The 230,547-nt window shown below is 57.1% G+C and overlaps 14 protein-coding genes and 2 long non-coding RNA genes across 27 annotated transcripts in view; 5 read left to right on the plus strand and 11 right to left on the minus strand.

Annotated features, from left to right (window-relative positions):
* The window catches only part of HAP1 (huntingtin associated protein 1), a 7,329-nt gene extending 521 nt beyond the window's left edge, over nucleotides 1-6,808 (minus strand). Inside the window, exons 1-15 of the mRNA XM_064524763.1 lie at nucleotides 6,631-6,808; nucleotides 4,447-4,523; nucleotides 4,245-4,361; nucleotides 4,068-4,168; nucleotides 3,840-3,948; nucleotides 3,561-3,639; nucleotides 3,338-3,468; nucleotides 3,176-3,250; nucleotides 2,953-3,090; nucleotides 2,758-2,825; nucleotides 2,491-2,679; nucleotides 2,050-2,357; nucleotides 1,731-1,949; nucleotides 1,140-1,242; nucleotides 1-237 (exon numbers count right to left, since the gene is read on the minus strand). The exon at nucleotides 1-237 is cut by the window's left edge and continues 521 nt beyond it. Coding sequence (XP_064380833.1) covers nucleotides 1-237; nucleotides 1,140-1,242; nucleotides 1,731-1,949; nucleotides 2,050-2,357; nucleotides 2,491-2,679; nucleotides 2,758-2,825; nucleotides 2,953-3,090; nucleotides 3,176-3,250; nucleotides 3,338-3,468; nucleotides 3,561-3,639; nucleotides 3,840-3,948; nucleotides 4,068-4,168; nucleotides 4,245-4,361; nucleotides 4,447-4,523; nucleotides 6,631-6,727 — 2,048 coding nt within the window. The 5' untranslated portion in view covers nucleotides 6,728-6,808. The remainder of the gene's footprint in view (nucleotides 238-1,139; nucleotides 1,243-1,730; nucleotides 1,950-2,049; nucleotides 2,358-2,490; nucleotides 2,680-2,757; nucleotides 2,826-2,952; nucleotides 3,091-3,175; nucleotides 3,251-3,337; nucleotides 3,469-3,560; nucleotides 3,640-3,839; nucleotides 3,949-4,067; nucleotides 4,169-4,244; nucleotides 4,362-4,446; nucleotides 4,524-6,630) is intronic.
* Nucleotides 6,809-16,761: 9,953 nt separating this feature from the next.
* JUP (junction plakoglobin) lies at nucleotides 16,762-42,252 on the minus strand. 2 transcript variants are annotated; one of them, XM_064524762.1, is made up of 15 exons: nucleotides 42,152-42,252; nucleotides 27,417-27,640; nucleotides 26,063-26,313; nucleotides 25,291-25,529; nucleotides 24,477-24,678; nucleotides 23,565-23,709; nucleotides 22,761-22,864; nucleotides 20,735-21,073; nucleotides 20,129-20,284; nucleotides 19,642-19,761; nucleotides 19,306-19,456; nucleotides 18,799-18,920; nucleotides 18,500-18,539; nucleotides 17,836-18,004; nucleotides 16,762-17,650 (listed from the first exon to the last, which is right to left on the minus strand). In XM_064524762.1, the coding sequence occupies exons 2-14, from the start codon at nucleotides 27,631-27,633 to the stop codon at nucleotides 17,859-17,861; spliced, it is 2,232 nt and encodes a 743-aa protein (XP_064380832.1). In that variant the 5' UTR covers nucleotides 27,634-27,640; nucleotides 42,152-42,252; the 3' UTR covers nucleotides 16,762-17,650; nucleotides 17,836-17,858. The 2 variants fall into 2 exon arrangements, with proteins under 2 accessions (XP_064380832.1, XP_064380831.1); XM_064524761.1 differs by having other exon boundaries at nucleotides 26,063-26,316.
* Nucleotides 42,253-45,017: 2,765 nt separating this feature from the next.
* P3H4 (prolyl 3-hydroxylase family member 4 (inactive)) lies at nucleotides 45,018-49,009 on the minus strand. The gene is made up of 8 exons (XM_026115789.2): nucleotides 48,476-49,009; nucleotides 46,575-46,724; nucleotides 46,334-46,505; nucleotides 46,144-46,272; nucleotides 45,918-46,063; nucleotides 45,755-45,838; nucleotides 45,536-45,677; nucleotides 45,018-45,466 (listed from the first exon to the last, which is right to left on the minus strand). Exons 1-8 carry the CDS (start codon nucleotides 48,935-48,937, stop codon nucleotides 45,453-45,455), a joined length of 1,299 nt encoding a protein of 432 aa, XP_025971574.2. The 5' UTR covers nucleotides 48,938-49,009; the 3' UTR covers nucleotides 45,018-45,452.
* Nucleotides 49,010-50,674: 1,665 nt separating this feature from the next.
* On the plus strand, nucleotides 50,675-57,213 carry FKBP10 (FKBP prolyl isomerase 10). Its single transcript, XM_026115766.2, has 10 exons — nucleotides 50,675-51,038; nucleotides 52,334-52,479; nucleotides 52,653-52,842; nucleotides 53,240-53,385; nucleotides 53,478-53,667; nucleotides 54,008-54,153; nucleotides 54,400-54,589; nucleotides 55,086-55,228; nucleotides 55,400-55,563; nucleotides 55,713-57,213. Exons 1-10 carry the CDS (start codon nucleotides 50,845-50,847, stop codon nucleotides 55,896-55,898), a joined length of 1,695 nt encoding a protein of 564 aa, XP_025971551.2. The 5' UTR covers nucleotides 50,675-50,844; the 3' UTR covers nucleotides 55,899-57,213.
* A 1,327-nt stretch (nucleotides 57,214-58,540) lies between these two features.
* NT5C3B (5'-nucleotidase, cytosolic IIIB) lies at nucleotides 58,541-65,363 on the minus strand. The gene is made up of 9 exons (XM_026115767.2): nucleotides 65,258-65,363; nucleotides 64,544-64,642; nucleotides 63,848-63,917; nucleotides 63,277-63,323; nucleotides 62,701-62,786; nucleotides 61,922-62,011; nucleotides 60,572-60,734; nucleotides 59,188-59,388; nucleotides 58,541-59,047 (listed from the first exon to the last, which is right to left on the minus strand). The coding sequence occupies exons 1-9, from the start codon at nucleotides 65,258-65,260 to the stop codon at nucleotides 58,937-58,939; spliced, it is 870 nt and encodes a 289-aa protein (XP_025971552.1). The 5' UTR covers nucleotides 65,261-65,363; the 3' UTR covers nucleotides 58,541-58,936.
* Nucleotides 65,364-65,393: 30 nt separating this feature from the next.
* Nucleotides 65,394-71,267, plus strand: KLHL10 (kelch like family member 10). Its single transcript, XM_026115764.2, has 5 exons — nucleotides 65,394-66,367; nucleotides 66,738-67,227; nucleotides 67,835-68,452; nucleotides 69,180-69,329; nucleotides 70,623-71,267. The coding sequence occupies exons 1-5, from the start codon at nucleotides 66,180-66,182 to the stop codon at nucleotides 70,995-70,997; spliced, it is 1,821 nt and encodes a 606-aa protein (XP_025971549.1). The 5' UTR covers nucleotides 65,394-66,179; the 3' UTR covers nucleotides 70,998-71,267.
* Nucleotides 71,203-77,535, minus strand: KLHL11 (kelch like family member 11). The gene is made up of 2 exons (XM_026115765.2): nucleotides 77,016-77,535; nucleotides 71,203-76,927 (listed from the first exon to the last, which is right to left on the minus strand). The coding sequence occupies exons 1-2, from the start codon at nucleotides 77,501-77,503 to the stop codon at nucleotides 75,331-75,333; spliced, it is 2,085 nt and encodes a 694-aa protein (XP_025971550.2). The 5' UTR covers nucleotides 77,504-77,535; the 3' UTR covers nucleotides 71,203-75,330.
* Nucleotides 77,536-78,551: 1,016 nt separating this feature from the next.
* ACLY (ATP citrate lyase) lies at nucleotides 78,552-111,082 on the minus strand. Of its 3 annotated transcripts, none has more exons than XM_064524765.1 (29): nucleotides 110,936-111,082; nucleotides 103,560-103,729; nucleotides 101,774-101,896; nucleotides 99,826-99,888; nucleotides 98,837-99,027; nucleotides 97,786-97,865; nucleotides 97,129-97,256; nucleotides 95,071-95,189; nucleotides 94,439-94,575; nucleotides 93,922-93,983; nucleotides 92,914-93,031; nucleotides 92,604-92,758; nucleotides 91,588-91,678; nucleotides 90,117-90,146; nucleotides 88,215-88,356; nucleotides 86,133-86,301; nucleotides 85,473-85,577; nucleotides 85,016-85,212; nucleotides 84,762-84,843; nucleotides 84,216-84,326; nucleotides 83,531-83,658; nucleotides 83,247-83,340; nucleotides 82,810-82,964; nucleotides 81,900-82,050; nucleotides 81,156-81,299; nucleotides 80,559-80,672; nucleotides 79,942-80,024; nucleotides 79,601-79,677; nucleotides 78,552-79,405 (listed from the first exon to the last, which is right to left on the minus strand). In XM_064524765.1, exons 2-29 carry the CDS (start codon nucleotides 103,716-103,718, stop codon nucleotides 79,311-79,313), a joined length of 3,303 nt encoding a protein of 1,100 aa, XP_064380835.1. In that variant the 5' UTR covers nucleotides 103,719-103,729; nucleotides 110,936-111,082; the 3' UTR covers nucleotides 78,552-79,310. The 3 variants fall into 3 exon arrangements, with proteins under 3 accessions (XP_064380835.1, XP_064380834.1, XP_064380836.1); XM_064524764.1 differs by having other exon boundaries at nucleotides 97,129-97,259; XM_064524766.1 differs by lacking the exon at nucleotides 90,117-90,146 and having other exon boundaries at nucleotides 97,129-97,259.
* A 3,103-nt stretch (nucleotides 111,083-114,185) lies between these two features.
* Nucleotides 114,186-126,389, plus strand: ODAD4 (outer dynein arm docking complex subunit 4). The gene is made up of 12 exons (XM_026115777.2): nucleotides 114,186-114,410; nucleotides 114,791-114,922; nucleotides 115,210-115,363; nucleotides 117,362-117,423; nucleotides 118,465-118,621; nucleotides 119,682-119,906; nucleotides 120,714-120,921; nucleotides 122,351-122,437; nucleotides 122,925-123,121; nucleotides 123,324-123,424; nucleotides 124,260-124,338; nucleotides 126,049-126,389. The coding sequence occupies exons 1-12, from the start codon at nucleotides 114,297-114,299 to the stop codon at nucleotides 126,300-126,302; spliced, it is 1,770 nt and encodes a 589-aa protein (XP_025971562.2). The 5' UTR covers nucleotides 114,186-114,296; the 3' UTR covers nucleotides 126,303-126,389.
* On the minus strand, nucleotides 114,717-129,322 carry LOC112992598 (uncharacterized). 5 transcript variants are annotated; one of them, XR_010392604.1, is made up of 8 exons: nucleotides 127,582-129,322; nucleotides 125,305-125,907; nucleotides 123,786-124,018; nucleotides 122,912-123,102; nucleotides 122,183-122,277; nucleotides 119,384-119,474; nucleotides 115,052-116,916; nucleotides 114,717-114,853 (listed from the first exon to the last, which is right to left on the minus strand). It is a non-coding gene; the product is annotated as an uncharacterized LOC112992598 (long non-coding RNA). The 5 variants fall into 5 exon arrangements; XR_010392603.1 differs by lacking the exon at nucleotides 127,582-129,322 and having other exon boundaries at nucleotides 115,052-115,156; nucleotides 116,785-116,916; nucleotides 125,305-126,049; XR_010392605.1 differs by lacking the exon at nucleotides 127,582-129,322 and having other exon boundaries at nucleotides 122,912-123,048; nucleotides 125,305-126,049.
* On the plus strand, nucleotides 126,693-133,905 carry CNP (2',3'-cyclic nucleotide 3' phosphodiesterase). Its single transcript, XM_064524772.1, has 4 exons — nucleotides 126,693-126,845; nucleotides 129,317-129,986; nucleotides 130,603-130,745; nucleotides 131,348-133,905. The coding sequence occupies exons 1-4, from the start codon at nucleotides 126,753-126,755 to the stop codon at nucleotides 131,798-131,800; spliced, it is 1,359 nt and encodes a 452-aa protein (XP_064380842.1). The 5' UTR covers nucleotides 126,693-126,752; the 3' UTR covers nucleotides 131,801-133,905.
* DNAJC7 (DnaJ heat shock protein family (Hsp40) member C7) lies at nucleotides 133,843-161,053 on the minus strand. Its single transcript, XM_064524768.1, has 14 exons — nucleotides 160,902-161,053; nucleotides 149,669-149,757; nucleotides 149,010-149,134; nucleotides 148,808-148,921; nucleotides 148,150-148,224; nucleotides 146,448-146,566; nucleotides 145,868-146,021; nucleotides 144,991-145,155; nucleotides 143,871-143,962; nucleotides 142,594-142,667; nucleotides 141,550-141,696; nucleotides 141,111-141,263; nucleotides 140,448-140,510; nucleotides 133,843-139,599 (listed from the first exon to the last, which is right to left on the minus strand). Exons 1-14 carry the CDS (start codon nucleotides 160,982-160,984, stop codon nucleotides 139,562-139,564), a joined length of 1,491 nt encoding a protein of 496 aa, XP_064380838.1. The 5' UTR covers nucleotides 160,985-161,053; the 3' UTR covers nucleotides 133,843-139,561.
* On the minus strand, nucleotides 151,546-160,221 carry LOC112992599 (uncharacterized). Its single transcript, XR_010392606.1, has 2 exons — nucleotides 158,108-160,221; nucleotides 151,546-157,211 (listed from the first exon to the last, which is right to left on the minus strand). It is a non-coding gene; the product is annotated as an uncharacterized LOC112992599 (long non-coding RNA).
* NKIRAS2 (NFKB inhibitor interacting Ras like 2) lies at nucleotides 161,032-164,545 on the plus strand. 2 transcript variants are annotated; one of them, XM_064524773.1, is made up of 4 exons: nucleotides 161,032-161,301; nucleotides 161,964-162,100; nucleotides 162,411-162,652; nucleotides 163,296-164,545. In XM_064524773.1, exons 2-4 carry the CDS (start codon nucleotides 162,007-162,009, stop codon nucleotides 163,533-163,535), a joined length of 576 nt encoding a protein of 191 aa, XP_064380843.1. In that variant the 5' UTR covers nucleotides 161,032-161,301; nucleotides 161,964-162,006; the 3' UTR covers nucleotides 163,536-164,545. The 2 variants fall into 2 exon arrangements, with proteins under 2 accessions (XP_064380843.1, XP_064380844.1); XM_064524774.1 differs by lacking the exon at nucleotides 161,032-161,301 and adding an exon at nucleotides 161,333-161,439.
* Nucleotides 164,480-207,806, minus strand: ZNF385C (zinc finger protein 385C). 3 transcript variants are annotated; one of them, XM_064524769.1, is made up of 8 exons: nucleotides 207,554-207,806; nucleotides 177,396-177,538; nucleotides 172,709-172,819; nucleotides 170,897-171,056; nucleotides 170,190-170,516; nucleotides 168,305-168,492; nucleotides 167,696-167,794; nucleotides 164,480-167,202 (listed from the first exon to the last, which is right to left on the minus strand). In XM_064524769.1, exons 1-8 carry the CDS (start codon nucleotides 207,789-207,791, stop codon nucleotides 166,981-166,983), a joined length of 1,488 nt encoding a protein of 495 aa, XP_064380839.1. In that variant the 5' UTR covers nucleotides 207,792-207,806; the 3' UTR covers nucleotides 164,480-166,980. The 3 variants fall into 3 exon arrangements, with proteins under 3 accessions (XP_064380839.1, XP_064380841.1, XP_064380840.1); XM_064524771.1 differs by lacking the exon at nucleotides 207,554-207,806 and adding an exon at nucleotides 197,357-197,810; XM_064524770.1 differs by lacking the exon at nucleotides 207,554-207,806 and adding an exon at nucleotides 190,682-190,863.
* Nucleotides 180,694-190,667, minus strand: C22H17orf113 (chromosome 22 C17orf113 homolog). 2 transcript variants are annotated; one of them, XM_026115768.2, is made up of 3 exons: nucleotides 189,507-190,667; nucleotides 185,521-186,149; nucleotides 180,694-183,378 (listed from the first exon to the last, which is right to left on the minus strand). In XM_026115768.2, the coding sequence occupies exons 2-3, from the start codon at nucleotides 186,037-186,039 to the stop codon at nucleotides 181,846-181,848; spliced, it is 2,052 nt and encodes a 683-aa protein (XP_025971553.2). In that variant the 5' UTR covers nucleotides 186,040-186,149; nucleotides 189,507-190,667; the 3' UTR covers nucleotides 180,694-181,845. The 2 variants fall into 2 exon arrangements, with proteins under 2 accessions (XP_025971553.2, XP_064380837.1); XM_064524767.1 differs by having other exon boundaries at nucleotides 185,521-188,960.
* Nucleotides 207,807-230,547: the final 22,741 nt, after the last annotated feature.

Consider the following 230,547-nt stretch of genomic DNA (forward strand, 5'->3'; position numbering starts at 1 on the left):
AGCCCCAGGCGCCGCAGCTTGGCCACCAGGTTCAAGCTGAAGATGCTGCTGCGGGGCGGGGGGGGCGGCGGGCGGGGGCCGCCGGGGGCCGCGGCGGAGATGCCCCGCGCCCGCAGCAGCGTGACGAGCCCCAGCGGGGCGCCGGGCGGGCGGGGGGGCGCCGGCTGCGGGGGGGGGCTGCCGCCGCCGCTCAGCCTCGCAAGGGGCCCACAAGAAGGCACGACGGCGTGACACAGGCTGCGGGGAGAGAGCAAAGCGGGTCAGCAGCGCCCGGCCCGGGGGGGGGGACGCTGCCACCAGAGCCACAGGCCAGTCCGCCCCCCCCAGCAGCACAGGGGCCGGCTGCCCTCCTCCCCCCACGCGCATTTACCCAACGAGCCCTGAAAGAGGCTGCAACCCCCCTGCCAGCAGCAGCATGTCACCCCCCACCCCCCCCCCAAGCTCGCGCCGGTGCCAGCTCAGGGCTCCCCCGAGGCCACAGTAGCGGCACATATTGGGGGGGGGGGGGGGGCGCAGCTGGGGCGACGCTTCCCGCGGAGGTGACAGGGAGAGCGACCACGGTCGCTGCCCCACGGTGCGGTGCAGGCACGCAGCTCCCAGCAGCACGCCGTGGACTGCGAGGGGCGCGTTGGGGCCAGGCGGCCGCCCCCGTTAACGAAGGAGCCCCGTCTCCGTGCTCAGAGCAGCAGCGAGGGGGAGCAGGAGTTGGGCAGGGCTGGAACCGAGCCGTGAGCAGCCATGAGGCCCGGAGGAGGGAGAGCCTTGGCCCCACTGCCCGGGTGCAGCGGGCAGGGTTTACTCCTCCAGCACAGCTGCTGCTCAGGGACCGGGAAAAGCTCCTGTGTACGGCACCAGTCAAAGGAGGGAGAGGAAAATCCACGTCAGCTCCCCGGAAAGGCGCCTCCCCGCCAGCCACGGGAGCAGAAGGCTGCCCTGGCCCCGGCCGGGGCTGCCCGTTAGCGCAAGTCCGTCGCCGTCCACGCGGAGCAAGTCCCTTCTTCCCCTCGAGGTGCTGCAGCCCCAAAAGCAGCGGGAGGCTCTGCCTGCCCCGGCCCCGGGGACGCTGTGCGGAGCGGGGTGCCGGCGGGGAGGGAGGCGGAGGGGGGCGCGGGGCGGCTGCGGCGTGACCCCGCGCTTACCTGGGTGTCACGGTGGTGATCTCGGTGGTGGGGTGGAGGATGTGGCAGGTGGTGAAGGTGAAGGTAGACGGGGTCTGGGGGAGGTTGTTAACAGAGAGGAACACTGGAAGGGACAGGAGACGGCGGGTTATCGGAGCGGGGCGACACACAGGGCACCTCCCCAGGCACCGGGGACCGGAGCAGGATGGGACCCGCAGGCAGCGAGCAGGGACCCCCATGCAGCGAGGGGGGACATGGGGCACAGCCCCGGCGTCCCCAGGGTCCGGCTGCGTTTTGGAGCGGCGCTTGCTCGGAGGAGGGTGCTGCGATCCCGCACTGATCCCATCCTTCCCGCCCAGCCGGACCAGGGCTTTGCCTTGGGAAAAGCCAGGCACTGCCAGAGCGCTGCCCGGCCGCGGGCGCAGGAGAGATGCCCTCGTGCCGCTGCCACGCAGGGTCGGACGGGGAGCATGCACGGGGTACGGACGGGGGGGGGGTCAGGACAGCAGGGAGGGGGCTGCAAGGAGCACGGGGGGCACAGCCACAGCGGGGGCAGGAGCACAGGGGGGTGCCGGGAGCCACGCGGCCGCCTCCCCCCCGCCCCGCGCTCACCGCCGGGGCGCTCCTTGGCCTTGGCGGGCGTTGAGGTAGGGAGCAGCTGGAAGGAGCCGGCGTCCACGTCGTCCTCCTCCAGGTCGTCCAGGTTGTAGATCTCCTCCAGGTCGACGTCCAGCTGCCGGAAGTCTTTGGTGAGCACCCCGGGCCGGGGCACGAGGATGCCGCCCAGGTCGGGCCGCGCCAGCTGCTGCCAGTGGTGGAGCGTCACGGAGCCTGGAGCGGGGGGACACGGCGCGGGCTCAGCCGGCACCACGGGAACGCGGCCCCGCTCCTCCCCTCCGGCACCTCGGGGGTCCCGCCCGTCCCCCCTCACCTTCCAGGGGCTTCACGATCTGCAGCTTGTCGGGCAGGAATAGGGAGCCCAGGGAGAAGCCGGAGCCGGCGGTGAGCTCGGAGCCGCCGGAGCAGTTGGTGCCGGTGGACACGACGCTCTCGTTGGGGGTGAGGACGCCGCTGGAGCAATCCAGCTCCCTCAGCCGCCGCAGCTTGTGCTCCCGCTCCGTCTCGAAGAAGGAGCGCTCCGAGGCATGGCTCTCCTGGCGCGCCGACAGCCGCTGCACCGCCGCCTCCAGGTCGTGCCGGCCCGGCGCTGCCCGGCGCTCCTCCCCGGCCTCCTCGGCCCTGCCGGAGCGCGCGACGTCGGGCACCGGCGCTGCAGCGGGGACCCTCCGCGCCGCCCCATGCTCGCCCCGCCGCCTCCGCTCCGCCGGGATGGCGTCGCTCCAGCCGCCCCCAGCTCCCGCTCCGCACTCACCGGGCGCTCGCCGGGAGCTCCGGGGCCGGGCCGGCGCTGTCCGAGCCGGTCCGGGGGGTGCTGGCCCCCCCCGAGGGCACGGCCGACGGCTGCTTGGAGCCCGGCGCGTGGCGGGGCGACTCGGACCACGACCTCGCTCTGGCCGCCTGGTTCACGGCTTTCACCGTCTCAAAGACCCGCAGGCAGCTCCTGGAGGGGGGGGACAGGGGGATGGAGCCAGCGCCTCCCCGCCGCCCCCCCCCCCCCCCCGGGGAGCCCAGCACTCACCTGTAGTCCGAGGAGGAGCCGTCCGCTCCCTTCCTCATCGTCCCTTTGATCTCAGCCGCCAGCGAGTCCTGGGAACGTGGGGGACCGGCGTCAGGGGAGCGGGGATGACGCTGCGTGGCCGCACGTTGCGGCGGAGACCCCGGCGCTGCGGCGGAGACCCCGGGCGCCCCTGCGGCACCGAGCCCCGGCGCTCACCACGGGCAGCAGGCTGGGCCCGCCGTAGCGGCCCACGGCACTGTTGGGCAGGCTGCGGCTGCGCAGGCTCTTCACCTCCTCCCGGGCCTCCTGCAGCATCCCGCCGCACTCCGCGTACTTCTCCTGCAGGTCCCGCAGCTGCGGGGGGGCGGCCGGGCTCAGGGCAGCACACGGCCCCCCCGGCCCGGCACCGGCCCCCCGCGCCGCCCCGGCCCCGTCTCACCTCCGTCCGCAGCTGCTGCTGCGCCTCCTTGGCCGCGGCCAGGTGCTGCTGGAGCTCCTCCACCTCGGCGCCGTACTGCGGGGGAGCGGGTCAGCGTCGGCGCCCCATGGCACGGGCAGGGCCCCCCGGGCCGGGGGGGGGGGGGCGGGGGGGGTCGCTCACCGTGCGGCACTTCTGCTGCAGGTCCACCACCTGCGCCAGGAGCTGGCTGATCTCCTCCTGCTGCCGCGCCGTGTCCTCCGTCTTGCGGGCCAGCTCCTCGGAGAGGTAGGTGACCTGCCGGCTGGCTTCGGCTGCGGAGGGCACGGAGGGGGGGGTCACCGCCTGGGCCACGTGTGCTGCCCCCACGGCCCATCGCGGGGCCGAGCTACCCGAGCCCACGTACAGAACTGCTCCACGCAGTCGATCATCAGCTGCTGCTCCTGGTCCTCGTACTGGCAGGTCTCAGTGGCGATGCTGCTGGCCTGGGGGAGAGGGACGGGGGCTGAGCGCGGCCAGCACCAGCCTCCCCGGGGCCACCGCTGGCCCCAACTCCCTGTGGGGCTCCCAGCTGGCACCCTGGTCCCCTTCGCGCCGGCTCCTCGCCGCACGTGGGGCAGGGACGGGCACGGAGAGGGCACCGGGGCCACGGCCCATCCCGCCGGGTGCCCGCGTCCCCCCTCACCTCCAGGCGCAGCTTCTGGTTCTCCTCCTCCAGGCCCTTGAGCTTCTGCTGCAGGACGTCGTACTGGAAGTACTGCTGCAGGGACGCCGAGGACTCGTGCCGGCGCAGCCTGGGGACGCGGGCAGACGCTGAGCACCCGCCGCGCACCGGGACTGGGCGGCCCCGCGAGCGGGAAGGGACCGCCGGCACCCCCGGGGAGACAGGCGCGGGGGGCCCCCCCTCACTCACGGCGTGGAGGCGGCGGAGCCGGGCTCGCTCTCCTCCGTCGTCGTGGTGTAGAAGTGGAGCAGGTCGTCCCGCATGGAGACCTCGTGGCGCAACTGCGCGATCTGCGCGGGGACGGGGCGTCAGGGCCCGGCGAAGGGGCGCGCGGCCGCCCCACGGCCCCGCACCGGGACCCGTTACCTCCTCCCTGGCCAGCTCCAGCTGCTCCTCCAGCAGCTCGTTGCGCTCCGTCAGGCTCCGGTTCTGCTTCAGCAGGGACTGCCCGATGCGCGCCGCCAGCTCCAGGTCCCGCTCTTTCTGCGGGGGGGGGGCAGGTCCGTGTCAGCCCGGAGCCCCCCCGCCCAGCCGCGCGTCCCCACGGCGCGCTGGCCCCTGGCGTTACCTCTTCCAGCAGGTTGGTGACAGCATCGATGTCGTGGTAGGTCTTGGTGATCCTGCCAACCCGCTCGGCGCACAGCACTGCGGGAGCAAGGGCGAAGGATTAGCATCCCCCACCGCCCAGGCAGCCTCGCCGGGGCCGCAGCCGAGGACGGACGCAGCGAGCTGCGGGTACGCCTGCCCGGCACTGCTCTTTCCCCATCCGTGTTCGCGGTCCCGCCTGGGCTTGCAGGGGAAGGACAGAGACGGCCACTGCGGGCTGCACGGACGCTCCGTGCTGGTTGCCAAAAAGGACCCTTAATTTGCACGGCAGCCTCGGTGCAACGGAGCAGAGACCGAGCAGAGACCAGCAGCATGGCCAGAGGCGGGCAGCGATGCTCTCACTGCCGTCCTGCTTTACAGAGCACGCCTCGGGCAAGGGGAAACGCGCTGAGCTCCCCTCCCCAAAACCATCGCCCTCCCTGGGTGCCAGCCGGCCACAGGGCGTCACACAGACGGGAAGGAGGGATGGAAAAACGCAGGCTGCAGAGACGGGATCGGGGGCGACATCCCCAGCAGAAGCCAGGCTGGAAACTCTGGCGTAAACAGGAATCGGTGGCACTGCGCGGAGCCGGGCTGCGAGGCGCTGTCACCTCCAATCTGTCTGCAGCCAGCCTCCCTCCCCCAAATCTCCCCCAGCCAGCGCTGCCCTAGTTTCTCCGCGGAGACGCCGGCTGGGGCAGAGCCGAAGCACAGGGATCCCGTCCAGCCCAGCTCACAAGTGCTGTGAGCGTTAGCAGTCCTCAGCCCGGCTCCCGGCATACGAGTCACGACACTTCCCGGCAGCCGGGAGCAAGGGGCTGGGCACGCGCGGGCTACCCCGAGAGCTCCCTGCGGCTCCGCGCAAGGCGCGATCTCCGCGTCCCGGGCCTCGCACCCGGAGGGCAGAGCCTGGCCCCGAAGCGCTCCCCCCCCCCCCCCCCCCACTGCCACGGCCCCACGGCCCCCCAGCAGCAGTGACTTCGGCGGCGCCAGCCCAGCGAGCATCCCCGCGGGCTCTCCCCCAGCGAGAGCCCTCCCCAGCGATGTCAGGTCCCCGGCACAGCGAGCAGCACGGGCACAGGGACGCCCGGCCCCCAGGCACCGACCCTGCCAACTGCGCTCGCAGAGGCTGCCAGGAAGCGCCGGGCGCGGACCCAGATGGCTGCGCCGGAGCCTGCGGCAGAGGCGGCCGGTGCCAAGCACGAGGCCGGGGGCCCTGCGGGCACCCAATGTGTGCGCCCCACTTCGCCCCAGATCATGCGCGGCCCCTCCGGCGCGTGCCTCGGTTTCCCCCTGCAGCGGAGGTGCTGGCCCTGCTCGCGGCTCCCCTCCCGAGCGCCCAGCCCAGCGACCCCCACGCTGGCCCCCGCCAGCCACGGCCGCCCCAGCGCGGAAAGTGGGTTAGCAGGAGCGGCTGGACCGCACGAATCCCACCGCGCACGCGTTGCCATGGCAATGCCCCATCTGCCACCCCCCCGGACACGCCGTCCCGCCCGGCCAGGCCCACCTCGCTGCCCCCCAAGCACCGCGCATCTGTGGGGACAGCGGGGCCCGGCCTGGCAGCCCCCCCTCCCCAACGGGGCTCGCTCCCCGCGGGGGTCCCAACCGCGCCTCGTCAGGCCGCCGAGCCATAATTGGAAATAATTAGAGCATGAGCATCGTCAAGGCATGAGCGAGCGGCGGGCCCCGGGAGACGCTGGGGGCCGCAGCACTGGCAGACGCGTACGTGCCGAACGCCCTCCTCGCGCCGGCCTGCGCCCACCCGGCAGGACCCCCGCTCGTGGGGACCCCCGGGCCCGACCAGGGCCCCTCATCCAGGTAGGGGCGACCCGGCTCCGGGGGGCTGCAGGACCCGGTGGGGCCCCCAGACCAGCCAGGGCAACGCGCCCCTGCCAACACCGCTGCCTCCCCGAGCCGCGGGGTCCCGCTGCGGGGCAAAAGGGGGCTCGCGGCCGCCCCCAGACCCACCGAGGCCGCCCAGGCCGGGCCCCTGCCCGCCCCCGGGACCCCCCGCCCTCGCCGGGCGCTGCCGCCGCGCAGCCCGCGACCCCCGCCGGGAGACGCCGGCCGAGCCGGGCCGGGCCGGGCCAAGCCAAGCCGAGCCGAACCGGACCGGGCTGAGCCGAACCGGGCCGAGCCGAACCAGACCGGGCCGGGCTGGGCTCACCTTCCTCCAGCTCGCGGGCGATGGGGTCGGCGCCGCCGCCCGGCTCCGCGTTCCCGTTCAGCTCGTCGTAGGCGGCGGGGCTGCTCCAGATCTCCATGGCGCCGGGCCGAACCGGGCCGCAGGGAACCGGGCCGGGCCGCAGCAGCCGAGTGCGGCCGCGCCGCGCGGTGCCGAGCCGCAGCGATCCGCGCCGATCCGCGCCGCCCCCCTTTATAGGGTCGCCGCCGCCTGCGCGCACCTGCCCGGCGCGTCCCAGCGCGGCCGCGGCCGGGGGCGGGGGCGGGCCGGGCCGGGGAGCCGCCCCGCTCCCCCCGCAGCACGGCTCGCACCGGCCTCCGGCTCCCCCCGCGGGCACGCTGCCCACCGGGCACCCCACGACTGGGACCCCCGTTAGGGCACCCCGGGGACACGCTGCCCACCAGGCACCCCACGACTGGGACCCCCGTCAGGGCACCCCGGGGACACGCTGCCCACCAGGCACCCCACGACTGGGACCCCCGTCAGGGCACCCCGGGGACACGCTGCCACCGGGCACCCCACGACTGGGACCCCCGTCAGGGCACCCCGGGGACACGCTGCCCACCAGGCACCCCACGACTGGGACCCCCGTCAGGGCACCCCGGGGACACGCTGCCCACCAGGCACCCCAGGGCCAGCGTCCCTATCAGAGCATCCCGGGGCTGGGACCCCCGTTAGGGCACCCCGGGGACACGCTGCCACCGGGCACCCCACGACTGGGACCCCCGTTAGGGCACCCCAAAGACACACTCCTCACCAGGCACCCCAGGACCAGGCTCCCCGTCAGGGCACCCCGGGGACACGCTCGGCCCCAGGGTGCCGGTACGGCTGGGCTCTGCGTCCCACCTCCCGGCCCACGCGCACGGGGGGGCTCTGGGCACGCTGGCCCCCCGCACGGTGCCCAGCCCTGACTGCCGGGGGGCGACGCTGAGGGGTCGCGGCAGCTTTGGGGGCTGCCCCCAGAGGGGCCACGCACGGACGGCAGCTTCCGTCCCCTGCAAGGAGCAAGGGGAGCTTTGGGGTCCCTCGCACCAAACCCAGTGCGTGTGCAGGGCTGGGGTCCCCGCGACGGCCAGGTCCTGCCGCAGCACAGCCTTTGCCCCAGCTCCCCTGCCCACCGCCGCCCCGCAGCTCGCAGCCCCCCGCCCGCGCAGCGGCACGGCTCCACGGAGAGGGGCTGGGGCGGAGGCGGGGAGCTGAGCCAAGAGCACATCCCTGCGCCCCGGCCGGGGTGCCCTGCACCCCCCGGCACCACCGTTCCTCCGCGCACGCTTGTGCAGGGGTGGCAGAAGCAGAGAGAGATAAATAAGTGATGCTGCGCTTAAATTATACAGGAGCCGGCCAGCACGTAGCGCGAGTGCCGCGGGCGGGAGGGCAGCGGGAGAGGGGGCGGCACGCGGGCGCCGAGCGGGCCAGGTCCCCAGCGCGACGCTGGTGATGCGGACAAGTGCGTGCTGCCTGCCCCCACCGCCTGCCCCCGAGCCCCCGTGGGTTAGTACTGAACTCAGAGAACCAAGGAGCCTGGGACTGGAGCTGCCCCTCAGCAACACACGATGCTTTTATTGCTCGCCGGCCTCCTCCCCGCTGCACCGCACTGCCCTCCCCAGCACCCGGGATCTGGACCCCACGCACGTCCTGCTGTCACCAGACCCCCCCGGAGCGGGGGATCGGGCCCAGGCGTCCCGAGCCCCGGCCCTCTCCCTCCTCCCCGCACTGATGTTTCTCCAGGGGGATTTCGGGAGCTCGAGGTGCCAGGCCCTGCGCGGGCTCCTGGGGAGCGTGGTGCTCCGGGGCGCTGGGGCTCGCGGGGACGTGGCTGCGCCCAGCCCCAGGGTCCTTCCCCACGAGAAGCCCTGTGCCACATCCCAAGCTACGCGCCCGGGTCCCTCCCCGGGACCCCCGAGCTCGCCTGGCCCCCAAGGACACAAGGGCAAGGCCCTTCCTGGAAAGGCAGGAGCCGCTTCCTCCTAATCCCCCGCCGGGGGATTTGCTCCTCCGTGCAGGTCCCCGGTGCCTCTGCGCAAGCCGCTTACGGGGGGCTATTTCTGATGGCAGCTTAAAGGTTTGGGTAAGGGGATGAGGGAGTCCGGCCCCCCCTCCCCGGCGGCACACGCAAGCGGCACCCGGGTGCCGGGGCAGGGAGAAACGTGACCCGCGGGGCTGCGGGGCCTGGGCACGGCCAGCTCCCGCCGCGGCTCCCGGGGAGGCAGGAGCAGCCGGTCGGGGCCCCGCGGGGGCCGCTGCGAGCGGGGCCGGGCACCCCGAACGCGTTGCCCGTGGGAGCATCCGCGGCCCAGCACCGGCACCGGCATTGTGGGGTCCGGCCGACGCTGCCCCACGGCCGCCGGCCCCTCTGCTCTCCCGGGAACGCGCTGCCCGGCGCAGCCTCGGCCCCGGCGCGGCGGGGGGCCGGCGGGGGGGGGAGGGAGCCGGGCGGGCGGCGGGGCCCAGCCGTCAGCCCCATCTGTCTCCCGCTGCCCCACTTCCACCCCCCGCCCTCCCCCAGCTCAGCCCCTCTCGCGCTAATCCTGCCCCCCCCCAGCACATGTAGGCCAGAGGCAGGGAGAAAACAAACCCACAGCTAATCCCATCTGTGCCCCCCGCCAAGCCCTGACCCCGAGCCGGGAACGGGGCCGGTGCCCAGGGCAGGATCTGGCCCTCCCTGGCAGCACGTGCCGCCGCCGCAAGCTGCTGGCTCTGCCACGCGGCCGAGGGGCTGCAGGCGGCTCCGGGCGCCCGAATCCCGGGATCCCGGTGCCGGGGCACGTCCCGCGCACCCCGGCATCTCCTAGCTGCTCCCGGCTATCGACCCGCGCTGGTCCTGCCCCGCGGTCCAGGGAGACCGGGCGCGCAGGGACCACCCCACCGCCGCGGAGGGTCCCCCCGACACCCTGGGGCTCCCCGTGCCCGGCCGCGGCGCCCGGCACAGCACCCGCGGGACGCTGGGGCCCGGAGGGGATGGAGACGCTCCCCGCGCGCCCGGCTCAGCGCCGCAGAGGCAGCTCCCGGAATTAGCCCGGGATGTTCCGGGCAAGGAAATCCGCGCCGCCAATCCCGTTAGCGCCGATTAGCCCCGGCGCCCCAGAAACCGCAGCGTGCAGGCAGCAGCCCCCCGCCCCAGCCGGCCGGACCCCCCCGCAGCGCCGGGCACTCACGGAAGTAGCGCAGGGTCTCCTCGGTCTGCCGGGGGGTGAGGGCGGCGGGGGCCTCCGGCGGCACCAGCGGCACGCGCAGCCAGTCGTCGTGGTCATAGCCGAAGACGGTGTCGGCCCGCAGCGTGTAGCGGGGCAGCCGCTCGCCCAGCAGGCTGATGATCTCCACCTCGGGGACATCGCCGCTGCCACCGCGCAGGTCTGGGGGCCGAGCGGCGTCCCGTCAGTGGGGCAGCACCGGGCGGCCGTGGGGCTGGGGGCACCTCGGCGCTGCAGCCCCTCGCGCGCCCCTCAAGCCCGCCCATCACCGGGGACTTGGGGCTGGCGCGGATGGGCCGGCCCCCACGGGCAGCCCCACGGCGTTGCTCGGTGCCTGGGGGTTTGGGGGTCCCGCAGGCAGGGCCACCCCCAGCCCCGTCTCCCCGCAGCCCCCGCGGGAAGGGGCCTGCTGCCACCTCCTGGCCAGCGGCACCGGGGCCGCCGAGGGCTGGGGGTCCGGCAGCCCTGGGCCCCCGCTCCCGCCCCGCCCCCGCGCGCCCCTCTCTACCCACCGGTGACGGTGGCGGCATCGCGGCGCCTGCCCGCGGCCGGCGTGGGGGGCGCGGGGCCGCCGTGGGGCGATGCCGGGCCGGGCCGGGGGCACTGGGCGGGCGGGCGCTCCGGCGGGACGGCGGCGTCCAGTTTGGCGGGCGTTACGTGGGGGAGCCCGCGGCCATGGGGGGGGAGCGGCCGCGCGCCCGGCTCCCCGGCGCGGTGCCGGCTGCAGCGCTCCCTTCCTCGGCCGGCGCCTGCGGAGAAGCGGCCGTGAGGGCGACGTGGGGGCTGCGGGGACCCATCTGGCCCCCAGCCGAAAGCTGGGCACGCCGGCACGGCCCCGCGGCGTCCTGCCCCCGGGCAGCCCCCTCCCCGGGGCAGCAGCACCCCTGCACCGCCAGCTCCGGGGCACTGCGGCTGCAGCGCCGGCCGCACGCGGGGCAGAGGATGCTCCGAAGGGCCCGGCAGCACGCGGCTCCCGGCGTCCCCACGTCCCTCGCGGGGCAGAGGATGCTCCGAAGGGCCCGGCAGCACGCGGCTCCCGGCGTCCCCACGTCCCTCGCGGGGCAGAGGATGCTCCGAAGGGCCCGGCAGCACGCGGCTCCCGGCGTCCCCACGTCCCTCGTGGGGCAGAGGATGCTCCGAAGGGCCCGGCAGCACGCGGCTCCCGGCGTCCCCACGTCCCTCGTGGGGCAGAGGATGCTCCGAAGGGCCCGGCAGCACGCGGCTCCCGGCATCCCCATGTCCCTCACGCACTGGCGAGTCTCGCAGCCGCGGTGCTGTGCTCCCCCCACCTCGGGGAGCGAAGTGCAGCTGCCAGCCTCTGCCCCGACGGCTGCACTCGGCTCAGCGCGGAGCAGGGACCTGCCTGCCGCCCGGGCAGGGCCACGCGGTGCCTGCGGCAGCCCCAGCCCAGCCATAAAGGCACCACGAGACCGGCCGTAAAACCCGCCGGTTCCTGCTCTCCGCGCGCTGCACCTCTGCCAGCAGCACCCTGCGGTCGGCCCGCGCGGCCACGGCGCTGCCTCCCGCCCGGCACGTGCTCCTGCCCGGCTGCCGGCACGTCCGCGGCATCCGCAGCCGCGCCGCCTCCATCTCCCCTCTGCCCCCGCGGCCGCGGGACGGGCGGCGGAGACCCCCCGACGCCCGCAGCCCTCTGCCCCGCCGGGACCGCTGGGCCGGCACGGCCCGATCCTGCACCGCGCGGCCCCAAAAAGGCGACCCCAGCCCCAAACCCGCGGGCTGAGCCGCCGAGAGCCGCCCCACCGCCTCCTGCTCGGAGGCTTTCGGGGAGGGTCCCGTCACCCCCAAAGGCGCCCCCCGCCCCGCTTTTCCCCGGAGAAGGAAGGAGACGAGGGACTGACCGTGCCGAGGCTCCGGGCTCCCGCCGGCGGGGAGGGAGCTGCACTCTGTGAGTCAGCAGCCAGCCGGGCTGCCAGAGCCTGCGTCTCCGCTTGGCCCGGCTCCCGCGCGCGCACTAGCTCTGCCCGGGCAGGCGACCCGGTTCAGGCGGGCGAGAGCAGCTCCCGGCCCCTCCGGCGCCCGGCAGCGTCCCCCGGACGGGCTCCCGCAGCTGCCCCCGGGGGATTGCAGGCCCCGGGCACGGCAGACGCCTCTCGCCGGCCGGCAGCACCCGGGCGTGGGCAGGGCGCCGGCGCGGCCCGCTCCCAGCTGGCACGTGCACCCTGCGCTCGCTGCTCTTTGCCCTCCTCCGGAGGCTGCGGGCTCCGAACGCTGCCGCGCGGCGCAGGCCCGGGCACCCCGCTGCGGGCCGAGCATCCCCCGGGATGCCTGCAGAGAGCGGCCGGCCGGCCGGGAGCCTCGCGGGGAAGCGCAGGGCGAAGGCGAGCGCCGGGGCGTCGATGCTCGGCAGCAGCTGAGGGGCGTCGCGGGGCGGCTGCGCCGGCTCCGGGCTATTTTTTCCCCTCAGCTGCTGCGGCCGGAGCCGGGGGCTGAGGAGGGGAGCCCGGCGCAGAGCAAACGGCGCGGAGTGGCGAGTGCCTGGTGGCAGGAGGGGACGGCGCGAGGGACGGGGAGCAGGGCCGGTGCAGGAGCAGGGCCTGGGGAGGGAGAGGATCCCGCGAGCCCCAGCCTGCTCCCGAGCCGGCGCTGCCTCCCACGCCGCGGCCGTGCCGCAGCCGGCGAGGGGCAGGTCCCGGCAGGCCGCAGCGCTGCCGGCCGGGAAACGCATCCCCGGAGTGAAGCAGCGGGAGCGAAGCAGCGGGAGCTGCGCCGGGCTGCGAGGCCGCAGGGATGGGGGCTCCCACGGCTGCAGCGGCAAACGCCTCGGACTGAGCAGCGGCACTTGGGGGGTCCTGGACACCCACCGGGTGCCCAGCGCTCCCCCCTCCAGCCCGTCCCACCCGGACCCGGCTCGGGAACCAGGGGACGGTACGGGCAGAGCCCAATCCGCATCTCTCCCAGCCCAGAGCCCCTCTGCCAGCTGGGGAACCGGCACCTCACTAAAGCATCCCTCGGGATCGGCCCTCGCCAGGAGGTGAAGCCGTGGAGGGAAGGGCTTCTGTGGCTGTGTTTAACCCCACGTGCTGCTCGCGGGAACCGGGCCTCGCCGCCCGCCCGAAACGGGCTCCCCGGCCCCGACCCCGGCCCCCGCTCGGCTGCTGTTGCTCCGTCGTGACCCCCTCCGACACCTGATGCTTTAACTCTGGCGTCAGATGTCACCGCGATCAGGCCACGCTGGGGGTTTTGTGCAGCGGCACAGAGCGGCCCTGAGTTTCCCTCCCGCACGGAAATATCCTCTGCAGCCTCGGCCGCTTCCCAAGCAGCGCGGGGGGGGAAATCCCTCCCTCCCGCTCCCGGGAGCAACTTCCTGGTCCGGGCATCAGGGACCGCGAAACGCGACCCGACCCGGACCCGGCCCGGACCCGCGCGGAGCCGCCCCGCAGCCCCCTCCCCAGCCGCCCCGCAGCCCCCTCCCCAGCCGCCCCCGCGGACCGGAGCCCCGGCGCCCCCGCGCAGCCCCCTCCCGCGCCCCGCGTGGGAGCCCCGCGCCGGCGGCGCCCGCAGCCGCGGCTCCGCTAGCGAAGCGTGAAAACTTGTTAAGCGCGTCCGAGCTCGTGAGACCGCGCGTGGGGCTGCGGGGCCGCGGCGGAGGCGGGTTTTGAGAAAAGGGCAAAGAAAAGGCGAATAGCTCCCGGGCGGGCACGGATGGCGCCGGGGGATGGGCCTGGGGCCGCCGCAGCTCGGGACCGGCGGTGCCCGGCCCGGGGACCCGGGGAGCGACGGGGGTGCCGGGGCTCGGTGCGCCCGGGGGGTGCCGGGGGGTCCCGGCGCTCGGTGAGACGGGGGGGCCCGGGGTGCGGGTCGGGCGCACTCACCGCTGGGCGCTGCTGCCGGCGGCTGGGAGGCGGCGCGGGGCCCTCGCCCATCGCTCCCGCGGCCCCGCCGATAACAAAAGCCGCTCCCCGGGCAGGTGCGGAGCGCGGCCGGGCATGCCGGGACGTGTAGTCCCGCCGCCGTCCCGGCCCCGGCCCCGGCCCCGCTTCGCCCGCAGCCAAAGCGCCGCACGGGGCCCCGGCGCAGCCCCGCCAGCCACGGAGGTGCCCCGGCGCGGCGGGGAGCCGAGGCCCCGTCCGGCCCCGTCTAGTCCCGTCCGGCATCGGATGCTGCAGCTCGCAGCGGCCCGGCAGAGAGAGCACGCCGTCCCGGTCACGCCACGAGCAACAGCGACGGTCACCTGAGCTGGGGTCCGGCCGCAGCATCGGGGCTTGCGGTCCTGCTCCTGCGGGACGAGAGCCCGGGAAACACCGAGGGACCCATCGCTGCTGCAGCCCCCGAGGTGCCGGTCCCGCGTCGGCGTGCGGCCCTGCTGCGTGGGGCAGACGGGCCTGCGGCAGCGCCCGGGCTCACGGCAGCTCCCGGGCTCGTGCGCGTCTGCGGAAAAGCCAGCGGCGGCTCTTCACGCACAAACTGCTCCGCTCGCAGGGTCGCGTGCGGCAGAGCTGCTCCGGCCAGGCTGGGAGCCCCGGGCAGCTCCACGGCTGTGCGGCGGCGGGATGCGGGGAAGGGGGGAGGCTGCCGCCGGGGACAGGCCCTGGGCTGTTTGCTGCAGCCCAAACGACTTTCCCAGCCCTGCCTTGCACGGTCGCTTTGAAACACGAGCTGGGGAGGCACGGCTGGAGGACGGAGGGCCCCCGCCGAGCTTTGGCTGGAGCGATCGGGGCTGCGCTCTCCTGGGAGATGCCCAGGGGCCGGGTGGGAACAGCGGCCGAGCTGGTCAGAGACGTGGGGCTGAGCGGAGGCAGCCTCAGCCTCCCAGCCCAGCTCAGCTGAAACCCCTGGGCTCCCGGTGGTGGCCTGCAGCCAGGGAGGGGGCTCCGGGGGCCGCCTGTGCCTGCTCGGGACAGTCTGGCCCGTGATCGGGAGCATCCCTGAGCCTCGCAGTGGGTCAGTGCGGAGAGCCCGGAGCGATGCTCCAGGCCTGGTGCAGCCCGGCCTCCGCCGAGGTCCCCGGGGCTCCGGGAGGCCGCGGGCGCATCCAGCCCGGCCTCCGCCGAGGTCCCCGGGGCTCCGGGAGGCCCGGCCGGGCCGAGCTGCCGCCAGGTGGCACGCGGAGGCCGGAGATCTCGGGCGAGAGGGAGAGACGGGCGCCAGGTGCCGGGGCTCAGCCCAGGCCCCGCGCAGGGCCGGGGGAGCGGCGCAGACCCGAGGCAGCGCGATGGCCACCCTCGCCCAGCAGCACGCTCGGGGCAGCGGAGGTGGTGCCGGCTGCGCACGGGGCAGCCCGGCCTCCCCTCGGGTCCTGCCCACCCTGCGCCCGTGGGGAGGCAGGTCGGGGTGCCCCGAAGCCCCCCAGCACCGCAGGGCCCACGCGGGAGGGCTGGCCCGGCCGGGGCTCCATACGAACACCCGGGGCGGTGGTGGCGGCTGCTCCTGGGGGGGCTGCGGGGCTCCCGCGGCCGGTGCTGCTCCGCTCCCGGAAGGCAGCTGTTGTTTTGCTCATCCCTCATCCTGGCAAGGGCCAAGGCAGGAAGCCGGGCCGCGTCCCCGCCCCACGACATCGGCTCTCCCGTGCCCCCGGGATGGCACCGGGCCAGGCCCCTTCCCACGCCGGCCCCTTCGGCCTCTGCCCTGGGCTCTCCCGCTTTCCTCCACCGCCGTGGAGCCGAGCAAAAGCGCGAGGACAGAGCTGGGGTTCGAAGCCGGCAGCAAGCGGAAGCAGCCGCGACTTTGTTCCTGGCTCCCTTTGGTCACGTCCCGCCGTCACCCAGCGCCAGCAGCCGCCGTGCCGGGCTGATTCGCACCTCGCCAGCAGCAGCGTGGAAGCGGCTTTGCTGCGGCGCAGAGCTCGGAGCCGGGGGAGCCACGGCCTGGTTTTCACCCGCTGCCGCCCCGTTTGCACGTATCTCGCTGAGCAGCTGCAGCCGCCACAGCACCCTGAGGCCACCTCATCTCACCCTTACAGCCCCCCCGTGCATGTCCCCCCCCCGGGTGAAAAATACCCCCCTGCTTCTGCATCCAGCCTCGTGGAGAGCTGCCACGGGTGGTTTCCCACCTCCCGGCTCCCTCGAGGGCCTCCTGGCCCCAAAGGGCGTTGTGGGAAAGCCCAGGGGCAGCGCGGGGCGGCAGGCTGCCGGTGGCCACCGTCCCCGTCCCCTCGCGTCTCTCCGGGCACGTCCCCGTGCCGAGGCCCCGGGAAGCGCCCGCGGAGCCGCCGGGCAGACGGGAAGTTTGTAGGTAACTTTGTGAACAGACAGTTTCCCTCTCCCAGCACGATCCCAGCCTGGCGCCAGGCTCTGCTTCCACCCTGCTCTCGAAGGGAGCAGCTGGCGGAGCTAGCATTTAAGTTAGGAATATTTCCTTGTGCCATCTGTTCCTGCTATTACAGCCAGGCTTCAGAAGAAGGTAACTAGGTCGGACGGGAGTAAATCACTTTTTTTAACCCCGTCTCTTGCAGCTCCGTGCAGCTTTCGCTCCATCAATCAGCGAGGCTCACTTCGCAGCGAGTGTGTTTATCCCCTCGAGCTCATTAAGATGAGCTCAGCACAGCAGCAGAGCTGAGACGCCAGTGATGCTGCTTAATGAACAAACATCTTAATTACTGGGAGTTTTTACCTCCCGACAGAGCAGAGGAGAAGCCGGGATGGAGTCAGCATGCTAACGACCCAGCGCGAGGGGACGGGGAGGGGAGGGCGAGAAGCGGGCGCAGCGCATGCCCTGCCTCGGCCGTAGCTGCTGTTTTGCACCAGGGCTGCAAATCTGGTGCCCTGGCACGCGGACCCGACCGGCCGCCGCGGTCCCCGGCACCCGGGGAGGTCGTTTCACCCGAGCATTGAGCCTTCCTCCCCCGAGGCCGATGCCCACCTTCGCCAGGGCACTCGCACCCGTCCGCGGCCTCCGCCGAGCCCCGCTCCCAAAGGGACCCTGGTGACTTGCCCGAGCGGCCGGAAGAACAGGCTCACCGCGGCGCGGGGCTGGGGGGGTTATTTTATTCTTTGCTTTGGTCTATACAAAAACAACTTACAGAAATAATAAAATCTTCCATTCCTGAACCACACTCCAGTAACTGTCCATCCCTTTCCAGTCGAAGCATTAAACCACCATCAGATCTACAGCCTCTTTTAAAAATGCATTAGATAAGGGAAGAGGGGACGGAAACACACCACTCACCAAAGAGAAGGGAAACAGGTTAAAGTGTGCAACAAAGATCAGTACAAGGACACAGTTCCTAATGCTGGAGTCACTCCTCTATTGTTACGGTTAGGACAGGTAGTTACACAGAGTCAGCTCCCCAACGGCTGATCGGAAAGAATTAAACCGCAGACATCCCCATGGCTAAAACGAAGGTCCTGGGATACAGCACCGTTTGTTTTCAGCAAACTCCTGATTGATCCGATTAAGTTAAAGCTCACAGAAAACAAAGGCTTTTTCCCCATGTTAGATTCCTTTTCTAGAACACTAACACACAGAACAAATATTGGGGAAGTTAGAAAGCACAAACTTAAAGACGGCGAAAGCCGCTGGCACCATATTAAAAATAAAAAAGAAATATATATTTATAGAAAAGACTATTTTGCCCATGAAAGGTTGATAATAATGCAGGATTTGTGTGTTTTAAAGCTTCAGAAACAGTATCTTGGATGCTGGATGCGGCAGTAGGTGCTCGAAGCAGTCCCAGGAGGAAGGACCTTCTCCACAGACCCACAGCGAAGAAAAAAAAAAAAAAAAAAAAAAAATCGAAAAATAAAACCTCTCGTGGGAAAGGAAAAGTCTGTCGTCTCAGGCACTTCTGTCTCCTGAGCCCTTCTTGCGAATGCTCAGCTCTGGGGCCACTCTCTTCTGTACGGAGAAAATACCTGCGGCGCAGCAGGGGAGAGCCCCGTTAGCAGGCGCGGGGGGCTCCGGAGCGGAGCCGAGCCCCCGGCCGCCCGAGTCACCGCGAGAGCGGGCAGGAGCACCCGGCCCGGCTGGGCCCCGCGCCCCCGCGGCAGGGTCCCGAGGGTCCGACCCCGCTGCGCCCCGGCGACGAGCGCGTCCCTACCTGGTGCGGGGCCGGGGGGCGGGTTAGGCGAGCATGTGGTCGGCGAAGGGCGCCCGGACGCCGTCGCTGTAGGCGTCCATGGGGTAGTCGCCGTCCATGTCCATGTGCATGTCGATGGGGTCCAGGGGGATGTCACCCGAGTACATGGGGCGGTAGCCGGGGTCCAGCTCTGCCGGGGAGAAGGGACACGGAGCAACCTCAGCTCGCGCCGGTGAGGCTCCGCCGGGACTCAGCCACCCTCCCGGTGCCCCGCGGCGCTGCGAGGGATGCGGGGGCCGTTCGCCGTCCTCCCGCTCCGGGCCAGCCCAGGCGCACGGGGTGGGAGGCTCGAGCGCGCAGACACGAAGGCACGCGGCAGGGCAGGTCGCCCGCGGGTTATTTCTAGCCCCGGTAGCCACTGCCCGTCGCCGGCTGGCCCCGTGCACCGGGAGCTGGAGGACGGCCCGGAGCCACCCCCCGCCGCGGCCGGGGGCAGCCCCACGCGAGCGAGCGGCGGGCTGAGCATCCCCAGGCAGGCCAGGCTGGCACGTCGCTGGCGGCCGCCCAAGCCAACTTGTCGAGAGCGTTTAAAATCAGCTCGGCTTTGGTGAGAAGACGCATTTGCCCTGCCAGCGCAGAGCCCGAACGGGGGGGACCCCGCGGGAAGCGCTCGCGCTGCGCTCACCGTCTGAGTAGGGCTCGTTGATGGGGATCATGCTCTGGGCCTGCAAAAGAAGGCGGCGGTTTAAGAGGGGGACGCGTGCGCAGGGCGCTCAGCTCATACGCGATGCTCGGCCCCATCCCGCGGCTGCAGGTACCGCGACCCGGGGCTGCGGCTGCCTCCCGCCTCCGGCCGTTTGCTCCCGTCGGAGCTCGAGCAGGAGGCGGCGGCGGCGTTTAGAGGCAGAGCGCAGCTGTCCCGGGGGCCCGTTTCCCCGGGCCAGGCAGGGCTTGGCTTAGCGCCGCGCCGCGGGGGCTGCTCACCGCCTCCCAGGCTGCGGGGTCGTGCTTGAAGAGGGAGTTGGTGAGCTCCACGGACACGCGCTTCCTGTAGTCGGGGTTCTTGTCCTCGGAGATTCGGAAGAGCACGGCGGCTGCGTAGGTGGCTGCAGGGGGAAGGGAGGCGGCCTTGGCCCCGCGTGCCCGGCGGCAGCACGGGCAGCCTCGCTCCTCGCTGCAGGCGGCCCCGCGATTCCCGGCTCGGCTGCCCGCTCTGGGTTCGTTGCGGTCTGTGCCACCGCGGGACTGTCACGATGGACCCATCCGAGCAGCCACGCACCCTCAGGGCGCGGCAGCCCCCGGGCCCCGACACCGTCTCCCTTCGCAGGGCTGCTGCTCTGCCCCGCACCCGGGCAGTCTCTCCCGCCACCCGCTAGCGAGCTGCTCTCGAGGCGATGCCACCCTGGGGGTGACCGAAGCGGCAGACGGGCTGCAGCAGGCTGGGGCAGAGCCGCGAGGAGACCTGGCGCGCGACAGCACGGCTGTGCTCACCCGTCCCCTCGTTCCTGGAGTGCAGCAGCTCCATGAGCGGAGCCGAGGCCCCCTCAGCGTCGATGGCATCTGCTGCCTCCTTGTCCTGGGCCAGCTCGCACAGCACGCCAGCCGCCACGCGCTGGATGTTCTCCACCGGCGAGTACAGGAGCTGTCAGGAGAGATTAGCAGCAACATGAAGCAGCCGGCGCGGCTGCCGTCGTGCTCCTGATGCAGCCCAACGCGCGCGGGCGCTGCCAGCCGGGCCCGACCCGTCGCAGGGCTGCGGACAGGAGGTGGCACGGCACGGCACGGCCCTGGCCGGCGGGACCGGCCCTCCCTGTCCCCAGCCCTGACCTGCACAAAGAGAGGGATCGTGTTGAGCCGGAAGATCTCCATGCGGTTCATGGGGTCCCGGGCCAAGATGTGCAGCGCTCCTGTGCATCCCTCCACGATCTCCTCCATCTTCACTCCATCCTGCATGGGGACAAGCGCTCAGCCAGGGCCGGGGCAGCCCGCAGGGCACGGCCACACGGTGCCACCCGGGGTTTGGGGACAGGGTGACGCAGCCTGGAGGAAGGGGGCAGGGGATGGGGCCGGCAGTGCCCGGCATGGCAGGGGTCAGTCACCGCGCGGCTGTTTCTTTGCAACGCGAGTGGCACTGGGCCACTCGGGGCAGGCAGAGCTCCTGCGACCGCAGGGGTGGCAGAGGAAGAGCTGCTGCACCGAAGCACCCCGGGGACAGCCGGCTTTTGGGGGGAGCCGGGCCACGCCGGGAGCGGCGGAGAGGGGCACGGCTCGCCCGAGCCGAGGGCACCCGGCAGAGCCCGCTGCGGGGACCCACCGTGTACGGCTGCTGCGTGCCCGCCGCCACGTGACGCTGAGCGTCCTGGTGAGCCTTGACCAGCAGCTGGACCAGGCGCGGGATCACGGCGGCCTCCTGGAGTGGGGCGTGGTTGGCCGGACACAGGGCCAGGTTGCGGATCAGACCTATCGTAGCCTGGAGGAGGAGAGGAAGGAGAGGCTGAGCTGGAACGGGGACGGGGACGGGAGCAGCGTGTGCCGGGCAGGTCCCTGCAGGAGCTCTCAGCGCCGGTCCCAGCCCGGCCCATCCCCCTCGGCGCGGCATGCGCTGACTTCAGCTTCCCGCAGCCCCGCCGCGCTCCGGCACCGGATCCGCCTCCCTCCCTGCGGAGGCGGCCCGGGGCAAATATTGATTTCAGTAAAGCAGCAGGGCACGAGCAATTTCCTCCCATTAGCTGCCATCAAGGCAAGCTAGTTTCCCTACGGAAACGTGGCTGCAACAGCAGCAGCCAGAGCAGGCTCCACGCGCAGCACCGGCTGCAAACCCAGCCGAGCACTGCGACGGGCAACGCGCCCCTGCCACGGAGCAGCTCTCCCAAGCCCAGCCGCTGGGTTCCCCTCGTCCCCAAGCCCGCTGGCCTCTCACCTTGACCAGTGGCCACTGGTTGGGCTGGTTGAGGAGCTTGACAATAGCCGGGATGCCGTAGTTGAGCCGCACGGAGTTCTGCGCCATCTCGGCCTCGGGGTGCCGGCTGGTGAGGTGCCGCAGAGCGCACACGGCCGGCTCGGTGATGTCCTCCTTGTCGCCCGCCCGCAGGATGGTGTGGATCAGGGCCTCCACCCCGTTAGACTGCGTCACCAGCGTCTTGTTCTTGCTGTTGTTGCAGGTCAGGTTGGAGAGGGTGCCGGTGGCGCAGGTCAGCACGTTCACGTCGTCGGAGCTCAGCTGGTTGACCAGGATCTTGAGGACGCCGTCCAGGCCCTCCTGCAGGAGCAGGGACAACAGGTCAGAGCTACCCCCCCCGGGCGCGGGGAATCAGAGCCGCTTTTCCCTTTGCATGGGGAGGACGCCCTGCGCCAGGGAGGAGCAGCTCCCCTCCTGCAAGGACGGCTCCTTTCGTCATTCAGGGGATCTACCCCCAGATACGTGCTCTTCCTCCCAAACCCGACTCCACCTCCCTTGAGATCCAAGCGTGGGCGTCTGCAGCTGCGTGAGGTCACACAGCTCCTCGCTGCAGACCCCGGCCCCGCGCGTCCACCTCCAAGCCCTCCCGGGAGGACCCCGGCTTCCCCTCTGCCCCTGCCCCGCTGCTCTCCTCCGACTCTGCGGGCAGCGAAGGCAGGGCGACGGCGCTCGCATCCAGCCGCGACGCGTGGAGCTCTGCCCATCTGGGCACTACAGTGCGCCATTCAGCCGCTGACCCTTCTCTGGGAACCGGCCTCCCTCTGAGGCCCAAAAGACACTGTTGTCCGGGCCTGCAGCTTGCCAAATTTCAACACGCAGAGGACTTGCGCAATCCCACGGCCCCCAGCCGGCCCCTTCCCCATGCCAAAGGCCAGCAATTGTTCGCGTCCAGGCGGGGTTACTGGTTGCAGGGGAGCCTCGCTCGCTGCAGCCTTTCCCAGCACAAGAATCCCAGTCCTCCGGGCTCATGTAACCACGGCTATTTCTCTGCATTGTTTGGCGAGCGTGAGTGACAGGCGCTCCAGACATGTGTGGCTTTACTTAGAGTTTAATATCTCCACCAGGTTTTCCCTGCTGGAAACAGGCAAACAATACGACCTCCAGCTGTTCAGGGCAGCGTGAGAAGCCAGCGCTCCCTGAGCAATCCCGGGGTCACCGCGACGAGGATCGCAGCTGCACGGGCGGCCGCGAGCAGCGGGGCAGGGCCAGGAAGGAGTTAAAGGCGACACGGCCACATCCTCCCCTCGCTCTCGGCGGGGCCAGGGGACCGAGTTACATGCCTTCCAACGCAAGCCCAAATAGTTTCCGCGCTGCATCAGGCGCTAATCTGTGCGGAGAGGCGGCTCGCGCACCACATGGGGAACGCATCAGGCGGCGGCGAAGGGCTGGGAAGGGCAGCCCTGGAGCAGAGCTCCGGGTCACCGCTGCAGCCGGCTGCCGACCAGCTCCTCCGCCGTGTCCCCCGGCTCCCGCTGCAGCTGTGCTGCGCTAGCAGCTCCCTGGCTGGGGGACGGAGCCGGGCAGACAGCGAGCGCCTGCCAGGAGAGTCTGGCAGAGGCTCCTGTGAGTCAGAGCAAACAGCAGCCCCAGCGATGCTGTGCTGAGTGCGTGAGCAGAGCTGCTGGTGGCCTCGTCCCCCAGCCGGGGACGTGGCACGAGGGCTGGCAGTGCGGTGACACAGGCAGCTGGGGTGGGACCAGCCGTGGGCAGGGAGCAGCCTCCTGCGACTCCAGGCAGCCCCCGCTTCCGCAGGGCCCAGGCACGGCCGCTCTCGGCCAGCCCCAGGGCAAGCACCCGCCGCGGCCGGCGGCTCGCAGGGACTCGCAGGTGAGGACAACGTTTTGGAACTGCTGCTCTGGCATCAGCAAGCGGCTCGGCAGAGGGGCATGCCCGGAGCGCCCGGCAGACTGGCACCGTCCCCAGCTGTGGCCTGGAGAAGCTCTCCAAAACCTGCGTTGAAGCACAGCTCTGGGTCCTGCACACTCACCTGTTTGGTGGCCACGTCGGAAAGGTTTCTCAGGGTCCAGAGGCAGTTCTGTACCAGCCTGGGGCTGGAGCTGGTCAGGTGCTTGCCCAAGGCCTGCATGCCGCCTGTCGCGAAACGACACACTCAGCTCGTCTATAAATACCCAAACATGCAAAGCTTCCGCAGCACAGAGGAAAAGGGAGCAACAGCAGGTCTTTGCATGGCAAGCGTAGGCTGGATACCACTTGACTGATGCCTCCAACGCACGATGTAACCTCCTTTAGCTGAGGCTAAATACAGTGCAGGAAGGCAGCTCCCTGCCGGCCAGCAAGACCGGCTCCTGCCCACACGCTCCCGGGAAAGCGTCTTGACAGGCTTCTACAGCAAGAGAGCAGGCCACGCGCAGGTGGTCTCAGCAGGCTGTGCAAGGCACTGCGAACTGTCTTACACGTCGGCTGTGAGGTGGCACTAGCTCCCGGCCGTTTGAACGAGGCAAGACAGCCACCCCTTGGACTCCTCCGTGGCCGGAGTCCCTAGGGTCTCCCCCGGCCACCCTGCGCCCATGGGGCAGGGAGCAAGCAGTGCCAGGACGGTCAGCACATCGCATCAGGGCTGGCGGCCAGCACAGGCAGGGCCAACCAGAGCCGCTGCTGCAAGAGGACAAGGCCAGAGCCCATAGCTCTGGGGTCCTGCCCAAAGCGCGTCCTGGAGAGCAGCCTCAGGGAGGCCTGTCATCCTCGACCACATCTTCCTTAAACCACCATCATCCTCCCGTTTGCTTCGCAAGGAGGCCACAGACTATCTCTGCAGTAGCAGCACCCTTACCAGCCTCGACGATGGCAGGCTTGTTGCTGGGACACACCGACAGCACCTTGAGCACCCGGCTCGTGGTCCAGAGCAGCTTCTCGTAGTTGTAGCTGCGCATGATCTGCACCAGGGCTTGCGGTCCTCCATTGGCCAAAATAATCAGCTGCAAGACAAAAAGGCCAGGGTTGGGGCACGCGGCAGCTCTGGCAGGGCTGCGAGCAGGGCTGCGGCTGCCAGGAACACCGGGCCAGTTTCTCCAGCTCGCGCTAGTCAGGATGCAAGTCAGGCAAGAAGGCCGACTTCTCCGCATACGGGAGCACTTCAGTTTGCCTCTACTGTGGCCACGCATCGCCTCCGCACCCCTTCCCTCTCCCTGGCCAAAAGGGCCCCGTGCATGGCCATCCCCCGTCCTGCCACCCCGGATAGGACAGGCAGCATCGCCCCCCGCCACAGCCAGCGGCAGAGCAGGTCAGTGGGACCCAACCTCGCTGCCCCACGTAGCGCAGCCAAATGAGGCTGGAACGATTAGCGCATAGGAGGAAGGGAAACAGCCTGACAACACAGAGAGAGGTGTTGCCCAGAGCGGCACTGGGAGAAACCCAGCTGAGCCAATCTACCGGCCGGACTGGGACAGTCTGCGCTTTTGGGGACATTCCGTGCTTTTGGGGACATTCCACCTGCAGGAAGTTGGACGCAACAGCGTTGCAGACAACGCAACTGCTCGGCTTCCGGCCGCTGCCGGGAGGCAGAAGGGCCGAGACGGCGGGTGCTCCCATCCCTGCCCTCTCGGGCTTCTGTCTGCGAGTTTGGAAGCACCGGAGGAGCAAGGCTGGGCAGCTGCAGCCGCCTCCATCCCTCCCTCTATCAGCAGCCCCCGGCATCGCCGAGGCAGACAGCCGGCCGAGGGGGACCAGGCTCCCCGGGGCTCACCTTACTCTCCTGGTTCCCGTAGGCGAGGAGCTGAAGGCAGTCAGTGGTGATAGCGAGGAACTTGGGGTTGTTCTTGTTGAGCAGGGGAACCATTTTCTGCAGGCCGTCGGCCAGGCGCACAGCCATCTTGGCCCCTTCCTGGTAGAGCAGCAGGTTGTGCAGGGTGGTGATGGCATAGAAGAGGACCGACTCGACCGGCGAGCTGCAGGCGGGCGGCACAGAGCCACATTAGTGTGGGCAGCAGCCTCTGGGCTCACCACACCCCAAACGCGGCCCCGAGGGCTGCCAAGAGCCCCGCGCGGCATGTCCCACCGAGGGACTTCCAGCAGGTCCCCACGCTTCTCTTGGGGCGCGGATGGGGCACAGCATTGCCATGCCTTGCAGCCCCAGGGTTGCTGAGGAACCTCCCTGTGAAAGGAGCATCTCCTCCTTGAAGTACAGCAAAGACTGAGCCCAGATCTCTGGGCATCGCCCCATGGACAACGCAGCATGAGGGGTCACTCCCTTCCTCCTGCATCCATGCCATCTCCAGACTCAGCAGACACCCAGGGCTTGCCCACTTTAAACAGGCTCAAGGTCTCCCACATCCTTTTTTTGGCATGAGTGGAGACGACAGACCCAGGCCTATGTACATCTCACTCTACACAAGCCTTCTGCCCCAATTCATGGGGCACCGTAGGTAGTACTACCCACGGGGCACCATGGAACCACCCCCACGGGGCTCGCAGCGAGGCAAGGAGGGACATCTCGGCTCTACTGTCCCTTCAGAGACACCCCAGAGGCCGTGCCGGGCTCCCCGCCTGCCTCTCCACACCTGAGCATCCTAACGAGGGCCGGGATGCCGCCGGATTTGAAGATGGAGAGCAGGCCCTCGCGGTGGTGCGAGAGGTTGTGCAGGATGCTGGTGGTGCAGCGGGCCGTGTCCAGGTCGCTGGTGTTCTGCATGGTGCGCACCACGGCCGCCACGATCTGCGGCGACTGCATCAGGGCGCGGCGGGACGCCTCCTTCTTGGAGAGCTGGTTCACGATCATGGCTGCTTTGCTGACGACCACCTGGGGTGGGGAGAGAAGTCGGCGGGTTGGAGGGGTCCCGCTGCTGCCCTCCACGGCAGGGACGTGCGTCCCAAAACAGCCTCCCTGGGTACACGAGGGGCCCTGCTCCGCCGGGCAAGACCTGGCTTGGGACTGCCTTGCATCCCAGCTGCCCCGCTGGGAAGGCGGCGTCCGACAGCAGAGCGGGCCCAGCCAGCGCCTCCGGGGGCTGCTCTTTTTGACAAGCCCCATCCACGCTGCTCCAGGAACTGCTGCGGTTAGCAGCAGCCGGCAGTGCACGCTCAGGACTACGGTACACACACGCTCCGCAGGGACGGGAAGCGGGAGGGCAGAGGGTTGGGGATCTGGAGCACTGCGAGCAGGCGAGAAGCTCTCAGTGTCGGTGTGAAGCCAGGGTCGCAAGCGCCAAGTCAGAGCAGCAAGCGGTAGTGGACCCAGGGAGGAAGAGAGCCCGGCTGCGGTGCTGTGCTGGGAAAGCACGCCCCGGCAGCGGGAAGCCCAGAGACACGCTCAAGCAAAACGCGCCGCCTTACCGGGTCCTCGTCGTTGAGCAGTTTGGTGAGCTCCGGGATGGCGCGGGTGGCCAGCTCTGCGTCGTCCTGGTAGTTGATGAGGTGCACGATGGCGGATTTCAGCATCTGGGAGGGCTCGGCCAGGCGCTGCACGTTGGTCTGCTGCCCCTCCATCTGGGTGGTGATGAGCAGAGAGCGGTCCTCCACCGTCTCGGGGTACATGGCAGCCCGGACGCGCTGGGCCCGGGTCATGGCCAGCTGAGCCTCCATGTCTGCTGCAGGGAGAGACGGGGAGGCAGCGTTAGGCTCCAGGCTCTCCCTGAGGAGCGTTCCCAGCGCCGCTTCCCAATTTCAATTAGCTGAGCAAGAGCGGAGCACAATGACACCGGCAACGTCAGCAGTCCCAGCACGCTCTGCAAGGAGCCAGGACTTCAAAGTGCAAACAGATACGGCAGCACAGAGATAAGACAACACTCAATTAGGCAGCGTGATTAAGCAATTGTCACACAAGGCCCGTTAATTAAAAAAGTAAGGGTATTTGCAACTTGGGACCAGATGGCATTGGGGATTACGAAAAGGATACGGAGGCCTTCCCCCGTGAGGCTGCTGGAACAAATGAAGCCCAGAGGGGCAGAGCTGCTGCAGCCAGGAACCCGGAGCGGTTCAACACCATCCCCGGTGGGACCTGCAGTTCCCACCGCCGCACGCGGAGCGGGGACCACGCAGGGCTGAGGAAGGTTTGCTCTTCTCCGCGGCGCTCTGCCTCCCCATGGGAACCGGGGCTTAAACTTTCCAGGGGCCCTTCCTCAAGGGGAAACCTCAGCAGCGACTGGAGCAACTCAACCCTCTTTTAAGGGCTAAACCTAGGGGAAGCATCGCCTTTGGCGCTGCAGGTTGCACCTCCCACTGCTTTGCCCTGGCAGCAGAGGAAAGGGGGCAGCAGGAAAAGACGGGACAGCCGTTAGGGATTTACGGCACACACCAACAAGTTCGCAAGCTGCGCCGAGGCAGGTTTCCTGAGCGGGCAGGTAGCAGAGCAGACGGCCGCTCCGTGGGCTGGGATCAGATGTTCCCATCTCGAGCCAAGCGACCGGCGTGCTTGGATGCGTGTGCACAGCTCAGCACTAGCGCGGGCTGGCTGCGCGCCGCCCCGATGCGAGAGCCTTTCAGCGCAGGGAAGGAGGACAGGAGGGAGTGTATTTTAAGCAGCAACAACTCCCAGGGTGTGGAAGGCTCCGTGGAGGAGTGCCCAGAACGAGCGCAGTAAGCGCAGGCCATGGGAGAGCGTGCGGGGGAGGTGGAAGAAGGCAGGAACCGAGCAGCTGAGCCACGGACGGGCCCGGTGCCTGCTCAGCCCAGGCCCCGCAGCCCCTACCTTGTGCTTGGCCCTGGCCGCCTCCCTGGCAGTAGCTCGTGGTGGTCTTCTTGATGGTGTACTGCTTGCCATAGACCTCGTCGTCGTCCCCGATGCACTTGCTGCTGACGGAGGGCACCTGGGTGTTGACGCCGGAGTGGATGCCCGAGTCGTAGGTGTAGGTTTGCTGCCACTCTGTCACCTTGATCGGCTGCTCCATCATGTTCATCACCTCCATGGCTGCTCTGCAGGGCGGGGAGAGCAGGAGTTACGCCTCGGGCAAAGCCGGGCCCGGGCCGCCGCAGGCACGTTGCTGCCCCTGCTTTCGGCGCGGAGCCACCGCTACGGACCCCAGCACCGCGCCCGCCGCAGCCCAGCGCAGCCTGCGAGCAGATCGCTATCTGCCCTCCTCCTGCGAGCGAGATGAAAGGCGGCACCGAGATGACGAACCCACAGCTCAGCACTTTGCCGCTCGTGTTCAGACACGAACGGCGGCTGCGAGCGGCGCAGACCGCACGAGCCCGCGGCCCGCGCGGCGGAGGTGCAAGCGGGCTGCCCTGCGCCGAGGGCACCACCCGCGCGCCACAGCTTCTTAGAGACCGGCTTCCGGAGACGGGACCTGGCGGGGAGCTGAGGACAGCCACAGGGCTCGGGCTCTAAGAATAAAACCAGCCTTTCAGAGGTCCTTCCGGGACGCTCCTGGCGCGACTAAAAATAACCAGACGGAGCCGGGGCTCGGCTCTCCGGCGGGGCGCTCCCGGCAGGCGCGGGGCTGGGGGCCCGGGCGCTCCCCGGGTCGCACCGAGCAGCAGCATCCTGGGTGCCGGCTCCCGGGGATCGCCCGGGCTGGGGGGACAGCCATGGCCAGGAACGGGGTCCCCGCGGCTCGGGTGCAAGCTGACAGCTTGCGTTTGCGCACCGCAGGCTGGGACCCGGCCCCAGCCTCGCCGACGCAGCCCGGGCGCCTGGGAGCCTCACCTCCTCCCCAGCTGCTCTAACCCGGCGCGTTTTTTCCGCTCCAAGCCCCGGCCTCTCCTTCCTGCCCGCAGCGATGCCTGCTCTTCCCGGCAGTGCTGGGGGAGCGCGGGGGGCAGAGAGCTCTGCGCAGAACCAGCGGGTGCGTTTATTTTAGGGAGCCCCGCTCCGGCGGGCAGAGCACCTCTCGCGTCCCGACCCGCGGCGCCGACCCCCAGCACGAGCAGGCCGGGCCCGGGCTTCGGCAGATCAGAGGCAGCAGCTCAGCCCAGCACCCATTTTCCTGCCAAGGAGGCGGCGCGGGAGCGAGGCGGGTTTTCTGCGCCCTGCCGCAGCCCTGCAGCGATCCCAGGCCTCCCGGGGACGGCGGAGCCGAGGCGGGTGGGATCAGGACCGAGGGCAGATGGGCTGAGATCCGTTTTGGAGCAGAGCTAGTTTTTCCTTGGTTTAGCTTGGAGAATTTGCATGGGGAAGGGTTAAAGCCTACATGAGCTCACCGGGCAGGCGAGAGCCGCAGCGCTGTGAGTCACCGGCCAGCGCATCCCGGCCCCCCCCCCCGCGCCCGCCCCGGAGCCCCTCCGGAGGGGAGGGAGGCATCCCAGGGGCATCCCAGGCTGCCCGGACCGACCCCAGCGCCTCTCCCGCTCGCCCCGCTGCCCCCGGCGAGGCCCCGCCAGCCGCGCAGGGGTGGAGGGATGAGTCAGAGTTTCAGACTCGATAAGAGGCGAAGGGAGCAGCCGCCGCGCTGCAGCCACCGCAGCCGGGAGCAGCAGCGCCGGGCGCTTCCAAACAGGCCTAATTACCCCCTCCACCAAGCCCTGATTCATGCAACAAGCTGCTCCAGGGCAGCCGCGGGCCCGTGGCACCGCTCCAGCCAGGGGCCAGCCCAGCTCACCGCTGGCCCGGGTCCCTGGTGCCCTCCCGCACGGCCCAGCCGGGACCCCCAGGGCGGGCAGCCCCGGCCGGGAGCCCCGGGCCCCCTCGACGCCGGCGGCTGAGTCAGGGCGTCGGGAGGTGGCCGAGGACGCGGATTGCGCAGAGCGCAGGGGCCGGCACGGCACGGCGTGGTGCGGCACGCACGGGCTTGGCGCGGCTCGCCCCAGCGCTGCGGGCTGTTCCCAAGGAGCAGCCGAGCCCTCCCGAGCCGACGCTCACAGGGAAAAAATCCGAGCCCAGGTACAAAAATTCATTCCCGACGAGCACGGGCTGGGCGGAGGCAGGGACCCAGCGAGGGGCCCGAGCAGAGCAGCCACGGGCGGAGGAGAGCACAAGCCCGGGGCAGCCCCGGCCATGCACGTCCCCAGCGCTGGGGACCCGCGGGGACAGCGCAGCCCGCTGCCTCGGTCCCCCGGAGCATTGCAGGGCGCTGCTCCCCTCAGCGCAACGCCGAGCTCCAAAGCAGCAACGCGCACACTAAGCACTGCTCCAACTTTAATGGTCGTGCATAATGCATGCTTATAAGGCAGTAAAAGACAGGGAGAGACCCGCTAATGGAAGCTACCGGAGGCAGCCCATTCCCAGGGCAGGGCGCGGGCTGGAGCTGGGTTTTCCGTTTGGCACGGCAGCGAGCTGGCTGACGCACGGCGCCGGGGGCGAGCTCGGCCCCGCTCTCCGCCCCGCGCGGGTGCTTGGGGCTGCTGCTCGCTGCGGGGGGCTCAGCAAGGAGAGCCCCCGAGCCCAACGAGAAGGTGCCCCAGCCTTCGGGCAGCACCAAGATGCAGTTACAGGCTTCCTGCACCAGTATTTGGGGGAGCAAGTCTCCCATCTCGGCCACCCTGGGTGAAGGGAGGCTGCCAAGGGGCGGTGAGGCTCTGGGCCGCTTGCACAGCCCTGGAGCAGACTCGTCCCTCCCGCTGCCACCGAGGACAGGTTTCAGTGCCCGCGTCACAAGCCGAGGACCAGGCCCAGCCGGGTTGTGTGACCCCCTCCGGCTCCGCAGCCTGCCAAACCTGGCACGCCAGCAAGGACCGGGGCCAGCACCGAGGGCAGGAGGGAAAAAGCTTCCCTGTCCGCGGAGGAGAAAGCGCCGAGGCCTGGAGCCCGCGTGCACCTCGGAGGGGAGCGGAGGACGCGGTGCTCTCGCCGGAGCCGGGGCAGGCGGGGAAGCGCGCTGCGTTTGCTGGCAGGATGTGGCCCCGCGGTGCTCCCGCGGCACGGACAGCCGCGACGGAGGAGCTGGCACCGCCGGGGCTCACGTGAGCCATCACAAAACCCGGGGCCCAGCAAGGAGCTTGTGTGCAAGGGCCTGGCAGCAGGAGATACCATCAGGTCCCCAAACAGACGTTTGGGAAGCTGCCCTGGACGGGGGCAAGGGAAGAGCAGAGCCAGGGGCATCAAGACCTGCTTCTCAGCAGGGAGGGAGCACCAATCCCCCCAGGGCTCGGGACCAGCCTCCCCGAAGCGGGTACAAACCGCCCCTGCAGTGCCCAGGCGCAGACCCACGCGGCGGCACACGGGCTGCCGCTCGCTCCGGTCCTGGCAGGAGGGGCCGGACACCGCACGCACTCGGTCGAGCCATAACGGCTGCTCCGCAATTCGCAGGCGTTTGACAGGCACTTAATTTTTCAAACATCCATGAGTTCGGCTCAAACGCTGACTTTTTACACAGTTCTGCATTATGCATGAGCCATCCCCCCCCCACCGCCCTCCTCCCCGTCTGCACCGCGAGCCCCCAACAGACATCAAAAGCTAGTCGAGCTATTCAGAGGAGACAAGCTCAGGTGATCCGACCCAGACAAGGCACAGGCAGGAGAACAGGTCCAAGCTAACGAGCACCAGCATTAAGCCAGCTCAAAATAATGGCCTAACCACAAGCCAGCACCTCCACTGCCCTCGCGCCCGGCGTGCGGGTGAGCTGCTACAGCTCAGGAAAGCACCTTGCAAACGCAGTAAAGACGGGTGAGCTACAAGGGTGCAAAGCAGCATTTCTGCTCCAGAGCCGTTCCTGGCCCTGCGGAGTCCAGGGAACACGGCAGGCAACCGGAGGCTGGGAGGAGGTGCCGCGAGTGCGTTTTATCCAGGCGATCCCTGCTAGGCTGCAGCACCCCACGCCAGGGAGGCGGCCGGGCAGGGCAAACGCTGCGGCTATGCGTTCACATCGCTGCCTTCCCCTGGGATCCCCTGCAAGTTCGCAAAGGGCCGTTGATGGCAAAAAGCCTGCAGGGTTTTCCCACGCTTGTCCCCCCAGGGACAGCGGGAGCAGGTTTTACAGAGCTCGGGCAGCCCTGGAGGGCTCGCAGGCCCCGAGAGCCATCCAGGAGGGACTGCGACACCCTGACAGCTGCTGCCTTTAACAAGGAGGATCAGGCTACCTTGACCCACTTTCCTCCGGAGCATCGCCCTGGTGACAGGCAGCCAGCCCAGCCAGGCCCGCCGCGAGTTCAGTCGCTAGCACAGGCAGGCAGCAAAGCTGGCGGCACCTGAGGTGACAGGGCCACCACAACAAATGTCATCGCTCGCTGCCAGAGCTGCTGACATTTTGAGCCCTGTATCAAGCATCTTATGCTCACCACACCGTGAGGTCCAGACACCTGGGCATGAGCCTTTCCCACACCCTGCACTGCTGGGCTCTGTCCTTGGATGTCCTCCTTCCCCCCATCAGCAGGGACCAGAAATGGACCCTACCCCAGCAGGGGACAGCTGTTAGACCTGGTCCGACCTTCAGAAGGACCCACCTGCAGCAAAGCCACATCAGCAGTGCTCTTGGTGGTAGATGGATCTTGCAATGGAGCGCACAGTGGTCCAAAGCCAGGACCCTCTCTCCTTCCCCCTTAGGCTCAAGAGTCAGGAGTTAGGTGAACTAGAGGTTAGCAGTGCAGATAACAGGGAAAAGTGAGGTGTATTTAGGGCACCCACGAAAATATCTGCTGCTCTACAGCTGTCAGCCACAAGCTCCCGACCCCTCTGCTACCTGACTATCATCAGGACATTCACTGCCAGAGCCTGGTGATTATCTCCCTCCCAGCAGCCTGTCATTAGACCAGGAGAGGAAACGGTACACAAGGACACAGCAATATCATCGGCGTCACCACTGACCCACCGAGGCCCCGGCCAAGCTCCGACCTGCCAGCACTGGGTGCGGAGCTGCAGCCCCATGCGGAAATCGTCCCTTTCCCATGTCAGGGACCTGCAGCGGGGCAGATGTGGGGGGAACCAGGAGAGACGGAGGGGTTGGGGAGAGCTGGCAGCCCAGCCCCTCCGCACAGCTCGCCGCAGCCCTGGCCCCACCAGCGGGAACGGGCCGAGCCGCGTGGGGCTGCCGCAGGATGCGAAGCTGGCGGGGATCCGAGCTGGCGAGCAAACAGGAGCTTCAGGCATCCCAAACGCAGAGATGAGCTGTGAAAAGGTTAAATCCACTCCCACCCGCTTCCTGGAGTCAGGAATGCTGGTGAAAAAACAGAGGAAGCTGCAACTACTGTAAAAAAACCGACCAGAAGGCTCATCTGTCTCCAGAGTTATTTGATCAGAGTCCAGACAGCATCGTCTCTGCATAGACAATGTCTGCAAAGGAAGTCTCCAGTAAACACGCATCCTTTCGCCTGACTAGCCCTTTCCTTCTGCTCCCACGACAAGCCGCCTCCTCCTCCTCCAGGCTGGCCAGAGCCTTCAGAGCCCGCACTGATTTACGGCTGAGCTGCCCAAGAAAAGCAGCAGCAGGGAAGCGACAAATACCGTTTCATGCAAAAATAGTTATTGCCCAGGGACTTCTCAGCTTCTTGTCATGAAACCACTAGTGAGGAGGCAGCAAGCCCCAGGGCGGGGAGCCGGGCAACTCAGTGGGACCCAGCACCCTTGGGTCAGCGGGTGGGGGGCACAGGAGCACCCCCACTTTAAGTCACAGACATGAGCGGGGACCAGGGTAGGGGTGTTGTTAGTGGGTGGGAGAGGCCACCCAGAGCCTGCAGCCTCCATTCCCACAGCCCCCAGCTCCCTCGGGGGCCTTTCCTGAGGATCCCACTCACTCTGGGAATCTGGAAAACCCCAGTGTTTCACGGGTCACTAGAACTCCTTTTAAAGCACCCAAAACCAACACCCGGGGTGATTTCGGGCCAGGACAGAGCTGCCACATGCCCGGCCACACTGCTCTTTGCGAGCAGGCGGACACCTGTGCACATCGCTGGCTGCCCTCGCATGCATCCAGAGCGCGCCGGCCTGTCCCACCACAGAGAAGGCCATGGGAACGGCAAGGCCGTCACAGCCCTTGGATCAGAGCTCGCATCCTTGCGAGCATCCTTTGCAGGCCCCGCAGAGAACAAAAGAGCAGCAGAGCTGGAGCTGCCTCCACTCAGGAACTGCATTGTGCTAGGGGGTGAGCTTGGCTGCAGGAAGCACGTGAGCAATTGTAATTACAGTTACTTAGGCTTTTAAGAAAAGGAAAGAGGCATTTAAGGCAATTCAATAAATGCAATGCAAGAAAAAACACTATTTTAGAAGCACTTATGCTAGAGGCAAGTGATCTGCAGTCCCCCCACCCGCCTGGAAGAGCCAGAGGATTAGTTAATGGTCGTTCAGACAAAGCAGGGAAGATAGCAGCGATGCTGGGGGAGAGCAGGGCTCACAGGAGAGGCAGCAGAGCCGTCCTAAGGCCAGGCGTGCAGAAGGCTTGGGGCACCCAGGCGAGCAGCACCTGCGGAAAGGCTCAGGGCTGTGGCCTGGCTGCGCTACCCCCCTGCAAAGGGTGCCACGGGCAGCAACCCACCGCCTGGCCACGGCAGTCCCCGCCAGCCCGGTGCCTGGAGGCGGCTGGAGCCCAGAAACGCCACCGCCGCGCTGACAGCTAATGAAGCACAGGCAGACGCTGCAACAGACCCAGTGCTGTACAAAGGCTTCAATGGATTTGAAAAGGATCCCTTGCAAGAACAAGCAGCACAAGGAGGGAGAGAAAGGAGCTTTTCAAGACTTCACCAGCATCAATGGAAAGTATTAAAGTCAGATTTCAGCTACCACAAGTCGTTTCAATGAGGGCTTTACAGTGAAGGCAAGTCGAGGAATTCAAAAGGGAATGAGAGACCAGCTTGAAGTTTAATGAGGAGGAGACAGGCACTAGAACAGTGATCTTGTTAGAAGGCAAGCCAAAATAGCACAATGCAGTCCCCCAGCCCCGCGCCAGCCCTGCCCTCGCCAGCCAGGCAAACAAAGGAGCCGAGCGCCTTTGTTCTCCCGGTGTTTGCACGTCCGGAGCGGCTCCGGCCTCCCTGTCAACGAGCAACAGGCTCCGAGAACTTTATTTTGGGTTGCTCGGGCAGGGCAGCGAGGGGTGCAAGTGTCACTGTTCAGACTCACTGGACTCCCTAATTGGAGAACGCTCTTAAAACCCATATTTAGTTTTCAGCTCCTCCTGATGAGATTAAGTTTGAGAGCTGATAAAGCCCGGTGCAGAGCCCCTGCTTCTGCTATTCGCACGGCTCCGTGGGTACCACATCCTCCTTGCAAAGCGCAGCTGAGACCCAGGGCTCCCTGGCAGCAAAAGCCAGCCTCGGCAGCATGTTTCTCCTGCAACAATCTGTTCTGCTCAGCTGATGCTCTCCAAAGCAGAGCTCCTTTTTTAGGGAGCATGTTCTCTAAACCTTTCAAACCGCTTTGCCTTCACCCAAATTAGCAGTTCCTGACAGCTCCAGCACACAAGTCCAGGCTGCAATATTCCAGCATTTCACATCAAAGTGACAAGGCAGTGTTCATTAAGAGCGTTCGGTATTCTCCGCTTGTGAGAACACGCACAAAGCTGGCCGTTGCGATTCCCCTCCCGCAGCATGCGAGCGGGGCAGACGAGCCCTCGCGAGGGCCATGGGGACCACAAGTCCCAGGAGTGCTGGACACCTGGACACCGAGCTCACACAGCGGCAGCGGGGCAAGGTGCCCGTTTGCTGAGCCACCGCACGGGCGGACAGGACAGCAGGAGCTCCCGGCCCAGCAAGCGTGATCTTGCTGTCACACCTGCACGGCAGTGCTTGGCGCCAGCACTGATCCGACAGGTCTGCTGCCTCTTGGGCTGCTATTTTTCCACTAGATCAAGGTACCAGACTCTCAGGGCTGCTCCAGCACTGAGATCTTCCAAGGCCAGCAAGGGCTTGGGCAAGGGACCACAGGACTGTCTTGGGTGGACTGCTACCTACTGTGAAGTCCAAGCCAGTTACCCCATATTGCCTCAGCCACCTGTATCCGGTATCTGCCCTTGACCTGGTGACAAAGGACGGAGGAGCTTTTATTCCCTGAAACAATGCTTCCGTTAAGACGGAAGAGACAATAAGTATTTCTAACATGAAGGCCTGGCTTCGCCCTTCAAGTCTGGTCCTGCCCATAAGCGCGGTATTCCTCCTCCAGCTCCCGAGCGCTGGTGGAGATGGTCTGAGCACTGCGGGCAGCAAAGCGTCACGGCACAGCTGCCGGGCAGGCTCCTTCCCGTGCCCTCCTAGGAGGAGCTTGCAGAGGAAAGTCTTGGCCTCTGCTAGCCTCCCCCGCCAACATCCACCATCCACCACAAGCAGGAGTTGCTGCTGCACATGGAAAACCACTTCTCACTGCAGCCTGGCTCCAAGGAGCCCTAGCATGAGCGTTGCCAGACCTGCAGCTGGGCGGGAGTGCTTCACGCAAGGGCTGAAGGTCAGCAACGTGCCACTCCTTCGCTCGTGTCCCTTTAACACAACTCTTCCAGGCTATGCCGAAATAAGGACACACACAGCCACACTCCCACACTGAGCTCCTCCCTCACCCCTTGACCTGTTTTCCTATTAGTAAATTCGGAAGAGTTCGGCGGTGTGGAAGCCTCCAAGTGCTATTTCCATTCTGCAAACGCTGCACAGACTTTCGAGCACTCCTGGGGATGCCGGGGACCAGCACGCTCAGGATCGCGGCAGCGCTGCGGCAACGAGCCTGACCCGACGGGCACCGCGTGCAGCGGGAGCCAAGCACGGGAGCGGCCTGGCACGGCCCCGGCCCCACGGGAGGACCTGAGCCAAGGGAAGGACTTCCCAGGCACTTTCCTCCTCAAGCTAAGACCAGGAGCAGAGACGCAAGGACAAAGACGCAGAGCACGAGACCAGACGTTCTCGCACTTTGTGAGGAGAAGGAATTTGTCTGCAACAGGGACAAGCAGCCGAGCAACCAAGCCAGGCACGGGTCCCCGCAGCGCTCCGGAGGCGGATGCAGCAAGGACGCCCTGCCTAGAGGCCTCCTGCCAGACAGGGGGGCAAGACTTCACACAGCTGCTCTAGAAAACCCACAGCCGCTCCAAGCTCCTCCTTGCGCAGTATCGGAACAAGCCATCTGCGCTCACAGACAGCGAACGCGCCCGAGTCCTGCCTCGAGTCGCAGCCCTCCCCGTGCAAACGCGAGCGGGGAGAGGAGCCCGCGCTGCTCCCGGGGACGCAGGAAGCCGCCCGCCGCGAGACATCGCGCAGCCGCTCGCTTCCTCCCCACCGCCGGCTTCCCGGAAAGGGGCAGCCGCGCTGCCGTCGGCACGCTTTATCGGGAGGAAACAAGCACGGCACTTGGCTCGCGGCCGCGTGCCAAAAACCCGCGGCAGCGGCTTCAGCCGGCGCATCTCGCCATCGCGCGCGGCCAGCTCGTTTCGCTAGCGTGGGAACCCACGGGGCATCGGGGACAGCAGCACCGTGCAGGTCCCCCTGCTCAAAGTTCACTATCTCGCTTGAAACATCGCCGGGAAAACTTGCCATTTGTTCACAAGAAGATCTGGCACAGTACAATTAATCACAATAACTCCATCTGGATAAGAAAAATTTTGTTTTAAAAAGCACAAATTGTCCTTTAAGAACATGATAATTGTAGGCTTTTAAATTTAGGCTTTGAGGCTCGCTTACTGTTTCCAGCTAGAATAATGGTGTCCAAAAATACAGGATTCTGCCACCTGGACCCAGTTCTGCCAGGCAAGAGCTGAATTCAAGGGGGAAAGGAACAAGGCTGAGGATTGCTTCACCCCAGCTTAATTTCTCCATCCAAGTGCATTACCTTGTAAAGTTCAAATGCTTCACAAGAAATTATCACCAACACCCGTCAGCGCCCGGCCTGTCGGAGCGAGTTAATGATTTGTCACCGGGGCTCTGCCTGCGTGTCACAGTGATTACAGCAAGGCTCTTTACTGCGGCCAAAGGTCTCTACCACCAGCTAAGCAAACGCGTTTTACCCGGCGATACGCCTTCAAAAGCCAGCACCACACCGCCCAGCACACAGCAGGATTGCAGCCAGACAGATGCGACACCCCAGAAGCCCCAGCTCCACCCCAAGCACTGGCAGTGTCATAAGAATCCTAATTAAGGAGCAAGACTCCTCCTGATGCCAAGGAGAAGCTTGCAACGCTCTTCCCATCAGCAGGGATCATCTGGCTTATTACCCTGGGAAAAGTTAGCAGCATCCAGCCTGCCCTGCGATGCCGGGGAGCCGGAGACCGTGCTCATTTTGCTGCTGGAGATGTTCTCCCCTCCCTCCCATCCTCCACGGTGGAGCAGCAATAAGTTCCCCCGTTTGCAAGCTGCCGAACAGAAGTGAAGGACCTTCTCCAAGGTCACCGAAGAAAAGCGCCTGGGGTCTATTTTCAGCTCCTGACCCCGTCCCGAGCGCTGGAGCATGCGGTGCTGCCCGGCCCAGGGAGGTGACGGGCGTTCACTTGTCTCCACAGCTTCTGGTGAGCAATGGTTTTGATGACCCAGGTGCGGGATACTCACAAAACACTCCGCAGCCTGAGCCAGTCCGCTCCGCCCAGCCGCCGGCTCCACACCCAAACCAGCAGCTCCCTGCTCAGCACCTCCAAAGGAGCCCGAAGACTCGCTTGGGCTGGATCTCGAAGGCAGAAGTCACAGCACGCTGCCTAATGATGCAAGGCATCTGCACGCGCGGCGTCCGTGCGAGCAGTCCCACTTCAGCGCGAGGCTCTGCCCTTTTCGCAAAGGGATTTCAGAAGCAAACGACTGAAGCAGTATGAAATGCCTCCAGGCCTGGCAGCATCCGCAGAAAAACCAATCAGGGATGGCAGATTTAGAGAGATATTTCAAAGCACTATCTAATTAGAAACATCTTTGTCTCCTACCTCTCCCCCCTATAGCCATTTAGGGGAAGTACATTATTTCTGCGCAGGAGATGGGAATTGGGGAGGGGGTGAGGAGGTTCCTGCACCAAGGCGATTGCACGCACGAGCCCTGCGCAGCCCTCTCGCTCAGTGGGAAGCTTCAAAGCTGGATTTGCAGCTCTCATTCCTGTGCTCACGTAGTGAGGGGGGACACAGGGGCTCGGGAACTGCTCCCCACTGCACATCTCTGCAAGTGGCTGTGCAAGGCAACACACGCCAGCTCTGCTGCACAAGCGGGATTAATCCGGGGCTCTCAGAGGCACCTCTGCCACGAAGCAGATGTCTTTGCACCCCCCAGACACCAACACATGGATGACAGGAGGATGCACTAACCTATGGATAATTTGCAAGGCAAAATCCAGCCCAGGGTCAAGCACATGTTGAGGACAACAGCAGCAAGCACTGATGTGGTGAAGGTCAGGCTGAGAAGCACCTAGTGCATCCCCTTCCTGCTCCCAGGCCCCAAAGCTTTGGGGTGCAAGAACCTGCATTAACCAGGTCACCCCAAACCCTCTTGGACTGCAGCACCCCCAGGTCCCAAAACCCACACCAAACCCAGGGAGCTGCTGTGCTTTCCGCAGCAGGCAGCTGAACATTAACAGGCTTAGTGAGGACAGGCAAGAACAGGCCTGAACACACCTGGATTGACCCGTGGTGTGTTTTGGGTGATGCAGGGCCGGATCCAGCCGAGGGTAGCAGGGGCCACCCCATCCCCATGCAGGGGACTCAGCCAGAGCCAAGGCAGCCCAAGCCCTCACCAGCTGTAACCACATCTGCATTTTAACGCACTGCCTTAGCACAGCTAAACAGCCAGGCCAGGCAGCAGGGCCATGGGAGGTCTGCAAGGTGCAACTTTTGGAGCATTTTGCCATCAGACTCACAATTTCCACCTGCACAGACCAGCCCCAGACACCCCGTGCTCGCATGATGCCAGGGCCTGGAGAGTCCCTGGACAGGCCCAGGCTGCTGCACGGTCCCAGGCTTGCCGCATGCCCCGTCTTCAGGCCCCTCTAGGTGGGAAAGCACCAGCCAAAATAAAGATAAAAGCTGGCTTTAATGCCACAAGAAGTCTGAGGCAGACTTGTGCTGTTTTAATAGAAGCTGGATTCTTTTTAAGTGGCTTCTAATTAGAAGCCAGTCTAATTTGAAGTTTCAAGACTAGCGCGAGCCTCAGTACAGACACCGCAATTAAAGTCTCACTAGTTCTCTGCAAATAGCCTTTGCCCCCCCCCACGTGCAGAGCAGGGCTGCGGCTGGCATCGCTCCCCAAGGCTTTGCCGTCCAGGAGCGGCAGCACGCGGGGCAGGACTGCCTCAAACCCCAGAGATCAGGGGGTGCAATTAGAAGCCCAGCGCCATCAGTGCTCCCACACCGAACCGCAGCCGGGAAGGGAAGCCATGGCCGCAGGAACAACCTTCGCTGGAAAAGCCTCGCAGCTGCAGAACAGTTGCCTATCCCAGCTGCTGGAGCTGGTTAAGGATTTCAGGTGGGGGGGGGTGAAAAAACCCCAAAGGACAGAATTAATAGGATTAGGACAGTACTGAATATTAATGCTAAAATCCAGCGCTGGGACCAGAGATGAAATTCTTCAAGGTCTCCAGCCGCAACCAAACCGCAAGCTGCCAGCGCCACCGAGGTTGATGCCTGAAGTGGGAAGCGGAGCCCCAGGGAGAGCCGGCTCCTCCGGACCGTGCCAGGGACACACGCACCTCCCCGGAGCCGGCAGCGACGCGCCCGGCACGGCAGCACCGAGACAATAGACCGTAAAGTCTATTGTTCGGAAGTGGCTGCCGCGTCGCTGCTGCACCGCGCAGGGGGCTTCCAGCGGGCACTTTCCAAACTATCCGAGCAGAGGCAGCTTGAAGGACCCGGGTGTCCTGAAGACATCCCCACATCGCTCGTGTTAACGCGGCCGAGAACAGCACACGAGCCAATCGCGAAGAAAAAACACCTCAACCATCTAAGCCAAGAGCTTTTTACATTCCTGCCCTAATGGCCAACTCATTTGAGCCAAATCTGCTGTAAAATGGTTTTTTCATGACACTTCATGGAACTCCTCCAGCGCGATGAGCAATTACAGTTGGATGCGGACAGTTTAATTGGGCATTCTGCACTTTTACTCCAATAAGCATCAACGAAGGACACGGGAAGGGACCTTCAGACCTCTCCAGATCCATTCCCGGAGAACGACGCGCCAAGCAAACGCCATCCCGGCCCGTCTCCTCCCAGGCAGCAGGGCAGAGGCCAGCTGCACGCCCACGTCCCCGACAGGGACGCACCGGGGTGGCCCCAGCTGCAGACCCAGCACACCACCAGTTTCCCCTCCAAAACCCCCACGGCACCCGTGCCAAAGAGCACCCGGAGAGCAGCGCTTGGCAAGGCTGGCTTCCACCCTGCTCCCGGGCTACGTCCGCTCGAGAGGTCTCCGACGCCCGGGGAGCCTGCGGACGGCAAAGCCCGGTCACCTCCCGCCGGGAACGACGCAGCCACGACCGCCCCGGCCGAGGGCAGGCGGCACCAGCCATCGCGGCCCTTCCCCGCTCGCACGCTCCTCTCGCGGCAGCAACGTCTCTCTCCAAGTTCCTCGTACGACAGCCCACATTTTTTCCTCCCCGGGCAACTCCCAGTGTTTCAGCACTATCCTTTCATCTGCGCTGTAAACCTGATTAATTAAGCTAATCACTTCGCTAACGCAATTAGAGCGCTCTCTCCTCGCCGAACGCCAGGCGAGAGGACAGCAGAGTCTCGCCCCCTCCGATCTCCCCACTTTCTCCACGCAGACATCGGCCGCCAGCTCCTCGGGGGGGGTCGCGGGGGGAACCCCCCCCCCTTCGCGCAGGGCAGGGCCCGGACGCGCCGCCAGGGCCAGGCCGAGTCCCCGCTCGGGGACCCTGCGCCCGCCACCCCGCAGGTGCACCGGCTGCCGCGGGCAGAGCGCTCCGGGACACCGGGCAGCCCCGGCGGAGCCCCCGGCCCGCAGCCGCCACGCCAGCCCGGGGGCCCGGCCACGGCTCCACGCCCCAGCCCCGGCGGGGCGGGACGGGACGTGGCTGCCGCGGGCCGCAGGTGGCAAAGTCGCTGCGGAGCCGGGGGGATCCCCGGAGGGGGCCGCGCCGGGGACCAGTCGGACTGGCTCTGCGGAGCCGCGACACTTGTCACCAACCGCCCTCCGGGGCGACAGTTCGGCCTTGCAGAAATACGTTTCGGGGCTTCGCTCCAGCTCTGCCGCCAGCCGGAGACTCTGCCCCGGGCGCGGGAGGCGCCGCCGCGGGGGGGGGGGGGGGGGGGAGCTGCCGCCCCAGCCCCGCCGCTCCCGGCCCGGCCGCCCGGGTCCTCCCAGCCGCGGCCCGGGCCCTCCCCAGCGCGGAGGCCGGGATCCTCCCAAACCCAGCTCAGGGCGAGGCGCTCCCGGACACCTGGGTCCTCCCAGCCCCGCCGCCCCCGGCCGCCTGACTCCTCCGGCCCCCGCCGCTCCCCGGACACCCGGGTCCTCCAGCCCCCGCCGCTCCCCGGCCCGGGACGCCCGGCTCCGCCAGCCCCCGCCGCTCCCCGGCCGCGGGGTCCCCCCCGCCCGCCCACAGCCCGCTCCCGGCGTCCCCGCCGCCCTCGGCCCCGGCCACCGGGGTCCGCCCGGCCCCAGCGCTCCCGGCCCCGGCGCCGCTCCGAGCCCCGGGCGCGCCCCGGTCCCGGCGGCGCCGCTCACCTGCGCTGCGGCGGCCCCTGCGCGGACACTGGCGGCCGCCCCGCTCCTGCCCGAACAAAAGGCGAGCAGCGCCCCGCGCCGCCCCGCCCCCGCCCCGCCCCGCGCCCCGCCATTGGCCCGCGGCCCCGCCCGTCACGCCCGCGGTGGGACGGCTGCTGCCGCAGCCCGGACGTGTTTATCGGCTCCCCATTGGCCGGGCCGCGGAGGCCACGCCCATCCCCGGCAGGCGATTGGCCAGCGGCTCGGGGCTGGGCGGGGACGGCGGGGCGCGGCAGCGGGCGGGGCAGGGCGTGTCCGCGGGGGCGAGTGGGGGGGAAAAATGCGCACCTGGGTGACGTCAGCAGGGGCGGGGCCCGGCGAGGCCGGCGGCGAAGGGGCGGGGCCCGGGACCCCTTCACGGGCGGGGGGCGGGGCTTGGGCAGGGGGCGGGGCCTGGGACCCCTCACCTGGGGAGGGGGCAGGGCCTGGGGCTCCCACCTGGGCGGGGGGGGGGCAGGGACCCCCACCACCACGTACAGGGGGGTGCAGGGGCCCCCCCTCCTTGGGGCAGGGGTGTGGGGCAGGGGGGACCCCCGGGGCAGGCGCATGGGTGCAGGGACCCCCGGGGCAGGGACAGCCAGGGCCCCCCCACCACGTACAGGGGGGTGCAGGGCCCCCCCTCCTTGGGGCAGGGGGGTGGGCCAGGGGGGACCCCCGGGGCAGGGGGCAGCCGGGGCCCCCCATCACGTTCAGGGCGGTGCGGGGCCCCCCGAGGAAGGTGCCCGGCCCCCCGGTCGCCCCAGCAGGGCAAGGCCGAGGGGGGAGCCGGGGGTCCCGCGGGGCGGCCGAGCCGCAGCTACAGCCCCGCAGCCGCGCGGCGCAGCCCCGATCCGGGCCGCGGTTCCTGCGTCCTTCACCGCGTTTGCACCGAGCCGCCCGGAGCCGGGAAGGGTCCCGGCGCGGCCGGGATGGGGAAACCGAGGCGGGGGGCTGCGGGGGGGGAGCGGCGCCCAGACGTGCCGCGGAGCAGGCGACGGCCGCCCCGGCCCCGGCAGGACTGGTCCGGCCAGGCCTGTCCTGTCCTCGCCCGCGGCCCCGGGGCGCAGCTGTGTCACCCTCGGCGTCACCGGGGACAGGGCTGGGAGGAGGCACCCTGCGTCCCCCCCCCCGCAACCCGAAGGGACCCCCCCCCGGCGCCCCCGCGCCAGCTGTGCACATCTGCGCCGCCGCCCCCACCCGCACATCTGGATGCTCTTCCGCATCTTCGCTTGCCTGTCGCACCCCCCCGGGGGGAGCCGGCTGCAGCCCGCGGAGGGGCTTCCCGGCACGGAGCAGCTCCGGGAGCTCCGCGGGGCCGGCCGAGGCGGCAGGGTCACCGCCCGCCCCCGGGCCCGGGCAGCGCCGGCGGGAGGCCCCCCCGCCCCTCCCGCCTCTCCCGGGGCCTCCCTGCATTCCCGGGACGTCCCTGCTTCCCTGGGGCATCCCTGCATTCCCGGGACGTCCCTGCTTTCCCAAGATGTCCCTGCTTTCCCAGGACCTCCCTGCTTTCCCGGGACGTCCCTGCTTTCCCAGGATGTCCCTGCTTTCCCGGGACATCCCGCCTCTCCCGGGATGTCCCTGCTTTCCCGGGACCTCCCTGCTTTCCTGGGACCTCCCTGCATTCCCAGGACGTCCCTGCATTCCCGGGACGCCCCTGCTTTCCCGGGATGTCCCTGCATTCCCAGGACCTCCCTGCATTCCCAGGACGTCCCTGCACTCCCGGGACGCCCCTGCATTCCTGGGACGTCCCTGCATTCCTGGGACGTCCCTGCTTTCCCAGGATATGCCCCTGCTTTCCCAGGATGTCCCGCGTGCGGCAGCAGCAGGACGACGGGCTCAGGCTGCACGACCGCCCCTGCCCCACGGAGGCAGCACTGCCGGGAGCCCCGGGCCCCCCCGCCGATGGCCCTGCGGCCGGCGGTGCTCGGCTGCCCGGCCGGGGTGGCCCGCGGGGGGGACGCGGCTCGCCACCTCCGTCCCCGCCGCCGCCCGCCCGGGGGAGCCTTTGGGCCGGGAGGGCTCCGGGGCGCTGCAGCCCGCAGCCCCCCTTCCCCGCCCGCGGCCCGCCGGAGCCCCCGGGAGCCGCCGGGGCTGCGCCCGGGAGCCGGGCAGGGAGGGCGCCGGCAGCCTCCCGCCGCCCCGGCCCGGCCCAGCCCGAGGGCGAACGCTATGATTCAGCCTCTCGGTTTCAGTCCTCGGAGCCAACTTCCAAAGGGAGCAAAAATGCGCCGGGCTCAGCAGGGAGGAGCGGGGCGGCCGCGCTGACGCCCCGGGTGGGCAGGCGCGGGCTTGTCGGCACGGCGGGCAGCGGGGCCGGGGCGCTTCCCGGCTGCGGCACCCGGCGCCAGCCCGGCCCCACAGCGCTGCTGGCACCGGCTGCCTTTCCAGCCCGGGGCTGCGATGGCTGCGTCGGCCCCAGCCCCCCGGGGACCCTCCAGCCCAAACGCCCCCAGGGCGATGCATGCCCCCCCCCCCCGGGGAGCAGCTGCAGGGTGATGCAAGGTCCCCCCACCCCAAACGCCCCCAGGGCGATGCATGCACCCCCGGGAGCAGCCGCAGGGTGATGCACGCCCCCCCCCCCCAAATAACCCCCAGGACCAGGTATGGGGCGAGGCAGGCCCCCCCACCCCAAACACCCCCAGGGCGATGCATGCCCCCACCCCCGGGAGCAGCTGTAGGGTGATGCACCCCCCCCCCCCCCAATAACCCCCAGGACCAGGCATGGGGCGAGGCAGGCCCCCCCACCCCAAGCGCCGCAGCCTCTCCCGCCCGGGCTCCCGGCTCCCGCACACACCGGGGGGGGGGGCGGCGTGCTCAGCCGCGGGGAGCCCCAGGGCGGAGGCAGCCGTGAAAACACCGGTCCGGATTTTATTCAAAGTTCAGCACCAGTAAATAAAAAAAGCAACCGTGCGAGATGGGAAGTATTAAATTAACGGAGCTTAAGGCTACGGCGGGCTGGGGTGGAGGACACCCAAGGCACAGGCGGCATCGGCGCCGCGGCCTCTCCGTCGGCACCCGGCCCCCTTCGCAGCCCCCCCAGCACAAAACGGCGGTGGGGAGAGGCCGCCCGGAGCAGCCCGGCCGCGGCCCGGGGAGGCGGGGGCACGCAGCGGTGCCGGTGCTCGGCGGCTCGTGGAGGTAGGGGCACACGGCGGTGTGGGTGCTCCGCGCCGGGAAGGGGCGCAGCACCCGGGCGGCCGGGGCCCCCCGTCCCGGCGAGTGCGAGGGTCCGCGCGGGGGCCCGGAGCCCGGCTGCCGGGCCACGGACCCCCCTTGGCCTCGCTCACCGCAGGGTCTCTGCAAGGCAGGAGCGCCGTTAGGAGCGGGGCAGCCGCCCCCGCGCCCCGCCGCCCCGGGGCCACCCACCTTCGTCGGCTTTGTCCCCCTTGGTCTGGGGCTCCTGCCACCACTCGGCCACGAAACCCTCCTCGTAGTCGCCGTCGCCTTCGAACTCGCCGTCCGAGGGCAGGTCCCGGGCGTCCGGCTCCTCGCCGCCGTCCACCTCCATCTGCAGCGGGGACACGGAGGGGGGAGCGTCGGCCGCGGCCGGACCCGCGGCGCCGCCCCGGGGCAGACGGGACCCACCTCGTCGTCAGCCTGCAGGTACTGCTGGGCGAAGTCCAGCATCTTCTTCTGCGCGGCCGTCTGGTTGTGGTAGCGCACGGCCTCCTGGGGACGGGCAGGGCGGGGGCGGCGTGAGCCTGGACCCACCGCGGCCCGCCGGGCCGGTCCCCGCCGCGGCGCTCACCGGCCGGGGCTGGAAGTCCTCCTCCTGCAGGCGCCAGCGCTGGCGGTGGAAGCGGTAGTAGACCAGGTTCTGCTGCATCACGGCGTCGCCGGGGTCGAAGAGCATGTAGCTGGAGACGCTCTGCACCGCGTTCCTCACGTCGTTCACTGCGGCAGCGAGCGCCCGCGTGGGCCGGGGCCCCGGGACCGCCGGGATTGCCGGGACCCCCTCCCGCCCGGCCACTCACGCTTGTAGTAGGCGAACTGCAGGTAGTGGTACATGGTGGCCACGAACTTCTCCACGAAGTAGCCGCCCACGTTGGGGGTGAGCTCGGCCTCGCAGTCCACCTTGCAGCGCAGCACGCTGGCGAAGCGGTCTGCGGAGAGAGGTCAGCGCCGCGCGCCCGCCGGCCCCCGCCGCCCCCGCCCCGGCCCCACCTGCGATCGCCGGGTAGAAGTCCTTGAACTCCTGCAGCTCGTAGGAGCCCTCGCAGCCCGCCAGGCAGTTCTCGTAGGCCTGGTAGTACTCGGCCAGCGCCTGCTCCATGTCGGCTGCGCTGCTCCGGAAATCGCCGCTGTTGTAGAGCTTCACCGCGCGCACGAAGATGGGCTGCGAGGAGGGGCGGGCGCCGCTCAGACCCGGCCGCGAGCGGGACCCGTCCCCGCAGCCCCGTCGCACCTCGTAGGGCTGCGCCTCCAGGTCGACCAGGTACTCGTCCACGTCCAGCATCGTGCGGTAGTAGTTGAGGTACTTGAGGGTCATCTCGTGCTTGGGGTTCTTCTGCAGGAAGGTGTGAGCCGCGGACACAGCCTTCTCGATCTTGTTGGACTGGGGGGGGACGGAGAGGGGCTCGGGGGCTCGGCCGGCGGCGGCGGCTCCTCCCGCGCCTCCGCTCGCGCCCGGCCCCGGCGCCACGTCCATCCCGCCCAGGGGAGCGGGGCGAGAAACGAGCTGCTCCTCAGATGGGCTTCGGCCAGGGCAACCGAGAGGAAAACGCATTAAGGAACTAGGACACGCTGTCCCGCGCCACTGCCAGGGGAGCGGGGCGCCCGTGCCACGGCCAGGCGGCACCCGGCCAGCCACATGCTCTCGCGACCCTGCAAACGCGCGTTCCCAGCTCGCTCGGGGCTGAGGAGAGGAGAAACCCCCCAACAGGGCAAATCCCACTCGAAGGAGAGGTCGCCCCGGAGCGCACATCGGAAACCCCCCTCCGCATCCGCACCGCACACCAGGAAGGGCTTCTCCCCGACACGTGTCCCGCGGGATCACGCCTGCTCCCAGACCCGTGCTGCCCCGCGTCCCCGGCCCCCGGCAGTGCTTCGGCGCGAGGAGGCACCGGGGAAGGCGAGAAGCCCCAGCGGCACCGAAGCTGGAAGCGCAACGTGGGCGCTGGCATCCTCCAGCTGCTGCCCGGGATGCAGGAGCCCGAGGCTGTGCCGCGGGGCCGGCGAGGAGGGGGCCGGCAGGGAGCCCCGGGCAGCGCTGCCGGGAGAAGCGTTTGTCCCCTTGCAAAGGTTCCCTTCCCCCTTTAATCCCCAGTGGCAAAACCCCCCGTGCACGCGTGAGCAGGCACCCGCGGGCGCGAGGCTCGTGGGAGCTGGGCTGGCAGCCGTCCCGCTGGCAGCGCTCCCGCTCGCCGGGCCCCGTCCTCCTGCCCACGGCAAGTATCCGCTCCCGGCGCGGGATCGGAGCCAGCGTCTCCCCCGGAGCCGCACAGGACCGCGCAAACGCGTCCCTGGAGCCGGGTGTCCCCTGCCCGGTCCTGCGGCGGGCGACGTCGGCCCTTTCCCCCAGCCCGGCGAGCGGGGTCCCGGCGGCGCTGGCTGCCAAAGCCGGCGCTCGGCCGCGGCCGGGGGACGTGGCACTTCCACCTCCCGGGGGCTGCCGTGGGGAAGGGGCCGGGAGGAGGAGGAGGAGGAGGAAGGGGAGGGAGAGGAAAAGGCCGGCAGCAGCTCTCCGTCCACGCCGGGCACGGCACGCGCCCCGCCGCCGCACGCCCACACACGCCGGCCGCTCCAGGGGACGCGTTGTGGGTGGACGGCCCCGGCGAGGCCACGGTGAGGGGCGCCGAGGGGGCTCCCGGCCGGCCCGGATCCGCTGCTGCCCCGGGGAAACTCTTTGCACGTCCCTGGAAAACCTCCCCGTCGCCGCGTGCGGGGGGAGCAGCGAGGCCGGGCAGCCGGGGGGGCCGCGGCGGCTCCCCTTCCCCGGCGCATCCCGCGGGTCCTGCCTGATGCATCCCAGATGAGGCCGACGTGCCGCGGCGCAGGGCCGGGATGGAGGAGCCGGGTGGGGGGACGCCGGCCGGGGGCTGCAGGCTGGGGGGCACATGGCAGCAGGACACGGCGGGGGGGCAGGATTTGGGGGGCTGGAGGGGGGCAGGGGCTGGAGCTGTGCAGGATGAGGGATGCAGGATGGAGGCGCCGGATGGAGGGGTGCAGGATGGAAGTGCCCTGCGGAGGGTGCAGAGCAAAGGGGTGCGGGACGGAGGGACGCGGGACGGAGGTGCGCGGGCCCCGCCAGACCCCCCTCCCCGCGCCCCCGGCCCAGGAAGCCGCCGGCCACGTCGCGCCGCTCACCTTGAAGAGCGCGTAGTGCAGGTACTGGTAGGGCAGGCGGCGCTGGAAGTCGCGCAGCGTCTGCGCGGGCGGGTAGCGCAGCTGGAAGACGGGCAGGCCGCGCTTGCAGGCGCGCAGGCAGGCGGCGCGGCGCAGCAGCCGCCCGAAGAGCTGCAGCTCGCGCTCCCACTCGGCGGGCGCGGGCGGCTCCGCGGGCGGCTCCGCGGGCGGCTCGGCGGGCGCGGCGCAGCGGCGGTGGCAGTGCGCCTCGCTGTCGCGCAGCAGCCGGTGCAGGCGCAGACTGGCCTCCAGCGCCCGCGCGCTCTCGGCCCAGCGCGCCCCCGCGTACTGCGCCAGCGCCCGCGCGTAGGCGCGCTGCAGCGGCTCCAGCGCGGCCGCGGGGAAGCCGCGCACGCTGTACTCCTCGTACTGCGCCGCGCACAGCCCCGCCGCCAGCAGCAGCCCCAGCGCCGCGCCGCCCATCGCCGCCGCCGCCGCCGCGCACTGCCCGCGCACTGCCCGCGCAGCGCCGCCGGGGGCGGGCGGCGGGGAAGGGGCGGTGCGCGGAGCTCGCAGGGTCTTAGTGCGGCTCGGCGCTCGGGGCCGCGCACCGGCGGGGGCGCGCTCGGCGCTGCGCGTTTGCAGGGAAGCGCTCGGCGCTGCGCGATCCCGCGGCGCGCTCCGGCTGCGCCCTGCGGGGGTGTGCTCGGCGCTGCGCATCGGCGGGGGTGTGCTGGGCGCTGCATGCTCCGGAGGTCCCCTCCGTGCTGCGCCTCTGCGGGATGCACGTGGTGCTGCGCGCTTGCAGGGTGCCCTCGGTGCTGCACATTCCCAGGGATGCGCACGGTGCTGCACGCTCGCAGGGTGCCCTCGGTGCTGCACATTCCCAGGATGCACGTGGTGCTGCACGCTCACAGGGTGCCCTCGGTGCTGCACATTCCCAGGGATGCGCACGGTGCTGCACGCTCGCAGGGTGCCCTCGGTGCTGCACATTCCCAGGGACACGTGCGGTGCCGCACCATGCCAGGCCCTGCTCTGCACCGTGCCCTCCCGGGGTGCACGTGGTGCGGTGCTGAGCACCTCCCGGGGAGGCCGGCCGGACCCCCCAGCCAGGCCGCGCGCAGCGCTGGGTTTCCCTGCCGGCTCCTGCCAAGCCAGAGGCCGCAAGGCCGTGCGCCGTGCCAGAGGCCGGGCCCAGCGCTGCCCTGGCCAGCCTCGCACGCCGCCCTGGCCCCGGCCCAGCCCAGAGCATCGCTGCCGCTGGGCGCCGAGCGACGTCCCGTCCCCCGGGGCGGGAGCCAGGGCACCGCCTCGGGCCGGGCTCCTGGCTCTGGCGCCGGCTCTGCAGCTCGCTGCCTGCGCAGTGGAGCCGGGCGCGCTGTGCGACGAGGCCTCGCGTGCCGCCCTGCGCTGCCCAGCCGCAGGGCTGCACCTGGCCCCCGAAAAGCCCCCGGTGCACAGGGAGCTGCAGGGCGCCCCAGGGCGAAGGGGGCCGTGGTGGGGGGAGGCATCACCAGCCCCCCGTGCTCTGGGGCCCAGCGCTGCCTCCTTCCCCGTGGCAGAGGGGATCTGACCGAGCGGAAACGCAGAGAGTCCCTCGGGACGCAGAGGGGACGGGTCCAGGCCTGGGGCAGCCGGTGCCGCTTTGCCCAAACTTTTGCTCTGCCATCAGCAGCGCGGTGCCTCTGCGAGGCCGGTTTTCGGCTCAGATTTGCATGCCCTGCCTGGGCATTGTGGAGGGCTTGGCCCCTGCAGACGTGTCCATGCGCGCTGGGTGCTGCTCCAGCCACAGAACGGGGGAGCTGCACGTTTTTAATCGTTACCGTTCAGTAAAAGCTCTGTCTCCAGCAGAGCGCTAGATGCTATTAAAGCAATTAAATCCTCACATTTACTCTTCCTAAACAGCAGCATCGTGAAACTCGTGACAGTGATCGTGAACCAGGGCGGGAAAGTCGACGCCCTGGGCCCGAGCGCGGCGGCGAAGAGGGGCTGTGCCGGCGCTAGGGCCCGGTGCGAGCGCCGCGGGCTGGGACGGGACCTCGAGCTGCACAGACTTGCTTCCAAATAGGTCGCTTCAGCTTTTCCCTTCTCAGAAGGAGCTGCCTAAAAAGAAAAACACCCCTCCTGACGTGGAGCCTTGCCGCTGCGCTGCATCTCGCCCCCCCGCAATGGGGGACGGCGCCGGGCGCCGTGGGGTGGGCCGGACCGGGGAGGGGGGGACGCTGGTGACCTCAGCGCGCCGGCCCCGCTCGCTTTCCACGTTTGCAGAAATTCCAGCGGCGCCGGGGCTGGGAGCCGCGGGGGGAGCGGGCGGCCGGGAGGCCCCTCCTCGGCCGGCCCCCTCGGCCGCCCCGCTTCCTTCCCGGCTGCCGCAGCCGCCGCGCAGCGACATGGCCCTGGGCAGCCTCGTCTTCCTCGTCAGCTTCCTGGGGGCCCTGGGGCTGGGCGACCCCGGCCCCCTGGAAGACGTGGTCATAGACAGATACTACATCCCCAAAATCTGCCTGCGCGAAGTCCAGATGGGGGATTTCATTCGCTACCACTACAACGGCACCTTTAAAGATGGCAAAAAGTTTGACTCCAGGTACACAGGGCCCGCGGCGCGTCCCGCGTCCCGGCGTGCGTGCGTGCGTGCGTGCGGGGCGGCCGCCCGCAGCGGGGCTGGGGCCAGCGGCAGTCTGGGCAGCGCGGCCGGCCCTGGCCACGTGTCACGGCGGGGCCGAGCAGCCTCGTCGCTCCGGCCCCCTTTCCGAAAGCTTTTGCGGGGCCGCGCGGGGGTCTGCAGCACTCGCCCGGCGGGCGAAGCTGGTCCCACCGGGCAGAGCCCCGCGGGCGCCCCGGGAGCCTCCGAGCCCACGGCCGCCGGGAGCGCTCCCGGCCGAGCGCGGGATGAGGCCGTAGCCGGGACGCTTCCCGCTCAGGGATGGGAATTTGCACGTACTGCAGAGAGAGAAAAATGCTGCAGGACTAGATTAAAGCGCTTGTGAGACGCAGCAGCTGTGGAGCCTGCTCGTTATCTAACAGGCCTGGTTGCACGCAGGTCTTAACCCCGCCAGGCCCACGCACCAACCCCGCTGGGCTCACGCCGGCTGTAAATCGGGGCGCGGGGCGGTGTCCCACCCCTGGGCTTCGGTGCAGCTCCCGCTTTGCACCGACGTGGGCAAGGGCAGAATCGGCCCCATGGCAAAGGAGCAAAGCCAAACCTGGGGGTGCTGACGCTCAGCCCCAACCCAGCGCAGGAACGAAAACTTTCCAGACGGGCATTTTTCAGCCCTCTGGAAACTGAAGGGATTCTGCTCCTGTTTAAAGACGCCTTATCATCCCTGCAAGCTGAACAGGAGAGAAAGTAACTCAGCCGAGCGCTGCCGCTCCTCCTGCTCAACGGGAGTCTGGGGACCTTTGCTGCTAAAATAGTTCTTTGTCTTGATGCCTGCAGCGCGCTGCCAGGAGAAAGCGTTAGCTGCACATTAAACAGCGTGAAGGATCTGCAGTGGCCCCCAATCGCTCCTCAGAGTGTGTATTTTAAGACTTAAAAATAAAGACAAATTTGCAGTTTAAAAATGAGCCCTGGGACGACTTCTTTCCTCCCCCCATGCATAAAGCTCCAAACGTGGCATTTTGCAAGCCGCAGAAAATCAAGCCCTTCAGAGGCCTCCGAGCCAGATTGCCGTGTGAATTTTGGGGCGGATAGCTATGCTTTCAGTCCCAGCTTAAAACATAGCTGGCAGCCGCTGCACCGCAGGGCTGAGCCGTGCGCTCGGCCAGGCAGCCCCGCAGCGTGGTGCGGCACGGCACGGCACGGCACGGCGCTCCGTCCGGCGCCCCGGGAAGGGCTCTGCGGGCAGCGCGGAGCCTCCCCGACGGTGCCTTCGCCCCCAGCTACGACCGAGGCGCCACGGTGGCCGGTGTCGTCGGCGTGGGGCGGCTCATCACCGGCATGGACCGGGGGCTGCAGGGCATGTGCGTGAACGAGCGGCGCCACCTCATCGTGCCGCCCCACCTGGGCTACGGCAGCATCGGCGTGGGTAAGGGCCGCGGGGCGCCGGGCCGGCGGGAGGGCGCTCGGCCTCGCAGAGGAGGGGCTGGGGGCTCGTGCCGTGCCGCTGAATAGTGCCGGGAGCCCCTGCCCGGGCTGCGGGTCCCGGCCCCCTGCCCGCTCTCGCCTAAGGCTGCTCTGCTCTCCCTGCCGCCCCTTTAGCCGGGCTGATCCCCCCGGACGCTACCTTGTATTTCGACGTTATCATGCTGGACATCTGGAACAAGAACGACAAGCTGCAGATCACCACCCTGTCCAAGCCGGAGCGCTGCAACCGCACCGTGGAGAACTCGGACTTCGTCCGCTACCACTACAACGGCACCCTGCTCGACGGCACCCCCTTCGATTCCAGGTACGGGGCGCCGGGGCCGCGATGCACCCTTCAACGCAGGGTATGGGGCACCGGGGCTGCGATGCACCCTTCGACGTGGGGTACGGGGTGCTGGAGCTGCGATGCACCCTTCAACATGGGGTACGGGGTGCTGGGGCTGCGATGCACCCTTCAACGTGGGGTACGGGGTGCTGGAGCTGCGATGCACCCTTCGACGCGGGGTACGGGGTGCTGGGGCTGCGATGCACCCTTCAACATGGGGTACGGGGTGCTGGAGCTGCGATGCACCCTTCAACATGGGGTACGGGGTGCTGGAGCTGCGATGCACCCTTCGACGTGGGGTACGGGGTGCTGGGGCTGCGATGCACCCTTCGACGTGGGGTACGGGCACCCCCTCATCCCTCCCCTCCCTGCGCAGCTACAGCAAGGAGAGCACCTACGACACCTACGTGGGCACGGGCTGGCTCATCAAGGGCATGGAGCAGGGGCTGCTGGGCATGTGCGCCGGGGAGAAGAGGAGCATCATCATCCCCCCGTTCCTGGCCTACGGGGAGAAGGGCTACGGTGAGCGGGGAAGGGGCCCGGCGCCGCTCCGCCTGGGCGGGGGGACGCGGGACCCCGTCCGGGCTGACCGTCCCGTCCCCCCCCCCTCGCAGGCACGGTGATCCCACCGCAGGCCTCGCTGGTGTTCAGCGTGCTGCTGGTGGACTTCCACAACCCCAAGGACGGCGTCTCCCTGGAGCACCTGGAGGTGCCGGCGTCGTGCAGGCGCAGGGCGGAGACGGGGGACTTCGTCCGCTATCACTACAACGGCACGCTCATGGACGGGACGCTCTTCGACTCCAGGCACGGGGCGAGGGGCGGCCGGCCGCGCAGGGGGACATCCCCGGCGCCCGCGGGGTCCTGGGCCATCCCGCGCCGGGGGCTGCCGGCACCGGGCCGCGAGGAGGGTCGGAGAAACGAGGGAGGGTGGAGGAAAGGGCGGTAACAGGCACGCACATGCTCAGGGTGCTGCAGAGGCAGAACATCCCCCTTTGCTGCATCCCGAGGGGAAGGGGGGTCCCGGGCAGGGCCGGACCAGGCGCCGGGAGCAGGGCACGGTGCGGAGGAGGGTGTGCGGGACGGGACGTGGGGACACAGGCGTCCCCGGGCCGGGCGATCCTGCCATGGGCTTTTCCCGCTGCAGCTATTCCCGCAATCACACCTACGACACCTACATCGGCAAGGGCTACATCATCCCCGGCATGGACCAGGGCCTGCAAGGGGTCTGCGTCGGCGAGAGGCGCCGGGTGGTCGTCCCCCCGCACCTGGCCTACGGCGAGAACGGCGCAGGTAAGGAGGGGGCCCGGGGGGGCCGCACCGCCGGCATCGCCTCGCCAGCCCCACGGCACCGCAGGTCCAGGGCGCAAGGAGAGAGAAAGAGGCTGAACCCAGCAAAGGGGAGAGTGTCTGCACCGGGGAAGGGCTGTGCTGAGATGCAGCTGTCAGCGGCTCCGGGGATGCCCGTGCCGCGGTCCCCGGGAAGGTTTTACCGGCTCTCCAGCTCTCCCAGCAGGCCTCCGCGTGCTCCTCTTCCAGGGGACAAGATTCCCGGCTCAGCTGTGCTCGTCTTCGATGTCCACATCATCGACTTCCACAACCCCGCGGACCCGGTGGAGATCGAGACCGTGCACCGGCCCGAGGGCTGCAACGTCACCACCCGCAACCGGGACTTCGTCCGCTACCACTACAACTGCTCCCTGCTCGACGGCACCAAGCTCTTCTCCTCGTGAGTGCCGGTGCCACACGCAGCTTTCATCTGCAAACCCGAATCCTGGCAGTCTGCGGGGCGGCGTGCCGGGCTGAGCATGCACGAGAGCGGGGCTGAGCCCGCCGACGCGGCGGCTCCAGCGCTGGCGCGGGGAGCATTGTCCCTTTGCAAAGGCATCGGGCACGCAGCCGTGGGCCGGCAGGGCTTGCACGGGACCGGCAGGGCTTGCACGGGGCGGCAGGGCTTGCATGGGGACGGCAGGGCTTGCACGGGACCGGCAGGGCTTGCACGGGCCGGCAGGGCTTGCACGGGACCGGCAGGGCTTGCACGGGGAGGGCAGGGCTTGCACGGGGCGGCAGGGCTTGCACGGGGCGGCCGGGCTTGCACCGGGGGACGGCAGGGCTTGCACGGGGAGGGTAGGGCTTGCACCGGGGGACGGCAGCGGCCGGCAGGGTCGGCCCACCCGGTCGGAGCAGGTTTCCCAGCAGCGCGAACCTTCCTGTGCCTCCCGCAGCCACGACTACGAAGCCCCCCAGGAGGTGACGCTGGGGGCCAACAAGGTGATCGAGGGCCTCAACAGCGGCCTCCTGGACATGTGCGTGGGGGAGAGACGGGTGGTCATCGTGCCCCCGCACCTGGGCCACGGGGAGAGCGGAGGTGAGGGCAAGGGGCGCGTCGCGGTCCTACCGGCTCCTCCTGGCTGGTGAGACGCCGCCGGTCCCCATCTCCCCGGAGCGGGGCTGGAAGGGTCTTGGCCGTCCGAGGCCGGCGCTTCGCCCGGCGACCCATCACGTGCAGGACCGGCCGCAGCCTCCGCTCGCTTTGCAGCCCGGGGGGTCCCCGGCAGCGCCGTGCTCCGCTTCGAGGTGGAGCTGGTCTCCATGGAGGAGGGCGTTCCCGAAGGCTACCTGTTCATCTGGCACGGGGACCCGCCGGCGAACCTCTACGAGGAGATGGACCTGAACAAGGACGGCGAGATCCCTGCCGATGAGGTGGGCGAGGGCCCCGCCGAAGCCGGGGCTCACGGGGGGGGGGAGAGCCGGGAGGGCGCGGGGAGCCGCGCCGGGGTCCAGCCCGGACCGCAGCAGTGCCGGAGCCACTCGCGGGGCAACGCGGCACCTCCTCGCCTCTGCCCCTGCAGTTCTCCACCTTCATCAAGACCCAGGTGGCAGAAGGGAAAGGCCGGCTCATGCCCAGCTCGGACCCGGAGAAAGTCATCGCGGACATGTTCAGGAACCAGGACCGGAACCAGGACGGGAAGATCACCGCGGAGGAGCTGAAGCTGAAGTCGGACGAGGACCAGGAGAAGATCCACGAGGAGCTCTGAGCAGCGGCCGCCCCGCTGGCCCCGCGGACAGGACTGCTCCGGCGCTTCCCGGCCAGGACGGCCCGGGGAGCCAGCCCTGCCCCTGCGCATCCCTAGGAGCAGCGGCTTTCCAATTTGTGTTTCGTTTTGTATTATTTAACAGTTTTCTTCCATGTGTTCCTTGTGCACAGGAGACCCAGCCAACCCCCAGCTGAAAAACCCAGGCGAGAAGGTGGGAAACCCCCACGTCCTCGCGAGTCTCGATCCCCACGGGAACGGCAGCGCCGGCTTCTCCGAGCCCCCATCTCCTCGTGCCCAGGGGCTCCGGCAGAGGCGGGCGGCAGGCGCAGGCCCTCGCCCCGACCAGACCCAGCCATGCCCAGGCCGGACCTAGAGCCTCTGCGGGCGCCTGCCCCGACCGCGCTGCTCCCCGCGGACCCGGGCGCAGCCCCGAGCAGCCACCGCTGCTGGCTCTGCCCCGGCCCCGCTCCCCTCGCCCACGACTGCATTTCCGCGCTCCAGCCTCCGGCTGGCACCTCCACCCGCGCCGGCTCCCGCCCCGGCTCCCGGGAGCGGCCGGGCCGAGGGTCTGAGCCCCGGCAGGCGGGAGCGAAGGTGGGAGCACCGCGTCCCTCCGGCAGCCCGTCCCACCGCCGCCGGCTCCGCGCGCTCCCTTCTGCTTCACGGCTGTAGTTTAGGGATTTTTTTTTTGTTTGTTTTATATACGTCATTCCTTAAAGGAGAGGAGAAAAAGGTCGAGCCTCAGGTGCCGTTCCCGGCTGCTGGGGCAGCCCCTGCCTCCCGCTGCAATCCTACCCGGAGCCGCGCGGCGGGACGGGAGGCTGGAGGCGGCTCAGGTTCCCAGGGCGAAACCGAAACGCCTCCCGGCATCTGCTCTTGCAGAAAGCCTGGCCCCTTTCCGCCAGCTCGGATGAGACCTGATGAACCACGTGTCAGCTCGGAAAACGGAAAAGGCCCCGTCTCTCCCACCCAGGCCCCAGGGAGCGGCCGGCTGAGCAGCCACGTCCTCGTCCTCCCGCCCTGCAGCACGAGGCTGCCAGCGGCAGCACCAGTCACTGACTGAGGAAAATCAACCTGATTTTATTTTGATGCCTAAATGCAGCTAAGTAATTAGCTTGGCTCTCTCAGGGTTGCTGGTTTTGACCGGTACGTCTCCATCACCTTTCCACTGGCTCTAAAGGCTCGCATGTGCTGTGGCCGTGCAAAAGAGAGAAAAGAAATGCAAGAAAAAAACGTGTAAAGGGTTAGAGTGAACCCCTCAAATGATGACTTTTACTTTGCACCAAATAAAAATAATTCAACTGGTTTCCAAAAAGTCTGCCTTTGTGTCAGGTTACTTTGCAACGACACATCCACGCGTGTCTGGGCAGCAGCGCAAGGACGAGGCTCGCCCGCATCCTTCGTCCTCCCTTCGGGGAAGGGCAGCACGGCGGCAGCTTTCGAGCCCCAGCACCTGCTCTGCTGGGCTGCAGAGAAAGATAAAATTCAGAGCGTCTTTGCTGGAAGGTCTCGGCAGCTCTGGAGGCACTCCAGAGCCCTGGGACGGACATGCCCACGGCACGGCTCCTTACGGCACGGTCACACAGAGCCGAGGTCTGGTGCGATCTACCCGCAACGTCCCCGTGGCTACCGGCTCTTGCGGGGACGGGGACGACGCGGAGCTGGGGGAGCTGGAGACGCAGGTTGCCCGTGGCGGCCCCGGGGGCGAGAGCGGCTCCAAGCCCCGGCTCCTCCAAGCCGGGCAGCGCGACGCACGCTCCGGATACAAACCGCACACCTTCCAGCCTTATCTAACATTTTTATTTCAACCAAGAGAACGAAGCCTGCATCCTTCAGACGTTGCATTTGCTCGACTTGAAAAGCGGAGGCCGGCGAGCCGGCCGCGGGGCGAGGGGCGAACCCAGAGCAGCCCACAACTCACGAGCAGCCCAGAAGGTGCCACCACGCAAACACACGGGGACCGGGCTGTGAACCTGCACTGGGTCACGCCACAGCACCCTCGAGGAACAGAAAACGATCCCAAAACAGCCTTATTATGGTTCACGCTGCAGGAACACGTGTCCCTGCCACCTGCGGCAGAGGCTCCAGGGTGGGACGTGAAAGCAGTTTCTCTTGCAAAGGGCCTGAATTTGCCCCTTGCTGAATCAGGGTTGTCTTAGTTTTGCTTTTCATTTCCATTTCCAGAGGCTACACAAAAATAAGAGGGCCTCTTTCTATTGCCGCTCTGAGAGGCCAGGATCAGCCCAGCAGTTAAGCTAGAAAGGTGGTTATCTAAAATATCCTTTAAAAACCAAAGCGCTGTTAGCCTTTCCTGCCGAAACCACACCTCCAGGCTCCAAACAAGCTGCTCTCAGGCCCCAGCCACGCTGCTGCCGCTGCAAGTTTGCCCAAACCGACCAGCCCAGTTCTTGTTAGACAAACCTACTTCTTGCTTTATCAAGCGGCGACGGACGAGGTCCACGGACCAGCGGGAATGACCAGAAGGGCCTTTTCACAGCAAGGGCCACCGCGAATCCAACTCTGCGCACGCTTCCACCCGACGGTGCTGCCGCCAGGGACCCCCCAGCTCGTCTGCTTCCCCTCTGCCTTCGCCCCCAGCAGCGACCAGACCTGCTTCCAGCACGTGCAATTCCCCGAAGCGATTCCACGGCAAACGATCTTTATTGCTGTACTCAGTGGCTGAAGCCACGTACAGAGGCCTCTACCCGAAACGCGAAGTGGTCTGTTGGGGCCTCGAGGGCGGGCCGGGATGAAGTCTTGAGCTGGAAGCAGCAGAGCTGGGGCTGAGCTGGGGGGAAGCGAGCGGACGATTTGCTTTCTCCATCTCACCCCTCCAGTTCCAGGACGGACCAACACAACAGTTTGTGAAGTTCAGGATGGGCACAACACACAGAAGCCGGGGCAGGAAGGGAAAGCTGCCCCGGTACTAGGACGGATTCGAACAGGGACCAGAAGACCCACTCCGGCTTTGTACAGGGAAGGACAGTAATTCCCCAGGCACCTTGCCGAAGGGCCGGAGTCGGGACTGGCCTCCCAGCTCATGTCTCAGTTAGGACGTAGCGGAGGATCCCGTTGACCACATCGAGCGTCTCGTCGCTCTCCAGCACGATATCGTAGGCGTCCAGGTACTTCCCCCTCCGCTCTTCCACCTGCAGCACAGCCACCAGGGAGGGTGGAGAGGAGAGGACCACACAGAAAGGGGAGGACTGTAAGTAGCAGCGGCTGAGAGTAAGGCACTGCACCACGAAATGTCTCCGGGAACAAAGCAAAGCCCGCTCCTCGCACCCACCTTGTCGTTGAGAAAGCCAATCTTGAGGATGTTCTCCACGCTGGGAACACCGTCTGCCATTGTCAGGTCACCCATAGAGTCCCCCAGCAAGATGATGCTCGTCCTCGTGCTCAGCTGCTGGAAATACTCCGTGCCCTGGAGAACGGTGTGGTTCTTGTTGTAGGTGTGGATGAGAGGTCCCTTGAAACACTTGAGGACTCCCTGTGCAAACGGGACAGAGACGTTGGTCCCAAAGCAATCCCTCCACCGTGCCACAGCCTCAGCACCCCTTCTGGAACCTGCTAAAGGCCGGGATGCTACCGGGGCTCCAGCTCCCATCCCGAGACACCCCGCGGAGCAAAAGGCCGGGATGCTACCGGGGCTCCAGCTCCCATCTCCGACACACCCCGCGGAGCAAAAGGCCGGGATGCTACCGGGGCTCCAGCTCCCATTTCCGAGACACCCCGCGGAGCAAAAGGCTGGGATGCTACTGGGGCTCCAGCTCCCATCCCGAGACACCCCGCGGAGCAAAAGGCCGGGATGCTACCGGGGCTCCAGCTCCCATCTCCGACACACCCCGCGGAGCAAAAGGCCGGGATGCTACCGGGGCTCCAGCTCCCATTTCCGAGACACCCCGCGGAGCAAAAGGCTGGGATGCTACTGGGGCTCCAGCTCCCATCTCCGAGACACCCCGCGGAGCAGTCCGGCAACAGAGCGGCCATGAAACACATGGAGTCGGTCCCCGAGAGTCCCCTTCCTGCAGGGCAAGTCTTTCCCAGACGATGAGAACAAACCCGAAGGACCGAGCTCCTGCAGCTCGTGGACGGAGCTGCGCTGCCCCGGCGCTGCTCGGAGGAGCCCGAAGGCAGGGCCCGGCCCGCAGGAGGGCAGCAGGTCTGCGCCGTATCGCTGCCCCACGCTCGCCCCGAGGACTGCCTGTCCCGACGCGCCACCACCAGCAGCAGAAGCCTTCACTGCAAGAGGCCTGGTATTTTCTAATGTGAATTGCGACTTTTCAGGCTTCAGTACGTTTTCTGCCCACCTTGCCTGCGCTCTGTAGCAGGGACTCTCATTCACGCTTGACACAACTCCGGCGTCACGGTATCAACAGAGGAACCTCTAACACCCTCCAGCACTAGCGATCGGGAGAGCTGCTTTGGTAGCAGGTAGCGACCCATGAAGCCAAATAAAATCAGGGTGGGAGGGCCATGACTAGTCTCTAGGGTGCTCCCATGACCCAGAAAAGGATCAGTTCCAGGTAAAGGATCAAATCTATTCAGAAGTGCTAACAGACAGCTTTTAACCTAGAAGCATCTCTGTTAAACATTTGGCAGCCCTGAATTCACTTCTAACCAATCCCCTCCCCTTTGCAGACTCTCAGCATGTACGTGATGCAGAAACTCACATTATCATCGAAGTCCATGTAGTTGGATACCACATTGACATTTGGGTGGAAAACATTGGCCTGACGGATAATTTCTTCAAGGATGTCACCCACGCCAGCAGAGAAGATGAACAGGGGGACACTGTATTTATGCAGCTGGTCGAATAATTCATTGAATCCATCCCTAAAGCAGAAAAGTCCAAAATGCAGTATTACATTGCCACCTTTCAGCCCACAGCGACAGGTGCTTTGCGTATGGTGGGACAGGGAAAGCTCTCAGCCTGGCAACAAGGCTCATACTTCTGCCTGGGGCTTCCCAAACGGAAATGCATGCGTGACCTCTGCAAAAAAGCACAGTGCTTTTGGGCCTTCTCATGTTTCCTGTGCATAGAGAGGGTGCAGCAGAACCATCAGACTCTTCCTGAAGCACAGCCCTAGCAGGGCGCTACACACTAACACGCAGCACATGAGCAACGTGCCCAGCGTTTCCTGAAAGCACCCGGCTTCCCACACGTAGTCACAACACAGCACGCCTGGACACGCACCCGTGAGCCTGGGCTACCACCTCCTTCGGAAACACCGGGTTGCAGATCCACAGCAGGTCGGACTGGGCTGCACGGACTACCAGAAAACCGTGTAACAGCCTCAGAATCTGCCAGCACACAGTTTCTGGGCAGAAGAGCAGCTCAGGTCCATTAAAGCCTGGACATAGGGTAGCTATCTCCTCTCCGCGGTTGGAAGTTCACTCAAACGAAGGCTTCTCAAGCCAGTTCTAAGAAAATCACTGCCAAGGCTGGTTTTAACAGCAAGTTTTAGTGCAACCTTTTTGTGCTGTGGGTGAAATTTGATGCCGAGTCAAGGGCCTGGATAAAGCCCATTGGTCACAGTGAGTGGAGAGAAAATCTAATCTGGAAGAGGACAGGAGCATGCTGCTTCCCTGCCCTATCCTACAAACAGCTGAGGGCTTGGAAGAGGTGTTCAGGGAGCTCCACCGATCCGCTGGTCCCCTTGGCTGCTCCTCGACCAGACACGAGGAAGCGGGAAGGAGTCGCCCATGAACTGAGCAGCCTTTCAGAGAGAGCTCGGGTTGCAGCTTGTGGTGCTGACCTGAGGCTCTCTTTCGTGACTAAAACTAAACCCCACGAAGGAAGGAAGATTTGCATCTGCCACGCTTTGCAGACTGAGTGCGGATGGGAGTGAAAGCAAGCGGGTGAACTGCACCACCAGAAACCAGTTCAGAGCATCCCCTGAGCTCTTCAGACTCGGGAGGACGCGAGCAGGAAGAACAGGAGAGCAACGGAGCCGTCAGGAGACCGACTTCCACAGCGAGAGGGACAGCCCCAGGCAGCACGCTGAACCCCAAGCCAGTACCTCAGCATCACGTCCGACTCGCTGACGATCTGGGCTATGTCGCCCTTCAGGATCTTCTGCTGCGCCAGGAGGTCGTGGGCCCTGCTCCACCTAAGGGAAGGCACCAGCGTGAGCTGCCCGGGTCCACGCGTAAGGCAGCCAGGACGGTAACGGCTAGAAACTTCCTGGTACTGCTGCCAGTTCTGGAGAAAGTTCAAGCTTTGCGCATTGCGCACGCAGTCCTTGGGAGCAAGAAGTTGCCAGGACAAGGTCACAGTATTCAGTCTAACCTTTCTGCTCTGGAAAACAAACGTGGGTCTTGCTTGGCTACATCCCTTCAGGCCTCAAGTCTTAGCTGCTGAGCTCTTACCAAGCATGTGCTGTCAGACGCGGGTACCAGCCAGCCCGCAACATCGGGCACCAGCGCGTAGTGAAAGCAGGTCCCTGCCGCATATCCTGCACCACCACTCCTACATCTGCAGGCATTATCTATTACCAGTAACTGTAACAGGGGAAGCCCTCCTCTCTTTCCAAGAATTTCCAGCTTTTGCTTTTTTCCCGCAGTGACTTGGAATCCAACCTGCTCTTTAACTGGCCCCACTCAGCACGGTCTAGGGCACGTTCTCCAGCGAGCCCGGGCCACGCACTTAAGAAATGCAAAGACGGTGTGTTAAAGGGGGATCTCTCCTGCCGCACAGCAAGCTCCTCCGTGTTTGGGTTCAGGAGGAACCGTCCTTCTTCCAGTCTGCCCCTCTAACTTTTGCCCCTGCAGAACAAACTCGCCACACGCAACCACTCACCACTCCACCATGAGGGGGCATTTCTCCTCCAGCGTCCGTTCGGGATCAATTTCGATGGGATAGTAATAGTGCAGCAGATCCTTTAACTGGAGTGTTGTACGGATGTAAAGAGAATATACTGTGAATACGAAGTCTAAAAAGACTGTAAAGAACAAAAAGTGTTTCCAAATTCCCCTAAAGCATCGTGCTTAACAACAAAAAACACAAAAACCTTTCACTAAGCAACTGCCCCTTGAGCAAACCTGGGGCTCTCAGAGGGAAGTGTTAACTCTCCAGCAGCCTGGCTGACAGTCTCATCTTGGGTCATGCACTCCAGACACAGATCAATACACAAACATCCACCCTCTTCTTACCGGACCGAAAATATCTGCAGCTGAGCGTGCAAATTAAGTTTCTCTTTTAAACTTCCCCCTCCACTACCATTGGCTAAAACACAGCCTGGAAACTCGCTCTGCTCTCCGTCCGGGCAGCACACGCGCCTCTGCCCCGTCACACGAGCCAGTGCAACCACCGACCGGGAGTGATGGGGCCAAACACACGGACACAAAGAGCAGTGTCGTACAAAGGAGCACCTACCTCCTTCTTGCCGTCTTCACTGACAACACGACTATTATCAAGGATATCTGCAAAGATAACAAAATTCCAGTGTTGTAGCCCAGAAACATACGGAAATAGTAAACAGGCTTTCTAAAAGGCAGCTAGCTATTTTGGATCAAGATCTCAGGTCGGCTCTTCCTGAAAATCAGGCGTCTGTGGCACATTGATCTGAGCACACGTTAACTGCAGGGTCTTGAAGTGGTGGCTGCTTCTACGAATCCTAGCCAACACTTGCAAGCCTTGGGGTACAAGCACTGGAAAAAGCAGCAGCATCTGGGGGCCTCAGCTGGGAAGCTGGAGCAGAACGCGCCGGAGATCGTCTCTGCAGCGGGTTTGGACTGTTTGGAAACGCGGAGTCAGAAGACAGCAGCCCTTGCTGGAAACGGCTGAGGCCTGGAGCTGAACCGAGAGGACAAACAAGACAGTGAAGTGGCCGGACTTGGTGAAAGAGGGAGGCGGCAGATAAAAGGAGGCTACAGAGACTGAAAACACAAACACAGAGAACAAACAGAATGACAACAGCAAAGATGCGGGCAAGGCTTCGACTCACTGTGCGAGGTGGGGCAGCGTCTGCCATTGCATCCAAACCTGCTCAGCGTCATGTCGAAGTCAGAAATGACCTGGAAGACAAGAGAAGACAAAATCTGAGTGCCCCGGCGTGCTGTCTCTCTGAAGCAGCTAGCCAGGGCTGGTGGCGGGGTCCACGAGGAAGCAGCTCTAGCCCTGGTGTCTCACGTGGCAGCACAGGCTCCCAACAGAGCAGAGCAGCAGCTTGGGGCCACAAACTTCGGCGCTCCTGCCAGCTGTGAAGCAGATGTCCTCATCTGAGACAGCCAACACCCCTCCCACCCCCAGCGCTCTTATCAGCACCAAAAGGTATAACCCTGCCTTACTGCCATGGGTGGAGGGGGCATGTCTGGGGGTTGGCTAATATTTATAGTGCGCACAACAGGGGAGAAAAAGGCCCATCGACGGGGAGCCACCAGCCTGGGCCCTGGCAGGAAAAGCAGCGTGCTCTCTGTCCCCTCTCCTCTCGGGCTTTCTGCCTCCCATCTGCAAAATGGTATCAATGGTGCGTCGCTGAAGGAGGGTGCTGGGAGCAGTCGGGTCACGGCTGGAGAGGCTGAGGAGTGGTGGGCAGCAGAAGACAAGCACCGAGCAGGACAGATGCGTCACCTGCCCGCCCCCACCACGATGCCGGGACAGCCCCACCACCACCGGACCCAAACCGGCCACCAAGCAGTACCTGCAGCTTGTTCATCCCCTGCTCCTTTATGGACTGGATTATCCCCATCACACGCTCCGGGTGCTTTATGCGGACCGTGGCTTTCTCCAGTTCCGGCACCTGCAGGAGGAGACCCCCCCGTTAGCGACGTCCCGGATATCCCACGCCGCTCCCAGGGCACAGACACCCCCATCCCCAGCCGTGCTCTGCGTCCTCGGCCGCGCTCCTCGCCTCACCCCTGCCCCGGGGCCGTGCTCCCCGTTCCCCGGGATCCTGCTCCCGTAACCCCCGGGATCCTGCTCCCCGTAACCTCCGGGATCCTGCTCCCGTAACCCCCGGGATCCTGCTCCCCGTAACCCCCGGGATCCTGCTCCCCGTAACCCCTGGGATCCTGCTCCCGTAACCCCCGGGATCCTGCTCCCCGTAACCCCCGGGATCCTGCTCCCCGTTCCCCAGGATCCTGCTCCCGTAACCCCGGGATCCTGCTCCCCATTCCCCGGGATCCTGCTCCCCGTTCCCCAGGATCCTGCTCCCGTAACCCCCGGGATCCTGCTCCCCGTAACCTCCGGGATCCTGCTCCCCGTCCCCCGGGATCCTGCTCCCGTAACCCCGGGATCCTGCTCCCCGTAACCCCCGGGATCCTGCTCCCCGTCCCCCGGGATCCTGCTCCCGTAACCCCCGCTCCCCGCTCCCCATCCCGCACCTCCATCCCCGCCGCCCGCCCCCGGCGCTCACCATCCCGCCGCGCCGCCGCTCGCCCCGGCACCGCTCCGGCCGCTCCGCTCCGCTCCGCCCCGGGCAGGGCCGCGCCGCCGCCGCGCAGCCGCGGGGAGGAGCCGGGGCCGGGGCCGGGGCCGGAGGCGGGAGGCGGGAGGCGGGAGGCGGTGCCGGGGCCCGGGCCCGGGCCGGGGTCTGCGGCGGCGCCGGCGGTTGCGTTTTCCCCGCACCACGCGCGGGAGAGAGGAAGGGAAAGTGAAATGAGATAAAGATTAAAAAAAAAAAAACAAAACAGCTTTCCGCAGTCACACTCTGCGCATTGCCACAAAACTCATTAAAAAAAAATAGCCACTACCGGAAAAGATCCGTTTCCCGAACCGCCTGGGCCCCCATCGCCGCCGCGCTCCCGGCTCCCCGCGGCACCGGCCGCTCCTGCGGCTCCGCAGCAGATGCAGCCTGCAGATAAGGCAGTGGCACGACACTCGTGGCTTCGCCACTGGCATTTAACCAGCCCGCGACTGGCACGGGAAGACTCCAGAGGCGCTTGGTGCCTGCGGCTGGGGAGCTTAACCGTGTTAGAGAGTTGCAGAAGAATCACAGAGGTTTTTTCTTGCTCAGAGCAGGGATCCACGGGGTGTATAGATGAACTCCAGATTACGCAGGACCTTAAGATGGAATCAAGCCGTGCTGCTGGGGAGGGGGAAGGACCAGGGCCCTGTCGCCCACGGAGGGGCTTAGGGAAGCGTCTTTACAGCCCCGCTGTCCCGGGCTCCCGGCTGCGGGCAGCAGAGGTTCCAGATCCTCCCCGTTTCCGTGATCTCATTATCGGACATGTTCCAGAATCACCGGACCAAACAGCCGCAGAGAAGATGCAGGAGGCCAAGCAGAAAGCCCTGTATCACCTCAGAGAGAAGTTCCTTCCGCTGCCTCGGGCTTAGGCATGGATGACACCTCGGCGTCCGCGGGGCATTCCCCCCCCCACATGGAGAGGAAGATGAGCGCTATGGCTTGCACGGTCTTCAATGAACTTCGCCTGGAAGGAAAGCTCTGTGATGTGATCATCAAAGTCCATGGTTTTGAATTCAATGCTCACAAGAACATCCTGTGTAGCTGCAGTCCCTATTTTAGGTCAGTGCTTGAAACAAGTCGAGGGGGGGCGGGGACTATACCGCATAGCCGTAACCTGACCTCAGCACTACACCTCTAATCCAGCAGTTATCCGTGGTCCTGGTATCTGCCTGGACGCCAGAATTAAGCCACAAGCCAATGTTTAGCAACGGCTCTGGGGACGGGGTCTGACACAAGCCCGCAGGCATGGCACAGGGCTGGGGTGTGCCACCAGCCTGCCCTCCTGCTTTAATCCCCCCCCCCCCCCCATTACTCGTTGGTATCCTTGCTGAAGCAGGGTGGCTGCTCCCCCCGCTGCTCTCTGCCTGGAGGGGGTCGGCTTTAGCAGAGCAAGGCTGCCTTTACCCCCAGCACTGCTTCGTTTTTTCAGGGCTTTGTTTACCAGCGGCTGGAACAACACAGAGAAGAGAGTGTATAACATCCCTGGCATTTCCCCTGACATGATGAAGCTAATTATCGAGTACGCCTACACCAGGACGGTGCCGGTCACCGCTGACAACGTTGAAAGCTTGCTGGCTGCAGCAGACCAGTTCAACATCATGGGGATCATCCGAGGCTGCTGTGAATTCTTAAAGTCTCAGCTGTGCTTGGAAAATTGCATCGGCATTTGCAGATTCACAGATTACTACCACTGTCCTGAGCTGCGACAGACAGCCTACATGTTCATCCTACACAACTTCGAGGAGATGGCCAAGGTGTCCGCAGAGTTCCTCGAGCTCTCCGCCAGCGAGTTAAAAGACATCATCGAGAAAGATGAGCTGAACGTGAGACAAGAAGACGCAGTGTTTGAGGCCATCGTGAAGTGGATTTCTCACGATCCCGCGAACAGAAAGCAGTACGTCGCTGTCTTGCTGCGGAAGGTCAGTGTTGTCACCATGTCGTTTCTCTTTCGCTCCCAGGTGGCACTGGAGAGCCAGGTGCTGCGCAGCCGAGGTGAGAGGAGCTTGGCTATTCTTTCCTAAAATGGAGGAAACGGCAGTGCCCGAACACTGCGATCGCAGGGAAGGGAGGCCTCAGGCTGCCGCGCTGCTGGTACGCCGGGCCGCTGGCCGCAGAGCCTGGGCCGGGGCTGGGCCATACGCTCTAGGTGCATCCCCCACGTTTAGAGCTTAGGACTGATCACTCCTCACATCCAGGAGGGTCCAGAGAGCACACGGGACAACATCGTCTCTGCGTACGCAAAGCTGATGAGTGCTTGGCTAGACAAGCTACGCTATGCAAACAGCAGTTTCAGTCTGCCCGCAGGAAAGCAGCATGCCAAAGAAGTAGCAGACTCCCTCAGTGAAATCAGATCAGCTGTCCTTGCGTACCACTTTCTGGACTGGCTAAAAACGACACATTTAATTCTCCCTCAGCTTTAGATGCTTGCGCTAACCTGTCCGAAATCAAAACCATCCGGAGTTGGATATATGCGTGGAGGATGCCAAGCTGTAAAGCATCAGCCTAACCTCCTTTTACCTTTTCCAGGTTCGACTGGCGTTGATGCATGCGGAATACTTCATGAACAATGTTAAAATGCATGACTATGTGAAGGACAGCGAGGAATGCAAACCTGTCATCATAAACGCCCTGAAAGCAATGTATGACCTCAACATGAACGGTCCCTCTAATTCCGATTTTACTAACCCCCTCACTCGGCCTCGCCTGCCCTTTGCCATCCTGTTTGCTATCGGTGGCTGGAGCGGGGGGAGCCCCACTAACGCCATCGAGACGTACGATGCCCGCGCAGACAAGTGGGTGAACGTCACGTGTCAGCAGGAAAGCCCCCGTGCCTACCACGGCGCTGCTTACTTGAAAGGCTACGTCTACGTTATCGGAGGATTTGACAGCGTGGATTATTTTAACAGCGTCAAGCGGTTTGACCCACTCAAGAAAACGTGGCACCAGGTTGCGCCCATGCATTCGCGGCGTTGCTACGTCAGTGTCACTGTTCTCAACAGCTTCATCTACGCCATGGGGGGGTTTGATGGCTACGTGCGCCTCAACACTGCCGAACGGTACGAGCCGGAGACGAACCAGTGGACGCTGATCGCACCCATGCACGAGCAGAGGAGCGATGCTAGTGCAACCACTCTGCATGAAAAGGTAAAACCACCTTGACAGTATTGAGGACTCTTAAGGTTGGAGTGTTCCCTTCTGGTGAGCAGGACAAGGAACCAAGCTTAAACATCAGCTCACAGCATCACGCAACGAGCAAGTGCCTTGTCGTTTCTTGTGACACGTATTGCAGCAGGGACGGTCACGGAGCTCAGGCTCCGCCGGGCCACGTACTTGACACCGCTACCACCCAGCATCTAGCTAGGATAGACAGGGGAGCTGTGGGAAACGTAACAAATGCTCTGCTTAAGACAAATCATTAAAATAGAGAGGAAAAAAGTTCATGTAAACCTTACGCACGAGGTCCCGGTGCTGCAGATACCAAATTCTCTGAGATGCAACAACCGACTAGCAAGGCAGAGGGGCGGATGGGAGCGTTAGTGCTCTTCCAGAGCTGCTTACGCCGACAGCCCACTCGCTGCTGGATGATACTTCTCCCGGCCACAGGTCAAACACCGTGTCTTCATGCTTCTCGCAGCTCAGGAAACAGAAGGTCCAAACTCTGCTGCCCTGGATAACTCACCGCACTTGTATTAATACAAACCCTAAACGACAGGTCTACTCCTACAAAAAAAAAAAAAACAAAAAAACCCCCAAAACCCCCCAAAGCCCCCACAAACCCACACAACGTACACCTAGGAGAAAATGGCCTGGCTCAGTATTTTCCCACCGATAATATAAATACCTTGCCCACATTTTGTTTCTTTGTAAACAGGTTTATATCTGTGGTGGGTTCAATGGAAATGAATGCCTTTTCACAGCGGAAGTATATGATGCCAAAACCAATCAATGGACCCTGATAGCACCAATGAGAAGCAGAAGAAGTGGAATAGGCGTGATTGCATACGGAGAACACGTGTACGCGGTAAGGTGGAAGTGGTACCTCTGCCGTAACAGCACCTAGCACTTGTGGTGCTCGCTTTTTCTTTTTAAAAAAAACATACCTAAGCTCTGCTAAGCTGCTTTTCCTAGACTGATTTCCAGGCTAGCTGTTTACTTGCAAGTGAGATTTAGGGAAGCGAATCTTAGCAAGAATGGCTGAGACCTCCTGGGAATGTTGTAATCTGCACACGTTTCATTATGAAAAATCTGTGGAAAATTTTTCAGCAGTTGCAGCCAAGAAATGGTTTTAACAGAAAAAACGGTCCGCTGCTGATTTAGTGGCTTTCTGATTCTACCTCCCAGCCTTCAAGCTAGCTCTACATAGTTTGTGGCCACACAGGATTTCTCTCCCTATTCCCCAGTCTTCTTTTGCCTACTCTCCCCAACCTCCTACATAACTTCAGTGAAAGAACCCTCTCACAAAAAACCATAAACAGCCACTAAACACATATTGCTGCTGCTGCTGTTCAGGACAGTGCAGAAATTCAATGCATTCTTTTAAAAACACAGTAGTCCATCAGAAGAGCCACACTGAGACCAAACATTTATATCACTAACCCACAATGAAATCAGACTTCTCAAATAGCAGTCTTAATACATTGCAGTATGGCATACACCAGAAGTTTTGGGGTTTATTCACTTAATCTGTAACATAACCCACACAAACAACTTAAAAAGTCGAAGTTCAGAATTCTAGCTTGTGAAATTGGTCATCTTCTGTAAAAGCAGCATACATGATTTAACACTGAGAAATTAATCAGGAAAAATTAATGCCAAGTGAGAATCCTGGCACTTACAGTTACTAAAACATTCAGATCTCATTAGAAGGCAGAAAAATTTAGTTAACTTACCTACCATTGTTCCATAAAGTTATGTATCTCAAATGAAAAAAGGAGACCAACTTAAACTAAGTAACTAGGAATTGTTGTAATATATGCGAAGACCTTCAAGTTTGAGTACTTAACCTTGTAATCACTCATGCAATTTGGTGCTTTTGCTTGGTCCTGTGTAGCTTGTCCTTGTACAGCATTTAAACTCTGTAAAAGTATAAAACCTGACAGTTGCAAGAAGTATTTTTGCTATATCCAGAAAGACCAAGGGAGTAACCGGCAATAAGCAAACAGCATTTTAACACTTTGAGAACATGTGCTCTCAGCAATACTCAAACTAAGTCAGTGAAACAGGACAAGTTAAAATCCTAAATGTGTGCAGGACAACTCAGCTACCCTCGCAGGGAGGAAAGGCCTATTTCAATCCTGATCCTTTGACGTTCCAGGTAGGCGGATTCGATGGAGCCAACCGACTTCGGAGCGCAGAAGCCTACAACCCCCTTGCCAACACGTGGCGTACAATCCCCACCATGTTCAATCCTCGCAGTAACTTCGGCATTGAAGTGGTGGATGACCTCCTGTTTGTGGTTGGCGGCTTTAATGGTTTTACTACCACTTTCAATGTCGAGTGTTATGATGAAAAAACGGATGAGTGGTACGATGCTCACGACATGAGCATATACCGCAGTGCCTTGAGCTGCTGTGTGGTGCCGGGACTATCTAACGTTGGGGAGTACGCTGCCAGACGAGACAACTACGTGGAATCGTCGCAGCGCGATGAAGTCAAGTACACTTCTTCAACAAGTACCCTACCTGTCTGAACAGCTCTACTTAGCTAATAAAGTCTTCTAAGCAGGAAGTGAATGTATTCACTTATTCTAAAATAAAAACAACTGATACAAGCCCAAAAGAATAATTAGTATTTAAAGCTTTCATTTTCTGGAGCCACAAAATCTGTGATTTAGAGGTGTCAGTTACAGCCTAAGTAGCACCTTAAAAAAATAAAAGGCACAATGTACAACACAATGCTAGAGAAATAAAAGGTTTATTTAAGTCACTTATTACAATAAACTTTAGTACAGTGTATTTAATGTAAAGAACATTACAGTAGCATTTGTTTCAAACAGCCTACACACGGATATTACTTTACCTTACTGGAAGTAAGTACAGGAGTGCTGCTTGCCCAAGCAATGTGTTGAAGTCTACATTAATATTGACAGGAGAGTACAGCTGCCGTGATCCAGTGACATGGACCTATGAGGAGTATCTGACTATTAATGCTCTTCAAACATCTAGTTAGTTCTGTATTTTACATTCGTATTAACAGGATTAGATCCTCAGGAGCACCTGTATTAGCAGACTTCCACTTAGGACGTTAGAGATATGATATATATTCTAACACAACAAGGACCTAGCTGAAAATAAATCTAAGCCATAAAACACTTATTTTCAGCTTGCTTTTTTAAGCCCATTGAATGCTACAACATCCTATTACAATGTCAAGTTAAAAATAACCTTCTAAAAAGTCGCTATTTGTTGCGACTCAGTTTGACAATAATGATCAAGGTGTTCTGTGACACACAAGTTGAGGCAATAGTTCTGATCTTAACATTTATTGTAATGCAGAAAAAATGATAGTGAAAGAGCATAGCAGAATACTTGGGATAATATTCAGAATGCATGCTTAAAAAGTTGGCATATTTTCTGTATTTCCAGAGTAGTGTCTTACTATGTGCAAGAGGAAATCTTATTAAAAAATACGTACAAAAACAGTATACTAACAGAGTATTGAGGTTGTTATAAAATATTATGTACATATATGGCACCTAGAAATGATTACATTACCAGCCTAGTGCAGGGCAGGATGTGTCCTACTTCACTAATATTTTGAACAGAAAGACAGGATATGAAACATGCATTTCATGGCACATATTTAGTACAGTTATAGAGGTATGATTGTCATAAGGAGAAGAAACACTCCATCTCATGTTCTTTTACATCGGGAAGGCCAGAAGTCAGCCTCGTTATACTTGCTGAATACACACTAGGATCTTATTGACATTTAGCTAGCCACTATAGACACAGTGAAGGAATTTCCAGGCTTTTGCTTATAGGTGCATTTTATAAATACCCAGCAAGCTACAGCAGGCAAGGGCCACAAGGAATTTGTTACATGATTCACAAGTGAGTGGGTTAAATTACTTCCACAGTCAGTAATTCAATTTTTCTGAACATCTGCATCTGATTCAATGGATAGTTAGACTTGTCAGTTAAAAACGGCGTGCAATGCAATTGGTCCACTTAAAGTCAAGGCTAAAATATCCAACTACTTAAAAGTTCCATAGAACTGGCATAGCAAAAGTTAGAGCAAACTGATTATGTTCACAGTGCCCACGACTCACCATGCAAACCGAACATACAAAGAGAGATACAGTGCATCACATACAGCACCATGGCTGGCATTCACAAGTTAAACTGACCAGCTATGAAGTTACTTTGACATAATCTTTGAAGTGGAATGTCTTTAGTAAACTATACAACTTGTATGTTGGCAAAAAGTTCTCACGGTAAATGCAAATACCAACTTTGCTTAGAAAAAGACTGCAAAAAGCTTGTTCTTGTAGCTCTAACTTTCTTGCATACTGCCACACTTGAAACTATTTAGCTCATGTTCCAATTGAAACAATAATCTTGATATTTCCCCCTGCAAAATTTATCAGCAGACTACATAAGGGCTTTGACAGAGCTGTGGTGGTTTGACATACTAGTATCCTCCAACGGCTAGTTAAAAATCCTAGAGGAAAGTCAGTGGAATGAAATATATGAACTCTTCTCAGCTGCTTCCGTGTAAAGTCTGGTAAGGTATCTTAAATTCAGCTCTGATAAGTTTAGGTTAAATCAGTGGATTTCGTAAGGAAGCTGTGAGGCTTTTTCACACATTCCATTCACCAACTGTGTTGTAGGGGCAGTAATTCTTAAACTGCTCCAGCCAAATCTGCAAGAACTCATCTATCTGCCAAACTCAATTCATTAACACCTTACCAATCAGCTCATGCAGGCTGTTCAGCAACAGTCACTTTTGAACATCAGCCTTAAACCTGAACAAGCTTATCCATTTCCTCTCTTGCATTAGGCCAGCCTCACACAATTTAATCTGCCCTTGCACAGCAATCCCACAGGCAAATAAAATACAACAAGGTTACTACAGATGAGTAAATCGAGACTGAACTGTTAGATTTTCAAGATAAAAAACCCAAGGCTAGATTATTCTATTACAACAAGGCAAGTTATTGATATCAGAGTGTCAAGTGAACTGCAAAGTGGAGCATGACAGGATGCACACATTAGAGAAACCGGTACAAATTATGTAGTTGAAAGACTTACCCAGTGTTTCAGATATGATCTAGGTTGCCTGCTGAATTGGAAAATGAGAAGTATCAGTTCAGAAAGCTAAACAATTAAAAAAATGTTGAGAAGTTCTTCTGCAAAGAAGTTGCCCACAGCAAAGACCCCAGCAAATTATCATATGAACCAAAGACAGTAAACAGCTTTTTCAACAATGTTTATCTACATGAATTTTGGAACACCCTGGTTATTCCTCCCTTTCCCTTCCCTAAGATCCTGAGTTTGGCTGCAAGTGAAAACCTGGAACATTCAAATAGAGGGAAGGATGGGGAAGAAAAGGAGGTAGGAAGGAAGCACTGAATCCACAAGTAACCAAAACCTCCTGGAGCTCTTCAGACCATGGAGAAGGAGTGTTCAGTGGGACAGTTAACTTAGAGGCAGTGATACTCTAAAGGAAATACTCGATATGCTGTTCCTTGGGAGTATTACAGTAAGCAAACCAGAGCCAACCAGGGCACCGATTTACACAAAATCTCCTCAAAATTCCCAAAGGTATCTAAATAGCTCCATTTTATCACCATCAGCTTAAATCCCACAACCACACTAAGTGGGGAAACACAACCATTTAGAGACGGCGAAAACCCAAATGCCTCTAAAAAATCTTCTCATCATCAGTACATCAAGAGCCAACTATCTCCCTTCAAGAGAAACACTAAGTGCTAATTTGTTAAGGAGCACTGTGGCACAGCTACTGTGAGTTTCTAGGGAAAGTATACTGAAGGCAAAAAGTATTGATTGTCAAAGAGAGGCTGGAAACAGGTTCATGGGGGTTCTTTCAATCACGTTTTCACTGGAATTAAAGGAGTGCAACATTTGAGAAAGGATCTACAAGTTGCTTAGGTTTTAATATATTACTGTGAAATAATCCCATTCTTATTAATCCACTCTGACTTTAGAAGGGAACAGTCTACTTTGACAGGTGGCTACTTTGCTGTTTCCACTCTTTTTATCACGCTGATTGTTGACTAAGTTTCTAATGAAGCTGTCAAAGACAAACTCAAAGCATCTCCAGATATACCTGGAAAAATCTGCTGCCTCAAGTTCTCGATTTTCGCAAGTGTCTGATGTTCTACCAATCATCTGTTTATAAGCAAACTCTGCAGCCTTTCTACACTATACAGATACAAAATATTTAATATATATAGAAACATTCTGAAGTAATTTTATAAAGAAAGATTGTGCTTTTGTTTTCATAAACAGATATTTAACCATTGCACGTGCTTCCAACTCGGGAAAGCTGAGTGCACTAACACCAATTACATGTGAAGTTTAGCCACTGAGGAGAGAATCAAAGGAATGTCAATATATAAGTGCAAATAAAACAGGTGCTTTCAGCACACTGTTACTCAACTGTAACATACTCAAATGTAACCACTAAATTATTAAGATAGAGATTTTTGATTTTCAAAACAGAACTGTTAGACTAACTCTACATAAATCTTTGAAAACAAAGACCTGAAGAGAGAATTAACAGATCTAATGTTCCTGGAGATATTCCGCAGCCCATTAATAGGAAACCAGCTTTTCCCTGGGCACGATAGGTAATACATTTGGATTCAGAGGGTTTCTTAATTCCTATCCATCCTCAACTTCTGAGCTTCTTAATTTTCAATATTTAATAAAGAGATGCTATTTTTATGCATCGAACCCAATCAAATCTCAATATCTTATAGAAACATATCAAGCCTTAAAAAATGGCTTAGTACAGTATTTGTTAAATCAGATTAATCAGGAGCGATACTCTGGAAACTAGCATTCAATCTGAGAGCGTGGCATTCTTCGTAAGCTTAGAGAGTGTCTGTGTATTTCCTGCATCTGTCTTTCCTGCATTTGTCTTATTCTATCTTTTTGCCACATCAGATTTTGTGGCATAGGATATCTTTGTGTTCCCTGCAAGCATCTGAAAGGAATTCTCACATGGCAGGCTGTTGCTCTACAGCGAGGCTGAGGCATAGGAGGCAAAAGCATCCAGCGCTTTCTCTCAGCGCAGTAACGATATGCCTCTTTCCGGTATTGCTTGTCAATATCATCACTGTTCTTCCACCCCCCAATGATGAAAACATCGTCTTTATAGTAACAGATAGCTGCCCCTTCAATGCTAAGAACCTCTGGAGGTAAACTTTCAAGTATTTCGTCTGAGGCCCTGCCAGATATCTTTATCTTAGCTTCTTCATTATCAATAGGGTAACTCTTGGGGCAGCAGGATGCTGTATGGTAAAAGTTTGTGTTAGCAACAGACATTTGGAAAGAGCAGTAGTTATCAATAAGTGGCAGAGACTCCACATCTTGCCATTGCCTTGTTTCAGCATCATATCTGACAATAATCGCCCTCAATCCATCTTCGCTATCACTGTTAACTGGGGTACGAGCAGCAACATAAACAAACCGATCTTCTACAGAAATAGCTTTGACATCACGAAGAATCGTTGGTGCTGATTCCAGGTTAAGCCATTTGTCTTGCTCGGGATTATAAATGGCTACATCTTTAAAGCCAGGACTGAAATTGCCATGTCCACCGATACTGTACAAGTTTCCTTTAACTTCGGTAAGGCCGAAAGAATGCTTTCTGGTTATTAAATTTGAGACTTGCTCCCAAATATTTCTGTTTGGATTGTATCTTTCAACAGTCTTGGCAAATCCTGGTTCCATGGAGCCAGCCACGTAAACGTAAGATTCTGTCACAGCAACCGCATGCCCATCAAGATGATTGTGTATGTGTGGCAAGTTCACCCACCTATCCTCATCAATGAAATACCCCACGCACTCACTCAAGTAGTCGCCTCCCTCCGATACACCACCAATCACCATAATGACATCCATATTTTGCCCAAAGCGAGGCAACGATGCTAGAGGACTAGTGGAATGTTGTAGGTTACCAGACTGCAAGTTCTCAGACCGCAAGGCGTGACTTTCCACTGCTTCGGACACTAACTTGACACAGGCTTCGTTGCTGGATACCAGCCTTTCAGATTTGACGTGGCGAGTAAGATAAGTGGGTTTCATCTGTGACAACCTAAGCACTTTAAAGAGTTCTTCAAAGTACCTCTCTCTTTCATCAGGATTCTTCTGAACCCACTTCAAGACAGTCTCAAAGAGGATTTCTTCAGAGTCCACTGTGATCTCTGAGTCCGAGAGCCAGTCCCTGATGAGGTGAAAGGGCAGAGTATAGAACTCCTCATCCTGGATCACTCTGTGGAAGTTCCTCCGGATCATGTCCTGAGCTTTGAGGGCCAGCTGGTTCAAGGAGTACATGTGGGCTAGGCTGTGAACTGCCACACAGTTGGAGAGATTGAGCTTCTTCTTCAGAAACTCTCCACAGAACTCTTTTAACCGGATCAGCAGGAACCTGCAGAAGAAACAAACAGGGGTGAGGCTGCGGCGGGGGCCGGGGAGGCCGGGCCGCGGGAGGCCGGGCTGGGCTGGGCCGCGCTCACCTGTCGGCCATCTCCAGCACCTCGTGGACGTTGCCGGGGCTGACGCGGATGGTGCCGGTGTACATGAAGCCCACGACGGCCTCCACCGTGTCGGGGTCGGGGCCGCCCTCCGAGCTCCACTTCTGCAGCTCCACGCGGCCCGAGCGCGACTCCGCGAAGCCCCCCGAGAGCAGCGGCGTGAAGTACTCAGTGGCAGCGGCCAGGACGGAGCGATGCGCCCGGTACTCGCGGGCCGCCCCGGGCCGCCCGCCGCCAAAGGCCAGAGTGATGTCGCAGTAGAGGCCGTGGCGGCGCTGCTCGTTCTGCCGCCACGCCAGGTCCGCGCAGTGCGCCGGGCACCCGAACTCCTCCGCCTCCGCCTCCCCGTCCGCCCCGCCGCCGCCGCCGCCGCCGCCGCCGCCGCGCGGGCCGCCGCCCTCCGCCTCCCCCGGCGGCGGCCCGGGGCCCGGCTGCGGCTGCGGGGAGGCCGCCGCCATCTTGTCCGACATGGCCGGGCGGGGGGCGGAGCAGCGCGCGCGCGGCAGAGGGGAGGCGCGTGACGTCAGAGCGGCGCTGCCCCCTCGCGGCCAGACGCAGCGGGCGGCAAAATGGCGGCGGGGCCGGGCGGCGCCAGGGCGGGGCGAGCCCGGGCCCCGGCCCCGGCGGCGGCGCCTGGAGGCCTCGCTTGTCCGTCCCGGCCCGCGGCCGCCTGCTCGTTACCCGAGAGGGCCCAGGGGCGTCCCGGGAGGCGACAAGCGAGTCCCTCCGCCCCGCTCGTCCCTGTGGTGGGGTCGATGCTGCGGCGGCGCCTGAGGGAGGGGGCCGCGCTCCCTGCCCGCCCTCCCGCTCCCGCGGCGGGGCAGCGCCTGCTCGTGCCGGTTACTGAGAAACGGGAGAAAACGGCTCAGGAGGCACCAGGGGAAGCCGGGGGCAGCCCCAAGAGCGGGGCCCTGACCCAGCACCTTTCTCCTTCCTGGGATCTCCCTGCTGCCTAGGGCAGGTCTCTGCCTCTGCCCCGTTAACGCTGCCTTCACTTAACGCCCCAGGTACTGCAGACACCATCACTCCACACAAATACATACCCCCTTCAGCCTCTTCTTGAAGTCTCAAGCTGTCCTCTTGATCTGCTCTCTCTTCGCTCTTTCAGGAAGGGTTGCAGTGAAGGGACATAATTTGAGGAATGCACTTAAGACACCTGATTAAGGTACCTATTTTTCCTGTTAGGGAGCTCAGATTTTTTGTTAACTATAAAGTGATCTGTACTTGCTTATTTCAGGTTTACTCTACAGCATGACACTGTCCCTTGACTATTGTGTCACATTATAGCAATTACACAAATTTCTTTCTTACTTCTTCTCTAGGCTGCCATTTCACCTCTTGACCCATGCTGAAACTTGACAGAATATAGTAAGCTGTACTCCCCTCCTAATGGGAATAACTGCTCTGATTTTTGGCATTTTGCTATACAGCTGTATCCAAATTTGTCACAGATCTACATAGAAACACTTCGGGTCATTCTTCAGAAGGTTTTTTTTTTTAAAAAAAAGAACAGACAGGTAAGTTATTAGTGTATCATTTATTTGAGTTAGGTTACAATACACAGACAAGTAGGATGCTGAAGTTATTACCGAGATTATTTTTCCATCTGCAGATAACGTGGGAGACTGACATTCCACATACCAGCAATCTAATAGTAAATGAGAAGTTGTTTGCATAAATACAGACACTGGAATACATGTAGTTTCACAGTTTTAACAGTAGTATATGTTACAACTCTACACTTTAAACTACTACACCAGAGTTTGAGTAACATTGGTTATAAGTCAGCAGTGGTCCCACTATTCAGGGTACGATTAGACTGTGAAGATGAACACACAGTACTCAAACTGAATACCAACCAACAGACAAAAAACATCTCAAGTCATAGCTTATGGGAATGATACATGGATGTGCACTTTCCCTTTATCAGGAAAGTTACAGCTTAGACTAATGGATCTCACACAAATTCATGAGCAAAACTCCCCCCAAAACCTTTAAAAACTTTTCTGGAAACACACAAGAAGGGTAGAAAAAAATAAAAGGATGAGAGAGTTCAGCTGCTTCCAAGTATTAAATAGAGCAGGTAACATGGAATATCACAACTTTTGGTTTTTGAGTAAGTTTCTGTTACAAGACAGTTGCTTTGCACAGTTTGACTAGGCAGCTCATAATGTCTATATACCAATGGCCTTTACGCATCAAAGTCCCATTTGTAGCTGTCCTCTGTGCAGGCTTCTGACTTCTTTAAGTGACGTTCTGAGGCAATACTACTTGTTCTCACATAGTCATGTGCTCTGGTAAAACATAGGATATGTCGTCCCATGGGTGACGATAGAGACCTTGCTTCAATCTCTTCTGATCCAGGTAGTGTCCTAAAACAAAAGGGTCTTATGTGACAAGATCAAAATTTCTGGTCCTCTTAATCTTATTTTGCCTTGAAATAACTTTGATTTCCGGACTCCTACAACGATCGTTGTAAAACCCCAGAGGTTCATATCTGTCTTGCGTTCGTGGTGACAGGGTATTTCATAGTAGGATGAAAGGGGGAGGAAAAATGGGAAACTTACCAATGAATCCCATACTCCTGCCTAGTACGAAGATGCCATTAAGAGCTCCTATATCAATATATTCATCTGCTTCTTCCCTACAAAAGAAAAGAAAAGAAATTGAATGCTTCCTGGTAGTGGTTCATTTAAGGAACGAATCTAAAAAAAAAAGGCTATGAATCAGCTCTAGTGCCAGTAGCAACACTGAATTCATGCAAAAGCTTCCTCCCTGCCAAGAATCCAGGCTACATTTCCTTCACAGTGTCCTTCTGAAATCCTGGCCCCACATGAGCTGGCAGTAGGACTCCCATCATTTTGATAGTACCATGACCTGAGAGAGAAACAGCCCAATACAAACTTACCGTGTGAAAGAGCCACAATTCCTGAGTACATCAACAAAGGCAACTCCAATAAAGCCATCTACATTCAGGATAAGATTTGGTTTCTGAAGGAAACAGAAACACACCCCAAATGAACATGATTTGCCATTGTTAACATCTTTATCCGATAGCTTTCATCTTCTAAAGTTCAAGGGCAATTTGAAGGCTGCACATAATTGTGGACACACAAGCCTACTGATACAGGGCAACTTGAGCAAGAGCCATGCTTAAGCTCAGAGATGGAAAAAACAGCCCCAAACAGTGGGACTGCATCTAGTTCGAACTGCAGAGAATATCTGCCACAACCCATCATGTGTCCTAGCCACGCTTCCAGCTTAAAGAATAGGGCAATCCCAGATACGCTGTGGACAGGACAGGTTATGGTTTTTGGTCAGTTCAGCCTTATCCTTGTGTCCAGGAAATATCTTCAGCCTTACCACAAACTGAAGTTGTCCTCGTCCCAAAAGCCTCCATTAGAAAAATAAAAACCTCAGTAATAATTTTAATCTTTTCAATTAAAAATACAGTATTAAACCCTGGTCATTCCTTCCTCAAAAAGAAAGAGTACTCGAAACAAGATGAATACTAGCACATTTCACCTTGGAAGTTGTAATTTTTTCTACTTCAAGTGCATAGTCCAACAGTGGGGTGGCAGGGAAATGCTGCTTCACGTAGTCTTTGAGAATCTGAACTCTCATGTCTGGATTATTTATCTGCAAGTTAAGAACACGTTACATGTGCATCTTGCTGCTCTGGCAAATAAAAAGGGACATGTTCTACTGTATTCAGCAAATTAAGGCTAGCCCTTTTATGGAGGTAGAGGCAATATCACAGTGAGTACACACAGGCTGAGACAGTGTATTGAGTGCTTAATTTCTAAGTTACATCTTCTGTGATTCCATGATTTTTCTTTAAGCTCTCAAAGCCATGTGGAGGGAGTATACAAAACACTGAATTAGAGATGAGACTTGTTTACAAAAGTTTGTCTTCAAGAAGCAAAGGCTTGTGCCAAGCTACTCCCAGCCACTGATGTTGCCTTTTACTCAGCTACTTGCCATAAGCTTTATTATTTATGGATCTAGGATTTGAGTTCTGAGAATTCAGCCAAAAGCTGCTTTTGAAAGGTGCTAGCTTTCCTGCCCCCCCCCAATTAAAAATAACTCCTCCCATTTGTACCAGGAATACGGATTTCTTACCGATTTGACCCTGTGTCCGATGCCCATGATCAGTTTCCCTTCCTTCTTCATTTTATTCACAAACTCCATAGGGATAATGCCACTGTCAAAGGCTTTGCTGAACATTTTAGCTGCAGCATCCAGAGCTCCACCAAACCGGTCACCCTGGGTCCAACACACAAAGGAAGCTTTAGCAAAGGACTCTACAGTTAATTTACAAAACAAACACAAGATTGATCGTCCACATCCTCCTCGTCTATTAATGTGGCAATCGTGAAGCTAAAGTTAGGCAGGCACCTGTTTATAACTGACCACCAGTGTCAACAAGTAGCCAGGAAGTCTCCACTAAAAACAGAGGGGGGAAAGGCAATCTAATGCCCATTTTATTCTAATTTTACTTGTCAGTCTTGGAAAAGACTAAGCAACCATGCAGGGATAGTTTTGACAGTGACTTAGCTTTTGCAAAACATTTGTAGATTCAAACATGAGATGCCAGAAAAGTCCCGCTTATTAGAAAATTGGAATAGATTTTAAACCTAGAGCAGAGAAGCTCAACTGTAAGTTTTTCCCCAGTAACTTCTCACTATGATCAAGCTACTTGCCTAGCTATTAGTGTTGAATTTGGCAGAAATTCAAAGAGAGAGTGAGCAGGACACAGTCTAAGTCCATGGCTCTGTTGTCATTTCAAATCCTGACTTACTAGTAGTAAAACCTAGACTGAGTAATAAGGAATTAAACTGAATCTCCTGGATATTAAGTACTCACAATAGTAAGAAGGCCTGAAGTGAGACTTGAGACAAGATCTTTTCCTGCTCTTGCGCAGACAATAGTATTGTGGGCTCCAGATACAGCAGGCCCATGATCTGCTGTTACCATCAAACACATCTCGATAAACTGACACGCATACTTTGGTAACCTGACCAAGAGAGAGACTGAAGTCATTTATTATAAAGAAAACAGAGAATAACCTGGCACATCCATGTTATACTGGACAGTAACTTCTGTTTTAGGCATATGTGTGAAAAAAGTAGCACAGAAAAAGTAGGGTCACAATACCCATCGCTGCATCCCATTATTTATTTGCCTTCTCAGAGAGATCTAGCATTCACAGGCACTATCTAGCTCCAAAGCTGAGTTTGCACGTATTCAGCTGGCTGATCAATAAGCTCTGAGGCTCCCCTCAGGGGGAACAATGAGGAAGATGGGGTTGCAGTACTGTTCATGCTGTCCTGTTGAGCTACAGATTTCAGCTCGCGTCAAAAGTGCCTCTCATGAACGCGTGATCAGCCCAGATGAAGGCAGAAAGAAGTTTTGCTACTCAGAAGGTTCCCTGTAGGCTGGTTAGCAAATATGCACAGAACTGCCCAATCTGTCCAGGGCTGAAATACGACAGCTATAACAAGCAAGTAGTCAAAGGGTGGGAAACAGGACTAGAACGGAGTTTTCCTCAATGCGTCACAACACCTGTGGAAAATCTTCATCCCAAAGCTAAACTACACTGTGAGAAGCCTTGAAATGCTGACGTGGTCTCAAAGGGAGAGGATATAGGGATGGCGCTTCCAATGAATTTATATTCATGAAAAAATCCTGGAGTTACTTTTGTGCTTAGATGTCTATTAAAACAAGCAAAGCGTCAGGCCAAAGAATTTGGGAGCTTTCACAAAAGCTGCCTTACCTCTTTTGAAACCAGAGCAGTCCCAGAACCCCTCCAATTCCCATTTCTTCTTTGAAGACCTCAGTGATGGGCATCCCAGCATAAATCAGTTCCTGACCTCTCTCATCACAGATGCTGGTCATGAAGGAAGCTGGCTTGCGGATCAGACCCAGCTCCTGAAATTGCAGCATAAAGATGGGATTTTAACAATCCACCCCTAAGAGCAAGGGACACTGGGAGGCAAGTACAGAGTGACCAAGCAGGAAAGCATTAAACTAGCCCTCAGGGCAGCCTCCACAGCCTGGTACAGAGGTAGCCAGTAAGTTCAGACGAAACTACAAAGCATAAGATATAATTCTACAGATAACATCATTATCACCATAAGCATCTACAGTCACAGCAAACATCCTATCTGGTTTCCAAGGAACCAAAAAGTCAGGTAAAATAGCATAGCTCACCCTTGCCCAGGAATAATCCATTGGCACAGTTGGAGGAGGCACTTCCTCAGCTGGTTCAATCACTCTTCTGGCAACAAGATCCTGATAGACAGACCTAGGGAGAGAATTTATTAATTTAAGTCCTCTCGAGAATACAAGTGAGGTGGTCTTAATCTACAACGTAAAACACTCGGAATGAATAGAAGTAGCTTTTCTAAAGTAAGAATACATTCCCATATCAGCTTAGAGTCAGTGCCCTAACAGTTCTGATCGCCTGCTCAGAGTGGCCTGCTAACGTGACTTACTGAATGACCTCTCCCAGCTCATCAAAACTCCGGGGAACAAACACACCAGCTTCCTTCAAGGCCTGATTCTTTGCAACAGCAGTTTCAGAAGCCTGGTTGGCACAAGCTCCTGCATGGCCAAACTGCACCTATAAAACAAAAGAAGTGATAGCAGGAGGGAATGCAAGTTTTTTTTTTTAACTGCAGAGGAGGAAACCAGAATACAGATCTGACTAGCAAACTGTGACAGCAATACAAGTGATTGCATATCTGGCTCCTTATTTGGGAGGACACAGAACTCTTGGTTGTAGCTGTGGTCAGTGCTGCAATATGCAGAGCGTTTGCTGATCTGGAATCATTCCAGGCTCTTCCCCTGACATTCTGCCTTCATCTCATTCTCCAGAGTTACTTTACATGAAGTCAGTATCTTCTTCATTCCTACTTCTGAATCCCCACCTACTAGAATCTGTTGCATTCACTGGGATCTCTGGACTCCTTTTACATGCATGCAGAATACTTTGGAAGTCTCCAGTGACAAACTACAGAAGCATAGAAAGCTTTTACAATTTTTTTTTCTAAAGTTCTGCATCTTAGAGTGCTATTGACAACCCTGGAAGGTTTAGGGGAGTAGAAAGAACAGGATTTTTTTCTCCTGCCTCAGATGTATTTACTTATTTTATGCAGTCACACCCATTTATGCACCTACCTCTGAAGAGAACATGGTGGCACAGGTACCAATACACCAGCACACCACTGGCTTGGTGATACGGCCTTCTTTAATACCCCTGGAGATCTTATACTCTTCTGTGCCTCCAATCTGCAGACATAAAAAGAGAGCCGACTTGGTTCAAAGCTTTGTACTTTTACAGAAACCAGCTCTGAGACGCATGCAGAAGCATTGCTTGGATTTTCCCCCCCTTCCCCCTTTTCCATTGGGCAGTGGCTGCAGTCTGGAAACACAAAAATCACAGCCTCCTTACTCAATATTTTTTTTTTTTTTTTTTAATAAGGGAGACTATGCCTGCTTGTGTTAGATAGGTTCAATTTCTTTTGATTAAAGAAGCATGAAATAAAAATTCACATATTCAAAAACAGTATGAATAACAGCTACAGATGAGTGGCGGCTATTTGGCATTCTTGTAGCTAGGTCAGATGCTCCCAAGTGACTTATGGGGGCAGGGGAACTCCAGGAAAAACTCCTATGCAACACACTTGAGGATTTCTCAGATATGTGTGATCTGGTTTCACTCACCTCTCCAAGCACTACAATCATTTTCACTCCTGGAGTATCCTCATAGCGTAAGACATGATCCATAAAAGTTGAACCAGGGTATCTGGGTAGAATACAGGGAAAATGGCAGGAGTTAGATTTGTTCCCCAAATGTTTCTGAAGGTAGAAATGTTAACAGCCAACTTGCCCTTTCCCCTCCAAATCACTAACAATTCAGGAAATTTCTTCTGCTGACTGACTTAAAAAGTGGTGTCTTTGAAGATACCGAATCCTACCTGTCTCCTCCAATGGCCACTCCTTCATAGACCCCATCTGTAGTTCGAGAAATGATGTTGTTGAGCTCATTGGACATTCCTCCAGAGCGTGAGACATAAGCCACACTGCCCGGACGGTAGAGTTTTGATGCTAAGATATTATCCAGCATGCCTCCTGTGTTGCCTATTTTAAAGCAACCTGGTTTGATCCCACCAACCTACAAAAAATTTAGAGAAGGATACAAAGCCCTTTAAAACATATATGGGAACTATGTACATTTCTGTAAAGTAGTCTTTTCCAGTCAATATTTAGACAAATATTAGGACAGTAACAATGACCTAAAGTGCACACTTTTTTCCAGTTTGAAGCTGTATAAAGACAAAATGGATTGTAGGATATACTTTATCCTTCAGAGAAAGCTGATCTGAAGATTAAAACAGGTGGGCAAGAGGAGAAAAAGAGGTTGTCAGTTCTTACAGTTGCAGGCCCAATGATCGTGACTCCTTTCTTATCAGCTGTCTTGATCAGCTTGCGTGTCAGCGCCTCTGGAATGCCCTCAGCAATAATGGCAATGGTGCGGATCTGCATCGAGATAAAGAAAGTCTTCAGTACCTGAGCATTGCCACCCTAACGAACTGCAGAACAAAGAGGTCAAACAGTTGCTCACACAGCATGATCATGTTTCTGCCTCTCGTCAAGCCACAGGGAGGTTATGCTGTGCAGTATCATACAGAAGGGCCCAGTGCACGGATCCACGTGCTACTATGGTCTTCACAGCAGTCTCTGTATTGTTCAAGGATATTTCTTTCCCTTGTACATTCTAGGGAGCAGCACTGTATTTTGACCAGTCCAAAGAAATCCTTCTTAACAGGTACAGAGGAACTGAGCTCCCTTTACACAAGTCTTAAAAGTTTATCCAAATAATATTGCGAGTCCAGCATTAGAGAGTTTGCTATACAACTCCAGTATCTTCCGTAGAATCTACAAGGAGTTAGAATTGCGATATGCATCTGCTAAGCTGGTAGACCCCCAATGCAATTTGCTAATGCCATCATGGTTTAAGAAACACTGGTCTCCTTGACAACTGGGGCAAGAGCTTCCTTCTTCTCCTGAGCTGCTTTTTGATTCCACACTCACCTGTGGATAGTTCATGGTTTCAATAGTGCTGTCGTAAGCAGACCGCAGAGAGGCAAAGTTAATTAGAACATCCACCTCAGGGTGCTTCCTCATAGCATCAGACATGTTCTTGTAGACTGGGATCAGGATTTCTTTGTGGCCCCAATAGAACTTCTGCCTGTGATCACCACTGTGAAAGAGAAGATGAGAAAGCCACGATTCTTAAGGCTGCTGTAAAGACAAGGGGATACAATGCATGCAGATAGAGGAATTTACAAACCCCGGTTCTCAGACACCAAGACTGACTGCAAGACACTCACTATCAAGTGAGCATACATGGGAAGGGACCATACTAACAGCAGAAGTTCTTCAGAGTATAGAACAGAGCAGCATATGGAAGGAGACGGGCTAATGGGGACAGAGGCATCCAGCAAGATGAATAAGCTCTCCCACTGTGAAGTTACCAGAGCCTTAATTCTACTCCAAGCTGGAAGACAGAATGAGGCACAGAAAGAGTAATGAATGAGATGCATGCAAAGCTGCATTACTGGACTGGAACAAATACTGGGCTGGAGGAACAGGAAACCAGTATCTGTGGTGAACAGCCAGAACAGTAATGTGAGGGCCAGCCAACTCTCCAATTCTGCTACAATGCGATTCCGCCCCCCAGCACACTGAAGGGGATGCACCTGGAGAAGTTCCACTGTAAGCTATCTTTCATATGTGACAGACTCTCCAACTGGAGCTTCATTGCATCAGTACTGTTCAGTCATTTAAGAGCCTAGAGATACTGGCTGTGTTCTCATTCTGTCACAAATGTAACAGTGGATTTCATGGTTTTCCAGTCTGGCTTCCTCCAAAAGGTCAAGCAGATACAATATTGTTCATTCCCAGCCTAAACTTTTTATCCCTATGGCCTTTTCCTCATTAAACAGCTGCCACGCTGCAAGGGGTTGCCACTCATCAATAGATGTAGCTGTGCCTGCATTCAGTTTTAGTACCTGGGAGCATGCACTTGCTGGGAAGGATTACAGAGCTGCAATTATCATCAGAGCTGCAGACTAACAGCACAAGGTGCTTAATGGACAACTGAGGGGAAGAATTCTCTGCATGACAGAAGTTGATTAATCATCAGTTATCCTGGATCTCCATAAATACCACAGGAATTAAATAAGCCTCCTCGCCTTGTACGGGCTCCTGCCTAGCTGTCTCAGCAGCAGGCCAGGCAGCCGCTCCTTTCCTTCTCTGCCCGTCCTGTTCAGTAGGAAGACCCCCCACACTCTCAGAGTAGCTCAGTACAGTAACAGGAGAGCTGACGCGGGTACCTTCGCAAGAGCGATGTCCTGGAGATTCTGACTGATGGCAATTTGAAATACTTAAGTTAATAGTCTCTCTCCCCACCCCCACCATATTATCTATCTATGGAGACTAAGGTTAAGCAAGGCAAACAGCACGAGAGAACTCTGCATCAGACTGAAGGATCTGCACACTTCTGCCCTCTGTAAGAAACTGCTGCCGCTATAGGACAGTACAAATGTGTGTCGGGGGGGAAAGGAATTTTTTAATTCTGTTTGGCTATATGTCAGGCAGACTACCCTCAATCTGATCAGTAGAGGTGCTCTAATTCTGGCTAAGATTTGGAGGGGAAAACTCTAGCTGCTGTAGGCACGAAGCAATATGCCTCAGACAAGTACGCAGTAAATACTAGGTAAGTGGAAGAGACCTGACATAGCCTTACTGCCTCTGTTAAGCCAATGGGCTACTGTAAGAAAGCCCAGCTAGTAATGCCTTCCTCACCTGTTGTGTGAGGGAACAGAGCTCAGACCCTCTTGGAAACAGGATGAAATGGGACTTGAAACAGCTCTGTTTCAGCAATGTAATTTAACAGAGCATCTTCTAATCAATGGCTGAAGGAAACAAAAGCAGCAGTCTGCAAAGCCAGTTTGATGGTAGAAGGGAGCAAGGACAAGGTGTAAAAGCAGAGATGTAGACTAGGGCAGAGCTATGCTAAAGAATAACAGCAATTGGAAGAGAGGAAACTAACAGAGGGATTTGAGAGAGAAGGCAGCCAGAACAATGGCGTAGTCAACAAAGGATACTTACGTGAATGGATAAACCATGGCAGCTACTGAAGGTTCATCCCGGGAGCAAATATAATCAAAGTCCAGCATTCCTTGCACAGCCCGTGTCTGCATCCCCCAAATAATAGCTTTGGTGTGACGGCTGAACAGGGTTGTAGCTTTGCCTGCCCAGAAAGGGAAAAACAAAACACACACACCCAAAATGTACATCTGTGCAAGACAAAACCTGCAGTACTGCGCATTTGCCAAGTGTCTGCTGAAAGTCTCCCAAATAAGCATATTCCCCTCCCTCCAAACTAAACCCAACAGCTCAGCTGCAGGAAGTAGTAGCCACACTATCCAAATTAAGGAAGAAACTGCAGATGAAGCAGCATCCCGCTTCCCAGGATTCTGAACACAATAGCCAGGTTTTGGGTTTCACAAAATGGGAAAGTGCCCATGGTGTAGGAGAAGAGAGATGAGATGCAAAAAAAAAAAAAAAAACGTCTCTTCCTCTCCTCAGATAGGTCAGTCATATTCCCCCTCAGCTGGATTTATTCTGCAAAGCTGAAAAGAAGGGATTTTTTTTTTTTTTAATACATGGCCTACAATCTGAGAGGACCACACAAGACTTGCCTGCTACATGTGTCAAGGGGTCACAGTAGGATGATACGAAATAAGAACAAAAAGCAGGAAGTGGGGGGGCAAAGCAAAGAACCTCTACATTACTCATTTTTCCCCCTCCAGTTCTTTTTGATTTTGAGAATTTAACAAGTAACTGATTGTCCCAAGAATTAATGTGACCCAAAACTTGGCTTTGGGGGACAGAGTCACAGGAAAGGCAACAGTTCAGCTAGTGAAGATGGACTATTTGCTTGAAGTACATTTACATCATTTGTCACAGCAAGATGTTGACTTCCTCCCTTTGACTCCCCGCAGAGGTTGTTTTAAGACTCTTAAGAAGTCTGAGCTGATTTCTTAATCTGAGCTGATCCAACGGCTGAGCACAATTCAGTCTACAGCTAATTTCTTTCTGGCTTTGAGTCACAGGTAGACAACATTAAGGATTCAACAAGATACTGTTTTTCTGCCTGTAACAATAAATCAGTCACTGTTTTCTCCAACCTTGCACATTCACAGTCTGGATGAACTGCTACACAGCTTGTATTTAGGAAGCTTGCCTACACCAAAAAAGCCTTTAATTTTTTTTTGCAGGTACTTGCGAGGTAGTAACATTCATATTCATAAGAACAGGAAAATGCAGGCTCAGAAAGGTGATGATATTTGCCTAAGACCATACAAGGAAGAATCTGAGAGTCTGCTGTGCCCCTCTTCCTTTATTTCAAAGCACAATGGGGAAAATGGCTTGAAACTTCACTTTGACCCTGATTCAGCAGTTCATTCTTATCCAGCGCAGAGCTCAAGAACATACACTAAGTCCCCATAACTTCACTGAGCACAAGTTTAATGGTTTGCTAAACTGATATGGCAACAAGAACATTTGGTTCATTCAGTGACTTTTCTATGCCCTTCAAGGCTCATAAGCATGGTGCCTGTGTTATTTTGCTTCCCTTTAAAACAAAAGGCCAGTTATTAGAAATAGTGATGCCTTCATTTCTGAAAACATCCAAGAGAACAAAGCTTTTCACGATGTGCTGAGGCCTATTTTTTCCCTAATGGTTACTGGGGGGAGAGTTTGTTTGAGACCTGTCCCTCCCTCCCCCAGAAATAATGAATCTCTTTATGCAAAGGAGTATGCAATCTGCACTTCAAAACCAGCTAAGGAGTTTGTATGGTGCTGACTACATATGCTGGGCAGGAGGGAAGGGAAGGACCAGACAACACTGCAAACTTTTGGAGAGAGAAAACAGCAACAAAAACAAAAAATTAAAAAAGTCAGCTGCCAGCAAGGCCAGACACATTCAGCTAGTCACACGTGTCCTACCTGGACCAGGTCTTGAAGCTGGGATTGAATCTGTTAAAGAGAGAATCACTCATGCAACAATATGACACAGTTGACTCCCGTCACCCAGCAGCCCACCAGGGCACCTGGTGACTGGGTGCTATTTTTTTCCCTCCTCCCCACAGCACTCAGGGCTTTTGGTGTTTGCTTTTGTTTAAAGCAACACATCTGAAAAGCAGGAGACTCCAAATCAAGTGCTTTTTTCTTCCCCAAGTACAGAGGAAAGGTTACAACAGTAAGCTTTTTTTTTTTTTTTTTTAATGTCTCAGCTCTATGTTATGAGACAGACACTATGCCAATGCTGCCAAGCAGTTCTGAAACCCACCCTCAACTGTGCAGTTTCTTTATAAAATGATACCAATAAATGCAGCTGGGGAATACCAGCAAAATTGGCTTGTACAGAAAAGAGACTGGGGCATTCTCCATTGTACTTCCTCTCCAAAGGTCTGGACATCAAGCTTTGCATATTGCCATCCAAAAGTATTTTATTTCTCCCAAGAAAAACACATTTCAAGCCCAGCTGACAGCTCCCTGCACTGTAAGCTCCATGGGGCTCAAATTTGTCAACCTATTTTTAAAGCACCATTCGTGCAAAATTCTGCGCACAGTTATTATGACAGCAATATGATTTTTGTGATCTGTTTCACCAGAAACAGATCTGAATCCTGCTGCCGTCACGTCACACCGTTGCAAACAAGATTGATATCTCCTCACTTTTAAGGGAGGAGCAGGACAGTATCACATTTTCTCCCTGCCCAATTTTGCAATTGTTTTCCTTTCCTATAAACATGCTCTTACCCAATAAGGCTTCCAAAAATACAACCAAAAGGCTGCCAAAGCTCTTGCAAACCACCATGCCAGAGACGCTTCCTAGAAACTTAAGTACGAAAAAACCGTAGTAACCTCAGATCCTAGGCGTTTGAGGAGTAGGTCATGACTCCTTCTGAACTGACATGGTTTTCAGCACTGTTTGTAGAAGGTTCATCCAGGAAGATGCATATACCAGGAAGGAGTTTGTGAATACCTACACAGTTCCAACAGCATCCCATAGAAACACCTCCCAAATATTTAAATAGAAAGCAGGCCCCAGTTCAGCAACCACAGCCCAGAGACTCTAGCCTGTTTTCCACTGGCCTCACATGAGGAGAGACGGGAAAGCTGGAATTCTCAAATTACGCTGTTCCCTTGAAAAGAACATCCCAGACCAAGGCATCTCTGACTCACCTTGTTTAAGCTAATAGCATACCGGGTGGCAACATTCTAAAAGCACTAACTAAATTCAAAAAACAAAACAAACAATAGACAGGTACCACAAAATTGTTTCTCTTTCTAACCGGAAAAGGCATTAGTTAAGTCCCTATTTTCCATTTGAGCAGAACGCACTAGGTCATGCTCTTTTGACAACTTGCAGCAGAAGAGAACTGCTAGCGACAACTCACAGTGCTGGACTTACCAAGGGGTGCTGTTGGCTTTGCCTTCTTGGCTGGAGCAATATCATCTGCTTTGGACTCAGAGAAGGAAGCTGTTCTGCTTGGTGCTGGAGTCTGAAAGATTTAGAAGCCTAGTCAGTAAGGGACAGTGTGGCAGAAATGGAGACTGGGAAGCCTTTTTTGGAGTGTACGTGGGGAGATGGCCACTTTGACTATACTATTCTCCGAAGAGAACCAAAGAAAATTAGCTTTGCGATACAAACATTTCAGTCATGAGAGAGAAAAGTAAACGATGATGCACCCAGCAGCTTTGAGAGTCACATTCTCATTTCTTGCTTTTGAGGTGTCACATTTTCTGCATAAATGAGGTGGACAAATGAGGAGTGCCCTCTGGTGAGCCATGCAGGGAGAGTCACTTTAGCTGTCCTAGTGATTTGGACTGTACAAATATGACAGTGGCCAGGATGTGTCCTGTCATACCTAAAGGCATCTCTCCTATAGAAAAGTGCAACTCACTATCAAATCTGAAATAAAACTACATCAGTGAGATAATGAGATTTAACCAAGCAGCAACCACAAAGTATCACTGTTGTCTTTCCCAGTAATGTTCCTGTGTTTAGGGTCTTAATGAAAACCTGCCTTCCAGCATCTGCCATTTCAGAAACTGAATGAGAATCAACAGATTGCCATTTTGGAAAGAGAAGGACAAGGGCCTGCACACAGTGACCTCAGATGCGAATTTGTTCCACAAATGCTAAACATGTGGTGGTTGCTAACGGGATATTTCCAGGTGGGAATTTCCTTCATACAGTGGCAGCTTTCAAACACTGCTGCAAGGCCTTACAATCGATAGCAGCCAGAACAATTTCTGGAACTGCCTGGACATGGGGAGAGGAAAAAAAAAAGAAAAAAGAAAAAAAAGTCGGCAGCAAGCTTTGGAAGTTATCGCTCGCAGCCTGACCTGCTCAGAAAGGGGGAGCCTCCTTCAGAAGGTCCGTCATATATGTTCCCTTTCACAGAGGGGGGCAGGAGAACTCACCGAAGGGCTGCCGCTGGCATTGAGGAGGAAGTTGGCAGTGTGAGCTGCGGCGGGTGGCTGATTAGGGATGGGCCGATGGCCCAGTGCCATGCCCACAATAGCAGTCATGTGAGTCTCCGTGCCAAAGACATGGATGGGGATCCCCGTGGTCTTCCCTGTGTATGCATACAAAAAACAGTCAGGTTTGGGAAAAAAGCAACAAGATGAGCTTCTGCTGAGGCAAACTATTAAACCTTGAAAAGGCACATCAGAAAGCAGGTAGGAGAAACAAGATAAGAGAACAAAAGTTAAGGAACTGGATGGTTCTTACCCACTTCTCCCATGACGCGCAGTCCTTCCTGGTAGTTTGGGCCTCCCCTTCGCACAAAGATCCTCACCTCATGCTCCTTCAGAGGGCCTTGATAGTCTTTAATTGCTCTCACAATGCCCTAAGAAGGGAATATATAGGGCAGGTGAGTTGGGAGGCCCAACATTTACCCTCTCCTCCCCATTGCCTCAAAAACCTCCTAGGAAAGATGTGCTGTCAGCATCAGCACAGCACTGTTTGTTGGGCACTGAGAATCCTTGTAACTGGCCATAGAGGGACAGCTATACAGCAGCTTGACTTCAAGCCATAAACTAGTAGAAAGTCATTTTTCCAACTCAGAAAAAGAAGTCTCATTTTCAAAGAGGAGGAATTTGACAATTTACACTTGAAATAAGTGTTCAGCATCTGCATTTCTTTAAAATGAGGAAGACCCTAGGAGAGCTGTCAGCAGAACCAATGCGAGATTCATACCTTTGTCCAGCATGGACAAAGGAGGGACTTAACTTCTTCCTTCTAACATTGCATTACAGGAAAGTGCCATCTCTTTGCTATCATTCTAATATGTTCCCACAAGTCAGCATTTTCTAATGAAAATGCATTTAGCCTGAACAGTGCTGCAAGGGGTGTTTTTCTCGTCCCTGTTGTCCTATACTGGGCAGCAAGCAAATACAGGTTTCGAACCAGGCTCTGACACACTCTGATGTGCAGTATTAAAACACAGCATCACAGCTGACCCAAGTGTGAGGTGAAGCATCAAACCTAGTGCCTGAAGACAAGCCTGTACTGCTGTGGGAGGCCCAGAAGCCTTTGGAAATAGTACCACTTACACAATGCAGTAAATATGTTCAACCATCTCTGTCCCTAGCACACACTCCAGTCTGTGCTCAAGACAATCTGAGAAGACAAGCACGTCTCTCTGCAGGGCAAGGAAAATGGACTGAGCTGTGGAGAATGGCTTAAAGTTGCAGCCAGCATGCTGTGGGCACTTGCTGATACTGAATAGTGACTTACTTTAAAAGTGGCTGCCACATTGGTGAAGTTAGCAATGCTGCCTCCAATGATTAGGATTTTACCTGAGAAAGAAACACTAAATAAATAACCTGTTTTAGGAACAGACTAACTTTTAGATCATGGAGCAGTTTAGGACAGAGAAAGTGAAATAGTGCTGTAGTTCAGACTAACCAACAGTTTTGCAAAGAGTGTATTTAGCAAAGCCTGGATAAGAGTTTTGTACCAAGCAAAAAGTTTTCTGATAAGAATCTCTTGATCCACATTTGTATTTTTCCATGTAGCAAAGAATACAAGTCCTGTCCCTGAAGCAGGAGCTGACACAAACCCATTGCTATTGCACCCAGAAGGAAGCAACGCATTAGAAAGCTCTTCCAGGCAGGTCTAAACATAGTCACAGCCCAGATTTGTCCAGTTTTTCCCCTAAATGCACCTTCACAGATGAATGACTTCGAGCCATACACCCTTCCTGATCAGTTGATTACAATTGTTACAGTCCAAGTTCCAGCGTCTCTCTTACCTTCAGGGTGTTTCTCCCGTGTCATGAGGGAGAGAATAGTCTTAGCATAGTCGTAAGTTTGTTGCTCACTTGGGGCTCCTGAGTATTCACCATAGTTAGCCAGTTCATTCACACCCCCCAGGTCACAAATGGTGTCACTGTAAGAAAAGAAAAGTCATTTAAGAGATTACTTATAATTTTCAAGCAACTGTAAAGGCCTTAATAAAGCATTCCAAATTCCTAGGAAAGAGGTACAATAACAGAGAGGTCATGGTGTGTTCTGAGTTGATGACTGCTCTCCTCTGGGTGCCAGTTGTGATTAATCCTGTTATACTTCCTAGATGTGATGGAAACTCAGTGGCTGCTAGAGCAACTGCACTACCATAAACAGCTCTCACCGGTCTTGTTTCTTTTTAAGTCAAAAAAAAAATAATCTCACTATATTTCAACCACCCAGAAGTAAATCATCATCACTAAGGGACACTATATTCCATGTCTTGGAATCTGCCTGGCATCCTCATTACGAATAGGTCCCAAGCAGTCATGACATGGGAAAGGTGCTTTGGGCGAGTCTTCCTTTCAGAGGCTGCATCAATTATTTTCTTTCAGCACGGTAAATCCACCACCCCCTTTGGAAACCTTGTTTCTGGTACCTGTAAACAACAGAGGCACCACCACCAGCCACCATGGTCCAGATCCTGCCTTTGGGATTGAGAATAGTAAGTTTCAGGCTGGCTCCACTCTTTGCATCCAGATCAGCAATGTAGGCTTCCTGTGGACAGAGCAGAACATAGTATTTAAAATTCCTTCCATCTTTCTTTGACTAATTACTGCATCCTCTTTTTGGAAGTGGAGGTTTAGGGATGCTGGGCCGAAGTTTCAGAGGAGTAGGGCTCCCACATCTCCCCTTGATTGCAACTGGAGTTACAAATGCAGTTTTCATAAGGGAAGGAGACCCAACTCCATCTCTCAGGGTCCAGGAATGATTTGTGTTACATGTTCTCCAAGACAGAACACTGAAATCAGACTGGATAGAGACAGCTTGCAGCATTACCTCTGGAACAAACTCAAAGGGGAAAATCAACCTGAGCATACACTCAAATTCTGATCATACCCTCCAAAGAATACTTGCTGTCTTTACAAGGCATGTTTCCCACTGTTCCGCTGGCTTGTCCCAGGTGAAGTTACAAGTGATTACTATAAATGAATTTGAAATTGAAATTACTTAATTTGTAGGTGGCAGATCCAGAAGCAGAGTTTTCCTGTTTGCACATGAAAGATTCTGGAAATGCAGCTGGCTACTGGTTACATTTTATTAAGCTGCACTGCACTGCCCTTTCCATTTTATCAGACTCTGAAGTAAGAGAATAATGGTCTTTTCCACCACTGCTCAGCAGCTCTTGGAAGCTCCCAGCTTTCATGGCTCCACATACCAGAGTCACAAGAAAAAGTTGTCTCCCTCCCCCAAATCAAATGTCTCCAAACTGAAAAGTCTTGTTCTGACCTTGTCTGCAGCCTGAGACCAGAGGAAATTTAAAATCAACCCACCCAAGGCTACACTCTCTGGCTGTGCTGTAGCCAGGAATGTAGTCACAAAGAGCTGTCATTTGGCTCACCATGGTGTTCCTGTCCCACAGTGTGCTTGCCTGCTGAAGCACTTCATTGGGAGTTCATTAAAATTCTCAGTGAAGACACTGACATAACAACCTTCACAGTGACTTGTGCAGGGATGATTCAGAGAGACTAAAACTGAACTAATCCATTAAAGAGCAAATTGAGTTAAGTGTTGGCATCCAGCAAGCTACATGGAGAGAAATAGCTAAATGGATTTCCTGGCCATGTTACAGAAACCTTCCCCAATTTAAGCATAATTATAATTACCGAAATGAAAAAATCAGAAGGACAAGAAACGTTCTGGAGACAGCGGAACAGTCACCTGAAGTAAGTACCAGCACAATTAAGGAAAGAGCTTTGCTTCCAACAGTCTGAAGCTGCTGGGAGCCTATGCACGAAGCAGTGTCTATGTGACTAGCACTACAAGCCTAGGCAATTCTGAGAAGGAATGGGCATTTCTGAACTTTAAAACAAATAAAGCTTGCCTTTAGGCCTCCTCTTGTTCTTCACTTTCCAGGACAACAGGTGGATTAACATCTTAACTTTTTTCTTCAAAGTTTGATTGTCAAGAGTATATTATTTGGATTTACGCTCAGATATAGCTTTTGCACACAACCGGTAGCCTGCTCTCAGGAATTAAACTAGAACGCTGAGGAAGCATCAGTCCCACAAGCCTGCCAACAACCAATGCTCCCCCCAAAATAATAACGCTGACGGGGAAGTAATGCAAGCAAGAGCCATATAAAGAAGACTTTACAAGTGCAGAGCTTCTGGCACATAACTCAATGAAGATAAATAAAAGTTCCCATTTAAAAAGAAAAGTCTGAGTTCTAAATGAAAGAAGAGAACTGAGAGAAGATCCAAACAAAGATGGCAAGTAACTGCAGTTCAAAATGCTATTATGAGAAATACTAGTACTATGCAGGTTTGCCCAAGCTCTCTATTCTCTTTATGGATAACGACAGCAAGGTACTTGAAACATAGCAACAAAACTCTACGAGAGAGAGGATAACCTCAGTGTCATGCACATATAGCAATAAGGAATTGATCTTTGTAGTCAACAGAGGGATTTGGGCCCGAGTGGGTTGTTTACTTGCCTCTGGGTAAGCTTCCCTGCCAAAGGGAGGGGGGAATTCCACATCCCCCCATTTCACTTTACAGATGTAGTCAGCAGTCGCATCAATCTTCGCAGCCAAATCAAGGATGTAGACTCCATCTTCAGTCACTACTGCATGGGAGAAATACCACTTAGGTGCATTTGTACAAAGGCAAACATTATGGATTTGCTCATAAAATTTGATACCATATAGAGATCCATTACAACAGCTAGATCACACTTGTTCCCCTACCTCCACCTTCATTACTTAGTTATGTTTACCAAACCCAGAGAAGTCCCTTAAAAATCAACTACTGACCATGGTCATAGACCAGGCTCAAGCTCAGATGCTGTTTTGTTCTGATCCAACAGAGCAATTTTGATCTTCTTCAGTTCTGACTCAACATCAGTATCAGAAGTTTTTGTTTATGCCAGGAAATTAGATAGCAGAGAAGAGCACCTCCTAACTGTCCCCATTTTGGAGTCATGTAACTAAAAACTCCAAGAGACATCACAGCCACTTTTGTGCTTCTTTTGCAGGCACCACCTAATACTGTTGTGAACTACATAAACCACAGAAGAGTAAAATACGTATTTCAATATTTTAAAACAGATGAACAGGAAGTCCTGCATCTGGGCTCCAAAAAACATCAATTACCTAATGGATTGATCTCGAGGTATGTGAAATACAGATCTTCATAAAGGTTGAACAGGCCAGAGATGAAGCTAGCCAAGATACTGAAGGGAAAAAAAAATTAAACACAGATTCATTAAAGCAGCCAAATATAAAATACAGCCTGCTCTGCTTCATTTATATTAGTGGCCAACTGCAAATCTAGTCTGTAGCAATTTATTTCATTCTCATTCATCTCTGGAAGAAGCCTAGGTGATGACTCAAGGAAAGGAAGACCTTGATGACTCATCTTAATTATACTTCACCAAACTCCTGAGAACACAGTTGCTCACAACTATCAAATGGATGCTCAGTCTATTCAATCTCAGAGAGACAGAAATGCATCTTTGTTTCTTAATGTCAGACATGCATCTTTGTCAGATCTAAGTTGCATTAGGTGGGATGGGGAAGAGACTGGAACAAACTGTATTAGTGACAGGATACTTCAGCCTTTTACTGCCGAACAATGCCAGTCACGACTCGTAAGATAACTAGCTATTGGCATTTAATTAAAGGAGATGCAGAAGAAGTTTTGAGACCTACAGATCAATTTGCAGTAAGCTTAGGAACAGCAAGAGAATATTTTCTTAGAAGCAGCTGGGTCAGGGTAAGGTACAATATATTTCTGAATTAGCAGCCGGATTCACATCATATTACCATTTCTACTAAATAAAGGACACTCTTCTGTGCTGGCATGAAGGATCAAAATTCCATACATGTCTCTGACATTGCACACGTCAAGGCTTTACTAGACTGAGAAGAGCGCTCCTGTCAACTGAAAGCTCAAAGTGCTACCAACACTTGTTTTCAGTTTTCCAAGAGGCTCAGATAATGTCAAAGAACTTGAATTTAGGATGCATGGCACATTCTTGAGAGCAATAAAAAGGTTAAGAGAGTGACTGTTAGGGTGAAACAGTGCGAAAGGAAGTTGAACTTAAAAAAAAAAAAAAAAAAAAAAAAAAAGAGGCAGGGGGAAGAGCTTCTGGGCAACTGGCAGTGCACAGAGCAGGCATGGGTACTGCACACCTGTACTTACTCTTTTTTATTTGCTGGCGCATGCTGCAGGAGGTGTTTCTTTACATCTGATTCATTCAGTTTTTCATCCACCCCCACAAGCAACTTCTGAGCTTTGGCATCAACGTCTCCCACATCCACACCCCCTTCGTGGTGGAAGAGTACATAGTCTCCCTCACGGGCAGCATATATGCACACATAGAACTCTTCTTCCTGCAGCAGAGACCCAGGCATAAACGTTAATAAGTCACACGTAGCAAACACCCTGAAGCAGCAGCACTCAGGTCAGTGGTCAGACTGCTAGGGAAGAGGCAGCAGAGCACATTAATTAACTTTCCAAGGATAAGTAGCATTGGAATGGCCCAGGCACTCCCCAGAATTGTACAGGCAGTGCTGGCCTGGGAGGGAGAGCAGCAGGCCCCAGAATGCTTCATCCTGGTAAAACCTGCCAGGAGGCAGCACGTTCCACTTCTAGGAAGGGGGGAAGCATCCCCCCCCCAAAATCCCCCCAAACCAACAATGCTCCTATCTTACGCAACTGAACTACAAACCTCAGACTCTAGCTCCCGGCATGGTCCTTTCCTGGTCGCAGTGAAAGCACCTACATCTTAGGTAATTATCCCTTCCCCAAAGCCATGACAGAGGAGGGAGATGTCACCAGCACAAACTGAAACATCTCACATCAGCAGTTCAGTTTTTTTACACATGGGAGCACCAGATTCAAGAAGCAGTAAGCTGCCTTTTCCCTAGCAACTGGGTCCTTCTCATGTGATCTGTACCACTGCAAACCTCCTCCCAGCAGAGAGTAAGAGCAACCAACACAATTACTAACAACTCTTTGCAGGAACCAGTGCTGTACTTCCATACAGCTCTGGCAACATGCATCAGCACTGTCAGCTTAATGGCACACTCCCAAGCCTCTGCTTTCTCCATTACATCAATCCGTCTGAGCAACATGCAAGTCGGAAAAGATTTAAAAGCACTTTTTTATGCTCTAATTGGTATACGAACCTGTTTGTGGGGGATGAAGGGTTCAATCAGAAAATTCTTCAGGACTCCCTTAGCATTAGCAATCTGTAGGCAGAAAACAAGGCAGACACCAATAAATGCTTGTCCAATATCTGCATTTATGACAGCATAAGGCTAGTTTCAAGAATTAATTAACACTGCTCTGACTAAAATCATTTCCTCCCAAGCATCTCTCCAACATGTATCCTAGGAAAACAGCACGGCATCAAGTACTGCTGCTGCCACACAGTGCTGTACTAGCTCCTGCACTCCAGGATATTTTACTAACTCACATAAACTGCCAAGTGCACCTTCCCCTTTCCTAACAGGGCAGCTGCCTGTCAGAATTACAGCAGAACGGCTCTTCATCATCTCCTGTCCCACATGGAGCCCTTACAGAGGCACTGCTTAGTGCGGGCTGAAAGGTAACTGCTTGAGCCCTGCAACTAGTGGACACTACACCCCACTGCACTCGCAGGACTACTGGAGGAAGAGAAAGAGATCCAAAATTTTCTTGGTGGGCCCAGGGAACAGGCAGTTTCCTGAGGGTTTGATTAGCAGAACAGCCAGTTCTTGTTTTGTTGGCTTCGGGCTGTTCTGCCATGACTGCTCTGTCAGCCTGGAGCACAGGAACACACTGATGCTGCTTCACCTTCAGACAAGCGGCGAGAGCGACAGGCCGCCAGCGCAGGCCACGGCCCATTTTCCCAGCAAAGGACAGCAGCTGACGTGCTGGGCTGATAGGGCAGATGGCAGACAGCAGTCAGCACTCGAGAGACCAAGTCCCCAGATCAGTTTGGCATTGAAGTGTATGCACTGAACTGGAGCTTCTACCTGGAGCTCTGAAAAAACAGCTGAGGAAAATTGTCAGCTAGACAGCGAGTGGCAGAAGCAGAGGCCTGTGCCCAGCAGTCACATCAATGTCATGGAAGCAGTGTCAGTGAGCATGGAAGACCCTTTAGCCTCTTCCTTGCAGGGGCAGACAGCTACAGCAAGGGCCTAGGAGCTGTGCTGCCTGGGTGCTTTCCTGCTATCCAAAACAGAGTTTCCTAGCTGAAGGGACATTCCTCCATATGCCATGGTAGATACTCTGCTCCTGAAGACACTGCTTTGGGAGTCAATATAATAGACTTTCCCAAGTCCTTGGCACAGTCTTTCCTTTAGATGTGATTATGCTCGGCAGTTATTTCAACATCCACCGTTTTCCTGATGGGCAGGCATGCAAGATGCAGTTGCCTGCTGTTTCACAATGGCCTTCAGGCAAGCCTCGCTGGCTCGGCTGCACAGCTTGGTGCTGGAGCCAGCAGCATATCAGTCATGATAGGGGCAAAGCATCAGTCTCCTTGAGGCAACAGAACTCCATCAGCTCCCAAAACATAGCAGTTGGGATGGCAGGCATTTCTTTATTATTAGCATTGCGGTAGCATTCCCAGAAGAATAAATATTACAAGCCAGCACCAAGTTAAAATAAGGACTTGAAATAACACTCGGTCATCAGCCAAAACATACTGGCTGGCTACAATGAGAGGACAATTTTATGACAGCTTTTATACTTGTCTTGTTATACCTGTCTCGGGTATTAATGTGAAGCAACTATTCCAGTTACAGACAGCATTTGAGCTATCAACTGCTGACTCCCAAGTGAAAGGGATTTTCAAAATGGTACCAATTCCCGCTGAGCTCTCACCGCACAAGCCCTACACAGCACATGTGGCAGCAGATGGTAACTGGGGCACTAAGTTAACAGGGTGTCATTAAACAATGCTCATTTACCAACAGGAAATTCATTCATGACACTATTTCTCACTTGCTTTGGCATCATCCTATCATGCATTTTACACTAGTATGGGCAAAAGAAATACCTGTGCACCAGGATCCTATGATGCAAGTAGACAGAAAAGACAACACAAGAGTCCTCATGTTTTTGTTGCCATTTGTGGATAGTACTCACTGTGGTTTCTTGGCCCAGACGCTGTTTCAGCCAAACCTTCACCTGATCCAGAGTGAGGTTAATTCCAACCAGTCCAAGCTTCCCACGCCGCTTTATTAGCTGATCTGGCTTCACCACTAGACGCTGCAATATTGTGCAAAAGGGATTCAGAAAAAGAAAGTGATTTTGGTTAGAGATTCTCTGCAGATGGCAAAGCTAAAATTTAAGTAAATTCTCTAAAGAACCTGTGAGGATGTTTGCTGTAATTTCTTGGCTAGTGCCTAATGCACTACAGTTGTTAAGCAAATGCATCTCTTGGTACAACATGCCTGCAGTTTTTTTTGCTCTGTGCTTCAAGAAGCTGCCTTATTTCTCCTCAGAGGTGACTGCATATCAGCACAGCCTGAGCTGACAGTTTGTTCTGGATTCCTGGATGAACTTTGATAACAACTCTTTCAATGCAAGTGTTAAGAAGACTGCGTTTACCTACTCCCTTTCTATGAGAATTCACACTGAACAGTGTTCAGTTTTGCAAGCCATTTTTGTAAGATACATCATGAAATTAATATCGCTCTGTAAGTAGAGCCTCACAAAGAGAGATTGTTACAGAGACATGGAAAGCCAGCCATGGGCACACAGTCAGCTGCTTATGAATACATACTCTACACATGAGACCAGCTAGAGGCAAGGATCATGCACGTATTACAAGGTTACTGTATTTGTCTGTCTGACTGTCACTGACTCTTTGTAAGATACCTACAAAAAAAAAAAATGTACCTAGATAAACACTTTCCCTAGCTTGCAAATACCACTTTTGCTGAGATGCCACTCTCCTACACAGCTAGTTAAATCCTGGAACTTTTGCAGCTTACAATACAGAGCCAAAACATAATGTGTTGCCGCACAGAACACAGGGATAGCGATCTGTCTGCTGAGCAGGCACTGCAGCCCTCCTGACAATCCAGGAGCTTGCCTTAGAGGCTAGATACTGTCCTCGCTCTCTTCCGGTTTTCTGCAATCTTTTTAGAAGCCCTACTGATATTTTCCAGCAACTAACTCTTGCAGCTGAGTGGGGAGAATTTAAATTACTTACTGTAGGGCTTCTATCAATCAGTAAGTAAAAGACTGTGAAACATTCCTGTTCTGCTAATCAGTGACTTAATATAATTAACCACTGGAAAGGTGCCAGGTTGGACAGCTAATGAAAGGAGCTCTGGAGATATGTTCTCTGCAGAAAATGCACGGCTATGAAGCACAAGGAGAAATAAAAGATCTCACGGAGAAAAGCAAAAATAAAGGTCTTACCTGACGTTGTGCTTGGACGTAGGAAATCTAAGCAATATACTAACTGGAGAGGGCAGTTTAAAAAGAAGTCAAAGCTAGACCAGAAGAAGGCACTCTGAATTCAGAGGATAAGGGTTTGAGAACACCAACTGATGTCTTAAGAGCATATGGCTCTCTTGCTTTGTCTGAATTAGCCTGGACTACCTTCTTTGCAGTTATCAGCAGCTTCTAGTTTGCAAACATCTCTGCTTATGTATTTCGCTAAGTGCTCAAGTGAATTTTATAATCAGGCCCCTTGGAAGGTGAGACAACAGCCCTGAAGTAAGGCACGTTTCTTCATCAGTGTTGCAAATGAATGTTGCTGAGTAGAAATGACTACTGGTCCTTCAGGAAGGTGCCAGAGCACATAGTTCTGCACACAACCTGCCACAGCGCAACCAGCCCCGCCTGGCAGGGAGCAGCTTGGGCGGGCAGAGGTTTGTCAGGGCTTGGCCACCACGGGAAGGCAAGTCCCTCTCCTTACCTCGCTCAGAAGCCACGGGTGGTCCTGGGTGAGCCGTGCCCAGTCAGTGTCTGGGGTGACACGGGCATACTTGAAACGGTTCTGGATAGCAGAGGATGTGCAGATATACTTATACAAGAACTCCTTCCCGGTCTGCTCGGAGATGGCCTTGGCTGACATGGCTACCTAGTCTGGATTGCAAAGCAATTCGTTAAGGAGTATTTAGGAAGAGAGTACAGTTCTCAGATAATTCCCATTCACCTACCTCAGTGCAAATACAAAACAAATACAGAACCTGGGCTGTGTTTCGCCATCATAAATAAGCCTATTAAACTCACTTGATCAAAGAGGAGCTATCCTGCTCTGCTCAAAACTTCTACCCCAGCCAGCTGCCCCGAACACTATTTCGGCCCAGTCTTGCCTGCAGGGAGAGGCATGGTCCCTGCAGCTTGCCCCAGCCGCCACCGCACTTGGGCCAAGCCTGCCTGCCAGCTCTGAGCCTCCCCTCACACCTCCGGGAACTCAGCTAAGACAGCTGGCCTCAAACTATGCAGCACCTCAGGTTTGCTCTCGAGATCTGTATGCGACATACCTACCATTTCTTCTAGCTCACTACGAGGGAGCGGCAAGGCAACAGCACAGAAAACCCTCCCTCCCACTTACTTTCTCCCAGCATGCCACGTTTCCAGCCTGTACCTCTTTAAGCTTGACTACAAGCAGATTAGCAATCCCCCCAATTTTTTTTATATATATGTATATAAAAATATGAAATAAAAGAAAAAGAAAAAGGAGTTGCCAATATTATCAAAACAAACAAACAAGGACATTTCCATCCTGAAAAAAAACAGGATGCAAGTGTCCTGAGAGTAGCTTCACAATCTACAGAGTAAGATTCTTGACACCACACAGGGAAGCTATGGTAAGACGGGGGGGGGGGGGGGGGGGGTTTGTTTAAGAATTGTGGAAACAGAGCAAGATGTTGAAAAATTCTGATTTGTCACTTCTCAAAGAGATGGCCTTCAGTCACAGATGTCAAAGATTAAATTTATTTTTAACTGCAGCAGACATTTATTTGAAAGAACATTTCATCCTAGTGAACCTATCTGCATATGTCAGACATCAGATCCGAGTCTTATGACCAGCAACAGGTCAGCAAGCGGTTCTGATTTTTCCAAGGCGTCAGACTGCTGACAAGTGGTTTGAGCAGCGGCTTCGGCTGAAATCTGACTGACTGGAGACCCCGTCGCTGTCCCCCCAGGCACAGCCAGGGTGGCAGGAAACGTGCAAGCGTACTCAGGATGGGTTCAGGGAGAACTGCAGAGCAGGAAGGCACAACCACAGAAAAGAAGAGTTCCTCAGATGGCATCTGACAAGCTGGACAGCAGAGTATTTGGACAAGTGAAGACTGACTTTAACTGGCTACACTATCGGAAAATAGATACCCCACTTCAGACCCACAAAGGGAAACAGTTTAAAGATCACATACTTTTTCCTTGTACCACCTTCTGGGTAATAACCACTAGTAATCAACTGGGTTATTCATCTTCAATCTCATAAGCAAGCATACAATATGCCAGAAAATAATTAGTGATCATTAGAAATAAAGACCTTTTTCCCTAGGGCACAAAGAAAGACTTTAATAGACAAAGCATTTATTCCATGGAAAAAGAGGGTGGGGGCAGGCTGCATTTTGTGTACAACTCTGGCATGAAACACGTTGGACTAAGTACTGTCATTTGAAAGCAGTTCACTGGGCTTAAAAACTGGCAGTCACATTTGCTGCTACCATCTTTTCAAGTGCATTTCAAGTGTTAAAATAGAAAAGGAGAAGCTACAGAAATGGCACGAGATGCTCAAAACCAGTGTTCCTGCTTTCAGAGAAGTAATTTATTGTACATACGACTTCAACATTTTGATTGAAGTGCAGCTTCCAATTTAACCCAACTTCTGAAAAGCATCAAGCAATGTTTCTTAAGCATCTTATCTTTCTCCATGTAGTTGAAAACTCCCCCTTGCCCCTATGAACTCTCCCACCTAATTTTAGTCTGCTAAAAATAACCCCACTTTGTTTTTATTACGCCAGTGCTGAAGTCAATGCAGCCTAAGGAGAGAGGAGCTCTGATGAAGAAGCTGAAGGAGACAAAGCACATTTTGTTTGTTGGGCCCTACAAAGCAAGATACACGTCCTATCATGCTGGGCACCTTATAGGTAAGTGGTAAGAACTGACATTTCCAGCTGCTCAAGATCTAGAAAACAAACATACAGCAAAGGCTGGAAGAGGATACAGATACACTTCCCTTTGTACATAAATGAACTTGCCAGAATCACGCAGTGAGACAGTAACAGGGCTGGAAAAAAATCCAGATACATTTCTCACAGCTGTGCCCCATTCAGTCCTCCCGTGCAGCCCCATTTAACGAAACAGCCCACACAAATGCTACGCTGAGGCTGCTGTGTTAGTTTCATTTGCTCATTAAGGGAAATTCCTAAAAATATATATGCTGCTTTTCAGAGGTGCTGTGGGAGTAGAGTTTCCTCAGAAAAATATTGGCAGCCATTGAATTATGTCAGGTCCTGGGGCTACAAGCAGCCATTCTGCAGTAGCTTTAGAAGCAATCTACAGCTTCTATTGGATGTCCCTAATTACAGGGGACATGGGACATTGAGATTATGTAGTTATCTCGAGGTGAGGTTTTATACACTGCTATCAGGATAAAAATGATAACAGCAGAATGTACTGGAAGAGGAACTACAGCCAGTGAAGTGAAAATGCTAGGTACCAGTGGATTAACCTCAAACAGTTTTAGTTGAAGGCCTACTGCATAACCATCTTCGGTAGGCTGCAACAAACTCTGGTCGTAAGCCAAGCATGGACACCGAAGCAGGACAAATGGTCATCTCTTCTTGGTGTTAAGCCAGCACAGCTTTCTAGAAGGACAGGAATTTTGTTTGGAAGAGAGGGGAGTGAACTAGCTAGGGCATAATACACAACAGTCTCAAGGGGAAGCAACCTGCAACAGGTATGCAGGAATGGCCAGGCACATCAGAAGGGAGCTAGCAGACTACCTGTTGCAGAACGGGTTTCAGACGTGGCTGCTGTGCTTAAGAAGCGACTGGATATTTGCTGTACAGAATCCCATCTGTTGCCTTTAGCGCCAAGTGCAATTTTCTGCCTCTCTCTGCCCTGCAGATGCCATAGAACTGCAGGAGTATAAGCTGTGTTGTAGCCTGCATTAAAAATTAAAATATTAGCATAGTTGTTTTGACTGCTGAATCCTTATTAGCAAGGAAGCTGGAGGCAGACTAGCTGAACTGCTGGGGACCAGCTAGAGTTTGCTGCTTCAGACTGTAAGAAGAATCACAAGTTGATCTGAAGAAACAGTTTGTGCCTACTCCTTGCTGATTGCAGATTGGCTTCATGATACCATTTTGAGACAGCTTTTTTCTCCCTGAGTTATGGGGCACTGTCTGTGCAGCACATAGTATTACCAAAAGGAATATACCAGCTTCTCTGACCAAAGGCATACAGATATTTTGTCTGGTAGGAATCTGGAATACCCTTGCTTTCAAAGCCCTTAGAAGTCCATCAACTGCCTACTCTACAATATGCTGAAGGCCAGTCCCAGAGAAACAGTGTCACATTTCACTGCAGTAAAAGCAGATGGATAAAGGAAGGTGGCAAAAATGGCAAATGCATTTCTTAACAACAATGAAAAAAGTATTCTGTATTTCTCTGAGGTGACATAGAGCCCTTGAACAACATTACAGATTTTCAATCCACATCTACAAATTAAAACAATCAAGCTCATGGTAGTTTTGCCAATGACCATGATGTAAGTGTCCGCAACTGCAGGAAACTGGACTCAGCAACCTAGAATAACAATCAGTCTTATTAAAGGCAGTCAAAAAAAAAGAAAAAAAAAGATAAAAAAAGAAAACAGTTGGAATAACAGTGACACAAATGTGACTACTTAAACCTAAGGGACACAAAGCACATGGGCATTCCCACACAGCAAGGCACTGCAGAGTCGCTCATGTCTCACAGAAACCTTAATGGCCTGCTTTACTCCATCTACATTCTGCCGCTCCCTTACTTTCTCTCCTGATTTCATCACCTCATTTTTGCAATAACACTACTGGGGTAAAGAAAGAAAACCTAGAGGATTATTACAATAGGAACAAATGAAAAATGACAAAATCCTTGTGTGATACGAAGTGTCCCATGGCAACAGACCAGTAGGATTGAGGCTGTTCTGCTCTTATTTTCCTATGTTTCACTGAGACATTTCCCAATACATTAGCAAGTCTTTAATCATGTCCCTTACTCAGTTCTACATCTGCTCCTATCCTGCCGTTCCCATGGGATAGAGACAGTCCAGAACAAATGCTTAGTCTACTGAACTGTTAAGCTAAAGAGATCAGCAGAAAAAAAATCCATAGGGCATCAGCAATTCCTAGCTCTGTGTGCTCGTGCAGGTCCCAGGCAGGGAGACATGATCAGAGCAGACTCCATTAACTGGTTGCATCTGTTCCTCTGCAAACACTGAGCAAAAGCACTGACTGTAGGTCAACACAGAACAGAAAGAGCAGGGATCTTTGCTGTTTCCCAAGAATGAGGCAGGCTAGGGCTCACATCCGTCACAGATGATCTTATTTTCCACCACACTGAGCACCTGCAGTACCAGCCAACGCCAATGAGAGCAGCTGATGTACCTCTAGAGGAAAACGGAGCAGAAAAAGGGAATTGCTGTTTTTTTCTCCTTAACAAATACAAACTATAGCATAATGTTCTCTTCTACTGATCCATTCACTGACAGACACTGCACTGTTCATGATTCATTAAGTCAAACTATGAACTGCAATTGTCTTATGGCTTTAGGCCTCAAATCTTGTGAACTCCATGTACAATGGTAGATTCTTGTTAGCAACGCAAAACACCATTTCCAGTCAGCTCCAAATACAACTCCTCTGCTGCACAAGTTTTGGATAGGGGCAGGTAGAATTAACAGATTTCTAACCTATAATATACATCTTTGTCTGCCTAAGATGGTTTGCTGGTTGTTCTATGAGTTCTGTACTGCACTTGCACTATCGCAACCCTTCAGATCCAGTTATTAGAAATGACCCTATCTTTTCCTTTGAAGGGTGCAGGATGGAAACACAATTAGTCCCTGGCCAAACAAGCAGAGCAAAGGACAATCTACTGTTGCTTAAAGCATTTGGTCTAGACTTTGCTACAGAACGTGCCATGAACTTTTCTGTTAAAATGCAATTGATCATAGGACCACATAACTCAGGTTGGAAGGGACCTCAGGTGGCCAGCTAATCCAGCCTCAAAGCAGGGTCAGCTCTGAAGTTAACCCAGTTACATGGGCCATTCTCATGCTTGGAGGATGCTGTCCTTAACTACTTCTTAAGCAGAGGCAAACAGCTCTGTTAAACGGATGTCACATACCTCAACTGTTTGGACAGGTGGATCACTGCTGTAAGAATAAGCTACTTCTGGAAGCTTCACCGATTTCTGTGAATGAGCTGCATTACATTTACTAATTGCTCTAAAACGAACAGCTTCCCTGCAACAAATTAGCACTGCTCGGTGAAAATACAATTGGTTCTGGGGAAAAAATAAAGACTCTGAGCTAGTTTGTGCTTCTTTAAACACTCTCTGGTCACAGAGGTATAACTGCATGAGCTTCACCAATTCATGCTAATAACATCTGCTTCCATGGACACAACTAGAGCATTGAGGTGCTCCCCCACCCCAAACCCTCAGTGGACTCAGAGCAGGGTGCACATACAAGGAATTTACTTAGATCTAGATCACACTGTGGTCAGTGCCACGCTCAACCCCTCTTCATACCCCTCTTCAGTACGAGCACTCCCTCTTCAGTAAAGATTTCACGCCCTCTCTCCTGAGAATTATGTCAACAGAACTACACTGTAAAGCAACCTCCCTTCTCCGTCCCAGGTCATTTATTAACACAGTTCAAGATCAGCCAATATTTCCAGCCCACAGCAGCGTGAGAAGTTACATCAGCTTCCACCTGGCAAACGCCTGCTTCTATTAGAGGGGCCTCTGGCGAGAGGCCCACAAGTGCCAGCCAATTCTCACAGGTCAGGAAATCTCAATGCTGCGTGTTATGAAACCCCTAGCACTGTTCTGGTGTGACACAACCACGTATCACTCGCTGAGGTGGTGACTGTGGTTGAATCCACAGCTCTGGGGGCAGTAGGTTCCCCGCACACAGAACCTTTGAGAAGGAAACGGCAGCCAGGGAGCGAGGCAGACTATGAACTGATTTAAATCTGGTTAATGGAGAGCAGCAGATAGGCTCCAAATGACCCAATACCTGCCTAATACTGGAAATGGGATATCCTGAACTCCAGCTTTAAAGACCAAGTTATTTTGCAGCTTTGGGCAAGTCCATTGCTTAAGTTCTCCCCCACTTCTCCTGGGAGATGGACAGTAGGAGTGCATCTTCTCACCTGCATGGCTAGGCAAGAGTCTCAATTGTCGCTGTCATTGTTTTTCCTTCACGTGGGTAAAAAACAAACAAAAAAAAACCCAAAACCCTCTCAATTCTTTCCCTGTGAAATTGCATGAGAGAAGACGGCTGTCGCTCACACAACTGTCCCGCCTCACGTAGGACAAGACAGCAAGAGCGCGGCGAGCTTGAGGATGGAGAGCGTGCTTTCTGCACATTCATACAGGGGTCTGGCACATGGCAAACTGCAGGGTTTGAATACCGACTTTGGAAAATGGGGCTGACATTCTGAGTCCCAAACCGGATCGAGGAAGTGAAGCAAAGATAAAGATCTCCAGACAACACGGTCAAGATGCGTACCCGCTTTCAGCCTGTAGGTGCTTTGCTAGATAACAGACACAGTTTAACAGCGGGTAACTACGTCCAGACAAAAGGAGGGGAACTTCCAAGGCAGCAAAATAAAAAATCGGGTGTTTGCAGACAGCAAGCCGAAAAAGAGGTGGAAACCTGCCATTTCGGAGCTCCGAAACTGCCAGATCCATTCGCAGGAAGCAGAAGGGACGCGGGCTGTTCGCCCTCCTGCGAGCGCGAACGGAAAAAGATCGCAAGACAGGGCCCGCCGCGGGGACCGCCACCGAGGGTCCCCGTCCCGGGAGAAGGAGGCGCTGCGGCTACGGGGACGGGCGCGCCAGACCGGGCGGCGCGCAGCCCCCCGGCGCTGCCCCTTCCCTGCGCGGCGGCAGAGGGACGCGGGGCCCGGGCCCGCCGCACCCCGCCCGCCCCGGCCCAGGCTGCGGAGCGACCGCGGGGGCCGCCATCCCCCCAGCGGCGGCGCGCACAAGCCCCGCGGCCGCGGCGAGCAGCCCCCGGGCGCCCCCCCCCCCGCCGGCGAGCGCCGCCCCCGCACTCACCTCGGCGCGGCGCGGCTCGGCGCGGCCCCGCTGCTGCTGCCGCCTTTTGTTCGCTGCGGCGCGGCGCGGCCCCCCCGGCCCATGGGGCGCAGGCGGCGCGCGGAGCACATTGGCCGCCGCCGCCGCCACGTGCGCGTTGCCTGAGCGGCGCCCGCGCCGCCCATTGGCCGCCGCCGGTGGGGCGCGCCCGCGCGGCCTTGTGGGAGTCGTAGTTCCGCCCCCTCGCCCGCCCCCCGCCCCGCCCCCCGCGCAGGCGGCCGCCGTGGCCCTGAACCCCCCGGCGGGGACGGGCGGGCGCGGGACGCCGCGGGCAAACACGGCGTGACGTCAGCCGGAGCCACCGGCCCGCCACGTGCCTGCCACCGCCGCGCCACCCCCCCGCCGCCGCGCCACCGGCCCGCGGTGCTGCCTGGCCGCCATCAGACTGACGCCAGGCCACCAGCCTGCTGCGGTGCCGCCGGCCCGCCAGGGTGCCACCAGCCTGCCGCCTCCGTGGCCCCAGCAGCGAGCCGCCTCCGTGGCCCCAGCAGCCAGCCACCGGCCCACCGTAGAGCCACAGACCTGCTGCCCCTGTGATGCCACTGGCCCACCACCTTCTGCCACCACCGTCCGGGCACTGGCCATGGTGCCACCAGCCCACCACCAGCGAGTCACTGGCCACTGTTGTGCCACCGGCCAGCTGCCACGCTGCAGTAACCACCAAGAGGCAACACCTCCCCTCTGTGCTTCACTGGTGTCTCACGTCCCACCTGGACGTCCCACCTTGCTCTGGGCCCGATGGCAGCCCCCCCCCGCGGCAAACAGGAGCCTGAGGCTGGTACCCCAGCGTGGCTCCCCCCCTCCTCGCCCACACCTGCTTGTGCCAACGGGCTGGGTCAGAGCTGAGAAACCTCCCACAGAGGTGGTGCGATTACGGGAGCCGGGGAAGCCTGGCAGTGCCAGCACCGGGGGAGTGGAGCTATCCCCTGGCACCGACGCAGGCTGCCTGCACAGCAGTCCCGCTGGGCAAGGGAAAACCACCGGCATAAGTCACCATCCCTGGAGCAGGATGCTGCAGGATACCCGCTGCAGAAGTTACTCGCCTGAGCAGCCCGCTGTAACGTTTCTGGGTGGGAGACATGTTAGACAGGAGAAGAGCTGTTTCTGGGGTGTCGCGAGGCCATCCTGCTGCCCCCTTTGCAGCTGTCCCATCTGTCTCGTAACACCCCAGTCTCTCCTGGCAGACACCACCTCTCTTCTGCTTGTCAGAAAGAATCACCACCCGTGATTTTTTCCTGGCGTTTCCAACCTGTGACTAAAGCAAGAATCAGCAGTGTGGGGGGAAGGCCTCGGTCCAGGCGCGAGGTCCACGGAGGCACATATAACACTGCGTGACATGTTATATGTCACCGCAAGGACGGCGACCAGAAGACACAGGCATGATGCTCCTGCCCATCTTGCGAGCGAGAACGCGTCACACCCAGTGGTGCTAGTGGGGAAAGTCTCAGCGGAAACCAGTTACCAAAAGGTTATTTTAAACTCTCGCACATTCTCTCCCACTCTTCCTGGGGACGGAGGATGTGTCATGCTGGCCTCCCCCTCAAGGGTTAAGGTGGCGGTTCTGTCTCACCGCTCAGCATGAGACACCCCGCCTTCCCTTCCCTCGCAAATCACCCTGTGTGCAACAGCCCCAGCCCCGGCAGCAGAGGGAGGGGCCAGGGTTAGCACACTCCCTGCCAGGGCTGGCCGTGTCGTTCCTTCGTCCTCTCCAGAATCCAGCATTTTGCCCCTGCGATGAAGTTAAATCTTACTCTAAATCACTCTACGCAGGAACGTTTTCTGAGCAGGACAGACACTACCACACCCACTCTGAGTCACTTGGCTGGAACAAATTGCCTCAAACATTAATCTTGGCAGGGTCTTATTATCCAAGGCCAGAATAAAGTCAAAACTAACATTTGCTGATAGGATGAGAGAACCAGCAGAACGTCCCATTCATCATTTATCCGGAAGGACTGGGCTTTGCCGTGATGCCACCAGGAGCACAGGCTGCCAGAAAACAGCACCAAGTCCCGGAGCAGCTCGTGCCCCTGCACGCTTGGCCAGCCAGCCGGCGGGGCGTCCGCGTCGAACCCCTGCGGTACGCGCCGTACGCACCGCCTCCTGCTTTGCCCAAGCCCAGGAGCTCCTCCGGCCTGACTCCGGCAGCCACTCCGAGGCGTTCACATGATCGCTTTCTGCAAAGCGGTTCGAAGAGGAGCCTGCCCTCCCACACCCCCTGCTCTCCGGGCTGTGCCTCCAGCGCAGCAGTGTGGAAACGCAGTTGTGCGAACAAAGCCAAACAACTGCCAGATCCTCTGTAGGTCAGACAAGTCGGGTTAGGAAAGACTAAGTGAAAGGCTTTGTAAGCACCAGCATACAGCACCCTGAGCGACTACAGTCTGTGCTCATTTTGGGTCAAAACATGCATTTTCTTCCCTCCAAAGCAATGTACAACCTTCCCCTTCATCTCTCCTCCTACCACCACCCACCTGCGCCACACTTATCCCCAACGCGAGATGAAAGCGCCTAATCCCAAAGCAGCAAAACCTCTTTTTGTGCCACCTCATTGATAGACATAGGATTAAACTGTGCCGCACCGCAAGCCGTGAAGAAGCCGGCCTGACGGTCTTAAACAGAGAAAGTTTAGCCCAAGCACACAATAGGGGATAACAGGCTACCAGCTAATGCCTCATCCTAAAGCGTTCTGAATGCGAGTGTTCAGCAAATATTTGTAAACAGTCAAGGGAAAGTTAAAAAAAGAAAAGAGGAAATACGAGCAGGCACAGCCATCGCTGTGCGTGAGCTGGCTGCAGCAGCGCTCGAGGAGAACTACCGCGACTTCGCCGGAATTTCTGCAGAAAACACGTGCTGCCAACGCACCGCGATAGCGTATAAACGCAGCAAGGCGTCTCTTTACTGATGCTCGGAGAAACGCAGCAATCCCAGTTCAGCTCAAATGAGCTGACGGGACGGTCCGTCCCCAAAGCACGCTGCCAGGGAGGACGCGGGGTCCCCAAACCACCCTGAAGGGGGGGGACATGGGGCGGGACGGTCCCCAAAGCACCCTGGATGAGGGGGGGAAATGGGGCGGGACGGTCCCCAAAGCACCCTGGATGGGGGGGGGAGCACGGGGCGGGACGGCCCCCAGCCCCCCAGGCCGCCCGGGCTCGGAGCGGGGCTGCGCCACGGCGCCAGAGGGCGCCCAAATGACGGCGGGGCGGGGCGAGGCGGGTGACGACACGGCTGTGGGCGGGGCCGCCGCGCCGGAAGGCGGCCGTTGCCAGGCAGCGGTTGCCAGGCGGCAGCGGCGCGGCGAGCCGGGCCGGGCCGGGCCGGGCGGATGGTGGAGGCGGGGGCGGAGGTGCCGGCCGGCACCTTCCCCAGCTTCGTGGCCGAGGGGACGCTGCTGGTCCGGCGGGGCGAGCACGGCAAGGCGCTGCCCTGCTTCACCAACGTGAGGGGTCTGCCCGGGGGGCGGCAGGGGGGCACGGGGCGGGGGCGACCGCGAGGGGACTTGGCCTGGGGAGGTGGCAGCAGGGTCACATGGAGGTGGCACCACGAGGGGACGTGGCACCACGTGGGGACTTGGCCTGGGGAGGTGGCAGCAGGGTCACATGGAGGTGGCACCACGAGGGGACGTGGCCTGGGGACATGGCACCACGTGGGGACTTGGCCTAGGGAGGTGGCACCAGGGTCACATGGAGGTGGCACCACGAGGGGATGGCACCACGATGGGGACATGGCATCAAGATCCACGTAGGCTTGGAGCAGGTTGTATCGCATACATGAGCTTACGTGCTTCCCGAATGCGCATCCATGTCCCCTGTGTTCCAGGCGCTGCAGCTGCGACCCGGCGACAAGCACTGTCTAGTTGCCCGCTCAAAATGTTACCTTAAACTTGGAGACACAGAAAATTCCCTGAAAGATGCAGAAGCGTCTCTCCAAAATGACAAAACATTCTCCAAGGTAAATAAGAGGAAGGGGTAGGAGAGCCTGGGGTGGCCAAGGACAGGTCTTTATTTGTGTGAAACTCTGAGCATTGTGGGGAAACAGCTAACCTGAAAAAGCAAAAGGGGCCTCGTCCTGCACACTTACCTTAGTGCTCCCGGGGAGGCGGAGGCGGTTAGTCATCCGAGCAAGAGTTTCAGGATTGGACTTCACTGTATGCACGCTGAGATGGCATAAGGCTCTCACTTCTGCCTAGCAAGGAATTTATTGAGGTCTCCAATGTCTTTTTTTAAATGTCATTTCAGGGACTTTATCAAAAAGCTGAGACCCTCTATACCATGGGTGACTTTGAATTTGCATTAGTGTTTTATCATCGAGGCTACAGACTACGTCCAGAACTACAGAAATTCAGACTGGGTATCCAGAAATCCCAGGAGGCAATTGTTAACTGCATCGGAAGTAAGATGTTGCATTTCATGGCACTTACAAGCATAGCTAGAAGCTGTCCATTTGATAGCTGATGACATATTAGCTCTGCAAATGACCCAGGGACCTTGCAACAGCAGAGTCCTTTTGCTTCTGGATTCACTATTCTTAGATGAAAACAGGAACCACCAAAAAAGCCACAGCCCTGTTCTTGGTTTTGGGGTTTTTGGGGGGCTAAACGCCTATTCATACACAGTATCTAATAACTTCAATTATGAAAGTAAATTATGACCCTAGCACAATTTTGATTACTACATTTCTAAAGTCACCATGAAAATATTCTAGGTAATACAGGAGAAAGCAGCACATCTACTTAATGCCCTACTGCTCATCTTTCTGCCTCCTATCCTACTGATTACAGAATCCATTCTGAGATCTTTATCCCCATATTAAAACTTAATGAAATTTGCCTTGCTGCCTGAGATTGACCATTCTGAGATCCTGATCTCCCTCCAATTTACATTGCATAAGACCAGTGGAACTGTTTACTATTGCAATGGAGCACTGCTTTCATAATTTCTGGCATAGATCATAGAACTCCATCCTGCAGGAGACAGGAAAGGCCAAGGACCTAGTGATGTTCAAAGCAGAGCAAAACCTTGTCCCTTTTCCCTTAGTTTTTCTCCCAGCAGTGCTTTCACATGCAGACAAGCGTGGACATGATGTCCACCCACTCTCAGGTGCACAGACACACCTCAGATGGGGCTGCCACCTTACACAGATGGCTTTGTCACACGCACAGAGCAACCTGCACAGAGCTCGCAAGGCCACTGCAAAACCTGCCAAGCTAGTCAGAACCGCCCAGGTGGATCCCCTTGCAGCCTATCCACTCACAGAGCCAGGACACACCCTGCCTGCACACCCATACACGTAGGCCTTGATCCTCAAGATATTTAGGTGGCTCACTCTCACTGAAATCAGTTTCAAAATTTCAGTCCACCTCCAGTGCAACAGATTAACTTCATGTCACAGTTGCATCAAAGCCTGAAGCTTTTTCATATGTGATGTTCATTTTGAAAACAGATAGGGAAGGTGCCAGAGGAGGCTTTCTTTCCTCCATTGCTGCTCCTTTCTTAGCTTAATCCAAGTATCTAGATATCATTGCAATTCTCAGTTAAAATGCTTGCTGTGCTTGATATATTGAGCTAAGCGCTTTGAGCATCTGGGCTGTAGACAAGTGAACAGATAAAAAACAAGCCATTTTTAATCAAGCTATAGCTCCTAGATTTAGGGGGGAAAAAACCCAATGAAACATGTTGGCATTTGATCTGGATGTTTAAATAGCTGGGAAATTCACATATGTCAATAGGGCACATCCCCCAAACTGCTTTACTGAATCGGCTTTGCTTGGCACATTCAGAAACACCTGCCTTGCCTGATATGCATGTACTCACATAGCTGATCTTGGCCCAGTTGCCTTGCTGGAAGGAATACTTCTACAACAGCATTTGAAGCTCCTTTCTTCCTTCTGACCAGGCCAAGATAAAGAACTGTTTTTCACTGTTCCTCCATTGCCAGAATGCATTCTGAATAGCAGAAAATGAAATGGGATTTTTGCCATTATATCAGAGCACAAACACTTTAAAATAGTTCTTTGCTTTGCTGAAGATCCTTAGGAGCTTTTTTCCCATTTTAAATCTTAGCTGTGATTCCTTAGAAGAACATGCCATCCTTTTGTTAATGCCTCCATGCAGGATGTAGCATATGTCTGTGTCAGAATTCTGATCTGTGATGGGAGCCCACTGGTGCATGTAAAAATAATAATTAAAATCCAGAGGAGATCAGCATTTATGAGCTGTAATCCCTGCTTAAAGAACTTACTAACATCTATGTATTTCAAATGAAAGAGTTAGTAGAAAGCTTTATTTGAAGCAGGATAGTATAGGTCTGGCACATTTACAGCAATTTTGATTTCTAGAGCTCTGTATTGGAGTTCTTGAACACTAACAAATACATTCTCTATTTTTGCAGGTCCGTCCTCAGTTAAATTGGAGAATAAAGAGGACCTCTGCTTTTTAAGCAGGCAGGCAGAGGTACAGTGGAAGAGCTCTTGCTTTGGAAGCTAACTAGAGTTATTATAATGCTAATGCTTTCTGAAAATAGGCACTACAGGATTAATAGTTTCTGTAGCAACATGGATGGGGATATGGCTGATCTAGTGAAGCATTCTGAGCATAGGGTGCATGCTGATCCTTTATGAGAGTATTTATGCACCTGCTTTTAATGGAGTTTTGGCTCAAGCTACACAAAATATAAAGGAGAAGGCAGAAGGGCAGGAAAGAGCAACCAGGGAGAAACAGAGCCTAATCTGAAATTTCTCTGCCAGCCTGGCTGTTGTTTCTAAAGGGAGATCACTCAGCAAAAGGTAATAAGTAACAGCACTGAGGTCGGAGCCAGGGTACATTTATCTACATTATTTACTTTGGTTTTACCTGATGTTTAAGGTTCACATTTCTGATAGTGGACACTTTCTCAATTGCTTAATTTTGAGGTGGTCTCCTGAAGTAGTGCCTTGTTCCTCTGAGATGCCAAGCATACACATTTCCCTTTGAAGTCAGTGCAATGAATGCTCATCCCTTCTTTCAGCTGGAATTATGGGTACTCAGTGGTTAGAATAATTTGTACAAAGGGCACTAAAGATAGGCACTGTAATTGCTGGGATTTTGGATGTGAAACTTTAGAAATACTCTCAGAAGCCCTGGCTGTTAAAACCTCTTTTTCTTTGACTGGAGAGAACTAGAGCTGCCTATCCCACAAGTTCAATGCGCTCCCACAGCATTGGCTAGGAAGCCCTCTAGAACAGGACAAGACGCTGTGCTAAGACAGTGGCACTCTTGCTCTTACTGTAATGTCCCCTCCTTTTCTTGGAAGTGAGAGAGCATGTTTGGGTTCAAAATTTCCATTGCTCACAACTAAAGCAATTGGTGGGACACAGGCCTGACTTCTTGTTTTTACTTAAAAATAATTTGACCTATACAGAGTGTAAACACAACTCTAAAAGCTAGGTCTTTCTTCCTAATTATAATGTTCCCTGCTTATCTCCCCTGACTTACTTGATTTTTTTATTGCTATAGAGCAAAAAAGCAAAACAGAAACTCCAAATCGAACCGACCAAGGATCAAAAACGGACAAGCAAACAGGAGCGTGTGAGGAATCCACAAACAGAGCGACAGCTTCTTGGAGAGCTTTACGCTGACAAGGCCTACCTAGAAAAGCTGCTCAAGGATGAAGGTCCTTCTCCAGTGTATTTAACTAAATGTTCCTTCTATGAAGTTTCTTCCTTTTTTTCCCCCTTTCTTTTATATCCCTATGACTACTCTTCCCTATTTGCATCACAGCTCACGTATCACATAATGTATGCAGTGGTCTAGAGAGAGAGGTAGATGTCTAGAGAGTACAGGAAATTTTGGAGCCATATACAATATTCATAACTATGTGTGAACATGTTTCCTTCCTAATGAAATAGCAGGATTTTCTAATGAACAGTTTAGCAACAAGTCAACTCAAAGCAATCTGTGCTGATGAAATCAAAAGCACAAGCTTTATCATCACAAATTATTTCATTTCTGGCATAATGATAAAATACACTAATGTTTGTCTTAAGTGCAAGACATTGCTAATAAGATTATACCTATTCACAGTTTCATTACACATGCTGTTAAGATGAAGATGCAGGATTCAGAGAAGTGTCATATTTTAGAACTAGGTACAGAAGTGATCCTCATGTCGTCATTTTTCTAGGAAACCATTTGCCCAGTAACAGAAGAATAATTAAGAATCTAATCTATTGCCAGCTTTTATATTATTAATGACAGTAGTACCATGTGTGGGCTATCTGGTTTCCAGGCATGTAAAAGCCCTCTTAATTTCCATATTGCAATCTAATACACAACACTTTCTTGCTTTGAAGTGCCATTTAAGTACAAATGGGTCTGTCCAGGGAAACAGTTTCCCGTGTAGTTGTTCTGCGCAGGAGGACAGGTGCTCACTCACCACAGCTGGCTCCCATTAGGTAGGCCTCTTCTTGATTCGGTCAGCAGGGAGGGCAGCAACTCTAGGGGCTGGGAACAGCAGCTCCAGCTCACTAAAACACACATAGATGGGTAACAACAAGAGAAGCTTTTTCTAACCTCTCTCCCAAAGCCACATCGGTTCTGAGGAGCACGGTTTCTGGGACTCTCTCTCTCTATCGTAATAGACAAACATTCACAGACACTCCCCCTCCACTGAACCGCAACTTCATTCTTCACAGACATTAATCCTCTCCTGGGTTCTACCATCTTATTTTCAGACTTGATGAAGAGCAGCACAAAGCAGGGGATCAAAGTGAAGGACCTGGTTTTGGGTGGCATTGCCTACCTGGACACACGCACTGAATTCTGGCAGCAGCAGAAGCCTATTTATGCCCGAGTGAGGGAGCGCAAGCTCAGGCAGCAAAGGTGGATCCGAGACAAGAAACGAAAACCACCTGAGGTTGCCAGATATATTGCGAAGAGTATGGAAGACATTGATATGTGTACGTGTCCTGGCTGGAGGCAGTAAGAAAACAATGACTGACATATGTAATTATTTGCTGTATTAATTACAGATCATGACAACAGAAGCAGTGCAATTATTAACAAACAGTACCAGGCAGTTTTTGAAAGTATTTGTTTTTATGTTCCTCACCTTTCCCAAGGCAATACTTTGGGGTATAGAATCCGATGCATTTTTTTTTCTTTTCTTTTTCTGTACTTGAGGCCTTGCTAACTGCTTTTCAGAACAGCACTTAAAGCCAGGTAGGCCACTGCTGCATGCTTAGCAAGTGCCCTGGCTAGTCTGGTAATTAGAAGTTGTTTTATTGAGAGAATATAGAGTACTGGAGTTAATCATTTCTGTAGTTGAAAAATACCATCATAGAGAGATGAAGAATCTGAAGAACAGTGGTCTAGAAGGAAGGAATAATTCATCCACTTCTGTTCTCTCTCTCTTTCTTTCTGCTCTATGTTTTATAACCCGGGAAAGAAATACTCAGACATTATTGCCCTTCAGTTCATTTCAGTTACAACAGCTTGGTGCAGGCAATGACAGAGCCATCCTGCAGTCTAATCCCCACAGCACTGTAAAGTGACTGCCAGTAGTGGCAGGTGGTAGGAAATGAAGTATTGTCTCCCAGGGGCAGATTTATTGGAGACTGATGGGGAGAGCATAGGTGATACATGAAGAGCTAAGAGCAGTAACCCTGCCCGAGCTGTTTCAGAGGCCTACGCAGTTGCTCTTATTCTTGCTTCCCAAATATTGCTGTGTCCACACACTAGCACTAAACTTTGCTCTTAATCTCTAGTGCTGACTGGTGGCTCCCCAGAAGAAAGCTGTAAGAAAGCTGAGCATGTGCTAAAGACAATACAAGGGTGGTCGGACGATGAAGTTCCCAACAAGAATGAACTGATTGGAAACCTCCACAGCTGCATTGGGAATGCTCAGATAGAGATGGGCCAGATGGATGCAGCTCTGCAAAGCCACAAAACAGATCTGGAATTTGCCAGGCAGAAGTAAGTGCTGAGAAACTCCAATGGATGGGGAAAAGATCCAATGTGCAGAGGAAACTACCTCTGTTCAGATGTTTTAGCATCAGGTAATGCAACTCCCACCTGGAGATTTAACAGGGCAATGCATTCGGATGCCGCCCAAGTGTCATGGTCCCTAGTGACTTATTATCTTTACTGTTTAAAAATAAAGGAACCGAAGCAGATTTTTAAAGGACCTGGGCCACATGACACATCAAAATCTGTGTTTAAGCAAAGCATAAAAAGAACACAAGTCCCAGACTCAGCACTTTAACCTCTAGTCTGCCCTTCCTTCTCAGAAAGGTCAGGCTCTGATTCTTATACAACTTTCTCCTAAAATCATGTGCGTTCAAGCCACGATGGTAGGCATGAAATATTTGTCTAAGAGACATGAGCTACCTGCTTATACAGAAAATTTGCTGCAGCCTTTCAGCTAAAACAGAATGGAGCAGAACAGTCTTAGAATTTAGTAATCTGATTTAGTAATCTTTCAATGCACATGAGAAAACACTGAATAGCTGCTTGAAATTAGGTTATCTTGGTTTTATTCTCGCTGATATTGCATAGGGCTGTTAAAATATAACTGGCTTATTGTTTACCATTTTCACAAATGACAAATGGTTTATCTTTTTACTGTTGTTTTAAGACACTTCTACCTCTCTCCTGGTGATCTCCACTCCCCACTCCATGCCAAGCACAGTGATCTCCACTCCTCCACTCCATGCCAAGCAAAGTTAAGAATTAGCAGTGGAGAGGCAGGAAAGAGATACATAATTTTACTGCTTTTCCAAACTGACTGAAGGTTGTATTTAGAAGACAGAAATGCAGTGATTACTGAGGGGGGAATCGCCCTCTGGTGGCTAGAGTTCAGGAAGGGCGAGAGGAGACGTTCTGTTGGCTCCCATAGCCCACGGCATTGCATTTATTCTCTCCTTTCATCAGCTTTTTCATTTGTAAGGTAAGGTATGAACACCCTGCAGACACTTTCCTTGGTTCTTTCACTTTCTCCTTGGACAGGCATCAGCTGTTAGTGCTAGAGACCTACAGCTGATAGGGTTCTTCCATGGGACGTGTGAAAGATCCACAAGGCATCAAAGGAAAGTTGAAACAAAGAGTAGTGGAAAAGACTTTCACAAAGTGCTGCCAGATTCACATAAAGAAGTCAAGGTGACAAAACTAAACCATTTTCCCCTGTGTCTTACAGGGTGTCAGTTGCAACAGTTGTAGATAAAAACCAAAAACATACCTTGGTTTTGACTTTCAGTCTGACGTTGGTCCTTTAACTCTGCTCCTCACCACTTATTCTGCTGTCATGTTGATCACCGAAGAAAATATATAGGGCTGAAGAAAATGTAGACTGTATCAGGTACAAGACTATTTTAGCTACCATGATTTCTTTTTCTTTTCAATGCAGCAATCTGCCAGATGCCATATCCAGAGCCCTTGATAATATCGGCAGAGTTTATGCCAAAATCGGCAAATTCCAGCAAGCTATCGACACGTATGTAAAATCAGTAACAGAAAAAAGTATAAGGTTTTATTTAGAATTAAATAGATGCTGTCTTTTCAGGTTGTTTAAATATACTGCTAGCAAGGATGACTGAGAAAGCCAGTTGGGAAATACATGCCTTCTGCCAGGAACTCGGCTGAGGCGTACCTCTCACTGTACACAGATCACCAACAGCACCAGGCGCTTCTAGTGCTTATTGACTATACAGATTCTGGTACTCATGAGTATTGATTGCACCTTCATCCCAACCAGCAATATAGACAGCGATGGCCTTAAAACCCATCATCAATCTGGAGTTCTCCAGATTTTACTACTTAGTCTTTTTCTAAATACTTGGCAGATCTCAGCATAGAATGACTTTTCATAATAGCAGCATCTGGAACCTTTTGTTTATAGAACCAATGGTTGAAATTATAACTGAAATTACAATAGCACTTAGTGAAATTCAGTAAAAGTCTTTCTTACTCTCTTCTTGAAGTTGGGAGGAGAAGATTCCAATGGCAAAATCCAGCCTGGAGAAGACCTGGTTGTTCCATGAAATTGGCCGATGTTACCTTGAACTGAACAAAGCTGAAGAAGCCCAGAATTACGGAGAGAAGTCCCTGCAGTCAGCAGATGAGGAGGGAGATGTTGAGTGGCAACTCAATGCTAGCATACTGGTGGCACAAGCACAAGGTAAAGATGTTAGTACAAATTTCACCTTAAGGATGGAGGCAGCCTCTCTGTTCACCATCTTAATGATAACAACTCTGTGATTTAACAACCAAAGTAACTGTTCAGATAAAACTTTTCATGGTAGATTTGCTTAATTAACCTGTTGTTTTTCTCTTGTTTGTGATCTTGGGTTAAAATAGATGTTTTTGTTTGTTTTTTACAGTAAAATTAAAGGATTACCAGGCTGCAATTGTCAACTTTGAAAAAGCACTTGAGAAGGCAAAGCTTATTCACAATGATGATGCTCAACGGGCCATCATTATCGTAAGTGGCATGTTGCAAAGAGGACAGAAGCTTGGGGAAGCATCAATAAGTTAGCTGTAACTATTGTTCTAATGTCACGAGGACAGAGAAAATGTCACTAGACAGTTATAGTATTAGAAGGGGGAGAATACAGTCTCCGAAGTAGTTTACATAATGAAAGATATGAAGCCTTCTGGCCTGGAAAACTTAATCCCTGTTTGTGAACCAGTACAACATAGGGATGAAGTCCTGGCCCTGTTTGGGTCGAGGGAAAATTTCCTTTTGACCTCCTTGGGGCAAGGGTTTCACGCTCAGAATACAGTGCGTGTCTCCTCTGCATTCAGTTGCTAACAGCTGGAATGCAGGGTTGACCATAACCCACCCTTTTATGGCCTCTCCAAAATGTCCCAGAGAAACCTCTTTGCATCAGACCATGGAAGACCATCTAGGGCACAGCCAGTGTCCCAAGCATAAAACAGTCTGCATGTTACAGCAGTCTGTCTTCATTGGTCTGCCAGGGAGTTGCACGTGATCTTCCTGCCCAGGTCACGCAGCACTGGGCTGACCAGGCAGGATTCTTCACGGGTGTCCAAAGCTCAAGCCAAACCTGCTCTCCTGCATAAAGAAAAATGATAGCGTGTGTGTGAGAGAGAATTTTCAGGGGAGGAGACATTTGATAAGGGATACTAACATATTAATAATCCTTACAGAGATAAATGAAGCATATTGTTGCAGAGAGTTTTGGGGTAGTGAAGGAGCAAGAAATGATAGCAGAAATCAAAAAAAAAACCCCAAACTTGGACAGATCTGTAACTGTATTTCTAAAGCCCTTATTAATGAGCCATATCACTTTCAGGCCTTGGATGACGTGAGCAAAAGCTTCATCAAAGAGCTGAAAGAAGGAGAAAGAGAAACGACAGCTGATTCTCCTAAAGGTAGTAGTTATCTAGACCTCTGCACCACATACATTTAAAAATTCCCCACTTCCCTTTTCTGGGGCACAGACTGAGATATGGGAACAAAGCACCTACCACCTTCAGTAAAAGGACTGCATACCTGTCACTCAGCTTTGCTGCAGCCAGTGCCTCAGGGCCCGAGGTCCAACCAGCTCAGGTTCCTTTAATTTTCTGTGCATCACAAAACTAACGTTTTCTGCATGGTGTTCTTGCAGTGAAAATACAGATGAGGACAAGGCATGTTACTGTGTTGTCCACAGAACAGGCTTTCACTTTGGGCAACAATAAGGCAACTGCCCCACTGCCAGATAGCAGGCATCCAGATTTCTGGACTGCAGGCATCCTCTGTTCCAGTACACTGTAGCAGGAATTATTTTACATGTGAAACTATAACCTAGTTATAACTTGTGGCTTCAGGTTTTTGGCAGTGAGGGTTTAATATTGATACTTTGGTATAACCTATAGCAACTCTCATGCTAACTTATAATAGTGAAGGAGCTTAATTTTGCTCTTCAGTGCCATCCATATAAAAAGCTGCTTCTAAAAACAATGAAAGCCGCTCCAGTGCCCAGAGTGCATAACAGTGGGCCTAGTCAGAAGCAAAATAGTGTCAAAAAGGGACTGTAAAAATGACTGTGAATAAAGGAGATCCACAGTGCTGAGACCTTCAAAAACCTCAGCTGCATTTTAGAACCCACATAATGTAGACATATGCAATTCTCTGCCACTGCCTAAACAATGGTACGTATCTACAGCACGAAGCATGACAGCATAAGCCATCTACAGGTACACGACAAACAGATACTGTTCCTCATCTCAACACACAGCTTTTTACCCCCGGAGAGTGAAACCCAACACAAACAGTATCCTCGCCTCAACCCCAACTGGCAGGGCTGCAAAAAGGAAGGGAGCAGGCCTTGCTCCTTGTAGCTGTAGCATCCTCACGGTTATCTGGGTGGAAGCCTCTGACTGAGGGGATGCCACTTCCAAGTGTCACCGTGCTCATCTAAGGGCTCTATCAGTTCTCAGCAGGAGAGGGCAGCACTTCCCAAGTTTCCTCTTTGTGCCTGCAGAGAACAAAGTTTGTGCAGTCAGACCTGCTCCGGATTCGTCCTTCACCCATATTCTTGTGCACTGCAAGTGTAGGAGAGTTTCCTCCTCAGTCAGAACAGAGCAAACTCCCTCACACCAACTGAGCAGCAGGAGCACTTGCAAGCAGAGTTAAGGAGGGATAGCTCTAGAGCAGTGTGTACTGCTTAATACATATATGCCCCAGACACACAGGGCTCAGGGTTAATCATGTTAAGCTTTTGCTGGGTCAAATGCTGCAATTTTGAGTGAACAAGGGAAAGTGCAAGCCTCCCATCTCCGACCATCACTCTTCTAGCTCCACCTTTCTCAGGGTCCTCTGCTACCAGCATACCTGGGCTTTACCTTACGTTCATTTTGTCACAGTTGATGAATTTAGACTGCTGTACCTGCCAGTACCTGGTTTCTGTTCACGTTAGATCATGCAGCTCAGCTTCTTGCATCATCAGTAAATGGAGTCTTGTGAGACAGAAAATAAAGAGGGGAGTTTTCCGACTGTGATGAAGGAGGCCAGGAGCCTGCCGCCTTCTTTTTTGTGCCCTACTGATTGCTCAGTACTGGAATTTGGTTTAAAATTGCTTTCCTGCCCCCCTCCCCCAGATGCTGATTGCAGCAGCGAATACACAGAAGACAACTCCAAGAAGACCGCAGAGAGAGAGGAAAGCGAGGAAGGTGAACAAAGCGTAGAGAATCAGACAAACGAAAAGCAAGAGGAAGATGCCAAGAAGAATAAAAAGGAGCACGGAAATGATAAAGAAGAGGGAAACAAACATGAAAAAGAGGAGAGCAAGAGCAGTGGAGGAGAAAAAGAAGAGAGGGGTTTGGGGGAAAGAGACGATGACGATGAAGCGTAGCACAACTCTGCATCTGAGTAGAGTAGCGTTCCCTGAGGAGTTAGGCGGTAGAATTAAATTCTGTGCAGCAGCGCTGGTTTCACAAGAGCTCTCTCCCCTTCGCTGTGCCTAGACGGCGGTCGCGTCGCCTACCCGTGGCTCCGGCAGGACGAAGACGGTCGCTTCGTGCTCTTCCCCCGGCTTGCGCGGGTGTGCGAAGCCCCCGCGCGGACCCGGCTACGTGGCCGAGGGGGGTCCGGCTTCCCGTGCCGGGGGGCGAAGGCGCAGCCGGCCGCCGGCCGGTCCCCAGGCCCCCCCGGGGCAGGGGGGCTCTCGCCCCACGGAGGGGCCGGGCCGCGGTGCGGCTCTGCGCCGCGGGGGGGCCCCGCCGGGACCCCCGGCCCTCGCCGCGGGCAGCTCCGCCCCCGCGCGGCCTCCGGGCGGTGCCGCGAGGCGGGGGGGCCCCGCGCTATGAAAGCGCCCGCGCCGCCGCCCGCCCCAGAGCCGCTTCCCCGCCGCGCCGCTCCGCACCGGCGGCCGCCCGGAGCCGCTGCCCTCACCATGGTGAGCGCCGGCGGGGGAGCGCGGCGCGGGGCCGGGGGCCGCTTTCGGTTTCGATTCCGGGCGGGGAGGAAGCGGCCGGGGCGGAGCCGGGCACGGGGGCAGCGCGCAGGGCACCGCGGGGAGCGCACGGCGCGGCGGGTAACGCGGGGCCACGCGGGGCGCAGCCGGGCCGGGGGCCGCTCAGGGCGCCGGGGCGCAGCGGTTGCTCGCCCGGCCCGGTGCTGCCTTCAGCGCCCGTCTCCCTCCCTCCGGGCCGGGCCCGGCGCGGCAGAGCCCGGAGCTGCCCGGGAGGGAGCCCGGGACAAGCGGGCGCTTTGTGGGGCGGCGGGCGGGGACGGGCGAGGGGGTCGCGCTGAATCGGGGATTGTTCGCCCGGAGGAGCCCCGCGCCCCCCCGAGCGCGGCCTCTGCGGGGCCATTGTCCGGCCGCGCGGTACGCGGCCCCCTTCCATAAAGGCCGGCATTATATTTAAAGCTGGCTGCTAAACAATGGGGCCTGAGGGTGTTTTCTATTATTGTTCTTTTGTTTATGCATCTGAAAAGCAGCCTCAGTTACTGCCGCTCCCCAGCAGCTGCTTTCAGCAAAATAGTTTGACTGCGACAGCCACGGGCCAGGCCCTGCGCTGGGCACACGTAGCCGCCTCGCCGTCCGGCCCCGGGGACAGCAAATCGAGGGACTCCTCCTGGTCCCCGCTCAGGCCAAACATCCCAGATCCTTTCGGAAATGCAACACTTACACTTTGAGGATGAGCAGTTCCCTGGGGCGTCTCATGCCGTCTGCTTTTCTTGCACTCATCCATGGCGATCGGAGGAAGCCAAAGTGCTCGTCCTCTTATATGACGACTTGGGAGCCCCGAGTCCTCAGGGAAGCCAGCGTAGGCGTCCAGGAGACGCGCGTGCTCCTCGTTTTTCTTGGATCCCATTCCTGGGGCAGGAATTCTGCACCAGTCTCGGGCAGGAGATGGCCGCGCCAAGGACCGTGCTTGGAGCTCATCCTCGTCCCCCCACGAGAGGCCTGGCTTGCTGCACAGCGAACATTAAAACAACGCTGGTGCACAGGCCTTGTCCCACGGTGCTTTGAAACCAAAAGCCCACCTCCAAGTTCTAGAATGAAGGGTAGAAAAAGAAGTTAATCAGTTGAAATAGGGGATTTTCATGCAATATCCTCACCTGCAAACAGTTGAGCAATATTTTTCTGCAGTGGGCAGAATGTTTTTGTAGTATGAAAACCCCCACATTTTTGGCTCAGTGGCAAGCACTGCTCTTTCAGTATCGCATCTGTGGTTTCCTGCCTGCTGGGGCAGAGCTCGGGTCTTGAAAACAGGAGGCTGCTGCAGGCAGCAGGGTCGAAACTGGTCTGTGGCAAGGATGCAGCTGGGGAGAGAGGCTGGAAAGTTCACGTATTGACTGAAAAAATGGTTGTCCCTGTTGGCGCTACCAGAACCGTAGACAAATTCCTCATTTTCATCGAATCTCAGATTTTCCTAGGTCCTGCTGAGAATTAATCTTAGAAACTAGTTATTGCATCTGATGACAAAAGGGGAAGGAGGAACAGTGCCAGCTCTCTGGTGGTGCTTTTTCTGTGTTGCTTGCTGGTGTCAGACTCGAGCATTTGCTTTGGTGCTGAGAGGATGGGTTTAACTTTCAGTTTAGGAAATGCTAAGAGCAGGTTTGCTTTTGCCTGAAGCAGCTTAAGTTGCTCTTCATTACGAGACCAGTCTGAAATTCCCACCTCTGAGGCATAAAGGCGCTGCTGTCAGTGTAGCATCCAGGCGTGAAAAGAAGGCAAGTCTTCATGATGTAGTCTCCTTGCAGGCTTTGCTCTGAAACAGCCTTTTCTACGGGACCAGAGAATCCTGGAACAGGCTTAAATCGGTTTATAGTCTTTGGATCAATCAATGAAAGTTGAGTGGCCGTCACACCTCCCGGGACATTTGTTTCCCCTTTTCAGGCCGAGTTCCCCATGGCACGTGGTCTCTTTGTAAACAAGCAACCGCAACTGTCGGTTTAAGCGTCCTGAAATAAATCTGACCCTTCAACTGCTCTGTCTGGGCTCCAGCTTTGCGGGGGCTCGTGGGCGCCTGCTGCCACCACGTAATGGTAAAACTTGCACGTCCAGGTCAGGTGGCCCCGTGGCTGCCGCCAGCAGCTAGCGAAGGCCTGGGCTGGAGAGGGGAGCAGGGCTGCCCCTCCGCTCCTCCTCCTCCTCCTCCCTGCCTGGTCTCAGGGAGGTGGTGGGACAACATGGTGCCTCCTGCGGACCATGGCAGCAGCTGCAGGAGGGTTCGAGCCAAGCAGGGCAGCTGAGGTTCTCAGAAGTGGTGGCACAGACGCGTTCCCAGAGCTGTTACACCCCTCCAAGCACAGCCTTCCTCCCCCCCATAAGGGTCCAAGCGGCACGCTGTTGTGTAGTAGAAACATGCTGTCTCTTGGGATTGCTGGCCTACAATATATTTTCTCCTTAAATTTCAGAACAGAGGCTTTTCGAAGAAGAGTCACACTTTCCTGCCTAAAATCTTCAGAAAAATGTCTACTCAGTCAGCAAAAGAAAGGCCTGAAAGCTTGCAGTACCCATTCCTTGATGATGATGACACCATCTCCACAGTCAAAGAATCTAAAACCTTTTTTATTTTAAGAGGCCTGCCTGGCAGTGGAAAGTCCACTCTTGCCCAGGCTATTCAAGATAGGTATAAAGATGCCTGCAAGGTGATTTCTGTCGATTCCTATAAAATTGTACCTGCAATAAGAAACACCGTTCCTGAAGAATATTCAAAAGTTGATGAGGATCTAGTTGACTATTGCAAACGAGACATCAGCGTTATCGTTTTGGATGACACTCACCATGAAAGGGAACGACTGGATCAACTGTTTGATATTGCTGACAAGTACCGGTACAAAGTCGTCTTTGCAGAGCCAAAAACACCGTGGAGAACAGATTGCTTGCAACTTAAGGAAAAGAATCAATGGAAACTGTCAGTGGAAGAGCTGAAGAAGATGAAACCAAGCTTGGAGAAGGAATTCCTACCCATGTATTTTGGGTGGTTTTTGAGTAAAAGAAGTTCAGAGATCCTGAGGAAGGCTGGCCAGGCCTTCTTAGATGAGCTTGGAAGTCTTAAAGCCTTCAAAAAGGAGAGTAAATACTGTATGTACAGAAATATCAAGTTTTTACTCTATTGATCAAACATTAACTTTCAACAAATAGAACAAACTTGGTCAGCTTCTAAAATGACACTTTTAGTTAAAAGTTTGCAACAGCAAAAAGACTGTTTAGAGACACTTACTAGTCCCTATATTTTCCACAGTTGACAAAGTTTCTCTTGTAAGTTAAAAACAAATGAAACTGAGTCTTCTTAAGTCTACTTAGCTCCTTTGATGTTGTAGGGAGCTGAGGTAGGATGCTGGCAGTGTTACATGAGCAGCTGAGCATCCCACTGGTCATTGTGGTGGACTATGGAGAATTAATGTGAAGAGTCAAACAGAAAAGGGAAAGATGGAACCATCTTGTCCCTTAAATGATTCAGACAACGTCAGGGTTAAGACAAACCACAATGATGTGCAGAAGTTTTTCTAGTTACATCCACTATCAGCCCAGGTGGGGGGAACAGTTTTATTTACTTATCTAGCCTTCAGCAGCAAGTAAGATGAAACGCTAAGGACTGGTTGGTGACGAAAGTTTAGATGGGACTTAGGCATGTGGGGTGATACTGGGGTGGGGGTGGTCATCTTTTAGTAGTAACTTTGTTTACCTGTATTTGCAGTTGCTTCTGCTATTGAAGATCCCAAAATAAAAATAGATCTCACCAGCTACTTTGTGAAGAGGCCACCCGGAGTCTTACACTGCACCACAAAATACATGGATTTTGGAAAAGCACCTGGAGCTGAGGAATATGCCCAACAAGAAGTTAGTGTCTGGGTTCTGACTCTCCCTTCCCCATGGCTCCTTCCTCCACCAGACTCTTCCCCCTCCTAGCAGTGCATCCACAAACCTGAGGGAGCGGGCTGGGGACACAGCGTCGCTTTGAGGTGGGAGGTGATTTTAGAGAGAGTACCTGTGTCCAAAGCATAGCAACACTTGTCTGGTGGCCTGTGCAATAGAAAAGTCAGAAGTGAGTGAGACAGTGACTAGTTTCTTTTAGTCCAAATAAGATACTCCTACCCCCTCGTGCAGCCCTGACTTCCAGCATCATCTCCAACAGCTTGACTTGAATGACAGTGAATTACTTGCAGCAAATTATTTCATGCTTTAACCAGAGTCCAAGCACCCAGTTAAATATTAGAATTTATGAAGGAAAAAGACATAACCAACTCCGGATTCATGGAGCAGAAACGTCAGGCCACCATCTTCTAGTTGTATACCCTGTTACGGGTTTGTCAAAGCGAGGGTTACCACGATCAGCTAAGACCCTGAGCACATGGAGGATAAAGCTAACTGTGCTGCTAGAAATCCCACCAGTCTGTGGTTCATTAAAGCTTTGTTCTGGGCTTGTTTCTCTCTTTCCCCAGGTTGTGAAGACCTCCTACGGCAAAGGCTTTACCTTGTCCGTTTCTGCTCTGTTTGTCACAACAAAAACTGTCGGGGCTCGCGTGGAATTGAGCGAGCAGCAGCTGCTGCTGTGGCCAGGAGACACCGATAAGATAACGCCCGCAGACAACTTCCCGAAAGGCAGCCGGGCACACATCACCCTCGGCTGCGCCAACGGCGTAGAAGCAGTCCAGACCGGGCTCGATCTGCTGGAGTTCATAAAACTGGAAAAGGCAGGGAACAAAGGTGAAGACATGGGGGAGATCGGAGGAGGGAAACTGCAGTATTTTGATAATGGTATGTGGATGTTTGTGCTTTCTAAGAAGATTGATGTGAAGGCAATATTCTCAGGTTACTACGGTAAAGGAAAACTGGTGCCTACGCAGAGCACCAACAAACGGGGCTCTGCTTTTAGTTCCTGCACCATCATCTGATAGTATGGGGAGGGTAGCTTGTTTGTTTGTTACCGTTTGTTTTTTAAAGCAAGTAACTCCTGTAACCTTTAAAATTGTAAAGAGAAATAATTGTACCTTTACTAAATAAGTCCTTTTGCCAACTCCAGTATGTCTCCAGGGAGACAGTTTATTGGCCTCAGGAAGAAAACAAGTTACTCTTGACTGACAAAGGAAAGCTGTCAAATAGACCAAAACAGTCAAATAGATAAAAATGTCGATAACTGAAGTGTTGATTTATTTTTTTTTTTTTTAACGGAAGAGTTTTGGAGAAACCTAGCTGTGCTGCTCTGCTTGTTTGCTTCCTCGGAGGAAGATCTCCTATGGTCTTTTATAACTTCCCTATGAACCACAATCGTTAGATTGTTACATGTCAGTACTATATGATCAAGCAGTGGCAGACCAAAGCCTGTAACTAGTCTGAAGCCAGGTGACATGAACCGTATGATGTCTCCCCTGCCTTTCCCAAAGCTGAGGGACTAATATTAGCAATAACAGTTGCTGAATTACTAGGTAAAAACCAGTAAGACCCAATTATGGGTAATTTCTACCAAGCATGACAGTTACTACTTAGTAGTTTAGTCCCTAAGGTCAAAGATTTATAAAGGACATCAGGGTATCCAAAGCCCTGATTAGAGGCTTCTGTGCCCACGTGGCCGCCCAGGCCTGGGCTACCCCGGCTTCCTGCGCACTGTTAGCACGCGGAGGCTTCCTTCGCTGTGCAAAGGGACGTGCAGGTGGGTGGACAGAAGGAAAGTGCATTGCCAGAAATGTCTTAAAGACAACTGCTGTGGGCTAAAAGAAAAGTCACAGAAAGGGAAACGAGCTAAGTATCAGGAGATACATTCAGTTCCTGTAACATGGCTCCAGTCACTTTCACAGCACATGTCAAATTGGGCTGAACCAAGTACTGTCCAGTGTACTTATCCTGTAGGGAACAATCCTGCCTTGGCAGGGAACGGAAGAGATGAACTAGTGTCTTTTCCGTCTGATTTTATAGAAACTAAAATCATGTCTGAAGTATAGAACTGTACTTCATACAAGATTTTACTACTTTTATCTAATGTACTTGAATGTTAAAAGTTAGGATGGAAGTAACATTGTAATTTAGGAAGTAAATGGAGGTATTGTAATGACATAACTTAAATCTGCTCAGATCTAATTTTTTTCCAGCTGGTGGTTTAATGTTCAAGCACTTCTGTTAAGTCAGTCTTTCTGAAGCTTATGTTTTTGCTCTTAGTGAAACTGTTTGCCAGTTGGTCACATATTGTCATTACCTTACTGTACACTTAGCTCAACTAATGGGAGTCAGGTCAGAACAATAGTTTAAGCTCATGCTATGGCTCAGTGTTTGGTATATTGAAATTAATCCAGTACTAATATGTAAATGCTTACTGTGTTTGAAAAGCATGTGCTGGGTTCATATGTGTAAAGGAGCTGTCACATGGACACAGCTTATCAGTAGCTGTGCACACACCAAAAACATTGCTTACCAAGCCCAATGCTGCACAAGAAACGCTTCCCCTCTGAATGTTTAAAACAAAAGCAAGGTGAGCGTTGGGGCTGATCTGGTAAACACTGTGCAAGCTTACTGGTAAAGCAGAAGAGTTCCTGCTGTTTCAAAAAAGATGGATGACAATAAATTCCCATTATAGCTTAAACCCCCCCCCCCCCCAACAATCCAAAAAACCAAAACACGTAACCCCTCCCTTACCTTCAAAGTAAGAGTTGCTAGCTCCTGTCAGAAACTATTTGACGAAGCCGAAAAGTTGCAGGTGCCTGATGCTCAGCTTGGGCCTCTTGTAACAGAAAAATTATATGGCTTTGTTCTATCAAAAGAAATAAGAAGTATTTTAAAGCATCAGCTGAAGACAGCTCTTGCTACAGCGCAGGAGCATGCTGAAACCCCTCTCCTTTCAGTGCTCTGGTAACATAACCCAACGCTCCAGCTTACATCCAGCACCAAAATGCACAGCTAGAATATCTTGTTCATTTGCCTGTTTAAGAACAACAGTGAGACTGTCGTCATTTAAGTGTTTATTAGTTTGTACATCATATACAGTTTATAATAAAGTAAACCAATTGCATATGGTTTTGCTTCAGTCTGTGATATTCTTCATATAAACACATCATTATGAATTATGCCTAATGAAGTAAACAACAAATATTCACATTTTTACTGTTCACATCCTAGAAAGGTAAGGGTCCAAAGAGGGTCAGTGTTCATACTAATGTGAAGCCTGCCTTAGGGAGGATTAAGTGTTTGGCAAAGCGATCTGCAATATTGATTGCTCCATGCAATATTCCTTTCCTCCTAATGGAAAGGTAATTTACACTGAGGTAAACATTCCTCCTAATGAAAAGGTATTTACACTGAGGTAAACGTTCAGAATTTGTCTTCAATTCAGATCAATACTACAGCACAGGGTCTAGCATCCTCTCCAAGTTGGCTTCACATCAGTGTCTGGTTTTTGTCTTGACTACTCCTTTATGTCTTTACAACAAAGCAGATATGCATGCAATGAAGGTGTTCAGTTTGCTGTTTTGCACTCAACCCCCCCAACATTGCTTTACACTCTATATTCTTTTTTGAAGCACGAGCTATTAAGTGAAAGCAGGGAGTAAGACGGGGTAATCAACATAATATTGGCTATGCCAGAACTACAGTCAAACTGCGTGCCAGCCAGAGGCAGTCACCGTGTCCCTGAGCCACCGCCGCTAACGCCACAGCTGTGTTCAGTAACATCATGTTGCAGACTGTGCGCTCATCTTGGCACTCCACCTAAAAAGCCTCATACGAGGGCTTTCCTCCCCAGGTCAGACCTATGCTAGAATGAAAAATTAATTAGTGCTAGGCAAAGAAGAAAGGATAATCCTGTCCCTGACTCTGCACATGTGGGGAAAACCAGGGGAAGTCAAGGAAGGCCAAAGCATTACGTGTTATTCTTTCACAGCCAAGCGCGGGTCCTTCTGCCCTGGTGAACAGGTACAATATGGAAATCCGCTCTGGAGCGCAGTAGCTGCTGTGCGGGAACGGCCTCTACATGTAAGGAGGGTTCACAGAACTGCTATCACCGAGTTTGTCACCTTTCAGAACTGGTTATAGCACTACTATAAAAGAATGAGATGGACCTTAGCACTACTCGGAGAAACTAAAGTAAGTGTAATACATGGGCTGTCTTCTTCCCTAAGGAAGGGGAGGGGAGGGGACAAGGCACAAATTTAAATGGGACAAAAACATCCGCCTGAAGATAAGTGAACGTTTTTAAGTTCTTACTGAAACGGAGGAAGTAATTTTGAAGGAACAGCAAACCACTGTGTGGTCCAAGTGCTTTGGTCATTCAACTGGTTGAAGGCTGATTTGGCTGAGGGCGGCCATTCAACACGAGGCTGGCTCAGAAACCAGCCCTTACGGTTGGGCACAACCGCCGAGAGTTTCCGAATCGGAAACGGAGCAACAGCACAACAGCTTCCACTCTGTATCCTAGTCTGATACAAAAAGAGCTTCAAGGGACTTGCAATATTCCATGGCTACTTAATACTGTTGTCCCTAAACCTTTTTTTCCTCCCCTCAATTTGCATTAATGCAAGTATTTACAAAACAGTCAAAAGCCTTTAACACTAAGAATCCAGCTTTAGAGCAAAACTTCCAAGTTCACAAACGAAATCATGTACTTTCCTATGTAGCATGTGTAGCAGAAACAATTAGAAGAGCCTGTCAAAGTGGGCAGCCAGAAGCATCTTAATGTTCTTTACAGCTGATTTCAAGTCCAGGTCCAGTATATCTGGAAAAGACTCACCCAATGCTCCCCTGCAAGAGGCAGAGCTAACAGAGCATCAGATTTAAAAAGTAAATCCACACAAGGAGGAAAAAAAAGAAACACACCCACACTGGGCTTTGTGGCCTGGAGGCCAGACAATTTACATGCAAGTATCTCCCAACACTAACGTTAATTACTGATGTATGTTTTCATTTTCAAAGCATAGAATTCCTTCCATTTTAATTTGAATGCAACTGCACTTCACTATGTGAAACTAGCCCTACAGCAGCTCAGACACTACAAGTACCATGAATTAGGCAACGAAACTTCAGAGGGAGAGCATAAGAGTTAAACAATTCCTTATCTTTTGGCAAACATTACACAATATCGCGACAGCTTAGCCTAACTTTACACAGTTGTTCTGCTGACAGCCAAACGCCCCATATGCACGGTTTTTCTATCGCTTATACCTCCTATTGACAAAGTCAACAAGTCAAAGTCTATTATTCAGTTACTGAGCAGCTGAATAGCAATTACTTTCATCTTATCTGCTAAGAGACCTCTCCGTTCAGTAATAATCTGGTCTGTCTTTTAGCCACACCAACTCTGTCTCCAGGGTAACTCCTATCGGTAGCAGGCCCGAGGAACAAGCACGAGAGATGTATCAAAAGCTGCTCAACGTCTACATTTCAGGTCAAGGGAGTATAACTATTTACCAGGCAGATCAGGGAGCAGAGTCTGCATATGGAAATGGTCTGGTGACATTTTTGGTTACATTTTAGAGTTAACCGTTAGGGCTCTTGCTGCCATGCCAAAACTCAACCTTTCAGTAATGATCAACACTGACTTCTGGAAAGACGTTTTTTCATTGAAAGGAGCTTTACCGTCAAGCTCACATTGTGCCCTGTAGTCACGTCAAAGGGAAAAACACACCTCTACGCAAGGCTTGATCCATGTGTATCCCCCGCGCTTGTGTTTCAAGAGTATCACCTACTGCAGAAAAACCACAGGCATAGTATCAGTTTAAGATACTTACTAACCATTTTGGGGGCAAATTCCTACACTTGGTAGCTCCTATCAAGCCAGAAGAAGCCAGGGAGGCCTCTAAGTGGTAGCAGCTAAAAAACAGCATTAAGGTTCCCTGTGGCTACATATGAAATACAACCCATAAATACCATTCTGTGACTATTAAGTGTGAAAGGCAATGCTTTAAACAACGCACATCTAAGCAGATTTTTCTGAAAGAAACAGCTCCGTATCTCCAAGCTGTGCTACGCCAGGATGGAGGTTACAACGTCAACGCACCTGTATCACAACACCCCGCTACTGTCCCGAGGTAATGGGATAGTCACTGAATTCCATCGACATCATAATGCACTCTGCAGAAGTGAGCATATGTTGCACTCACTTTTAATCCCATAATAGTGCTCCTTAAAAAACTCTTGGCACTTACCATATTAATATTTAACTACATTAAGTCATGCATTCATGTACAGTTTTATATAAATATCTGCTGTTTACATTTCCTCTCTCAGAAGAAAAGCTCTCAGAAGCATTCTACTTCTGTCTTCCAAAGAACAGCCTCATCTAAAGTTTGGAGAGAAGGAAGCCTGTCTTTCTTAACTGGGGGGACAGAGGGAGAAAAAGAATTAACAACAACAAAAAAAATCACACTGACAAACGCAGGATACATCCCTGCACATGGTAATAAAAGACTAAGAAGATTCCAAACTGTACAGTAATATTAATACACACAGACAATACATCATGAATCCAGAATGCCTCACTGAAGTAAGTCCTGTAAACTCTGATTTACAAGTGCCATGAGAACTGGGGAAGTCTCAATATGCATAGACCGGTATTTTAATTCCCCAAATATTTACCATTCTGGAGTCTAAAAGATGCTAGGACCTTATTTTGCTCTCAGTGCAATCCGGGTAAATCCATCAAGTTACACTGGCGCAAAGGAAGTTGGAATAAATGTTGCAGAGTCTATTTTTGGAAATGAAATTATTCAACATTGACTCATTTTTAAAGTTGACTTTTGAATGAGTTATAAAATGCCTCCTTTGCTCCGCAGCACTAGAATTTAAGCCCTTAAATCTTCCCTCTACGAAAGCAGATTGTCAAAAATTCTGACACAGAACAGCCGTAGGACTGTAGTATTCAGCAGCACCACGTGTTTCTATTGCAACTGTTGTAAATGAAGTTAACTTGCATTGCAGCCTAGCAACTCTGTCCAACTGAATAGGACAAGTACAGCCCTCAGAAGGAAGGAAGACAGATATGAGCATTCAAAATAATGATTTCATGCAATGAATTCATTGCAATCTTTTTCTCCTGCGGCAAGAAGTTAAGTCAGCTGTTATATAAAAGTTAGTGTCAGGTTTCTCTAGGAAAAAGTCTTGCATGTACTCAAAAGAACATCTGTTTTTTTTCAGCCAGGCAAAATTCAGCTCTCCGTATGTCACTACACTACAGCAGGTCAGTTTAAGAAACTCCAGATACAGCGATGCCTCTGAAAGACTCTGCCCCTTCGCACTGGTGCTGCTGAGCACTATCACGCACAAACCCCGCTTCTGCAGCGGGGTCTCCTACAGTTCTGTCAGACCTCATGCCACATGCTAAGCTCCAGAACTCTTCTAAAGGTAATATTTAACTTGAACAAAGCATCTAGTCAAAAAAAGATTCTCCATTTTATCTCTTCACTTTATAGAAAAAAGAGAAGAATTCTGGAAGCAGAGTCCTCCTCAGCCGATATCCTGCTATAACACTCCATTTATGGTGAAAAATAAAACAGCATTCGTGTTAACAGGCAGACCAAACCAAATCCACTCTGCATTTGAGATGGTGCAGCTGCACACAGCTCCAGGCTTTAGCCTCATCGCTCCAGCATTCGTCCTGACATTGTGCAAGAGAAGCAAGTTACAGACTGTCAGTTCAAAGTTTGACTTAGCATTTTCTTGCTTCTTTGAACCAGTAAGTTACTTTTATTTGAAAACTATTTGACTAATTTAACATATTTGTACAGTTCCTGTAAACATTATGAGAACATACTGCTGCACACACACCATTTTCAGCTAATAACCTGAATATAACTTTGCATGTTTCAAAGCTAGAAAGAGCTCATCCACATTATGGATCAGTACGCAAAATCAAACATGAAAATTTTAAACCATAAACTCAAGTTTTAGCACAAATATCAAATGTTCAAGTGGATTAATCAAAAAAAGATACGGTGAAGAAATTCAGCCCAGAGCAAATTAAATGTTCCCTTAAAGATGACAATTCTTAGAGTGGAAACACAAAGCCCTTAATTCTAGCTGCATCACAGGGAATTCTCACATAAGCTGCCCTTTTAAATCCAAAGAAGCATTTTTCTGATATGAAAGTGTTAACCTCACACACTATCATTTAAATTAATGCCCAAGTGTACTGTTCGGGTAGAATCATGGCAAAAAAGAAATGGCAGCTGGCAGGTTTAAAAAAAAAAAAAAAGAAAAGAAAAAAGCAGTTGTATCAAACTTGATTGAATCTTAGCAATACTTTCAGAAGATTAAAATAACTTACGAGTTGCCACAAACCCTAGACATGCTGCCACACTGCACTTGGGAGCCAGCCAAAACAAAGCAGGAGATTACTTCACCTCTCACAGGTCGAGATTCCAGGAAGAGGACTTCAAGGAAATCCCCTCTGTTGAGAAGCAGGAACAGTCTGAAAGTACGGGCCAGCATGGAGGGACCAAACGATTCAAAGCTTTATTTTTTTTTTTTAATAAAGTTAACAGTAAAACAAAATTCACAAGCCTTCCCCTCCCCGAGCTGGTTTCCTCTTCACACACAAAAGCACACAAAACAGAGGTCTCCAACCGAGAAAATGAAACTGCTCTAAGTACAATGAGACATGATGAAGGAAGGAGTCTAAGTATGTCCATATTCAAGGTTAAAATAAGCAGATCAGGTATGTGTAGGGATTTTTTTTTTTAGCCAAACTGGAAAAAGAAATTTCCTGGCCCAGAAGCTGAAAAAGAAAATGAAAAATATTAGCACTTTCAAAATTCTAAGACATGACTATTAAATACCACCCTGCAATTTATCTTGATACCATCAAGTACTTAATTCAAACAAAACCATTTAGACAAATGGGAAAGAGCAGATCTTTGCTCTGTATTTCTAACAACCAGAAGGGTAGGCTACTGCTAATATGGGTAAAGGAGGCTTGGAAGCAGATTTACAAGGATGAAGGTAAGCAACGCAAAGCATCCAAGACTTCTCAAAATTCACTTACCAAATGGCCTTAAGGTACACGCAATTTCCTAATGGTGGTACTGACACTAGCTAAGTGCCGACAGCTCGCTCAGTGCTGTATAAAGCCATTCTACTCCATGGGGTGCGACAAAAGCCTGATCACGCATGAGGTTTGAAGGGACACTGAGTAACAGCTTTCCACTGCCTCCAGTCACTCCAAAATATCTAAAGGCAGAGGTCCTCAGAGGGATTTACAGTCTTACGAAATTAAAAGGAGACAGCTGAGTGGTACATATGCACAGTACTTCTGACCAAGAATCATCTTTTCTGGCTTTAGCATCAGCAACTGTATCCAACTTATGGTCAAGTATTCCCAAGCACTTAGATGGCCAAAGCTCTCACACACTACTTGAGAAGAGAACCTCTGGGTTTTGTCGCTTTTAAACATAAAGGCATCAGAAGCAGCCATCAGTTAGGATGCTGTGCAGATAAAACCTTCCAAGTGCTCTTAGATGCCCTTACGTAGAAAAGTCAAATACTCTTCTCAAACAGCACATCTTCGCTGTCCAGCTGAGTGATTCACATACATTTCAAAGCTGATGGAAGGACACTTCCACCTACCTTCAAAACTGAAGCCACCCGGCCCACCGAAGAAGGCCTTGAAGATATTATTTGCATCAAAGTCTATAGGGGAGAAAAAAAAACAGTTGTGAGCTGAATTTAAACAGCCAGGTACATTTTTCACAATTTAGATATTGTTGCTTAATTGAGGGCCCATAAAGCATTTTACAGACGGAGAGAAAGCTATAGTCAAATAGTTTGCTTTGTCTGCCGTAGGGCAGTAGCACAGAACAATGCTATGTAGCAGCAGACGGAGGCCACTGAAAGCGAAAGAAAATAGGCAAAAGGAACAGTTGCTGGAGAGACAGTTCCAGTCACAGGGCAACGTACTAATTTTGGATAAGCAGCATTTAGGGACCCACAACCTTTTGATGATGTGATTTTACACTGCTTGTGAAAGACAAAAGCTTCTGCACAACGGCACCCACAACACATGCTGAATCAAGGATAACATCCAGCACATAATCCAGAATGTCCTGCAGCTTCAAATGTTCCATGCAAATCTGCCACTCAAATACTTTCAGAAACTAAACCCAGGCAATTCATAGGATTATCACAAATAAGGGGTAAAAACTACCAAGCTCCTTTAGAGTAGAAGGCAGACTCTAAATGCTCTAATCTTTTTAAAGGCTGCCATGGTAGAATACTGTAAGAAATGCTTACCTCCCATGTTCAATCCATCCTCTTCTAGATCCTGCCCGCTGTCATAGCGAGCCTTCTTCTTGGGATCTGATAGGATGGTAAAGGCTTCACCAACCTCTTTAAATTTCTTCTCCTCTTCCTTCTGTACTTCTGCGCTTGCTCCACTATGTCGGTCTGGGGATATAACAGGAAAGAAGCTTTCAGTTTCTAGCATAAATGGAAAACACTACAGACTCCCAGCTACTGTGGGCTTGTATGAAGACACAGACAATGCTGAGCAGCTATCTGAATTGGTAGAAAAAGATAATCAGGCAATCTGACACATGAGGTGTTTTAAAATAAAAAAAAAAAAGTCAATTACCTGGAAATTCCACTGCCTATTTATTCGTGTTTCCGGGGGTGGGGGGGAGGGGTGTCAAAGCAATGATATATGCGCTAGTAAAAGACTGTTTCTGGGTACCTGGATGATGCATTAGTGCTCTTTTCCTGTAAGCCTTCTTGATCTCATCTTCAGAGGCATTTTTGTCAACTCCAAGGATTTTATAGTAGTCTTTCCGCTTGCTCTTTTTCAGTTCTACCTGTGCATTCTTTAGAAGTTGCTTGTGTTCTGGAAAGAAGTGCAACACCAAAGGAAAGTGGCTTTAGTTCAGGCAGAGTATCCTGCTCTAAAAGAGGCTGACAGACTAACATGTTGAGGCAACCTGGGATGAAGTATTCAAATGTCACAAGTAAATAACCCACTTCATTTAGTCAGATAGCTAATTAAAGCCTAACTGCTCCTTTAAGGCTGGTTCCAAACACAGGTATACATCTTAGTGCTATTAAAGCAATTTTTGTTAGACGTTGAACCATAAGGACTAAGACTGCTCTGCCCAACTCATTTCAGGTACTAAAAAAAGCAAGAGAGGCAATTAAAACACAGCATATTCAAAGGAACCCAGAGGAGTTTAACTAAAGGCATTGAGGGCATCGGCCTCTAGCTCCTCTTGGGAATTTCAGACAGCATCAATTCAATGTCAAGTTTGTTTTGCAGTGCTGCACTGTTTCTACTCCCTTGTGCATTGAGTGCATATTTGAAATATTTTCTTCTCTTTCAGCAGCCACAATTACCACGAATGTTTAAAGATCTTAAAACCAAGAGGCACAGAGTGATTCAGTAACTTGCCCAGTGTCACCCAACGAGCCAGGGGTAGAACAAGAACTAGACCCCGATATTCTGAATAGCAGTCTAACGCTTCAGCTAGAAGTAAATTCTCTTCTTAGCATTCAGCACTGGGACAGAAACTAACACCAGATTCCGAGACAGGCATTTCAGAGGGCTTCTGAGGATTTTTCCAATATTGTCCTGCTGGAGTGAGGGGCAACAACTCAGAGCATATCAGACAATTGAGTGCTCACCAGTGTACCTATCTCATAAGGGGGGGGGGGGGGGGGGGAGACAAACATTTGTGTCTTTGATCAGTGGAAGCTTATGTGCACAGAAAGAGAATGCTAATATGCTTACCTTTTGTTTTTTCTGTCTGATAAACTTTTTCATAGTCTCTTACAGCATCTTCATACTGTTCTGTGTCCATATAACTGTGCAAAGAAACAGTGGTTACCGAGGTATACTTCTCAGGAAATAACAAAAGGGGATTTAAGTACAAGCTTTCTGGACAGATATGACTTAAGGAAAACATGTGCACTGGACTGCAGAAAGAGCAATTGTTATAAGAACCCACAATGGGTCACAGCGAGACTGACCAGAAGCCCAGGCACCTGCAATCTGTGGGGAAAACCTGGCACAGGATCCTGTACTTTGGGCTCCAAGCTCAGACTGCAATCTCATTTGGCAGCACAATTTCTACTTTGACAGTCTGGTAATTATTTTATCCAGTCGCAGGAACTAACACTAGCCAGCAAGAATTTAAGGAAGCTGGTACAGAGTTATACACCAGCAATCCCAGTTAGAAGCGACAATCCTCACATTTCGGAGAGGGAAGTGTACCTTCTATTGGCATTTCAACCTAAATCATGTGATATTAACTAATTACTGTAATTTAACAATTACTGAGATGGAGCTCAAGAAGAACATTGAACATTAAAAGCTAAGATGAGCACACAACAGGAAGGCCACAATAATGGTTTTGGTTCATCTATAGGGCAGACAGCTTTGCCACAAACCAGGGAATAACCAGTACTGAGGGAAGTAGCAAATAAAGTTGCAGTCAGAACAGAACTTTGACTACTTCCTTGGTTGGTGCCAAGTTACAAGGGAGACATACAGACCCAAATATTCCACCTACAACTTGCCCAGCCTCACTGTGTTATACTGCAATATTACCTATGGCTGATATATGTACAGTCTCAGCTAATTTCCCGTTTACGGGAAACATGGCAGTCTGTTTCAAGATATGCTCCGTCAGAGGTGTGAACAGCTCTGTCCAGGTAAGATCTCTTACTCCCAGCAACCTCTCCAAAAAAGCTTAGCAGAGAAGAGCTCTGAGACAGAACAATGTCCTATATTAGTTTATAAAAATAGCAAGTGAAGCCTTAAAAGACAAACTTTGCCTAAATACAACAGAAAACACACAGTCCCAGATCCATGAAGGCAGGACAAACTATGCAGTCTCTCCCCATCTCCTTGGCAGCACAAGAAAGGGGAGCAAATTCAGGGCCTCTTAAGACAGAGCCTTTTACTTCAGTTAAGCTTCAAATTGTTATCCCTGCCACACAGTGCTGTGGGCATGAGGTTCCTACCCACAGACCTGCTCAGCATGTCCATGATAAAGGTCTACTTACCACTGTGCTCTCCTCAAGTATGCTTTGATATATGTCTCATCCAGTTTTACTGCATTCGTGCAGTCATCTATTGCTTCTTCAAGTTTCCTAAGCTACAATGACAGACACTAGTTAAGTAAATCCCAATCAGAGAATAAGTTCTGATAAATAACATTATGCTTTTAGGCAAATGAAAGTCCTGGAATTTTTTCCCAATCCCCTCAAAACACAGAGCTTTTATTCCCTACAGAGGAACTAGAAACTAAGCGAGTGAAGCAGTAAGTTCTTTATAGAACTACCTGCTGCTTCCTTTAAGAAATGCACTTGGAAACAAGGGGCTTCCTGAGAATAAGCTGAAGAACAAGTTACTCTGGGTCCAAACTAATTCCCAAGACAGGATAATAAATTTAGAAATATTTAAGAGAAAAAATAAATAATTAAAAGAGTATTGTCTCTTTTCAGACACAAAGACACTAACAATATCCATTAGTGCTGCCTCTGGCTCACCCCACTTCCTAGGTTTTGAGGACAGCCTCTGCCTCCTGACCAAGTGAGGATGTCAAAAAGCCCCACTTCTAGAATAGGCATCAACACACAGATAGTTTAGGAGGAAACATGTCTAGAGGAAATGCATGATGGAAATTAAGCAATGTCACATGACTAATTGTTTCTCCAGATAGGTTTGCTGTTGCATGTTGGTCCTGCACTGGCAAAGGTACCCAGGGTTTTACAATTAGGTCAGATTATTTTAGATCAAGGCAAGACGGATGACCTACCAAAAACAACCAAAACCAAAACAAAAAAACCCCACTCACGAAATCTCACCAGAAAGGAAACGAGAAAGGATGCCTAATAGCTGATTAAGATAGGGTGGAACTACATTCCTCTTCTCCCTCCCACTTTGTGCAACCAGAGTACTTGAGTTTTGTTTCTTCAGGAGTTCAGCCTTTGGCTGTTTGGAGCAGTTCCAAACATTGTGCAAGTACAAAGAACTGAAGCATTGCCTATAGCACTAGAATGATCCAGCTGCTCCAGACAGGGAAGCTTATGCTTTCCAGAATAAGGATCTGCAATCTAAAAGCTATGTGGTGAGGAATATGCCCCAAGATGAAAGACCACCTGCCAGGTGACCATTTCTTACCTTTGAATTAACTGTCCCTCGATTACAGTAGAGTTTGGCATTTGTTTTTATGTTATTTGGATCTATTCCTAGTGCCTCTGTGTACAGTTCATAGGCTAGTTTGTAGTTTCCTTCTTTGAATGCTTTATTCCCGTCTTCTTTCTTTGCTTTAAGTGCTTTGGCATTCTGAAAGTAAAAACACCCTGGTAAGACATTAACTCAGTTTTCAGGGAGTGCCCAGCACCTTATTTCGCTGGGCTATGCTCCTTGAACATAACTGTTCTAACTTGGTTTCAGACACCATTACAGGCTACAGAAGCTGCAGCCTTGCTACAGCAGCTGAAACAAGATGTAAGCATCTTGCCTTCCCCCAAAGAGGAAGGCTAAGGAACAGCCAATATCAATTACAGGCATTCTCCACAGGAATAAAGGTTGCTTAATGTTTAAGAAGAGAACATAACAGTGAAGTAAACCTATGTATTTAAAAAAAGACAGGAAAGGAACCTCGTTTTTTTAGAGCTTATACAACTAAACAGATGAAAAACCTTGGTCAGAGAACTACAATGGAGTAGAAAGGAGGGAGGGAGCAACCTGAAAGGCACAAATTGCTTAAATCCAAGTTAAACTGTATGCACTGACAGTCTGAAAGTCAAAAGTTCTTTAACTATATCTGATCAAGGAACAAAGAATGGAAGAAAGAACTTCCAGCAACTCAGTTATACCTAAAGAAGCAGTAGGCTGTCTTTGGGAAAAGCCTGACACACTACTTGCTACTGTAAATCTGGGGAATGATGATCTTGAGGGACAGAGAGGGGATTGTTTCAGGGAAACTCAGTTATGGGTCTAGTAAAAGACTCCTGATAGTTTTGCAGTCCCAACCCCAGCATCCACAACTTACACGGCAGGCAAGACACGCCTTCTCATGATCAGGGGCCATTCTGAGTGCCTGGATAAAGAACTGCACTGCCTTCTCAATACAGTCCTCATAATAAAGGCAGAGACCACGGACATACAGAGCGTCTGCATTTGTTGAGTCCATTCGTAGTATGTCACTGCAATGGACATACACATATTAAACAAACACACACCCTCTTTGCTCCCCCCCCGCCCCAAGATGTTTCCCTATTCCAGTTTCCTCCTGAGCTCCAAAAGCACTCTTCTTCTGCTGAGCTATTTAGTTATTCCATCAAGTCTGTGGTACAGACATGCAAAAACTATAGGCAATTGCTCAAGCAGGACTGATGGTGATTAACCGAGCCTAAGTATAGTTTCCTAGTGAGATTAAATTGAAGGGGGATAAACCCATGCACTCTTTTTCTCACCACAATTTGCATTAAGGACTATTTCCATTTTATATCCCCTCACCCTGGGACTTTCAAACTAAGCTAAGCAAGTCTCTTTTTGGCTAGGGGGTGGTGGAAATTATACAGGACTCTACACCACTTATTACTCAAATTCTGGACCTTAAAGACGCTCACCTTGCTACGGACTGTGCTTCTGGGTAGCGACCCAATAATGCTAAACATTCAGCCTTGAGGATTTTGAACCGGTGACAAGCAGGAGCAAACTCCAAAGCACGATCCATGCAGAAAACAACCTGATGTGAAGAAAAAAACCCCACCAACGTGAACAAAGCAAACAGCCAAAAGCTTAGCTTAGCTTAAAAGACTACCATTACCACACTTGAGAATTCATATATGTCTTTGAACAGGAAGATAAACATGCAGACACCTGCTTCCTCTGCAGCTGGAAACACTCATTCCATCAGAGTATTTTCTCATGTGCAGGTTTTTTTTTTTTTTGGAAGGGCTTTCTTTGCAAAGGTCTGCAGCACCTGCTATTTGGGTATCAAAAAAGTACTACACATAGTTTGGAATCACACAGAAGACTCAAGGGACACCTATAGAAGGCCCATCCCTTTAACCCTTCTGAAACTGTAGGCCCTAAAGAAAAAGTCAAGGAAGACAATTCCTGCATTATCAAGACATGTGAGAAAGAGAGAAATTCAATACATCGATACAGTTTGGACTGGACAAAGCACAAAAAAAACATATATACACACACACACTGTGCAGGGGCTGATCTTACACTGGTCTGACTGCTACGGGCAGGGTGATCTAATAGGTCTTTTCCATCTCCGATTCTCTGGTGGGGACATCTGCATGAGAACGGGGTCATTGTTCCACCAAGGTTCATCTGCCTCTCCAGCCCCTGACATCACGATTGCTCTGTGGGAAGCACTGTGCTACAGCCCGAGGAGCCCACGCTGCTGGGTGAGGAAGGAGCAGGAGCAGCTCTCCAGAAACAAAGATCACGTTTCATGCAAGACTCCCCAGTGAAGTGAGATCGGAGAAGTGAAAGGACAGGTGCAAAAGCCCAGATCATGCACCACAGGCAGGGCAATTGCTACACACACAATCCAGACTGACCATACATCCCAGCTGCTCTTTATAACCAGATGAGGCAAAGCTGGGATTTACCCTTTCAAAATTTTGGTCTTAACCTAGAAGACAGCAAAATACTGAGCTCATGATGTGATGGACAATCCCCTTTCTGGGCCAAACTTGGGCCATATATGCATCCACTGAAGAGAAACAGTTGCATGAGAAGTGTTTGGTGCCTTTCAGATTTCATGCTGTCATTTCTTGTTACATCAGGTCAATACCAGCTGCATCCTGTCACAGCCCTTGGGAAGAAAGATTTAGAAACAGTAATGGAGTTTGTCCCAAGTAGATCTGCAATCCTCCTTCAGTGACCCTCACTATATGAATTTTAAAAGAGAGAGAAAGTTGAGAAAGAAGAATCTTGGGTATGCGTTTTAGGAGCAAAGCATGATCAAATGCTGCTGCTGACACAATCTATCAAATACCTTATTCATAGTTCCACTCATCCTGCAAAGCAAACAGTAAGAGGAGATTTGACTTGAGCCAGTCACCCTCTTTTCACTCTGCATTTGTTCAGTGCTAGGAGAACACAAGCTCTGCCAATTTCACAGTTTGTGAATTTACAGCTTAACAGTTCACAAGACAACCCTGTTTCAACAGCAAAAGTATGTTGCACAGCACCTCCCATGAGGGCCCAGCTAATGCTAGGCAGGGGGATGAGATCTGCATCTGGCTGAACTGGCCAGATAAAATATGCCAGTTTGCAATGCCACAAAAACGATCAAGTAAGATTTACCTTCCTGAAATCTCGTTTCTCAAAATCCACTTCAGCTATTTTTTCATACTCAAGAACAGTACTGGCATTCTTCAGCTGGAAGACACGAAAACACAATAAAAATTGCAGGACAGCCACTGATTTACAACACCACCAAGTAGCATTTAAGTTGCCAAGTGTCAAAGCAAAAACTACTGCCAGGCATGGAACAATAATACAGATTACATTAACGCTTTTTGTGGGACTAAACTCAGTTTGAAATCAAGTGACCCAGTGGGTAGCTCAGGAAAACATATGCCTGCGAGCGAGAGAAACCAAATACAGCAGAGGCAGCAGCCTTCTACATGCTGCATCACCCGTTTCCATGCTCCCTTACCACTGTTCCCCACTCTTCTTCTGGAGTGCTGGGTGAAAGACCAGCTTAGTCTCCATGCTGTTCTGCTAAGAAGAGACAGTCACACAAAGAACTAACTACTGAACCTGAACCTGACAGTTTACTAAAAACCAGATACAGACACACCATGTCATTTTTTCTACTACACCACGGCATGCGAACAGTCACTACTAAACTTGAACGTGATTCCACCTTGCAAATTATAAGTGAAAGGCTTACCAGTTCAATCCATTTCTTTGGGCAGTCCCATCTACTGGGAATATTTAGATTTTGAAAGCTTCTTACCTCTTGCTGTGCCTGAGTATTCTTATGATCCAGTTCTAAGACTCGTTGAAAGCAGCGGCTGGCAGCCATGGCATTCCCTAGGGAAAGATGGCACTTCCCTTCCCGTAGATGGCCCTGAAAAGACAGTTAAAAGGCAATTGCAAAAATGGCAATAGATGGAAACAAGCATTCAGACATAAGAAATAGGAAGTTCTCCACATACCCTTACAAAGCTATCATCCAGCCTGACGGACTGCTGAGCATCCCCCAGGGCTTCTCGGAACCTCCCCAACATCATTAGGGTGGCAGCTCTGTTACCATAATAACTGGCATTGTTAGGACAGGTATCTAGGGAAAACGTAAGAGCACTCACTGTTAGTGTAATGCAGGCAGCTCTACAACTCGCAGAACATTAAAAAAAGCCACTGTTGGAATCAAGATCATACTCGCTCTGAAATTATAACATATCACCTGAGTGGCTTAAGCTGATGCATGATGGTGAAGCAGTTGTTTAGAATAGCTTAGAAAAGCAAACCATAAGCCTATTGCTTCTCACGCTGTACACAGGAATTCATACAGAACAGTATTTTGTGGTGTTCAGCCTGGCAGCATTGTTGACCCTGCATTAGAGGGAAATGCTGGATTGGTTTAATGTTAATAATATTCTGGTTAGAGCAGGCACAGAAAAACTGCTGAAATTGCCTACCTCAGCACTAGCTTTCATTATCAATCTGGTGAAATTTTACAAGGAATTAAATAGGCAAAAAGAGTTTTCACCCAGCATGTGTTAGAAACCCTGCTGATGTATTTTAAATTGATAACTAGCTTTGATTTTTAGACATGGTATTCATCAAGATTAATAGTACCACCAACTGTTCTCACCTATGGCTTTTGTGTAATAGTTGTATGCTTCATTGTAATCCTTCTTGGCATAGTATGCATTTCCTTGTTCCTTGAAAGACTCTGCTTCTCTGAAAGGGAGTGAAACACTACATGTTAAGAGGAGCAGATCATAAGAACATGCACGGACCACAATCAAGCATCTAATCCCCAAGCTATCTTAGTGTAACTCTTTAGTGCTTCAGAACAGATGTAGCTGGTTGACGCAAGATTCCCTCCATACACATTATTCATGAGAAAAGAACATCTCATGTCCTGCTGGCTTTCAGATACTCTAGCACCTTACTACGGCCATGAACCGGGAGTTACTCACAGGATATGACTTAGCTGAATACTACATGAATACCATAGCGAACTAAACCCACCTTTTTGTAGCCTTCCTTCAACATCAGATTACTTGCTTACAGAGTTGAGCAAAACTCAAAGTTATACCTGGTTAATCAAATCACCCTAATCCTCCAAAGTGCTGCAAAACCTCAGCAGTCATTGAAGTCGAGAAAGAAAGTGCTGTCTATCTTTCAGAAGTAGTCTCACCTACGTAAGCAATGGGGCCAGGAACAATTTCTACGTTCAAAAGACAGCTAAGTTGAAGAGAAATAAGGGTGCAAGCCTCAAGCAGAAGCTTGGCACTGCCTTGGCAACAGGTCCAGAAATAGTCCTCACACTCAAGAGCAAGCATTTGCAGAGACAGTTTAGGAGATTTTAAAACATACAACATATGGTTTAAAACAGCATCCCTTAAACTCTTGGAAGCAAACTTTCCCCTCAAGAAAATGGAACCCTTCTCTATCTTCTTCCATCCACCTTCACCATTTTATACAAGCAGCCCAAGAGGGAACTTTTATTGGCACTATTCTACAGTCATGGTTAAGTCTTTGCACTCTATACTTTAAGAAAAGCTTTGTCCACAACAATTTCACCATTCACCAGGCAGAATCGGGCCCCGTCATTAAAAAAAGCAGCATTCACCTTCATCCCTCTGACCACAGCACAGCAGCTTGACCATACCTACACTGTTCTGCTATCCTACAGGTCGCTCCAAAGTGGTACCAATGGGAACAAAATCCCCACCTATACTTGGATAGCAACAAGAAGAACACGTGCTGTTTTCTGGGAGTTGTTAATATGTGATCTCACATCATGGTGTTGTGAAGCTTGATTCAGAACATTCCTTTCCCCTCCTCAACTATTTAACACACGAAAACAACGAGGCCAGCTCAGAAGAGGCATCCCCCTGCTCTGAGGTACCTCACTCAATACTTGCATCGTACTTTTGGGTCTTCGCTGCTGTAGCCAGAGCAACAGCCACCGTCTGTCGACTCTCTGAAAGTACTTGCATAACCAGAACTCCAGCCCCAGACAAAGACAAATTCTAAGCACCAGAACAATCAAGACTGGCACAAAAACTCCACACTTAACGGTCCCAGCAGGGACTTGGCCAGCATATCTATGATTCCCAGCTACTCTTTCCTTTGAAAACAAGCAATCTTGTACTAGAGCTGCCCAGCCATAGAGATCAATTGCACATGGGAAATGACTGTCACTAGAAGTGCAGTTAAACTTATCACAGGTCATTTTATTCCTCTTCAGTGACAGCCAACTGATCTGAATATAGCCTTTGCTGAAGCAATGAAGCAGAGGCCGAGGAAACTAAAATAGCTGGGTGACATCCCCGCCTACCAGAGCAGAGTTGCACTCACAGGCTCAAACATGGGTCATTTCAGGCTGTGCTGAAACGCTGGGCTTCAGCATCTTCCTGGAAAAAGGGTCCAGCAAGATACAGAAGTGCAAGTTTCCTTGTACCACTTGCGGAAGGAAAGCTATTTACAGAAAAACCCATAGTAAACAATAACACAACAAATCAGAGTGCAGGGACAGAGAGTGAAGAGTCACAGGACTTCTTCGATAAAACTACTTCCCTCCAACTGCAGAGCAACCACAAGCTGATCAACTGCTGTTAGAGCCGGGAAGCCTTATTTCAGTCATTACTGTACCAATCAAAGGCCTGAGTCAGAGTGTGTCAGGTACTCTTAACGCAGAGATAATTATTACCTTTAAAAGATTAGGCTAATAATTGCAGAAGGTATAATGCAATTGATGTCATAATCTATTTCTGGATACCTTTACAAAATTCTCAATTCAAAAATTAGGTGCAGCTCTGGGGAAGTTTTGGGATTAGGTTTTACTCAGAGGAAGCAAAGACAAAAATGACAACCATGATAAACTTAGCAGGATGCAAGTTGACTGTCTTTACTAAAGGCTGTAGCTACAACGCATCTAAAAAGCAGGGGTGCTCATTGTAGGATATGCACTGATGACATTTGATTTTATTCTATGCCAGTGTAAGAGGCCTCTATGAGTATGTAAAATAAAACTGACAGGAAGACGGATTAGTCCTGCATTTTAGTAAGCTGCCAAATCAGAAACCTAAGGGTGCAGAGCAGATTTTGTAAGTCATCAGCATTTAGCATTTATATCTTGGTAGTACCTGGAAATCAGGCCTAATTTTACTAGTCCCTACACCTAGTAATTCTTCTAGGCAAAGACTCAAAGCTGAAAAATACCTTTTAACACCAGAACAGATTGATTCATGGTTTGTAAAACCATATGTGAGAAATGCATTTATCGACTTGAAACTGCACGCACTAAGAAGCTGCCAAACCAAGGCAGACGGCGAACTCAAACAGCAGTCTCTAGTACAACCCCCTCTCCAAGGGGAAGGCTGCCGCAGCCCCAGAGCCTTCACAGGGGCTCGCTTCAGCAAAGGCAGCGCGGAAGGCAGGAGTGGAGAGCAGGGACCAAGCAGAGTGAATGAGAGCAATGTTCAGCAAACCCACTAGGGAAAGGACAAAGGGAATTGTGTTGAAACAAGTTAACATGTTTTTAACCTTATTCGGGCTTGCCATTGGCCATTCCCGCACAACCGCCTCATGCACAGGGTTGTTTTCACAGAAACATCACAGTTTTGCCAGCTGGCAAAACAATAGACACAGGGTGCTACCACTCCAAGTGCCTCCAGGGTCAGGGCTAAAGTATGTGCTGTTCGCTTTCATTTTTAAGTTTTGCTACCAATTACATTCAGACAACAGACCAGATGCACCCCTGCTGTAACTCTACTGAAGTCAAATGACGGAAATAACACACAGCCATACTGGCATATTTATTGGAAATAAGATGAATGAGTAACTGGGTGGCAAAGAGATGAATAAGTGCATGACTTTCTGCGACTGCAACAGGCTGGTATCCCACAGCTTCAGAAGGGCCCTGTCGTGGCTTCAAAATTCAGCGGGGCATTCCCGCCGCGCCCGGCCCGGAGCCCAGCAAGTCATGAACTCCCTGGGTAAGCTGGGAAAAGGCCGGACCTCCTCCTTCCCCACCCCTCACAAGGGGCGTAGGATCTAGAAACAGCTATGTACGCCGCTCATTTTATGGTAAGAGAAAAACAGACTTGGCCTGGTACCAAAAGCAACATGGTCTAATTTCATTACTCAGGTAACTGGTTTCAGCAGTTTGTTGGGAGGGATTTGCATCACAAGGGGTGGGACACATACTTTGTATGATTAAACGTGCACCCAAACACAACCTCTTTTGATTATTATAGTTCAAACACTCAAAATATAGTGAAAAAATAATTAACAAGTCTGCACCTCCACAACCAAGGGACTAAGTAGTTTAACCGAAACTTTAGTCTCGTTTCCATAATTATAAACTGAAAATTGAAAAATCATTGATTGTATTTAAGTATCTTCACTCAAAAGCTCTTTGTTACATAGTCTAAAGAAAAGGATGAACAGTATTAATGGCAGAACTCTTCTCTCCGAGCCACCACTGTGACCTGCTTAGCATACCAGCCCCTGATTCACAAGTCTTTCAGCAATTTTACCTGTCAGGTTATAGGGAAGCACTGTCTAATAGATGCAGTTAGAGGGCTGTGTGCCAGAACATCCTCTCTGCCAACGAACTGCTGGGAAGAGTTGGGAAAATGGAAGAAACAGATCTATATGGCAAAACAGCTTTCACAAAGCACGAGAACTATATTATGAGATACTAGAGATGTGAACGCAAGAATTACTGTTTTCTACCCTTTTTTGTCCAATTTCCTTTTAAGCATTTATTTTGCTACAGACTGGTATATCAACAAGTTGCAATGCCTCAAAAAGCACTAATAGAAAAGAAACACACACAGATATTTCTATTGTTCACATGGTTTAAAGCTGAATGATGAAAAAAGATCATGCAAGAAAAATAAAGTTGCCTGCAAAGCACAACAGTTGCTGGAAATGCAAGATTTGCAGTCCGAGATCCCAGAAACAGAACAGAAGCATCTCTCCCCAGTTGTGTTCCACTGACATAGAAAGCATGCAGAGAAAGCAGCTCTTGTTTACCACGGTCTCTGGCTATTATAAGAAAAAATGCAGATCTCCTGATATCACTGGTAATTGTTTCAAACCAAACAGATGCTGCAGCCTGAATGAGATCATTCTGCATCTTGCACTGATGTAGGCTGCATTCCCCACTTGCTACTTTTGAAACTGAAGAAGAATCACGCTTTGCTAAAAATACAATCCGAGCTGAATGGATTCCTTTGTTAGGAGAGGCTAGTGTCTTTTTAGGGCCTCTCCACAGTGAATCCAGAGGATAGAGAAGACAGTTGCATCAAGAATCTCAGTAAGAAGCCTGTCTTTCATTACTTATGTGCATCGACAGCTCACAAGGAGGGAACTGTTTGGAATAACTCTCTTCCTGCAAGCTAGTCAATTTTTTTTTTTTCCTTTTATAATGTCTGTCAGGACCCCTTATTTAAATTCTCTGGCTCCTGCCACCTAGCAGACCTGTCACCAACACAGGACGAAGCCATTCGTTCCTGGTGCTCCCCTCTCATACCCAGTCTCTCAGAACGCGGCGTGCCATCGCCACCCTCCTGCCTCTCGTCGGGGACGGCACGCGCTGTCTGCCTGGGGAGAGAACAACCCTCACGAGGCTCCCTCTATCCACCATGCCCCGCTGCAAAGCTCAGCCCAGGCTCGTTCCCAGAACAGAACAGCTCTGAGAAAGTCATGCCATGCAACAGTGACACAATCCCACATTCGCCTGAGAACTTCTGCCTCCTCATCAGAGCCTTCCACATGCCGCCCCCGTCTGAGCTCCGATCACGGCTTCCACCCCTCCTACTCAGCTCATAATGAAACAGATGAAGACCTACCTTGCAATGAACCTGATTTTCCTAACTCCTCAGAAACTTTGGGGAACTGTGCAAGCAGCATCTCCTAGGTCTAAGTGGGCTGGCACAGACCCTGCTCCAACACTAGTATTCTATGCACACGGGTACCAGCATTTTCGTCAGGCCTCAGGGACTGTGCATTAGACGAGCCAGCAATCTGCTTCGGGCTGCTCAGATAAGAGAGACACATCCGTCCTTTCTAAGCAATTCTTGCAGAGATTTTTTTCTTTAATAGGATGTGGTGCTTTTTCTCCCCTGCAGTTTTCTTGCTGAAATTTCACCCAGATGTCAGCTGTCAGATGTAACTCAGCTGCTTGGGTAAAATAAGTTTGGTGATCTCAGTCCCGTTTACAGCAGGCCAATGTCTAGAGCTTAAAATTAGCCGTCATATTTGCCACTGGACATACTATACTCTCCCCTCCTTTTTTTTCACGGCTCAGAAGAGAAGCCAAATACTGAATAGGCCATAGAGATTGATCTTCCCTGAATACTTCAGAGATCCTTCCTCCAGGTTAGGATTTACACTCTATAACTGAGGATTTAGAGCGAGGGGAACATATATCCCACCAGCAGTGTTTATGCTTTCTGTCTCTAGGGCACAGGGGAAGGGTGCAGCTGCAAAAACAGGTCCCTGAAAATGAAACACAAACCCATATATAATAGATACTGTGATTTCCTCTCCTACAGCTAGACAGTATTATGCTGGCCCTACTGCAGTACAGACCAAAATGAATATAGAGCGGAACAGTACACCAATGCTACGCATTTCTCTGTGCATCAGCACCCCCCACTGAACAAGGAGTGGTTTTACCACCAGCTGCAATATACCAATGAAATGAAGATGTTTACTCACAGCATGCCCCAAAACGAGGAAATCCAGAGTCAACATGTGCAAGTCAGTATGGCTATTCTAAAGATTCACCAGCTGAAATATAAGACTAAGGGCTGCCTTGGGATGTCAAGCATCTTGCAAGGGCAAACAACAACAACATAACTCACAGTTAATCGAGGAGGTACACAAAAGATCCAAACTATCCTCTATACACACACCCCAGAACATTCCCAGTACCTGAGGACAAACTCAAATATGAAAGACCAAAAGCCACAAGAACTAAAATATGCCACAAGAAGAGAGCAGAGATCAAAGAAATCAAGCAATACTACTCCCTGCAGCTGCAAGTGAAAACAGCCAGATGAGTTCTGAAGTTTAATTACACAGTTATGTAATACACCTTGCTAGCAGAGAGCAGGATTAACCTACTTCATAGTAATGACTTAATCATTTCAGGCAGGGTAAAATCATAGCATTCATAAAAATCCATAGAAGGGTCTAGAACCAGCCAGAGACTGCTTTTATCACAAAGACCTAAACCAAGGAAGCCAAGGCCAGGTGCAGGAATTACATGGTAAGACAACTGCATCTACAACATGGTTCACCCAAAAAAAAGAATGCCTCATGTTGAAGACAAAAGGCTTAGGTTATAAGTACTGAACATTATTTATACCATATACAGTGACTGCCTAATTCAGAGTATTCAAATACTCTGCAAATGTATAGGAGAGTTAATGTCTATTATCATAATATCATAAAGTAATTTCACATTAGTAAAATAGGCTGGATTTACAGTCTGGGAAATTCAAGTGCCCATTTACAAGCAGAACAGGAATAGTGGAACCTTCTTCAGACTATCCCATCAACGAAGCTTATCCGCAAACAGTGCTCTTGCAGCCAATTCAACCCCCGTAATTCTGTCACCACTCTCTATAAAAGTAGGCAAGTAATGACATTTATTCATGAGGAGCTTGACTGAGATGTAGCTCATTTTATGCAAACAAGCAGCAGAAAGATTCTTGCTAATAATCTACACCTGACAACCTTCAGGCACCGTCTGTTGAACTCATCAGTGACCCTGCCGTTAGGTAAGGTCTGAAACATTCTTTTTGACTACTGCACCATTTGCTCCGGTGGCAAATTTCACATTCACTGTTTCACTGGCATAATTATAACTTCCTACCTAGCCCACAACTCTTCTGAACTCTATAGCAAAAGCACTGTAAAAGCAACAGTTTGGACAGATCACCTCATAATGACATTTTCCAAACAATTTGAGATACCTCTTTTTAAGAGGCTTGCACATCCTCCAACACTGAAGAATGGGGAGAAAGATCCAGTCTTAAACACGCACAAACAGAACCTAGAACTGCCAGGAAGATGACAGGCAAATCATCCCTGGCAAAACTCCAGCGACCCAAAGCTCTCAGACCAGCTGGGCCAAGGAAAAACTGTTCCCATAAGCTGGAAACCTAAAAAACAAACAAACAAAAAAACGCTTTTGGAGGTGGGCTGGTCCCCGATTGCACCAGAACTCAACCCCAGCCAATGAGCTGCTCCTCAGCATAGGAACTGGCACTAATGTCACCACTATCCAGCAGATAAAACTAAAGCAGTTACAGCAACTCTTTCCCATAAGGACCCCCACAATTTATGCAGCAGCAGGCAATGATTATTCTGTGACCATGCTCCATTTCTGTCCCTTAAGCAACCTGCGAAAGAGCCATTCAGCATGTTTACAGCTGTTCCAGTGCATCGCAGCTACAATCATTCTGAAATACAGATTTGCACTTTTGCTAATTTCTACCTTCTTACTAAGCCACAGTGAACAGAGTCATATATTTAGACAGAGGTTAGTCTGTAAGCAGAATATCAGTATCTTGTCATTTTGTAATTCCCAAACAGAAGCACAGAACATGGAAACCCTTGACAGTGACTTACAGCAATGATTCACAGAGTTTTTATTTATTCTTGCTGTTTTTTATAGATTCTAGCACAGTTTCACCATAAAGATTGCATTATGTCATCAAATTCTGAAGTGTATTCCTGTGCATGCCCATTAATGCCCAATGCCTGCAGAGCCCTTACAGGACTCAAGATGTTTTACAAACATTAGGCAGCTAATTAAGTCTCCAGCTACTCTCTCTAGGACAGTGAGTATCACCCTAATTTACATTAGGCCAACTGAGCCACAGAAGTTAAGCAATTTACTTAGGCCAGGATGGGCCAAAGCGGAGAAAAGTTTAACGCACAGGATGTTCTTGACCTCAAGAAAATCTGCGCTGGCTGGCAGGCATGGGCGTTTAAAGTCTTTGCTTTCTAAGCAACCAAAAAGAGAATAACTGCAAGTAAAATAATCACTTCCTACCTGGAATAAGTTTCCATCAGATGGCACAAACACTTCTCTTCTAATGAGATAAAAAAGCGAATACCCCAGCAACAAAAACAAAACACTGTGAAAGTACCTACAAAAGCATAGAGGGACTGAAGTTAATAACCATGAACTCTGGTACTGGCCTTATCACACCAAGAAAACCAAGATCATCTAGGCTGTCTCTGTTCTTCATAGTTGAGGCTTCCCCTCAGAGCAGGGCAAGGACCAAATCCTGCCCCAGAATTCTTCTATGTCTGCACCTGTTCAGCCTTTCCTCTGAGGACTGTCCTATTCATGACTGATTTCCAGTGCCCATCACTTCTGCAATGAAACTTGGGAAGGAGGAAGGAAGGCTAATGTTAGAGGTCACTATAGTAAGATGACAGTGCCTTTAGCATGATTTTACATTTGGATTCTTTTAACATTTCAAACACCCCACTTGAATAGCCTGGGAGAAGAAATGATTTACACACAAATAGGGCTTTCCCAACTTTACAGGCCATGCAATTTGTTGGTAGTCCACGCACAACATCCAAGTGCTTCTTCAGAAGCATCTAATTTAACTAATTCTTTAGTATGACATCACCAGGAAGTCAGCATGTTTCCAGTGCTGCTCCCTAAGCTTTCAAACCTGAACAGTATGTAAGCAGCACAAAACACCCCAGGCCATCAATACTACTTTGAAAATATGCATTCCTCAGAGGCCACTTTCAGTTCTGTTTTCTCCTTATACTTCCATCAACTGAATAATTCTCTGGAGCAGTTGCCCTGCCTCTTACAGAAATAGTTCTCTCCTTCCCAGTTCCCCAGGAGATAACAAAATGCCAGTTTTAAATGATGCAGAACCAGCAGAGCTTCCTAGACACTGGACTTCCCCATTTCATTCCCTGCAGAGCCTGCAACACTCAGCTGCACATGGGAACAAGATCACTTGCTCTTGAAAATAAAAATCTGTAGCTAGAAGAAAAGCGGGAATCCTCACCATTCCCAGCCCCCAAATCACTGTCTATTCCCTGGGCAAGTTATACCAGACCACTTCAGAAATTAACCAGTTACAGGAGCTTTAACAGTTACTTGGAGAAGCTCTTTTAACTACATCGGCATCTTCAGAACGTGACCCTACCCCGATATACACCTGCCGCTGACATTTTCCCCATTGTCCACAGAAAGGCAAGGCAGAGTAAGACTTGCTCCAAATGCTATTAAAAGATTTTCAATCATAATAGCCCGCCACAGACGAGGCAATTCAGTACAACACACTGCTCAGAAAGCAAGTATGGGAGAAGTGAAGAACACTCAAACCTGAGAGTTTGAAGCTATGAAGACTTCCCCTTCCCCACCGGTTTAATCCTTGCCTCCTAATTCTCCACGATGGGAGAGAGCTTTCCTCAGAAACTAGCCAGCATGGTTTCCAGACAGTAAAAATAGTATTTATATTTCAGGGACACTCAAAATCTGATTGACTGAAGACAGCTCTACTCCACACATGCAGACAGAGAAAAATCCTTATTCTAATCCTGGTATATACCCTATGGAAACCATAAGGATTAGCAAGAGATGTGCAGGCAAGGCAGCCTGAATCGAAACATCATCTGGCAGGAAGCACAGCCCTTCACCACATGTGCTATATCACGGCCCCAGGCTGGATTGCAAAGCATCTCTGCAGAGCCCTGGGTCTGAGCAGCCAGCTCTCCTCCGCGGAGCCAAGAAATTCGTGGCTAAAGGTGCTGCTGCACCCTTTGCCCTTATGATTTGCTCTGAGCAGTAACCTGTGGCAAACCCCTCCCCAGGGAAACATCACTGCTGCTTAATACTCCTTATGCCATAAGCTCCTTAGCACCCAAGCGCCCGCCGGATCCCACCCTGCTCCCGGCCGGCGGGTGCTGCCCACTGCAGAGCCCCAGACAGGCCCGTGGTGACGTGCCTGGCCCCGGCAGCGGCCCTGGCCCCGCACCGGCAGCGCTCCAGGAGCCACAGGGACCCCCAGGCCCCGTCCAGCCCCCGGCGGGCTCCCAGCGACCACCAGCGAAGGGAGAGCCACCGAAGGACCCCGAGGTGCCCAGCGCCCGAGCTCTGCCACCCCCCTCCCCACCGGGGCGCACAGCTGGCCCCTTCCTACTCCCCACAGGGCTGCCCCCCACCCCCAGCAAGGATCTCCCATACCTTATCTTCTCTCCTATAGGGCTGCCCCATACACGATACCTTAACTCTGCAGGGCTGTCGCAAGGCTCCCCTATAACCTGCTCCAAACCTGTGGGGCTGCCCCAGACCCCAACCCTCCGGGGCTGCCCCAAGAGCCCCCCATATCCTACCCCAACCCCGCAGGGCTGCCCCAAGAGCCCCCCATATCCTACCCCAAACCTGTGGGGCTGCCCGAGACCCAAACCTTGTAGGGCTGCCCCAAGGCTCCCCCAGACCTTAAACCTGTGGGGCTGCCCCCCCTACCCCGCCCCAAGACTCCCCCATGCCCTAGTCTCCCTGCTGTGGGGCTGCCCCACACCCCAACCCTGCGGGGCTGCCCCCTGCCCCGACCCCAACCCTGCGGGGCTGCCCCAAGGCTCCCCCAGACCCCTCTCCCCCTTGCAGGGCTGCCCCCGACCCCACACCCCGACCCCGCGGGGCTGCGCCCGGCCCCGGCCCTACGCAGCTGCCTCCGGCTCCCCCCACCGGGCCCGCGGCCGCCCCCCGGCCGGCGACCCCCCAGCCCCGAGAGCCCGGCCCGGGCGCCGCCCCGGCGGGAGGGACAGCGGCCCGCGGCCCGCCCGCGCCGCGCCGGGAGCGGCGCTACCTGCGCGCCTCCTCCTCGCTCTCCGGCGCGCCGGGCCCCTCGGGCGCCGCCATGATCACATCACACTCGGCCGCCGCCGCCATCTTACCGCCAGGCCGGGCGCGGGGGGGGGGGGGGGAGCGGGCGGGAGGCGGCGCGGGGCCGGAAGGGGCGGGGGCTTCCGCCGACAACGACGGCGGCCGCCGCGGGCCGCTAAGAGGGCGCCGCCGCCGGCGTGGGGGACTCCGAGCGGGGCCGGGGCCGGGGCCTCCTGCCACGGCGGCGGGCTGGCGGCGGCAGCCCGGGGCAGCGCGGCGCCTCGTGGGGGTCAGGGGCGCGGGGCAGTTGCCGCCTCCAGGGGGCGCCGCGGCCGCGCCGGGCTCGTCACGCCCCTTCCGCCGCCGCCGCCGCCGCCGCGCAGGTGAGGCCCCGCCGTCCCCCCGGCCCGGCCCGGCCCTGCCGCGGGCTCTGCCCCCCCTCCCCGGTTGGGGCGCGCGGGTGGCCCCCGCCCCGGGCCCGGCGTCCTCCGCCCTCTCTGGTGGAGGGAGGGAAACGCTCCGTAAGGCGCCGCCGGTGTCAACCCGCGTCCTCGGCCCGGCCGTGGCCGCACCGCGCAGCGTACGGGGCTGTGTGTCCCCTGCTCCCCCCCGCCCCCGACGGGGCTGTGTGTTCCCCCCCCCAACGGCCGATGGGGCTGTGCGCCCGATCCTGCCCCCCCGATGGGGCTGTGTTCCTCCCCCAACCGCCCGATGGGGCTGTGTGCCCGATCCTGTGCCCCCCTGCCCCCCGATGGGGCTGTGCGCCCGATCCTGCCCCCCCGATGGGGCTGTGTTCCTCCCCCCAGCCGCCCGATGGGGCTGTGTGCCCGATCCTGCCCCCCCGATGGGGCTGTGTCCCCCCCCCCCACCGCCCCATGTGGCTGTGTGCCCGCTTCTGCCCCCCTGACGGGGCTGTGTGCCCGCTTCTGCCCCCCCCCCCCCGACGGGGCTGTGTGCCCCCTGCCATCTCCCCAACGGGGGCTGTGTGTCCCCCCCGACAGGGCTGTGTGCCCGCTCCTGCCCCCCTGACAGCGCGTTTCGGCAGGATCCCTCCAGGCCTGGCCCTCCGCAGAGCGCCGTGAGCCGGCATGGGGAAGAGCTGCAAGGTGGTGGTGTGCGGGCAGGCCTCCGTCGGGAAGACATCCATCCTGGAGCAGCTGCTCTACGGGAACCACGTCGTGGGTACGTGTGGGGCGGTGGTGCCGGGGGCGGGGGAAGCCTGCGAGGGGCCTTCCTGCCTTCCCGGCTGCTTCACAAAGCCCCTGTGGCTGCTGGAGAAGGCGGGGGTGAGACAGCCCTGCGCTGTGTCTGCGTGGGGGCGGGCAGGGCCTGGCGGTCTTGGGCCAGAACCACCGAAACACAGAGGCGTCGGGAGGAGGAATGACTCGCGATGCCCTGCCTCAAGCCGCCCGGCACGATGGCTCTCCAGGCTGCGGCAGGGACAGTGCCGCGGCCGGCTTCCCCGGGTCACCCCAGCCCACCCCCCTTGCAGGTTCCGAGATGATCGAGACCCAGGAGGACATTTACGTGGGCTCCATTGAGACAGACCGCGGGGTGCGCGAGCAGGTGCGCTTCTACGACACGCGGGGCCTGCGGGATGGCCTGGAGCTCCCCAAGCATTGCTTCTCCTGCACTGACGGCTACGTGCTCGTCTATAGCACCGACAGCAAGGAGTCCTTCAAGCGGGTGGAGCTCCTCAAGAAGGAGATTGACAAGTCCAAAGACAAGAAAGAGGTGAGCAACCACAGTCTCCCCAAGGGACTGGGGCTGCAGTGCAGGATCTGCTCCCCTTGTTCACCACTTCTCACCCAGAGACGCTCTCCTCGCCTCTGGCTTTCACAGGATGGTGACAAGGTCCTGTTCCGTAAGACCCTCACCTGTAACTGGTACCATTCTGGGATGCTTTCAGGGGAGAGTATTTGCTCTGCCACCCTGATTGTTCCACAGCCATCGAGCAGAAAGGCTCTGTGTGAAAGAAGGTTCACACAGCTCTTGCTAAGGGGACAGGGCTTACCGGTCTGCTGCTTTGGTTATTTCACAAGGGGCCTTCAGTTTCCAGGGCTGTTGATTGATCTCGCTTCTTCCTGCCCTTTCGCACTGGGCCCTTCTATAGGCCACTGTGGCATTGAGCGTGCAGGTGCTCAACAGGCCCTTCCACTTTGGGGCTGCTCTGAGACACACAGTCTGAACATGAAGGGGGAGCTGCTGGATGGGAGCACGTGGAAACATGTCGTTTTAAAGGCCTTAGCGCAGAGGAGGAATTTAGCAGCAGAACTGGGCCTGGTACTGAGGGTATTGTCAAGGCAGAGCCAGGCAGTACCGGTTGACTGTGTTTGTTGCCTGCAGGGGTTCTTCTCACCTTCATTTTCTTGAACAGGTCACCATTGTGGTACTGGGTAACAAGTGTGACCTGCAGGAGCAGCGCCGGGTGGACCACGACGCAGCCCAGCACTGGGCCAAGGGCGAGAAGGTGAAGCTGTGGGAGGTGTCTGTGGCGGACCGGCGCACGCTGATCGAGCCCTTCATCTACCTGGCCAGTAAGATGACGCAGCCACAAAGCAAGTCTGCCTTTCCCCTGAGTCGCAAGAACAAGGGCAGCGGCTCCATGGATGGCTGAGCCTTGTCCTTCCCTTCTCCATTGCCACCTCCTCTCCCTCACCTCCCCCTTTTCCCTGCATTCACCTCCTGCTGAGCCTGTTTGGTGGGGTGGAGCCGGCGGGAAGCATGGTGGCAGGAGGAATGGGCGTCCCAGGGCCGGGGACAGTCTTTGAGGATGAGAGAGGTGACCCAGCTGCCCGGGCAGGGACAGGGCCTGCTCTTTTCACTGTCCACGTCCTGCAGACAAGCCTGGACTCACCGAGTGACGCTCCTCTCCTCCCGGGCCTCGTCTCCTGCTCTCGGGCGCAGGCTGGCAGACCCGGGGGATGCATGTGCTCAAGGGAGGCACAGCGTAGGGCTCACCGCCAGGTTGGAATCAGCTCCGCGTCCGAGTGCTGCCAGGCCAGAGGAACCGTTCCCTGGCTGGCGAGCTGCCCCGTTGTGTATCGTGCTGGTACCGCGTGAGAAGGGTCCCTGCTGGCCACGCATCCAGCACAGCCGCTGCCAGAGCAGCGCTCCCTTGCCCTACCCTGGCTGGCTCTGCGGGGCTGCCGCTTCGGTCCAGTGTGTCACCCCTTCCCAGCAGCGTCCTCTGCTCCTGTGCGTGCAGAAACGTTCAGTTCTTGGTCAAGTTGTGCGCAAGATGCACGTCATGCCCCAGCGAGCGCGTGGTGCAGAGCGGCGCAAGGTGCTGAGGCTGAGGGCAGGGTCAGGCCCTGCGTCTCACAGCGCCGCCGTCCACCACGCTGCCGCCCTGCTCTTGCTAAGCGCAAACTCCGTCCTAACCTGGGAGACGCTGGGCCTGGGCTTAGCCCACAACACCCCGATGCTTAGGGCTGTGGCAGCGCTCCCCATGTCTGTCCCAGCACTGGCTCTCAGAACCGCAGGACAAGGGGAACGTTCCCCGCACGTGCTCCCTTTGGCTAGTCTGGATCTAGGCAAAGATGACGAGAAAGCCCTGGCTTGTTTATACTTGTTCCTTTTATTTACTGAGTAACACAATAAAGCGATGAGATTTGATTATCAAAATATTTTCCTTTTTTTTTTTCCCAACAGTTATAGTACATCAAAAAATATACAGTGAACATTACAGGAGGGGTACTGGCCAAGTCCCTAGAGTCTGTTTATGGCATTTTTCTGGGTTCTTTATTTATTTCTTTTTTTGGACTCAAACTGTGTTCACATCACTCCGAGGTTATTTACAGAGGGGCACACGTTATTGAGCGCTATGGACTATGCCCTACTACCTAGTACAGCAGACGCTAAGTCAAAGGCAGTCAATGCTTTGGATAGCACAGGAGCAGGGAGGGGCTCGCTGGCGGCGGCGGGGCGGCAGCAGAGGGGCTGCTCTTACGCAGCTCGTTGCAGTATTATTGTTATTAGAAGGAATGGCTTTCACGGGGTTAAAGTGCCAAGTGTAGGAGTGTAGTAGGACTCCACTGACGGAGGGGTGGTGGGAGCAGCTACCGCTGGCTCCAGCGAAGGCTTTTTAGAACAAAACGCAGGGGAACAACCCCCGGGGCCTGCCGGCTCCTGCAGGCTGGAGCATGGCCACGGCTGCCCGCTCCCCGGCTCCCCGCGCTCCTGGGGCTGGCGCGTGCGTGCAGGAGGGGACGAGTCGCCCTCCTCGGGGGGGGGGGCCAGGCTGACCGGGCGGCAGCGCGGAGAAGGGCACGGCGAGACGCGTGGGGCAGAGGCTGCCAGGAGCAGCGCGAGGGCTGCAGCGGGGGTGACCCACGGGCTGCTTGGCCTTAAGACACTGGCAGAGCTGCGTCCCTCCCGCTGCCTGCGGGGCCCAGCCAGCGCAGACTCCCCCGGGACACGGCGACCACCTCGCTATCCCGGTCACATCCACCGCCGCTGGGAGCCTTCTGTCCCTCGGGAACGTCTCCCACCACCCCCGACCATTCGGTTATCTCTAGTCCCCCCTCCTTCCGCACAAGCTCTCGCCCCCTCTCCTGCTGCCCCCACCCCACTTCCCTCCACCTCCGTGGTGGCCGGGAGATGCCCTGAGCAGTAAATCCGTACCAGGGGCTCCCTCGCGCAGGGCAGCACCTGAGCGCAGCAGCGCAGGTCAGCACTGCCCATGGCTTGGCCAAGCGGGACCCTCCCGCGAGCAGCAGGCGCGCGGCTCCGGGCGGCCTGGGCTCCCTCGGCGCGGCATCACCTACCATCGCCGCGGCATCACCTACCATCGCCGCGGCTCCGGGCTCCCCGCAGACGCCGAGGAAGCAGACGGCTTCGGCCACGCGAGTCACCCGGCGGCAGCTCCCGGTTCGCCTCCCGTTGCGTTGCCGCAATCCTGTCCTGAGCATTGGTAGCGCACACCGGGCAAAACCCTCCCGAGATGCTGCCTTGCTCGCGGAGCAGCCCGGGGAGCGGGCGCTCGCCCACCGCAGCGGCACAGACCCACCAGCCTCTTCCCGAGGCGAATTGCGTACGGGCTGGGGACGCAGCGGGGCGTCTTCGAGCCAGCACCCGGGCTGGGGAGGGGAAGCGGCTCTGGAGGGAACCGTCTGCACGGATCCAAGTGTTTCAGCTCCTTTCTGCTCCAGGCAGCGCTCCGGCTGCACGGACGGCACGAGCACCGAGGGGAACCGCAGCCGGCAGACCCCCGGGCGAGCTGCTCCCACGGGATTGCATAGATTGGGGCGGGTCGTCGCTCCAGCGTGAGGTCCACTCGGGTGGCGACTTTCCTGCGTGTCCCTGTTCACAGCAGCGCGACGGGACCCCGCAGCGCCGCGGGTGCCGTTTCCAGCCCGGGCCGTCGCTGGGTCTTGAGCACAGTGAAGACGACGGGACGGGACGGGACGGGGGGGACGGGACGACCGCACGTGGCGGCCGGCTCGGCAGCAGCGATGGCACCTCGCGGCGGGGGACCGTGAGCGCTCGAGGGACGTCCGGAGCCTCACGGCGTCACCGGGAGGTAGGGGCAGGGTCACCCCCGCACGCGGCGGTGGGACGGGGCTGCGGGCGGGGGTCCCCGCCGCTGGCAGGAGGACCAGGCGTCTGGTCCCCACCGTGCTGGCGCCGCCGGGGCGCGGGGCTTTCGGAGGGCAGCGGCGCGGGGGCCGGCTCTGCCGATGGCTCTGGCGAGGGGGTGGCGCGGCCGTGCTGGTGAAACCGGCCGGGGAAACGCCGGTTTCTTCTTGTGCTGGGGACGTTTCCCCCCCGCAGGGCCGGACGGAGGCTCCGCTCGCAGCTCCGGGGGCGGCCGGCCGCAGGGATCCCCGGGGACGGCCGGCTCCTCTCCTTCCAGCCCGGCGCCCGGGAGGAGGCGAGCGGGAAACGGCGGCAGCCGCAGCGGGGTCCCGGAGAGCCGGGCGGGATGCTCTGCCCACCACGGCACCGCTCGCTCCAGCCGGAGCCCGCTCGAAGCAGGGAGAAGCCGGGTGGACGCCTACGACTACAGTTTCCCGGCGGCCGGAGCGTCGCCGCGGCCGGGTCCGGAGCGGCCGGCAGCGCTAGTAGGGCGCGAAGACGATGGGGCCCGGCGTGGCGCGGACATGGGCCGGCGGCGTCCGGAAGAGGGCTGGTCCGAGCAGGGGGGCTTGGAAGAGGGTGGCGGCGGCCGGCCGCAGGGCCAGGGGCCCGGGCATGGCGCACACGGCGGCGGCGGCGAGCGGGCTCGGGAGGAAGCGGGTCGCCAGCGTCTTGGTGAGGTGCTTCTGCAAAGCCAGCTTGGACTGCGGCAGAGCGGGGGCAAGCGGCAACGCGTGAGCCGCCCAGCCGCAGCGTCTGCGGTGCTTTTCGCTGCTTCCCTCCGCTGAGGTTGGCTGCCGGCCCCCCGCGACGCCGGGCAGCATCCCTGCACGCCCAGCCCCAGCCGAACCGCACCGCCGCGCTGGCTCCGAGCGCCCCAAAATCACAGCTTCCCCCCTAGAAACTGAAACAGGTGGAGGAACCGCAAATGCTGCGACCGCTTTGAACGCGGCTGCCGGGTGGCTCACGAACGAGCCCCCTCTCCCGCTCCCGTTGCTAATGCTAGGAAGAGCCTGGGTGGGTGTCTGCTAACGCCAGGGACCCCTCGCCCCGCCGAGGCAGCAGGCTCCATCTGCCCCCGGGGCGCGAGAAACTGCAGGAAAAACGGGCAAAGCGTCTCTCATCGCGAGAGCTGGCTAAGGCGGCCGAGGGCGCCCGGGGCGACAGAGACCTCGCAGCTCCCTCGAGGATACTCACCGCGAGGGCCGCGTTCTTCTGCAGCTTGTTGTAGGGGCTGTACTTGGGCTTGGGCGGCTTCCCCGCCAGCCGGTCTTTGTGCCGCCGGCTGCTCATGTGCTGCGGGGGGAAAGCGGCGGCGTCACCCGCGTCCCGTCGCCCCGTCGCCCGCCCGCGCCGCCAGCTCCAGCCCCCGGACGCCACCGGAGCGGGGTTTTAGCTGCATTGCACAAAACCGCCCCGCGCTGCTGCTGTTTCTGGGGCTTTTTGCTATCAATTTGTCTGCCGCTCTGCAGAGCCCCGGGGAGCCCTCCCGGCTGGGACCCCTGCACCCGGCTCCGAGCTTACGTGGCTTTGCAAGTACAAACCCAGGGAAGTCTGTTTCCCCCCGCGGCAGGGAGAAGCAATAGGGCCTGGGCAAGCGGGTACAGGTCCCCCCTCACCTTAAATCCTCAGGGATTTGCAAGGCAGGCGGCTTGTAAACGAGAGCTCCCCCTCTCCGCGGCCACCAGGTACCGGGGGAGGATGCAACACCCCGGAGCCGAGCGCGCGGCCTTGGCAGAGCTCCCCGTGCCCCCACGTCCCCCGCGCTTCGAGGGAGGGGGCAGGCGGGAGGCCTGGGCTCGTCACCTGCTTGAGCTGCGTCTCCGAGTTCACGTAGATCTCGCACACTTGGCAGTGAAACGCCTTATTCTGGATGTTGATGCTGCCCTTGTTGCCGATCCGCTTGGCCTTGTGCCCCGCCCGGGAGAGCAGCTTGCCGCGGCCTCGCCGCACCTGGGTGCTGTGACCCTCCAGCATCGACTTGTGCTTGGCCCCTGGGGCGGGGGGGGAGAGCGGGCGCTCGGCAAACGCGGGGACGTCGCCGGGAACCGCTGCGGGAGAGACGGGCCCCCCGCCCCACCGCGACCCCACACCCGTCCGTGCGACGCCGGGCTCCGGGAAAGCGAGACCCAGGAGGGGACGTGACCTTGCCGAGGTCGGCAGTGGATGTGGGAAGGGGCTGCGGAGCGCAGGCGGCCGCTTGCCCGGCTGCCACCCACCTATCGCCCCTCTGCACCGGCGCCGGGTCACCCACCGGGCGGTCGCTGCTTCACACCCAGCCCCGTGCACCCCCGAACACCGTGCAACCCCCAAACGCCGTGCACCCCCGAGCCCCGTGCACCCCCGAACACCATGCAACCCCCAAACGCTGTGCACCCCCGAGCCCCGTGCACCCCCGAACACCATGCAACCCCCAAACGCTGTGCACCCCCGAGCCCCGTGCACCCCCCAACACCATGCAACCCCCAAACGCTGTGCACCCCCGAGGCCTGTGCACCCCCGAACACCATGCAACCCCCAAACGCCGTGCACCCCCGAGCCCTGTGCACCCCCAAACGCCGTGCACCCCCAGAACACCATGCAACCCCCAAACGCCGTGCACCCCCAGAACACCATGCACCCCCCGAGCCTCACCGCTGCACCCCCGGCTCGCGCACGCCGCTCCCAGCGGCAGACGAGGCCGTGTCCAAACCCCGCCGCGCCGCTGCCCCAGGTTTCGCGCAGCCGCTCCGCTGGGCGAAGCCGCCCTCCCTGCGCCAGCCCTCCGGAGACGCCGCTATTTTAAGCCCGTCCTGGAGCCCGTCACCCCGCGCCCGGGCGTCGGCAGGGTCCGCAGCGCTCGGCACGCGCCGCCGCCGCATCTCAGCGATGCCCAAGGTCACGGCGGAGCCGGCGGCAGGGCCAGGAATAGCTCGCGGGGGCTGAGGGAGGCAGGGAAGCGGGACCCAGGAATCCCGCACGCCGGGGAACGGGGCGCCCTGTCCTGCCGCCGCGGCCACGGGGGCGGACGGGAAATTCAAGCCATCGCTAATTCGGTCCATTTTCTAAGGCGCTAAGCGAGGAGCCGGCACGCCGCGACAGCCGCAGAGGGACGCGAGCCCGCGAACGCTTTGTTTGTTTGTTTGTTCTTTTTCCCCCAAATCAGCTCCTAAATTTGTAACCGGAGCTGACAAAAGCAAAAGGACACGGCTGCAGCTAAGCCGCGGCTCTGTCCTCGGCCGACCCCGGCGCCGCGGCCGCTCCGGCTGCCCCCGCCCCGGCGCCGCTGCAGCCCGGAGGGGGCTGCGGGCTGGGGGAGCCGGTCTCCAGCCCCCCCGAACCGGGGGAGAAGAGGGTCTTTCCCCTAAAACGGGGGTGTCGGTGTTTTTTAGCACTGCGTGAGGAAGGCGGGCGGGCAGGAGCCGGCGCTGCAGAGCCCGCAGACGCCGCTGGAGGTCACCCGCCGCGCGGCCCCCGGCCCCGGGATGCTCCGGGATGCTCCGGGATGCCGCACGGACGGACGGACAGCTGCCCGAAAACACCCTTAACTAAGGGACACGGACAACAAGAGCATTTCACCTTGCTAAAACACTGTCACAAGCAACAGCACAGGTGAAACGCCACCGCCTGCCTTTGCAACGCGGTTCGGCAGCGCCAGACACCGCTCCGAGCAGCATCCCCGCGGCCGGACCGCGTGGGCGCGACGCCTTACCCGTGTTGTGAGCCTCCAGCTGGGACAGGGAGTTGACGGTCACCTTGCAGGTGGGGCAGTAGAGGTGCTGCTTGCTCTTCTTGCCCTCCTTCTCGCCGCCGTCCGGGGCCGAGGCGACGCTGCCGCCCGGCTCAGCCGCCCGCGCCTCGGTGCCCGGCACGGCCGGGGAGGCCACGCTGGCGGCGTCCGAGCCGCCCTCCGACAGCTCCGAGGCCGGCGGGGAGCCCGGCGGCGGGACGGGGCCCGGCAGCTCCGCGGGGGACGTCGCCGGGCTGGGCGCCGGGCCGCTGCTCTCGCCCTCCGCGTCCTGGAGGCCGCCGGCGGGAGCTGGCGGGAGGCAAGGGGAAAGGCAGGGATCGACGGAGAGGGAGGCGCTCCGTCCTCGCAAAGCTCTCCTGGGTTTCGGGGAGTGATAGGACCCGACCCCCCCCCCCGCCCTGGACCCGGGGTCTCTCCCGTTCGTGCTTTTATCCGCAACTCGTTGCAACCGTGCTCAGCTCAGCACCGAGCAGCCCCAGCGCTGCCCTCGCCGCCGCCAGCCCACGAGCCCTCGCCGGGTGCTGCTATGGGGGCTGCGCTGCTGCGGGAGCGGCCGGCTCGTTAGCGCCGTCGTTAGCCGCCGCTGCACACCCCTCCTTTTCAATACCGCCCGTCGCTGAAGCGCGCCGAGCCCCCCGCCCCGGCGAGCGTCCCCCTCGTCCCCGTACCTGCGCTGCCGCCGTCCCCGCCGCCCTCCAGCGCCGCCGGGAAGTCGCCCGCCTTGTCCCGGCCGCCCGCCGCTGCCGCCCTCTGCTTGCTCTTCATGGCCTCGATGGCCTTCAGCCGCCGGGCGTGCTTGTGGCCCTTGTAGTGGGCTTCCGCCTGGTTCTGCGGGGGCGGACGGGAGGCTGCGTCAGCGCCGCGGCCCGGGACGGACGGACGGACAGACGGACGCGCGGAGGCGGCCGCCCCGTCCCTGTCGGTATCGCCCATCGGGCAGCGGTTTCGGCCAGCCGCGCTGCAGAGCCGCCGCTCCCTCTCCCCAGATTGCTCCGCGCGTGCACGGGGTGAGGCATCGCTTCGCTAAGCTGCCGCCTTGCGAGGCCGAGATAAGGACCCCGCGCTGATTAAATGCACCGCGCCACTTCTAAAAGAAGCTTTCAGGCAGAATTTATGACTTCAGAAACCTACGATGAACTGCTAGCCGTGAAAATAAAATAAAAAAACGCTCTGGCGGGGAGGCCGCATCCCCTGTTGTCACCTAACGGGTGTCTAACACGCGATTTACATTCGCGGGCTCCTTTCTCCCGCCGAACCTCGGATAACGAAGTGCGTGTTGATGGGCTCATGCCTGCGAGGAACCGATAAAAACGCACACAAAAGAAAATACCCCAAAGGCCTGTGTACTTAGCGGTCAGGGACAATGCAGCATTGTCGCCAGAACAACCAGAGTTCAGCAATTTATGGAAACCAAATCCAATATGAATTGAGATGCTCTATTACGGAGCAGCGCGGATTAATTTGCGGGGCGTTTCCAGGGGCCGTTTGAGGCTTCCCGCGCTTGGGAGGCAGCAACACAGCTTCCCACCCTCCCTCCGCTTTTTAAGGATGGGACAAGCATCCAAGAGTTTGGCATCCACGGCGAGTGCGCGGGAAAAGGAGGAGGCCGGGGCAGGAGCCTCGTTAGCGAACACAAAGAAGCTGCATCAGATACCGGGGCCGGGCCGGGGCGGTTGCAGCCTAAATAGGTCACCGAGGGCCGCTGCCATTTCACGCAGCAACACAAGCGGCACCACGGCTGGCAGCGGCCGGGGCTCGGCAGCGCCGCGGGCAGGCGAGACGCCGCTCGGAGCATCCACCGCGCGGAGCATCCGCCGGGAACGCCGGCCGCGGGAAGGAGCCGCACGGAGCGGCAGCCCCCAGTGCGCCCAGCCCGCTGCTCGCGCGCCCCCGGCCTCCGAGCGCCGGCTCCCTTCCAAACTCTTAATCAGTTTTCCCCACAAAGCTCGGCTGCGTGCGGTTCCTGACCGCAGGGATCTGTGTTTCCTTACGCCCCTCTACGAGGTGGTTGGTTTACATGGAATAAAAGGCTGGAGGAAAAACCCGCCTGCTCCAGCATCGTGCTGGGAAGGCAGCGCGGGAAAGGTTCATCCGGAGCAGACACGAATCACGGGGGCTGATAGAGCAGCTTAAACACAAACACAGGACAGGGACGGCAGGGAATGGACCTGATCAAAACGATGGGGTGCAGGAGGACAAAACGATGGGGTGCAGGAGGACAAAACGATGGGGTGCAGGAGGACAAAAGAGCCACGCGGAGGATGCAGCGGCTCGGGGAGCGCTCGGGCCCGCGAACGAGAAGATGCTGGGGAGATCGTGAGCCGGGGCAGCCACGGGCGGATGGCAGAGCGGAGCTGGCAGGAGCCGCGAAACGCCCGCGAGCCCCCCACGGCCCCCGGGGCTGCCTTGGCGCCGGGTACCACCGCACGCCCGGCCCCGCGGCCCCTCCGGCCCGGCCCCCCCCGCGTCGCCCCGCTTACTGCCGAGTTGAAGCGCAGGTGGCAGATGTTGCAGGAGATGAACTGCTTCTTCTTGAGCGGGGCCGGCACGCCGAAGGTGTGGCTGATCACCGCCTTCTGCACCGGGTCCATCTGCGGGGAGGAAGGCAGAGGGGGCTCGGTGCCGCGCCGCGCCCGGGGCCCGGCCAGCGCCCGCCGGGGCAGCGCCGGGACCGTTTGTGCCCGGTCTCTAGGAGCGAGGAATCAGTGCATGAGCTGGGATTTCGGCCCAGCCCGGAGGTCCCCGGGGAAGCACTCGTGCACCAACTACGTACTCTGCATCGATGCATTATTTTTTAAGCCATCCTTGAAAAAAGCCCAGCCTACAGGGTCCAAATACTCGCTCTTGCCTGGCAGGGGGGGAAGGAGCCTTCCCACCCGGGGCCCCCAGCTCTTCCCGGCGCCCGCAGGAGCAGAGCGGGAACGCTGAGCGTCCTGGCCGGGCGCTCCGGGAAGAGCAAAGCGGCTTTCCCAGGGCCGCCCAAAGCAAGGCGGAGGGGGGCGAGCACCGGGGGGTCCCAGCACCGGGGGGGGGTCCTGGCCACGGCACCCCGGCCCCGGCCTCGCACCGCGTCACGGCAGCTGCCCGTGGTGTGCACAGCAAATTATCGGTCTCCGTCTGAGCGCCCAGCTGCCGCCTCCGCCTGCCCGCGGCCCCGGAGCCTTTCCCGGGACTCGGCAGGAGCAGGAGCCACCGACCCCACGGTGCATCCGCGCCGGCTCCGGGCTGAACCCCCCTCCGCCGCGGGCAGGGGGCTATTTTCGCCCGCCGCCGTCGTGGTGCAAGGCCGAGGACGTTGCCGCACTCCTCGAGCGGCCTGCGAGCCCGCGCCATCCTGGCATCCCGCGGGACACGTGCGCGGAGGCCGAGCGACTGCCGCCGGCTGCGAGGAGCCGGTCTGCCCGGGGCGGCGCGCGGGCCGATGACAGCCCGGCGCTTCTGCCTCTGCCCGACGCTCCGCACGGCCCTCAGCCGCAGCAGCAAACTTGTTCGAAAAGCCATAATTGTTTTAAACAAAATGCATTTATTATGGGGAGGGGGGGAAATAAGAATAACCTCTTTGTTTGAGCGTGGCTATAATCTATAATGCAAGTATTGTTCCCCTACCCTGTGGCATAGGAAGATTATCTTATCTGAGTCCTGCTGTCAGTAGAGCCTGGGGTTTTCAGGCGATCGTATTTCTCTGCAAAGCTATTTAGTTGCCGAGACAGGTGCATCAGTCTTCGAGGCACATGCCTGGACAACGGAGCCATTATCGAGACCCCAAATTCCATTCCAGAAGTGAGCAGAATGGTAACAGCGAGTGATTAATGAAGTGCCTGTTTGCTATGAAATTTTGCTCACTTATCTGGAATATAAATGAAGAGCATTCGGGGTGCGGCGGCGGACCGGGGGAATCTGCAGACGGCAGCGGCGCTGCTCGTCCCGGCACCGAGCACTGCGAGGGCCCAGGGCACCGAGCACCGCGCTGCCGGCAGGAGCGGGGCTGGCGCTGGCTTCCAGGAGAAACACCCACCTTTTCCGTGCAAAAGGAAGAAAAACGGCTCTAATCCTTGCAGCGGGGTGAAGGAGGCGAGAGCGGCCCCGGCCCGAATCCGCCAGCCCTGCCAGTGCTCTGCCCCGGCTGAACCTCACCGTCCTGCCCCAAATCGGGCTTTAGGCGAGGGGAGAGGGGCATCGCTCGGCGCCGCGGGGACGAGCGCCGCTTCAAGAGCTCGCTGTTCGGCGATGAAGGGTCCTCGACGCTCCGTGCTAGCCATTTCCACCTCTACTAATTAACGCTAAATTACAGCCTCCCAGGAAACTTTGCTTTCCATCCCGGGCGTGCTGGAGCACGTAACCGCATTAGCGTCAATAGTGGGGGACGTTTGAATCGTCCAAGCGGTTTTTGTTCGGTTCGTGCCAGCTTTGATGGGGCTCGGCCCGCCGTGCACGCGTTCGGCACGGGCTGAGCATCGCGGCGGCTGTGCAAAGCCACCGCCCTCCGGGCAGCTCCAAAATCGGATTAAATTGGCGACCCCTCCTCGCCCCGCGCACCTGCCCTCGCCGCTGCAAACTGGGGGGATCGGATCCGTCCAACGCCCCGCGCGCCCCGGGCACCTCGCGGCTCTCCGGCCATCGCCGCCTCCTAGCCAGGAGGAAAAGCAAGCGTTCGCTCTCAAAAAGGCTTTTCGGAGCCAAACCCCGCCGATCGCAGCCCGCGGCGCGCGTGCCCCCCGCGCTGCCCGGCCCCGGCGCGAGCCGCCTGCTCTCTGCACCCGGGGCAGAGCCGACCCGCGACGCCACCCGAGCGCCCCTGCGCTGCCGTTTGCATGAAAATAAAGTACTCCATGAACGTCTCTCTAACATGCAGTCACTTATTTGAGATGGAAAATAAATATATATATATATCTCCCCACTTACTCCCCCAGGGGCCGCGGGCGTGGGACCGGAGGGACGTACCGATTCCCGCAGCCGAAGCCCACGGCAGCGATTGAGGGCACCGGGCTCCCGCTGCCGCGGCGGACGACGCACCCCAGAGCAGAGGTGGATTTGGGGGCACGGCGCGCTGGGAGAGCAAAGATCTCGGCTTTATAGTCAATTCTTACTGACTCGAATGACTTTCTTTATCCCTGGATGTTCCTACCGATATAAATAGAGACCTCGGTGCTGAACTTCCTGCCAGCCGCCGGGGTCGGAAACGGGAATTCGCAGGGACAAAGTATCAGTTCGGATCACGTCTTCTGCTGGGGGTTTGCAAGACGCTGTTAGGTCCTGGGGATTTGCAGCATCCCAAGAGCTGGAAAGTGCCTTTCGAGCATGAAACGCTCCTTGCGTATTGCGTTAGGATCTTTTTTCCCCCCGCTCCTGTTGTTGTTTTAAGTGGCAGGAGAGCTCAGCTTGGAAGGGCTTCGCTTGCTGCAGAGTAAAACATCTGCTGGGTTCGTGAGAGCCTGGTGACCTGCTCCCAGCGCAAAGCGCTCTGCCGGGCCGCTACGGGCTGCTGCGGAGGGGACGACGCGCCGCGGTCCGCAGGGCAGAGCGGTGCCGACCCCCGTTTCAGCCCGCGTAGCCGAACCCCCCCCGGGGCAAGCGAGGGCCGGGGACGGCAGCGGCAGCCCGAGCCCCCGACACCGCCGGGCCGGGTCCGAGTGTGGCCCAGGGCTCCGGGATGCTCCGCGTCTCGCACGCGGGACGGTGAGGAAACCTTTCCGCCCGTTTCCCGGAGGAGACGCGACGCCGGCTGCGAGCCCTCTCTGCACCTGCGGCCCCGAAAGCTCCCCCGGAGTCCTGCAAAGTCGCAGCACGCGCGCGTGGCCACGCGCATCCCGAACGGCTCAAGGGCTTAGCCCTGCTCCGGCCCGGAGAGGTGCCGCAAGCGTCCCTGCAAAGCAGGGGATTAGCTCCCGAACGCGGACCCGCTGCAGCGGCGACGGGCCGGACCTGCTGCTGCACAGCTGCGCCGCGGGGCTGGGCACCGCCAGCAAGCGCGAGAGATTAATTTCCTATTTTTTTTTTTTTAAGCAACATGACTTTGGAAAACACGTGCCAAGGCAGGGGCCAGGGAGAGCCCAGCGGCACAAATCACAGCGCCTGGTTCAAGCGAGCTGCTGACTCCAGCAACTAAAAAAAGGAGCAGAGACAAAGAGCAGCAGCGCTAATGGCATCAAAACCCTCTGCTCTCCTGTGATTCTGCTTGTTAGCGCAGGGGAGAGGCAGCCCAAAGCCGGGGTTTCAAAAGAGCTTAGCGGAGTTAGATGTCTGAATCCCATTCAGCAGCAGCAGGAATTTGGTACTTAATTTCTGCGGCCGCCTTTGAAGACCCCTATGATAGTTTGCACCTTGGTAGCGCGGCTGATTTCAAAGCCACTTAGACGAGGTGGATGCCCGCCACCGGCACCGAGCCCCCTCGCCCCACTGCTGTCACCGCGTCCCCCTCGCCCAGCCACCGTCACCGTGTCCCCTCGCCCCGCCACGCGACCAGCCGGGCCCGGGAACGAGCCCCAGGCGTCCGAACCACCACGCGGGACCCGGAGCCGAGGAAGGGGCTGGAGAAGGAGGTGCCGTCCCAAGGCGACGTCACGGCGGGTTTCGAGGGTGGGAGGTTGGGAAGAGGAGGAGACACGAAGGAAGGAGAATAATATTTCACGCCTGAGATGCCATCGTGCATCCTTGGCTTTACATATCCACGGAAACGTATAGAGACGTGTTTAATTGCATAGTCCAAGCACGTGGTCGGGCTTCAGCCTGAGCTTGAACCACACAAACCAGCAAGAGCTGCCGCGACGACGAGGCACCCGGACGCCCGCGCGGGCCACGTGCCCTCCGCCAAACGCCCTGTGTCTTTATGGGCTCCCTCTCTCCATTTATTTAAACTAACGAACTGCTCTCCAGACTTACTCTATTACTATTGATTCCCGGAGCAAAACCCAATTGAACTTGGTTAAAACGAAGCGTCTTTTTAATTTCGGTCTGTAAGCATGATGGATGGGGGAGGAACTGGCCTTTCTGGATGCTCACGGCCCCGTTCGGGCGCATCCCCTGGTCCCTGCAAACACCCCCCAACCGCGGCCAGAATTACCCGGGAGGTTCAAGGAGAGGTGACACGGAGAAGATGCGTTTTGGGGACAGGAGCCCGGACGCGGGACAGGACCGGGGCCACCCGCGCTCGCCCGCCCCGGGACTCACCGTGTTGAAGTTGGGGAAGAGGTTGAGCGGCGACGTCCCGTTGAGCCGGAAGGTCAGGAAGTGCTTGATGTCCAAGGGGGGATGGAGGGGACGGCCGGGAATCGGCAGCGAGGCTAAGAGGGGGCTGCTGTGCCCGGACGGACCTGGATGAGAGGGGAGAGAGAAGGAAGTTGCGGTGGACGTTGCTCGCAGCGTTGGGTGCCCAAGCGGGACGTCCCGGAGAGGACCCTGGATCTTCACCTCTAGGAAGTCCCAAGGTGGCCCAGGACATCCCTCCGGCTCCTGGGCTCAAAATCAACGTCAGAATTAACACGCACCACGGCCGTCCTCGCATCAGACCATCGGCACGCGGAGGAGCGTGCTTCGAGCTGCTCCAGAGGTCTCTGCGCTGGCTGAAAGCCCCCAGGGCTGTGGTGACCCCGGCCCCCCCGCTGCTATTTGGGGTGGGAGCAGCCCGCGCCGGGCTCCCGCGGCCGGTGCCCCCGCACCCAGCGCCGGCTCTGCTGCCGGAGCCGCCCACGTTCCCGCGGCTGCTTCGCATCCTCCCCCGCGCACTAATTGCGAGCTCCGGGGTGCGAGTCAAAAATAGCCCAGAGTTAATAATAGTTGTCTTTAAATAAAAGGACGCGGCCCCCCGGGAGCAGGGGCGGGCTGAGCGCGCCGGGGCCCGGCCAGCTCGGCGCTCCCGCATCCAGCCCAGCCGCCCCGCGCGCTGGCACTGCAATTGCCGATCGAGCACCTCCGCCCGGCAGCAGATTACCACCGCTCCCTTATTTCTTTTTCCCTTCCCATTTTGTTTTAAATGACGCTCGTTGCCAGCAGAAACCAGGCCGATGCAGGCGTCAAGACAAAAATCTGAAATTCAAAGTTCGAAAGATTCCCGAGTTTCCAAACGACGAGCCGGGCGCGCGGGGCCCCTCCAGGCAGGAACGACCTCTTTCCGGGCGAGCGCGCAGCCCCTGCGCTGTCTCGGGAGGAGCCATCCCCCAGCCGCTCCTGACTCCAGGGTGAAAATCACATTTTGCTCCATCAGGCGTGCGCTGATCGAATTAATTCCAAAGTCACCCAGGAGGGAAATCTGCGAAGCGGTTCGAAAATAAATAAAAAAACTAATAGCAGCAGGGACGGGGAAGGGAGCAGAAGCAAGCAAAAAATGGGTGAGCGCTGCATAATTAACCTTCTGGGGCGTGAAACGACGTCTGCACCCGATCACGCGAGGGGCCGGGCGCAGCGCGGGGGACCAGCCCCCAGCACCCGCCGAGGCACGCGAGCACGGCGGCCGTCACCGCGGCGTCTGGGCTGCAGCACCAGCCTTCCCCCCGCCTCGTCCGCAAACCTCCCGATTTTGCTGGCCTAAAAACTGTATTAAATTTAACATTGAGAGGCGCAACGAGTGCGAACGAAAGCCTCTGCCCCAGGGCTGAGGACAAAACCCCACCGCTAGCGGGAAGGAGCCGCGGCCGGAGAGCTCGCTCCTACGGCTGCAAGAAAGAAAAATAAGCAATTAAATAAAAAAGGGCCGGCGTTTCCATCGGCTCCGGTCTGCCCAAGCCTCGGCGAGCAGGTGCCACCCGCCTCACCGGGGCACCTTGGCCAAGGTTACGCCGCGCCGCTGCGGCTCTCCCCCACCTTCACAGCGGGCCGCATTCCAGCAGCAGCTGCGGGCTGTATTTTTAGGTATTAATTAGACACTCAATTAAGGGGATTTGCTTCGGCAGGAGCGGCGGAGCCCCGGATAGAATGACGCGACCTTATCGGCGGCGACCGGGGCGGCTGCGGGAGCACGGCAGCATCCCGGGCGGGGCGGCGCAGTGCTGCATCCCGGCGCCGCATCCCGGCTGGGGACCGCTCCGGCATCGCACCCGGCTCGGCAGCGACGCGCTCCAGGGCTCTGCCATGCCGACCGCGCTTTTCCCCGCAGCCGGGAAGCGGAGCAGGAGCATCCCACCCCCAGCATGGGGGGCTCTGCCCCGCTGCCGCTCGGACACACGGACGCCTCCGGCCGAAGGCGCAGCCCCTTCCGTCCCGCAGCGCCCGCGGTGCAGCAAGGGCGCACGGCGCTGCACACAAGGGCTGCGTTCGCCCCTCGCGCCACCCTCCCCGGGGCCTGCGGAGCAGAGGAGCTGCGCTCGCAGGCGACGGGCGCCCGAGCCTCCGAGAAAGGCGCCTCTGAACGCGGCAGGGCCGCCGCTGCGGGGCTTTTCCCACCGTCACGAGACGCCGCCGCGGAGCCGCCGCGGAGGAGCAGCTGGCGCCGGCTGCAGCGGGCAGATGGCGGCGGGGGCTGTTTGTTTGCACAGGAACCGCGCGGCTCCCGCGCCGGCCGTAGGCGTTCTCAGCAAACCTCGGTGGTGTCGCGCATCCCTCTCCCGGGGCTCTGCAGCTTGCGTCTCCTCCGGCCGAGCGCCGGCGGAATTGCCTCCGCTTCCTCCAGACTCGCTGCTGGGACCCCAAAGGCTGCGGCTCCGGGAAGGGCGCAGCGCCGGGCTCCGGCCGCCCCGGGAACCCGCGGAGAGAGCACGCGGCCAACGCTCCCCGGCCAAATCCTGCCCTCGCCGCTCCGAGCCTCCCCGTGCACGGCACGGACAGCGAGGCTGCCCGGCACGGGATGCTCCCGCCCGGCACCGCCGGCCCCAGGGCAGAGCGAAGGACGCAGCTCGCAGGACGGCGGCAGTCGCCTGCCAGCAGCCCCGAGCGCAGCAATCTGGGCTTTCGCCGTCGCGGACAAGGTCTCCACGCTCCGGCGCGGACAGGAGCCCTCGGGGCGCGATGCCACCGCAGCGACCCGGCCACGCGCGCCCGCCTGCCCGCCGCGGAAACGGCTTTCGGGTGCTGGAGCAGCTTGGAAGAACGAGGTGGCACGGAGCAAAGCCCCGCTGCCGCAGGGCAGCCGGTGCCGAGCCCCGGAGCAGCACCGCAGAAACGCGCGCGATCCCGGCACGGACGTTTGGGTTAAATTCTGCTGGACGCAGCCTCCGCATCAGCAGGACGGTGCGAACTTACCAGGGAAGGAGCCGAAGGATCTCAGCTAGGACACGTCTCCGCGCCGTCGGGAGGATCCCCGCGACCAAAGAAATAAGCCAACGGCACCGGACGCTAACACCGGGACGTTGGTCCCGGCTACGGCTCGCGCCCGGCCCTGTAGCGGAGGAGTCGGAGCGGAGACGTCGCCCGCCGCCACCGAAAGCCCGGGACGCGGCCGGTGGAGGCCCCAGCCCCTCCGTGCTGCCGGCGACGCCGCGGCCTCTGCGGAGGGACGGGCTCTGCCAGGTGCCGGAGCACGAGAACGACATGATGCTTCAGTCTCAGGTTTCGACTTTATTGCAAATTGAGATCAGTAGGAAGGGTCTCCTCATCCCACCCCACAGAACCACGGAGAACCGCCCTCTCGGAGCAAACCAGAGCGGAGCCCGCGAAGGACCGCAGAAGACGCCATGCAACACCCCGTCCAGGCTCGGCCACGGCGCTCGCGCCCTCCGCGTCGCCCCGTCACACCGCTCGAGCAGGCTGCGATCGCTCCACGGTGAGGGAACGTTTAAAAGGGGGGAAAAAACACCCCTAAACTAAACAGAACTCAAGTTTGTCCCAGAAGTCAACGTTAAAAGACTTTCTTTGGTTGCAAGACTGCAGAGAGCTTATACTGCAAAGGGAGCTTAGGTACACGATGCTGCTCTGAAAAGACAAGGAATTCTCTTTGCTTTCTTTTTTGGACCCCTGTTTATAATTTATTCTGTCATTGCAAAGAAAAACAAAAGGTCCTTTCAGATATCTTTGTACTTTAAACACTAGGAAAGTTAGGATAGATCTTTTATATATATATATATATATATATTTATATATATATTTATATATGTACATACACATATATACACAACGATGCATTTAAAAGTTACTATTTCCTTGGTGATTACAGTATCATTCCCTAAATGACTTGCTTTTGAAATGCTCATGACTTGGATCCAACACTAAAAATATTTTGTGCTGTGTGCAAGGAATATCAACAAGACACTGCCAGGCATTTTTGGATTTGCCACCGAGCTAGAAAGATATGCTGCCGTTTCTGCATTCCTTCTCGAGGCTCCGAGATAATAAAAATCAGATATTTTTGCAGAGTATTAAGTAAAAGCTGCTGGGTGTCATTGTGCAAAGGCAATGTTACATCCGAGTTCGCGAGAAGATTTGCTTTCATCTCCCCTGGGAAAAACTCGTCACAATTTGGAATTGAAGAACGTGGTTGAAGCCATCAGGAAACCTCCCCCAAGGGCTCTCAATTCCAGCAACGCAAACACGCGTTTCGGGGCGAAAGGAGGGGCGCAAGCGGGACCCACAGCCCGGTGAAAGGGTCCCGTTTCTTCTTCCCAGCACCCAGCGGGTCGCCCTCGGCCACCCGGCGCCCGCATCGCCGTCGGGGTCGGCCGCGCCGCCCGCATCCGCCTTCCCGCGCCGCCGCTCACTTCACCTGCGCCACGAGGAAGCCGGGCTCCCGCATGCTCTCGTAGTACTCGACGGCCAGCGCAAAGTCAAACTCGGTGACGGCCGGCCCGTCGATGGCGATTTTCATGAGGTCGGAGAGCCCCTCGTCCCTGGCGCGGCGCGACCGCCCGCGTTTCAGGAGCTCCCGGCCCCGGCTGACCTTCTCGGCCAGGACGGAGCCCAGCGGCAAGGCCAGGGCGATGGCGGCGAGCACGGCAAAGTCCGGGAAGAGCTCGTGCATCTCGGAGCTGCTGTAGACCAGCTTGGCGCAGAGGTCCCTGAAGGACAGCTGGCCGAGGCTGAAGACGACGCGCTTGAAGAGGGGGAAGTCGCCGAGGGCCCTCTCGCTCACCACCACCCGCGAGTACGCCTGCAAGAGGAAGTTCAGCTCGCTGACGCCGTAGCTGCCGATGTCCTCCAGGGCCTGGGGGTAGCACTTGGGGTTAAAGATAGCCGAGAAGGAGCTGACGGCCTCCAGGACGCCGCTGGGGAACCTGTGCAGCAGGTTGCCCCGCACGCTCTCCAGGTAGCTCTCCTTGAGGCGCTGGAAGCGCTGCAGGTGGGCCTCGGAGCAGTTGGCCAGCTGCACGCCCTTGTAGCAGAGCCGGCTCTCGCCCTCCCGGTCGCCCTGGGGGTGCTCGTTCACCTCGTCGAGGAACTCCTGGAGGTTCTGCCCGCTGGCGCTCTTCTGGGCCTGCAGCGAGGTGGCCGTGGCGGAGACGATGGGCTTGAGGATGGAGAGGTCCAAGTCGTCGATCTGGAAGAAGCGGCTGAGCTTCTGGAAGATGGGGAGGACGTCCAGGAGGATCTTGGTGAAGGCCACAAACTGGAACTTCTTGAGCTCCTCGCAGAGGCCGAGCGCCGCGGGCGACCGCTCCGCCTCGCGCTCCAGCAGCAGCACCAGCGTGGGCCACGAGGCGTCGAGGGCTTCCACGGCTGGGAAGAGAGAAGTCCAGTGCACGGCCTTGGGGCTCTCCAGGTCTATCCCGCAGCGGTCCAGGACGCTCCGCAGCTGCTGCAGGCCGCTGCTTTCCCCTTTGAAGCGGGAGTAGAGCCTGTACACGGCATCCACAGTAGTCTCGTACTTCTGGAGGTATTCGACGGTGACGAGGCTCTCGGCCGGCAGCAGGTTGCTCCCGTGGGAGAGGCAGTGCATCTCCGCCAGGAGCGGGCAGAGGGACGTCAGGGCGGTCCCCGCCCCGCTCAGCCGCTCGGCCACCAGCGAGGCGCTGTCGGCGCTGAGCCAGGTGATCTTCATGGCGGGGATGCCGAAGGAGCGCGCCACCTCGCCCACCTTGCCCGCCGCCGTGGAGGCCTCGCCGGCGGGCAGCTCGAAGCTCCCCAGGAAGGCGGCCGAGGTCTGCCCGCTGCAGGGGCAGACGGTGGTGGTGAACACGGCCAGGCTGCGGCGCTCCGTGACGTCCACCGTCTCGTCCACCACCAGCCCAACGAAGGGCGACGCCTTTATCCTGTGCCTGTCCTCGTTGTGCAGGACTTTGGCGATCGCCGCCTGGGCCGGTTAGAGGCGGGCAGGGGAGGGAAAGAGAAATACAAACCAACTTCAAAACCACGCAGCAGACACGCGGCATCCGCAGCAGGGCGAGCCGCACGGCAGCCCCGTTGGGAGCTCCCCGAGGCCCTCGGTCTGAGAACGGCCCCCGAGCACGCGCTCGGCCCGTCGACGGCCAGCGGAGCACGAGGGAAGCTCTCGCGAGCGGCTGCGCGACTCGGACACCTGATGCGCGTTTTCCGAGCGGTGGATCACCGGGAAGAGAAGCCGCTTTGGCTCCCGTTTCAAAAAGCTGCTCGCTGGCTTAGGAGCAAAGACCCCCAACGGCCAAAGGAGCTTAGATTCAAGCGCACATAAACTGTCCTCAAAACCGGATTTTAGATGTTGGCAAGTTCTACTTTCTGCCCCCGACGTTTCTTAGGAGCTGGTGAAAGTCAACGGGACAGAGGTACTTTTGAACTTCATCTTCGAACATATGCCTAAAGTTAAAAATGTTCTAGCACCCTTTCCTAGCCAAAATGCTTCCCCAAATTGTAGCTTAAAACATGGAGCATGCCCATGGTCACTGCTGTTTGACACTGGACTACAGCATACCCACTTTCACGGGAAAAGAGCCAAGAAGGGTATTCATGCCAACCTTATTTAAAAGCATTAAATGCTTCTACGTCCTACCACATCAGTTCAGAACTTGCTGGGTCTCATTTTTCCATCTATTCCATCAAAGCGCATAGTTGTAATACTGAAACTACCACAAACACTGAATAGTACGACAACAGTATTTTATATTATGGTTGTGGCCACAGATCTCAAAAGTAATTTTGGCCCTATAATGCTGCGCAAGTTGTACGTACAAGTCAGCTCCCTCCTGCAAATGAATATATTCCCTCCTCTTTTCCTCGCTTGCATTCAAAACATTAAGTTAAGGTTCTGGCTCAGGAAAGCACCAAAATCCAGGCCCAGTGCAAAGCACGGCTAAACCCCACGGGCTCGAGTAGGACTTAAACGCCCTCAACAGCCAGCAGATATTTCCCGAGCAGAACTGAACCTCTCCTTCCCCCTTTGCACAGGGGCTCCCGAGACCCTGTCTGTGCTGGGAGCTAATTAGGATACCCCAAACTTGCTGCTTTAGTTATAATTTCATCAATTACTTCCACGCTTTAAAAACAAAGCATAGGTAGGAGCAGCAAGAGACATCATGGCATCCTTCTGCTTTATTCCATTTTACCCATTTCATTAAAATGCCACTGGTTTGAACGGAAAACTTCCTCCGTGTGCACAAACGCTGCAAGTAGCACTCCAGGCTGAGAAATCTAATTAATGGATTTAGTCTATCTGCAGTAAAATAGGGCTCTTTATATATCTAAAATGACTGGCAAACGGCCAAGATTCACTAAAAAATTAATTCAATTTTAACAGGCATGAAGCATTTGTAAAATTAAGAAAATCCTTTCTAAACTCTCTGGCTACTTGATCTTTCTGATCGCTCCGTTTAGGGCAAGAGAGGAAAAACCCACAGTGCTCATGGGCTAATTGAACTCTCGAGCTTTTATCCTTCCAATATTCACCATCAACCTGCAGCGAAGCCTGTCGTGCTCGGACAGCGGGAGGAGGGAGCGCTCCCGGGAAAGGCTGATCCCCCCACGCTCCCTTCCCCACGCCCCCGGAGCGGCGCCGAGCCCAGGGCTCCCGGCCGCGAGCACGAGGCTGGACCCCGTCACCATCTCCAAGCCCTCGGTGCTCCAGGTTTGTCAAACCATGGAACGACACCATACTGAAAAACAAACATGGCATCTCGTTGGAGAAAGCTGCCTTCAGCCTCTGCCGAAAATAGCGGAAAGCGGGTGAATCGCCCGGCTCCGCTGACGGGATTAGAGCACCCACGTGCACACCAGCGATGCTTGATGCGAGACAAAGTGACACGGTGCTGCAAAGCACCCGGTCCCTCCAGCCCGGGCTCCTGCGCGTGCATAGACACCGCTTTGCCGAGCAGGTTCATGGGGCGGCAGGGCCACGGACAACGGCAAGGTCACGGACAACGGCAAGGTCATGGACAACGGCAAGGTCATGGACAACGGCAAGGCCAGGCCCCCAAAACTGGGGGCAGACCCCAAGCGGGCCAGAGCCCCCCTCCGTCATACACACCTGCATCTCTCTGACGCTGCTGGGCTGGTAATAGTCGCTGTGCTCGGAGGTCAGCAGCGCCTGGCACAGGTTGAACTTCTGGAACTCGAGCAGGGAGGAGCACTTCTCGTCCGGGATCTCCTCCTTGGCCATCCAGTACACGGTGGTGAGGACGGCGATCTTGGCGGGGTTCACCTCCACCTTGATGACCGAGTGCAGCTCCGGACGGCCGTGGACGCGCGCCTCGAAGGCCAGCTGCTCCCGGTTCACGGCCAGCGCCTGGCGGTGGGCGCCGGAGGTGACGTGCCGCAGCAGGGCATGGCGCTGGAAGTTGTCCGTGCCCACGGTAAAGGCGTTCTCCGCTTTACCGTGCTTGTTCTTCACCAGCGCCTGGCGACACTCGACGCAAAACATGAGTTTCCTCTCATAGTCAAACTCCAGCCAGGTAAATTCTTCCTTCCAGTGCTCATTGAAATAGCGCTTACACTTTTTATTGGAATTAGACGTTTCCCCAGCTGGCTTTTTCCCTGGAGGCACCATACTGCTGTGGCTGGGAAATCAAACACTACGGCTGAACCGAAACTTTCCTTGGAGAGCAGCCTCTACATTTAATTTAGTAAGGAAGGTCTATTACCACTTTCCTGGTTCGACTGGAGATGAAAGAGACACAAGGGGAAAGGGATTAGGGCCCTTGCAAACCTCAGTCTTTGCTGATTTTTTTACTCTTGTCTGCTAACGATGGCATGATGCTGGCAGGATTGCTCCGAGGAGGCAGGACAGTGCCACAGCCCCAGCGCTGCGGGAGGACCTCCCGCCGAGCTCCTCTTTTGCCGTCATCAGCAGCTCCAGATACCAGCGGTGGGACTAACGTGCGCACATGGCCCTTCTCTTAAATTACAGGGTTGTCTAAATTCACTTCCAATCAGACCAAACCTTCATGCTGCGGCTGATGCTCGGAAGATATGGAAGGTCCAAAACTGTTTTTTTTGACAAAACGTCTAAAAATCAGAGTGTTTAGCCCCACGAGGAGAAAACACTTGATTCTCCAGACAGCCAGGGACGGCCAATGCATCGCATTGCCGGGGCTCACTCATCGCTCCCGGACTCCCTGGGGTGCAGCGGGCCCCAGACTCCCGTACGTCTGTCTAGAAACCTTGTTCTAGCTGGTGGGACACGTCCGGGCTTGGAGCGCCTTGAAAGGGGGCCAAAGGCAGGTTCTCGCATTGCCTTTGGGTCTCTTTCCACAACGCCCCAGGGAGCGGCTCTCGCTGCTGTGCATGGCTCGTGCCCAGAGGCCTTGGGCTGAGTGCGGATGGCTTAAAGGCCGAGGACCAGCTCAAGGACACATGCCTGGGTTCGCACGCGCATGCATGTGCGTATTGTCATTATTTCCTTGCTTGTCCTTATCTCGGGAAATTGCCATGTCTAGGCTGGCTTCCCAAAGGCACAGACAGTGCCCTCTGCAAAGCACACGCTGGTCAACACAACTGCTGCCCACCAGCCTGGCCCAGACCCATGTTATTCCTGTTGGATGTCAGAGGCTCCTCTGATCTCCCAGAAAAGCTGCTCTGTGCCACCGCTCCCCTCCTGCTTCAGTCAAAGCCAGCTGGGCTGGCAGAGACCTACAACCCGAAATTCAACTATTACGACTGAAGAAGTCAAGGGAGAACTTGCACACTGAGCCCTGCCAGCAGATCCCAGGTTCATCTCCATCTGGAAGGTGGCATCTGCCCATGACCGCAACAGCCTCGGGGCATGGACACCGAGCACCTGCTTCGGCCAGCCGCCTTCTCCAGGACTGCATGGAAGAGGCCAAAAGCTGCTGCCAGAGACCCTCCATGAAGGAAGAGGGAAAGCCAGGACTTCCCAGAGCATCTACTGAAACTCTGAGACTACAAAGCACATCTAAACCAGTTAGCAAAAGTATTTAAGCACCCACTAAACTCCATGCACACACTTAAGCCCCACTCAGCCCGATCCTTGCATTCTTCCATGAACTGGATCGAAAAAAACCAAACTTCATCTTGATAAAGGCGATGGGAAGAACCCAGCACAGAGTGGGGAAGGAGAGGGAGAACCGAGAAAAGGAGGAAAAGGGAAAAAAAAGGATATTCAGCAGCAAGTCACCAATGCAAGACAGGAAATTCTCACAGCATAACTCACTGAGAGACTTGCAAGGGATTTAAGAACAAACCCCCCCAAGAACTAAAGCCGTTACCACGGTCATCATGAGAACCTCATGACTGAGGAGTCAGAGCAGCGCAGACTCCCAGAGCTGCAGGGATCTGCTCCCGGGGGCCGGACGGTTCCCGTGCGGGCGCAGTGAGCTCCGAGCCACACTGCACATGGTGGCACAGAGCTGCACGGCACGGCGTGGCCGGGGACATTGCGGGCACGCTGAGCACAGCCCGGACGGTACCAGCAGCTCGCTCATCCGGGGCGGGAAGACCCGGGAGCGCCCTGGATGGGGAGCCAGAGGGACATGTCCTGGTGTCCCCCAGGCCACGGCCAAGGTAACGGCTTCACCGGCAAGCAGAGAGGAGCGGGACTGAACCTCCCGGGAGTGAAAACAGAAGAATAATGCTCTGAGGACGCTCAGCTCTTTTTGAGTCATGACCTGCTGGGTAAACTGAGGCAGGGCTGCTCCATGATCGAGCACCATGAAGGGCCTGGACAGCAGTGACGGCAAACACGGGCTCCTTGGCTGGGCGGCACAGAGGGGCTCTGCCCCGCGCAGCCCGTTCGGACCAAGCATGCTCGGCACCCTTGGCACGCTGGGTCCCGCGCCTCTCCGCTCGCACCGGGAACGGCAACGACCCGCTCTGGGCACAGACCGGTGCCCCAAGGGTCCAGCCCGAATCCCGGGGCGCCGGGCGTCTTTGGGTGCACGTCAAGGTGCTCTGGACCAGCTGCTGTCCCAGGAGCACCGGAGGCTGGATGAGGACGGCGCAAGCCCAGCGCTTGGCTCCAACCAGCCACTACGTGTGTCCAAGGAAGAGAAACTCCAGCCCAGATGGGAGTTTTCTTCCGGACCACAGGGAACACTAAGCTTTCAAGGCGTGCAGCAGGAGCGTGGATTCCCTTCCCGTGTTGCCTTCACTCTCTTTAATGCAACTACGTGGTTTGCTTGCAAGAGCAAAGCCTGCCCGAGGCAGCACCTCCTCGCCACGATGCAGCCACGAGCGCCCAGGGCGCGGACCCGGGGGTCCCGGGCACGGCTGCAGCCTCCTCTCCCGGGGTCTTCCTCCGCCGGCAGCTCCAAGCGCTCCGGACAGCCGGAGGGAGCCCGGGCCGCAGCGGGGGGATGCCGCCTGCTCTTGCACTCGCCCAGGCTGTCCCAGCCCCTGCATCCCGCCAGCACCCGGGGGGCGAGGGGCTCCCGTCCCTCCCCGCGGACCACCGGCTCCACAGCCCTTCCCACCTACAACAGCATCGGGGACTCGCTCCATCAAAAGCGCTGCCTTGGAGAGAAAGAGAGAGCCGTTAGTCTCCGGGACGCAGGGAGCAGGCAGGCTCGGCCGAGCCGGCGCCGGGCAGCAGCCCCAAAGTGGCTCGTCCCGTCCTGTCCCGTCCCATCCCGCAGGGATGAAGTCCCGCTGCGGCTGCCTCCTCACCGCGGTGCACCTCTCCCCTCGCTCCCCGCACCGGGGGCATTAGCGTGGCTGCATTTCCTCCGGGAGCAGGCAGTATTTGGGGGGAAACAGCTGGGAAACGGGCAATAGCGTTATTCCCGGCTCCTCGGCGCGTTGCTCCCCTGCAGGGGCTCGCTCAGCCCGGGCAGCAGCGCCGGCTCTAGGGAAGTTTGGGCAGCGTTTATTCTTTAAGACGATGAGCTTCTCCCCGACGTGCAGCCTCGGACGGACGAGCCCCAGCCCAGACCGCGCGTCGCTCGGGCGCCCGCCCGGCTCCATCCCCGGGACAGGCGCTGCGAGCGCGCGGGGCGGCACGCCACGCAGCCCCCCCGGCTCGGCGTGCTCGGCCCGCGCCCTCCCGCTGCACATACGTACCGCTCCAGCGCTGCCGCCAGCTCGGGGCCGAGGGGCTCGCAAACTTCCCGGGTTTTTGGTTTTTTTTTTTAAATAGGAAAAGATCAAATTAAAAAAAATAGCAGCCCAATGAAACAAAGCCAAAAAAAAAATTTCCCCCCTTCAAAAAGCAGCGCCGAGAGCCCCCCCGACCCCGGCGAGCGGCTCGCTGGGCGCATGGGGCCGGCACGCCGCTGCAGCCCCCGCGGCCGGGCGCCCGGGGCGGCGAGGCCGGCGCGGGAACAAAGCCTGCGGCGGGCGGGCGGGCGCCCCGCGCGCTCACGGGAGCCCGGGAGCAGCCATCTTGCTGCGCGGACTGTCTGGCTCCGCGGATGCTCCGGCAGCCGGCGGCGGCAGTGGCCACTAGCGGCGGCCGGGGACGGGAAAGGCCGCGTGGCGGTGGCCCGGCCGCGGGGTCCGGTGCCCGGCGTGGGGAGCGCGCGGCGAGCTGCGCCCTGCAAGAAAATTGCATGCTCCCCCCCTCACTGCAACGCTTTTCCCCAAAATTGCAGCACGGCAGGAACGCGCTGGTCGGCTCACACCGAGGCCGGCGCAAACAGGCCGCCGGGCACCCAGCTCGCCGCCCCGCAGCCCTCGGCCGAGCACGCGCAGCGGGAAGCGGCGCAGAAGCCGTCGCACCGGCCGGGCCGGGCGCTGCTCCCGGCAGCGGGCAGGGAGCCGGGACGGATGCTCCGCACCCCTCGAGCGGCACAAAGCAGCTCTGCAGCCGCGTCTGCTTTTTGCACGCAACCAGCTTTTTGCAAAACCCAGAGCTGAACCTGATTTAAGTGCAGCCCAGCCCGGTGCTGTCCCCGCGGGGCCCCCGCCGCGGCTGCGCCCTGCTCCCGGCACCCGCTGTGCCCCCGGGCAGGGGCGCCCACTCCAAGCGGGAGGGCTCCGCACACAAACTCCATTCAACATTAAACTCGGGTGCAAGTCAGAGCCCCTCAACCTCCTCCAAAAGCGAGATTTTGCACGCCTTCCCCCTGTGCACGGCTCAAACCAAGACCCCGAGGACGCCCACGTCCCGCGGAGCACTGCTGCCCGCGACACCCCCGGGACCCCCCACACGACGCGCTCGTCCCCGGCGTCACCCGCGCCCGGTGCGGCCCCAGACGGGGGACGGGAATGCGCCTGGATTAGGACCTGCATTGTACCTGGCTCTGGCTGGCTCCACACAGGGGAGGGGGCCCCGGAGTAAATTCCTCTCTTTAGGCTTCTTGATGACATATCCCGGGGCAAGAGGCTCCTTTTTGGGCTCGGGACATTCCTGCCTGGCTCCCTCGGCCCAGCGCTAAGGCGAACAGGAGCTACGTGAAACCAGAGACCGGGGATTTCAAGGGTGAAAATATGCACTATTTATTCTTGTGCTAATGCCAGCAAGGAAGAGGACTTAGCGTTTTTAATCAGTTTTCTGACACGAGGCTTGCTCAGCCCCGCGCGGCTCTCGCAGCAGGACTTCAAAGGCCGGCGGTGGTGGTGGCCCCGGGGTGGCAGGGGCTCCCCGTTTCCCGTGCCGCGGGGAGCAGCCGTCCCGGGGGGCACTCGGGTCCCCTCCGGCCAGAGCCGAGGACGCCGGGTCCGGCCGGGCAAGGCTGGCGCCCGCCCCGCACAAAGCCTCGGAGACGGGGTGCCTGGGCACAGGCGGGCGCTGCACGTCCCTCCCTCCGTTTTCCTGCTCTCAGCAGCAACAGATACAAGTGGGGGTTCCTACAACTCTCACTTGCCAGAAAGCCATGCAAAGAAAAAGCAAAAAAAGCCCCCAAAACTGCAGCAGGGAAGCAAAACGGCTCAAGACGAGACGCAGCGGCTGGGGCGGGCAGGACAGTGAAACGCCGCACGCAAAGGCGACGGCAGCGGCTCGCGGTGCAGCCGGAAACCCGGGATCAGCAGCACGCGCGCAGGAGCCCCATCGCTGCTAAGGGCCGGCCAGGGCTCCCCGAATTTAGGCACAGGCGTAGTTAGGGCTGAGCTGGCCAGGGCTGAGGCTGCTCTTCTCAAGACCCCCCCCCAGAAAGCTATTCTGGATATTGCTACCCAAAACGGCCAGGAAAACAGCAGCTGCAGCAGGTCAGAGCCCGGGGCGGAGGAAGGCCCTGAGAAGGAGGAGGAGGAGGGCAGAGCAGCGGCCCAGGGCAGGACGCCGGGCGGGCAGATAAGCATCGGCGGCGGATGAAAGGCAGCGGCCAGGTGCCGGGTCACCTGCCAGCCGCCGGCGCTGAGCGGGGGGCACCGCTAATCGCTTCGCATTTTTGCTACGTGCAGCTCCGGCACCGGCGTAACCCCCTCGCCCGGACACATCGGCCTTAACGCCAAACGGCTGCAGCCTCGCAGGAGCAACCCGGGAGACGGGGGAACCTCAACAAGGACACGGACACCCGCCAGGGCTCCCGGGCGAGGAAAGCGCCCTGCTCCCCCGGGAGGCAGGGAAAAGGCTCCGTTCTGGCTACGCGCCGTCCCAAAAGCCCACGGGCTTCTGCAAGGCGGGCGAGCGGCTGGGCTCTGCCTGCAGCAGCCCGCGAGTGGCCACGGTCCCGGCTCCCTCCTGGGCCCCCCTGCTTCCAGCCCCCCCGGCGGCAGAGCGGTCGCGGGAGTTGTACGGGCGCGAGCCAGCAGCATCCCCACCGCGCGCAGCCGAGGCCGGAGCCACGCGGCGCTTTGCTCATCCGCACGGCAGAGGCGAGCTGGGGCACACGAAGGCCGCGGAGAGCTGAAAAACAAGCGTGCACTGGGCAAAATCTGCATCGCTCATACCAGAGCCTGCAAGCGGCACGGTCGGGCACCGCCGCTCGACCCGGCAGAGGAAGCACGGCAGGGGAGCACAGAGGAACCTGTCTCATGAGAAACAGCTTTGCTCAAGTTAATGCTTCTGCTGGAAGCATCACCTTCACCGGGGTTTTTGGATGGTTGCAGGACAGCCCTGACCCTCGCGAGCACGCCTGCCCTTGCTTCCCTGGAGCACGTCGGACGCTTTCTAAAGGAACTCAAAGGGAAATACTCATATTTGCTCCTCAGCAGCAACAAAAGTCTTGATCTGATTTAATCATTGCTGCTTTCCCCCCCCCCACGACAGCCCTCGGAAGCCCCGCAGGCAGATGAGCTAGCCGTGCAAGCCCGCTCATCGCCCCGCGGCACGAGGGGCCGGCTGCACCGCGGGGGCCGTCGAGGACCCAGCGCCCGGAGGCGACGGCCTGGCCCGGAGGGAGCACAACCCCGGGGCTGGATTTTCCCTCTTTTCTTTGCAGCCGTGAGAAAGTTGAGCAGAAGAGCCTGAAAACCCAACTGCATTGCCCAGAAAGATATTAAATCCTTGAGCCCAAGCATATCCACGGGATTTTCTCTTCTATGCACTAAGATTTTTAAACCGGGCTGCAGGGGAGCGGCAGCCACAACGCTGCAAAGCGATGGGGAAGGTTACGGGGAGCCTCGCTGCACCCCCTCTCTGCCAGGTCTCGCTCCCTCCCGCGTCCGCAAGCACCGAGCACACCTGCCCTCCAGGTTTAATTTTAACCCTCCCCCTGTGCCAGCAGATTACCTGAAAATGGGCATTTTGCGGTGCCCCCCCGCAGCCCGTCGGGCTCAGCCTTTATTCTGGGCATCATTTAAGCCATAAAAAGGACAGCCGAGTCCAATTCATTATGGCCAGGGAGCAACTGACGGAAATTAAAAGGCAGCAAAGATGCTCAAATTGCTGCTTTTGCACCGTTCCAGTGAACTAAGCAATCTGGAGCAAATTCAGGGGCTCCCTTCTCCGCCGCGCAGAGACACGTTTCTCCCTCCTCCCTCGGCGGGAGCCACCGAGCGCTGCTGCCCCGCGGCACCGGCGAGCCCCGCGCAGGGAGACGACGGGCCGCGGAGGGGAAGCGCGCAGGGATGCAGGCGGGGATGCATGCAAACCCCAGGCCATCCACATCTCCGTTTCTCCTCTAAATCTTGCAAAGGTCAAAGCCCTTTGCGGCCCCCCCGGCCGCCTTCCCGCTGGCGACGGGGTGTCGCGCTGGCGGCCGCACGCAGCCCTCCGCGGCGCCTGCCCTGAAGCCAGACTGGTCATACCCAGCGTTTGGGAGCAGACACACATCTGTCATTATTTTTTAATTAGTTTTTTATTTTCTACCGCTAGTATTTCGTTGTCGTTTCCACCACTCCCACCCAGACCGTGCTAATAGAGTCACTTAGGGGAACAGCGAGAACAGCCAGCCGGCCTCTCCGGACATCCCACCCCGCTCAGGGCGAAGGAGAAGGCAGCAAGCTGCCGAACACCCAGTCCCCGGCGGTGATTGCAGCCTTAACGGTATCCTTAAGGTATCGGCCAGGCAGCCATCAGTGGGCTGCTAGGAGCATCACGTGCACAGAAACTTCAAAAAAGTCCACATTTGCTCGAAACACTTGTTAGCAATCCATTACTCAAGTAAGGTGAGGAGTAATTAAAAATGGTTTAGAAAAAAAATGTTGTAAGTTATACTCTTGGCTTTATGCAGAAATGACAAAACCGTCCAGCCCACGTCATGCTGGAGGTCAGGATTAGGTGGCTGCTTGGGCTAAAAATACTCCAAGGGGAGGCTGTCGGAGGGCTGCCAGCTCAACAGCCTCCCCAGGATGCTCGTGATGCTTGAAAGCAGTGAGCAGATGTTTTCCCCAGGACATTTCTAAGAGTAAGCCCCCTTGGAATAAAAGCAACTGCTGCATTTACAGGAAAATTCACCCAAAACAACCTCAGAAATAGCCAAGTTCCACCATCCATCTGATGAAGAGGCCCCAAAGCCAAATCCAGCAGTAGAGTTAGGACAGAAACGATGTCCTTGCTGTGCCGGGAACGCATCCAGGTTAACTCACTTCCCATCAGATCCTGCCAACGGCAGGAGACCAACACACCCAGGTTTTTAAGGCAGCTAATCTCATCTGGAAATCCAAACCAAGGCCATGTAAGGCAAAAACAGAGGGAGCAGCAGTTTTTGGCTTTTTGTGACACCCAAAAGCACTTGAGAAACCATTGCATCTGCAGGCCTTTCTGCAGACGCATGGGAGGAGGATTTGTATAACGAGGTATCGCTCTTCCAGAGAGAAGAAGCGTTACCAAGTACCCGACTAACCACGACAACCCCCAAGCAGCATCGCGACTCGAGCACGAGACCATCCCGCGATTTGCAGCCCGGAGACGGCAGGGGCTTTGCAACGTCCCGGGCTCCGGCTGCTTCCCGGCCCCAGGAGCAAAACCCCGGCGGTCTCCGCCTGCAGCGGTCCCAGCCAGCCCAGGCCCCGGGGACATCAGGCAGGACAAACGCTCGGCCGCGGGCGCTGCCACCGCTGTCCTAAGTCGGTAAAACCGCAACAGTCTGACAAGTACCAACAAGAACAAGGAATACGAAACCCTTGTTTAAACTCACCTAATCGCTTGTGCACTGGGAAGGAATTGTGAGAGTTTTGTGTTTATGGACTCGGACGTTAGCAGGCACATTGGGCTAATAAGGACCGTTTGCATCCAGACTGATAACGGTATTAAGGATGGGGACTGTGGAGCTACAGCGTCTCAGGAAAATAACATTTCTTTATTCCAAACAAATTCCATTCCATATTTACTGAAATTCAGGCCATTGTGGTGTTTCCACTTTTCTTCCTGAAGAGGCGTTTAAAACATAAGGGGAAAAAAAGACAACATCGTACACTTGCCAGCGAGCAACCAAAACACAGATGCGCTCTGCAGCAGCAAGCGTTCTCCCAAGCCCGGCATCGCTCCCAGGCTTTCCTCGGACACTCGCGGCTCCCCAGCGGAGCCGGCACCAGGAATGCCAAAAAACCCCTCTGCACGGATGCAACTCCGTATGCAACGGCGAGATTTCATTTCGAGAGAGATTATTGGGAATGAATTTATTCTCATGGCTTCGCCATCTGAGATGGGAGTCTGAAAACTTCCACAGAGGCAAAGCAGAAAGACAAGAGACCAAGAAAGAGCAACGTAAAATAACGTATTCTGCTCTGACAATGGGTATGGTTTGCATTTATATCTCTGTGCATACGCATACACACATGGAAACACATCTATTTATGTCCATGCTGCATTTTGGAGTTAAAATTAAAGCTTTAGTGGCTTTACAACATTTCTCACATATTTGAAACCGCAAGGCTAAAAGCAAGCTCTGCTTTTTTCTTTAAACCTGCTTTGCCTGACAAGTATTGTAGATAAATATCCCGAGTACTGTTACATGTTCCAGGAACACGGGGAAAGAGCTCACGGGAAAAGATTATGTTTCAAACTATTAGCAAAATTAAAGCGGCATACGAAGGACAGCTGACAGGCAAGGCTGGAGGTCAGAAAACCGGAGCACCTCAGCCAGAGCCGGCAGGCGCCAGGTTAACAGCCGCCGCGATTTCCCCGGACTCGCTGCTCTCGCGCAACCAGGCATCAGCAAGCCGCTGCCTGCAGCGCGGCGCGACACGCACGCGTGTGCACACAGGCGCGTGCGACACGGACCCGCACGGATGTCTGTGCACGCGGGCGTGGAGCAGCCCCCGCCGCCATGCCCAGCGCTCCGCGTTTGCCGGCACGGGGGAGAGGCAGGGAAATCACAGGAAAAGCTGCTCTCGAATGCCTCCCGCAACGCCATGCCATTCCCGAAACAGCGTGGGGGAAAGTTAGCGCTGATGAAAATAAAAGCACCGAAATTACCAGCCCCAGCTCCGCGCCTGAAACGGGTCTGGGAGCAAGCGTCACACTTCATTTGCTGCCGCAGCTCAAGCCGAGAAGCCTCAGGCAGCCGAGGAGCAGCAGCAAACCAGCAGCGCGGGGCCCCGCGAGCGCCTTAACTGCGCTTTCTTCGGCGGTGCCGCCTGCCGCCGCGGCTCTCCCACCCAACCCCGTCTCACGCGAAAGGCACGAAGCGTTGACGTGGTGGGCGCAGCAGGCAAAACAGAGCCCGAGGAGGCACCGAAGTCAAAGCCGACCCCCAAACGAAAAGCAAGGACAAAATAAAGCCGTGTCAGCGTGCAACCTGTTTCTTCCTCTTTGCAGCCCTGGGAAAAATCAATCAGATGCAGTGAATCCAACTCAGCTTGAATCCCACCAGTAACTGGGATTAGGAGGCTGGGAGCGGGGCACAGGCTGCGCGCGGCTGGGCAGGGGAGGGCTGTCGTGCGGGTCCACGATCCAAGGCTCAGTCAATTCAAAGCAAAAGAGCAGCTCTTTAAACGGGCTTTTCCAGCAGGACGGAAATAGAAGGAGCAGTAAGGCTCCGCTTTGCTGGGAAGGAGGAAAACGCCGGCGACCGAGCACGGCAGGGCAGCGGCGGGCGCAGGACGGGGCAGAGGGGACCCGCAGGTGCCCGGTGTCAGTGCGCTGCTGCACGCTGGCAGCGGCCGCTCGCCCGCCCGGGCTCCGCCAGCACCGCGTAGCTCCCTCCCGGCAGCAAACAGCCCCGAGCAATTCTTTCCCCGCTAACCCAGAGCCAAGTCTTCGGCCAAAATTGCGAAGGGGAAGAAGATGCCCCTCTGCGCTTCCTCGGCAGAGCCGACCACAGATTAAGAGGCAATCAGATTTTTTTTTCCTTCTGCTAAAAGAACAACTTGCACCGTGATTTATTTCAAATTTCTCGGCTCAAGGAACTCTGCAAACGCCCTCCTGCCGCGCTCGGCCGCCGCTGCCACCGCGAAGCCGGCCAAAACCCGGCGCCTCGCGCGAGCTGCCCCGGGCTCCGACCCGACCCGACCCTCCGCGCTCGCACCGGGGAACCGGCTCCGCCGACGTCCTTCTCCCGGCGGCTCGTTACGACCTGCCAAGGGCACCGGCGCGGCCTCGCGTCGCCCCGCACGCCGGGGAGGCCGAGTCGCCTCTCGCTTACCGAGGAGCATTTTGGATGCGGCCGCCTCGTCTCCGCGCCGCCGCTTTCTCCCCGCCGCGGGCGCCCGGCTCGCGCAGCCGCCTGCTCCGAAGCCGGCGCGGCAGCCGATGCCCCCGTGCCGGGGCCGATGCACTTATCCCTCAATTAAAAGCTTAATGCTCGACTGCTCCGCGCCCGAGGAGGCGAGCGCCGCGCTCCCGCGCCGTCCGCGGCCCAATCAGCAGCGCGGAGGGGAAAGCGCCCGCCGCAGCCGCTCCCGCTGCGGCCCGGGCATTAGCATGGCAATGGGATGGGAGGGGGTCGGGGCCCCCTTCCTCCTCCTCCTCCTCCTCGCCCGGGAGCACGGCGGGGATGAGCGCGCCCTCCCAGCCTGCCGCTAAGTGAGCGCCGAGCTGCCAACGCCAGAAACTTTGAGCCGAGGGGAGGAATTCCCGCGCGCCCCCAAATCCCGCGCCCGCCCCCGGGGCGGCCCCCAACCCGCGGCGCGGCTCGTCCCGCCGCCCATCGCCGCGGAGGGGCCGGATCCCGCGGCCGGCGCCGGAGGGGCTCGGCGGATGCTCCGAGCGCGGGGCAGCTCCGCGCCGGCACCGGGGCTCCGCCGGGGAGACCCGCGGGCACGGGGAGGCGGGCGAAGCCGCGGGCTGCCAACCCCGAAGCCCTGAAGCGCAGGGTTGGCCTTCCTCCCCGTCATTTTAATCAGCAAAAGCGGAGATAATTGAGCATTCCTGAACCATTAGGATGTTTGGGCCGAGCTTGGGGCCCCGGCAGCTTCCCGGGAAGGTGATGCCGCCACTCGATTGCGCAGGGTCCTTTAGAAAGAGCAACGATTAAAAGCTGCCTGCGGAGGGAGGGAAGCAGGCAAGCCGCCCCGCGGCCCGCGGCCGAAAGGCAGCAACGCAAACCGCTTCCTCCAGCCAGACGGTTCAAAGGACTGGGGAGAAACCTGCCTCTTCCAGTTAAGAGCAAAACAGAAGCAAGGATGCAAACCCCGAGAGGCCGGGCTGCTTCCCGAGGGCCCCGCTGGATGTGGAGCGACGTCCAGAGCAGGGCACGTCCAGCACCAACCCTAAACCCCCCCCTCCCCGTGCAAAACGCCCACGCGGAGATGCAAAAGGCGTTAAAGGCGCGTCGGGGGCCCTGGCAGAGCGCGGGGGGCCGCAGCCACGCGACAGCCCGGCCCGGCCGCCCCCGCGGCGGTAAGTTTAGCCGGGCACTTGCTAATCTGGAAGCGGCAGCTGGCCCCGGCGCCCGGCAGCGGCCCCCCGGCAGGCTATTTAAACTTAATATTAATTTCTTTAATGTCAGGGGCGGCGTGGCGCTCCTGCGAGCGGAGGCGAAAAGGGCGCGACGCAGCGGGACGGCAGCGAGGGCCGCCCCGAGACCCGTCCTCCGCGGCGGCGAGGGGGGGACGCGCGAGCCCCGGCCTGCCACAGCCTCCCTGCCCGCGGGCTCCGCGCTCGCATTCCAGCGGAGGCGAAACCGCCGCGCGCAGCTGCGAAAGGGGAAAAACAACAAAAAGCCCTCGCACACCTACGAGCCGTGGGAGCTGCCCGGCTTGCTGCGGCACGTCTGCCCAAGACGCGTCTGAAACGGAGGCAAGCGGCGGCTCAAAGAAAGGGAGGAGAAGAGGAGGGGGAGCGCGAGAAAGCTGCTTGGGAGACCGGCGTTCCCGGGGGAAACACATCCCAGCTTTGCGCCCTGCCGCCATTTTCCGGGCGCCAGCAGCCCCAGCAATGGGCTTGCCAGGCCCCCTGAAGTCTCTGATTTTACTCAGACACTTTGCAAAGATGGATGCCATGCAGTAGGAGCCTCCATGGAGTGTTTACTCTGAAACCTACTGAAGTCAACACCAAGATTCCTGCTGGCTGTGAGGCAACTGGGACAGCCTGCCCCAGCCTTGGCTTCCCAAAGGGGGGCAGGCAGCAGCACAGCAAACCCTGGCAGAATTTGGCAAAAAACACACAAATAAGGGAGGGGAGGGAGAGGAACAAAGGCAGGGCAGGAAGCTCCCCGTCCCCGGCTCAGCGAGCCTTGCCAGGCCCTTTCTGGCTGACTTTTTTCATGGAGGATTTAGGGTATAATTTGGGGGCGAAAGATGCCAGATAGGATCAGGGCCGATACACCTGAGGGAGGCGTATCGTTTTTCCTTCTGCTCTGTAATTTGAGCCACCGTCATAAGCGGAACGGCTCAGGCGTGGAACAAAACGCCAGTGTTTGATCCCCGGCAGGCCAGGAAGCCGGGCGCTGACCTTTCCTGCTCCCGCATTTGCTCGGGATTAAGATAACATATTTTAAGGGCCGCGCGTCCCCCCGGGGGGTTCCCACACAAAGACGGCGGCGTTCGCTGCGCGCGCTCCCCCGGGACCCGGCCCTCTCCCCCCCGAGAGCCGCAGGCGACGTCAGGCGAGAGCTGAGATTCTGCAACGCAGCTCCCCAAGGGAAACAGCCCCCGAGGTGCTGCTTCTACAGCTCCACCTCGGCGCGACTGCCGGCAGCATCGCTAGCACCACCCGATGCTGCATCAGGGCAAACAGCAGCGAACACTGCAGGCGGGCAGGACCCGAGGGCGCCCCGAGCTCCCCGGAGAGCAGCAATCCCCCAAACACGGCGTCGGCGCCCGTCCCGGCCGGCTGCATCGGCCCCCGCAGTCCTCCCGGTAACGCCCGGGAAACCGGGACCCGAGCGGAGCGGCAGAGCCCCCCGGCCGGGAAGCCCTCGGGGTGCACCCCGGGCACCGCCGAACCGCTCGGCGGCCAGAGACGAGCAGAGGTTCCTTCTGCAAACAAAGCAAAACGGGAAAATCCTATTTTTTTTTCCCTCCTCAGCAATAAAAGATATCTAGTGGTTAAAAAAAAAAAAAGACACATTCCTGCTGAAAAATTCTGCTTTACTCATCTAAAAAGAGCAAAGGGAACTAGGGGAGCTACGGACGAAGCTCATCTGCGGGGGGAAGGTCGCCTGCGTCAGTGATGCTGGAGGTCACCGGGGAGGAGACACCCGTGCGCGGTGCCGTGGGGCAGAGCGGGCTTTAACCTCAGTTTTCCCCACGAAGGAGAGGTCTGGTCTCGTCTTGCTGGCTATTATTTTGGTTCTTAGCAAACACCTAAGTTTTTCTTTTGCACTACTTTAACCCCAGCTATTTCGGGAGCGGGGAACCACCTTGCCCTTTCTCGAGTGCTAATTCCCGCGAGAAGCCTCAGCTTTAAACAGCAGCTACTCAATTAGGGGCCTTTTCTGTTGCAGGGTAAGCAGTTAAAACATTATTTTCCCGGTTTAGTAAAGATTTGCCTCAAAAAAAGCAGTTTGAATTTGCATTCTCAAAATTCTCATCCTTCGTCCCAATATGCATGTATATGTTATATATCTCCTGCTCGGCTCCGTCTTTCCCGGGGACCCTCCCGCTGCCGGGGCCTGGGAAGCGCCTCCGTCTCCAGCACCCGAGCACAGGGGAACCGGCCCCGCCGGCTGCTCGGTGTATGAGAGGCGGCCGGGCGGCCCCCGTTCCCCCCCCAGCCCTGGAGCACCAGCATCTGCCGGCAAAACGTGGCTGCAGCCGCAGCGGGGGGGTTTGTGGCAGCCCCCTGTCCCCAGCAGCCCCCGGAGCCCGCGGACCCCAGGTCTGCGGCTGTTGCGATTGCTTAAATCGCCGGGATCCAGCCTCCCCCTCCGCGTAAACATGCTGCAGTAGCATCGTGCTATAAAAAGGAGAGATCACCCTGAGAAAAATGACATAAAGCATGACCGGGGAAGATCATCTCTTCATAGGAAATTTTATATTGCTTACGACTTACTGTCTGGGAACATAAAACAGTTTAACCAGTCGACCCTAAATCGCAGTGACAGCCTTGCACTACCCACAAATCTCTGCTCGCGCTGATTCGGCTCAGTCCTACCCACCTCTCCCTCCCCGTTTTATTTTTAAACCCTCGTTTCCCCGCTTTGCTCCTGCAGACACACATGTGCACAGGCGTGCGAAGAGCAGGTGAGGCAGAGAGCAGCGGCACGGAGAGGAGGGAGGGGAGAGGAGCAGAGCCCGCGGGAAGGGCTGCTGCTGCCCCGGGCTCGGCACAGGACCGGCTGCCCCCCCGCTCCGGGACCGGCCCCGCTGCCCGGGCGGATAACGAGCCCAACGCACTCATTGCTACCTGCAGCAGCTCCCGTTTTTTCCGCTTAAACCCCAGCTTTCCTCTCCCAAATCTGCTGAGCTGATGCTACACGAGAAGCCGAAATACTCGCCGACCGCCTGCTCCCCACCGCTCTTAATCCGCCGCTAATTAAGGTCACGTGTGATGTATCCCTGAGCTAAGTGGCCATAAAACGCTGCTGTTGCAACCCGGCAAACTGAATGGAAGAAAATGACAGCAAAATCCAGGTTTAAGGACAAGCGGCTCACCAAACAGGGTGCTTAGAAATCACACGAGGCGTTTTCCTCCAGGTTTTGGGGGAAAAAGTCACTGCTGGTGACATCCCGCACGTACAGCACGCCCCGAGCACGGTGCCGGTGACTCACTGCAGCTCGCGGCCACCCGCCTCGACCTCCACGCGCTCTCCCATCCCTCCGCGGCGGCACCGCTCTCCAGACGCGCGCGGTCCCCAAGCCCCCCGCTCCTCCGCAGAGGACCCGGCCACGCACCCAGAAGTCGCGGCTCGCTCTGCCCCCTCCCAGGATGGTCCCTCCCCGTTGCACGAAGCTGCCGGCCGTGCCGCACCGCCCCGCGCGCTCCTGGGGCCGCGGGACGCCTTCCCGCAGCGCTGCTCCAAGTATTTAAGTCAGGTGGGAACCTAAACCACGAGTCACGGAGAAAGGCTTGGAAAAAGGAAAAAATATATCATGCTTCAGATAGGTCCCCTTACTTTGTTACCTTCCGATTCCCAACTCATCCCCAAGTCACGCACATCTCTGAGCAACTTGGTGTCTTCTAGAGGCAAAACTCCCCCCAGCCGGGAGCTGCCCGCTGCAAGGGGGTCTCTCCCCACGGCCGCTGCCCTAGACGTCTGGGGACACGGAGCGACGTGCCACCACCTTCCCCGGCTGCACTGGCACATGCAAAAGCTTCTCCGCGCCGCTTTTTCAACAACAGTTTAAGTTCTAAGAATGTTTCTTAAAGTAAATGTGTAATTGGAAAAAAAAAAAAAAAAAAAACCCTCCGAAATCCCAAGGTGCAGAGGGCAAGGGGCAACGCGCCGCGAGGAAGCGCCGCGCAGAGAAAACCCTTCTAGCAAAAGTTAATAGCTGATCGATTTATTTTTCATTCGAAGTTACTGACTCAATAAAATCAGAGATTAATTATGATGCAGTTATTAATCCATGATGAGCTGAATAGCAGGGCTTTTGCGGAGGGGTGAAAGTTAATGGGGGATTTCCAGGGGATTTGTAAAGGGAACAGCTTTCTCCGGATTAATGGACCAGCACCAGGCCAGCAGTGCTAAAAGGAGGGCTGGGATGTGCACGGCCTTCGGAGCAACCTGGCCACCCTCTTCCCAGGCAAGGGGAGCATCCGTCTCGGAGCTGGGAAGTCACCTGCTCTCCACCCGCACCTCCCCACGGGGCACGGAGCTGCTCGGGGCGTCCCCCCAAAGCGGGATGGATTTTGTCATAGCAAGGTTATTTGGCGGGATGCAGCCCTTCCTTCAGGTTCTGTGATCCGGGTAAACCCCTTCTCCTCTTGGCTGTTTTCGGGGAAGGGCCGCTGCTCTCGAGCGGTTGGCGCAGCAGCCGGCACGAGGGGCCGCGCACGTCGGGACCCCCGGGACCGTCCTAATGCACAGGACGACGGGGAGGGATGAACCCCAAAATACGCAGAAGAACAGAAAAACGTACAACTCCACAACTTCTTCCAATGACACCCGATCCCACCAGGCACCTCCGAGATGCAAAGAAGCACCAAGTTTCCCCAACCGAGAGATTATTCAAATTCCAGGTTCTTCGGATCTGACCCAGGTTATTTTCTGAGAATGGGATGAGAATCCCCCAAAGCAACCGCACGGAGAGGGGGAAGAAAAAACAAAACAAGGAAAACCCTGGGAAAACCAGAGCACAGCCTGTCCCGCCACCCTGCCGCAGCCTGGGCGGTGCGACGAAGGCGTCGGGTCTCTGCGACCTCCAGACGAGGAGCCCCCGGGGGACGGGGACAAGCAGCCGGGGCACGAGGGGGAGGACGGAGACGAGGGCAAGTGCGACGGCTCCGCCTGCGAGACCCGCTTTCGCCCTTCCCCGCCGCTCCTTCGCCTTCCCAACTGTTCTTTTTCCTTGATATCTACAGCTAATCCCGTCAGCCGGCGTTACAGTCAGCGGCCTGCTCAGGCGTGCCGGCGCTGCAAGCGCGTCGCCCGGGCCAGCTGTACCCCTTAGCTTCCCTGCCAGATTCCTCAGAAAAGTCCCAACAGCAGGAAAAAAACAAATTACTGCAGGAGCTGGGGAGGCCGGTTCCCCCCGGCAGCATCCCGGGATGCCCGCGCCTCGGCCTGGCTGCATCCCGCGCTCCGCGTTTCGGTGCTCCTCCCCGCGCGGGAGCGGAGACCCCCAGCCCGGCCCCGGCCCCGTTTCGGTCTGCACCGATTCGTACCCGACCTCCAACGCTCCCGAGAAGCGCTGCAGACGGGTGCCCGCGGCGAGGCACAACCCGGGCTGCGGCGCGCTCGTCCCCCCGGCTCGGGGTTAAGGCACGCTCAGCTCGTGTTACGGCTTCTAGGAACACGGCTTGAGCAGCAAATGAAGCGTCTTCAAGGCTGCAATTCGCCAGTGAGGCTATAATCCTGCATCTTTACGTGTTGTTTAAATCAATACATCGGGTTTTATTGCAGACGAAGCGCCACGGAGCATCGCCCTGTTTATTAAGGGCAATTAAATGACTTCATGCATAAAACAAAGTTAAGAAAAATTAAATTGGCACCCCTTTTCTCGGTAACCAGCAGCTAAGGAGATCCGATAGCAAGCGGCAGCCGGGGAGAAGGCGCTCCTGGCAGCTGACCTTTGGGATTTTGGGTGCGGGAGACACGTGAGAAGGGGATCGCACGCGGCGATAAGGCGCCAGGCCCAACCGCTCAAGGTCAGAGCCCGCAAACGCCCTCCCCCCCCGCACCCCCCCCCCCGAGCCGCGCTCCCAGGCAGGCGGCTGCTCTCCCAGCTGGGGCTCAGGACGGTTCTCGGGACCGGGAAGCAGCACGGCTGCAAACCAGCGCTGCTGAACCAGTGCAAAAGGCCGCGGGGGGGTCTCGCTGGCCGGCTGCGAGCAGCTCGCTGCAGACCAAAACCCCACGCGATGCCCGGAGGAGCCTCCGAGGGCCGAGCATCGCCCGCCCGCCGTTTCCTTCCACGGCTTTTAACATTGCACCTGTATCGCTTGTTTGCGTAAACCAAAACCAGCCGTTTGTGCCCCGGGACCTGCCACGAGCCTGCTGCCGGCTCTCGGCACCGCCGGAGTCACAGGAGGCCTCCGGGATTCTCCCAAAACGCCCGAACCCGCTGCTCCCGCGCCCGCCCCGCTCCCGGCCCCGCAGCACTGCAGCTGTCGCCCCGATTTCTCTGCTCGTCTCAGACCGCCCTGCTCCTCGGGAACGCGCATGGACGTCTCGACGGCTAATTGGGGAAACCTCAACTCCTTCATCAGGGGAGAAAGGGTATTGCAGGGCTGCGCTCCCGAAGCAGGGGAGGAGAGGCACCGACAGCCGCGACTTCTGGGGCACCAGCAGAGCCGGGGAGCCGCGAAGGGCAGGGGCCAAGCCCAGCTCTGCCGGGGCCTCCAGCCGGGTCCGGCTCCCACCTGGGGGCACGAACCGTGCTCCGAACCAAGCCGGCGGCACCAATAACTCGGCCACCCTTGAAAAATCACAGGCAGTAATTAAATCACTCTTGACCCAGTTGGATGTGAACTGGCATCTGCAACACGAAAACATCTTTCATCTGTGGACATCCAAGGCGTAATTGCTGCCTGCGCTGCAATTCAGCATCAGACAACAGAAATTATGATTTGCCTCACAAGAAAATGCTTAATGAACAGTAATTTGTTTTTTAGTTGGGGCTCTTTCTGGCATAGAGTTAATAAATTGTAATGATACTGATTATTGCATCTGTTTGCCAGCTAAGGCCCTCCACGGCTTTGCTCCGCGCGACGTGAGCGATTACAGCGTTTGCAGAAATAACTGATCGCAGAAGCCGGAGGGAAAACACAGGCGCTGCTGGTGCTCCGCTGCCAAGGCGGCTTGGATGCCGCCGCGGACGTCAGCGCGAGAGAGGATCCCGGTCCAGAGCAACACACCGCCTCCCTCGAGCGCGAGTCCGTTTAATGAGTTGTTTTAGGAAAACAAAGCAAACAGCCCCTTCTCCCCCCAGAGCTCCTGCGGTGCCGATGCTTTAGGAAGGACGCGCGTTAGCCCACCTGCCCGCCGGGTCCGTCGCCGCGGCATCGCGGGAGCTGCCCCAGGAGGGAGCGAGGCCACCGCCGGCGGTTCCCGAGCGCGGCACGTCTCGATGGAGCGCGCTGCAAGGCCGGCAGCTCGGCTGCACCGGAGCCGGAGCCCCGCAGCAATGCAGAAGCGAGCTCGCACGCTCCAACTCCTCGGCTCGCGCGGAAACGCCTCGACAGGCAGCCTCCCGCGGAGCCGCGCCGAGCCGGGGGGAGAAGCTGCAGGCGGGAGTTTACGAGCCCCGCTGCCACTAACATAGCGGAGACGTTTCCATCTGCCAGGGAAGGATGAGGAACAGAGCAGCTCCCCTGCACCTCCCGGCCTCGCTCGCTCGGAGCCACCCCGGCAGCGCGGCGCTGGGCTGGAGCGGCAGGTGCCGCGCGGGAATTCCTGGCTCCAGCCCCAGGGTCCCCCGCGAGGGCAGGCGGGGGCATTTGCACCGCCGGGGGGGGAGCGCCAGCCCCCAGCACCCAGGCAGGGACACGCGGGTGCAGGACCCGGGCCAGATCCTGGCACTGTCCACCCCGAGAAGGACAAACACCCCTCTGCCTTGCCATTTAGCGTGCGCGAACCCTCACGCCCGAAAGGCTCGGGGAAAGGCAGCCAGTCGGGATTGCAGCGGAGCGTTTGTGGGCACGTTCTGCTGCTTTTTACCTAGGGAAACCTGCGGCGATTAAACGTGCGGAGATTGGCTCGGGAAAACGCCAGCGGACGGCGCAGAGGGCAAGGAGGGCTCAGCCCCGCAGGCGCTGCCGGCCCCGCCGAGCCCAGGGCACCGCGGCGGCATTCCCGCGCTGCAGCTGCGTTCCCATGCCGCGGCGGCCAGGCTTTGCCCCTTGGGACAGCAAGGGGGGCTCGAAGGCCACTGCCTTGCCGTAACCGCTTGGAAAAACAAGCAGGAAATCGGAAACTCATTAGCCAGGTTCAGCATTATGGAGATCGGCATTATTTTTCACCATGGGCTTTTGTCCGGCCATCAGAGAGCCTCTTCCTTTCCTCCTCAGCTAGTTATCACACAGCTCTGCACCTCCGGGTGCCTGGCCCGGCCCGCCCGGAGGGGGACGTCGGACGGCCTCTTCCAGCCACAGCACAACCCAGGTGGTTTATAGCAACCGGGCGAGGGACAGGAGCCGCTCCACCGCCCAGCGAGCGCCGCTCGCCCCGTTCACCAGGGCCAGGGACCGCTGTGCCGCAGCGCTTGGCCCCCCCGAGGATGCCGGGCACCGCCGGAGCCCAGACGGAGACAAGCTCGACAAGCACGAGTCAAGTAAAACCCAGGCAACTAAGCGCATCATATCCCCAGGGTTTTAGATATAGGATGCCCCCGCGCAGCTTCAATTGACACCTTTGCATCCTGGCGCTGCGATGCTCTGGGCACGCGGCACAGCGGGTTGACCTGGCTGCCGGTGCACGGCCCCTCCGCCGAAAAACTGCGGTGACTTTTCCCACCAAGCTTTGACGAGACTCAAGACAAACCATATTTGAAAATTGCACAGAGCTTCAGAAAAGTCTGCCCTTAATCCTCAGTATCAAAATTTAAGCAGCATTTTGAGTCAATGGCACAAAACCGCTTGAGGACCGGCAACGAACGGGGGGGTCGCAGCCCCCGGACTTCAGCCATACCTGCAAGTCGCAGGCACAAAGGATGCAACAGAGCGTTCCCGAAAGCCCGACAAATCCCGCACACCGAGCCCAGCGGAGCAGCTGTCCCGGAGACGGTCGCCGAGCCCGGCAGCCTCCCCGGCGCACGCACCGAGCAGCCCGGGGCCGCGGCGGCAGGCGAGCGCTTACCTTGGGCCGCCGGCCCCTTGCCCTTGTCGAGCTGCTTGAGGCGCTTCTGGTGGGACTTGCCGTTGTAGTGGATCTGCGCCTGGGCGGCCGAGTTGAGCTGGATGTTGCAGACCTCGCAGAGCGTGAACGACCGGTGCTTCCTCTCCCGCTTGGAGCGCGGCTCGGGCGGGCAGCCGGCCGGCTCGGCCAGCCGGGGCCCCGGCTCGGGGCTGCGCGCGGGGCTCAGCGGCCGCTTCATGCCTGCGGGGGGAAGGACAGACTCGCCATGAGCGACCGCTCCGCACGCGCTCGCGTGCCCCACACCTGCACGGGGACACGGGGGAGAGGGACGGGGTTTGGGGACACCGGGAGCTGCCCCCCTGCAGAGCCGCTGCCCCCAGCTCTGGGCGCGTAACTCCGCTCGGAGCCGAACCGGGGCTGGTGGGACGCTCAAAATCAAGGCTCGGAGAGGCGTGAAGGACACCCGAGCCCTGCGATCAGGTTACACCTCGGAGAACGGGCCGGGCAGCCGGCAGCTGGCGATTGCAGAGGTGCACAAGCGCCCTGCCCGCAGCGCCCAGGCACCCCGAGAGCCGCGAGCGGGACTGGGTGGCCCCGGGGCACGCGGTGCACCCAAAGCTGTGCTGCACCGCGCGTGCCGGGCACCTTGGGGACCTTGCAAAGCCTAACGGGCTCCTGCACCGCAGCTGCTCATCTGCACCAGAGCTGAGAACTAGAGGCTTCAGTTCATGCAATGGGCAGCCTGAAAGGCCACCGCCGTCCTGGCGCAGCACCGCCCCGGAAAGCCGCGTCCAGCCGTGCCAGCACCGGGGCCACAGACGACCCCAGTAACGTCTTCCCAGGACAACGCGCTGTGATTTACCGCTCCAGCAGCGCCCTGCCGTATTCCCAAGCAGCCGCCCGGCGCCGAGCGGAGAGCCCAGGCAGCCAGGGAGGGCCCGGAGCCAGAGCGTGCCGTATCGGCGCAGGAGCCGCGTGGCTGCCGGGTCTCCTCCAGCCCGGAGCTGCTGCCGAGGAAGCTCTCCCCAGAGCTGCGGGCATGAAGCAGGGTTTGGTCTATTAAAAATACACAGGGGAAAAAATCAAGCAACCAGACCCTAACGCGGGGTAAAGTGCACGGAGGGGGACGTAGGCAGCGCTCCGGCTGGGCCGGGCGATTTGCAGCAGCAACGCAGCTCCCGCCAGCAGCCCCACGATGGCGCAGACGCTCTGCCTTTTTCCTCCGATACGGTAAAAAGATAAAAATGAGCAAGCGGAGCGAGGCAGGCGGGAGCGCGCACAGGAGGAGCCGCTCCAGGCGACGGCGGCCTCAGCTCCTAGCACCGGACTCCCCCAAAAACTCGGTCCCGGGCCCCGCTGCCGGAGGGAGGCGGCTCTCCAGGAGACGCAGGAGCATTTGGGTCCGCTCCCCGTCCTCGCGCGTCTGCCGGGCTGAGCTGCCCCGGCCTTCCCTCGGCAGCACCCCGGCACCCGCGGCTGATGCTCGCGGACGGCGCTGCACACGGGAGCAGCCGGCCAGTCCCTCCCGCAATGCCGGGCTGGCGCGGCGGCGGCGATGCTGGAGCCCCGTGAACTCCAAAGTCAACGGCAGAGCGGAGGGACGAAGCGAAAGGCCAGTTTTCCCCAGCCCCGACTCCCCTTTCGGGGTGCTCTCAAGCTGCAGAGGCTCCTGGTCCTGCATCGCCAGCCGCTAACGAACCAACCGCTGACAAACCGAGACCGTCCGGCCGCGAGCGGCTCCATCCGCGGCCGCGTTCCCGCCAGGCTCCTTCCTGGGCACTGCAACCGCCGAGCTCCCTCGGACCCCCGGGGGTGACAGCAAACATCTCCCCCGTTCAGCGGCCAGGAGCAGGTTCTGCAGGAGCTGCTGCTCAAGGGGAGGCCGGGGAGGAGGCGGCCGCAGAGCCTGGCTGGACCCGTTAATTCTCACGCTGGAGTCGAGGGAGAGACCGTGGTCCGGGCCCTGAAAGGCTCCAGAAAAAGTAAGCATATAGAAAAGGACCCAAACTTTATCTGCACAAAGCATTGGCAGACGGGGAGCTGAAAGGGGGCTTCGACACGGGAGCCAGGTCCCCCGCAGCACTTCCCCCCCCGGGTATTTTTAATGCGATTACCTCGAGGGACGCAGGGCTAAAATTGGAACATTATGTGGCCGAAGCATCCCAGAGATCTCACTAGCCTTAAAAAAAGGAGCCGCTGCCCCTCCGATTAGGCAGAGGCTCCGCGCCGCGGCTCCCGTTACAGGACTTTAAAGGTCTCCGGACCGCGGGCGCTCGGCTCATTCACTTAATTTCTCCGGAGCCCTGGGGGCCCCTCCTGCTTCTCAGGTGTCGGGTCCGTAAATCCGGCGACTCGCGGCCCCGACAGCCCGCACGCGCCTGCCTTCCCGTGACCGACAGCTACTTGGCTGAAAAGGTGAAATCCACCCGAAACAGGGAAACCGAGACCCCTCGGGGCCCTCCCGGGCACGGGGCTTCGCGGGGGCCAGCGGCGCTCGCTCACCGCCGCCGGCCGAGCTGCCCCGTGGCAGATGCTCCCTCCCGCCTTCTTCCCTTCCCAATCAAAGCTTTGCTCTGTATCACTGGGAATAACAAATCGATGGAGGGATTACAACCCCCAAGCATCACCTTCCCTGATTTACGGCAGTTCGTCTTTCTCTGCCCTGCGCAAACAGCACAGGAAACCGTCAGACAAGTTTGAACAGTCTCAGCAGCTAGTTTGTGATTTTAAGGTCAGTTTTATACTCTTGTATCATAGTCCATAACCTCAGGTCTCTCCCTCTTTCTTTTTTTTAATAACACCATAAACATGTGCTGCAAAAGGCTGTAAAGCGGTGACAAATGTTAGACAGAATTTAGAATCCAGGCACTAACTGTCTGCGATAAGAAACGGTCTGTTTTACGGCCAGCGCGCGGCCGTGGAGCCGCCTCCTTCCCGGGAGGGCCGGCACGGCACGGGACAGGACGGCACGGGAAGGGACAGGACGGGAAGGCACGGGACAGGACGGGAAGGGAAGGGAGCGCTGCGGAGTGGAGCGGCCAGGCCGGCACATGCCTCCACCCGCACCACGAGCTCCGCGGTCGCTGGATGCCAGCGCCCTTCTCTGGCCACCCCCAAAAGGCTCCCGTTCTCCCCAAAACGGTGGCGTGGGTGTCCCATGTACCAAGGGGCGGAAGGTTTTTAAACATTTCCAGACCTCGTCCAGAGACACGAACAGAAAGTATTAATTAGCGCCTCCAAGCAACTAAGACGCCTTAGAGCCCATGTGCCCTTTCAGTAGTCCTAGATCAGAGCCCAAACCCGGCAGCAATAACGCCTAAAAACACAGTTTCAAAGCAGAAACGCCAGAAGCTGCAGCAGCTGCCAAGGCCCCGGGTTGACACGGTACCCTGCCAGGAGGAACCCTCCCACCGTGCCTCGATGCCGCACTGACCGTCGCGTCAGGGCCCGGCACGATGCTTTGCTCAGTCTTGGCCAACACAAAGATAACGACAGGCAAGAAACGTGAAGCGTTTCACTTGCCCAAACTCCCCGTCTCAGTCACTCTGGAAACACCGCATAACCACAGCAGAAGTGTCGAGCTTGATGCAGATGTTCCTGCTTGACTTCTGCAAACCGTCCTGCCTGCAAAACCACCCGTGGCCATCGGAAGAGGCTCTCCTGGCGCTGATATTTGCCAGCAAACATGGGAAGCGAGTTGCTTGTGGTCACTCAAATGGTCTGTGGTAGCGCTGGGAACCCAGCCCAGCTCTCCTTAGCCCCAGACCAACGCTAACCCCAAGCACATCTTTTTTTGTGAAGAAATGCAGTAAAACGAGCGCTCGCTCTCATCTAGGTCACCCACTTGAACAGCAGCCAGCTGACTTGCTAATGGAAGTTTCCACCAGCTGACAGCTTTCTGCAGCGCCGCGGTTTCTGCTCCCAGCCAGGGGAGACGCCGCGCCCCAAGCCCACCGCCACCGCGGCAGACGGTCAGCGTCTCGGCCGCACGGCTGGCCTTGCTCCGGGGGAGCCTGGGGCGTCCTGCCCCGCGGTCCTGCTCTCGGGAGACCTCTGGGCTGACTGCTGCCACCAGCCGCCGAGCTCTTGAAGCCCTGGGCGAGGACATCTCTTACTTCAGCTCCTGAGCAGGAATCTCAGTCTTCGGCGGGGGGGAAACAGCTTCATGCAAACGTCCCAGACACCGAAAAGCCAGGTCCGTGCTAACGCCCTAGGGCTGCTCTGGGCGCGCGGGCGGACGCGTGCCCATCTGCGGAGGAGACGAGGAGGCAGCGCGAGGTGGGGACGGGCCTGGAGACGAGGCGCTGGATGAAGGAGGCTCGCGCTGCCGGCGGGGAACCTGTCTCTGGTTCTTTGCTTCCTCCTGCGTTCGAGGAAACATGACTTATCTTCGCTTCTTAAAAAAGAAGATTGAATCAAAGAGACACCTGACAACATCAAAACATCCCTCCAGCCTGCGATGCCCTGGATTTTGCAAGAGCTCCCGGAGTGCGGGGCAAGGGCTCCTTTCGGCTGAAGAGCCGGACAGCCCAGGCTGAGGCTTGCGAGGAGCAACGCAGCTCCCGCGCGGACGAGCCGCCCCGGCACAGCCTCGGCGTGCCGGCCCTCGGGCTGCCCGAGTGCGACGTTAAGAGCCGGACGCGAGCGGGATGCCGCATCCCTCGCCGCTGCGGCCAGGCGAGAACGAAGCCGCAGGGAGCACCCCGGTCTGTGCCAGTCACCCAAAACAAGGACTCGTCCCACGCAGACCTGCAGACACCACGTGAAGTTTGACCTGTTCTGCTGCTGAGCGGCTTTGCCAGCAGCTTACGGATAAATTACAGTCCTTGCCCTCCAGCCAGGAGGAGCGAGGGAAATTAATAAAGGCAATACCAGACATCTGCAGCGTCCTGACACATTTATGCCCCCGAGCTCGTAAATAGCAAGCCGGAGCCCGGGACACGCGGCAGAGATGTTACAGCTGCCCACCCTCCGCGCCGAGGGGCCCCAAGACCTCCGGAGAGCTGCCTTTCCAGCCCAGGGAACAGGCCTTGCACGCGGGAAAGCCGCGGAATGAATACGAGCTAAGTCACCGAAAAGACAGGATCCTGGCCAAGATATTAAGCACTTATGAGAGAAAGGATTCAACAGACCACTCGGTCCCTTGCCTCGGTTGTGATGTTCTGCATAATCCAAGGAGAGATATAACAAATCTAGGGCAAGAAATCTAAAAAGCTTTCTGATTTAAGTTCACACAATTTCAGAGCACTAAATCTGTTTTCTCTATCTGTGGTTGAGTGAATATAACAACATTAAATAAAAACAGTGGAAGCAGAAGAACTAGCATGGAAGCAGCCACCCACAGCTATCACAAAACTCACTTAAAACCCCCAAAGGAAGAGACCTTATTTGAAACAACCCTCCCTGCATTTGCCAAGATCCACAGGAAAGCCAGAAAATGCCACAAACCCCACAACGCAACCGCAATCACCTCTTCTTTTTGCTGGCTCCCAAGTTTGTGCTTTGCTGCTTAAAAATCAGAGCTTATAATTAGGAGCTTATAGAGTTTTCCCATTAAAATTAGTTGTACACTTTAATTAGCCAATAGTTCTACAAAGCTTGCAGTAGTAAATCAAGCCCATTTCAGGTATTCTAGCAGCTCTGCACCCACCGCGTGCTCGCGCGGAGGCAAAGGGGACGTTGCTGCCGGGACCCCCCGCCGCGCTGCTCGCTCGCAGCCCCTTTTGCATTACCGTCGCTTTGCTCCCGGTGCGGCTTTTGCAGCCGACAGACCCCCCGGCAGCTCATCGCGGCCGCACCCGGGACGGAGCGGCGATGCCGCGGGCGGCCCTTACCTGGCCGGTGCAGCGGAGAGCCGTGCCGCGGCGGCAGCCCGGTGCCCTCCTGCTCCCGCGCCGACGCCCCTACGCCGGCAGCGCTCCCGACGCCCGTCGGCTCGACGGCCGCTGACTCAGCCCTGCGGAGCAGCCCCGAGCCGGAGCCCGGAGGGACGCGGAGCCCGGAGCGGCTCCTCAGCAGTCCCTGGGAGCCCCCGGCGTCACGTGGCAGAGCAGGTGCCAGCTGGCAGGAGGCTGCGACCGCAGGAGCCACGGCGGGGCGAAGGCGCCCGACCGGCTCCGTCCCCGAGGGAGGACACGGGGAGCCTCCCGGGCCGGCTCCAAGGGCGGACCCCGGAGATCCCCGAGGGGACGCGAGGGCAACCGGCGCGGGGCTGCTCCGTCGGCCGGGCCGGCTCCTGCCCTCGGCGGCCCCCGCGATGCCCCGCAGCCCCCGGGACGCGGCGGGCACCGTGCCGCTGTCGCCGGTCCTGCCGCCTGCACGGAGAGCGTCAGCATCCTGCCTGCTCCGCATCAGCAGATCTCCGCTCCGAAGGGCAAGGACGCGAAAGCCGGGGACGCTGGGGAAAAAGCCACGCTGCCTCTGCAGCGCTGGAGAACATGCCCGTCTCCCCCGGGAGACGACAGGGAAAACGCTTCCCGCTTCGCATCCCGGGCTTCCTGCGGTCCTTCAGCTTCCAGCTCCACGCTTGGAACGAGCCGGGTAATCGGCTCCGCCAGGGACCAAACGGCAAAAGTAGCCGGGTAAAGAGATGAAGTGAAGCGGAGGAAGGGGCCGGGCAGCGCACAGGGAACTGCTGCTTTTTAGGACGGCAAATGGGAGGAAACGGGTCTGGCAAACGCGTGCTGCCGCGCGCACCGGCTCCTTCCCGCGCCGCCGGCGGGTCCCGGGTCTCCCGGCAGCGGGAAGAGAGCAAGAGCGAACACACGCGGCAAGGCTGATGTTCTGTCCCCGGGGTTTTAGCTGTGAGTGTTCGCACAGCGCGAGGGCGTGATGCCTCACCCGCGGCTGCCGGCCTCCCGAAATAGCCGCGCCCCGGCCGCCTGCTCCCCCGAGCGCCGCAAACCCCTCTCCAAATCCCCTGAAACCGAACCCCGGTGCCGCTCGCGGGCGGCGATGCCTCCGCCGGGCACGTTGCTGGCTGCCGGCAGCACGGCGAGGGCTCGACCTTCAGGGCAGCGCGTGCATAAACCTGTGAATAACGAGACAACCGCGCGTGCGGCACGGGCCGGGCTCCCGCTCCCCAACCCAGCCGGACTTGCCGCTTTGGTCCCAGACTTCCCCGGGGATGGAGCCGGGGTGCCCAGCGGGACACCAGCACCCCGCGACTCTTTCCAGCGACGCTGCCGCGTAGTTTCCGCCGGAGGCCACGGAGCAGCCTGCAAAGCCGCCCGCGCCCCGCTCCTCCGCAAGCCGGACGCGTTATCCCGAGGATCCCCGGCGCTCCGGAGGGGACGCGAGCGCGTGCCCGGCCGAGGCGGCTCACTGTGTTTGCAGGAGGCAGGCGGAGATCATCGCGTTAAACATTGTCTTAGTTCAGAAAGTGTGCACGCTCGCGCTCCTTGCTAAACGAGGCCCATGCGGAATTTAATTACGGCTATTTTTCGTGCTAAAGCTGTTTAAAGAGAGCGAGCAAAGCTCGGGGCTGCAGCTCGCAGAGGAGCCCCAGCACCAACCCACAGTGAGGGACGGGGCAGAGCCTCTCCCCTCACCCCTGCTTGGAATCACGAGCTTTTTGGGGCAGAAACCTGCTTTTAAGCACATTCACGCAGAGCTGCCGACTAGCAGAGGCGGCCCCCGATTGACGCTGCCGCTCTCACAGGCTGTTGTAACACAACCTAAATTAAATATTTCACGGTGCTAAGCAAGTGACATTTGAAATCCAGGCACGGCAGTGGTATCAAGTAAAGATATTCACGACGGGATCTGCTTCAATCCATGCAATGTTTTGGGCCGGTCCATCAAAACAAGCCCCTCGCCTTACTGGAGCCGAAGCCGTGGAGCACCCGCTCTCCCGGGCGAAGGCTGCACGCGCCGGGAGCTCAGGGCTTCGGGCTGCCCGGGGTAAACAAGCCGCGTATCGCTGACCCATGAGTCAGCCACTAAAATATAGCTTTTGAAGCTATTTTCATTAAGAAGCTAAGAATAGCAAGAGACTTTGCATGATTTCTACCTTCTAATTTTTGAACTTTCATAACCATATGTTGTGCTTTCTGTAGCCACGGGGGCTACATTAAACACCTGCATTTTAGCAGAGCTTCTCCCCGGATGCCAGGACTACTGGAGCCAGGGCTTAAGCCGAGCAGAGCCCAAACACGGGAGGCGAGCGCAGGGCTCAGCACCTCCGCAGCCAAAGCAATTTCTTCCCGGGTCAGGACGTACCGGAGCTCCGCCGAGGAAGGTGCTGGCAGAGGGCAAAGCAGTTCCCATGCAGAGGTTGGCACACAAGAGCAGAGCTGCCACAGGGAAAACGGGCTCCAAACCAGCCCCCCCTGCTCCCCCGGCCCCTCTTATAGACACCGCAAACCCACCGCAGCTGAGGGGTAATTAAGGGGGCAGCGCCCATCAGCTGGGGATGCTGACGAGGGGATTCGCAACACCCCGGGAAAGAAAAATCACTCGATAATTGCCAAAAGCTAAATCCATTTCCAAGCAGCTCTCTCAAATATATTTGTTAAAAGAATCATCATGAAGCCGCTAAGTTCTGACAAACGCCTGCTTTAGTTCCCCGGTTAATCGATACACTCACTGCGTAACTACACACTCTAAAAGTGAAAGTTTGTCAAAATATAATCAAACTACTTTCATTAACTTCCCTAAAAAAAATTAAAAAGTGCCTGGATTTACTACCAAGGTAAAGGCTGGAGCAGGATTTTCTCCATCAGTCACATCACACATAATGCAGAGAGTCCAGGCAGCAGGGTCAAGCTTAACTGCGAAGAACATGAATATTCAAGGACAAATTTTGGAAAAATTTGCTTACAAGTACATGCTTCAGTGTGCACTAAGCCCTCACCCGAGTGCTCTTCCAGCGTGGCTGCTCTCCTGCCCGAACCCGTGGCACTCGCTGCTGGCTACCAAAAACCCGAGCTTCTGGAAAGGAAGGACCAAGGGTGAAATTCGGATTTAACTTAAAATGAAGCGTAAAGGGCCACCCCTCTGCTGATTTACCTGGGCACGGTCTGTCCTAGATCTGCAGCGTCTGGGATGAGTCGGAAGTTCCCAGACTTCCCGGCTGCCAGGCAGAGCCTGCAAAAGCGACTGGAGCGGAAAGCCAGGTGACAACCACAAAGAACCCCGAATTCACTGTTTTTCAGAATTTAGAGTGGGAGGAAGGAAAATGGGACGAGCTATGATTTTTTAATGCCTGCAGTTGGCAGTTCCATATTTAACGTGACAGCATCCCCTTAACAAAAATACGATCGCACAAAGGGAAGAAAATAAGTTGGCAAAGCCGCGTGCTTCCAGGGCGGCCGCCGGTCCCCCCAGCCCCGTGCTGCAGCGCGGCGGCGGGCACCGCGTCCTCGTCCTGGTCCCTGCCGAGCCGAGGGATGCTCCGCCGGCAGCAAGCCCGTCTGCTCGTGCTGGAGGCAGCAATTTCTCCCGGAGACGGCACAAAGCAGGAGGAATAACCCACCGCGCGTGAGACGAGGAGGAGCCGCGTCGTTGCGCTGTCACGCTGACAACCCCCGGTACAGACACGGGCGCCTGTTACCGAGCCTCAGCCCCGGGATCAAAAGCGTCTCCTCGTTCGGGGAAGGGTATAAAAAAGGAAAGGGAGAGAAGAGAGAAATCAAAGCCTTGCATCGTGCTCCTTCCACGTGTTTGTGTCCTGCCCCAGCGCAGGGCAAGCCAGCAGCGCTCCCCTCCCGTTCTCCGACGGAGAGGCGCCAGCCGCATCCCGCGGGAACGCGCCCGGCGAGGTGCCGGGGTGACCGTCCCGGCGCCGCTCCCGCCCCGCTTCGCCCCCGCCCGCCGCCAGCACTTGTCTGCTCGACCTCGGCCCCCGCCGCCCCTTGATCTCCCCGATTTCGACAGCGTTTTGCTGGTTTGCAGGAACTCCCGGGCGCTCCCGGGAGCCCGGCAGCGAGGCTCCGCTCCGCCGGGCCAGGGCAACGCCTCGTCCGCGCGGCCCCGCGGGGCGGCAGAGCCGGGTCCGGACGGAGCAGGAATCGCGGAACAAGCCGGCCGCGTCGCCGCCGCCCTGCACGAGCTCGGGAGCCCGGGCGCGGAGCACGTGCCGAGACGCCCGGCCGGCCGGCAGCACCGGCGCGAGGCGACGGCGGCGGCGAGGCTCGGTCCAAACCCGCGGGCGCGGGGAAGCGGCGCTGCGAGGCCCCGGCCTCTTCCCTCCCTTCGCATCCGACGCGCTTTAAACGCTGACTCGTCTTTGCACCGCCGAGAAGCCGTCGCTGACCGGCGGGGAGTTAAACGCGCAGATGATAATTAACTGTCCAGGTCTCTCAGGGTCTCCTGGACACGGACTAACGAAGTTACACGTCGCTCTCGGGCTAGAGGGCAGCAGGAAGAGAAAAGAGTTTCAGACCTCGGGTTTAATCAGTCTGGTGATTAAACAGCCCAGATTGGTCACCGGTCCCCGCGCCCCGGCCTGGCTGTCGCGGCCGCTCCCCAAGCGCAGGCACCGGCCGCTCCGGGAAGGTGCCTTTACCCCGTTCCCCCTGTTTTCACGGCAGCGATACAAAACGTGCGGGACGCTGGGGGCCGCGCTGAGAGCCCCCGTTTTGCTGGCGGATGCTGCCCGCGTGTCCCGTCCAACGGGGAGCCCTTCGCTCGGGAAGGCCGGGAGGCAGCGGGTGCCAGCGGGCAGGGCGGGGGGCAGCGCCCGTGCTTGCTCGGGCAGCACCGTTAACGGCGTTTAACGAGCTCCAGCGGGTCGGCTTTCCTGCTCCGGAGGAATCCGCAAACGGCTCCATGAAAAGTTCCTTGTCTCCCTGCCATGGAAAACAGGCGGACGCCGGCTGCGGGGAGCCAGCGGCGAGCAGGCGTGACCGTGCTGCAGGGCTGCTGCGGGGCTCGGGGATGCCCGAGGGAGCATCGCGCAGCCCGGCCCCGGCCTCCCCTGCCCGGCATCGCTGAAGGGCTGCGGAGGAGCTGCCTCCTCCTCCTCCTTCTCCTCCTCCTCCTCCTCCTCCTCCTGCTCCTGCACCTCCCAGCCCGGTGACCCAGCCGGTGCAGGGGCCGCGCGTGCAGCGGCAGCACGTTGTCCCCTCCGGCCACGTCCGCTCAGCGCAACCAGAAGGCAGCTGGTGCCCTCGGCAGCAAACTTCAGACCCGTGCGGGAACGTCGGTGACTGAAGCAGCGGCTGCATGAATGATTAGTGACTCAGCTGATCATTTTGCTCATCTTATGGCTTTTTTTAGCACCGCCTGGACAGACCTCGCGTTGCAAACCTCGCAGGGCGCAGTCCTGCTCCCGGGCTCTCCTTCGGCTCTAACCCGCCCGCTCTGCAGCCCCGGCCTCCCGGAGAGCTCGTCACCGGCAGCGCGACGGCAGCGAGGACCGAGCGACGGGGCCGAGCTCCGCAAGCACCTTTCTGCCCCAAAGCGGCTCGGCCACGAGCATCGCGCGAGCTCCCGTCGCGGCGGCGGCCGAGGCCCGGGAAAACCCGGCACGGGCCTGAATTCACCACCTGAGCTGGAGACCTGCTACGAAACGGCCCAACGCCAGGGCGAACGTGACGGAGAAAACCCGTCGGGCACCGTCCCGGCCCAGGCGCGGCGGCTGCCGGAGGAGCGCGGGAATGCCGCGGCCGGGGCCACCGACGGCACCACGGATTCCCGCGCATCCTCACGGACCGGCGGCCAAAGCTTCCGGCACCCGGATAACCAGCGCGGGAGCCCCGAGCCGGGCGGCCGCTCCTCTTCCGGGAAGCCGCATCTCCGCGCTGGCATCGCGGCGGATGAGCTCCGGAGGGCCCGGTGCAGCCGGGCACGCGGCCCGCGGCGAGGTGGCGAGGGAGCTGCGCTCGCTGCCCACGGCGGCTCCATTTTCACTTTCTCTTTAATGATTTCCCAGCTGCCTCCCCATTTTAGCTGATAATGGGACTCCGCTATCTGTCCGGGTCTGAGAGCCGCTTGCCTTGTTCAAGCTGGAGAAAATCAATTCCCCTCTCGCTCAAGTCTTTCCAAGACAGATGAACTGAAAATCTCGCCTGCCTGAGCAAAATATTTATTCAGCCTGGGAGCAGATTTACTTTTGAAGCTTCTATAAATACAGCTGAGGGCACTGATTTAATCCCCCACCAGAAAACTTAATTTTATTTGTTTCGTGTTTTACAGACGCCTCCCTTTCCCAGCGCGTCTCCGGCAGGTGAAGAGCGCCGGAACGCGGCTCCCCGGGCCGGGAGCGGGGCCGGGGCGGCCCCCGCGCAGCGTTTCCCCTATTTAGTTAAATTTTTATATTCTTGCCCCAGCCAGGCGGCCGCGGGCCGGGGGGGGCGGGGGGGCGGCCCCCGACAGAGGCGCCTTCGTGGCCCCGCCACGATCCCTCCCTTCAGCCGGCGCACCGAGGGGCTCCGAGCGGCGCGGGGCCGCGAGCTGCCGCCCCGCCGGGACCCGCTCCCCGCTCTGCCGCCGCGGCCCAGCCGCTGCCCCGAGCGCGCGGTCCCGGTCCTGGCCCACGCGGGCTGCACCGCAGCCGGGACCCTCTCCCACTGCCTCCGTCCTCCCCGGCGCGCGGTCATCCCCGGTGCCGAACCGCCGGCGCTCGCGAGCTCCATCCGCGGCCGGGGCCGCAGCAAACCGGGCTCCTCCGAGCAGCGCCGAGCCGCACCAGCGCCCGAGGGCTGGAAACGCCTCTGACCCGTCCGGCGCCCAAACCGGAGCCGGTCCCGCCGGGAGCGTCCGTCCCAGCAACGCGCCGTGCCCCCGCCCCGAGGACGGGGACGCCTCCAAGGGCACCGCGCACCACGCGCGGCTTCCTAATTCGATGCACTTAATGAGTCGCTGTTACGCTGGTTCGCTAATTAGCTCCTCGGGAAGCGGGAGAGGCCGGAGCCGTGACGCCGAGCCGCGAGAACTCAACGCCGCCGAGAGCGGCCGGCTGCCCTCCACGCCCGGCCCCACGCAGGAGCCCGGCCGGGGGGGACGCGGGCGCAGGAGCCCCATCGAGCCCCCGCACCACGGCCCCCGCTGCACCCGGCCGCCCCCAGCAAAGATTAACCCGGAGTCCTTTAATCCTCTCAAGCCCTTTCATAACGATGCTCAGAAATAAGCCTGGAGAGGACCTAATGCTCCTTGGAAAATTTGGGACTGGTTATTTATAGCTTTTTTTCCCTGTGCGTGGGATGAAGGCACCCGGCGCGGGAGGGAGCCGCACGGGGCACCGATGGCTCCATCGGCCGCGACACCGGTAGCGGGAAGCGACGCTGTGGCAGAGCCCGGCAGAGCCCCGGCCCCGGGAATTGGGGAGCCCCTCCGGGCCCCGCACTGGGGTCCCCTCCCCTCCCCGGCCCCACCGCCACGGCGCTCCCCCCCCCCCCCGCCCACGGGAGCTGCCGGCTGCAGAACAAGCGTCTCCTGTTCGGGACTGTTTTTGAAAGCATTTCAGGGTCCCTCCAAAGAAACTTCAACCCTGTAACGCACAGTAAATCTTCTGTGCCGAAACGCTTTCAGCACTTCAAACGGATGCAAAGCAGCGGCGGGCCCGACCAAGGTAAACAGCGCGCGCACACGCGTCCTGCAGCGCGTCTCTCCAGCAGCCGAGGCACCGGCGCGGGGAGAAAGATGACGAACGCTAACGAGAAAAAGTGACACTCAGAAAAACAACCAGAAAGGGTCTCGATTCCCGGAGAGCCCCAGCCCCCCAGCTCCGCCTGGATGCAGGCGTTTCTTTCCAAACCTAATAACCTTCCCGGGGCTGCTGCGGGGCGGGGGGGGGGGGGGGGTGCGGGCCGGACCGGCGGCCCCCGGGGCGCTTTCCCGAGCGCCGGCCCAAGGCCGCATCCCGGCAACACCACCAGCATCTTTCCGACGGGCTCAGCAGCAGGGACGAGAGCCACGTCGGTGCCCGGGAGCCGATGCCCCTCGGCAGGGTTATTTTCAGCCGGGCAGCGGGGCCGAGCCGGGCGCCGGAGCCGCCACGTGCTCCCGAGGACGGCAGCGATGCCGGGACGGGCGGGAAGCGCTCGCCCTCCGGAGGAGGCCAGCCTCTCCCTCTGCCTTTTATGTATATATTTGCGACTTGCCGACCAAAGGGGGAGAGAGCAGAGGGTGTTTGTGGCGACGCACGAGGGAGCGGCACCGCGCCGTCCGTCACTGCTCCTGCTCAGGATCTGCACGTGAATTAGTGCCGGTGCTCGCAAAGAACTGCTGGCGCGTCGGCAAAAGGGACCCGGCGGCTTTTCCGCGGGAAGCAGCGCCGGCGCCTTCCCCCCCGCGGGGCGGCCCTGGGCCACGGCCCCCCCCGGCCTCTCCGGCTCCCGTCCCGGGGCGCACGGCACGCGCTAGCGCCTAACCTGGAAACGCTCCCCCCGCAGTCTCCAAGCGACCCTTCTTATCGACTAATTAAAAAATTTCCGTAATTAGGCCAGGGAAATCAAGGCTCGGGAACGCTCCCGTTTCAAAGGAGGGTAAATCTGTTCCAGCCCAGTTCACAGTTCTCGGCGTCCTCCCGGCTCAGCCGAGCTCCCCTGCCCGCTGCATCCGTCCGGAAAGCGCCCGGGACGCGGGCCGGAGCGCCGCACTCGCTCTGCGCCTCCGCGGGAGCCTCCGGGGCCGCGGGAACAACCCCGCTGCGCTGCCGCCCCGGCAACGCTGGGCTGGCCTTCCATTACTTTAATTCCCCTTTTTTGTCGTTTACCATAAACGGCCCTTTGCAGCAGCTGGGGCCCGTCCCTGCCTCCGCGCCGCGGGAAGGCAGCAGCGCCGGGAGCTGCTCCGCGTCGGGGCCTTCGGAGCTTCTCAGGCTCCGGCAGCCTCCTTAAATATATAGGCTTCCTTTTACGGCTCGCAAGTAAATTGTTGTGGTTCTAATAAAAAACGAGCACTTGTTACCATGCAGCCGCAGACCGAATTTCCTTGAGAGCAGAGATATAATTCTTGACAGGGGCTTCTTGACATATAAATTATGACGCTATTTTGGAAGCAATCTAAGAACATCAGGCTAAGAAACAGCCTTTGTACATCACAATATTATTCCTAAATTGACAAATAGACCCTCATGGGCTTCATCACCCTGCTCTGGGAGCACATTTTTGCATTTTTATTTGCACTAGGAATGATTAAGGGCCTGGAGAACGGTGGGTCCTGGGTTTCAGCAGCTTCAACACCAGCACGGCATGGGCTGAGAAAGGAGAGAAATAGCTCGATAGGATCCTGCGCTGGAAGGGGGGCTCGGGATCGCTGCGATTTCTAAGACTATCATGCTGCGGAGACTGCGTTTTGCTTCCCGTCTCGGAAATCCAGCAATGTAAAGCAACTCCGTTAACATCTCCTGTATGCCATAGAGAGCATCTATACAAAGTCTCTGTTTGTTCAATAATAGGCTTATACTGTGCACTTTAAAAATACGTACATCTTCGCAGGGATGCCAGATAAAAGCCAAAGAAAGGGGGAAATATCCAGGAAAGTGAGACTTTTCTCATCAGCTACTTACGTGCCGAGTAATAGTCACGAGCTCTCGTGTTCCTTCCAAGGCCACGGTTTGACATTCAAGCCCGCCTCGGGTGCCGCTTTCGGGGGGGTCTCGGCCGGGATTGCCCCGGGCAGCAGCGGCTGGGGCGACGCGGGACCCCGGCCCTGCCGGAGGCCGGCGGGCAGCGCGGCTTCGCCTCCGCGCGGGAACGGCTCCTCGGCACTGGCCTGCGGAGAAAGACGCGGCGAAGCCCCCCCAGGCGCTGCCCGAGCCCCCGGCGGCCTTGAAACGCAGCCCGGGAGCCAGCGCCGGCACGGGGGGCACCGCCGGCGGTCTGGGGGCGACGGTCCTGCGCCGCCGCTTAGCATCGCTCCGCCGGTCCTGCGCTATCCATGCGCTTCATCAATATACCATCAATACCAACATACACATCATCTATAACATCAATACGCGTAATACCAGTACATTTTTCTTTCTGCATTATTAAGCTGATCCCCAGATTACCGGTACCGGAGGTTGGCTGCTTCATCCCAGCAAAACACCCGGCAGCGTCTCCAGCCCGCTCCAGCGGCCACGTGGAGCAGAACGTGACGCACGAGCTCAGTCGGTCCCGTCCGTCAGACACACGGCGGCCCGTCGCCGATCAGCGCTGCACAACCGTCCCCTGTTTGTACCAAAGCCTTGCACATCTACGCACACGCAGAGAGCCTCATGCAGGATTACACCAGTCTTTTTTTTTTTTTAATGCATGTGGCAGATTACAAAACAAGCAAAAAGAAAATCCCCCAGCGCACATTATCACTAGCCCGTTTCTAAACTCCGCATATGGCGGGAGAATGTATCGTCCGCGGGGTTACGCCGGGCGCTGCGCCGGGAGCGGAGTGGTTCCTCGCGGCTCCCCACAGAGCCGTCGCAGACAAGGGACAAACGTCACTCCGCCAAGCTGCCACTTGGCCGGATGGCGCCACTGGAAAACACCTGCAGCCACTTCGGGAAAAAAAGTGGATAATCGTGCATTTGACTTGCACTGGACGGAGAAATTCATGACCAGGCTGCAAGCCCAGGACAGAGCCTCGTTTACTCGAGGACTGGCGCATGCGGCGGCACTTCCCAGCGCTGCTGTTTCCGGACACGGTGCCCCACGCGCGGGCGCAGCGGCTTGCACAAAGGCGCACGCTCCGTATTCGGGCGCCCTGCGCAATCCCGGGACGAGCTGATCCCTGCGCAGCGCCGGGCACAGGGGCGGCTCTTCTCTGGCGCAGGGTTTTCGCAGCTCCGCTGAGCTGCTCCCGCAGGTGACTCCGCAGGGGAGGGAGTCCTGCCCCGCCACGCGAGGTCGGAGCCGTGCGGGAGCAGCAAAGCGGCTCACGGAGGTCGTGCTAATCCCTCTCACGCCGCTGAATTCAACCTAGGAGCCCCCGGCGCGGGAAAGCCGGGCCCCGGCTCTTGCCTTCACACAGAATCATTCCCAGCATTTAAGATAAACTAAGTTTTGCTCTGAAAACGAAGCCCCGGCACCCATCTCCGAGCGCCAGGAGCTCAGGTTCCGCGCAAGGAGCCGTTTTCCCGAAGGTGACCGTGACCCGAGCGGCGCCCGGCGCTCCCCGCCCCGCCAGCACTGCCGAGGACGAGCCCTCGGCGCAAACCTCCCCGCACCGCGCGCGGGATCCGCAGCGCAGCAGAGCCCCCCCAGCCGGGCCCCCCCGGTGCTCACTCGCCGAGAGCGTCCGAGGCAACGCGCCGCTGCGCGGGCTCTTAGCGAAGCATATCGCTAACGGCGGAGGGGAGCGCGGCCCGTCTTCCCGGCGGGAACAGCGTTGCTGCGCCTGAGTTTGCTCCCGGCGGACGCGGGGGCTGCAGGCGGGTCTGCGCGGGAGGAGCACCGAGCTCTTCCCCGGGCTGCAGCCGTTCGGAAACGGCGCGCGCGGCCCGAATCGCTCACAGAAAGCAGTTCTGCGAGGCTCCAGCAAGAGTCCTTTCCTCTGGGAGCCCCTCGCGGAGGCAGCCCCAGCCCCAGCCCCAGCCCCAGCCCCGCTCCCAGCACAGGGCTCTGCACGGGGCAACCCAGCCCGGCGGCGGAGCAGCCCCGCACCGGCTGCAGGATGCACAGGTGCTGCGCCGTGCGCCCCGACTGTGCGCGAACACCCCGGCAAGCACCGGCAATGCCAGGGGACACAACTGCACAGGCTGCACACCCCGACACCTCGGCAATCACAGCCTCGGCACAGGCGATGCCAGGGGACACAACCACACACCCGCACACCCTGCACACCCCGACACCTCGGCAATCACAACGCCGGCACAGGCGATGCCAGGGGACACCGCCGCACACCCGCACACCCCGACACCTCGGCAATCACCACCCCGGCACAGGCGATGCCAGGGGACACCGCCGCACACCCGCACGCCCCGACACCTCGGCAATCACCACCCTGGCACAGGCGATGCCAGGGGACACCGCCGCACACCCGCACACCCCAACACCTCGGCAATCACCACGCCGGCACAGGCGATGCCAGGGGACACCGCCGCACACCCGCACGCCCCGACACCTCGGCGCTCGCAGCCCCAGCCCAGCGCTGCCGGGCGCCGCCGCCGCCCCGCGCGGGCTCCCCGCATCCCACCGCCCCGGGGCCGCGGCCCGGCTCGCCGCGCTGCTCCGCTCGGTGCTCGGTGCTCGGCGCTGCACAGCGCTCCGCCCGGCGCCCCCAGAGCCGGCGGCCGCGGCACCGGCACCGGCACCGGCAGCAGCAGCAGCGCCCGGGCCCGGCGGGGCACCGGCGCCCGCGGGCGGCCCCTGCGCGGAGGCTCGGCTCCTCCCCCGCCCTCGCCCCGCCGACAACTTTGCCACGGCCGCAAGCGCGGCGCAGCGGCGGCCCCGGCCCGGCGCCCCCCCCCCCTCCCGGGCCCCGGCCGCCGCCGCCGTTACCTGCCCAGCTCGGCTCCGCCGCCGTTTGCAGCATCCTCCCGCCGGCTGCTCGCTCCCGGCTGGGCGAGCGCGCTCCCGGAGGAGGAGGAGGAGGAGGAGGCGGAGGAGGAGGAGGAGGAGGAGGTGGGGGGGGATGAAGGCAGCGCGCGCGCCGCCGCGGCCCCCCCGGTGCCGTGCGGGGGCGCGTCCCGGTGCCGCGGCCGGGACGGGGGGAGCTCTGGGACCGGGGAGAGGGGACCCGGGGGCAGAGGGGACCGAGGAGAGAGGGGACACAGAGGGCAGGGGAGGACACCGGCGGGAGAGGGGACCAGGGGCGGAGAGGGGACCTTGGGGGAGAGGGGACCCCAAGGGCAGAGGGACGCTGCTGGTCTGCTCCGGCTCCTGCCCTCCGAGCTCCCCCATCCCGGCCGGGACGCGGCTCTCGGCCACCGAAGCTCTGAGCAGCAGCACAGCCGGCCTCGCCCCGGCTCTGGGCTCAGCGACCCGCGGGAGCGGCACGGCTGCGAGAGCCGTGGGCCGCGGGGGCTCGGGAGCGCTCGCCACGGAGCCCGTTGGTCCCGACCAGCGCGAACGGCGGCTGGGACGTCGCCTCCCCTCCGGGAGCCGGGGCCGGGCCGCTCCGAAGGAGCTGGAGGGACCTGACGGAGGCTGAAAGGGAGCCGGGGCGGGAGGGATGGAGCCTGTGGACCCCCAAGCAGGGCCACGCGGCGTCCGCACGGGCGCGCGGCCACGGGAGACACCGCTCCCAGCCGCGAGGATGCTGCCCGGGCACGTCAGGTCACCCCGACCGCCGGGCCACGGAAGGGGACACGGAAACCCGGAGCAGGGAGGCCCAGCCTCTCCAGCAGCTATTTCCAGGCCTCTCGCAGGAGGCGGCGGGTCACCTGGGCGGCCCGGCAGTGCCAGACCTGGGGCCCCTTCCGCTGCCGGTGCCGGCTCAGGCCCCGAGGAATGGCGGTGCCGCGCCGCCCGGCCGCTGGATCGCTCTGATTATAAAGGATTTTATTCTTTATGAATCCTCTCTCGAAACCTTGAAGCATTTATTTGCCGTGAAATCTGATTTTTACTATGCAAGGTATTTTTTTTCCCTCCCTATAAATAATTGCGGGCGCTCTAATGGCTCTCAGCCCTCGCATCACCTCAGCTGTCAGGAACCCGAGGATTACGGCAGCCGTCCTCTCCCCGGAGCAGAGGCAGCAGCACCTCCGCGGAGCTTTTCCATTTCACGTTAACCCTTGCAGCCGCCTCCGGCCCCGCTGTGACCTGCGCGGCAGGTCCTGCCCCATCGTCCAGGCGCGGGAAGGGAGGTGGCAGGGGGAGGCCCCTGGCCCAGCCCCGGCCTCGCAGCAAGCCGGCACGGGCGGCACGACCGGGGGGAGCCCCGCTGTCATCGCCAGCTTCCCTGGCTCCAAAGCAGCCACTCCGACCACTCACAGCCTAATGCAACGATCTCGTTGCCATCTTTCCCATCCCCTCACGTTCCCACGGTGTATTTAGGCAGGCTGCATGCAGATTTGTTAATCAAGCTGCGCTCTTGCCCGGCCGCTCCAGCCCGTCGCCGTTCAGAAGCCGAGCAGCACCACGCCGCTGCGCAGCCTTTGCGCGGTCGCGCATCGCGGGTTTTGCTGTTTGGCGGAGTCGGGCTGAACGCACCAGCGCGGCACAGCCCGCGTTGGAGCAGCCTCTGCTGCAGGAGCCAGCAGTCACCACGCCGGAGAACACCCTTTCCCAGGACATTGCAAAGAAAATTGCAGCCTAGTGCTAAATTTGCACAAAATCCAGTTGGAATTGATTGCCTTAATTCACCGGCGTGCAGGAAAAGAGGGCTGCGAGGACCGGAATAGCCTGACAGAGCTGCTAGCGGGATGACGGAGCAGCAGACGGCGGGGCCGGCGTGGCACGGCGCGGCAGCAGGCCATCCCGAGGCGGCACGCTGCCGAGCGGGGCCCGACCTGCAGGACCGCGCCGGAGCCGGCGAGGGAGAGCGGGATCCTCTGGCTGCGGGCGACGGCGTGTGCTGACGGGGAACGCGGGCTCCCCGGCACGTCCGTGCATCGCTCCGGGCGCTTCACCGCTCCTGGAAAGCTCCCGGCAATGCGAGGCAGCCCGTTAGCGGGATTCCCGTCCCCAGGGACGGGCAGGAACGCAGCCGTGCCTGGTGCCCGGCTCTGCCCAGCGCCCGGCACGCGCAGCGAGGGCCTTCCAGGAAAACCTGCCCCACGGCCAGGGGGGTCAGAGCAGCTCGACCCTGCCGCCGCGGCCGGTGTCCAGATGCCCTTTCCTCCCTGTGCCAAAATCCCCGGCGGAGCTTCGGGAGACGCCAGGGCACAGGGCACTTCCGTGGCATCGGCAGTCGCGAGCACGGAAAGACGACCGTAAATCCTCCCGCTGTCCCGGCTGGGTGAATTATGTTCGCCAGCTGCACGCTGCCGGCTCGCTTGCAGCGATCGTGCCCTTTCGCCTCTGCAGAAGTGCAAAGTGAAATGCATTAATTTAAGTAACCGTTATTGCGATGCAGCCCGGGTGCCTGCAGGACCTGTTAGGATGGCTCAGCTAACACGTGTTAAATCGTTACGTGGCAGTAGCTCGTCACCTGCCGTCCTCCTGGGTGTCCTCGCAAGAGCGCCCAGCTGCCAAGCAGCTCCAGGGATCCGCGCGGTTGTGGGCACGGAGGCCATGGATGTCCGGGCTCGGTTTCCTTCTAAAATCTGGCTTTCTACGAGTAAAGGCATCTTCACTCTTCTATAATGTCCCACCTTTCTGTAAGGATTTGAGTTTTTTAATTAAATACATCTAATACAGGGTGCACTTGGAAAAGTTACTTGGAAGTTTCCAGTTCTAAAACCTGATTGAGAAAGTTGGGTAGAAGAGAGTTGTTCCAGGCCAGCGCATCGCATAACAGCGCTGCTTTAACGCTGGGACCCTGCAGGTCTGAGCCAACAGGGCTGTTTGGGTGTCTCTTTACAGCCCTTCATCTCCAGTATAAACGCACAGCCCTGCCCAGCCCTGCCCCTCGCCCCGCATCCCCGCCGGCTCAAAGCACACCCCACCATCCTGCAAATAAACTTATTTTCCCGTAAAGCACGTGGGACAAAGGGAAAGGGCAGGCAATCAATAAGATATGCATCTTGGCAAGGCGAGCTAATCCTCCTGCAGACACCCCTTCCCTCGCCTTCAGTGCTGCCTGTCCCTGGGACAGTGTTTGCACCGAGCCAGCAGAGACTCGTCGCCCTTAGACCTCCTGGTTTGCTGCAGATATTTCTAAAACTGAAGACAAATCTCTAAACAAAAAGCAAGGTCGTCTCTCCAGCGGGTCCGCGCAGACGTGTCGTGGGAGAGATTAGCACACGAGCCGAGCGGCACCGTCAAACCTGCGTCTTGCTGCACTCGCTCACGCGGGGCCTCCGCACTGCCCTGTGCTCGTTTCTTTACAACGTTTTACAGCCAAAAGGAAAAAGAATTAATCTACAAGGGGAAAAACCTCTCGCGAGCCGGGATGGCGGCCGGTACGGCGGCGCGGGAGGCTTCGCTGGGCGGCTGCTCCCGCGAAACCACCAGTGCCGGCAGAACGGCTCACGCTGTACTGCTCCTTTGATTCCCGTCTGGCCCCGCAGGCTCAGCCCAACACAACATTTACTTTTGGGAACAGGCACTCCGCAGAGCTGAAACTCCGTCTTTCCTCACGCACACGGCGTTCAGCAACTCCACCTTCAGCAAATAAAAACAAGTTTTGCAGCTAAACCCGCAGCCGGCATCCCGGCGGCAGCGAGGGAAGGGGCTCCGGGAGCGCCGCGCCGGGAGGAGCCTGGCTCCGGGCTGCGTTTAAAAAAAAGCTGAAAAGCGAATTGCTCCGAAGCCCTCTCTCCGCAAGGCCGCACCGCGGGGCCGGGAGGCTGCAAACACCGCGCGCAGCCTTGGCTCGGGCGCGGGCGGCGAAGGCTTCGGGGACGAGCGCCCTCCCCACGGCTCGCGGGCGCCGGGCCGTGTCATGCTGCAGCCCCTCGGCAGCTGCTAAGCCTGTAATTGCTCCTTGAGTCATAAATAGATCTTTTGCGTGTGTGTGAAAGCATTAAAGTCTTTGCAAAAGCCCCTGAAGGTTCCATAAACGTTTCCAACCAGATCGATGAGGACGAGCGTCGCTGCGGCGCGGGGGCATGGGAACCACCCTCGCCCACGCGCCCAGGCCGTGCCCGCCCGGCCCCCGGGGTAATTAGCAAATCACCCGGCTCTCGGCAGCGGCCAGACGCGGGAAGCGGCGCAGGAGGGGCAGGGACGCGGTCCCCGGCCAGCCCCAAACGCCGCCGTGGCTGCAGCAGCGCGCGGCCTCTGCCCGTTTCGTCGCTCCGCTTGGATTTATTTTGCTGCTGCCGAGAGCAAAAGAGAGCACGAGAAACCTCAAAGCAATCCCAGAGCCTGTCAAAATCTTAGGCTCAAATTAGAAATCTGTTTTGCCAACAAAAAGCTTGAGACAGCAAGCATATGCTAGCAAAGCGTTTGGAAAACCAAATGGCAACAAGGAAACGCATCGTCTAGCGTTAAAAAAGTGACTTCCGAGCCCATTTCACGGCTCCGCGGAGCTGCGTTTACGCGCTTTGGCGGGCGCTGCGAAGCACCAGGCTCGCGGAGCGGCCC

Source organism: Dromaius novaehollandiae, chromosome 22 (assembly GCF_036370855.1).
Source record: "Dromaius novaehollandiae isolate bDroNov1 chromosome 22, bDroNov1.hap1, whole genome shotgun sequence".
NCBI lineage: Eukaryota > Metazoa > Chordata > Aves > Casuariiformes > Dromaiidae > Dromaius > Dromaius novaehollandiae.

Bases quoted from the DNA above. Each gene is read 5' to 3' on its own strand.
- JUP (XM_064524761.1), bottom strand. From the start codon at position 27,633: ATGGAGGTGATGAACATGATGGAGCAGCCGATCAAGGTGACAGAGTGG. The intron at 21,074-22,760 runs GTGAGTGTGCAG...CTGCTCCTGCAG, and splicing joins CCGACGTGGCCACCAAACAG to GAGGGCCTGGACGGCGTCCT. The intron at 18,540-18,798 runs GTGAGCAGCCCC...CTTCTTTTGCAG, and splicing joins ACCCCGCAGCCTGGGAGGCG to GCCCAGAGCATGATCCCCAT.
- P3H4 (XM_026115789.2), bottom strand. From the start codon at position 48,937: ATGGGCGGCGCGGCGCTGGGGCTGCTGCTGGCGGCGGGGCTGTGCGCG. The intron at 45,839-45,917 runs GTGAGCGCCGCG...GCCCGTCCCCAG, and splicing joins AGGACTTCCAGCCCCGGCCG to GAGGCCGTGCGCTACCACAA. The intron at 45,678-45,754 runs GTGGGTCCCGTC...TCCCCGCTGCAG, and splicing joins ACCTGCAGGCTGACGACGAG to ATGGAGGTGGACGGCGGCGA.
- FKBP10 (XM_026115766.2), top strand. From the start codon at position 50,845: ATGGCCCTGGGCAGCCTCGTCTTCCTCGTCAGCTTCCTGGGGGCCCTG. The intron at 52,843-53,239 runs GTACGGGGCGCC...CTCCCTGCGCAG, and splicing joins GGCACCCCCTTCGATTCCAG to CTACAGCAAGGAGAGCACCT. The intron at 53,668-54,007 runs GCACGGGGCGAG...TTCCCGCTGCAG, and splicing joins GGGACGCTCTTCGACTCCAG to CTATTCCCGCAATCACACCT.
- NT5C3B (XM_026115767.2), bottom strand. The intron at 60,735-61,921 runs GTACTGGCTTGG...TTTCTGCTTTAG, and splicing joins GAGTCGGACGTGATGCTGAG to GGATGGATTCAATGAATTAT. The intron at 59,048-59,187 runs GTGGGTGCGAGG...GCTGTGCTGCAG, and splicing joins TTGGCTTTCTCAACGACAAG to GTGGAAGAGCGGAGGGGGAA.
- KLHL10 (XM_026115764.2), top strand. From the start codon at position 66,180: ATGGATGACACCTCGGCGTCCGCGGGGCATTCCCCCCCCCACATGGAG. The intron at 67,228-67,834 runs GTCAGTGTTGTC...TACCTTTTCCAG, and splicing joins TCGCTGTCTTGCTGCGGAAG to GTTCGACTGGCGTTGATGCA. The intron at 68,453-69,179 runs GTAAAACCACCT...CTTTGTAAACAG, and splicing joins CAACCACTCTGCATGAAAAG to GTTTATATCTGTGGTGGGTT.
- KLHL11 (XM_026115765.2), bottom strand. From the start codon at position 77,503: ATGTCGGACAAGATGGCGGCGGCCTCCCCGCAGCCGCAGCCGGGCCCC. The intron at 76,928-77,015 runs GTGAGCGCGGCC...TTTCTTCTGCAG, and splicing joins GTGCTGGAGATGGCCGACAG to GTTCCTGCTGATCCGGTTAA.
- ACLY (XM_064524764.1), bottom strand. From the start codon at position 103,718: ATGTCAGCCAAGGCCATCTCCGAGCAGACCGGGAAGGAGTTCTTGTAT. The intron at 101,897-103,559 runs GTAAGGAGAGGG...ACAATATTGCAG, and splicing joins ACCCGTGGCTTCTGAGCGAG to CGTCTAGTGGTGAAGCCAGA. The intron at 85,213-85,472 runs GTAAGAACTGAC...AATTTTTTGTAG, and splicing joins CGATCATTGGGCCTGCAACT to GTTGGTGGGATCAAACCAGG.
- ODAD4 (XM_026115777.2), top strand. From the start codon at position 114,297: ATGGTGGAGGCGGGGGCGGAGGTGCCGGCCGGCACCTTCCCCAGCTTC. The intron at 114,923-115,209 runs GTAAATAAGAGG...ATGTCATTTCAG, and splicing joins ATGACAAAACATTCTCCAAG to GGACTTTATCAAAAAGCTGA. The intron at 123,425-124,259 runs GTAAGTGGCATG...TATCACTTTCAG, and splicing joins CTCAACGGGCCATCATTATC to GCCTTGGATGACGTGAGCAA.
- CNP (XM_064524772.1), top strand. From the start codon at position 126,753: ATGAAAGCGCCCGCGCCGCCGCCCGCCCCAGAGCCGCTTCCCCGCCGC. The intron at 129,987-130,602 runs GTATGTACAGAA...CTGTATTTGCAG, and splicing joins CAAAAAGGAGAGTAAATACT to TTGCTTCTGCTATTGAAGAT. The intron at 130,746-131,347 runs GTTAGTGTCTGG...CTCTTTCCCCAG, and splicing joins AGGAATATGCCCAACAAGAA to GTTGTGAAGACCTCCTACGG.
- DNAJC7 (XM_064524768.1), bottom strand. From the start codon at position 160,984: ATGGCGGCGGCGGCCGAGTGTGATGTGATCATGGCGGCGCCCGAGGGG. The intron at 149,758-160,901 runs GTAGCGCCGCTC...ACTCCCTTTCAG, and splicing joins AGCGAGGAGGAGGCGCGCAG to AGAAGCAGAGTCTTTCAAGG. The intron at 148,225-148,807 runs GTAAGAAGCTTT...CGTGTCTTCCAG, and splicing joins ATACTCAGGCACAGCAAGAG to CTGAAGAATGCCAGTACTGT.
- NKIRAS2 (XM_064524773.1), top strand. From the start codon at position 162,007: ATGGGGAAGAGCTGCAAGGTGGTGGTGTGCGGGCAGGCCTCCGTCGGG. The intron at 162,101-162,410 runs GTACGTGTGGGG...CCCCCCTTGCAG, and splicing joins CTACGGGAACCACGTCGTGG to GTTCCGAGATGATCGAGACC. The intron at 162,653-163,295 runs GTGAGCAACCAC...TTTCTTGAACAG, and splicing joins AGTCCAAAGACAAGAAAGAG to GTCACCATTGTGGTACTGGG.
- C22H17orf113 (XM_026115768.2), bottom strand. From the start codon at position 186,039: ATGGTGCCTCCAGGGAAAAAGCCAGCTGGGGAAACGTCTAATTCCAAT. The intron at 183,379-185,520 runs GTGTGTATGACG...TAACCGGCCCAG, and splicing joins GCAGCGTCAGAGAGATGCAG to GCGGCGATCGCCAAAGTCCT.
- ZNF385C (XM_064524769.1), bottom strand. From the start codon at position 207,791: ATGAAGCGGCCGCTGAGCCCCGCGCGCAGCCCCGAGCCGGGGCCCCGG. The intron at 167,795-168,304 runs GTGACGAGCCCA...TTCCCCCCGCAG, and splicing joins CGGAGACGCAGCTCAAGCAG to CACATGAGCAGCCGGCGGCA. The intron at 167,203-167,695 runs GTGAGTATCCTC...GCTCTGCCGCAG, and splicing joins AGAAGAACGCGGCCCTCGCG to TCCAAGCTGGCTTTGCAGAA.